General features: G+C 41.0%; 11 protein-coding genes and 2 long non-coding RNA genes across 22 annotated transcripts; 9 read left to right on the forward strand and 4 right to left on the reverse strand.

Annotated features, from left to right (window-relative positions):
• Positions 1-5,869: 5,869 nt before the first annotated feature.
• On the reverse strand, positions 5,870-23,014 carry khnyn (KH and NYN domain containing). Of its 2 annotated transcripts, XR_014275892.1 has the most exons (10): positions 22,712-23,014; positions 20,485-20,743; positions 17,232-17,366; positions 13,467-15,283; positions 11,764-11,894; positions 9,723-9,819; positions 9,477-9,584; positions 9,149-9,250; positions 6,894-9,062; positions 5,870-6,686 (listed from the first exon to the last, which is right to left on the reverse strand). XR_014275892.1 is itself a non-coding variant. In XM_082528201.1 (9 exons), exons 2-9 carry the CDS (start codon positions 20,704-20,706, stop codon positions 8,669-8,671), a joined length of 3,006 nt encoding a protein of 1,001 aa, XP_082384327.1. In that variant the 5' UTR covers positions 20,707-20,743; positions 22,712-23,014; the 3' UTR covers positions 5,870-8,668. The 2 variants fall into 2 exon arrangements, 1 of the variants encoding a protein (XP_082384327.1); XM_082528201.1 differs by having other exon boundaries at positions 5,870-9,062.
• A 4,892-nt stretch (positions 23,015-27,906) lies between these two features.
• Positions 27,907-45,321, forward strand: ripk3 (receptor-interacting serine-threonine kinase 3). The gene is made up of 14 exons (XM_082527696.1): positions 27,907-27,981; positions 28,821-28,984; positions 29,061-29,226; positions 30,206-30,361; positions 31,831-31,982; positions 32,386-32,435; positions 33,892-34,053; positions 34,739-34,821; positions 35,264-35,327; positions 36,566-36,630; positions 38,803-38,854; positions 38,978-39,168; positions 40,946-43,425; positions 44,726-45,321. Exons 2-13 carry the CDS (start codon positions 28,827-28,829, stop codon positions 41,165-41,167), a joined length of 1,521 nt encoding a protein of 506 aa, XP_082383822.1. The 5' UTR covers positions 27,907-27,981; positions 28,821-28,826; the 3' UTR covers positions 41,168-43,425; positions 44,726-45,321.
• Positions 45,322-46,543: 1,222 nt separating this feature from the next.
• Positions 46,544-52,026, reverse strand: LOC309703761 (cerebellin-1). 2 transcript variants are annotated; one of them, XM_082528653.1, is made up of 4 exons: positions 51,665-52,026; positions 50,134-50,747; positions 47,895-48,014; positions 46,544-46,827 (listed from the first exon to the last, which is right to left on the reverse strand). In XM_082528653.1, exons 2-4 carry the CDS (start codon positions 50,437-50,439, stop codon positions 46,630-46,632), a joined length of 624 nt encoding a protein of 207 aa, XP_082384779.1. In that variant the 5' UTR covers positions 50,440-50,747; positions 51,665-52,026; the 3' UTR covers positions 46,544-46,629. The 2 variants fall into 2 exon arrangements, with proteins under 2 accessions (XP_082384779.1, XP_082384780.1); XM_082528654.1 differs by lacking the exon at positions 51,665-52,026 and having other exon boundaries at positions 50,134-50,837.
• Positions 52,027-52,321: 295 nt separating this feature from the next.
• On the reverse strand, positions 52,322-74,524 carry LOC309703091 (uncharacterized protein). Its single transcript, XM_082527794.1, has 20 exons — positions 74,465-74,524; positions 73,192-73,422; positions 73,007-73,100; positions 72,805-72,909; positions 71,791-72,024; positions 71,489-71,636; positions 71,169-71,195; positions 70,783-70,847; positions 70,247-70,369; positions 67,814-68,195; positions 59,094-59,207; positions 57,751-57,985; positions 56,785-57,151; positions 56,564-56,659; positions 56,236-56,469; positions 56,000-56,147; positions 55,889-55,915; positions 55,730-55,794; positions 55,454-55,576; positions 52,322-54,726 (listed from the first exon to the last, which is right to left on the reverse strand). The coding sequence occupies exons 2-20, from the start codon at positions 73,416-73,418 to the stop codon at positions 54,325-54,327; spliced, it is 3,216 nt and encodes a 1,071-aa protein (XP_082383920.1). The 5' UTR covers positions 73,419-73,422; positions 74,465-74,524; the 3' UTR covers positions 52,322-54,324.
• On the reverse strand, positions 66,902-91,053 carry LOC309697731 (erythroid membrane-associated protein-like). Of its 4 annotated transcripts, XR_014273892.1 has the most exons (11): positions 90,994-91,053; positions 89,721-89,951; positions 89,536-89,629; positions 89,334-89,438; positions 88,334-88,567; positions 88,032-88,179; positions 87,712-87,738; positions 87,325-87,389; positions 86,789-86,911; positions 85,312-86,426; positions 66,902-67,155 (listed from the first exon to the last, which is right to left on the reverse strand). XR_014273892.1 is itself a non-coding variant. In XM_082519844.1 (10 exons), the coding sequence occupies exons 2-10, from the start codon at positions 89,945-89,947 to the stop codon at positions 86,040-86,042; spliced, it is 1,410 nt and encodes a 469-aa protein (XP_082375970.1). In that variant the 5' UTR covers positions 89,948-89,951; positions 90,994-91,053; the 3' UTR covers positions 85,216-86,039. The 4 variants fall into 4 exon arrangements, 3 of the variants coding, with proteins under 3 accessions (XP_082375970.1, XP_082375971.1, XP_082375972.1); XM_082519844.1 differs by lacking the exon at positions 66,902-67,155 and having other exon boundaries at positions 85,216-86,426; XM_082519845.1 differs by lacking the exons at positions 66,902-67,155; positions 90,994-91,053 and adding an exon at positions 90,627-90,696 and having other exon boundaries at positions 85,216-86,426.
• On the forward strand, positions 81,748-84,871 carry LOC309703092 (uncharacterized protein; the record flags this gene model as incomplete). Its single annotated transcript, XM_082527795.1, has 3 exons — positions 81,748-81,873; positions 82,626-82,807; positions 84,095-84,871. Exon 3 carries the CDS (start codon positions 84,188-84,190, stop codon positions 84,869-84,871), a length of 684 nt encoding a protein of 227 aa, XP_082383921.1. The 5' UTR covers positions 81,748-81,873; positions 82,626-82,807; positions 84,095-84,187.
• Positions 91,054-111,573: 20,520 nt separating the features above from the next.
• LOC309693107 (polymeric immunoglobulin receptor-like) lies at positions 111,574-124,924 on the forward strand. The gene is made up of 8 exons (XM_082512079.1): positions 111,574-111,701; positions 112,148-112,486; positions 112,573-112,654; positions 112,838-113,064; positions 124,058-124,106; positions 124,192-124,274; positions 124,455-124,498; positions 124,612-124,924. The coding sequence occupies exons 1-8, from the start codon at positions 111,653-111,655 to the stop codon at positions 124,651-124,653; spliced, it is 915 nt and encodes a 304-aa protein (XP_082368205.1). The 5' UTR covers positions 111,574-111,652; the 3' UTR covers positions 124,654-124,924.
• Positions 114,080-118,723, forward strand: LOC309693081 (zinc finger CCHC domain-containing protein 12-like). Of its 3 annotated transcripts, XM_082512057.1 has the most exons (3): positions 114,080-114,283; positions 114,360-114,421; positions 115,049-118,723. In XM_082512057.1, the coding sequence occupies exon 3, from the start codon at positions 115,783-115,785 to the stop codon at positions 117,478-117,480; it is 1,698 nt and encodes a 565-aa protein (XP_082368183.1). In that variant the 5' UTR covers positions 114,080-114,283; positions 114,360-114,421; positions 115,049-115,782; the 3' UTR covers positions 117,481-118,723. The 3 variants fall into 3 exon arrangements, with proteins under 3 accessions (XP_082368183.1, XP_082368182.1, XP_082368184.1); XM_082512056.1 differs by having other exon boundaries at positions 114,080-114,421; XM_082512058.1 differs by lacking the exon at positions 114,360-114,421.
• LOC309693111 lies at positions 121,556-123,664 on the forward strand. The gene is made up of 2 exons (XR_014272573.1): positions 121,556-122,544; positions 123,172-123,664. It is a non-coding gene; the product is annotated as an uncharacterized lncRNA (long non-coding RNA).
• Positions 124,925-130,625: 5,701 nt separating the features above from the next.
• LOC309703895 (E3 ubiquitin-protein ligase TRIM39-like) lies at positions 130,626-140,195 on the forward strand. 3 transcript variants are annotated; one of them, XM_082528804.1, is made up of 9 exons: positions 130,626-130,665; positions 130,918-130,989; positions 134,138-134,730; positions 134,900-134,995; positions 137,178-137,411; positions 137,635-137,782; positions 137,879-137,905; positions 138,237-138,412; positions 138,503-140,195. In XM_082528804.1, exons 3-9 carry the CDS (start codon positions 134,149-134,151, stop codon positions 138,872-138,874), a joined length of 1,635 nt encoding a protein of 544 aa, XP_082384930.1. In that variant the 5' UTR covers positions 130,626-130,665; positions 130,918-130,989; positions 134,138-134,148; the 3' UTR covers positions 138,875-140,195. The 3 variants fall into 3 exon arrangements, with proteins under 3 accessions (XP_082384930.1, XP_082384932.1, XP_082384931.1); XM_082528806.1 differs by having other exon boundaries at positions 130,646-130,665; positions 130,921-130,989; XM_082528805.1 differs by lacking the exon at positions 130,626-130,665 and having other exon boundaries at positions 130,851-130,989.
• Positions 140,196-140,928: 733 nt separating this feature from the next.
• Positions 140,929-144,108, forward strand: LOC309703447 (C-type mannose receptor 2-like; the record flags this gene model as incomplete). The annotated part of the gene is made up of 5 exons (XM_082528255.1): positions 140,929-141,024; positions 141,156-141,521; positions 141,877-142,224; positions 142,818-142,906; positions 144,007-144,108. Exons 1-5 carry the CDS (start codon positions 140,988-140,990, stop codon positions 144,106-144,108), a joined length of 942 nt encoding a protein of 313 aa, XP_082384381.1. The 5' UTR covers positions 140,929-140,987.
• A 23,086-nt stretch (positions 144,109-167,194) lies between these two features.
• On the forward strand, positions 167,195-169,191 carry LOC309697833. The gene is made up of 3 exons (XR_014273933.1): positions 167,195-167,246; positions 168,659-168,679; positions 169,079-169,191. It is a non-coding gene; the product is annotated as an uncharacterized lncRNA (long non-coding RNA).
• Positions 169,192-169,393: 202 nt separating this feature from the next.
• LOC309703093 (scavenger receptor cysteine-rich domain-containing protein DMBT1-like) lies at positions 169,394-211,697 on the forward strand (the record flags this gene model as incomplete). Its single annotated transcript, XM_082527796.1, has 16 exons — positions 169,394-169,414; positions 169,486-169,825; positions 169,919-170,230; positions 170,347-170,658; positions 175,425-175,736; positions 180,425-180,739; positions 180,930-181,241; positions 186,599-186,913; positions 187,051-187,362; positions 187,446-187,757; positions 187,948-188,259; positions 199,690-200,004; positions 200,372-200,686; positions 210,200-210,514; positions 210,737-210,834; positions 211,064-211,697. 16 exons carry the CDS (start codon positions 169,394-169,396, stop codon positions 211,166-211,168), a joined length of 4,323 nt encoding a protein of 1,440 aa, XP_082383922.1. The 3' UTR covers positions 211,169-211,697.
• Positions 211,698-264,109: the final 52,412 nt, after the last annotated feature.

Below are 264,109 nucleotides of genomic sequence, written 5' to 3' on the forward strand. Positions count from 1 at the left end.
CACACAGACAGAAAGGGAAACAAACACGGAGACAAGACTGACTGCATACGGGGGACGCAAGGGAGGACACACGGAGACGAGACTAAGACAGACTGGACATGAAAGGGAACAAAATTAAACATCTAGAAACACGAATAACTAAACTAGGAGAATACAGACGAGACAATAACCACAGTAACTCCAAACTGGATGAAGAACACTGGAAAAAAACCTGAGAACCATGACATGCATCACATGTGATACACATGGAGTTACAGGGTTAACTAATGTCACTGATCTTAGTGAATATTAATGATAAATAGCTATATGTAGTAATTCATGGAGCCACTCTACTTTAAACCCCACTTACTATTGTCCACAAGGACGTCATTACTTTATTGTCTTACTTAGATATGATTTCAAACCATCTGCGTGTCCACCATCATGTGACAGGTGTCCAAAAAGGCAGCGAGTGCTGAAAAGTTCCCCCATAGAGGCTAATTCCCCCCTAACCAATGCCTGTCTTTTGTGCCTGGATACAGCCCAACATACAACACAATGGCAGCCGGTCATGGAGAGAGAGCAGGATTTCAGAACAGGCCAACAGGAAACAAGCTGCTTTCAGGAGACCTTTGCGACGTGTGATTCACTAACCAGCGTCACTCCATCAGTGCTGCTGATTCAAGCAAATGAAAGTTCACACTTATTTTAGTGGAACTGACACAATCTGATGAAATGAAACTGCGCAAGTTAAATCAGGAAACACAGAGGTGGAAAGTTACAGCCGATGATGCTGCTGTATCTCTTTTTTGGGTACCAGGCCTTAGAACAGCAGTGAACCGCTTGACTTTTTATGCATTATGAGTAAAGTTTATCGCAATATTGACAGTTTTTTCTCACGCTGTCTGTACCTGTCAGTCACTGGGATGCAGGGAGATGGGTTAAACTGGTTTTGCAAAGGCTGAGCAGACCTACAGTCTCCACCTTAAGCTCCTGCAGGGGTGACTAAGACGCTGCTGAATAATTTATGACAGGCAAGTTAATTAAGTGACCTTTAGTTTCTCTCTTTATGCCCGAGGGCCTGTGTGAGAACGCTCCCCACGTTGCTCAGTATGATCCTAAAATAGATGTGAGTGTATTTTCTCTATTGTTCCAAACTCAACCAACCAGTTTAAAAAGCATCTATTCTCAGCAACAGGTGGATGACACGTCCAAAAAAAGTAGCAAGTCATAATCTCTACCTCTTGTTGTATACAAACAAAGAGAGCATATGCATTGTTGAGTCTTTTAGTTTTCTTATCTGCAAGAGAGCAACTAAACAAACTAACAATAGCAGAAAAGGAAGCAACAGAAGGGAAAGAAACCAAAAAAGCAATACAATAAACAGGCCAGGATTCTTTGGAAAAACAAAACAAAACAAAAACCAAGATCTTTATCCTTTTGAACTATCCCGGAGAAAACATGTCTGAACTTCATCCCAAAATCGAGCTGCTTCGGGGTAGAAAGTTTGTGAAACCTCGTCCTGTAACTCTGCAGCTCCACGTAGAGCAGAGCAGGTTCTAATGTAGGCTAATTACACTGATAAAAACACAACATCTGTTTAAAGTCACTGCAGAGAGGTATGAACCTGAAACTGTAGCAAGGATCAAAGCCTGGTGTGCACAGACATGATAGCGGCTGAATCAGGTCTCAAAACGTGACAGAGAGCGACCTCTGGTGGAAACTCTTGCAAACTGCTAGTTTATTTCAAATGGAGATTAATGAAGTGATTCACCAGCTTAAAGTAAACCTGAATCTTATGTTTTATGTTTTTAACAGGCGACTGTTGTTGTGATTTGGTGCTATATAAATAAAATTGAATTGAATTTTTATTTTTATCGAAAGGCATGAAAGTTTTTACGTTTAAAGAAGCCCTGACGAGGTGGATGATAACAGAATCAAGTTGGAGTAAACTGAAAGCGACGTGCAGTACTGTGCGAAAATCCCATCACCTCAATATTTCTTTATATTTTGCTGTAAAAATAGCAAAATAAAAATAAATAGGTTTATTGAAAAATGTGCAAACATACTTGGGAATACCGTATATAATAGGGCAAACACAGAGTTTGTACAGTTCTATCAAGTTTGAAAGTCTTCTTCATTCGTCAGTTAAAGAACAAATGATCTGTTTTGTGACAGGCTGCTAGTAACAAAGTAAAGACACAATTTAAACTATTATGTGTAGATTTAGGTAAGCAGTAGGTGTGGACTTGTGTAGCTGCCGTGAAGCAGAGACGCAGGGCTTTTAAGTTTGTTTCCCCACTGCATTTCCTGTATACAGCCCCATGTTCTTCTCATGTCCAAACTGATGCTGACTGAAAAGACACCACATATGCAAATGAGTTATAATGCCCCTTTAAATTTACTCTCACATGCCTTTTAATGTTTCTCTGTCTGGTGCCAAGGCTCCAAAATGATGATTAGGGGAAAATATAATGCAAATCTAAACCTTAATGAATGGTTGGTTTGTTCAAACAGGACTGGAACTAATATTATCCATGGCTGTGTTCCTCTCATTTCTGAAACAGAGCCGTCGTTATCAAAATTAATAATTCCCCTCTGGGTTATTCCTGTTGTTTATGGCTGCTGATATAAAAGTCTATAAATCTGATTCATTTGGGAAAGATAAAAAAATACAGCTTTTCCTTATTTGGGTTTTACAACATGTGTTTGTGTACTCAAAAAATATGAACAAATCCAACATGAGACCTATCTTTTACTCTAGATTACAAAAAATACGAAGCATAATGCTTTATTAAAAACAAACTACATTTTGAACTGCTTTAATTCTTCATGGCATAGATTCAACGAGGTGCTGGAAACATTCGTCAGAGACTTTGTTCGACACTGACATGACAGCATCACACAGTTGGACTGAGATCTGGTGACTGTGGAGGTCTTTTGAGGACAGTGAAGCAATTTTCATGCTCAAAAATAAGTTTGAGATTATCTAAACTTTGTGACACGGTGCGTTATTTTACAGGAAGCAGTCATCAGAGGAGAGTACACTGTGGTCATACAGGGATGGACGTGATCAGCAATAACACTCAATTAGGTTGTGTTTTTAAAAAATGATTCCCATACAATTTATTCCTGGGCCTTGGTATGGATATGCTCTCTGTTCCTTTAAGACAGCCTTCTTCTCATTGGCTGGTCCTCACAAATAGGAGGTGTCAGTAGCACATCATGATAGTTATGTGCATATACCTACAAGTTCAATAGCCTTCGGAAGCCTGAGCTCCTTGTTTACAGAGATTACATCCACACTACATGTTCCCTGTTTCACTTAAACTTTTAGCCATGTTCCAAAATTGTAAGTGTAAAAATGATAGAAGGTAAGAAAAAGAAGAGAGTGCTTGTTTTAGGATTTTTTATTACAATATGATGACATCAGCTTTTATGGCACCAATGGGACATTATAGGGCAAGATATTGAAAAAATAAATCTTCTCTTTCATATGATATATTACTCAATATGGTTTCTTCATATTGGCTTTTTCTACTGGTCGATCTACAGTGGCTTGCAAAAGTATTCGGCCCCCTTGAACTTTCCCACATTTTGTCACATTACAGCCACAAACATGAATCAATTTCATTGGAATTCCACGTGAAAGACAAATACAAAGTAGTGTACACGTGAGAAGTGGAACGAAAATCATACATGATTCCAAACAGTTTTTACAAATAAATAACTGCAAAGTGGGGTGTGCGTAATTATTCAGCCCCCTTTGGTCTGAGTGCAGTCAGTTGCCCATAGATATTGCCTGATGAGTGCTAATGACTAAATAGAGTGCACCTGTGTGTAATCTAATATCAGTACAAATACAGCTGCTCTGTGACGGCCTCAGAGGTTGTCTAGGAGAATATTTGGAGCAACAACACCATGAAGTCCAAAGAAAACACCAGACAGGTCAGGGATAAAGTTATTGACAAATTTAAAGCAGGCTTAGGCTACAAAAAGAAACAACGTCCCACGGAGCACTGTTCAAGCGATCATTCAGAAATGGAAGGAGTATGGCACAACTGTAAACCTACCAAGACAAGGCCGTCCACCTAAACTCACAGGCCGAACAAGGAGAGCGCTGATCAGAAATGCAGCCAAGAGGCTCATGGTGACTCTGGACGAGCTGCAGAGATCTACAGCTCAGGTGGGGGAATCTGTCCATAGGACAACTACTAGTCGTGCACTGCATAAAGTTGGCCTTTATGGAAGAGTGGCGAGAAGAAAGCCATTGTTAACAGAAAACCATGAGAAGTCCCGTTTGCAGTTTGCCACAGGCCATGTGGGGGACACAGCAAACATGTGGAAGAAGGGGCTCTGGTCAGATGAGACCAAAATGGAACTTTTTGGCCAAAATGCAAAACGCTATGTGTGGCGGAAAACTAACACTGCACATCACTCTGAACACACCATCCCCTCTGTCAAATATGGTGGTGGCAGCATCATGCTCTGGGGGTGCTTCTCTTCAGCAGGGACAGGGAAGCTGGTGAGTTGATGGGAAGATGGATGGAGCCAAATACAGGGCAATCCTGGAAGAAAACCTCTTGGAGTCTGCAAAAGACTTGAGACTGGGGCGGAGGTTCACCTTCCAGCAGGACAACGACCCCAAACATAAAGCCAGGGCAACAATGGAATGGTTTAAAACAAAACATATCCATGTGTTAGAACGGCCCAGTCAAAGTCCAGATCTAAATCCAATCGAGAACCTGTGGCAAGATCTAAAACTGCAGTTCACAAACGCTGTCCATCTAATCTGACTGAGCTGGAGCTGTTTTGCAAAGAAGAATGGGCAAGGATTTCAGTCTCTAGATGTGCAAAGCTGGTAGAGACATACCCTAAAAGACTTGCAGCAAAAGGTGGTTCTACAAAGTATTGACTCAGGGGGTTGAATAATTACGCACACCCCACTTTTCAGTTATTTATTTGTAAAAAATGTTTGGAATCATGTATGATTTTCGTTCCACTTCTCACGTGTACACCACTTTGTATTGGTCTTTAACGAGGAATTCCAATAAAATTGATTCATGTTTGTGGCTGTAATGTGACAAAATGTGGAAAAGTTCAAGGGGGCCGAATACTTTTGCAAGCCACGTCCCTACCCTCACCTATGGTCACGAGCTGTGGGTAGTGACGGTGGAAATGAGCTTCCTCCGAAGGGTGGCTGGCCTCTCCCTTAGAGATAGGGTGAGAAGCTTGTCCATCCGAAAGGGGCTCAGAGTAGAGCTGCTGTTCTTCGCATTGGAAGGAGCCAGCTGAGGTGGTTCGGGCAACTGACAAATATACCCCCTGGGCGCCTCCTGGGTGAGGTGTTCCGGGCAAGTCCCACCAGGAGGAAGCCCCTGGTCAGACCCAGGAAATGCTGGAGAAATTATATCTCTTGGCTTGCCTACGAATGCCTGGGTGTTCCCCGGACAAGCTGGAGGAGGTGGCTGGGGAGAGGGAGGTCTGGGCCTCTCTGTTTAGGCCACTGCCCCCGCGACCCGGCCCTGGATAAAGAGCACGAAGATGGATGGACGGTTTCTTCATATATTTCTTGAAGGTGAGCTTTGATCTTGGGGACGAACAATGAAGGTTAAGATCAAATGCTTAGCCCTCCTAGGCCTTACATCTCCCAAGGCCTGGATTATTGTTGTGAGGCTTGAAGATGATCGAGTAAGCTGTGGGTAATATACAGCTGTTTTTAGCAATCTACCGTCACACAAAATTTCAAAAATGATATCTCAAAAACCAGACTGCTAAGAAACAGACGGACAGACAAACAAACGCAATTGATTACATACTCCCTCGCTTTAGCTGGAGAACAATACATCCTGATGGACACAGGACAGAAATTGACAGAGGACAATAGAAACACCATTTAAAAAATATTTTAATTAAGAACAAGAATAAAATATATAAATATTAACAATACAAATAAGATTACGGCTATTTACTCACACGGAAGTAGCCCACATTAACAATGACATTTGGATGAAGAATGAATTTTCCATGTTTTGGTTTGCTCTTAATTTCTTCATCCAGACATACCTTAAAGATATAATTATAGACTCATAACCAAAGTTATGCGAAACAAAAGACCTAATTAAAATAAGTTAAAATATATAATTGTGCAGATTTTTGCAAAGTTGGGTTTTTACTTTCTCAGCATGACACACTCTTACACCAGTTACTGTATATCCAAAAATCTATTCTCAGTGCCAACTATGTACCTCTGAGAAATCTTTCAGCCTATTTTCTAAGTAAACTGGTGGCTGTAAAATTAAAGGAAAAACAACAGAAAAATACACAAAATATGTAATTTTATATTACCCAAAGCAGACTAACTGTTTATAAAATGGCTCTGTTATGATACCATATGGGATTCACAATCGTTTTCCCAGAGTTAAAACTACCCGGAGAAAGATAGTTAATAGGTGTCATTACGCAATGACTATATTAGTCTTATAAAAATACCAAAAAATAAAAATAAGACTCTGTTGCTGAGCTAGTGTCTCTAAGGCTGGTTTTATGGTCACAAATGTGTCCATCTGCGTACAGCTTTTGGTCAAACAGGGGGGTTTTCCCCCACCCAAGACGCTCTCCCATGCAGTCCTTTGAGATCTAGGCTGCAGGTTGCTGTAAGTGGATGATATTTGCAACTGCAGAATGCTGACTGGTTGACAAGTGGGCTGGAATAGAGAAGGGAGCAATAGAAGAGTTCACCAGGAATCGGAGAACCTCGAAAAATGACTAAAAAAATAAAGCACGAATAGCACAGACAGTGGCTGCAGTAATATTTTCATAGTTTTTAACACTCGGTTTCACTTCAGCTCTCTGTATGTAAAAAATTCGCTCACAGACAAACAAAAGTAGCCTGCACAATGGCGGTAACATACCTTGTACACTGCCTCCATCTGACAACAGCGCTCACTGCAGGTGGACGGGCAGTCCCTGCTACTTCTGCTCAACCATAAAACCAACTTAAACCTAGGAAGCTGTACTAAAGCTAAATGTCAATATTAGCATGCTAACCAATATGTTTATATATATTTACATTAATTTGGTGTGTCAGAACCAAAATGTTAATTTGGTGTTTTTGCATGCTAAAACGCTAACTATGTATGTTAACATTCTAGCTAATATATTCATGCTAATGTGTTAGTTTGGTAATTAGCAAGCTAACTAAGGCGTTAACCATATGTTTGTGTGTCAATTAGGTGATTTAGCATCCTAACTTATGTCTTGACCAAATTTTTGGATGTCAATTTAATGCGTCAGAATGCTAACTAATGTATTAACCATATATTCACATTAGTTTGGTGTGTTAGCATGCCAGTATTTGGCATTAAAGCTACACTGGAATGTCTTCAGTTTTACTGGTGCTTTGACAGAAATCAGACTAACATAAAATACACAATAAACACTGACAGCAATGCATAAATGTAGAAGAATAATACATCTGTATAGTTCTGAAAGAAAAATCAAAACAACAAACACAAATAATGAACTGACAATCACTGAGGGATTTTTCTGGTTCAGTTGACAGAGCAGGTCTAGTTTTAGCTTTAATTATCTATCTATCTATCTATCTATCTATCTATCTATCTATCTATCTATCTATCTATCTATCTATCTATCTATCTATCTATCTATCTATCTATCTATCTTTGTAGTTGCTGTTGTGCTATATCCATACAGACTGTATATGGGAGATGGATGTAACCTCCGAATTTGAAATGTGAAGCCAAAACCAGTGTTGCCAACTCCTCAGTAAGGAAAATCGCTGTCCTAAAAGTTGCTAAATAATGTCATTACCTAATTTGCACAATTGGTCATGCTTATGTAATTGTAACCTATGTTGTAGGAGAGAGAAATATCGTGGAAGAGACATAAAGTGAGTAAAAAACACAATAAATTAATTTAGAATATATTTAGAACTACAAATTAAATTTCTTTTAGCAATTATTGTTTTTTTATGTCACAATTCTAACCCACCTCCTGTGTCTGGGCTGGGTACTGGCAAAAGTGACCTGAAATAGGCACTCTGGCAGAATTACTTTGTGTGTGTGTAGCTTTAAACTTTGTGATTTGCAAAAAGTTGGAGTAAAAGAAGAACTGACTGTGTTACAGTCAGTCACTCATGCGCCATTCATTTGCAGTTTTGGAGGCGTAGGGGGTCAACATCTCCTGCTCTGACAGCAGCTGGGTTGCGACTGCTGCGTGACAACAATCCGTCACCTGTGAGCGCTTTGGCACAGGCGAGGTGCCCATGGCGACATCCGCTGCTTGTTGAGAGAAAGAGTGATACGTGCTTTCACGTCAAAAAGTGGTTCTAAGTCTTCCTAATAACACCACCAAAAGTCGCCAGATTTGTCGCTAGTCGCTTTTTAGAAAGAAAGATGCTGAGGAGGCCTGAAAACTCACTATATATAGTGACAAAGTCGCTAAGTTGGCAACACTGGCCAAAACTGAGTGTACAATATTCTAATTTTCTCAGCTAAATCCACTTCACCTTCATTGGTTCTGATTAAAAAACAAACAAACCACAAACCAATGGATGATGTCACAGTTGCTAAAATCCATCTTTTACATAGAGTCTATAGTCACACGAGAAAATGAATAACAACTCTGTGAGAAAACTCTATGGTGAAACACTAAAACTGAGAGATTTCTAGTTTGTTGATTGCTGCTCCAAAATCAGATCAGACAGCACGTTGATGTCCGTCTCTGCCGAGTGGCACTGCAGCACCAGCGTCACCATGTTGTCCTGATTAGGGAAAACCTGACAGAGCTGCTCTCTCAGGCTGGCTGTTTCTTCAGGACTCCTCTCGGTCCGGACCCCCTGGCCATGACCTGTAGCACCATACTGCTTCTGCTTCTGTCCCATGTCCCATCCCTTTCCTTGTCCCCTTCCTCTACCCCTGCCGGCTGCTCCCAAAGCGTCCAGTGCGCCCCCTAGTGTTCGGTCACGGAAGTTGATGACCTCTGTTTGGGAGCGTGGCTGTTTGGAGGAACTGAAAGATGAGGCCGAGCCAGCAAAAGAGTGATTTCCTGGATTTGGACTCCTGAAAGATGTTGAGAAGGAAAATGAAGCATCATGTGAAATTATTCTCAAAGGATTGGATAAGATCGGATATCTTGGGTCTGTTACCTATGCTCTGAACGCAGGAAGTCATCCAGGTGAGGCCCTCCTCTTCCAAGAGGGTCATCAGGGACCATGAAGTGATCCCCGACAAAAGTGTACTGAAGAAGACTGGACGAGCAGCAACAGATCACAGAGGAAAAATGTATTTAGTGAAAAACATTGTGTAGGGTTGTGTTGACAGTATTTTCTGTCAACCCAACTTTTTGGATCTTTTAGATAAAAATGGACAAAAACGTCCGGAGACTGATTTTTTATTACATTTGGTAAATGTGAGTGAAACCATTTCAGTGCAAATCAAAATTTCAGTCCCCCTGACTGCGCAGCACTGCCCTACCTCTTTTTAATGATGTCCCTCCATACGGGGGACTCGTCCAAGAGGTCCCTCAGGTTGTCGTTGGTCACGATCACTCCGCCTGTCTTCTGTGCGTGCTGCAGTATCATTCTGCATAAACACAAAGACATGGGTATCAATTTTTGGCTTATCTGAACTGTATCCAGATAGACTGGAGTGTGTACAGCAACAAAACCACATGAAATGTGATGGGTTGTGTAAACAAAACAATATCTCAGTGTCTTGTACCTGTCATCATACGAGCTGATCCTCTTGCCTTGGACCTCTCTGGATGGTGTGTAGGAGAGCAGGCCCAGCTGCTGCAGCTCTGTCAGATAGTGCTTCTCTGAGAGACAGACACAAACAACTCTTTGTTTACGAAGCAGTCTGCTATGAGGGGAAACACCCACACGCATGCTGAAAGCTCACATGAAGTCTGCATTCACCAAGCATGACTTGTTTTCTCGTTTGAAGTCTTTTGCAGAATCCAGAGTTAGCAGGAGCAAGGAGCAAACACGCACAACAATGGGGTCACAGCCTGACCCCAATGAGATGCTAGCTACACACTCATAGAGCGGAAGTTATAGCCATGAAGTAGAATTTTTGGAATTAAACCTTTTAGTGAAATATTTTCTAAAGCTGCAGTTTCAATCACTCATTTAAATTGAGCTTCATCAACAGTAAAGCTTTGTTTTTATTAACTGAGTTTAACACATTTGCTTAGCAAGCAAAAGTTGCTGGTTCGATTGTGATCGGAGACACGGTGTCTTATGCAACACATTTGTTACCTCTGACAGACTAAACTAAGTTTCTTACTTCAACAAAAAAATTATCAAGAAATGAATCATAAATCAAGATTTTTCTTAGCTGGGGCCCTAAAGTCTACACACGTCACTCTTCCAGTGCTTTATATTTATCTGACTTTAACCTGTCAGCTCCTTTGTGGCAACTATGTGAGAACAGAAGGAAGTATTGGCCAGTAAACTCTGGCAGTAAAAGCAGGAAGGTGTCATGTAAGCTGAGAGCTGCATGCTCTCGGCTTACACAGCTCTCCTACCTACACCAGTGCTCTGAAAAATTAAATACACCCTTCATGCTTCCATAGTCTAGCAGGTTTTTCCCAGCACACAAACACTTGGACACAGTGCTTGGCTTTGCCTGTGTTCTTTATTTTCTTGTTGACTTCCACTTTTCAAAATTGTCTTCTCAAATAATGCCCAGTTTTCGCTCAGTTCTTCTGGCTTCTCCAGCTGCCACCCGTGAGGTTCTCTCCCAGCCCGAGGATGCTACTGTGTTAAATGGGACACCGAAAACGCATACTAGTCTCTCCTGGCACTGCCCCCTGAAACCTCTGCTCTACAGCTGAGCCAGATTAGCCAGGCATTCACTTATGATGACAAAAATGTAATGACTTGAATAATAATAATTTATCCACAGAAACTGTAAAAAAAAAAAACCACACAAAAAAAAACAACAACCAATGGCTACATCTCAGACTCTACAGGGCTCAGTTAGCAAGTTCGTGACAGCACAGTTAGAAAAAGACTAAATAAGTATGGTTTGTTTTCTAAGGGCGGCCAGAAGAAAGACTCATCTCTCTAAAAAGAACATGACAGCACAGCTTAGATTTAAAAGGCTACATCTGAAAAAACAACAAGATTTCTGGTGTAGATGCTAATATAATACCATAATGCACAGCATGGGGTTGGCTGTAGCCCAGGAGGTAGAGCAGCTCATCTGCTAATATCCTTGGGCATGTTGCCCAAGCTTCTATCTATGGATGCTAACATCCATAGATAGATGCATCCATCAGGGAATGAATGCATGTGAATGTTAGATAGAAAGCACTTGCAGCAAATCTACAACAAAATAGCTGAAAAAGAAAAAAATCAAGGTGCTGTGAAAAAACTCCAGACTTTAACCCGACTGAAATGTTGTGAATAGACCTTAACAGAGCTGCGCACCAACTCATGCCTGAAAACCTCAACGAACTGAAGCAATTTTGTAACGTGGGCCAAAATTCCTCCACAATGATATGAGAGACTGATAAAGTCAACAATTCATTGGGTGTACCTAATTATTCACACAGTCATGTGAAAGACTTTCTTTTTCACATGTCTGTAAGTCAAAACTTAAACCAAGTATATTCCAGTAATAAAAAAACTGCTCACATTTCCTGCTGTGTGCTACGTGTGAGAGAAGAGAACATCATTATGTGATAACGTTATGACACTCTCCTGACACTGACAAGAGTTCAATTTCAGCAATACATTAAGTTTTAAAGCGTTACCTTTGACCCTGGGGTCGCTCTTTTGCCTCCACTGTGGAATTAGGGCGCTGATTTGACGATGGCCTCGGTCCCAGAAGTGCTGTACAGCCAGAGCGATTCCCCGACAGGAGAAGAAATGACCCAGTCCGTGACTGTGGAAAAATGAAGATTGCCATTAAAGTGTTACAAATAATGCTTCATATGATCACAGTTCACTGGACTTTCTTTCTCTTTTATCACTATGTGCGTCTCCAACAAACATTAACATTGAAGTTGAAGTGCAGTGAAGAATAATATGCTGACTTCCAGTTCTTGGAACCTCTGACTTTTGACGATTGTGCTGTCCAATCAAAAGCAACAGATAAAAATACATCTAAGAGGAACTAGGCTACATGTCACTATGCTAATCATGAAACAGTTCCTAATCCCCTGCAGTATCGGACCATGTGACCTTATCACCCCTTTGTTTGACATCTGTATCTCTGATGATATGTTGCACTTATATTTTCCACCAGAATAACCCTTCAAGTTGGAATTTCCACTCGAAAAGTCAGAGAAGGCCCACCAAACCAGACTTCCCAATCCAGGATAGCAAAACAGTAGTGAAACTGCAAAACTAGCACTCGCTATTACCACTATTGTGTATTTGTGGTTCACCAAATAAGCCATACGAAGAGCATCAGGCTTTACCCATGCAGTTCGAAGAAACCAAAATGTGTTGCTACGTCCCTCTGCAGCCCTAATCTCTTCAGTGTGTTCAGCTGATGGTAATTGGCCACACCTAGTCAGGTGTTGATAAAAGCATATCTGAGGCAGGCTTTCAAAAAGCCTCACCAGCCGTGCCTTGGTGGTACCAGCCATGTTAGCCAACCTGCTATGCATTTTAGGATTAAAACCTCTTCTCACCTACAATCTGGTATTCGTCTCCTCTCTTTTTTGTTGCGGCTTTTGAGCCGGGTCGTAACTGTGTAACACGGTCAAATCGGGACCAATGCAACTCCCAGCTCTGAGGTAAAAATGACTGCAGCATATGCATTTGTTGATGGTGCCTACTCTTACCCATCAAACCCTTTAAAAAACTGTTTAGCACCTACATGCATAGATCTCTGTTCCTTCCCTTCGCTTTGTGTTTCTGTGTAAACGTCATGCTTCGCCAATAGTTCTGGGTCAGTTTATCTTCCTGCTCCCACTCGCTGGGTAGGTAAGCCCATCGCAGACTAGAATTATTAATGAACACACTGCCATCACAACTTTATAAATCTTTAAACAGAGTCTACACATCAGCCACAGGTGTTCCTTTACCATCTATTACATGAGAAAATACAATCACCATTCCTGGAAAGTTTACAGAGGCCCACTGCAGCATGGGTATCTTATTAATGCACAATTCCATTGTTATAACATGTTTAAATGTGTAAACATGCACTCAACTAATCATGCACATTCATAAACTGTGGCATAATGTACTACTAAGATGGAATAATAACTATATCTTTCATTTTAAGCTTTTACTTTTAGAGCAAAAGGACACAAAGAGTAGATCCTCATTTCTAAATATGTTTTCAAATTCTCAAGAAGTCCTTCACATTTGGCCTAACAGGACTATCTATATTTCCTGTTCTCATATTCCCTTCTCATAAACACCCCACCAAAATAAATCTTCTACTCTATTGTATACCTTACCGCATTTTCCCAGTACGACCTTTATTTGCTGTAATTCTTACCTCATAGCCACGTTACTCCCATCAATTATGATCGTCCTCAGTGTTGGGTCTCCGGGCTGGTCTGTCAGCTTGAGTTCAAAGGGGATCTGCAGGCTCTCCAAGAATCGCTGCTCTCCTGTCACCACCACTGAAGGAGTAGACACGAAACCCCGTTTGTCCATCGCTCTGGTGGGAGACGAGTCCTTCGTGCCAGGGAATAAAGGCTGAGGAGCTTGAAGGGCTTGCTTAAAGGAGTGCTTTGAGCCATTGTTCTGAGCATGATGATTCTGTTTTGTGGGAGATGGATTAGGCAAGTAGTTGGTGTTGCCTTGTTGCTTATGAGATTGGAAATTGGTGAGCTGAGGATCCATGGATGAGGCATAAGTAGGCATTGGTGGCCCTTTGACCCCAGGTAGGATGATGTGGTGAGGAGTTTGTGACTTTGAAGGCTGGTGTTGCTTTTGCTGTGAGGTGTACAAGGTCACCGGTGACTGCTGGGGTTTATTATTCCAAATATCTCGTCCCTCAATAGGGACACTACTATCAATCCTTGACACCCTTATCTTTTCTCGACCATCGAATTCTCTCTCTTCTGGAGGTGTATAAGGCTGAAGTTCTGGTATTATTTGAAGTTTTGACCCGCCAGTGTCCAAGACCACATCATCCATCTCTCTCGGTCCTTCTCTGAAGGCTCCTGCCTCTTTGACTCCCTCTTTCTGCAGCTGCAGGAGCAGCTGGTGAGTCGATCCATCAGGCAACAAGTTGTACAGTTTGGTTACGTTCTGTTCGGGGTACCCACAGCTGGCTGCCGCTTTCTTCAACACCCCCAGCACAAAGTCTTCCTCTTGCTCTTTATTCATTACGTCTGCACTGACTTTTCCCTGATTGTGTCTTGCATCCCCTGTTGCGTCTTCCCCCTCTCGTCCTTCTTCTGTTTCTCCATCGCTACGTATGGCTCCACCGCCTCCTGCTATTTCTCCCCCATCTTCTCTGTGTTCTGTCTCACAGGGTCGGTTTTTCTCTGTCTGATTCAGGTCGACAGCGTCTTCCCTCTTTGGGTTTGGGAGAACCCGATTCCTCTGCTCTTGGTCACTGCGGTCCTGCTCCTGTTGAACTAAGTCCAGAATCTGCGATGCCTCTTTAGGTCCTGTTCTGGCAAGCACTCGTTTCACAACCTCCTCTGTGTATCCCATGGCGGTAAAGAATTTCAAAAGAAGCCAAAACTCCTTGTTTCCCATCGACAGCTGCAACTCCTGCTCTTTTTCCTTCCCGGATGCTGTTGCTTGGCCCAAGTGCTCTTCTCCTACCTCCTGTGGTGAATGCGCGGGTCTTTCTTCAGCACCCTCTGCCCTCCCTCGGGTGCCTGCAGACATGTAAAAACCCTGGAAGGAGTCTTTATTTGCAAAGTCATTTCCTGTGCCTGCAGCCATCCCTTCAGCCCATCGCTCAGTAGTGGTAGAAGGATCAGGGACTGTTTGCTTTAGGGCACTGGGTATTTTAGACCTATCCTCTGAATCCCCATGTGGCCTTGCCTCTGTATTTACATCAGTCAGTGATGAACTAGGGCTTGATCCAAGTCCCGTTTCTTTCACCAAGTCCAACAGGATTTCCTTTACTGATCCTGGCAGCACAAGAAGATCCAGGATGTGCCTGTCTTCCCACTTCTCCACCAGAGTTTTAAAGGCCCGTCGTGAATCCAGGGACTCACCTGAGCCTCCGTCCCCCATGCGCTTGGACTGTGTGCCCTCATACCTCTCTACCAGGTCTGTAATAAGAGAGTAGGCTCGCACCACCGGCTCCACCAGGCCAGATATGAGCAGGAATCCTGGAGAGACGACCTGATTTGGTAGGAGAAAGACAGAAAGGCATTAATCTGAGTTCTACCAATGACTGAAAAATAATAATATAACAGATCATTTAAACCAAAAAAGACCAAAACAAAAGAATAAAAGAATTCTACTTAAACAGATCAATGTTTAATTTATTTATTTTGCCTTTGCTGTTTCCTTTAATGGATTGTGGACCAACTGTTAATTTTCAGGTCTTGTATCCACTGACCATTATATCATACAATGAATGAAAATTCAATAAAAACTTAATAGAAAGACAAATCATTGTCTGACAGTATCCAATGAGTATTTCAGTATTTGCATTTCAACATAAACCATCACTACTTGAAAGACTGGATGATTCACCTGCGTGCAACCAAAACTATAAGCAGACTCCAAACAGAGTAAATACCATTCTCGCCTACAAATTCTTCATATTCAAATACAGAATCTATTTAAGAAAGACTGAGAAAATAAAAAAAGGAAGCAGGATGGTGACGGCTGTAATGGTAAAGTTAAGTCATGGAATTATGAACCCATGGGAGAGGCCAATGGTAGGTGTCAGGGTGGCAATGTTTTCATTACAGTCTATGGCTTCTCCAGGTGTGGAAATCTGCCAGTACAGTTACATACACTTACAGGGCACTTTGTTAGGTACACTTGTTCAACTGTTCATTAAAGCAGATGTCTAATCAGCCAGTCACATGGCAACAACCCGTTCAAGTTCAAACCAAGCATCAACCAAGCAAGTGATTTTGAATGTGCATGGTGCCAGTGGTTTGAAAAGCCAGATGTCAGAGGAGAATGGCCAGACGACCTCAAGCTCATAGTAAAGCAAAAGTGCACCATATGGACAAAACTACTGGGCCACATCTCCTCCGGTCCTGCATGGACATGGACTTAGCTCAGGTAGTCACCCATAAAACTCACTCCTTAAGCCTTAATTTAAACATTTACACACATTAAAATGGGGACCTCAAAATATTCTTACTGGAGTTTCCTCTTCCTCTTAAGTAAGATTATTAAAATACGTTCCAAGAAATTTACGGGCAACAAATCATACTGAAAAAGAAAGTTGTCAGAATGCAGAGTTGCATTTTTACGTTCTATAAGTCGTCTTAAGAATAGACCAGAAGTTCCCAAAAACTGTTTCACGGTCTTGGTTTTGAAGGCAGTTTTTAACTTGTGGAAGGCGTGTGACACATTTCCATCTGATGGCGTAAAACTGATATTGACTAATAATGTGATTTCTTATTGGAATAACAGGACTGTAATCTCTTGATATCACACTATTAGTCACTTTGTTGCATCATCAGTGAATAATGGCACACTAAGCTTGTTAATGTATTACACCCTCTAAACCTTTTTACTTTCATTTAACGTGTTTTTTTCATTTTAAGTCTCTGAGACCCAGAAATGAACTTCTGTACACTCCCAATGGGTTCTAGATATCATGACTAGAGAAAATCCATAACAAATTGAAACTGGTGAACACAATTCTTGTTTTTAAGTTATTAAAGATTATATATGCTGTGCTTATCCCACCCTGGGAAAAGAACACTTCAAAGAAATCATTAAATGCCCCAAATGACCATGACATTAATACCCATAATTATATGCACATCAGTTGTGTCACATTGGTTGCTATCCGTTAAAAATTGGGCAATGACAAACTGAAAGGCTTTAAAACAGATCAGGTATTGTTTATAAGGAGGATTTCTTTGCTTATTTGGGGCAAAAGTGGAAATAAATACAAAAAAAGAAAAAAAACTGTTGTTATTCTAATATCAATATCAGCTCAGATTTCTACAATTTGTGCATCTTTAATAAAAATCTATTCAGTAATAATGAAGTTATTAAAAGGTTAGAGAACCAATGTAGTAGACAAACAAAGGTGTAACAAATGCCTCTCTATAGTAACTATTACTGTGAAACCGGCCTGTTGTTGAGCTCTTACCACTATATGTGCTGAGGTGCTTTTGATCAGGCTGTCCATGAACAGGCCTTTGGCGCCGCAGAAGACACAGTGAAGCACCCCAGGATACTTAATCTCCTTCTGTTCCTCCTGGTTCACAACTCCTTTCACAAATAACTGAAAAAAATAAACAAAAAAACAAAATAGTGTTGTTAAACTTTAGTAATTATGAAAAAGAAGCTCCATGGGAAGAGCCAGAGTTGAATGCTCTGTCCATGCATCGTGCTGGGAATATTTAAGGTTTTGATTATTTTCTACACTTAGAGAGAAAGGTGGAAGTTCAGAGACACCAAAGGACTGACTGCACGAGAACGGTCAGTCCACTTACTAGCCGGATGTGTCTAGGTATTGTGTACTACCTAGTGGATAACGTGGATAAATTTGTGTTTATCTGGGAAACACTTTACATTTCGTAAAGCATATCTAGCTACGCGAAGGCGTTTAGCTCAAACATGCAGTCAGATTGAGGTCAGATGACGTTCTCACCATAAACACGCTTCGTAGTCTGTTTGGGACCGAGCCAAGACCACCTCCTCTAAATGGTCTCGGTGCAGTTGTTTTGCTGTGATCACCGTGTTCACATCTGCACAAACGAATCGCACCGAGGGGGAAAACAAACCAGAGTTCGATTTAATCGTCTCACAACAAAACCACAAGCAGCGCTCCAGTGTCGTTTTGGCTGATGATGAACCTCTAGATTTTTGTAACCTCGTACCATTTGCTGTTGCTGCAAAAGCTGTGGCGAGCATAAATGGCTCTGGCTGTGTGATGATGTCACCGTTGGCGCACAAAGAGACCGATGCGGTGGGTACGAATGACTGAACCCTGACCCCACTGAAGTCCATCCACAGGAGATCCACCTTCCCCTATTTGTGCTAAAGTTTCAAAGTCTGCAACGTCCACGCTCTAATCTAGCTGCGGACGTTAAAGAAAGCAGGAAAGGTAATAAGCAGTTTATTATAGTTTATGTTTATAAAATCATCTCGCTGACAGCAGCTGCAGCAGATCCACTGACTGACTCTATCTCCACCTCCGTTGGTCATTTTTACACCTACTATTCTCGTTTGAACCTCCACAGCTGCGGTCTGCACATGAAGGAGAATGTTTTTAGACACAGCTAACACAGGACAGTAAAACAATATAAAAATAAATAAAACACAATACACTGACATATCACTCAGTCAAGCTGATATTTGCGTCTCCCAAAATGGCCTTTAGCAAAGAGGAAGTCCACCTACGTATGGTTTGCATGTCTTCTCAAACTGCCTATATGCCCGACAATGGTGTGATTACAGCTACTACTGTAACACTACAGCGACTGACTTTGCAGTGCATCAGTCTGCTAGTCTTTGTATGAGTGAACGAATCTTTCTGACTGCATGTGTCAACAGGCGCTTGCATATGTGGACTGAAACCTAACGGGTGAAACAACACTTAAAAAACTTTGGTGAGTCATTACCTGGGAATGGTCCCTTAACACTCAGTAGACTGTAGACACAAAAAACCCAAATAAATTTACAGCTGGATTAATGACAAAAGTGGGTTAGCCCTGCACGAGGATGCAGAGATATGGTGCACAATGGAGAAAGCGGGGCGGTCGACGATACTGAAAAAATAGTAAAATCTGAATGATTGCACAGGAAACTTGTTTACTTGAGTGTTAAGGAAAATATTCTAAAACACTTCTTCAGTAAAGACTCAGAGAAGAGAAACACACAGAGTTCTTGCTAGCAAGGGCAGCTCCCTACTGAGAGACTCCGGTGAGGAACTGCCCTGGTCTTTATTTTATACTCCATTGAATGTATGTGTGTGTGTGTGTGTGTGTTACTGCTGATCAAAGGGTCAAACATCCTTGGTCAGGAAGAGGGTAGCCTCCCCCTCACCCTAGATGGTTCACCCTAGATAACACAGTGAGGAAGTCCTGCAGTTCATCTAAACAAAAGAGCACTTAACTAAAACAAACGTAGCTACGTTAATCCTACCATAAAACAATAAGAGAAAGTACGATCTTTCTCGTGCTCCCAGGATGTGGGTGTGCATCCTAGTGTGGAATACACACCAAGCCTTTGCAGCCTGTTAAAGATCACACACAATTAATTATATGCCTCTAAGTATACATGGTTGAATATTTCCTAATACAAATAACTACATGCAGTATTCTACCATATGCAAACTTATATCACTAAAAGATTATACTGACTACTAAATACAATTTTCCATTAACATTGAGTGATTAGGTTAAAAAAAGCCAAAAACTGGCTTAGGCAGCCCCGGAGATAAAGGCTGTGATTCGGATAAAGAAGAAAAGATTTCCTGTGAAAGTTGATGCAAGAAAGATTAAATACTAAAAGAGAAAGAAAAGGCCTCCTGATCTGACAGATCGTGATGAGAAGCTCAAAGTAACGAACGGGCAAATAATCCTTAAAAGGGATATTGCCGAGAAATGAGAGTAGGGGTGATGAAAGCGCTTCAGTTTCACAGCTCTTAAGTAATTTCCAGCTACCGAACGCAAATATTTGACTACTCAGACGCACACTTTATCTCGTACCTCCCTCCTGCTTGATTAGCAGCAGCGAGGTGTGCTTTTTGAACATTTTGATGTCTCTCTGGCTCTCTTTGCAGTACTTCTAAGTAAGTCACAGCACATACATTAATTCAGTTCAGTTTTATTAATATGGAGCCAAATCACAACAACAGTGGCCTCAAGACTTTATATTGTAATGTAAAGATGATACAATAATAGAAAGAAACACGTAACTAAGGTCACCTGATCCAGCTCTAAATAGAAGGTGTATAATTCATCACAGTGAGTTTGTTGTGGTTATAAAGCAAATATGGGTCATTGTCTCGCCCCTCCCACCGTCACGCCCCTCCCACTCTGGTAACAGAGTGGCCCTTGAGCTATCAGCTGATGATTACTACTTAACTGCTAAAGCTCCCCATAAATGGTATTCTGGCTTGTTTTCTTTCACTGCTGTGGCAACTTTTTAAACTAAAGCGTAAAATCAATGCAGTGACACTGGATAAGGAAAAATTAGCACCACTAATGTGAACTCGAGTCCAGTTTCAGTTACCAGTTAGAATTACTGATAAGTGAAACTGGACTTGGCCAGAGGTTACTGCAGAGAGCAACCTCTGGCAAAGTCAACTTCCATCGTGTTTATGAGCCACACTGCCTAATAACTTATCTCTGTTCTGGACTGATAGGGCATTATAAACAAGAGCAGGGCCTCACCTTGGCGGCTTTCACACTGGCGCTCGGCCCTCGCAGTTTCAGCCATATTTGGCCGTTGCTGCCGTGAGGCAAATCGTCCGCCCCGATGCTGAACGCCACACTGAATATCCGCTCCACCGTGCTGTGCAGGGAGGTCAGAGACCCCCGCAGCATCCCGGCGCACGCAAACTCATCCTCCAACTCCGCCTCTCCTCCGCCTGCGTCGCTTCTCTCGTCATCCATCCTTTCTTCTTAAATTGGTGACAGACGGTCGAACATACTGCGAAAAACACATTTCAGTATCCGTCGGGTTAAAAAAGGTTAAAGGAAGAAAACATATAAACTAAGACTGCTGCCAGTCAATATCTTAGTTATTAGAGTGTCTGGTGTTTTGGATAACTACAGCTGGCTTTTTTCTAACATGGGTAAAAAGATGTTTACAGTTTTAGAAAGGTGAACTCACATAGTCCAAAAAAAGCATGAGAGATAACCAGGTCTCACAGTAGATTTTAACTATCTTTAAGCAGCTCCTGCTGAAAACCAGTTACGAATTTTCCCGTCTGAGGGAAGCTTGTCATTTCCTCTATTTCATTCTGCTGGGAATCTTTCCTGACATCAGCGAAAGACAGGAGTTTCAAGTCAGTGCAGCTTTTGGACACCTCAGTCACATGCTGACCTTTTCTCTCTTCCGACCGTAAATGATGTAAAGAAATATCTAAAAATAGTTCAATAGTCCAAAATCTAAACATAATCAGTTTACCATCAAAATAGTTACTGGTTAGTAAATGTTGTCAGCCTATTCCAAGCCTGAAACTGCACATGGAACCTGAGGGTCTTGGCTCACCCAGTTCAGAGTATAGCTTGTGGTTTCAACTGTTAGGCTTCTGAGGTCTAGATCAGCTGGATAACTCTTCTTCTTCCTACTTCAGATGCTCTCTTTAGAGGTTGCCTCCCTCTTTCTGCCTGTTCTCCATCACTATTATCCAAAACGTCCTCTGCGGTCTTCCTCTTTTCCTCCTCTGCTCGTGTCCAAACCATCTCAGCCTTGCCTCCAAACCTGTCAAGCTGAGCTGCCCATGTTTATACTCATTCCTCATTTATCCATAAAAAGAGGACCTATGAAAACCTAACCCTACCTCAACCTGATGCAGGTCACTAGCAACCCGGTCTATCTTCAACCTAAACATAGAGCCCTGCGTCGGGCCTGCATAGAACCTACAAAATAACTGACACAAGCAGGTACCAGCATGTATACCTGTGCGGTTGCAATCACTTAATTTCTACGGTTTGCCGTTATGACTTGCTTATTGGGTGTAGATTTCAAGCAGACTCAAAAACACAATTCATAAACATGATGCAATAATTCTGAATAAAATGCAAGTGAAATATATAAAATCAACAGTTCATTTATTTTACATGATAAGAAATCAAGGAAAATATCCTCACTATTCAAGTACATGTCATTTGGCCAGATTACAATAAATGTAACAACTACAGTGTACTCAAAATGACATTTACGTGTATATTTTCTGCTCAAGCCTTCTGTTTGCCAGATGTAGCCAATGAGAAGAAAGCTATCCTAAACTGAGGGAAGCTCCAATGGCCTGTTATCAATAAACACGGGTATAACTGATGCAAACACGCTCTAGAAGAGTCTAACAACTAAAATATGAAGCTGGAAATAATGGGAGCCCTGTGATACCGAGGCAGTGTTTGAATGCAGCAGGTCTTGGCTGGAGGGGAACCGTTTCCCCTTTTTTTGTGGAAATACTCATATAGTAACTCACAGTCATCTGCAACAAGTCAAACGGCTAGGGGAACACCCGCTGTAATGCAGGCTTACCCACATTTCAAAGCAGGGGGCACAGAATGACAGCATTACAAATACGTCTCCGCCACCTTTGTACCTGAAATCATCGGAGTTCATGTAAACAAGACTCATATAGTATTACCAGCTCCATACAAAACATCCGCTTTAACGGCCCATCCGCCACTCCAGCTCCCACCCAGCCAAAGATCTAATTTATAGAAATAAACTGTAATCTAGCAGCAGCAGCCTGTAAACAATGGCCCGATGATTCGGCTCTATTAGGACCTGCCTGAGTGTTTGGGAAACGCTTTTCTATTAGATCTGAATTCCAGGAAACGATCTCGCTTCTCTTAGCGGAACACACAAAAAATGTTTTCTAAACATATAAAAGCATCAAATAATAACGATAACAGTAACGCGTCGGTGTCGTTTTCTTACGTGAGCTCGATCCGCGCCGTTAAAGTTTCGTTTCCAGGAGAAACAGCGGCGGCAGCTCCCCTTCAGTCTTCCGCAACCGTAAAACAAAAACAACTACGCAAGCGGTCCAAAGTTTACCACATGCTCCTCGACGCTCACTGCTCGGAAGCACAGCTCACAGTCACGTCCCTGCAGCGGCGGCGGCAGCAGGGGACGGGCGGATGAGGAAGCCAGTGAGCGCCGGGCAGGGACATCATACATCATACATCATACCAACCGGTGAAAACCCCCGAGCACAAAACCGAAACTAAACCAGCGAGCGAGGCCCGGGTGGTTACCTCTTACTGGGTCACCTGTAGTAATACCCTGATGATAATAACCCTGCCGAGGCCGTGCGCGGCTGCAAGGGAGAATTACCGGACACAGAAAGAATTGACGGTATGCTCCTTTATTGATTCAAATAAAGGAGGGCTCATAGGTTTTGTCTTTTGTTTACGTGAAGCTGGACAAAAATATACGACTGTGTGATTAAACCACGCATCGGAACATGTGTTTTAAAATACATTTAGGTGTTGACTTTTGTCAGAGTCACAATGGAGATAGAGGGGATTTCCACTGACGTCAGAACGGGTTTTTCTGTCGCTCCTTTTCTAGTTTTTCTAAAAAATTTTCACTTTGCTCACTGACAGGCTTTGTAAAGTGGAAAGCTGGGCTGTTTGGTGACGCATTTCTCTTTCAGTAGCTCAAATTTAAAAAAAGATATTTGTTTTTAAATTTGCAGGTTTTTAATAAAAGTCTCCGTCCACGGTTCGAGGTGGAAAAAAGGGGGGTAGTTTGTCTGTCTCGAAGACAGGAAGAGAGCTGCTACCTCCTACACTACATCCGGTGTCAACAAATCCAAAATGAATGACAATGAGCTCATCCCCTTTAAAGCTTTTCTGTGTGGGTAAGGTCTGATTTAGGTCATATCCCTGAGCTGAGGAGCTTCCCTAAAACCAAAGTATACATTTATTATCCTAAAGTCTGGGAAAACTGTGTTTATAAAGGAAGTAAGATCTGCTGAATAGCAGAAAATATGATGAGGTGACAGCTTTACTCATTTTTCTACCATGACATTTATTTAAAAACAAAAACAAGCAAAGAACTTCAACAGCTGTTGTTCATAGACCCTTTTTAATCACTCACATGCCATGTCATTAGGTACGCTTGTTCAACCGCTTGTTACCACAGATGTCTGATCGGCCAATCACTCAGCAGCAGCTAGGTGCAGATAATATTGAGACAAATGGCTGAAGTTCAAACTGAGCATCAGAATGAGGAATGAGGAAGAAAGGGGATTTAGGGTGACAGTGAACATGGCATGGTTGTTGGTGCCAGGCTTGTCTGAGTATTTCACACACCGCTGATCTACTGTATATTTGCACACAACCATCTCTAGTGTTTACAGAGAACCGCCTAAAAAGGGAAAAGATCCAGCGAGTGGCAGTTCTGTGTGCAAAAATGCCTTGTTGATGCCGACAGTAACCCAAATAACATCTCGTTACAACCAAGTTTGCAGAAAAGCATCTTTGGATGCACAGCAGTCTGGTAGCAGACTACAGCAGCAGAAGACCGCAGCGGGTGTCGTTCTTGTCAGCTAAAAGCAGGAAACTGAGGCTACAGTTCAAAACTGGAGGAGAGAAGATTGAAAAACATTACCTGCACTGATTAGTCTCAAATTCTCATAGGTTTATGTTTTGCCTTTATTCTGTCACCCCTCTGTTATTTGCTGAGCGACAGCTAACAGCTTACTGTACAGCCTCATACATTTCTCTTGCTCTCATGATTTACCTCACAGAATCACTGTTTCACACGTCTTTGAGTTACCACCAACCATAACCTCCATTGTGTGACATAATGAGCTCTGTATACACTAGAACCCCCATATGATGTGTGTTAAGCAGTTTCTGTGGAAGATACTTGTGCATCAACAATCAACTGCCCTTCCAAGTCATTTTTTCTTCTTTACATCTTGATAAAGAATCAGAAACAACTGAGCATGCTCACTAGATGCTTCCACCCCACAGATGCAACTACATGACTGTATGAAAATCAATGCCTTCCTGCAACACGAAGTGCATGTACACGTGTTGCGTTTATCTCTAGTTTATCTCCTGCATGACACGTCACTGAGGAAGACAAACACTTGTTATCAGTGGTTATATCGTGTCTGTTCAGAGAATAGTGGTTTATGTTGGTAAGCATCATTTTTGTTTTAGACGTGCTGCAACATTTACCACGTGTTGTGTCATTCTTATGTAGGTTTGATAGCCAGCCAAACACAGCACAGCAGTGCAAATCCTCCTTGTCAGGCCTGCAGACCTGATTAAAATGTTTCCAAAATCTTGAGTTGTAATCTGAAAATTCTGACTCACGAACTTAAACGTCTGAGAAAAAGCTCAATATTAAGAAAATAACTTGAAGTTTAAAGATTATAACCCATTGGTTTTGCAGAAAATTCTAGATTTTTATTTCTGTCCACCTATGACACCTCATGTTGCCCTCCTCAGGTGAGACATCCCCCTTCATGTCCCCAATAAATCAAATCAAATCAAAATCAAATCACTTTTATTGTCACATCACATGTGCAGGTACATTGGTACAGCACATGTGAGTGAAATTCTTGTGTGCGAGCTTCACAAGCAACAGAGTTGTGCAAAATACAATAATGTAAACAAGCAAAATACAAGAATGGCTACATCTGAAACTAATAAATATATGTACAATATATAATAGTATATGCATTTCTGGATGTGTATACTAAATATTTTTCTACGTGTGTGTGTGTGTGTGTATACACATATTTTACAAATTAAATAGAGTAAACAATAAATAAAATATATAAAAATATACAGAGTTGAGACATGTGCAAAACAGTGGCGTTACTGTACAGTATGGAGTGCATAATGTTGAAGTTCCAGTAGTGAAGCTGAGGTGTCTATGACGTGTTCAGCAGTCTGATGGCCTGATGGAAAAAGCTGTCTCTCAGTCTGCTGGTACGGGACCGGATGCTGCAGATCCTCCTTCCTGATGGAAGTAGTCTGAACAGTTTATGGCTGGGGTGACTGGAGTCCTTGATGATCCTCCCCGCTTTCCTCAGGCAGCGCTTCCTGTAGATGTCTTGGAGGGAGGGAAGCTCACCTCCAATTATCCGTTCAGAGCACCGCACTACTCGCTGGAGAGCTTTGCAGTTGTAGGCGGTGCTGTTGCCATACCAGGTGGTGATGCATCCAGTGAGGATGCTCTCAATGACACAGTGATAGAAGGTCCTGAGGATGCGGGGGCTCATGCCGAATCTTTTCAGTCTCCTGAGAAAGAAGAGGCGCTGCTGCGCCTTCTTCACTGTTTTGTTTGTGTGTACTGACCACGTAAGATCCTCAGCCAGATGTACGCCAAGGAACCGGAAGCTGCTCACTCTCTCCACAGCAGCGCCGCTGATGGTGATGGGGGTGTGTACTTCTCTGCACCTCCGGAAGTCCACTATCAACTCCTTTGTCTTTGCGACGTTGAGGGTGAGATGGTTGTCTTGACACCAGTGGGTCAGGGTGCTGACCTCCTCCCTGTAAGCCGTCTCATCACCGTTGGTGATAAGACCCAATAAACATTTGCAGCTGTGCAAACAGAGAGGTGCTCTTTCTGCACACCTGCATGCTCAGTACCTGGCTAACACAAAAAGCCTTGAAAAAATGAAAGGTGACAAACAAGGTGATGGTTTTTGATAGTGAGGAACATTCAGTGGATTCTTTTTCACTGAGGCAGTCTTTGTTTTTCAAGAGCAAAGCCTGTTTGAACACTTTTATGTGCAGCTAGTTTCTTGAAGGGCTGGCTGTACCCAGCGTGATCGTACACTTTATGAAGGTCAGTTTGAAAAAGCAACCCAAAGATGATCACAGTAGCTGAACTAACAGTTAGAACTTTAACCTGAATAGTCTGCTTGTTTTTTTCTGCTAGATCAGGTTTGTCAGACATAACCCCCGTGGGCCAGAACTGGCTGGACGAAGACTCCAATCCTCCAATCCAGTCATGCTACACCAAAGCAATTAGCTAATAGATAAACAATTAAAGGACAGAAAAAGGCACTGTTTTTTTTTTTTTTTACAATCTGCTATAGAAATTTCAGTCTTTTTTGGCAATGGGTCTAAACATAAATCATGTCACTATAGATTAATTTTGCTTTATGTCCCTGTATGTCATTGTGATTCAGCATGGCCTTCATTCAACCTGAGTTTGACGTTCCTGCTCTACAGGACAAGAATGCTCAGCACACACGCCCTGATTCTTTAGCATGTGATTGCAGAGCAAATTATCAGTCTTGCTTTCAGGCTTGCATCGAATGACAACATGTCAGGTGTGTGTTCAGACACACCTGTAATAAAAAAGCAAGACACAGGAATGTCTGAACTGGGGCGGTGTTGTCATTATTTTAATCATCTGGAAACAAAGCCTGTTGATGCGAACCTATAAACTGTTGTCATTACATAATGACGTGTTTGGCTTTTAATGCCAGTGTTTTTAATTGATCATGTTACAAAGTTAGGGCTAGTTAACCTGCATCTATAATGTTTAACCAACCTTTAATGAAATTACCCTAAGAAAAAAAAAAGATCAACACAGGACGCTATCTTTTCTTACCTGTTTTATTTTTAAATGTATTTTATCTGTATTTATTGGTGGGTATTTATTCATTTTAATTTCAGGATTATCTTTACTTCCTGGTCTTTATTTGTCTCATTTGTGTTTTAGCCCTGATTCATCCACATAAAGAAGCTCAGGCCAAGACAAAAGCGTGTGATGCCTGTTTTGTCAGTCCTCCATACTTGCGGTGTTGTGATTTTGTAAAACCCTCCCATTTACTATAACTCAGCTGACATTACTGACACACTGAGTTGAGCACCATCTGCTGGCCAAATTAAAAAAAAAATCTTACAGAATGATTATTACTCTCACAGCAACAAAAAAGTCTTTTGTAACTTTTCACCTGATTATTTCTCCTCTTCCCTTTTTTTGGTGATAAATAACACTTAAAGATTTAAATCTGTGAAATAAAACTAGGGTTAAAAAAAAATAAAAAAGGAGCAGGACAGAAGCAGAAGTTAAAAAAAAAGACATTTATTGGTCGGAGCTGAACTTTCGCTTCTGCTTCCACCAGGTCCAGCCTCTAGTAGCGAGTAGAAAGTCACTGAATAAGCACAAGGGTTTTCACACTTACTCGGTATGATTGAATGATGACAGAGAGGAGCGAATAACTAAGGGTGAGTAATTCCCCATGTTTTGAAAAATCCACTAGATTCTCTTACTAGTGTTTATGTGAGTGTCTTGCAATGAGTTCGTAATGGTTTCAAACTTTAATGTAGTGTCAGTCTGGTTCAAAGAAGACACAACATTAGGCATCCTTTAAATTAGTATAAATCGCAGTTTAGGGGAACAACCGAAGCTACTAAAGTCTCTAATACTTCACAGTGTTCACTAAAACAAAGTCTACAGAGGTAGCTTTCACAGCAGGGCTGTTGTGTTTCTGCATTGTTGACACGTTTCTTTTATTTTGCCGACTTTCTGGAATTTTTGTAGCGTGTCAAGGCCCCTGAAAAACAAAGAGTGTGGTTTCCTGTGTATATGTTGAGGTGTGTGTTGAAAAGCTAGTTCTCTGAATTTTACCTTTTAAAATGGACATTACCAGAGGCACTTTAGTTCCTCCTAACATACGGTTCAACTTCCTCAATGACTGAAGCAATAAAGAAAATCAGTATTTATGACGCTGCTGGCAGCAAATTGAACAGATGACCACATAACAAGGTAACACCTGACAGAAGTAAACATTTTTCAAAGGGGAACACATTCAAACTCCATGACGTGAAAGTCTTTAGCTAACACTTCTGCTCTTTGGGTACCAATTTTGGCATTTCAAGCCAAATAAACCCAGAAAAGTATTTATTTTACCTACTTCTTATTTGTATATGGGTAGGCATGTTGAATGAAGCAGTGCCACACTGAATGCCATTCACACACACGTTCACACACTGGTGGAGGCAAGCTACAGTTGTATAATAACAAAATAAATTTCCCTGCTGTCTTCATTTATATAATATTCTAGTGAAATATGGCACTGCACAGCTCTCCCACTCACGCGGAGATTGGAGACTCTGATCTGGATGACTGGGAAGTAAAAGGCTCTGGAGGTTTCGGACAAGTCTACAAGGCCAGACATCAAATGTGGTGCTGCGATGTGGCCGTTAAACTGCTCCACGATGACGATGGGTAAGTGGTTACCCAAACTGTTTTTAGATAATAACAAGAGTTGGATTTTACTGACGGGGGAATCCGACACACACAGGACCAGTTCATCCTTGCTGCGTGAAGTCAGAATGATGTGTAAAGGAAGCAGCCCATACGTCATTCCAGTCCTTGGGGTCTTTAAAGGTCATAGTCCCTCTTTTGGACCAGTAAAGCTTGGGCTGGTCATGGAGTTCATGGAGAGAGGATCACTTGCCAACCTGCAGGTAAACAACATACCTGATCCACTTAGATGAAGGCCAAAAGGCTTGACGAGTTATAGTGTCTCAAAATTTATTGGATAGATTGGCCTAAAATTTCCTAAACGAGCCCTTCTAAAATGCTGTACTGTTTTTTTCAACATGTAAACTACCTCTCCTTGGGTCAGGGAAATGTCATGTTTTAAGTTAAGGGCTTGTTTGGTTGAGCTTAGATATAAATTGTTTTTTTCAGTGTACAAGAATCATTGCCATCATGGTAACAAGTCATGTGCTTAAAGCTAGGAACCACTCATAAGAAGAAATCAATGTTAGTTAATAGTAAATAAATCTTGGTTTGATATTGTTTAGGTTCAGCTGAACAATACAACTCCCAATAATGATTATGGCAGTGTGGGTTATTTCATTACAAAAAGTCCATTACTGTCTTTTATCCATATGGACAGGAGAGTAGACAAGGGGACTTTGTAGCTAACCCTAGCACTCGCTAATTATGCATACTGTAACTTCAAGTCTTAAAAGTAGAGCATTATAACATGGAAGTCTATTGGGATTCACCTTTAGGGAAATCCACACATATTTGTGACTCAGTTTACGGTCAGTAGTTCAGACTTTATCAGTATGTCTGGTTACAAAATAATTAGCTTTACCTTAGCTGATGCTAACATGCTAAATTATCATGTCAGTTGCAATCATATAGACATTGTGTCTTTAAGCTCAACCTCAAAGAGCCTTTAGGGTGGCTCTAGACTAATATTGATTGTTCTCTTTCTTGAAATTGTTATAAGGATTAAAGGTTAGGCCGGTTTTCATTTGTAACATCTTTAAACAACAAAGCAGCTGAACTGGAAGAGTCCAGTTACAAATACCTGGGTTTAAATTGAGAAATTATGTATGAGTAGGAGATTATACTGAGCTAGATGAGAAAAATGTAAGACAAGAGATTGTCAAAGTGTAAAGCCAAAATGATCTGCCCTTACTCTAACAGAGAACTTTACAAGGACCCCCGCCCTGGCCACTGGCCTTCAGACTGACCCACCAGGTGGCCCTAGGTATAAACTTCCTCCACAATCTCTCTCCTGCTCTGCTGCACCTGGACCTAAAGCCGAGCAACGTGCTGCTGGACTCCTTTCTGAATGCCAAGGTGATTGTTTAGACTTTAAAATGGTGCTCTGCTGATTTAGAAGTAATTATTTTCTATAAATTTTGGAAGGAAAAATACAAACAGCTGCGTTTTCTTCTTCACATTGAAAACTCAAACCTTTGAATCACCAGCAGAGGTCTTATATTAGGGTGACCATATTTTGATTTCCAAAAAAGGGGACACTTGGCCCAGTCATAAAGAAATTTAATAATACTATTTGCTTAAAGAAAATTGTATTTTCTCTAATGCTTTCCATCTGACTTTGAGCCCCACTCTTTAGCCTAACCACAATGACATCATGGTGTTTACCACAAAAGGCTTTGCACAACTGTAAACAGACTTTAATGCGTAAAACTGGTGGAGTTTCCTCTTGGAAGAGTCCCAAACCTCATCCAACTGTATTTACTGTGACTGAATCAGAGACGTTATGAGAAACAGGACTTCCAAAGTATCTTGAGTAAAGATGTTGGCAGGATTGTTCGCGATGGAGAGCATCCACCCAGACAACTGAATACTTGTCAATCACAAGCCGTTAGCCAACAATTCTTTATTTGATAAATCTCCTTTGGTACCAACCAAGTTGACCTTGTGTTCATCTGTTGATGATTAAATTTAGGTCCTTTTCAAGCTTTGAAGAGACAAAGCATGAAATGGACACGTTTATTACATGTTTGAGTGTTTTATTGGTGACTCTACAAATACAATAATGATAGCCAGAGTCTAGACTACCTCTTACCCTGTGACAGCGGCAATAGGTCCAACTTTCTCAACGAAGCTAAATTTTGATGATTTTGGTGAATAGATGGGTTTATTTTTTAATATGTTAGCAGATATTAGATTGATTTGAATAAAGGGTTTTAAATCCATTTCTTACTATTGTTAGCTTAATATTGAGACCACTTGACTACTTTATTATGAAGCACACCTGTAATAATTGGGTTATTAAAAGGTTTTTGGTGAATAAAAATGGTTTAAAATTAGCTTACATATGATTTTATTACTACTATTATTTTTTCTAATTAATAATATCCTCTAACACTCTTAATACATCTAAAGACATTTAAAAACATTTGTTCTGTGATGTGTTTATAAAATTAAAATGTAAGATTTTCAGAAAGTTGGCCAATATAATTAATTTTGGGGGGTTTTTACAAAGTAGTTTTACTTCAGCATTTCACATGGATTTTTTGCTTTGTCATTTCAGGGGTTACTCAAGTGCAACTTACATACTCCACAAGTCATGAATGTAATTTTAAATAATTATCCATGACTGTTTTCATGGATAACATCAAAGACCGGAAAGATTGCAGTAAAATGAGATAGATAACAGTTTGAGCAGTTTCTTTTAAGGTGTCTTTAATAAAGCAGTAATATTTTTAATACAATGCACTGTAGGTTTGTGTAAAATACAGTATTTTTGTCCAAACAAACTGCCTGATTGTCTTCTCCTTCCCTCTGTTTCCGTCTAGCTTACAGATTTCGGCCTTGCCAAGTTTTCCCAAAGTGTCACACGGAAATCTAAGAAGTACAGCGATGAAGAAGAAGGGGGAACTATCAGCTACATGCCCCCAGAGGCATTTAGCATCTCATACAACCCAACTCGGGCATCTGATATCTACAGGTAAAAGAGTCAATTTTTCCTTTGATATTTAGGAATTAGTACCAATGCCAAATTTCACCTTCACACTCATCTTAAAACATTAGATGGTGAACTTTGCATTCTAATCCACAGCCATTAACCACAGGCTCATTGCTGGTGGGTAAATAAAAATACGAGTGGTAACACACGAGGTTAACAGGTTCCAGGGAACTTGGCTGAGGAATAATGTATTGTAATTGTAATCATGTGACTTCCTCATTTGACGAACTGCAGCCAGTTGCTTAACTCCTCCCTCTGTAATCTGGTCGTGTTGTTGTTACTGATGTCATGGAGCAGACTGACAAACTGATAGCCAAACTCGACAATGACTGCAGATATACATTATTATAATTGCTGTGTTTGATTTTCTCCATCTCTCTTTCAGCTATGGTATACTGTTGTGGTCCATTGTCACAGGAAAAGAACCATATCCACGTAGGTAGCTTCCATAATCTTCCCCCTCCTTGGCTCAAAAACAGTTTCTATCCTTATTTGACTCTGAGCTTCACATGATTGAATGCATATTGACAGAGCCCCCTTTATAGCCAGTGTTTTTGATTCTAACTGGCAGCAAACTGAAGCCACATAGTGGAAATTCACCATGTGTAACCAGAAGATAGAATAACTAAACTAAAGACTCCACTGACTGTTTTTAGACAATGAACCAACAGTCAAACAGAAAGTTTGACGGTCTGTGATCAGCATAGAGTCTTAGGCTACGTTCACAATGCAGGCGAAAGCGCATCAAATCGACTTTTTTGACCCTATGCGACACATATCCGATCATGGTATGACAGTTTGAACAGAACAAATCTGATATTTTCAAATCCGACCTGGGTCACTTTCGTATGTGGTACTGAATCCGATACATATCTGATGTTTTAGAAAGCGACTGCTGTTTGAATGGTCATCATCATCAAACAGACAAAAAAAATCGGATTTGATCAAAAAATAGGAATTGAGCATTAAGACTTGCAGTGTGAACGTAGCATAACAGATGGCAGTTACTCCCAGTCTAAAAAGTGAAGCCCAGTTGGCCATCATAGAACCACTGGTTGCTAGGGAAAAATGTGTATTTCGCAAAATTGGTGGATCCTGAATGTTTCTGTTAGTGAGTGAAATCAGTTGCAAAGAAAGTTCAGCTGTGATTGCCTTGATTGCTGGCAGATTGCAATAATTTCCTTTAGTTTTTCATGTTAAATTTTTTGTTCAGGAATTTTTAGTAAAACTTGTGTCTCAGCTCTGTATCACAACATCATAACAAGTATGTCTGTGCAGGTTCTCAGTCATCCAGATCATCATAGTCTAAAACATGCAGCTTTTACTTTGTAAGCAAACCTTCTCCAATCTCGCTTTGTGTCGCACTTCAGTTACAGCTCTGAGAGCAGCGGGACAGTGTTTGTAGATAAATCTGTCGCTTCCATTCAAACTATGCAGCAATATTCTTCTTCTTAAGTGATTTGTAGGATGGCATTGGCAGTCGTGGTCCTCCAAGATACCCTCTCTCACATAGAGTGCAGCATCTCATTTGGTGTTTTCGTCACCAAATGTCACCTTAATCTCACACCTCTAAGTGGCTCACTGTTAACAGTACATGGTTAGCAATCACATGTCTGCAAAACTGAAGTGAAGTCATGCTTTTTGCCACTCAATAAGCTTAAGTGCTAACACTTATGTTATAGCATAAGTGTTATGCTACCCTGGAAGAGGGCAGAGAGTGTCCCATAATAGTAAGGTAAATTTAGCAAACCAAAAAACACTTTACTTTTAGTCCTTTGTTCATATGAAGCTATTTGTTAGAGAAAATTTAAACACATCACTTCAAAATAATCATCAGTGCAGAAACGTAAAATGTTGATGCTCTCCTGACGCACACATCCCTCTGATGCAGATGCATTGTCCAGCATAGTTCGTCTCCGCATCCCGCAGGGAGACCGTCCATCGCTGGACGAGATCCGTTGTTTGGCTGCAGGGCGTGCCGGGTTAGCAAGACTAATGGAGCTCATGCAGAAATGCTGGGAGGCTAAACCTGCTCAAAGACCCACTTCTCATGGTAAGAAAACTGGGTGGGATGGTTGTCTTAGAGCCTGAGGTGGGTCTCTACTGACTCTGCAAAGGCTTAAATCTGAAGGTCCTTTTGTCATCAGGGTCCCTCAGATTTTTAATGATGTGCCTGAGGAGATGAGGCTTGCAGAATCAGTGAAACAGTTTTATAAACTTCCTTTTATGTCATGCGGTCTTTCTGTTCACCCTTTTTATTGCTTTTTAAATTTCTTATGTGTATTATCTGTTTTTATGCTATTTTATACTTAATGCAGTAAAGTAGTTTTTGAACCACAGAGGTTGAACATTAGCATTATTCTTAAAGCATCTAGCATAGCTGGAGACTCTTGTTATTGATTAGAACAGGACTAAGCAAAGAAATGGAGATTTTATTTCTATAACACATTTTAAACCAAAGTGCTTTACATGCACACAAACCCCAGCTTCCTTAAGAAGCTCAAATTTGGGTAAATTTGATTATAAATTTGTGAATTCAGTTCATTATTTGGCTAATAAATAACAGCATAACTTTTAGTTTTAAACGGGTGGACTAATAAATTTGTTAAGGACAGTATTTACTTTATATTTCACATTTTTAATTGCTGAAGAAATCTTTCAAACCAGGTTATCTAAACTCTAAAGAAAACCAGAGCAGCTTGGCTGGCCCTAATGTTTTGTCTTCACACCCTCTGCAGTGTGCACAATTGTGACAGAAGAGCTGTATAAGATGCACAAACGTGCAATTATTGACGCCGTTCATGGAGTGCTGAAGAAACTGGTGAGGGACAAACCTCTTGTTTTCATAGACATAAGTAATTTTGTTACTATGTGAAACTTTGACATGACGCAGCATATTTTTTTGTTTTTTCTTAACCTCCTAGGACCTGGCGTCCACATATGTGGACATCACATTTTGGGTTATTTAGACCAAAATACTCAATTTTGCTCTAGAAGGGCCTGATATCCACTGACGAGGACGTTATACTGCTACTGTTCTATCAACATTTTAAACAAATATCCTCATATGTGGCTCTGATTTTTCATAAAAACAAAAATAAGGTTAAAAAAAAAATCTGGTAATTCTTTGTTTTTACATTCATTGGGCCCCAATATGCCCAAATATCAAAGAGAAATTAAAAATGCATGCAGTGGAAGAGTTCGGGTCTTAGGAGGTTAATTTACGTCACGGACTGATTTTTTGTTTCTTTTCCTCTTTCCAGGACCAAACGGAAACAGAGGAAATGACTGAGCAGTTTGAGAGGTTTTCTATTGCTCAGTCTGCAGGTCTGTTTTACCATAATCAGCGTATATTAGATTCTGTGATATTGTTTTGTATGTTTCGCACCATGTTTAACACCACACATTTAAAGCGTACTTGTGAATACATTACAACTTGGTTATTTAATAGGTGTCACAGCAAGAAGAGCAATACGCCCTGGTTCAGATATTTATACCAATATCTGAAGCCAATAAGCATATTTTTGATTGAGTGCATTAAAGAAAAAGTCTACAATATTTGAAAATGCACTCATTACATTTTTTCTTGTCTGTTGCTATGTCAGATTAGAGACTCAAGTCAATGCAAAGATAAGCTAATTTCTCACTTAGTGTCTAAAACATGATTTTTTCTAAAGCTTCCACTTAAAGTTTCTACGGAGCCCCACAGGGGACATGGGAGAAAAAAAATTAAGACGGACTTTTGCGAGATCTTGCAAAACTAACTCGGGATCTCGCAAAAGTTTTGCGAGATCTTGCAAAACAAACTCGGGATCTCGCAAAACCTTTGCGAGATCTCGCAAAAGTTGAATTCCAACAATGGCGGCAGCTACTTAGTTGTAATATTATTCTTTCTGGGTCACAAAATAAACTTTTAAGATCTTTTGAGGCGTGAATGTAGTTGTGTAAACGTCAGATATCTGCTTGGTTTACAAGACATCACATATTTGCAAAAGTGCTCCGACGTTTTCGGAGATCTGACACCCACCATCTCGAAGCTAACGGGAGGTCGAGACGTACTACAGCTGGGAGGAACACCGCTTTCCCGGCACATCGTGCCTCGACCTCCCGGTCGGCTTCGAGCTGGCGGCTAAAACTTTTGCGAGAGCTCGCAAATTTTGCGAGATCCCGAGTTTATTTTGCGAGATCTTGCAAAACATTTGCGAGATCCCGACTTAGTTTTGCGAGATCTCGCAAAACTTTTGCGTGATCTCGCAAAACTTTTGCGAGATCTTGCAAAAGTCCGTCTTAATTTTTTTTCTTCCATGTCCCCTGCGGGGCTCCGTAAGTTTCTGTGTGAAACAGAGCAAAAAAACAAAACAAAAAACCAACAGATTTGTCAAAACCAAACTTCGCTACAGCTTTCATGTTCTTCTAATTGTCATCAACATGTAGCAGTGTGAACTCTATTTGTCTTTCCGGCTAGAAAATGAACTGATGCTACAGAACTACAAAAGAAAACTACAATAAAAGCTTGTTTTATCTATATAATAACAATAATAACAATAGCAGTATATTTTTTGCAGTGAGCACCATAGTGAAACCTGCAAACATTTGTGAAGATGTCCCTACAGGGCGCCCGCCCATTCAGGTGAGCAGAGAGAGCCACGTTTGCTTCAGTTCAACGCTGACAAATTATATATAGTTGTCAGAAAGGATTAGCTCCAAACACCATGTAGGTTTGAAATTATAAACCAACCATCAGTGTTGTAGTCAGAATGAGCTGAGTGGCAAAAAACAACATTCAAATACTCAAAATGTGCTCTATGCCATTTCTTTCCCTTTTGTCATGAATTGGCCAATACAGTATTGTTTCAACACTGCGCTTCTTCAGTCACGGGGAAATACTGTGTGCATCACTTCCTACTGCACTAGGGGAATTTTCAAAGAGGAATCCTGAACACAGCAAATGTAAAATAAGCACGACAACCTAAGCATTACATGTACAAGTCATGGAAACCCATGCATGGGGCTCCTTGTGCACAGGTTTTGTGCTGACGGTAATGCCAGAGGAGGTTTGCAACTTTTAGACTCAGTGACCCCGCTCTGTAACGCTACGTGGTCTGAGGTACTCTGGTTCTTAAACACAGGGGATTGTTGACTAACTGGGAGGCAAGAAACTTCATAACCTGACTTGTTGCAACGATGGCGTCCTGTTAACAGCACCACACTGTAATTCAGTGAGGTCTTCAGAATGATCCACTCTTTCACATATGTTTGTAAAGGCAGACTTTATGGCCAGAGGCAGGACTTTATATACCTGCGCACATGAGACTGAAAGCACCTGAATTCAAAGATTAAGAGGTGAAGACCGATACTGTTGTCCACTATATTTAATTTTAAAATTAAGGACATGTGTGTTCTGTCCTGTCTTCCTCCCTTCACCCACAACCGGTCGCAGCAGATGGCCGCATGGTCCATGCACCTGGTTCTGCCCGAGGTTTCTTCCTGTTAAAAGGGAGTTTTTCCTTTCCACTGTCACCATGTGCTTGGTTGTAAGGAGTTGTCTGATGGCTGGGTTTTTCTTTGGATTATTTTAGGGTTTTTTCCTTACAACAGGGGTGTCGAACTCCAGGCCTTGAGGGCCGGTGTCCTGCAGGTTTTAGATCTCACCCAGGGTCAACACACCTGAATCAAATTATTAGTTCATTACCAGGCCTCTGGAGAACTTCAAGACATGTCGAGGAGGTAATTTAGCCATTTAAATCAGCTGTGATGGATCAAGGACACATCTAAAACCTGCCGGACAGCGGCCCTTGAGGCCTGGAGTTCCCACACCCCCTGGTTTAAGAAGCCATCAACCTGGAAAAATCCCTTAGTGACTATGGTTGCTCCCCTCCCCATAACAGACTGATAGACTTTCACTTCAGGTTACATTTTTATTAGAATCATAAAGCATACTTTTCTTGAAGGACTAACTAATGATTAATATCTAGAACTGCTGGTCTAGTGGTTTTTTACATTAAGGTTCACATTGGGCCATCACTGAACAAAAAAAAAAATCAAAAATACCCCTTCAACATATTGTAATTCAAGTGGTCTGAATGGTAACTAGACTTCTGCAATACATTGTGGTTTAAATTTCATAATAGAAAATAGTCCATATAGGAAGTAAGACCAAGTGGTGCAATCATCTAAGTAGAGGACTTTCATATGGGGGGGATGGAAATGGACTCTTACGTTAAGCCAAAATGTAACGCTGACTATGAATCACATACATGTAATCATAGTTGTGTAATGAGAGGGGCGTAGATGTAGATCTGTCTACCACACATTTAATTATATTGTTTCACTTAAAAAAAACAAGAAAAAACTAAAGTTTAAAACATTACAGTAAGTGTAGATGCTTTCCAAGATGTGGATTTTATAGATTTACTCATAAAAGAAAAACGTTAATCTTGTTTGTACATTTTTAGCATATCTTGTGAAAGAACGACAATCGTGAGAGACTTTTAGTGGAAAGCATGTGTGTTTTTAGTACCATTATTAGTATCAGTGTTACTTATCTTGAGCCCTAATCCAAGGGAAGTTACACTGCGGTAAAGCTCATCAGCCACTGTCGTCACAGTTTTACACACTGTCACTACACCAAAGCCACAGGAAGCATCTAAATAATTTTCACTACACTCGGATCCCATTGAGACCCTGTAAGAACTGTGAGAAAATGAGGCCGGTAAAGATTGTTTATCCTCACTTTATTCCACATTCTTCATCTTTGCTGTAACTTGCAACAGAGCAATTCTTTTATTTCCTTTTCTTACAGGAAGTGGCTGGCAGTTGGCCTGCAAATCAAAGAGACAACACTAGAGTCAAAGGTAAGAAGGAAGTTGTTGCTGAAGCAGAACAGAAACGGTTGACTGAAGGGGGAACCGTTTGTTGTAGTCAAATAAAGTGCCTGTTGTGGCTTCATGTCTGAAGATAAATGTGTTGCCTTCCAGAATCACCTTCACATCGAACTGCCAATGTGTCTCAGGTGGACCAACCCCACTCAGCAGGCTATAAAATGAAACCATCCTCTGTTCAGCCCATTCAGTCGCAGCCCCCGTCAGCTCCATCGAGGAAGCCGCAAAATAGATCATCGAAAAACATTTGCCCACCTTTTAAGCAAAACCATTTCTCTCAGTACCAGGTGTGTGTGTTCGTTGTTTTTCACCGACTTAAAGACTTTTTCCACAATGAGCAGGTCTAATGTTTTTCAATTAAAAGAGCTTGAATATACTAATTAACTTCATAAGTTAACCTAATTCAAAATTTACCAGTTCACCAGCAGAGACGGGCAGTAACATGTTAAAAGAAGTATGTTACTGTAATCCAATTACTTTTTTCAAGTAACAAGTAAAGGGATTATTATTGCAAAAAAAGTAATTGAGTTACTGTTACTTTCCCATAAGCACGCTGTGTTAGTGCGTTACTAAAAATTCAATTGTATATGATGGATTATGCAGAAAAAAAGAATTGGACTGAAAGGACCATTGCTTTGTTACATATTCAAGTTTTGTATCATGTTTTTAAAAAGTAATGAAGTTACTAATTACTTGCAGAAACTAAGTAATTTGTAAAGTAACTGGATGACTTTCTTGGAGAATTAATCTGTAATTAGTAACTAATTACTATTTTCAAGTAACTTGACCAGCACTGGTCACCAGTGACCTGGCAAGGGTTATGTTCATGTCTACCCTTTTTTCCTATATGGTACACCCAGTCTGGAATCTCAGATGGCCAAATGCATGTATAATATGTGATTTAATGAATGTGTGTGAATGTTAGATAGTAAGGAAAAAAGCGGTTGTATGGATGGCTGTGAATGAGGCATGTTGTATAAAGCGCTTTGGGTCCTTCAGTACAGTAGAAAAACAATATATGAGAACTGGTCCACTTTCCATAACTATTTTATGAAGATCTGCTTGTTTAGCATGCAGCTACATAACCCAAATGTTTCTTGCATGTTGTGCCTCATAAATGTTAAAATGTGTCAAAATAAAAGCAATTCTAGTAAAAATATATGTAGGCAGTAGTTAAAAACCCGAAAAGAGCAAACTTCTCCAAAGCTCTGCTGACTCAGTAACTACAGAGCTCCAAACATCATCTGGCACTAATATCAGCACGAACATATACAACAGGAGCTTCATAGCATGTGTTTCCATGTCTGAGCAGGTCCTGTAGGTGGTATGTGAAGGTGTCCCATTACTTTTGTCCACAGAGGGCCAAAATCTTCAGTTAGATTTGAGCTTCAGTCATCAATTCTTGTGCTAAGAAATGTTTTGATAAAAAAAAAAGATTAAAAGGTTTACTGCATGATACACAATTTTTAGCCACGAGATGAAACATGGTACGCTCCATTCCAGCTTCATGTTCAAATTTTTACTTTAACTTTGTATCATTTACAGTTCACAGCGGTGTCTGTGGCTCAGGAGGTAGAGCAGGTCGTCTACCAATCGGACAGTTGGTGTTTTGATCTCAGGCTTCTGTTGGTTGCATGTAGAAGTATGTTTGAGCAAAATACTGACCCCCGATGTATCCACTGAACAATGAATGTATGAATATTAGGTTAAAAACACTTAGAACGTAGGAAAAAAGTGCGTGTGTGTAAATGACTGAATCAGGTTTGTAGTAAGAAAGTGCTTTGAGGGTTCAGTGGGGTTACTGTATTAGGGACATCGGCTCTCAGTGACATCATAGAGGTCCAAAAGTAGAAAAACTGAAAAACAAAAAGAGCTGTCTGAAGCTAAGAAAACCAAATGAAATGTTTCCAAAATAGTTCTTAGCAAAGACAAAAAAAGACTGAATTTTAAGTGCTGGAAAATGAATGTAAACATTTTTGTTCAATCTTACAGCGGCTCAAACTAACATGATTTTCTTTTATTCTGAACCGCTTTAAACAAATATTCTTCTTCTTTTCTCTGCAGCGTCAGTCCTCCAGCCCTGGTAATTTCTGCTATCCTGCCACACCTAGAATCAACATGCACTTCTGCAACGTAGTTGGATTACAACTTGGTGACAACAACACCATGCACATCTGCGCCACAGATCCTTTAGAGCGGAAGAGGCACCCAACAGCACCATCTGCCGTTAACGTCCCTCTGCCACACTTGAGAGGCTGGGGGAACAAGGCTGGAGGAGTTGGCTGAGTGTGTTGTCTAATCTTCCCTCTTTCTTTTTAACTTCTCAAATTTGAGATCATATTTAAGGGGTTTTTTTTGCATGTTTTTTTTTTTAATCTGTTGTAGTGGATTTTTATATCTGGACAGGTTTCTGAAAAAGCTTTTTGTTTTCTATTATTTTCTGTATTTATTCTGTTTATTTTGTTTGAAATGCTGAAACCAGTGAAAAAAACATCACACCTTTCTTTTGCACTGTCAGCAGTAGAATTATGGGCCAAGTCTGGTCATATGGTTGATGCTTTTTCACCTACTGTGGTCAACAAATATCCAAAGACACAGTGCCAGGAAATCATCTTAAGCCAGAAATTGCCTTAACGGCAGACTGACTGTTAATCACAACAAGTCAATATGTGTTATAAAACCAAACGTAGGATTTGCATTAATGCACAGGTCTTCGACTCCAGGCCTCAAGGGCCGGTGTCCTGCAGGTTTTAGATGTGTCCTTGATCCAACACAGCTGATTTAATTGGCTAAATTACCTCCTCATCATGTCTTGAAGTTCTCCAGAGGCCTGGTAATAAACTAATCATTTGATTCAGGTGTGTTGACCCAGGGTGAGATCTGAAACCTGCAGGACACCAGCCCTTGAGGCCTGGAGTTTGACACCCCTGCAATAATCCATGGATACGGGTGGGACTTCTTTGGCTTGTCAAGGAGGTTAAAATTAAACACATGCCTTTCAGCATATACTGTTTGTATTACTGTATTTTTCGGACCATAAGGTGCACCGGATTACAAGGCACACTGTTGATGAATGGGTCTGTTTTCATACTAAGGTGCACCGGAATATAAGGCGCATTAGGCAAAACAAAATCAGATCAAACTTTACTCAACTCATTCTTCTTGTTTCCCCCACTTCCGTACCATTGATTCATTAATGTTGAATTCTGTTGCAGCTGCTCTATTCCCGTGTTTTTGCAGCATAATAATGACTAACTTCGTGTTGTGGATGTATTATGTCAGCTGTTCTCGTGACTGAAATTTGGTCCATTGACAGCATCAGGAACCCTCACATTAACTTTTATCGAGTGGAAAAAAGTTAGCGTTCACCCTCCAGCTTCATTGTGTTTATGCTATGCTAACATAGCTGCGTCGCTCGTAGCGCATCATTATATAGCTAGCCAAACTTCAGCAACCCTACAAACATCACTGCTGTTTAGTATACGGTATGTGCAAAAACCTGGTTTGTACTGTATTTGTATGTTTGCTTACACATGCTGTTTTGTTGGCGCATTAAGTGCAGCCGAGATGTTAAAAAATAAAGGAGCTGCATTAAAATTGGCCCATTATGGACTGTCCAACCTCCATATTTTAAGAGGGCAGCTTTGCAGCGTTCACAGTTGAAAATAATCTTTATTTATCTTAAACTGTGCCTTGGTGGAGACCGCCCATTTTAGCAAATCTCCCCTTAGCAAGGTTTGAATAGCAGGTGGGTCACATTGGGGATATCCACTCTCTTGTTAAATCAAAGAGTGATTTTTAAGTTGAAACTTTTCTCTCACAGTGATAAACTGCATGTACAGTGTCCTCATTATTTAATTTTTTCTATACACATGCTTTTCCTTCATTACATGATAATCAGTTAGATTAAAGTGTCACCTTAACTTAAATTTCAATCAAGAATTTGTTTTTGTTTCTTGCCCAAGAAACACATTTTTCATTGCGCAGAAGCATGATGTAGCTTCAATGAAGTGCTGGAACAATGCTGTGTGAAATATTTATTTGGTACGGTTGTGTTGTATGTGTACAATGTTCTCATATTAGGATGGTTTTTATCTGAACTTTACCACTTTTTGAAATCATCCTAATGTGTATCTGATTTATTTTAAATGATGGGTAGGTGATGTCCAGAAACTGGACTTTTTAAGAAACAGGACGCAAAAAACATTTCTTTTTTGCCTTCTATATGTTGTAATTTCAGATTTTTATCTCAAAACTTACAGTTAAATGTCTCAAATTTTCTACGTATTCAAAAGTTTGAATTTTGAGATAATAACTTGAAATGTTAAACCTTATGTTCAGCCTTAATTTTTTTTCCTGTGAATTTTGTGAAAGAAAAAGGAAAAAATCTGATGTTGCTTTAAAGAAAAATCTGACAATTTAATAAAAAGTTCATTTATACTAAGAAGTTATTGGTGTTGTATTTCCTTTACATTTTTTATGTTTTGTTATCTGCTCTTTTCTTATTTCAGACACCAACATAAGCAAGTTCTTGAATGATGCAGGTAAGGTAATTTTTAAGCTATCAGTCAGAAAGTTGTATAAGTATTTCATTTTTATATTGCTTTGAGTAATGTCTCTGCAGAGGATTTTTAGGTCCACCTTGAGAAAAATGAAAGTATTCCTCCAAAAGTTGATTCTGTTAAACCTGAGATGTTGAACATACTGAACAGAGACCAGAACTGCTACAGGGTCCAGTACAGTCATGTGGATGGCTTTGCAAAATGTGAAAGTTACAAAAGAAGGCACAGATTCGGGAGTTTTCACTATATTTTCATCTGAACTGCTAACTTAATCTTATCTATAAAAAAACATCTCCAACACCTTGTGTTAACTTTAACATTTATTATAGAATAAAATCAAGGCAATAAGCAGCTGGTTCTTTCTATGTGATTTTATATAAGCTGCACTGATAACAGTAGCTTTTCTTTACAATGTGGAAAACAGAAGCCCCAAAATTGCATTTATTTTTCTTAAGACACATCAGGTATGTCATTAGAATAATTTATTAAGCATTTTAAACAGTTAAAGAATCCACTAAGACTTTAATATGTGTTTATTTTAGGTTATTATTTATTTTGTTTTACCATGCTTAACAAATTCATTAGACCACTTGTCATAAAACAAGAACAGTGAAAACCTGTTTAAAACACATATTATTTTGTTATTTATCCAGCAAGGGAAAAAAAAATTATGTTTATACCCAAATTTGAGCGAACACAGCGGGCTTACATATGAGAGGAGTCAGAAATGAATCAACCACTAAAACTAACGTTTCTCTTAATAAACATGAGTAAATAACTATAATTCTAATCAAAAAAATAAGAATCTGCTTCACTATTTTTTTACAGCTTTTATTTGGTTGGTAAAATAGTGCATTGGAAAATTTATAGATGACAACAATAATTGTATGTCATGGTCCTGGTCTGTGACTTTTGATTCTTGTATATTTTATATTCTGAGGTTAAGATTCTGTCCCTATATTTTGGTTATTATAGTTGTAATCCCTCCGTTTATACTGGTATCTTAAGTCTTAGTTTTGTATTTCTGTTATCATTTCTGTTACCATGTTACCATGCCTCCCCTGTCTGTAGGGGGCACTGCTGTTTTTTTTGTTCAGTGATTCAGCCCAATCACTGATGTATAGCCATGTCTTTTGTAATCTACATCAGTAATTGTACTTTAGCTGTGGTGGTGTTTTTATGAATGTTCCCTGTCACATTTTCTGTGTTTGTCTTTAACTTTGAAGAGTTTATCTCCCTTTTGGAACCAAAGTCTTCACTTCATGTTGTTTTTGTACTCCAGACACGACTCTCTAAAGTGCTAACACAGGCCTCTGCTGTGCACCGGGACGTTGACACTAATAGGTTGTGAAGGTCCAGTGTGAACTCAGCAGGCTCCTGGCAATGGTTTCATTTTCTACTGCCAGCCCTCCATCTGTCACCGAATCCACCGCTGAGAGGTGCACTGTCGCTGTGCGCACTGTGCGTCAGAGGGAACGACGAATACAGACAGAAATTCATGTATAATTTATGACTTTTACAAAAAAAGCTGCAGTTTTCATGACTGAACACCTTTTCTATGTGAGAAAAGTACCTGCATTTTTTATGGGCATAGTAAAACTCTCAATAGTACAATATCTCTTACCTTCAGGACAGCTCTTGGGACAAACAGCAGGGAGGCCTGCTATTTTCAGAACAACCTTCTGTTTGTACAGAGCGATTTATAGAGCATATGTAAAGTGTGATAGAGGGTGTTTGGGGGCCACAATTGTGTCAGCATTTAACTAAGGACATATGTGGTAAGCAAAATGCAGCCTTTGTGAAGAAAAGGGAAACAGTATGTTCATTAAATAAACGGAAGAACGGTTAACAAGCTTGTATGGGCCTCTGTTTATTTGAATAATAATTATGGATAATTATGGATATTATAACTGGAAAGCTAAACGAGTTGATGTAGTCTACCTGTAACTTCTAAATAAAAAAGTAAGCTTATCAGTTTCACAGCTTCCTTTGAGTCACATCAGTATTTTTTTTCTGTAACTCAAGCTAGCTGTAGCTAGCTGCTCTAAGGCCTCACCTGTGCTAATTCGAGTCACTGAGCTGGACATCTCAATGTCTACTTTTGGAGTATTTTTTTATGGAAATATCTGACTCATAGCTTGGTATGCATCACTTTCACTTCTGGTATTATATAGAATACATATTATTATATGGCTATATAGCACTAATTAGCATATGCCTGAGTGAAAGCTACAATCTCTATGGTCCTTGATTCAAAAACTTGTTTTAGCAGTAAGAACTTAAAGATCTGTACAATTGGCCATTATATTTTTCATCCATTCTGTTGCAGATTTGTGCTTTCAATTGTTTTTAGATGAGCCAGTTTGAGGCTAGCTTTAGCTGTCAGACAGATAGCCTCACATTTGACTTGAGGGTAATTTGGTATACAGAGGAGTTCATGGCCGTGTGAGTGACTGCACGGTGCCCTGGTTGAATAAAAGAATGAAGTCAGTGTTAGCCAATGAGTGTGCTGTTTCTCAGTCAAATATGCGTATTGCTCACATCCCATTTCAAAACACAAAGAACATTGAAAAGCTTCAGACTGGATTTTCACAAAACATCTAATCTTTGTATGTCTGCTAGCTAGCAAGCTTGCATACTGCTAACTTTGCCCAAATTTGTCAATCCTCTTTATTATAGCAGTCTGTATACTTAAGACAACAATGAAGTGCTACACTGAACATTTTAATGAAAGTGAAGTATCTTGGATCATATTCTCCTTCGTACCTTTCTGAGATAAAGCATTTTAACTGGCAAGCTAGCACTGAAAATATTAATTTGTTAGTGCTAATAGATTGATGCAGTCAGTAGACACAATTATTTTCTTTATTGGCCATTTCTTATTTCATGCATTAAAAGGAAAACTGCAAGCAACCACAGACTAATGACAGAAAAACACACAATAAGCCATAAAAATGCAATGGAAATGGAAAATACATCCAAGATTATTTGGTGCAAGGTGAATTCACCAATTCATCGATACACATCAAGATGCGTCAGTGCAGTTCAATGTATCAGTTAATTCCTCTTCCTTCATGTTGATGGCTGTGAAAGTAACAAAGAACTCTTTATGTAACACCCGCCCTCCCCTCCACACCTGTGACTATGGTCAGAACACCAGCTCTCATAATCCTACCTCAGTCAACCCTACAACGGGAACACCAGAAACCCAGAGAAGGTGGAGTACTTCCACCCTCCCATTAGGTTCCCCCGCTCCAGTTTGAGGTAAGCCTTGTCCCCCCTCTCCATAATCACCAGACCCGCATTGGTGGCAGCTTCCCTGGTCACATCCTGGTCGCCTGCGAAGGCTGAGATCACAGGCCAGCCATTGAGAACCAAACTCACCTGGGAAAGCAGGATGTAAGATTTGTACGGAAAGTTTGGTTAGAAGACAGTGTTTGGTTACAGTACATACAGTATCCTGTATGTACTGTATCCTAAAACCTCCACATCAGTGCTGGTACAGGAGTAGAAGAAGTAAAAACTGAATGAAATCACATTCAGAAACTCTTCCTCTGTATAATCTGTGAATTATTCTCTCTGCACTGATATCATTAAAATAGCAGTAAGAAGTAAAACTGCACTCATGTTCTCAACTCTGGAGGCAGAGGCACAAAGTTCAATGTGATGTGTACAACTGCAACTTCATTTTTGTCGTACAGCGCAATCGCGAAAGTGAGGATAGCGTCCATAAATGGACGATTAGAAGTAAAGCTACACAGGGAAACAACCAGCTCCACTGAAATAACACTGAGATGACTGTAAATTCATTCACAGATATTAAGTCAGGGGACTGAGGCTGTTTGTGGTGAAAGATATTATTTTTAGTTATAGTTGTATTTTAACCTCCTAGGACCTGGCATCCAGATATGTGGACATCACATTTTGGGTTATTTAGATCAAAATACTCAATTTTGCTCTACAAGGGCCTGATATCCACTTAAGAGGACATTATACTGCTACTGTTCTATCAAAATTTTAAACGAATATCCTCATATGTGGCTCTCATTTTTCTTAGAAACAAAAATCAGGTAAAAAGAAAAATCTGGTAATTCTTTGTTTTTCCATTCATCGGGTCCCAATCAGCCCAAATATCAAAGAGAAATTAAAAATGCATGCAGTGGAAGAGTTCAGGTCTTAGGAGGTTAAAGGAACACAACCTTTAGTGGCCTTGTGAATGAGTGCATGTAAAACAGAATCAGGTATGTTTGGACGCTGATGCAGTTTTGATGATTGTGTCTATACATCAGTAGAATCTGGTACTGTGTGGACATCACAGAAGAACCAGACTTTAGCACCTCTCTGTCTGTTGTTAATTCACAAACCTTAGAACAGCAATAAGTCTAACTTTTCTTTGAGAAACAAACAGATCCGTTCAGTGTTACGTGACGCTTTTACATTTTTGTTCTTACTTGTATCGTCTGCCGGTTGTAAACTTTGACAACATGAAAGCTGAAACTGTAGACTCCTTTTCTGGGTGCCACAAAGATGCTTGTTGCTGGATCGAAATGGCTGCCAACGTTCACTATGATCTAAGAAGGAAAAGAGAGAAGCAAAGAGTTTCACAAATTCAACCAACCAACTAGCCACAAATGTGTAATCCATAATCTTTCACTGAGCCTCCACTGTGGTTTATTATTCTTATTTTTCTGACCTAAATTTTTCTAATGTTTCTCTTTTACAAGAAAGTTGGTCTGCTCGTCCTCGCAGGAGAACAAGAAAAGGAGGGAGAGAACTGGCAGTGAGTCACTCCGTCGTAATAATGCTTTTCTGTGAAGGCCTTTTTTCTGTTTGTACAGTGTGATCAGTAACTGGGGACTTTGATGGCAATAAATCAAGTTTAGTAACAGCAGAAGAGGCTGTATCTATAAATGGCGATGGCAGTCTGTTCTGGTTATTATAAAACTGGCTGGTTGGTCAGTTCACCACATTGGTTTCTCAGTAAACTGTCTATGCATGAGATTTTCTCACAGACATCAATGCTCCTCTTTTATCGACTGTTTCTTGTAGTCTTATTTGAGAGTCCTGAAAGTCATGCAAACTGTAACTTGCAAAATTTGCCTGCTGACCTGCTATTTCTATGTATATGGATAGAGGTCTTTAGTGTAGTGGTTTACCTAACAAGCTGGAGACAAAATTAAAACGACAAGGTTGAGATGGTTTGGACTTGTGCAGAGGAGGGATAGGGGACAAAGGGAATGAATATGGGGAAAGGGAAGCCCACAGAGGAGGTTCGTGGGTGTAGTGAAGGAGGACACGCAGAGGGTTGGTGTGACAGAGGAGGATGGTAAGGATGGAGTGAGATGGAGACAGAGGAGGAGACAGATGATCCACTGTAGTGATCCCTAAATGGAGCAGCCAAAAGAAGAATGGCCTGCATTTGTATAGCGCCTTTCTAGTCCCTAAGGACCCCAAAGCACTTCACGCTACATTCAGTCATTCACCCATTCACACACAGATGGCAAGCCACACTGTAGCCACAGCTGCCCTGGGGCGCACTGACAGAGGCGAGGCTGCCGGACACTGGCTCCACCGGGCCCTCTGACCACCACCAGTAGGCAAACGTGGGGTTAGTATCTTGCCCAAGGATATTTGGCATGCAGTCAGGAGGGAGCCTGGGATCAAACCACCAACCTTCTGATTAGTGGCTGACTTGCTCTGCCACCTGAGCTACAGCCACCCCAGAAGGAGGTTTACATCTAACAAGCCAGAAATCTCAGTTTGATCCTGGGTGGAGACACAAATCTCTTTGTGGTTACATCAGGAAGTGCATCTGGTGTAAAAATCTGCCAAATCAAACATGCAGAGCTATCTGCTGTGGTGGCTCCTTGCAAATAATGGAGCTGACGTAGATTCTACACAGAGGTTTTTAGTTTTTAGTTGGGACCTATTGTCCCAGGTTTGCAGTTTATTTATATTTTTACTTTTTTATTCCACTATGAAAATTCACCTGTGCACAAAGGGACATAAGCTCAGAGGCTGAATGACCTACACATACATTTATTTATTTATTTATTTAAATTGATTAATTTAGGGGGTTTAGAAATACACTTTATCTTTTACTTATTTAAAAGCTTCCTCAGTTTTAAGTTGGAAATTTTGAAACAAAGATAATCTGGTCTGGTATACAAATGTGTCGTCAGTGGTTTCCATCTTTCTGTGTCCAAACAAATGCATGTTTCCTTTGCGCTGTTTCCTTGTGTGATGCTTATTTAATATTTGCATTAATTTCTGTATCATTCCTTTTTGGTTGTTTCCTGTCTTACTTTGAAAGTTTGTTTTCTTTCCTCTCCTGTGTTAGTTTTGTTTACTGTCCTTCCTTGTCCTGTTGGCCATTCCCTAATCAGCTCTCAGTCTTTGTCACAGTGTCTATGCTTCCCCGCATGTTTCTCTGTGTTGACTGGACTTCTGTTTGACATTTTGGATATTTTTTTTAAAATAAAATACTAGCTTTCTGCCTGCAGTGTCCAGGATTTGGATCCTCTCCAGATTCAATACAAAATGAGGTCTATGTCCTTTGAAACATAAGTTTCTGTTGACCGTTTTTAGAGTGCAGCAGAAGGTGAAGCGTCATTTTTGGTTGAACTCGTGAAATTCAACCAAAACCTTAACTTGCACCACACCTTTCCAAAAACAAGCCTTAAAACCCACCTGGTCAAAGTAGATGGTCATGGTTCGGTTGCTCATCTCTGAGGGTTCGTGGTTGGTGTTACGAATGGCCGAAAATGCCACCCGCCCAGTTCCTGACCTCACTGACATGCCCAGGGCATTACCTGACGGCTCCGCCGACGGGGTGGAGTCGCACACCACCAGACACTTTCCCTCCAACACGATCGGCTCCGTGTCATTCTGGCAGCTGACCTCGGAGGGCCCCCGGTGGACGAGCAGCAGCAGTCCAACGACAAAGACGGAGTGGGCATCAAGGTAGAGTGCAGGGGTAAATGACAGACAAGACATCTTTTTTTTCTTCGCGTTTCTACTGCAGAATGGTCACCACAGCTCTTTAGCGAGACTCTTCTTGGCGCGCACCTCACTTTACCAGCAGGGTCATAATTTCACCTGGAAAGAAAACATCAGCCAGGGCTTTGTCTCATCTCTTTGGAGATTAAACGATTCAGGGACTCCTCAGCTGGCTTACTACAACTGACAGGAAGTCCATAAATGCGCGGAATAAGTGGTGGCGTCCGGTCCCTCACACCAGGGCAGGAGTGGCCATCAGCCAAGTGTGCTGAGTCAGAAGTCCAGACTGGATTGAAGCTTCAGGCCTGCGAGTCAGTGACACAGTTATTCACATGAAAACATTGCACGAATCTCAATATGACTGGACGACCTGATCATCTTTAGTTTGCAAATAAACTTACTGGTGAACAATGGCAACAGCTGTTAAAAAACCTGAACCTTGGTGACTCCTGCCCCTAGTTTGCTTCAACAACCCATACTGTTGGAGAATCCACCATTTTTACATATGTTTAGCCCTTTAAAACAAGTTCATGCATCAAAATATTAAGTATACAAAACCACTATGCTTGTTCTTGTTCTGCGTTTTAATAACAGAACATGACGACTGAAAACAGGCTGAAAACACAGCACGGTGCTGCTGGAGAAAAGTTGTGTGCCTCAGCACAGTTAAAGTCTATCAAACCCGCACTGCTGTAAATGTAATAAAAAACCCATCCCGGTGCTCTGCCACATCACTGCTTAATTAAACGGTGAGAATATTAATAGAAAACCGCTTTATATTGAAGCAGAAAATAAATAGAAGTGATGAGGTAATGCTTTGGCCAGGAAGAGGCCCGCGTGAGCGACGCCAGCTGGACTCAGGAGGGGGTACAGCGGACTATCACAATCCCACCGCCGAGAGGCCATCTGTGGGTAAACACTCCCACTCATTCACCTCGTGCACCTTTCCAATTTAATCCCTGTCTCTCTCTTTGCACTTGCATTCCTTTACACAAACACGCTTACTATTAAAAAAGCCACTGTTTTAAGAAGCAAACACAAGAATTCTGACAGTACTTTGATAAATTATAAAAGAACCTTTTAGCATTTCCTTGTGTGACATTAGAGATGTTGCTCCGAAAAATCCTCAAAAGCATGGACAATAAGTGCAATGATAAAAAGTACAATCGCTCTAACGAGAGTGACCCTCAAAGAAAGAATCTGCAGATGCTCCATCACCCACCTTTCACGTCGTCAGCGTTGCTCCTGCAGCAACATACAGAAGCCAGCTTGGCTCAGTAAAGTTAGAGCTTCGTTTCACACTCACCTTCAGCTTTATCTCTCCTCCTCTCCCCCTCTCTCTCTCTCATTCTCTCTCTCTCACTACATCTCTGTTCCAGGGGACCCCTGCGTTCGAGCAGACGTTTAATCACATCACGAGCGTTGCCATCCTTCTGTTTTCACTGTTCCTCGAACCCACCCCCACTCTACCTTTTTCTCCCTCCTTCTCATCTAACCTCAGATATTACAGAAAATGCGCTGGGACTTAAAGGATTCATCACGAACTCACGCGTATCCCTGCTATAATTAAAAAATTTTTTTTTTTAATTAGTAAATGACTATTAATGGGTGATAGCGGGTACAAATAGCTTTTTCCCCCTTTTAAACATTCATCAATTTAGACAGGTATATCGCCATGGTAACTTATGCTGTGAACAGGGTATGTTTCGGATTAGAGATCAAGAGGTATGAAATCACCGCCTACTGATGGACCAGTGCTCCAGAAAATCACCATCCCTGAAGATTCCTCAGACTTCTGAGTGGGTGTAAATTTTTAACAGCATCTAAAGTGTTGATGTCTTCCCGATGAGCATCAGTAATAAACATTCATAGACACATCTTTATTCCCAACTTTACTGGTTTTATTTCCTTTATTGTTCCATAAATATCCTAAAACAGAGCAGGTACTTGCAGTATTTTTATGTAGTTGTGGATCTAATTCACTCAGAGAGTTACATTTATTCTTTACTCTCAGATCATTAAAGACACTCAAGCCTGCAGCTGAGAATAAAAAGTAAAACTTGCTCGACATTAATTTAATTACATACTTTACTGTAATCCATCAGACTGTGCTTTGTCCAAATGAGAGAGCTCTGTTAGAGAGATACGTTAATTTACACAGTTTGTATTTTTCCCTTTTTTTCCTGCCTTTCAAAAAGCTAAAATGTGTTAGCATAGTGGCGCTCTTCCAGTCTTTCTCACCAAAGTGTTTAAAGCGCTCACACATTCATTCTGTTTTTAATACTAAACTACTGCGCAGAGCTTTTCCTCGCACACACACCCACGCTGCAGCTTTGTCTTTCAGTCCGCATTGTGTGTTTAACCTCTACACCACCATTTGTGATTGGTCACATACTGACACCTGCTCAGTGGAAACACTGAGTTAACTTATCATGTTGATAACCAGCTTTGTGTGTCCGCTTATCCTGATTGTCAATGTTAGGTTCAGCACACTCGGGGTATTTTCCATTATCTGGATCTGCTCACTGTGATTCAGAACAGGGCCCAGGCCTAGTAAAATGAGCAGAGCAACAATTATAGGAGGGAGGAACAAAACCATAAAGATGCCGAGTACTTACGTCTGCTCACATCCAGCAGAACTGTGCTCTGATGTCAGACTCAGAATCGCTTAAATATTTATAATACTCTGTTACTGTTTGATGTAATTTTTTTTACTGAACACACACCACATCTGTTTAATCCTTTTTCTGTTAACAGGGTCTAAATAAACTTTTAACTAACTGTTATATGACCTGTGCACATTTTTTTGTTTGCATGATGGGTCTGATGGTGGATGATCTCTATCATATGGTTCAGTGTTTCTAAGGAGGTAATAAAGGAAGCACTAAAGCATGTTTTTAAGTAGTTACAGGAGCTCTTATGAGGCCTTCTGGATCATGCACTCATAGGGCCCTCTGTTGATGTGATCTGTGTGTGTACTGAGGTGCCGGGATTTATGTTTTACTGTGTGCAAGTGCAGGAAAATAAGTTGTTCAGTTTGTTGTCTGGGCACTGATATAGGATATGTTTCAGGGTGAGCTTTAGGTACTTTCAGCACAAATGTGATGAAATGCAAGAGTTTTTAAAGTCAGAACGTCTCAGTATGCCTTAGAAGAAACCAAAAATTAAAATGTATATTCTGACAAACCTGTCTGATGACAGAACATCTGAACAACAACGTCTGAAAAATACAAAAAACAAATACTAATTCAAGGCCTTAATGTTCAAACATTAAAGCTGGATTTCTCCTCTATGTGAAGCCTGATGTGTGTGTCATAATACATAATGAATATAATGGTGAGGTGCAGCTTATTTAGACCTCACATTAAAATATACAACAAATCAGCTTCCTTCAAAATAACAGGACCCAAAAACGCATATTTGAGTTTTGTTTGTTTTTCTTTTTTTTTCCCAAAAAAACTAGAATTTATTTTCAGTTTCAACTTTTGCATCTCAAGTACAGTAAATACTAGTCTAGTAGTATTTTGTGAAGATTTGAATAATAAAAGTTAAAAACCCACTTTGCACACACTTCATGACAGAGAGAGCAAAACTTACTCCCATCTTACAGGCTGTACAGGTTATGCTAGGGTTTGCACACTCAAACAGAAGTAACTTGCTATGTTAGCCAGTGGCAGGGTTGCTTAATAACATTGTGCACACTGTTCACATCACCTGTGGAACAAAGACGCATGCGTGAGACTCAAACTACAGTGTTAGTGCCTCTTCCAGCTGGACTGCCTGCTAACTCAGACATGTGACATGTGGTTTCTGTAGGAACAACCATTTTAATCATCTAGGGGAAGCACAGGAATGAGATCTAAAACATTAGTTAGCGTCACATCATACGGTTAAATCGATGGCTGTGTCCTGTTCTTCCCTGACACCTCCCTCGAGAGGACAGATAACCAGCGGGGCCATGTTTCTCCCGTTGTTTTGAACACAGGGGTTGAAATACGGGTAGAGAGGCTCACTGAAGCTGCAACCGCCGTAAGTATAAATGTGAGTCTTTGCCTCTGCGTCATAGAAGGACACCGACCTTTCCTCATAGTCCAGGAATATGCTGACTTTCTTGGGGATTTCGTGAAGGTTGAGGGTGACTGAGGGTCCGGCGCAAGCGCTCAGACTGCCACCTTTTCGCCGGCAGATGGCCCAGTAACCGTTTTCAGGACGAACTGTGATGGCACCTTTTCTGTTGATGGACTCCTGGGCCACACCGAGATCCCAGTCTGTTTTATCCCCAACCTGAAACACGGTGTACAAAGAATTAGATGGAAAAAGCAAGAGGAAGAGAAAATAATAACCACTATGAGTAAACAATTCATAGCTTTTTTTCTCTGTTGTAGGTAAAACGTACATTACTTTCTTTATATTTTGCTAAGAAAATGAGACATTGGTGAAGGGATTTATTAAATTGTGCAATCATACATGTAAATACAGTATTTAATGCAAAAACAGAGTTTGTATGTTGGCTGCCTTCAGGTAATCCCACAAAGTAGAGGTCTGGGCTCTAGGGAGGCCAATCCATGACTCACTGTTTCACTGTGTGTTTTTCTATCCATGTAAGCTTTTACTGCACTGGCAGTGTATCCAAGGTTTATTCTCATGATAAGAAATGAAGCTATTGGCAGTCTTACACCTCCAAGATGGCATTGCAAATCTGAGGGTTCAATTTTGACAAGATTTGAAACACCGCTGGCTGAAATGCAGCCCCAGCCATGACAGTAATGACCAATAATTTGAAATCTGGATTTGTCACTCCATCAGACCTGTTTGTACTGGTTTTCAGTCCAGTTCTTCTCTAATCTGGCATACCTTAGCCTTTCCTTGACAGCCACCCTTCAACTGACACCATCTCCGATGAGTCTTCAGTGAACTGTTGATGGATCAACTGAAGGGCTAGAAGCATCTCTGGTATTATTTGGATTTTTTTCTATTTCTTAAGGACATGACTTCCAGATCCTGATCCCACCTGAACTACCCAGTAGCGTCTTCCAGATGTGAAGCTTTGTTTCCCCAAAATGCAGACGCAGGAGTCAAACCGCTGGGGACTGTCTGGGAGCAGAGTTTTCTTCTTCTGGCTGGCGAGGCTCACCTGAGGATCAACAATGGGCTCATCATCGCTGCCAAAGAAACTTTCATTCTGAATCTCCTTCTCCACTTGAGCATAAAAAGCTGACAAAATCAGCATGTCCATCTAAGTGTGTTTACTGTTATCGTGATAAAGTCAGTGATTATAGGGTGATACCTTCTTTTTATCTGGGGACAGAACCAGCCAGCCTGAAGCTGTCTCGGGATCCAGGGTCACATTGACTGCAGATACAAGAAGAAAACAGCAGGTCAGGTACTGATGAAGCTCAAAAAAATTTATAGGAAAAAATGTCTAACTATATATTTGTGATCATACCTGCACATGCACTCATCTTGTCCACTTCTGCATGACAAAGAAGTTAAAGAATTAGATAATATATTTATTTTTACAATGATTTGTTGTCCATGTTGCTGTAGGGTTACTCACCCTCTGCTGAGAGTTTGTTTGCAACTTCCTGGCACATGTCCCCCAGCATAGAAACGGCTCTCCTGACCATCCCCAGGGAGTTATCAGAGTGCACTGCCACCTCTGACCAATCTCTGGTGGCCGGGAGCCTGCTCAGAGACGGGAAACTCTAAAAGCAGAAGGGAGCTTTTTGTGAGCACCAGCTTTAAGATGCGGATGCAGCAGAGAGACGGTAAAATGCAGCAGATAAATCTGACCTGTAGGAGGTGGAGCGAGCTCCGCGTGAGCTCCAGGTGCTGCAGCTCGCTGCTCCTCGTCTGCAGTTCGTGGATTTCCTTCTCCAGCTCTTCGAGCAGCTCCTCAGCTTTCCTCTCGGCTTCCAGCTGCCTCTCCTCGAGATCCTTGGCGAGCTCGGCCTGCTGCCTCTCGATGGCGGTTATCAGCATGCTGCAGATCTGAGAACTGCTCTGGATCTCTCTCTCTGTGGCCCTCTATTGATTAAAATGATCAACTAGATAAATAAATAAACTGATAAATGAACTGTTTGGTTGCAAGCCTGACTTTTTGAACCAATCAACGACCTACTTTGCTTAGATCCACTGGACTTTTGATGTCTTCCATTTTTTTCAGCCTGTCCTGGATCATCTGTTGGATGTCGGACTTTGTCTCCCTCAGATTCATCTGGAGAAGATCAAACAATGTAAAAATGACACAGTGAGAAGAAGAACGCACAAAAATCTGTGAACTCAGGAAACCCCCCCTCCCTCCCAAAAAACGCAGGGCAAAGGAAGAAGCTTTTCCCTCACCTTCACCCTCCTGCTCTCCTTCTCCATGGGGACAATCTTGTGGTGCTTGTGGTCGCCCTCTGTGCATTTCGAGCACACAGGTGTGTGATCCTGCTTGCAGAACATCGTCAGGGGCTTGTTGTGCTTTCTGCACAGGTGGCTGGTGTTGAAGATTGCTGGATCTGTGAGGCGGTGTCTCTGCAGCGCTGGATCTCTCTGGTGAGGCACGAGGTGAATCTCACAGTAAGACGCCTGACACACCAGGCACGACTTCACCGACGGCGCCTTGTTCCCGTGGCAGACGTCACAGGGCACGTCTTCACGGTCTGATAGCTGGTGTGCCGGGGGCTTGACGTCCTCCCCATGCATCAGCGTGGGTGACAAAGACCTTTTGAAGATAATGTTAAATATCATTGAATATATTCAAATATATCTGCCATCTGGAAGAGAACACAAAACGGAACAAGACAATAAATTCAAATTAAGGGACTCTGGTGTGCCAGAAACACAATGCATAGCCAGCTGGACATGGTGTAAACATGCACTGTATGTGACATTGCACTTCATGGTCAATATATGTGGCATTTAAGGTAGAGTAAGGCTCTATAATCAAGTTAGGTTGGATATTAGCCAAATTAAGATATGTCGGTTTCCTTGTGAAAGTTTTTAATAGAGCTAACTTCTTGGCTAATGCTAACTAAATGGGCAGACAACGTGATTGGTCAGTTGAGCCTGGATCTGCTTCCTACTCCACAGCCATGAAACCACACACAATTAAAGCAGTTTTAAGAAATTAATTCTAATTCAGCATCGTGAATGCAGGGACTGGTGTACACACATTTACTGTATGTCTCTCATTTTGTATATTATTATCGCTATTTATTTATTTTTAACACCGTACATTACCGCCCTCACTTTTGTTGCACTTGTACATTGGCAATAAAGATACTGGGATTGGGACACAAAGAGTATGGAAGTAAAACAGACCTTTTAAAGAATTCAATCATGTCGGAAAAAGCTCGGTTGATCCTCAGCTCCGGTCGCTCTTTGAACGTCTCTTTGCACAGCGGACACTCCGACTTGTCCTTCGTGTCCCAGTAGCCTTCGATGCAATCCAGGCAGAAGTTGTGTCCACACGGGATTGAGACGGGATCCGTGTAGGTGTCCAGGCAGATGCAGCACCGGAACTGATTCTCCAATGGTACCGAGGCCATGTTTGTCACTGGAAAATACCACAAAAAGAGTCAGTCCTGTCTGTCCTGTTTGCAGATGGTAGCTGGAGGCATAGTTCAAAAGTATATTTAACATCTTGACAGATCCTGGCAGCCTTTTTCTTTTTTTGTGTTGTGGTTGATTTGTTTTGAATCACATGTCAAATATGTGAGATCACATGTCTGCTCAAGATAATAGACTCTGGATTGTTTTTGTCTGCTTTAAATAGAAAACTTGAAGTCTGAAACTGCTGCTTTATCCATCCTTTCATTAAATTTAAAACATCCATTTTTGTTTTTGAGTCAAAAAGCAATGAAAGCTCGCAGTAACAGAGCAATAAAAAGTCCCAACACAGACTGCAAACTACAGATGAACCTCATTTAATGGTGTTAACTGAGCTGTGATCATGTAACGTCTGGTTCTGCTTCTACCAGCCAAAAAAGCTGCAGAATGGATTTTAAGATCATCATTGAAGACGTCTAGAGGGGACCTAAATCTGACTATTTGTTTCCAACAAATATTCCAACATGTTGCACCAGCAAAAAATCAAGACAAAGTGCACTTTTACAAATACTCAGTGTGAATACTGCAATAAAAGTGTGTCATGTTACAGAGGCTGACACCACTTACACTTAACAGACTAGTTTGTTTCCACTTTTAGCGCAATATGTCGCTTTGAATCATACTTTGCAAATCGGCTCTTTTTCAGGACAGGTTCAGTTGTTTTAAGCTCCCTGTGCTGATTGTTCGACTTCTTACTGCTCATTATTCCAACACACCACAGAGGGATCACCCACCCAGCACAAGTATTTTCTATATTTACCAATGCGTATAAAATACTGAAACTCAGACAGATTGTTGTAGATTCCTGTTTCCCACACCAGAAAACTGACCTTAAAAACCTAAATGCGACTGATTAAGTAGCTCATTTTTGTTGTGTTGTTTTAAAACATGTTTCTAACCATTCATGCCATTTACTATAACTCAGTAACTACATTTTTGAGTAAAAGTAATCTGATACATTTAAAGAAAAGCCTCAACTTGGTATACATTGTTTCCTCTCACAGTTTACAGTTTCATCTTCCAGTTTCTGCAGTGTAATAATAATAACATTGTACCTGTTTGGGTGGACATGCTGGCAGCCCCGATCCTCACAGATGCAGCTCGTACTGTGTAGTTCACATTCAGCCTACAGACACTTAAATACTCCTCACAGGTGCTCTTTGTTTGTGCTGAGATTATTTACACGAGCTCCTCCCTGAGTTCATTCTCGCAGGTTTTGCAGTCAGTCTGGTGTTTCTGGTTCTTCAGCTTCAGCTGCTGACTCCACTGTAGGTAATCCATAGCAAGAAATAAGGCGCAGTGATTGAGCAAACAGAGGTTAAAGCAGGGACTATCACATGTTTATATTGATTAAACATAATGATATAGAATAAAACAAAAAGTACTGTCACAGTAACTACTTACAGTAAAATCTCAGTAAATACAATTTAATAATATTGTTCAGAATAGTTTTCTCTTCTTTTCTGTGTAATTCATAGAAGGTTAACAAACTTAAATGCTTTTTAGTTTTAACTAACTTGCATTTTTGTCACATGACACAAGTTCGCCTTTGCACCCGCAGCTCGTTTAACCTCGGATCTTGAAAATCGATGCAGAGGAGGAGCCGTCTATGAGCATGCACATCACAGATTTGTTGCTTTGTCAGGTCGCAAGTGGCAACTTCAGCTTATCAGCTCCGAGTTGCAGAAAGATTTTCAGAGAGCCAAACCGGTTTTGTAGAGCTCCATCTTATCTTTGAGAGAAGAATAAACAGAACACCCCGGCTCAGTCACACATTGGAGGGAACGTTGGTCCTTCTCTGTGTGCCATCATACAATGCGTCTGTCAGTTCCAGCAGACTCAGTTGCAGATTAATGATGCGTATTGTGCATTAATCTGAAGTTAATCATTAATATTAGTAATTATTATTTAGTGTGCACACTAACTTCATGATGTTGCAAGTGCCATTTATCAAGTGTCCTGCACAAAGTTTTATCAGCGCTTAGGGAAAAAAAAGGAAATATTTCCCAATATTGGCTTTTTCAGAGGTGTGTTCTCTCTGTTCTTAGTTTAGTTTCAATTCACATGAAATTGAAACTTCTAGCTACTCTGGTACACACCAAAGCTATCTGTGCAACATGATGAGATTTCTTACACTGAATAACATCGAATTCGAATTAATATCAAAATCTTGTAGAACTCTCTGTGTCCTTTTGTCACTTTAGCACTAAATCTTTTCTCTTGTTCTGGTTAACACTCGCTCCATCGTCAGCTCAGAGGACAAAATCTAAGATCAACCAGAAAAACAAAATCCTTCAAAATCAAAACCTAAAACTCAGGCCAGCCGTAGGAAAGACACAGTACGTGTTCATTTGCATTCATTTATCAATCATTCAAGTCACTTATGCACATGTACACAGCTGTGCTCAAATAAATGAGTCACGTCCACACAATGAGTCCAGCTGAACGTCTTGTGTGTAAAGCGGAGTGTTTAAAGGTATGTTATGAATAAACGGTCAGATTAATTATTAATGTGTCTTTGTTGTATTATTACATAAGCAACGTTTCACTGTTTGCATCTTGATGAAGTACACAGAGCTCAGTATTACACATAATAATGTTCTTATATAATATAATCTTATATAAGTGATGCCACTGTTACCCCTGTTCACATATCTTATTTAGGAACAGCAAAACCAGTGTGTTTGGATCCTTAAACATCTTAGTAACAGGAAGGAAGTGGGACAAGGAGCATTTTTTGAATGACTAAATTGCCACTGAACAGAACAGGAAGCTCATTTGTTAAAATGTGATGCTAAGGTGCTCTGACCAAGCTCTGCACGTTACTACGTTTTGGAAGTGATGTATGACCACAGCAGGCTGCACAGTGTCCGGAGAGGAACGGCTGCTCCCAATTTTCAGGAGTCCATTCAATACTTGTTGACACAAATCACCGGTGCAGCCTCATGTTGGTTCAGTGTGAAGTAGCAGTAGTTCAGCTGATGAAGAAAACTCTGAACACAAGTAAGCGCAAAGTGAAGTACTTCAACATTGCTCTACACGTACTTTTTCCTTGTTACTGTTTCAGTCAACAAACCACAAGATCTCATCAAAAGGCACGAACATAAAACAGCCCACAGCGTTGTGCTAACCTGACTCACATCTGAAGAATGTTTAATGTTCCCGGCGCTGCCAAAACCTCCACATACCAGCTGGATCAGGTGATACCTGGTCGTGGTTACAGATCAGGAAACATCCCTACCTCACAACATGAAGCAGACATTATCACCAGGTTGAAATGGGGGCCTTTTCTTAATTTAGATCCAGCTTTTATATTGTTTAGATCAGGTGTGTCATTTGTTGTTAGCTCACCTGAATAAGAGAAACAAACTTGTAAAGAGAGAGCAGGTTTTGCCTCTCAGACCTCTTATACTTACACACCTGCTCTACTGCTAACACAAGGATCTAATTGGCCAATCAGATGGAAGTAACTGAGGGCATTTAGGCATGTAGGCATATAGACATGGTCAAGGTGACCTGAGAGAACTCCTGATTGAGGGCCTTCGGTGTGAGCCTTGAGTCTTAATACAGATTTATTATCTGAAACAAACACAAGACCTTAGCTAAATGTTCTCAGCATGTAACATGTGGTTAATGTTGTGAACAAGATTATATTTAATCCAAGCAACAATCTTTATCTTGTCTTAACTAAGAAAAAAATATCAATATTTTGCATTTTTACACAGGATACAGACTCTGGCCTTCAGTCTGAAAGTCTGGTAGTTTAACCATTAACACACATCATGTTTCGTTAACCAATAATAAGCTTTGTACACTTACAGACCACTTTATTAGAAACACATGTGCACCTGCTCACTGATGCAGTCATGTGGCAGCACCGAGAGTCCTAAACTCCTGCCGACAGACGTGAAGAGCTGCAGTTAATGTTCACATCCAAGATCAGAAAGGTGAAAACACAAGATCGCCGACTGAAACTTCATCATTAGTGACAGAACTGGCTCAACATTTAACATCAGCAGTACAAATCCATAACCCAGACATTTTGATCAGCTTAATGTCAGTGAACGAGGGGTTGAATATCAGTCAGTTTGTTATCAGTCAATTTGAAGTGGCTTTTATCAGTTTTCTCTCCCCTAGATATTGGTAATATTGGTCGACTCCTTCACCTATTAGCAGACTCGGGAGACTGCTGTCACCTCCTTTGATTATGCAAACAAGACGACTGAAACTCCTCCTCTCTAAAAACAGCAACTAAATGTAGTATGAGGGGGTCAGAGGGGCGGCGTAAGTTTTGGGTTTACACACAGGCTGATTCAGTTGGTTTAAACAACAAACTGAGGTTTGTAAATTACACAGGTATGAGTTAGAACACAGTTGCTCACAACCAAATGTAAAAAGTCCAGATTTTATTAGGTTGTCAAGCATCAACTAGGCATAACAGCCGTGTGGTGGCCTGACATTAACTTTTAGTGTACAAACTGGAGATGCCACAAAGTCTAAAACTGGTTCCATGATCAGGACAATGAGTTCACTGTGAGAGTGTCTGTGTTCACCTGAGAAGTGGGATGTGGTAGTACGGGTCATTGACAGGATGGATGAATGTGAATGCTCTAAATGTTTTTGCTTCTTTCCTGTTGAAAGAAGGAGCTGAAAGCCAAGATTGCAGAGGGTAAAGAGTCCTACAGACGGAGGCTGGAAAACAAACTGCAGGAAAACAACACTAGGGAGGTGTGGAATGGAATGCGGGCTATCACTGGCCTGAGACAAAAGAGAGGTGTTGGGATGGATGGGGACGTGGAAAGTGCTAACAACCTTAATCTGCACTTCAATAGGTTTGACTGCCCTGCGTCTCCTGTTTCCACACCCAGCTCTTCTCCCCTCTCCTGCCCCCTCAGACTGTCTCACCCTGTCCCTCTCAGCAGATGACATCAAAAAAAAATTGGGCAGACTCCACTCTAGCAAAGCTGCTGGCCCTGATGGTGTCAGTCCCAGGGCCCTCAGGTGCTGTGCTTCCCAGCTGTCTGGAGTTCTACAACGGATCTTCAACATGAGCCTGGAAATGCGGAGAGTCCCATCACTCTGGAAGACATCCTGCGTGGTTCCTGTCCCTAAAAAGATCAACCCGCCGACCCTCAGTGACTACAGGCCAGTGGCTCTGACCTCACATGTCATGAAGACGCTGGAGAGACTCATCCTGAAACATCTGCGTCTGCTGGTGGAGCCTTGGCTGGACCCCCTGCAGTTTGCTTATCAACCTCGTATCGGTGTGGAGGAGGCCATCATCTACCTGCTGGACCAGGCTTATTCTCATCTGGACATTGTTGGGAGCGCTGTGAGGGTCATGCTCTTTGACTTCTCCAGTGCTTTTAACACAATCAGACCATCACTGCTGGGGAATAAGCTCATGGAAATGCAGGTGGACGCCCCACTGGTTGGTTGGATTACGGACTATTTAACAAGTCGACCACAGCATGTCTGACTAAAGAACTGCCGCTCAGATAACATCCTGAGCAGCACGGGAGCGCCGCAGGGGACGGTCCTATCACCCTTCCTCTTCACTCTCTACACATCTGACTTCAGGTACAAGTCTCAGTCATGTCATCTGCAGAAATTCTCAGATGACTCTACCATTGTGGGCTTTATCAGGGGTGGACAAGAGGAGGAGTACAGGAGTGTGGTAGACAGCTTTGTCGAGTGGTGTGAGCTAAACCACCTACAACTTAACATCACAAAGACAAAGGAACTGATTATGGACTTTAGGAAGCAGGCTCCTCCTCCTACCCCTGTCACCATCAGAGGGGCTGATGTGGAAAAAAATCATCTTTTTTAAGCTTACTTCCTGCTGTTTATTTGGGAAGATAGAGAGCTTTCGATTAAGTGTTTTTTTTTATCATTTTTTTTTTTTTACTTGTCAACAAGGATAAATCTATGTGTACCTCTTCTATAGATAAATATGTCTGCTAGTGTAAGACTACTGTGCTGGGATGTAAGCGATTTAATAGACCTGGGAAATATTTATATAAGTGGTGTATATGCCGCTGCATTAAATATCACTGTAAACTGTAAATTTAGTGTAAAGTGTTGTTATGGAGATCTGAGTGGCACTGGTGGGGAGTAGATTTCTGTCCCAGGCAGGGCTGGAGAGGCCACAGGGAGCACTAGTTTATTTCTTGGTGACCTGAGGTTTGTTTCGATCTGCCGAGAAAATTCAGTCAGCAAATAGTTTACAGATCGCCCAGAATCCATCCAGTCCAACACATGAGCTGAAACACAAAATAAGGAGTAATCATCTGCACAAACAGAGCAGCCTGGGATGATGTCCTGGCCTGTGTCAATCAGGCGCCTGGAAAAAAAGGAGGACATGACGATTCTCACTCTCGCAGTGGAAAAATCAGAAATTTATGAACATATTTGAGCCGTAGCCAAAATCTTGGAAAAAAACCTGTGACTGGTTCTTGTGATACAACCTGATAAAAGATGAGGAAATCAGCAAAACCGGCATCATTGTTCCTCTGGGAAAGATTTGAATGTCTGTAACAAGTCTTGTGCTGAAGCATCACAGAGACGGTGGCATTCAAATCAAAGCATGGCTAAAAAGGGAGAGCTGTCTATATACTGCATATTTGTGCTTTGTCCCTCCACAGCATTATTATACAACAGTTTTCTTTTCACAGATGCCAGTCTGGACTTTTATGCCAGACAGTCAGGATGCGATCTGTGCATCCCAGTTCAGGGTCTCATGAGGATACTGCCTTGTCTACGTCAAAAGCCCCTTCAGTGCTTTTGTCCACATTTATCACAGCTGCTGCTTAATTGTGCACTCCTCAGTGTCTGTTATACTGGAGACTGTTATTAGTGTGGCAGTCAGGTGATGGTCAGCTGTAACCGAAACCAAAACACATATCAGGTTTAGTCAAAGCTGCAATAAATTAAAAAAAAATAAAAATAAAAATCTTTAACCCTTTGCTGTCACAGATGTGCAACATCCTGTTTGGGATCGGTGAGCAATATTTTTTATTTTGACAGGAGCTCGATTGTCTCCAAATGCTTTCCGCCTTGAAGCAGTGACAGCAAAGTGGACAGTGTTCATGCCTCAGTCTGTTCCCCACCCACACACTCAGAGATGTACAGGCAGAGCAGAGCCAGTGTTTCCGGGACTTTTATCCTTCACGTGGGTTTATCTGTTAAATCACGCCACCTGCCGAATGTTTCAGTCATCAGCCGCTTTTAGTGGAGACAACAGAAAGCTACAATCACTGCTTCATTCTGCGCTTACGGTCAATAAGTTCTATGTGAATTTTAGGGCTACAGCGACACCTAGTGGTCAATAAAAATGTTACTGTGGTTCAGTGTCTGCTCCTATGTGTGCTCCACTCAACGACAAACTGCTGCTCATTTCATTCAGTCACAGTTCAGACTACAGATGTTTTTTAGGTCCACACTTAAAGAAAATATAAACTGGCAGAAAAACGATCCACATTTGAACTGACAGAATGTCACCGTACCTAACTGTGCTGTTCAGAAACTATTAGTGTACAGAAAATGAGAAAAGGAGTATTTTTTGGTACCAAAACCCTATCTTATCTGCATATTTTCTCATTCTAAGTAAGCTGCATTGTAAATAAACTCTTTAACTTTTGTTCAGGACTCCTGCATTTGAGCCCCTTTTCATTCATCTGACTACAAATTCAGATATGCTTAGTATAATGCCCAACGGCAGAAGGTTGTGACTTTCTGTACAACATGTTTAAGCACAAGACAAAGAAGTGCAATTGTCACTTAATACAACACACAGGGTATAGCACAACATTTGTGAAAAAGCAAAGAGCAAAATGCAAGTGTAACCTATAATGCAAGTGTTACTGTAAAATGTAAATATAAGTTATATTTTACACTTCGCTTACATTTACACTGTAAAATGTTAGTGTAACTGTACAATTTAACTGTAACTTGCATTTTACATTTTGTTTACTTTTACACTGTAAAATGTGTAAATGTAAGTGAAGTGTAAAATATAAGTGTAATGTAAAAGCACCTGTGCACAAATGTAAGTTGCACTAAGTGTAAGAAATATTAAGCAGTGTGAGATTCTGTGAAAAGGAAATGATATATTTTTTTCTCCCACTGCAGTTGCTGTTGCTACAAGTCAGTTATGAATTTTGAATGTATGACCTTTGAGCCGTGCTACTCAAGCAGGATAAAGCACACTTTTTTATTGTAGTTATTGGGATACAAATACACAAATATAATAAGGTAGCAGAAGTAGGATTTAAGAAAGTATTTCTATTGGTAAATAACAGGAAAGAAACCCTTGTTCAAATAAACTCATTAAAGTGCTGCTTTTTTAATGATAAACCTACAAGCAAACACTGTACATCATCTATAAACATAATACATGAAGACATTTTAAAAAGATCTTCCAGCACCTCCAGCACTGAAACTGCAGTTTCAGTGCTCTGCCCCACATAAGATACTCTAAAGTTCAATACAGTGTTGACACAGAATGAGTCTGACTCACCATCCATGATGCAAAGAAACGCAGCGTGCAGACAACGTGGTTTGATGTCAGCTTTTGTGTCGGTCTTTGATGATTTGTTGCTTATGGAGGTATGTTCCTGTGCTCTGTCTGTCACCAGTGGTTTGACTACCCAACGAGAGGTTGTTGAGTCATTTTTCTTTTTGTTTTAATTGTATTTTTTCTTAGTTTGATCCTGCTTACATTCTAGTATCTGAAACATTTATTGTTGCTAATGCTGTAGTTAGGATTTAGTTTGTGGAGTTACTTGTTTTTTGTTTCCAGAGTATTACTTTTGTACCATGAACAGTGTGTCATGACTTTCTGCTTGTTATCTTTTGTTTTCTGTGCTCCATTTTCTAATTCTAACTTTAGAATTTGTCTAAACTCTGTGTTGGGATAAAAAGTTAAAAGAACACAGCAGACTCTCAGGGATTCAGTTCACATTTATTTCAGCTTAAATACATCACAATAATCCAAATTTTTACAATAATGACAAGAAATTATATATACTCAATGTCTTACATGCACATGATATACTGATGTTAATATACTATTGTGGTACTATGATCTACGTGCTACCAACTAAAACAGACATGCACCTCTGAACTCATAAGACCATGTGACGTGTCCCTGATCTTAAACCAAAGATCCAAACAAAGTTGGATTCATAAAGTTCTTTTAAATCAGGCCTTGAGCTATAATATAAGTTATACCATATTAATAAATTACCAAAGAATGAGTAGTGTAAAAATGTAGGCAGGATTCATGCAGTGCTATCCACCGTAGTGATCGTGTATAGGTGCATCTTATAGTTCCTAAACCATCACTAATGTGTCGTTGTCAGATAACTGTGGACTTATCAGTGGAAGTTTTATCCTCATTTACATACACTTGTCCTCCCTTAGCAGACATAAGTGGATGGTTCAGATGAACCCTCGCTGGGGTCTTTAGCTCTTTTTAAAAACCTCTTTATAGATATCATCAGGAAGATTAAGAGACATTAGCAAACCTCGTGGTTAACTTATAGCTTTTGACTGGAATAAATAAATAAATATATCCAAACACCTTGCAGGAGCTAAGCTTGGGCTTGCAGTCTGTACCAGGACAATATTCAGGGTGTTCGCTTTACACTTGGGAGAAGAATATTTTCTCCTGTTCTTGGTCTTTCGTTTGCATTTACAGATTACAACTTATCCAGACAATGAATGTGGATGCTCTCGAGGTTTTAAAAAGGATCCTCCGAGTCTCTCGCTCAACGTGCTGAAGGGTCTACAGTGATCCCAGCCTCGATCGGGCAGATGACCAGCTGGGCCGTGTTCTTCCCGTTGTCATGTATGCAGGGGTTAAAGTACGGATACAGCGGCTCAGTGAAAGTGAGCCCGCTGTAAGTATAAATGTGAGTCTTTGCCTCTGTGTTGTAGAAGGACACCGAGCCTTCTTCATAGTCCAGGAATATACCGACTTTCTGAGGAATTTCTTTAAGGTGAAGAGTGACGGCGGGCCCAGCGCAGGCATACAGGCTTCCACCGTTACGTCGGCATATCGCCCAGTAACCGTTATCAGGGCGAACTGTGATGGTGCCCTTCCTGTTGATGGACTCCCGGGCCACCCCAAGATCCCAGTCTGTTTTATCCCCAACCTGAAACACAAAGAAGGACAAAATGATGCTAAACTGCAGAGCAGAGCTTCATTTCTTTAGGTTGCTTTTTAAATGATAATAAATTTTTACTGAGCATAAACACAGCAGATATAAAATCATAAATGAACATCATGTAGCCACCAGGGGGCGTGAAGAGTTTTATTTTCCTGCTTGTTTAGATCATATACATTATACAGTCCTAGTCACAGGTTGTGTCGTTGTGTTCATGTGTAATTTTCTTTGGTGTATTTTAATCCAAATCTTACTCTAAATAAAGCTGTTGTGTTCCACTTTGGATAATATTCACACTGATCACGACTATAAGCTGTTTAGCAGCAGGCACGTGCAGAGGGGGGGGGCTAGAGGGGCTTGAGCACCCGCCCCTTTCCTGATGGGTGCCAAAAGTGTCCTTTTGTTGAGGCAACTTTAAAAAAAAAAATATATATATATATATATATATATATTTTATGTGTGTGTGCGTGCGGAGTCCTGTCTGTGCCCCTCAACAATAATATTTAACTATTAATCACAGTTTTGCTAAATAAAAGGATCTGGCTTGCATCAGTCACATGATCCATTTAACCAATGATCGCCCTTGACGGCAGAACACGCTGGTTACGAGCCGGGAACGAGCTCACAAAGAGCACGCGCATTTTTAGCGGTCCGGAGCTGTAGGAGAAACACAAGTTAACTCAGAGACACAGACTGATGCGACAAACCCAGTAAGTAGGTGTACAGCGTACACTGTAGTGTGTAGCACCCAGGAGTGTTAGCTTATTATGTACACGTTGGTAAGATGTCTTGTTGCAACTGACGAACTGAAACAAACGAGCGTGCTGTGTGTGCAACAGCGCGACAAACATTACCTGTCCTTTTATTAACTGCACAGGTAGTGCTGGTCATAGCTGCTGGCTACCTGTGTAAGGCTGTCATGGGTCTGTAGCTCTGTCACCGTTTTAGGGAACATATTTAGTTTTAAAGTATTTAGAAACATATTTAGTTTTAAAGTAAGTTACAGGGCTTTTCCTGCCTTTCTGGAGGGATTATATTTCACTAAAAAACGATCTAATATGCATGTCCACATAATAATTATTATAATTATAATATATTAAAAAACACACGCTGTATTTTAAAGAACATACATTCAGAAGCAGATTATATTAGATTTATATTTTAAATAAGACAAAAGTTGGATTTTACAGCAGTAAAATGATTGTATCTCTACAGTTTAAACATGTAATAAGCTTTGCCCTGCACAGAGTGGATAGTGAAACAAATGGAATCATCATAATGACATTATTTCATATTTATTACTTCCCCCTCCTCATTGCTTTATTATTGTAGCTCTAGTAATAAATAATAATGTAAGGATTCTGGATCAGCACTGTGATGCCCATAGTATATACAGTATTCTGAAGAAGGACTAAAATGTCACTGTGTGTGCATGTGTGTGTTTTATTTAGATGGATTTAAAAAAAAAATATTACTCATGATATAACATTGTCCAGACATGGCTGGTAAGGACATGAGGAGGAAACAGCAGGAGCTGTGTGAGGCTACTAAAGGCAGGGCTATAACATTTTTCTCTCATCATTTAGATTAAGTGCTGGAGTTGTTAGGTGTGGATAATTAGATTATAGTTTATTGCAATAGCAAGTTGTGCCTTGTTCTCACATAGACAGCAAGTGGAGAGTGATATATGAAATGATGGGATGGAAGGAAGAAGAGAAGCAAAGAGTGATTCACAGGCAGAGCCTAAATTATTTCTCACAGTTTTTGTTGCCTTATGGTTCCAAGCGCTGTCACCAATCTTTGCATTTTGTTATTATCTCATGACATTTAATCAGCTACCATCTCTCCTATGGACTTTTTAATGTCTACAGTCTCAGATCAACACAGCCCTGCCCTTCCCATATTAGATTCTTGATGAATGTGTGTTGTTGTTATTCAGCCTGGTTCAATGTGCCCCTTTTTAACTTTGAGCACCCGCCCCTTTAAACCTCTCTGCACGGCCCTGTTTAGCAGTTATTTATTTTATCCTTTTATCCTACCTGAACCACCCAGTAACGTTTCCCAGATGTGAAGCTTTGTTTTCCCAGCACGGCGACGCAGGAGTCGAACCTGCGGGGGTCGTCAGGTAGCGGGGTCCTCCCCTGCTGGTAGCTCATGCTCACCTGTGGATTGCCACGATCACATTCATACAACAACTACTGATGCCGTACTTGTCATTATTTTGCATCTGCCTGACTTCTGATCCACTAGTTTCCATCATTTTAGTTCCTGCATAATATTTGTCGTCCATTAGCTGTTGTCTGTAATTCACAGACTCTAATTTCACAGACAAGAAATGCAATTTCTCAATAATAGCTGTTTTAATAAGTGTTTTCCCAATAATATTACAGGGCTAAACTGAACTGGTGTGTATAACTAACTAAGCAAATGACTTTACACTTAATTATACAAACAGCTGCACATGTATCAACACTTTGTTGGATCATTTTTTACAGCAGGACAAGACTTTGTTTAACTCCGAGCTCTTGTTAAGGTGTTACAGTCAGGAATCATGCAGCTGATAATTACAGCTCACCTTTTTATTATCCGGGGACAGGACCACCCAGCCAGCAGCAGTAGCAGGATCCAGAGTTACATCCACTGGAGACAGAAACAGAAAAAAACACATAAAAAGATTTGCTATTTCAGATTTATTCAAATTTTCAGGATTAAAGAAATAATATGAAAAAATAACCCTGTTGTTTTGAAGCATATTATTACTGAAGTCACCTTTTTTGGCAACAGAGTATCTGTATTCTGAGTCATGTACATGTATAAAGATTATTTGAATCAGTGTGGAGAGCCACTTTCTTTCTACTGACATCAGTAACAGTCTTTATTAGATATGGTGGTGACAAATTTTCAGTCTTGTGTAATCCATATAACGTAATCACAATATAAATATCATATCCATACACATACCTGCATATTTATTCATCTTGTTTACCTCTGCAAAAGATCAGAAAAGAAACTGTGTCATTTTAGTGTCATTAAACATTAACGTAGAACAATTAAAATATTCACTAATATTTTAGCGAATGTTACGAGATTTATTTTTGCACCCTAAGTGTATCACTAAAGTTAGTTATGTGCAGACTTATAGTGTAAAATATGATATAAATATATATGCAATGCAAAAAGTGGCAGGATTATAATAAAACCAAAGGAACCGGTGATGCAAAGAAAGTCTTGTGTTCTAAAATCAGAGACTATAATGTCATGTCATCATAAGGATTACAGACCTTCTGCACACAGCTTCCTCTCCAGTTCTTGGCAGATGTCGACCAGTTTGGAGAAATTTCTCCTCACAGTCCATGCGTAGCTCTCCGATTGGACTCTGACGTCAGCCCAGTGCTTGACGGACATCGGAGCGTCCAGATGTAAAAAGTTCTAAAACAGCATCAGTGACAGAAATGAGCACCATCAAATGATTTCACTAACAAGCAGACAGGCCGGTTTGTATTCATATCATATTACAATCGCTTTAGATGCTTTAAACTTGCTTGGCCGAGCAGAAATATTAAACACAAGTACTGATTCTGACCTGCTGGAGCTGAACTGGGTTCTCAGTGTGCTCCAGGAGGTGCAGCTCACTGCGTCTCTTCTGCAGCTCATTGATCTCCTGGCTGATCTCCTTGAGAAGCTCCTCTGCTCTCTTCTCAGCCACCTCCTGCTTCCGTTCGATCTCCTCGATGAGCAAAGCCTGGTTTCTCTCAATGGCACTTACCATCATTGTGGCAGCCTGAACGCTGGCCTGTATCTCTCTTTCTTTATTTCTCTGCAGAGATGAAAAGAGTTTAATTAATATGTGAAATATGTTAAAATGCACCACCTTTGTACTTTGCTACCCCTTCTTCAATGAAATTCAAAACAAATTAAACTTAGGGTAAAGCTGCTTATATACGATGATTCTTATTAATATGCCCATAATTTAACACATTTCCCCCAAAAAGAAGACATAACTTCACAAAGAAGATGACCTCAGTGAGACCAGCCTGCAGTCCTCTGATAACAGTTGATCTATTGTCCCAACCCACCTCCAGCCCTGCTTTTCCATGTCTCTTTATGTCCACATAATGAAGGTTTATTATATCAATAAAAACAACTAATAAAAGATCACAAGAGCTCTTAAAACAGAGCCACGCTGCCATATATGAATTACTAAAGATGGAAAAATACTTTGACTGAAGTAATCCTGACTTTAGAAGATATGCAAGGATTTTAGCTTTTGAGTTTCTATAGTTACTCTGCCCTGTAATCAGAGTCTTTTGTGCACAAGGTTACTTACACTCTGCATGGATATTATAGCAGGATAAACTCCAAATAAAAGCCAAAAGTGGATTCCAGGCTTGAAAAGTGAGGCTAATGCATTTTTTAAAATGACCAGCAGGGGGAGTCTCCTCTGTCTTTTAAATACAGTCTACATGAAGCAGAACAACACTGCTGTTTTTCTTCTGGTGTGAGCTTCTACAAACAAATTGGTTGAAGTTTTGTTTCTTAGAGAGCAAACAGGCCGAGAAATGTTCATGTCTGTAAATGATTAAAAAGCAATGCTCACTTTGCTCAGCTCCATTGACTGTTTGATCTCCTCGGTCTTTCTGATTCGGGTCTGGATCATGTGTTGATACTGTTCTTGGGTCTTCTTTATCCGAGTCTGCAGAGGCTGAAGTTGAAAACATGTATTTTACATCTTGGATTATCTGGAGTTCCTTACAAGATAATCCATGAGCGTCGTTACATTTAACCACTTTTTCTCCCACCTTGATCTTGAACTTCATCTCTCCTCCAGACCTAATTGGCAGTAGTGGAATGATGGGTCTCTTTGCTTTGAATCCTGGCATTTCCTTTAACAAGCTTTAAGATGATGATGTACATCTGATTAGTTTCAATCAAATGTGCTAAAACGTTGAAATAAAGCACTATAGTATAGTTACAGTCAACCAACCTTTGAAATCTTTCAGTGATTTCTTTTAAGGTCCTATTCACCCTTAGTTCGGGGCGACTTCCGAAGGATTCTTTGCACAGCGGACAATCCGACTTTTGTGCCACATCCCAATAACGTTTGATGCACTCCAGGCAGAAATTGTGCCCACACGGGATAGAGACAGGATTTTTGAAGCTGTACAAACAGATGCTGCACTGAAATTGCTCTTCAGACAATGTTGAGGCCATGTTTCTGACAGAGAAATAACATTTTGTTACCCACACATGTTGAAATTCTTCTGTACACTATGGGATTTAAACTCTTTAGGTCAGATTGTAAAGATGCAGGTTTATAAATCTAAGTTTAAAAAGATCTAAATGGCAAACCAAGAAGACTAAAGGATATTTTTAAACATAAGATCAAAGTAAAGCGTCCAGTGTGCGCTTTTCACTTATATTTCACAGAAAAGGGTATAACACATGAAAGCTCATCATGCTGTAGCGCAGAGAAAAGTGGACAGATTTATTTCAGATGCTTCGAAGACAACAACTACGTTTAAGTTCAATCTGCAGACTGCAAATATACAAGGGTTCACAAACAGAGTCTGAAGGTCCTAGTGGCAACATATTGTTACATTTTTATGAATCTAATGGATTTACCAGTAAAGAGATCAAAAAATGGGCTGTGAAAGAGGCAATAGAAGGAGAAAATCTCAGACTTTTCATTGACTGAATTATTGACTACAATAATTTTCTTTGTAGTCAAATTTAAAATCAAAGAAATGCTCATTATTATTAGATTTACTAAATTAAAAGAAAGAAATTTTGAGACAATGGGTAAAATTCAAATGAAAGCAATATAAAGAGAAATTGTTTCTGAACCTTTTCTTACAATTTCATCACTATATTAACTATTTTACTTACTTACTTTAATTTTTTCCCAATAAATCAGCCCTCAGCTCTTTATTAATGCATTTTATTTAGCCACTGCTCTCCCCTTACTGAGTTCTCTCTAACACTCAAACTCCAGTCAACGTGTTAAAAATGTAAAAGTAGTCGTAGTTGTTGCTCTAATTTAAAGATTGAAACCTGAGATTACATCCACAATACACACACCTACATTTTACACATCATCTCTGAGATATCCACTTTTACTATTTCTGTGCCTCTAATTAAAAATATTGCCGTCAATATTTGGATCAAAAGTCAGTCTATCTTGAAGAAAAGGCAGCTGATGTCTTGTTTCATGTATTTTTATTCTCTATGCTATCTGCTTGGTATAAATAATCACTTACTTGTTTAGGTCATGCAGGCAGACGGTCCTTGAAAGATGTGAAGAATGAATATCCACAAAAACACGCTTGTCTTTCTATAAAATAAAACATGGTACAAAGTTCCTCCCACAGTGGAGTTTCCCAACGAGTTATACCGGTTATTCTTGTTCTGCCTGTTAGCTTTTCCTGGTATTTACTCTACATTTTAATTGCTGTTCACTGTTGCAAATGTTTTTGTATGCAGTTATCAATTTAACTACAGATTTAATCCAAGCAATTAATAAATACAGGCTGGGAATGACAACAACGTGCACTTTGGTGCAGAAATAATCTACCTTCCTACACAGATGCCGGTTAAAATGTACAAATAGAACTAGAACAATGGAAATACAAATAGAATAAATAAATAAATGGAGACAAAAATTGAAGTGTTAAATAGATTTATGTGCAAAAGAGCTATGAGCTTAATATGCTGGTTTAATATGTAAGATGACCTTATGTGCAAAAATTATTATGTTATCTTATATTATCTTGGGAAGAGGGATGATTGTTGTGGTCTTGAAGCATGTGGGGACGGTACTCTGGCTGAGGGAGAGGTTGAAGACGGGAGTGAGAACATCAGCCAACAACTAGCACATGCTTTAAGGACCCGTCCTGTCTGGTCCTGCTGCCTCAATACATTGAGGTCATCTAGCAGACTGCCTGCAGAGCTGATGGTGCTGATGTACCCGGTCACATATTCAGCATAGTCCTGTATATTGACAGAGCAGATCTCCTTGGTGGCTGCAGTTTGAAACACATCCCAGTCTGTTTGGGCAAAACAGTCCTGTAGGATGCTGTCAGACTCTGGGGTCCACAGTTTAACAGGTGTGATGATGACAGGGTTCGATTGTTTCAGTTTCTGTCTGTAAGCCGGGTACATGAACAGAGAGATGTAGTCAGACTGTCCAAAGTGGGGCTGTGGTGCAGCCCTGTATGCACCGTGTATGTTGCTGTAGACGTGATCCAGGGTGTTAAGTAATGTTGCTGCGAGATGCCACAAATCGTAAAATCTTTCATTGTTAAGTTTGTAGTCATTTTAAATCTGTAAACAGAGTAATTCATTCGAGGAAGCTCTGTGTCACAGAGGCCTTGATGAACACACCCATGGTTGTTGGGATGAATCATTCCCAGGTCAGAGCTGGATTTTTCTAATCCATCCTATGTGACACAAAGCCAGCTAAAAATATGCAGCAATGCTTTTCAGGTCATTTACAGTAATTGCATTAGGTAGTGGCATATCGGTATAAACACACCCAAATAAAGACAATAAACACCATCAGCAGCCAGCACACAGACTGGCTCCCTGATACCAGCACCTGTTAAAGCTTCAATTATTCCTAGTTTATGTAGAAGAAGAAATGAGGTGCTACCCGCTCCTGCTTCTGTTAGAAATATCACTGTTCCTACTCTGCTCTGTTTTGTTTCAATGGGTCACACTCATACTGTGTCATGACTCATTCAGGTTCCCGCTGGACGCGTCCTGTTTAACCTTTCAGCTGAATGCCACACCAAACTCACGTGTTTCACACTTCCAGTACAATAAGTATTAATTCTATTGTTCTTGCTTGTTCTCTGCACGAGCGTTGCCAATATGCACGTGTGTAAACCTGGCACGCTGTCACAGCATTGCACTTTGAACTAGGAAGTCATTTTTACAATGACAATTTTGGTTTCCAGTAATTTTCTAAAACAGTTACCCCAAAAGAGATGACAGGTGAAACTGCTAGTGTAAAACTTCCTGGTATTTTTTGTTATTCAGCTCTTCACGTGCTATCTATAAATATACTGAACAGTGCTGTGGGTATAAAGACTGGTAAAGAGGGCCAGCTCTGTCTTGGCCAGTCCCCTAGACTCCAAAGAGGAAGATGTTAGCCAAGCAAAGGTTTATTATGGACAACACTGCAAACCCCCTGCATGATACTGCAGAGGCCCTGAGCAGCTCCTTCAGCAACAGACTCTTCCTGGCACTGTGTAGGAGACAGGTTCTTTATTCCTGCCTGTCTGGTTAGGCTCCTCCTACGCTCACCAGACAAAACATGACAGACATGCTTACCAAATCCTTGATGAGAAGGAAGAATGAGGCTTTGGGAATTTAGGCCACGTAGTGAAAAGATTGACAAACTAGCTCATGTGGACGTCAAAGTTCACTTCCAGTTGGATGACACAGTTTTATTTGTTTGAGCTATTAGCATTAATTTTTCAGTTTTTAGTGAAGTTTTATTTGGCTTAGTTGACTTACTTCCCTTACAACTACCAGAAAAAAATCACAGTTTGGTGTTAAAGTACTTCCTGGTACTCTGAAAGGCCTAAAGTGAAACTCCACACGTGTTCCCCTGATCCCCAACACAGCTGTCAGGAACAATGACAGAATGATAAATCATCTTGTAAACGTTTTCTTACGTGGCTGTTACGCCCATGTTTTTAGCCTGGCTAACTGTTCCTGTTGTGCTGCTCACAAATATGCAAGCCTTATTTACGTGTAACACACTTAAATATAAAGTCTGGAATTCTCGGGATTCAACACACTAACAAACTATTTCTTTGTTGATTTTCAAAGCAGACTAACCTGACATAACAAACAATATACTATCTCCATTCTGGAAGTAAGGAGCACAACCTGCCTGTTTTGTTAAGAAAGCTATTATGATAACTTCAAATATCCCAGTCTCAACTAGTTTGGGTCAAGTTAATGGTTGATATGACTTCAAACACTGAGGCGTCCTCCCTAACTGATGTGAAAAGCACCTGATAAAATACAGAACAGATTTTTGAGTTAAATTAAAAAAGTCTTTGTAAAAGTGATGCCTGTGAAACCAATTCAAACCTGCTTCCTGTCAACATTATGCCAGTGTGATTGCGTAAAAGGAAGCAACGATTCAATATTAATAACTATAAATGATTAAAAAAGGAAACCCAGAATGGACAAAAAATGCAAGTAGTAAAAAGGGATTTTACATGATTAAAGCAGCTGACATGGAAAAAGAGACAGAACAAAGTACTTTCATTATTATTATACACATTGGTTACGCTCATCAAAGAAAAAACACAAGAACAACAAAAGCAAACACTCTTCCATCACTTTGGACGCCAGTATTTGTCCCAAAATGACCAATGTTGGACTCTGTGGATAAAAGGCAGTAGACAGAATTTAGAAAACAAGAAAGAGCTAAAACATTGTATTTACTTCTTTCTAATCAAAACCATAAATTAGATCAGCGGACTCAAATGTTACTGAACCTCTTCTGAAAGTTCACAACTGTATTTAAAAAAAAAAAAGATAGCATATAGTCAAAGTCAAAGTCAAATTTCTTTATATAGCACATTTACAACAACAACCGTTGACCAAGGTGCTGTACAATTAAGACAATTAAAAGAAATAAAAACATATGACAAGAGTTAAGAAAAAGAATCATAAAATTAGAAGATTTGAGTGAGAAATAAGATAAATAAAAGTAATACAAACTCATTCTGATTTAAAAGCCAAGGAATAAAAGATACAGCAAATGAACAACAATCAACTACGTATTCTTACTAGGTGACGTCAACATTTTTTAATGAGTGAATGATTCATTAAAAAATGAGTGAATGAGTCACAGCTCATTGTTTGGTGACTTAACAAAAATAAAAACACATTCCTCTGAAGATGGTCAGGTACAAGTACTGAAAGTGAACAATCGATGGTGATTTTCCGTTGTTATGGGTAATGAGTTATTTTTTTCTTTTAGTAACGATATAAACAACACTGTAAACCCGAATAAGTTACCAGAACTCAAAAAAATTGAGGCAATCGATTGCCTCAATTTTTTTGAGTTGATCAACTCAAAAGTCAAATTTTTCCAGAACATAAAAGTTTGGATTACATGGTACTTGTATCTTTTGAGAACGGTCAACTCAAATATTTGCAGTTAATGACTTAAAGTTTCAAGTTTACAAATTCAAAGGAATAAGTTCACAGAACTTATAAAAAATAAGTACACAACCACAACATTTTTATGTTAACAAAACTCAAATGTTTATTAGTTTGTGTTGTCATTATTTTAAGTACACGTTAGTCAAATATGTTGACTACTTGATACTTAAAAACATGTGACCCAAAACTTAAAATTTTTGAGGCAATTGATTGCCTCAATTACACTGAGTATAGGTAACTTAATATGCAAAAGTCATAAACATCTGCCATTGAACAGTATCTTCCCTGCTCCCTTTTAGCACTATGTTGAAATTAAATACATTAAAAAAAAATTAAATTAATTAAAAATAATTAACAAAAACATTTATAAATTAAAATAAGTAGACCAAAAATTGTTTAGTCGGGAAAACTGTCAGAGTAATGAAAAATAATGCCAAATAATAATAAATAATATCAAAATGTGCTTTTGGCTCTCTGGCTAATATCTGAATAAGGCAACAGGGCAGCAACTTGAGTGAATTACAATGCTATTTGTTTTACATTAACCAGTATCAAACAGTGAAATTTAGGTCATCTTGCGCAGCCCACAATGTTTTAGAAATAGTATTACGAAAAACATTAAAACATACAAAACATTAGTGTTGCTTTGCATTATGTTAATGAGAACAAAGGCACGTTGTATAGTTTGGACCTATTGGCTGAACACCTGTAGAGTAATGCAATAACGTTTTGAGGCATTATTTAGATAAAAGGAGAGAACTTTGAACTAGCCTTTTATAATGCTTCACCCTGCATCCTTCTTTCAGATGAGTTCCTACATAACCAAGTCATTCTTGAGGGTCTGTAACCTGGGTGACAGTTTACCACTTTCTAGACCAAGTAAAATCTTTTGAGTAAATTCTAAAGTGTTGGTCAGGGCTTTGGGGTAGCTGAGGTGCATAGATCAGTGCAAACATTACCAGGAAGGCTTCACCAAATCTGGGGAGACTGAACACGGCATCACTTTCAATGACGACAGAGATTTTCACAGGTTGGTAGTGAACTGGACTTGTCGTGTCATGGTCACTGATGACAGTGAAGAGGGCCACTTCAACACCATCAAGCTCCAACTCATCAGATTCATCCTAAATTAATGAAAAAGAGATACTAATCACAATCTAACCCAAGAAATACAACAGACGACATATAATTTCTCATTTTACCAACTCCCATTGAGATACAATACCTCTTTTACAAGGGAGACCTAAGTCTCACTGTAAGAGGTGAAAAACAGAAGATCCATGTTCTGCACACATAAATCAGCTAATTCACCAGAGAATCAAGTGGTGTGAGATAGACTGAAACTAAGCTAAAGGAAATACACAGGAAAATGTTTTACTAAACATCTTATCACTTTCAACAAAACACCAATTCAGTTCATTCATAGTGAGGAGACAGAAAAGACCATACATGGAAACCGTATGGGTAGACTAAACAAAGGTAAGTCCAAACAGTGCATCAAAATACATGTTTGTGCTTTGGTGCACTGTTTATTTACACAGTAGTATCTGTTAGATACTTAAGGATACTCACAGTGCAGGTTCTGAAAAATCCAGAGACATCCTCACGCAGATAGACAGGAAGGGCGTGGAGAACGGTAGTGCGCTTGGTGTGGATATCATGGATTTCCTATTTCCAGATTAAAAACAGAATTGTATATACTGGTGAGTTTACTGAACAACAACAACAGTCAAATCAGAACATATGTCCACAAATAACCTGTTCACATACAGTCAGACAAATAGCAAACACAAAGTGGAGTAATAGCAAAATTCAAAAAGCTCATTTAAATCATTGAACCTGTCCAATGTTCCACTGGTTCAACCTATGAAATGTGTAACAATCTATTATTACCTGTTCATTGTGAATTCTTAGACTTTCAGCCAGGGCATCTGCTGTCTTCCCAGTTTTTGATGCCTTCTGTCTGAATAAGGTCATCAGTCGAGGAAGATGGCGGTCAAGTTCAGCGTAGAATGTATTGGGCAGTTTCTGATTTGTAATCCGCTGAAACTCTGCATACAACTACAGCAGAAGGACAATAAAGTTCAATTTGAAGAATCTCGCACACCTTTATAAAGCAGCAAAAAGCTGCCACATGAGTAAGAATTACAATTTTCATTTTAAAGAGAGCTGATCCATATTACCTCAGACTCCATTTTTAGAGCAGGCCAGAGGTCCAAGAGCTCCTTCACAACCCTAACCCTGCACATATAGTTTAAAATATAGCGTTTCTAACAAGCAAACGGCTTGAAAGCACTCTCACTGCAGACAGGTATCTCCGCTGTGTAACTGCAGGGACAACGGGCTTGTTTGGACCCAACTATTCTGAGTCATGAGAGGGGGTTTAAAAATTTAGAGAGATTAAAACACTTTGTTTCATACTAGGCGACCCGGCGCCACCTCTAGAACAAGTAGTATCTAACTATTTAAACAGCCTCCGACCCTCATTACAACAACTTAATGCTAGCTCTGCAAGTGCAAAGTTTCCTTCGGGGAGAGCAGCAAAGCACATAAAAAACCCGACATTTCTGCTATTCTTTTTGACACGCACCCAAAATACAACTAAATATTCGTATTTTAACAATAAACTAATATCAACATTGAAAACTTACTGTAAGTCCAGTGATGCTAGTTGCTGCCGTTAGGTCCAACTTTCTCCAGTCGTCTGTGTTGCCTCTTTGGTGCTGTTCCCGCCCATATACCTTTACTTCTTCTGTGTTTCGTATTAATGCTCATTAGCGCCGCCTTCCGCTTCGGAGGGTGAATCAGAGATTAACTCGGAATAAAAATTGATTCCTGCAGCTCCTCAACACTTACGGAAAAAATTGAAAATATATATGTAGGATACATTGATAAAACAATGAATATTAAAATAAATACATTTTGTCTTCCACTAATGCATTTAAGACAATTTGATTTTACCTATTTGGTGAAACACTTTGAGATTTTATTGTATTTTAGCATGTGCTACATAAATTAAGTTTATTATTAAATCCTACCTACTTGAAACAACAAAAATAACAGGACTTTACCATTCTTATATGTCCTAACTTAACTGTGTTACGTTGTGCTTAAGTTATGATTTTAAGTGATGCTTACTTAATATAGAAATAGTTCAATTCATTCAAATATTATTAGTTTCATTTACTCAAAAAGAAGAACATGTTACACGAACTTGACATATTTAAGTTAACAGAACTTTTTAAAGACTTTGAGTATACACTATTTAATCTATTTAATTACTTTGAACATTCGGGTTTACAGTGAATGAAAGCTGGTGGATTGGCCAGATGCTGGCAGATGTGTAAAAATAAGTCAGTTGTTTGGTGGTGGCTATGGTGGAGCTCCCACAGAGGCCAGCAGGTGGATGAAGGAAAGAGAAGCAGGAGGAGGAGAGACCCGAGGCAGGTTGTTTGTGGGTGGATTCGAATGCACCAGGGTAAGTGCAGCCACTCAGACTCTACTCAATGTGGTCATAGAAACAGGTGCAGATGTGTCACAAGTTAATCTAGTAGTAGGCAGGCTTTGGCACTTGGCCACAGGTGGCAGTAGTGGACTGACCTCCATTTGAGACTGCTCCAGCTGCTATGTGATAGTCAGTAGATCTGCTACAAATTGCAGATTATGTGCAAATTTTGGAAATTACATTATGAATATTCCTAACATAGCTTTAAAACCAAGAAATTCTAACTCTCCCCCGCACTCAAAAACAGATGACACACCAACTGACACACCTGAGTCACTCACTTTCTTAAATCCACTCACTCTCACTGGCTGTTTATTACTAATCACTGTGTAACTGCTGTAAATTCATAGTAACTGCAATGTTGTTCAACAGCAACAGGACTGAAGGACTGTGTTTGAGGTATTCTCACAAGTGTCACAGATGACACATTTGGCGTTTTTTTTGCTGGTTTGTCGGTAGCAGCTCCTGAAAGGCAAGTCTGCCACACATCTGTTGGACCAAAGCCAGTTAATCTGGAACACCGGTCCGAGTGTCAGGTGAACTGAACTTCTATGGGATCAGAACGATGCCACCTTGAAATGAAACCTAAAGAATTATTGAAACGGAAAAAAAAAATTGTAACTGAAATAAATGTACTGAAAAATCTTGTATTGAAACCGGAAAAAAAATGTATTGTAAAAAACAATTAATTAAGCTGTAAATGTTTTGTTTCGCTTTTTTTTCAGTTTCAATCCACTTTTTTCAGTTTCAATCTGCTGGCACTGTTTTGGCATCTGGGGGCGGGGCTTCCAACCCGCATGTATTTGCATACATTATAGAGGCCACTAGTGCTGACCAAGCTGCCATCTTTCTCTCTTCCCGTCTTTCAATGGCTGCTTCAATTTCAGCTTGACCCTCTAAACCGCAGGTAAGTAATCATTTTTTGTCATCTTTCCTTGCTGTCCCGCTGGACTGGACATTAGTTTAGTTTTTTTAGCTACATCTGGTGAAGTTGTGGTAAAATGCTGGTATTAGCCTATCCGTCGCAGCAAGCTAGCCTGAAGCTAATATTTGCTAAATTTAGGGACACCCGTGTCTCTTTAGGAGTTGGAGGCCGGTGTTCTAGGAGCGGCACAAGATCTCATCAACAGGCAGTGTTGGGGAGTAACGTAATACATGTACCGGCGTTACGTATTTAAAATACAAAATATGAGTAAATGTATCCGTTACAGTTACCGTTTAATAGGTGATATTCAGAATACAGTTACTTTGTTGAAATAAATGGATTACATGGCGGTATTTTCCTGTTTCATATGTTAGGCTATGGTCTCTCTATTTTTGGTAATTCCACGCCGGTGGGAACCCAAACAAAACACACAATAAGAGGCTCTAATGCCTGTCTCTCTATCTCGCGGCCCATGTCACCCCTACTTACGGCCCGTGAGTGAAGAAATATTTTTAAAAATTATTAGGCTCTTATACTCAAACAGATATATGTGTGTTTGCTATACCATATATCAATGAGAGAAGATACGACCTCTCTCATGACCCTAGGAGGTGTGTGATCTATGCCAGAACACTCTGTAGAGGAGTGAACACACTCCCCTCTTCACGCTACTCAGAGTTGTTACAGACCCCCTAGGATGAGACATTCTTTCAATATGCAATCAACTATATATTTCTAAATGATTATTAATTTCTAAGAATATATGAATATGTATTTCTAAGCATAAATGACAACCCAACAATGTAAACCTTACAGTCACTGTTTTTCTTTTTGTTTTAATTGTATTTTTTCTTAGTTTGATCCTGCTTACATTCTAGTATCTGAAACATTTATTGTTGCTAATGCTGTAGTTAGGATTTTGTTTGTGGAGTTACTTGTTTTTTGTTTCCAGAGTATTACTTTTGTACTATGAACAGTGTGTCATGACTTTGTGCTTATTGTCTTTTGGGCCATTTCCTGTTTTCCTTTTGTAGTTGGTCATCTGTCTTGCTTTGAGTTCTCCTTCACTAATGTGGTTATCTTGATTTTCTACATTTGGATGGCGTTTTTCCGACTCTAACTGCTTCCATAATGCAGCCATCTATCTGTTGAATTACTCTGTGCCTTTGAGTTTGTCTTTTCTTTTTCTCTTGATTTTGGCTTTTGCCATTCAAGATTTTAGGTTCTTTATTGTCACTGTAAAAAAAATAAAAATACAATGAAATGCAGTTGCAGTCAAGAATTGGAGTCAAGAAGGCAGCGGGTCCAGATGGCATCAGCTCAAGGGTCGTTAGGTCCTGCGCAGACCAACTGTGTGGGGTGATGGAGCCCATCTTCAACCTGAGCCTGAGGCTGGGGAGAGTCCCACAGACTTCCACAGGCAAATATCCTCCACTACAACCATTGAACATCCAAGGTATGGACATTGAGGCTGTGGACAGCTACAGGTACCTTGGTGTTCATCTGAACAATAAACTGGACTGGACTCATAATTCAGACGCCCTCTACAGGAAAGGGCAGAGCAGGCTGTACCTGCTGCAGAGACTCAGGTCTTTTGGAGTGAAGGACCCGCTGCTGAAGACCTTCTATGACTCTGTGGTGGCCTCAGCCATGTTTTACGGTGTGGTCTGCTGGGACGGCAGCATCTCTGCCGGGGACAGGAAGAGACTGAACAGGCTGATCCGCAGGGCCAGCTCTGTTCTAGGATGCCCTCTGGACCCAGTGGAGGTGGTGAGTGAGAGGAGAATGGTGGCTAAGCTGTCATCCCTGTTGGACAACATCTTCCACCCCATGCAGGAGACTCTGACAGCACTGAGCAGCTCCTTCAGTGGCAGGCTGCGGCACCCACGGTGTGGGACGGAGAGACTCCGCAGGTCTTTCCTTCCATGTGCTGTCAGACTCCACAACAAAGACTTCAACCGATCAAACACACATCTACACATGTGCAATAACACTAAGTGCAATATTCTTTTCTGGCATTGTTGTATTATACTCAGTTGTATATAGCATTTGTATTCTATTTTATTCTATTGTATAAAGTATTTTATTGTATTCTATTGTGTACAGTTGTGTACAGTATCTTATTCTTATTCTATTCCAGTGTTTTTCTAATTTTTGCTATGTAACTTTGCACTGTCCACTTTCTGCTGTAACAAAACAAATTTCCCACGTGTGGGACTAATAAAGGTTGTCTAATCTTAAAAAAAAGTGGGGGAATATTTTGATAGTGTTTTTTGCACTCCGCACAATAGATAAGTTTTCTGTGCTCCATTTTCTAATTCTAACTTTAGAATTTGTCTAAACTCTGCGTTGGGATAAAAAGTTAAAAGAACACAGCAGACTCTCAGGGATTCAGTTCACATTTATTTCAGCTTAAATACATCACAATAATCCAAATTTTTACAATAATGACAAGAAATTATATATACTCAATGTCTTACATGCACATGATATACTGATGTTAATATACTATTGTGGTACTATGATCTACGTGCTACCAACTAAAACAGACATGCACCTCTGAACTCATAAGACCATGTGACGTGTCCCTGATCTTAAACCAAAGATCCAAACAAAGTTGGATTCATAAAGTTCTTTTAAATCAGGCCTTGAGCTATAATATAAGTTATACCATATTAATAAATTACCAAAGAATGAGTAGTGTAAAAACGTAGGCAGGATTCATGCAGTGCTATCCACCGTAGTGATCGTGTATAGGTGCATCTTATAGTTCCTAAACCATCACTAATGTGTCGTTGTCAGATAACTGTGGACTTATCAGTGGAAGTTTTATCCTCATTTACATACATTTGTCCTCCCTTAGCAGACATAAGTGGATGGTTCAGATGAACCCTCGCTTGGATCTTTAGCTCTTTTTAAAAACCTCTTTATAGATATCATCAGGAAGATTAAGAGACATTAGCAAACCTTGTGGTTAACTTATAGCTTTTGACTGGAATAAATAAATAAATAAATATATCCAAACACTTTGCAGGAGCTAAGCTTGGGCTTGCAGTCTGTACCAGGACAATATTCAGGGTGTTCGCTTTACACTTGGGAGAAGAATATTTTCTCCTGTTCTTGGTCTTTTGTTTGCATTTACAGATTACAACTTATCCAGACAATGAATGTGGATGCTCTCAAGGTTTTAAAAAGGATCCTCCGAGTCTCTCGCTCAACGTGCTGAAGTGTCTACAGTGATCCCAGCCTCGATTGGGCAGATGACCAGCTGGGCCGTGTTCTTCCCGTTGTCATGTATGCAGGGGTTAAAGTACGGATACAGCGGCTCAGTGAAAGTGAGCCCGCTGTAAGTATAAATGTGAGTCTTTGCCTCTGTGTTGTAGAAGGACACCGAGCTTTCTTCATAGTCCAGGAATATACCGACTTTCTGAGGAATTTCTTTAAGGTGAAGAGTGACGGCGGGCCCAGCGCAGGCATACAGGCTTCCACCGTTACGTCGGCATATCGCCCAGTAACCGTTATCAGGGCGAACTGTGATGGCGCCCTTCCTGTTGATGGACTCCCGGGCCACCCCAAGATCCCAGTCTGTTTTATCCCCAACCTGAAACACAAAGAAGGACAAAATGATGCTAAACTGCAGAGCAGAGCTTCATTTCTTTAGGTTGCTTTTTAAATGATAATAAATTTTTACTGAGAGTAAACACAGCAGATATAAAATCAGAAGTGAACATCTTGTAGCCACCAGGGGGCGTAAAGAGTTTTATTTTCCTGCTTGTTTAGATCATATACATTATACAGTCCTAGTCACAGGTTGTGTCGTTGTGTTCATGTGTAATTTTCTTTGGTGTATTTCAATCCAAATCTTACTCTAAATAAAGCTGTTGTGTTCCACTTTGGATAATATTCACACTGATCACGACTATAAGCTGTTTAGCAGTTATTTATTTTATCCTTTTATCCTACCTGAACCACCCAGTAACGTTTCCCAGATGTGAAGCTTTGTTTTCCCAGCACGGCGACGCAGGAGTCGAACCTGCGGGGGTCGTCAGGTAGCGGGGTCCTCCACTGCTGGTAGCTCATGCTCACCTGTGGATTGCCACGATCACATTCATACAACAACTACTGATGCCGTACTTGTCATTATTTTGCATCTGCCTGACTTCTGATCCACTAGTTTCCGTCATTTTAGTTCCTGCATAATATTTGTCGTCCATTAGCTGTTGTCTGTAATTCACAGACTCTAATTTCACAGACAAGAAATGCAATTTCTCAATAATAGGTGTTTTAATAAGTGTTTTCCCAATAATATTACAGGGCTAAACTGAACTGGTGTGTATAACTAACTAAGCAAATGACTTTACACTTAATTATACAAACAGCTGCACATGTATCAACACTTTGTTGGATCATTTTTTACAACAGGACAAGACTTTGTTTAACTCTGAGCTCTTGTTAAGGTGTTACAGTCAGGAATCATGCAGCTGATAATTACAGCTCACCTTTTTATTATCCGGGGACAGGACCACCCAGCCAGCAGCAGTAGCAGGATCCAGAGTTACATCCACTGGAGACAGAAACAGAAAAAAACACATAAAAAGATTTGCTATTTCAGATTTATTCAAATTTTTCAGGATTAAAGAAATAATATGAAAAAATAACCCTGTTGTTTTGAAGCATATTGTTACTGAAGTCACCTTTTTTGGCAACAGAGTATCTGTATTCTGAGTCATGTACATGTATAAAGATTATTTGAATCAGTGTGGAGAGCCACTTTCTTTCTACTGACATCAGTAACAGTCTTTATTAGATATGGTGGTGACAAATTTTCAGTCTTGTGTAATCCATATAACGTAATCACAATATAAATATCATATCCATACACATACCTGCATATTTATTCATCTTGTTTACCTCTGCAAAAGATCAGAAAAGAAACTGTGTCATTTTAGTGTCATTAAACATTAACGTAGAACAATTAAAATATTCACTAATATTTTAGCGAATGTTACAAGATTTATTTTTGGACCCTAAGTGTATCACTAAAGTTAGTTATGTGCAGACTTATAGTGTAAAATATGATATAAATATATATGCAATGCAAAAAGTGGCAGGATTATAATAAAACCAAAGGAACCGGTGATGCAAAGAAAGTCTTGTGTTCTAAAATCAGAGACTATAATGTCATGTCATCATAAGGATTACAGACCCTCTGCACACAGCTTCCTCTCCAGTTCTTGGCAGATGTCGACCAGTTTGGAGAAATTTCTCCTCACAGTCCATGCGTAGCTCTCCGATTGGACTCTGACGTCAGCCCAGTGCTTGACGGACATCGGAGCGTCCAGATGTAAAAAGTTCTAAAACAGCATTAGTGACAGAAATGAGCACAAATAAATGATTTCACTAACAAGCAGACAGGCCGGTTTGTATTCATATCATATTACAATCGCTTTAGATGCTTTAAACTTGCTTGGCTGTGCAGAAATATTAAACATAAATACTGATTCTGACCTGCTGGAGCTGAACTGGGTTCTCAGTGTGCTCCAGGAGGTGCAGCTCACTGCATCTCTTCTGCAGCTCATTGATCTCCTGGCTGATCTCCTTGAGAAGCTCCTCTGCTCTCTTCTCAGCCACCTCCTGCTTCCGTTCGATCTCCTCGATGAGCAAAGCCTGGTTTCTCTCAATGGCAATTACCATCATTGTGGCAGCCTGAACGCTGGCCTGTATCTCTCTTTCTTTATTTCTCTGCAGAGATGAAAAGAGTTGAATTAATATGTGAAATATGTTAAAATGCACCACCTTTGTACTTTGCTACCCCTTCTTCAATGAAATGCAAAACAAATTAAACTTAGGCAAAAACTGCTTATATACGATGATTCTTATTAATATGCCCATAATTTAACACATTTCCCCCAAAAAGAAGACAAAGAAGATGACCTCAGTGAGACCAGCCTGCAGTCCTCTGATAACAGTTGATCTATTGTCCCAACCCACCTCCAGCCCTGCTTTTCCATGTCTCTTTATGTATAATGAAGGTTTATTATATCAATAAAAACAACTAATAAAAGATCACAAGAGCTCTTAAAACAGAGCCACGCTGCCATATATGAATTACTAAAGATGGAAAAATACTTTGACTGAAGTAATCCTGACTTTAGAAGATATGCAAGGATTTTAGCTTTTGAGTTTCTATAGTTACTCTGCCCTGTAATCAGAGTCTTTTGTGCACAAGGTTACTTACACTCTACATGGATATTATAGCAGGATAAACTGCAAATAAAAGCCAAAAGTGGATTCCAGGCTTGAAAAGTGAGGCTAATGCATTTTTTAAAATGACCAGCAGGGGGAGTCTCCTCTGTCTTTTAAATACAGTCTACATGAAGCAGAACAACACTGCTGTTTTTCTTCTGGTGTGAGCTTCTACAAACAAATTGGTTGAAGTTTTGTTTCTTAGAGAGCAAACAGGCCGAGAAATGTTCATGTCTGTAAATGATCAAAAAGCAATGCTCACTTTGCTCAGCTCCATTGACTGTTTGATCTCCTCGGTCTTTCTGATTCGGGTCTGGATCATCTGTTGATACTGCTCTTGGGTCTTCTTTATCCGAGTCTGCAGAGGCTGAAGTTGAAAACATGTATTTTACATCTTGGATTATCTGGAGTTCCTTACAAGATAATCCATGAGCGTCGTTACATTTAACCACTTTTTCTCCCACCTTGATCTTGATCTCCTTCTCTCCTCCAGACCTATTTGGCGGTAGTGAAATGATGGGTCTCTTTGCTTTGAATCCTGGCATTTCCTTTAACAAGCTTTAAGATGATGATATACATCTGATTAGTTTCAATCAAATGTGCTAAAACGTTGAAATAAAGCACTATAGTATAGTTACAGTCAACCAACCTTTGAAATCTTTCAGTGATTTCTTTTAAGGTCCTATTCACCCTTAGTTCGGGGCGACTTCCGAAGGATTCTTTGCACAGCGGACAATCCGACTTTTGTGCCACATCCCAATAACGTTTGATGCACTCCAGGCAGAAATTGTGCCCACACGGGATAGAGACAGGATTTTTGAAGCTGTACAAACAGATGCTGCACTGAAATTGCTCTTCAGACAATGTTGAGGCCATGTTTCTGACAGAGAAATAACATTTTGTTACCCACACATGTTGAAATTCTTCTGTACACTATGGGATTTAAACTCTTTAGGTCAGATTGTAAAGATGCAGGTTTATAAATCTAAGTTTAAAAAGATCTAAATGGCAAACCAAGAAGACTAAAGGATATTTTTAAACATAAGATCAAAGTAAAGCGTCCAGTGTGCCCTTTTCACTTATATTTCACAGAACAGGGCAAAACACATGAAAGCTCATCATGCTGTAGCGCAGAGAAAAGTGGACAGATTTATTTCAGATGCTTCGAAGACAACAACTATGTTTAAGTTCAATCTGCAGACTGCAAATATACAAGGGTTCACAAACAGAGTCTGAAGGTCCTAGTGGCAACATATTGTTACATTTTTATGAATCTAATGGATTTACCAGTAAAGAGATCAAAAAATGGGCTGTGAAAGAGGCAATAGAAGGAGAAAATCTCAGACTTTTCATTGACTGAATTCTTGACTACAATAATTTTCTTTGTAGTCAAATTTAAAATCAAAGAAATGCTCATTATTATTAGATTAACTAAATTAAAAGAAAGAAATTTTTAGACAATGGGTAAAATTCAAATGAAAGCAATATAAAGAGAAATTGTTTCTGAACCTTTTCTTACAATTTCATCACTATATTAACTATTTTACTTACTTACTTTAATTTTTCCCCAATAAATCAGCCCTCAGCTCTTTATTAATGCATTTTATTTAGCCACTGCTCTCCCCTTACTGAGTTCTCTCTGACACTCAAACTCCAGTCAACGTGTTAAAAATGTAAAAGTAGTAGTAGTTGTTGCTCTAATTTAAAGATTGAAACCTGAGATTACATCCAGAATACACACACCTACATTTTACACATCATCTCTGAGATATCCACTTTTACTATTTCTGTGCCTCTAATTAAAAATATTGCCGTCAATATTTGGATCAAAAGTCAGTCTATCTTGAAGAAAAGGCAGCTGATGTCTTGTTTCATGTATTTTTATTCTCTATGCTATCTGCTTGGTATAAATAATCACTTACTTGTTTAGGTCATGCAGGCAGACGGTCCTTGAAAGATGTGAAGAATGAATATCCACAAAAACACGCTTGTCTTTCTATAAAATAAAACATGGTACAAAGTTCCTCCCACAGTGGAGTTTCCCAACGAGTTATACCGGTTATTCTTGTTCTGCCTGTTAGCTTTTCCTGGTATTTACTCTACATTTTAATTGCTGTTCACTGTTGCAAATGTTTTTGTATGCAGTTATCAATTTAACTACAGATTTAATCCAAGCAATTAATAAATACAGGCTGGGAATGACAACAACGTGCACTTTGGTGCAGAAATAATCTACCTTCCTACACAGATGCCGGTTAAAATGTACAAATAGAACTAGAACAATGGAAATACAAATAGAATAAATAAATAAATGGAGACAAAAATTGAAGTGTTAAATAGATTTATGTGCAAAAGAGCTATGAGCTTAATATGCTGGTTTAATATGTAAGATGACCTTATGTGCAAAAATTATTATGTTATCTTATATTATCTTGGGAAGAGGGATGATTGTTGTGGTCTTGAAGCATGTGGGGACGGTACTCTGGCTGAGGGAGAGGTTGAAGACGGGAGTGAGAACATCAGCCAACAACTAGCACATGCTTTAAGGACCCGTCCTGTCTGGTCCTGCTGCCTCAATACATTGAGGTCATCTAGCAGACTGCCTGCAGAGCTGATGGTGCTGATGTACCCGGTCACATATTCAGCATAGTCCTGTATATTGACAGAGCAGATCTCCTTGGTGGCTGCAGTTTGAAACACATCCCAGTCTGTTTGGGCAAAACAGTCCTGTAGGATGCTGTCAGACTCTGGGGTCCACAGTTTAACAGGTGTGATGACAGGGTTCGATTGTTTCAGTTTCTGTCTGTAAGCCGGGTACATGAACAGAGAGATGTAGTCAGACTGTCTAAAGTGGGGCTGTGGTGCAGCCCTGTATGCACCGTGTATGTTGCTGTAGACGTGATCCAGGGTGTTAAGTAATGTTGCTGCGAGATGCCACAAATCGTAAAATCTTTCATTGTTAAGTTTGTAGTCATTTTAAATCTGTAAACAGAGTAATTCATTCGAGGAAGCTCTGTGTCACAGAGGCCTTGATGAACACACCCATGGTTGTTGGGATGAATCATTCCCAGGTCAGAGCTGGATTTTCTAATCCATCCTATGTGACACAAAGCCAGCTAAAAATATGCAGCAATGCTTTTCAGGTCATTTACAGTAATTGCATTAGGTAGTGGCATATCGGTATAAACACACCCAAATAAAGACAATAAACACCATCAGCAGCCAGCACACAGACTGGCTCCCTGATACCAGCACCTGTTAAAGCTTCAATTATTCCTAGCTTATGTAGAAGAAGAAATGAGGTGCTACCCGCTCCTGCTTCTGTTAGAAATATCACTGTTCCTACTCTGCTCTGTTTTGTTTCAATGGGTCACACTCATACTGTGTCATGACTCATTCAGGTTCCCGCTGGACGCGTCCTGTTTAACCTTTCAGCTGAATGCCACACCAAACTCACGTGTTTCACACTTCCAGTACAATAAGTATTAATTCTATTGTTCTTGCTTGTTCTCTGCACGAGCGTTGCCAATATGCACGTGTGTAAACCTGGCACGCTGTCACAGCATTGCACTTTGAACTAGGAAGTCATTTTTACAATGACAATTTTGGTTTCCAGTAATTTTCTAAAACAGTTACCCCAAAAGAGATGACAGGTGAAACTGCTAGTGTAAAACTTCCTGGTATTTTTTGTTATTCAGCTCTTCACGTGCTATCTATAAATATACTGAACAGTGCTGTGGGTATAAAGACTGGTAAAGAGGGCCAGCTCTGTCTTGGCCAGTCCCCTAGACTCCAAAGAGGAGGATGTTAGCCAAGCAAAGGTTTATTATGGACAACACTGCAAACCCCCTGCATGATACTGCAGAGGCCCTGAGCAGCTCCTTCAGCAACAGACTCTTCCTGGCACTGTGTAGGAGACAGGTTCTTTATTCCTGCCTGTCTGGTTAGGCTCCTCCTACGCTCACCAGACAAAACATGACAGACATGCTTACCAAATCCTTGATGAGAAGGAAGAATGAGGCTTTGGGAATTTAGGCCACGTAGTGAAAAGATTGACAAACACAAGGATTAGCTCATGTGGACGTCAAAGTTCATTTCCAGTTGGATGACACAGTTTTATTTGTTTGAGCTATTAGCATTAATTTTTCAGTTTTTAGTGAAGTTTTATTTGGCTTAGTTGACTTACTTCCCTTACAACTACCAGAAAAAAATCACAGTTTGGTGTTAAAGTACTTCCTGGTACTCTGAAAGGCCTAAAGTGAAACTCCACACGTGTTCCCCTGATCCCCAACACAGCTGTCAGGAACAATGACAGAATGATAAATCATCTTGTAAACGTTTTCTTACGTGGCTGTTACGCCCATGTTTTTAGCCTGGCTAACTGTTCCTGTTGTGCTGCTCACAAATATGCAAGCCTTATTTACGTGTAACACACTTAAATATAAAGTCTGGAATTCTCGGGATTCAACACACTAACAAACTATTTCTTTGTTGATTTTCAAAGCAGACTAACCTGACATAACAAACAATATACTATCTCCATTCTGGAAGTAAGGAGCAGAACCTGCCTGTTTTGTTAAGAAAGCTATTATGATAACTCCAAATATTCCAGTCTCAACTAGTTTGGGTCAAGTTAATGGTTGATATGACTTCAAACACTGAGGCGTCCTCCCTAACTGATGTGAAAAGCACCTGATAAAATACAGAACAGATTTTTGAGTTAAATTAAAAAAGTGATGCCTGTGAAACCAGTTCAAACCTGCTTCCTGTCAACATTATGCCAGTGTGATTGCGTAAAAGGAAGCAACGATTCAATATTAATAACTATAAATGATTAAAAAAGGAAACCCAGAATGGACAAAAAATGCAAGTAGATAAAAGGGATTTTAAATGATTAAAGCAGCTGACATGGAAAAAGAGACAGAACAAAGTACTTTCATTATTATTATACATATTGGTTACGCTCATCAAAGAAAAAACACAAGAACAACAAAAGCAAACACTCTTCCATCACTTTGGACGCCAGTATTTGTCCCAAAATGAACAATGTTGGACTCTGTGGATAAAAGGCAGTAGACAGAATTTAGAAAACAAGAAAGAGCTAAAACATTGTATTTACTTCTTTCTAATCAAAACCATAAATTAGATCAGCGGACTCAAATGTTACTGAACCTCTTCTGAAAGTTCACAACTGTATTTAAAAAAAAAAGATAGCATATAGTCAAAGTCAAAGTCAAATTTCTTTATATAGCACATTTACGACAACAACCGTTGACCAAGGTGCTGTACAATTAAGACAATTAAAAGAAATAAAAACATGACAAGAGTTAAGAAAAAGAATCATAAAATTAGAAGATTTGAGTGAGAAATAAGATAAATAAAAGTAATACAAACTCATTCTGATTTAAAAGCCAAGGAATAAAAGATACAGCAAATGAACAACAATCAAATACGTATTCTTACTAGGTGACGTCAACATTTTTTAATGAGTGAATGAGTCACAGCTCATTGTTTGGTGACTTAACAAAAATAAAAACACATTCCTCTGAAGATGGTCAGGTACAAGTACTGAAAGTGAACAAGCATGAATGAAGAAACAGCCAAGAAACAAACAAACAACAACAACAACATTTATTTTTCACTTCCCGTTTTACACTTTCAAGTAAAAGATCCACGCAGGATCAGTCCCCTTCCTCCTGACATGTAAGAACTGAAGTCTCTCTCACAGGTTGAGACAGTGGTTCCCAAACTTTTTTTGCTAACCCCCCTTTGTTGTAAAAGAAAAATGTTGCCCCCCCCCCACCTAAACACCCCCGCACAAACACATCCTCCAACCACACACACCCATATTTTGTTTTCAAACTCCATTGCAGTTTATTTCACACCTCAAACATTTAGTAAACAATTAAGCAAATAGACGTAAACAGCAATAAATTACAGGTAGTAATAAAATAAATTACTAACTCTTTTACGATACGTCAGGGGTCGGCAACCCTGGGCACGCGTGCCACAGCTGGCACGCAAAGGGTTAACTGATGGCACGTCCATAGCTGGAGAAGTTCAGTAACATTTGAGTCCGGCCCACCATCGATGGTGATTTTCCGTTGTTATGGGTAATGAGTTTTTTTTTCTTTTAGTAACGGTATAAACAATGAAAGCTGGTGGATTGGCCAGATGCTGGCAGATGTGTAAAAATAAGTCAGTTGTTTGGTGGTGGCTATGGTGGAGCTCCCACAGAGGCCAGCAGGTGGATGAAGGAAAGAGAAGGGAAGGAGGAGGAGAGACCCGAGGCGGCCTTCAGTCCGAGTGTCAACTGAACTTCAGGTAAGAAGTTATGACCTGCAGTCTATCTGGGTCAGATGATATAAACCAAGTTTAGGTGGAGTTTATTTTCGTTGTGCTGACTTTTTACAGTCAGTTACAATGACTCGCACTGCGTACTAGCTAGCAATTAGGTGGGTGCTATGATGTTACTGATAGTGAACTTTATTTTATTCATAAGGTTAGTTAGTAGAGTTGCCAACCGTCAGGTAAAAAACGTAATCGTCCTGTATTCAGAGAAAATATTACGCGTTTTGTATTGAGCTGAAAAGTAACACAGTTTGTCCTGCACGTCAGATAGGATAAAAAAGACACAAAGCTGGATTTATTCTGTCTTTGCTGCATAGCTGCCTCTTCTTCTCTCATTCTCTCCCCCTCTCTCTCCTATTTCTACTTCAATCATGAAATGATTTCGCGTTAAACAACAGCAGCACGTTTAAGCTTGATCAGCTGCTGTTAGAATTTATTTCATATTAATTTCCAGTATCAGCTGATGTTTGCTGGAGCCACAGCTGTAAAAGCTGCTGGTCATGATATCTGTTTGGTTATCTGGTGAGAGGTAAACATGAAGATAAAACCAGGAGATGTCCTTACTGAATCATCAGAGCTGAACAGGTGATGGAGAAACAGGTTTACCTTTTAGGTGACATGAATGAGTTGAAGGGAAGTTATGAACTGTTTCTGAGAGACAAATAACACCAGGATCCTTTTTTATGTAGCTGACAGCTGGTAACTGTGCAGGGGCGGGTCTAGCAAAGTTTTGCCAGGGGCAGGTAGGGCATTAACAGGGAAAGGGGGGCACAAAGAAATACTTTTCTTTCTTATTCTCATTTAAAATATCTAGCTTTTAAAAAATAATTATCTGAATCTTACAACCAAAGTTTTTATCTGACGTAAAATGTATAGAAATCATACATATACCAACAAGACTGTACATCACTGTCACAACAGCGTTTGTTTTCATTCAAAGGCTTTATGAAACTGATGTTATTGTACTCGGCCCTGAAAATCTTAGAAATATGGTATCTATTCTGCCCCTCGGTTGTTACTTTGTTGGGTTTCTTTGGCTGGCGCATTTCTCAGGTTTCCCAATAGTGGGCAGTATTACCCCTTCAGTTTGTGGCTTCTTCTTTGGTTGTTTGGTGTGCGCTACACTGCCCCCTTTGGTGATGTGTTGTAAGCAGCAGGCAAAGTTCACGCGGGCAGTGTGAGAAAATGCATGGAGCAGAAAACAAGCTGCACAACTTTAAGCCCAGTTTACATCGTTGGGGAGTTTGTTGAGCCATAATCTGTAAGTAAGCAATGTCTAACTTCATTTTCTGTAAGATTGTTACTTTCATGTTACTTAAAAGGTTATTTGAACGTATAAGGAAAGATGTTAATGGTGAATGTAAAGCATAAGGAAAGCTATGTTGCTAACTTCTGTTTTGTTTACAAAATATGTTGATACTGATGCTACGTATTATTTTACTGTATGTTCACAGTCTTACAAATTAAAAGAGGAAAAAACGGTCTTCAGTTAAAGACACAAAGACAAAGCGATGTGTCCTGTCGTTCCTGGAACCATCTCCTCTTATGTTAAGCTCGCTGCATAGGGTGAATAGCCATACATTCACCTGAGGGCAGCAGAGTAAGAAGATTATCTACCTATCAAGCACCCAAGATGTCTCAGCCTGAGGCGTCACCGCCTCTCTCCCAGATGGTGGTCCGGTCAGAGTGCCACTCACGCTCTTCACGCTCTTCACGTCGTTCATCCACCAGTCAAGCTGCAGCCCGAGCCAGAGCAGAAGCAGAAGCCGCCCGCACTAGAGCACAGTACGCCAAACGCCAGATCGACATGGAGGTTGAGAAGGCACGCATCGAGGCAACACTAAACGCTCTAAAGAAGGAGGGTGAGGCTGAAGCAGCGCTCGCCGCAGCTCATGTCCTGGAAGCGGCAGCCGATGAGGAGCATGACGCCGTTGACCTCACAGAACAAGGAGTCTCCTCTAAAACACCTCCTTCCATCAGACGCGCTCAAGATTATGTGAACGCTCACTTCGCTAACCGCAGCTTGGTAGTTAATGAAGACGGAAAGCCTGATACAGGACAACTGGTTGGTAATAACGACGCTCAGCATCTACGACAGAGTCAACCACCAGTTGCCTCCTCTCCAGGTGAACATCTCACTGACTTTGTAAATCAGAAGCAACCAAAGTCCCCTCCTATAAACAGAAAAACTGACATTTCAACCGAGCCTAAATCTTCATTGCCTCCAAAGACTGAACTCTCAGATCTCACAGCCTATCTAGCACGCCGTGATCTGCTGACAGCGGGATTCAAGGTTTTTGACAACCGTCCTGAGTCTTACTTGTCCTGGAAGTCCATTTTCTGCAACGCCATAGAAGGCCTCAACCTCAAGTTCAGCGAAGAGCTTGACCTTCTCACGAAGTGGCTCAGCGGGGAGTCACTACAACATGCGCTGAGGATCAGGGCGGTCCATGTGAACAACCCACACGCAGGTCTTCAACGTTTGTGGCAACGCCTGGACAAAAGTTTTGGTTCTCCAGAGGTAGTCGAAGCGTCACTTTTCCAACGCTTACAGTCTTTTCCAAAAATATCTAATAAGGACACTCACTTATTGCAGGAGCTTGCAGATCTCCTGTTGGAGTTAGAGTATGCACAAAGTGAAAATTATCTACCCGGCCTTAGCTTTCTGGACACCCCAAGGGGGATAAACCCGATAGTGGAAAAGCTCCCCTACGGACTCCAGGAGTCCTGGGTGAAACAGGGGACAAAATACAAAAGGGACAACGGTGCAGTTTACCCACCTTTCTCATATTTTGTTCAGTTTATAAATGATTATGCAGAAATGAAAACAGATCCTAGCTTTATGTTACAAAGTCCAAACATAGTAGCTCCAAAACCTGATAAGCCATTGTTGAAACCAACTAAATACAGAGGTGCGGTTGCAGTGAACAGAACAGATATTAGTCAAACAAATGTCACAACTCGAACGTCAGTTCTCAACCCAGACAGACAATGTCCTATTCACCACAAGCCCCATTCACTTGCCAAATGCAGGGGTTTTAGGTCAAAAACACTAGATGAAAAGAAAAGCATCCTCAAAGAACATGCTATTTGTTATAAGTGTTGTTCTTCCACAGGTCACCGAGCTAACGATTGCAAAGCCATTATCCAATGCTCGGAATGTAATAGTGACGCTCATGTGTCTGCCATGCATGCTGGTCCACCTCTGTGGGCAACCAAGGACTCTAACCTCCTGCCTCAAATCCACGGCGGGGAGTCTGATCCTTCAAGCCCTGTAACCACAACTGCTTGCACAGAGGTGTGTGGCCCAGGTCTAAAAGGTAAATCCTGCTCTAAGATTTGTTTAGTCGACGTGTATCCCCGCACAAATCCTGAAGAGAAAAAGAGGATGTACGCCATGTTGGATGATCAAAGCAACTCATCCTTAGCCAGGTCTGCTTTCTTCGACATGTTTAATGTAAAAGGCACTATGCTCCCATACACCATGAAAACATGTGCAGGTTTGTCAGAGGCTGGAGGACGCAGAGCAACTAATTTCATTATTCAGGATATAAATGGGGAAGTGTCCATGGTGCTGCCCACACTAACAGAATGTGATCACATTCCAGATAATAGAGATGAGATACCCACCAAGGAGGCTGTGTCAGCTCACCCTCATCTACACGCACTCGTTTCACAGATCCCTCCTCTGGACCCAGCCGCGGACATTCTCCTCCTCTTGGGCCGGGACATCATCCAAGCTCACAAGGTTCGCAGTCAGGTAAATGGTCCAAACAGTGCACCTTATGCCCAACGCCTCGATCTGGGATGGGTGGTTGTAGGCGATGTCTGCCTCTCAGGTGCCCACAAACCCACAGTAAACTCTTTCAAGACAGACATTCTGAATAACGGGCGCCCTACCTTCCTTAGCCCCTGTGCAAGCAAAATCTATATAAAAGACAAATACACAGAAAGCTGTCCTAAATTCGAGAAGACACAAGCAGAAGTAGGCAGACACATTTTCCAGCAAACAGCAGATGATGACAAAACGGCTCTGTCAGTAGAAGATGCATTATTCCTGGAAATTATGCACAGAGACTTTACTAAAGATGAGGCGAACAATTGGGTAGCTCCACTCCCATTCCGCTCCCCCAGACAGCGTTTACCCAACAATAGGGACCAAGCCCTCAGTCGCTTAATGACGCTCCGCAAAACACTGAAAAAGAAACCTGAAATGAAAGAACATTACATTGAGTTTTTAGACAAAACTTTCAGTAAGGGCCATGCTGAACCAGCTCCAGCTTTAGCTCCAGAACAAGAATGCTGGTATCTCCCTAGTTTTGGCATTTATCACCCTCAGAAGCCAGGAAAAATTAGGGTGGTTTTTGATTCAAGTGCGCAATACAACAATGTTTCTCTCAATGATGTGCTACTAAAAGGGCCAGATCTCAATAATACTCTTGTGGGAGTTCTGATGCGTTTCAGGTCCGACCCATATGCAGTCATGGCCGACGTGGAGCAAATGTTTTACAATTTTGTTGTCAGAGAAGACCACCGCAACTACCTTCGCTTCTTGTGGTTCAAAAACCATGATCTGGATGGAGAAGTACAGGAATTCAGGATGAGAGTCCACGTGTTTGGGAACTGCCCCTCCCCATCAGTGGCCATTTACGGACTGAAACGAACAGCGATGGAGGGAGAAAAAGAACACGGCAATGATGTAAGAGAGTTCATTGAACGCCACTTTTATGTGGATGATGGACTAAAATCATTTCCTTCCACTGATGAGGCCATCAACATTCTCTGTGGGGCTCAGAAGATGCTGGCTCAGTGTAACATACGCCTGCATAAAATCTCATCCAACTGTCCTACCATCACAAACGCTTTTCCAAGTGAGGACCTTGCAGCTGACATGCAGGGCCTTGACCTTGGGCAGACACCCATGCAGCGAAGCTTGGGCTTGGGCTGGGACCTGTCTACAGACTTGTTCAGGTTCCAGATAACCGTCAATGAGAAGCCCTTTACCAAGCGTGGAGTATTGTCAGTCGTTAATAGTGTGTACGACCCACTCGGCTTTGCTGTCCCTGTCATTGTAGAGGGCAGGGTCATACTCAGAGACATTTCCACTGACATTCGTGAATGGGACACTGAACTCCCTAAAGACAAATTACAACAGTGGCAACAGTGGAAACACTCTCTCAAACATCTACAACAACTTGAGATTCCCAGAATGTTCACCTCAATACCACTCTCTGCAGCAGTAACTAAGGAAATCCATGTTTTCTGCGATGCCTCTACCAAGGCAGTGGCCGCTGTTGCCTACCTTAAACTCACAGACAGAGATGGTCATAATGAAGTGGGCTTCCTTCTCGGCAAGGCACGGCTTGCCCCAAGACCAGACATCACCATACCCAGACTTGAGCTCTGTGCAGCGGTCCTGGCTGTCGAGGTGGCAGAGTTGGTCGTGGACGAGCTGGACGTCGCAGTTGATCAGGTGAGCTTCTATTCAGACTCCAAAGTAGTCCTTGGTTACATCTTCAACACAAAGAGGCGTTTTTACATCTACGTGCACAACAGAGTGGAACGCATCAGGCGATCCACACAAGCTCACCAGTGGCATTATGTGCCCACTCACTTAAATCCGGCTGATCATGCCACGCGCGCATTACCTGCTGAGCAGCTTTCTACCTCCACATGGCTCAGTGGACCTGCTTTTCTTACCAAGTCAGAAATAGGTCAATCTCAGGCAGAGTCGTTTGATCTTGTAGACCCAGAGACTGACAACGAACTGCGTCATGAGGTAACTACTTGTGTTACCACTCTTGCAAAGGATGTTCTCAGTAGTGCCAGATTCGAAAGGTTTTCTAGTTGGAATGTACTACTGAAGGCTATATCTAGACTCCGACACATTGTTCAGTCCTTTAAGCAGAACATAGAAGGCACCTGTCAGGGCTGGCACAGCTGTGGTGAGCATTTAACTGAAAAGCAGCTCGATCAAGCTAAGATCATTATCATTCGCACTGTCCAAAGAGAAGTCTATGCAGAAGACATAAGACAGCTTGAAAAGAGTATGCCCCTCAAAAGTTCAAGCCCACTTAGCAAACTGAACCCATTTCTTGACACAAATGGAATCCTCAGAGTGGGTGGGAGACTAAGACGAGCACAGTTGACTTCAGATGAAACAAATCCGATCCTCATGCCTGCCAAACACCACCTTGCCCAGCTCATTATAAGACACTTCCATGTGAAAGTATGCCATCAGGGCAGACATTTTACTGAAGGAGCAGTCAGAGCTGCAGGCTTTTGGATTGTGGGAGGAAAAAGAGCAATAAGCAAAATGATATTCAGCTGCGTGACATGTCGAAAACTAAGAGGCAGACAGCAGGAACAGATTATGGCTGAGCTACCAGAGGATAGGCTGTCCACTGACCCTCCGTTCACACATGTAGGGCTTGATGTATTCGGTCCCTGGTCTGTCACTGTCAGAAAAACGCGTGGTGGGCAAGCGGATGCAAAGCGATGGGCAGTCATATTTACATGTATGAGTACACGGGCCATTCACATTGAAGTTATAGAATCAATGGACACGTCATCATTCATCAATGCCCTGCGTCGTTTTTTTGCCATCAGAGGTGCAGTCAAACTTCTTAGGTCCGATTGTGGGACAAATTTTGTGGGTGCCTGCAAAGAGCTGCAAATAGACAAACAGGGCTGCTACAACAGCAAACTAAACAGCTTTCTTGAAGACTCTGGCTGCAAATGGCTATTCAACCCCCCACATGCGTCGCATATGGCTGGCTCCTGGGAGCGAATGATTGGGGTCACACGCAAAATCCTTGATGCAATGCTCCTAGAACACAGGAATGCAAAGCTTACCCATGAAATACTAGTGACCTTAATGGCTGAAGTCACTGCAATAGTGAATGCTCGTCCGTTAACGGCAGTTTCTGCAGATCCAGATAACCCAGTCATCCTTACCCCAGCCATGCTGCTCACGCAAAAGTTTACGACCCCACCAATCCCACCAGGTCAGTTTGGAAACAGTGATCTGTTCAAAGCTCAATGGAGGCGCGTACAATATCTCGCTGATGTCTTCTGGAGACGATGGAAAAAAGAATACATCTCAGGACTTCAGGACCGCCGCAAATGGAAAACAGTAAAGCCTAACCTACAAACAGGAGATGTTGTTCTTTTAAGAGAGACACTCGAACATAGGAACAACTGGCCACTTGGACTTATCACCAAAACCTTTCCCAGTGAGGATGGGCTTGTAAGGAAGATAGAAGTGAGGATTTTCCGCAAGGGTGAAAACAAGTGCTACATAAGGCCTATAAGTGAGGTTGTGCTATTGGTGTCTAAGGATTGTACTTAGAAGCAGAAACTTTGTTTCATTGTATGTCACTTGCCTTTTACATGTTAGTTGAGGGTGACATTCCATGGATGTCAGGCGGGGAGTATTCTGCCCCTCGGTTGTTACTTTGTTGGGTTTCTTTGGCTGGCGCATTTCTCAGGTTTCCCAATAGTGGGCAGTATTACCCCTTCAGTTTGTGGCTTCTTCTTTGGTTGTTTGGTGTGCGCTACACTGCCCCCTTTGGTGATGTGTTGTAAGCAGCAGGCAAAGTTCACGCGGGCAGTGTGAGAAAATGCATGGAGCAGAAAACAAGCTGCACAACTTTAAGCCCAGTTTACATCGTTGGGGAGTTTGTTGAGCCATAATCTGTAAGTAAGCAATGTCTAACTTCATTTTCTGTAAGATTGTTACTTTCATGTTACTTAAAAGGTTATTTGAACGTATAAGGAAAGATGTTAATGGTGAATGTAAAGCATAAGGAAAGCTATGTTGCTAACTTCTGTTTTGTTTACAAAATATGTTGATACTGATGCTACGTATTATTTTACTGTATGTTCACAGTCTTACAAATTAAAAGAGGAAAAAACGGTCTTCAGTTAAAGACACAAAGACAAAGCGATGTGTCCTGTCGTTCCTGGAACCATCTCCTCTTATGTTAAGCTCGCTGCATAGGGTGAATAGCCATACATTCACCTGAGGGCAGCAGAGTATCTAACCAGATTCTTACCCTGGATGGCATTACCTTGGCCTCCAGTAACGCTGTGAGGAACCTTGGAGTCATTTTTGACCAGGACATGTCCTTCAACGCACATATTAAACAAATATGTAAGACTGCTTTCTTCCATTTGTGCAACATCTCTAAAATTAGAAATATCCTGTCTCAGAGTGACGCTGAAAAACTAGTTCATGCATTTATTACTTCCAGCCTGGACTACTGTAATTCATTATTATCAGGATGTCCAAAAAACTCACTGAAAAGCCTTCAGCTAATCCAAAATGCTGCAGCAAGAGTCCTGACAGGGACTAGAAAGAGAGAGCATATTTCTCCTGTTTTGGCTTCCCTTCATTGGCTTCCTGTTAAATCCAGAATTGAATTCAAAATCCTGCTCCTCACATACAAGGTCTTAAATAATCAGGCCCCATCTTATCTTAATGACCTTGTAGTACCATATCACCCTATTAGAGCACTTTGCTCTCGCTCTGCAGGCCTACTTGTTGTTTCTAGAGTATTTAAAAGTAGAATGGGAGGGAGAGCCTTCAGTTTTCAGGCCCCTCTTCTGTGGAACCAGCTTCCAGTTTGGATTCGGGAGACAGACACTATCTCTACTTTTAAGATTAGGCTTAAAACTTTCCTTTTTGCTAAAGCATATAGTTAGGGCTGGACCAGGTGACCCTGGATCCTCCCTTAGTTATGCTGCAATAGATGTAGGCTGCCGGGGGATTCCCATGATGCCTTGAGTTTTTCCTTTCCAGTCACCTTTCTCACTCACTATGTATTAATAGACCTCTCTGCATTGAATCATATCTGTTATTAACCTCTGTCTCTCTTCCACAGCATGTCTTTATCCTGTCTTCCTTCTCTCACCCCAACCGGTCGCAGCAGATGGCCCCGCCCCTCCCTGAGCCTGGTTCTGCCGGAGGTTTCTTCCTGTTAAAAGGGAGTTTTTCCTTCCCACTGTCGCCAAAGTGCTTGCTCATAGGGGGTCATATGATTGTTGGGTTTTTCTCTGTATCTATGAAGCGCCTTGAGGCGACTTTTGTTGTGATTTGGCGCTATATAAATAAAATTGAATTGAATTGAATGGCTTTAATACCTGGTGGGCCGGTCTTTAGTCAAAATGCCAGAGGCTGATTTTTTGACCCAGTCCAGCCCTGTGCACGACACACAGTGAACTAATCTGAGAGGGTGCATCAAAAAATAAATGGCCTGGCCAGCGGTGCACATCGCAAATTAGCTCGCATAGACCTCTTAAAATTAGGGGTTTTAAGATGGGCATTGACTTGCTTTTGGAGCCAGCCTTAAGTGGCCGCTAGTATCGATTTATCAATTTATTTATAAAGGTGTTGTTATTGCCGTTTGTAATGGACAATAAATAAAAAATTTAAAAATATGGATGTTAGAGTTGATGCTTTCGAGATTGTGCTAAGATATATATATATAACCACTGCTTTTATGTGTCCTAATATGGTTGTGATTGTGCAGAAAGAGCGTGACGATTAGCAGCTTTATTTTCGGGTTTAGAAGTGCTAACATAAGATGTAGGAAACAGTCTCATCGCTATAATATTTCATTGCACACAAGAAACCACGAGTTCTTGTTTTTCTAAGTTTAGCAGGATTGCTTACTTCTGCTTTTGTGTTTAAAGGTCATGCCTAAATGGTGTGACTTGAGATGTCACGCCATATATGATGTCAGGAAGTGTCTAACAAACACACCCACACACATGCATATGCGGGTCGTGTCCAAATTCATGGGCTGCATCCTCCCGAGGACGCATTTGTAGGCCGATTATGTCACAGCGATGTGCCGAAGGCTGTCCTCCTTTTCCCTGAATTTGAAGGATGGGTCGGGTGTGTCCTTCGTGGCCTACCATATCCCAGAATTCATAGCGCGGCCCAGCCAAACTCCAGTTTTCAACAATGGCGGTCGCTACTAAGTTTTTAATATTACTCTTATCAATCTTTCTGGGTCACAAAATAAACTTTTAACATATTTTCAGGTGAGAAAGTAGTTGTGTAAACTTCAAATATCTGCTCGGTTTATCAAGATATCGCATATTTGCAAAAGCGCTCCAACATTTTCAGAGACGTCTGTTACCCACCAGCTCGATAGCTAGCTGAGAGCTTGAGGGTCACTAGAGCCGCAGAGAACGGTACAACTCCCGGCACATAAATCTCAGATCACCGCGGAGTTTCGCTACTCAGGTTAAACGTAATATGTAAGTTAGTTAACTTAGACAACCTAAATGTTATTGTTTGGCTTTTTCAGCATTTTATTTGTTTGTGAGTAAATCGGTTTGGCTCAGATAAAAGTTATTACTAGAGTAGATAAAATAAAACTTTATTGGTGGTTTTCACACAGCTGAATAAATGGCAAACAGAAAATTGATTAAACAGAAGTGTGAGATGGTCGAGAATTTACGCCAGTGTCCTGTTATATTTTACATAGCAAGGAGCAGACAGCCGAGTTGATTAAACTCCACCGAGACGGCGGTGACGCAAATCTGAAGGCTAGACCGTCCAATTCCACAGCTGTTTACTTCCGGCCTACCCGACCTTCTGAGGACCCGGCCCACGTAGACCGCGAAGGCCGGGTCCTCAGGAGGATGCAGCCCATGAATTTGGACACAACTATACACACAGACAACCTCACGCATGCACGCTTCAGACTGCCACGTGATTTGTTGAACTGTGTATAGCTGCTGTGGCACTTTTACCACCAGAAGATGCTGTTAGTGAACTCTAATTTCTTTTTCTGTCAGCTTGTTGTTGTTTGTGGCATTACAAACAAGCGATGCCAACAGGAAGTTGCAGAGTGCCCTCTGGTGTACACACTATGTAACATCAGCAATCATAATATGGTCAAAGGGTGTTTCTCCTATCAGTACTTCTTATCAGATTTTTATATCTCGTCAGTTATAAATTCCAATACCAGTGGCTCTTCAAATAGCTACTAGAAGTCAGTAATTTAAGCCCATTGGTAAATTGGTGGGCTTTACAACTCATCATGTTGGACATTAACAAGTATGATAATTTATTTGGTTTATAAATGTGTTGGAGGTGTGGTGTTTTGAGGATGACAAAAAATGGAAATTATCTGTCTGCATTGACCAATCAGCTAATCAGTTAATTATTTCAGCTATACTGCATAGTATCTGTGCTTCCTATTTCCTCCTAAATGCAAAAACAGGTAACGACCTTGTTACATGCCAAGAGGTGTGGCTTTGCTTTTGTGTTCTATTTATCTTTCAGGTGTCAAGCCTCCACCTATTGGCCAGTTCGAAGTTGATTGGCATGTGTCTGTTGGCTGGTCTGGGCCCAGGTGGCCAATCACACGCTGAGGATCACTACAAATGAGCAGCTCCTTAGCCAGCTGGTGGCTGCTGGCGTCTGCTTTGACAAACATTTGCGAACAGGCTTCTTTGTATTGTGCGTGGTGGGAGGCTGGACAGGTAAGCTGGGGTACCCTATACACTGGTTGTAGGTTTTACTCTGTTAGTCACACTAGGTTATGCGGTTGATGCCACTCTTGTATGTTTTCACTGACCTTTTGTCGAGTAGCTAGGTAGGCCTTTTGTTTTGCATTTTTTCTTTCAGTTAGGCCCTGGAAGCTATCGACCTCTTTTTGTTTTATTAATTTCTTTGATTTGGATCAACCGCCCAGTCCTCCTCCCCCACCTCTTTTCTGTTGTTAAGTTTTACTATCCAGGCAAGCAACCAATAAATCCTGCCTGATACTTAACTGTTCTGCTGTCTCCTTCCTACCTTTGCCTCCACCATGGTGGGGGGGACGTAACAACCTGAAAATTGTGAAAAAATTAGGCTGTCTGACTTTTGGTGTTTAACTTCTAAACCACTAACCCTAATATTTAAAACTATTTAAGTTATCATGGAAAAAAACAAAACAAAACTCTGCTGTAGCCCCACTGCAGTTGTTGCAGTAGTTGGCAAGTGAAAGAGGTACTGATACTTAATCCCTTGTTTGTTTTTCATCCAGATAAACCCACAGAACAAATGAGATTTTCTGTCCATCTCCCCAGAGAGAGCCTTCGCCGACTTCCTGTTCGCTCACACCGTCCTTCATCTCGTTGTGATGAATTTCATTGGCTGAGGCAAACATGTAAGTGCGTCTAAGTGTTCCACGACACAATGGAGGCTATGCCATGGTTTGATGGTGGAATTTCAGCCAGCGGTGTTGGGGATCTTGTCAGATTTGACGGTATTGTGAATGCTGAAAAGTACCATTAGATTTTGATTCACCATCTGACCTAAATGTTATTGAAGCGGTGTCAGAGCATTTTGACAGACAACAGAACAAAGCTTTGAATGGCCTTCAAGAAGCCCGGAGAACTGCTAGATGAAAGCTTGCCCGAAAGAGTTCAGGCTGTGTTGCAGAATAAAGATGGTCATACTAAATATTGACTTTGAAGCTTGGTAGGATTATACAAGGCCCTTATTTGCATTATATGCAGTATTTCTGTATGTATTTAAACATGCTTACTATTTCTCATTTCCCTGGCAAAATATAAAGAAAATAGTGGTGACTCCACACTTTTGCACAGCACTGTATTTCTGTGCATCCCCCCACCCCCCAACTTCTGCAGCTTCTTATACACAGTAGGATTGTTCAAATCTGGCTTTTCAAATGACCATTTAGTGCTGGTTATTGCAAAGAGACATCCTTTCTTCTTTTCAAGGGTAGCAGGGAAGAAACTTCTAACATCCAAATGGTTGTGGTAAAGGACTCCAGGCTCAGTGGTGGAACACACATCTTTAGAAGTTGTGCATTTCCATTTTATGCCACAGTCCAAAATGTCCCCCCCCCCCCCCCCCTTTTTTTTTCTTTCTTTCTAACTTCGGGGTCTAAGCTTAAGCATATTCAGTTCTACATAAAGAAATGAATAATGTATTAATGTGCCAAGACTCAGTTTTAATTGGAGTGGATTTACGGCAGTATTGAAAAGTGTTCCATCAAAATGCAGCAATTTTTACTGCAGAATTTAGGGGTGTGAGAATAATTGCACAGATCCACATCCAGTCATATTTAATCATTCTAATTGAAAACCATGTGGTGAATGACTGCTTTAAGTCTTAGACATCAGCAGACACTTTGTGTTTTCCCTGGAGATGCTCCCACAGACTTTTACTGCAGACACCTGGGGTTCTCTCCACCTTTTCTCTGCCTTCACCTTTCAAGGTACAATGCATCCAAGTGTCCAATTAACTTTAAACAGCGACACTAGAAGGACCCTAACTCCCACACATTTCTTTCAAGGTTGAAGTGAATCTATTAGGATTAAAGCCTAGACTTCTCTTATTTTTAAAATGAATACTTAGAGTCAGAGTCTGGATAATGAAATGTGTAACTGTTAAACAGAACAACGGAACAGAACAAAACAAGACCCCCCCCCCCCCCCCCCCAGGAATCCAAACAGCGAAAACAGTCACAGAACCATCAGGCACAGGGGCCCCTGGCACACACAGGGCTGAACCGGCAGGCACGTGGGCCTCTGGAAAACACAGAGCAGACTGCAGCTGCGCAGAGCACTGACCCTGCTCAGGCAGCGACAGCCAGGTGCAGTCCTCAGCTGGGTTCTTAGCTCCCAGGGGTCGAGAGTGGGCTGAGGGCTGAAACTCAGCCTCTGGGGAGGCCCTGGAGTGAGTCACAGCCAGCTTTTGAGGAACCTTTCCATTGTTAACAGGTTTGTCTCTCTGCTTAGAAACAGTGGTTGAAAAACAGTCGTTTCAGGGTTGTGCTGACCTAGCCCTAATAACAGGAGGGGGTAAAGGCAGGATAGATGGTAAGTGGCCTGTATTTGTATAGCGCTTTACTAGTCCCTAAGGACCCCAAAGAGCTTTACACATCCAGTCATCCACACATTCACACACAGGTGACAGTAAGCTACATTGTAGCCACAGCCACCCTGGGGCGCACTGACAGAGGCGAGGCTGCCGGACACTGGTGCCACCAGGCCCTCTGACCACCACCAGTAGGCAACGGGTGAAGGACACAACGACCGAGACTGTTGGAGCCGGGGCTCGAACTGGCAACCTTCCGATTATAAGGCGAACTCCCAACTCTTGAGCCACGATCGATAGGTGGTGCAGCTAATGACTGAACTGAGGAGTGAACTAATGGGTGGACAGTAGACTGTGCAGGAGAGAGAACTACAGTCTGGGAAGTAACTGACACAAAGTTACCAGGGTAAACGGAGTCACTAGAAATTAATTTGGGCTTAGAAGGGGCAAAACAAATAGTCCTTAATAGTGCGTGCATTAGAATGCAAAGCAGTCTCAGAAGAAACAGTCTTTACACCACTTGGCTCTGGAGCGACAAAAGTTGCACAGTCTTTAGAGCCCAGAGAGGTGTAATTATTCTCAAAATGAACACTCATTTTATTATCATGAACCAGAGGAACACAATTTCTGGGGTTCATAAAGCTGGCGTTAGCAGCCTTGGGGAAAACAGTCTGTTTATCCCTTGACACAAAAGGCGGCAGAATGGAGTCTTTGTCACTCACCCCCGCTGGACATTCCTGAGGGAAGTTAGACAAACCAGTTATCACAAAAATTGCATTGCAGGAGTAGATGCACGGTTGCATTATCTTAGAGGGTGCAGAGAGCAACCTTTAACAAGTGTCTGACATTGTCATAAATATAGACAGAGAAGCAGAACTAGGTAGAAAGCTTGCTGTGTTTTAAAATAGTTAATTTGTAGATTGCCCACACACATAGGAAATGAAGGCTTAAATTAAGGAAGAGACAGAGTTAGGGTGCATGATCATAAAAGGAGCTGTTTTGATCAAAACTGTGCATGAGGGGCGCAGGGGACACAGAGGGCTGAAGAACAGGAAAGTCAGATGCTGAAAACAAAAGTTATAAATGTAACAGACTGAGGGAGCGCCCCTCAGATCTGCAGGAGGCTGTACATATCTCCCTTCTGGAAGGTTTTGTTGAATAAAGCATACATTTTGAATACACTGAGTTTGCGTCTTCTTTATCCAGCCTGAGAGCAAAAGAATTGGGTCTCAGCATCCGCTGACCCCGTAAGAGTCTAGTACAATTCAGAATCAGAATGTCTTTATTGTCATTGTCACAGGTACAGTGAAATTAAAAATGGTCCCCGATCAGTGCATCATCCCTAACAATATCAAAATATAAATAAAACAGTAACATTCAATAAAATTGATAAATAAAAGTGATAATAGGAATAGTATTAGCAAACATTCACATACATTCCCACAAGAGTGGCGTAATGGACATCTTTTTTTGCAGTATTCAGACGTGTTATTGCAGTTGGATAAAACTGTGTTTGAGTCTATTAGTCCTTACACCGATTGCTCTGTGTAAGGGGATCTGAAAAGAGCGGGGAATTTTAGGGGTTATTTTGCTGGCAAGGTCAAACTGGCTAAAAATGTCCCTTCTGAGATCATCACAAATGTTTCCAGGAAATAGATGACCATAAAAGGTCTTGTAGCAGAAGCAACAACTGTCAAGCAACAACTGCAGAAGTAACAACGGCACAGTTCAAACAGGGAGTCCCCAGGATGTGAGGTATCTTTTATAATGGTTTGAGCTTTTTTAAGACAGCGGGTATTGTTTAGATCTTCCAGTGTGGGGAGAGGGCAGCCAGTGTTAATGACCCCTTGGAGTGCTTTCCTCTGAGCCACTGTGCAGCTAGTGTACCAGATGCATATTGCAAATGTAGTGTTTATAAGATTGAGGAAACCTGCAGTCAGCTGAGACTGAAGAAGTCACTTGGAGGAGTGACGAAACGTTTCTCCCACAAAACGCTACGTCCAGATGAACAGAATCAACTTTTGGAGACGCCAGAGTTACATCTTTATAAAAGCATTGCTGCTTATCATTAGACATATCATAAAGAGACATTATAAACATTATAAACAAACAAAGTCAAAGATTTCATAAAAATCAGAGAAAAGCTGTTAAAATAATCAGCAGAACATCAACACAACATTCATCAAATTCTAATTCAAATCTAAAGAAGTGTTTATTACAGTGTCATTACAATCTGGCATTTATGTAGTTAACGTCTGAAGCATCTGTATCTGCCCAGTGGTCACATGACAAAGGGAAATTTTATATATGGTGGAATCTGGAGTCTGTGTTTGCACAACACAGAACACTTTCTTGTTAAGCGTCAAACTTGAAGAGGAAACATGCAGCGACTCTTTATACTCACGCTCAGCCTGATACCATGGATCCCAGGTATTCAATGTGACTGTGTGCATTTGATTAGAGAAGTCAGACAAAAAAGATTTTCAAGCTGTTTTCAGATTAGGTAGAGGATCATCAGGGGGTCCTTTGTCCCTCTTTGGGGGGTTACTCCCACTGGGTTTAAATCTGGGACTCTCCACTATTTGACCCTTAGAACTGAAAAAGCTTCTCGGATGAGAGGTGAAACATCTTCAGGCAACTTAAATAAGTCCAGACGCTTTTCTTTCCAAGCTCCTTAGACTAAAGCAGGAAACTGTGCTTTGTAACAAAGGAAACTGAAGCGGATTAATATGGTGCAAGTGTTGCCAAAGGCCACACCTTTTATTTATAGATAACAGGTGTCCGATGTGAGCAACTGCTCTGTTAAAGTTGTGTCATGACTAAAAGTTTCATTTCAAATTGGTGTTTAACATTTAATGATTTCCACTTCATGTCAGCTGTTCTCTGCTGGGTGACCACTCAAAAGGAGTTTATTGGCCCGGAGGGTGGATCCCTCACTGTCCAATGTCAATATGGTTCTCACTATGCTGACCATGTCAAATACTGGTGTCATGGGGGGACGAGAATTTCCTGCGAGATCTTGGCCCGAACTGACGAGACCTCCTCGGCCAATCCAAGTAAAGACAAAGTGAGCATTTTTGACGACCCGGCCCGGTTGATGTTCACAGTGACCATGAACGACCTGAAAGAGACGGACTCTGGGTGGTACTCGTGTGGTGTGGAATTAGCATCAAGCGCTGATGACGTGGCTTACACTAAAGTGAAAGTGTTTCATGGTGAGTAATGGAGAAATTTTGAGATGATAAACATTTATTAGCCCACAGTTTTAAAGAAGTTTGTTGCATTTTCATGATCTCTGCAGGTGTGTCAGTTGTGAACAGCATGGTGAGTGGGGAAGAAGGAAGTAGTCTCACGGTTCAATGCCTTTACACTCAGAGATTCAGGTATTTGGTTTTCCTTTGGAGGATTTTATCCACATTTTATCCTTTAAAACCCTTAGAACTGTCCTTAAAGAAGCACTGATCACACTTCAGTAAATGTGGGAATTTGTCCATAAAATTTCATTGGTATCAAACGCTGGTGGACAGTGAGCATTCACTGACTCTCCTGTGACTGCCTGTCAACAGACTAAGTGAGAAGAAGTGGTGTCGGAGCGGAGACCGGAGCTCCTGTCTGTCGACAGGTTCTGAAAGGAGTTACGAAGATACTTCAGTGACCATCAGCGATGACAGAACTGAGGCTTTCACTGTAACCTTAAAGAAGCTGCAGATGAGAGATGCTGACTGGTATTTATGTTCTGCAGGGCAGCAGCAAGTAGCCGTACAGGTTCAGGTCAGACCACACGGCTCTACTAGTAAGTTGATAAAGAGCCTTTTATATTTTAGACATAAAAAACATAACAAATTATACGTTTGAGCTTTGCTGTCTAACTGACTCGAAACTGTGATAATTAAACTTCATTATGGATTTTCTGTGTGCTGATATCATCAAGGATGCTTTTTTTTTCATCACAGGGAGTCTAGAGTTAGTCAACATCCTTATGTTGAATAACTCTAGACTTCCCTCTCTAGAAATGCACCCCGTATATTTTTATTGCTATTCAGCCAACATTTAAAAGATTTATGATGCAAAAATCACATGTAACGCAGTTGGCTGTAAAAGAAATAAAAAGAGCAACACAGCTGATGGCATGCACTAAGAGGAAAAGAGAAACCTGTATTCAGATAAAAACATTGCTATTTTCTCTCTCTGTTTCTATAAATATTAAGTGCTTCTCTCAAAATCAGCATGTGGTGCATTAATTAGACTAAGTCTAAATCATGATAGAATGTGTTATCAAGGAAAACTGGGTGACAGGTAACACAATTGACAATTCTTTAGTTTTAGGCCTCGCTAACATGTCACCTCTAAATGCAGCCTAGTGTTAATTTGAATAGCAAAACTCGACATTTAGCTAAATGGCCAGGAAAAAATAAATGATGGAAACTGTTGATTTTTAAAAAATTAATTAAAAACAACTATGATATTTATCATTGCCTGAAATGAATGTTTGGCTGATAAAGCTCGTTGACATGAAATTGACCTGTAACTGTAGAACGAACCAAAAATTGCTAAAATGCTAAACAGACATAGTCTGAGATTGTGTCATTATTGTGTATCATCGGTTGCAAATGATTTTAACAAACATAATGCCATTTTGTGTTATAGACAACATTATTTTAAGTGAAAGAAAACAAACTAAGACCCTTCCCATGTTTCACAGTCCTTACATGCTAATACAGGCATATTTACCATCTCTGTGTTCTTAGGTTAGAGTAATAGCAACATTTCCAAGACAAATAAATGATTGCAGCTTATCATTTGTGTAACCCATGTGAAATACAGGGCTGCAAAATCCCTTTTTGTAATCTAAGGCTATAGCCTGTTATTGTCACAAGGGGGCGCTGTGATGCAGTCTTGTGTTCTGACGACCTTGCGTCTAGTGCGCAGGAAGTATTACCTCTCTCTTCCTGTGAGATCTTCCCTCTGATGGCGGTCAAGTACGTGTCGGAGCGCATGGAAAAAGTATCTTGGTATGCAATACTGCAACCCGGTTAATGAGACCAGATTGTTTTACGTATAAATGCTAATAAGGTACTCTTTTATTAGGCCCCGAACTCTGACCACAAAGGGAATAACGTCTGTCAAGTTATTTGTGTCTGAAAATCCCGGTGAGTCACGTGCTTTCGTTAGCTACCTGTTAAGTTAGATAATGTATTTCACTAGCCGATTCAGCTCAGAAACCTTTGAACAAAAACCAATCGGGAGCTATGAGAATCTGGCGTGTTGTTTCACTTCTCCTGTTGTTCTTTACAGTGTGTTATAAGTGTTGAATGCTTTGAGCTAAACGATGCCGATGCTAGATGCGATGCTAGCTGCTAATAGCTGTTAGCCACCCCACCCCGCTGAAGCCATATTCCGATCGGGGAGGTATTCAAGTAGAAGCAATAGCTCTGTTTATATTAGAATGGTTATGTCTTAATAGATATGAGCATATTTCAAGTTTAATAGTATTTGCACTGAATTAAGTTACATTTGCTTGTAAGCCTTAAGGATGAATGTCACTTTCATTGCTATGACTGTTTACATTACAGTTTAAGCTGCTGATGTTCTTTGTTGTGATGTAATTTTGATAAAATTGTTGATACTGGTACAAACAAGTTACTGTAACTCTTGTAACTTGGTAAAGCTAAAGGGAATGCCATTTGTGATTAATACATTTGGAAAAGAAGTTAATGAGCTCATGTTAAGAACACAAAGTGGGAAAAGAAATTGATTGTTCTGCACTGTTTGTGTAGATTGGTTTTTTTTGAACTACTAGAAGAATTCTGGAGAACCACTGACGGCGAGAACAGCCCAAATGAGATCCTGGATGATCGTGAAATGGTGTGGCCAGCCATGCGATCGGATTGTGGGATTTGCCTGAGAAACTGATTCAAGCAACCCTGGATTACAGATAAGCCCTATGCACTACTTTTCCTACCCGGATAATAGGGTTTGCACACTGACAATTCCCCTACAGTACACCTGTTTGGGTTTTCAACGACTTTAAAGGACAATTCAGACTGGACAATTCAAACTTCACAACAGGAACACTTTAATCTGTTTCATTCATTCCAAAGAGCTCTGATACTGTTCAGCATAAATCTTCCATTTAAATGTCTTTATTTTGTTTTGTTTTACATGTATTCACCTTTAAAAATGCACTATTAGTGTGCAATTTGGGTTATTGTGTTGTATATGTGTATAAATGGTACTGAGGCAATAAAGGTCCCAGTTATTCACTTCCAAGCCAACTCCTTTTGTGAGTCTCCAAAACAAAACCTCCTCCTGAACCTAGAAAGATGTCTAGGGTCTCTATTTGAAGTGAGAGTGTACTGGTCCTGAGTAGAGGCGCTACACAAAACGTGGCGAGCCAGCCAGGAGGTTTAATTCCTTTTATTTTGGAAGTTGAGCAACTGGTGCTTTCATGCCTTTTGGGTCAAATCATTACAATTGTCCATGACATTCTGGGTTGGAGCAATAAGACAACATGGATGTAATCCAAAGTGAAGGTGTCAAAGTACCTAACTCTGTCCTAGTAGGAGGGTTAACAGGCGATGAGGTTGACAATGAGGTTATTGATTACTTAGGGCAGTTTGGTTCTATTGGAAGAGTAATCAAAGTAACTAGCACAGAGGCACAGTTTAAAAACACAGCCATTGTGGAGTTCCAATCAGGTGAACCAGTCCAGTTCCTTAAGGATAGCTTGCCTTGCAAAAGACAAAGCCGTAACCCAAGTGTTGTCCATCATATCCAGCTTCTGTCTGCGCTGTATGCTGCAGACAGGGGTTCATGTTTAACCCATTCTTACCTAACTGAACTGAAAGGGCTTGCTAAACTGAGTGGTGCAGATTTTGAGAAGGTTTTACTAGATGAGCTGGCCAGAATGAAGAAGTCCACTGAGAGTGATCCCGCAGTTGGGCCAAATGTAACAGTGCCTAATCAGAATCTGCAGCTCACTAGTGACACAGACCAAGATGAACCAGCCATCATAGAGCATCAAAGTCCTCTTAAACTGGGCAGTGATTTAACCCACTTGCCTGAGCATGACTCTCACTCATCCTCTCCAAGTGTAGAAGTGACTCCCTCGCACAGAAAAACTACTATCTACTTACCACCTGAACAGCTCACTACACCTGAAGTACAGAGAGTAGTAGTTGAGCATGTCATTAAGAACAATGAAATGCCTTCTCAAGGTCATGCAAAGCTCAGGCCCTTCTCGGGGAAAACCCCTTGCTCTACTTTCGAAGCTGATTATGATACGTGGCGCAACAATGTTGAATTCCACCTCATAGATTGTACCATATCTGACAAACATATGGTAAGGAAAATAGTTGAGAGCCTTCTTCCACCAGCTGCTAACATTGTAAAGCACCTTGGTCCTAACGCTTCTCCCCATGACTATCTCAGCCTTCTTGACTCAGCGTATGGTACTGTTGATGATGGGGATGAGCTTTTTGCCAAATTCCTGAGCACAAACCAGAACTCAGGTGAAAAGCCTTCTGCCTATTTACAGCGGTTGCAGATAACCCTGAGTAAAGTCATTAAAAGAGGTGGCATCACTACAAATGATTCAGATCGCCAACTGCTTAAACAGTTTTGTAGAGGTTGCTGGAACAACAGCTTGATCACAACCTTGCAGCTTGAGCAGAAGAAGGACAAGCCACCTTCATTTCCAGAGTTGCTCCTCATGCTACGTACTGAGGAGGACCGGCAAGCAGCAAAGTCCAGCCGAATGAAACAGCACTTAGGCATTTCTAAACCTAAGGCACATTTGAACTCCCTTGAAGTAGGAGAGTATGTCACTGATGATACAGACGTATCAGCTGTTAATGATAGGCTAGTGCCTTTTGATGCACATAAGTTAGAAAGGAAACTTGCAAAGCTACAAGCCCAAGTGGCTTCACTGAAAGCATCAGCTATTGACAGTTCAAGCCAGAACTCTGACAAGCCAAATAAGAAAACCAAACCTAAGTTCAAGATTCTTCCTAAAGAGAAATCTGACCCAAGTGAGACTAAGCCCACTAAGAAGCCACGCCCATGGTACTGCTTCAGGTGCGGCGAGGATGGTCATATTGCTCCCTCTTGCAGCAATGAACCAAACCCTGAACTAGTTGAAATGAAACGTAAGGAGTTCAACCAAAAACTACAAGTCTGGGAGGAACAGAATATGTCAGCTTTAAACTAAAATCAGTTTCTGGGGAGGGACTACCAGGAACTGAAAGTAATCATGAACGTCCCAAACCGGAACCTCAGAGCAAAGTATCTTCTCTCTCTCGTGCAGCACGACCCCAGATTAGGTTACCCAAGGGACTTGTAGGACAGAAATGTACAGCAAATGTTACCGTGTCGGGAGTCAATTGCAGTTGTCTCCTTGACACTGGGTCTCAAGTGACCACAGTGTCCGCTTCATTTTACAACACCAATCTTTCAGAACATCCCATTCAGCCTATCAGTGGCCTGGATGTTGAGGCTGCTAGTGGCCAAAATGTTCCTTACTTGGGATACATACCCATCAGCCTTAAGTTTCCAAAAAGCTTTATTGAAACTGAGCCTGAGGTTTCTAGCCTTGCTTTAGTAGTACCTGACTTACGCTCTAACTGTGACTTGCCTGTGCTGATTGGGACAAATGCACTTGATGTTCTGTACGACGAATATTGTCAAGGTAAAGATCCCAATGATTTGTCGTCGGTCTATGGCTACAGGCAGATCCTCCGTACACTCAAGGTCAGGAGAGAGATAAACCTAGCCGGAAACGATGGCTTTGTAACTCTTAAGGGCAAGGTGCAACACGTAGTACCAGCTCAAGGGAGGGTCCTCCTTGAAGGCTGTGTCAGATCCAGCAGTGCTGGTGAATGTGCCATTGTTGAACAGCCAACGACATCCACCTTACCAGGGGGAATTTTTGTGGAGTGCTGTCTTGTCACTTTGCCCAAGAAGCATCCTCATAGGTTACCTATATGGGTGAGAAATGAAACTGAGCATGACGTAACACTGCCTTCTAGATGTATCATTGCAGAGCTCCATAGTCCTGCAAAGATATATGACGAATCACCCATTTCAACCAAAAATGATGACACTGTGAAATGTTGTAATGTTACTGCACAGCCAGTTGATGAACCTGCTCACCCAGATTTGACATTTGACTTTGGCAATTCTCCCCTCCCGCAGGAGTGGAAAGAGAGGGTTACCCAGCGTCTAAGTGCCTATGCTGATGTTTTTGCCCAGCATGATTTGGATCTTGGACATGTATCTAAAGTCAAACATCACATAAACTTAAAGGACGAAGCACCCTTTAAGCAAAAGTCCAGGCCAATCCACCCAAATGATTATGAAGCTGTGAGGAAGCACTTGCAAGCACTCCTTGATGCAGGAGTAATCCGTGAATCAGAGTCCCCTTATGCTTCACCGATTGTGGTGGTTAAAAAGAAGAATGGGGAGGTCCGTCTTTGTATTGATTATCGTAAGCTCAATGCGTTAACAATACGAGATGCGTACGCACTTCCAAACCTTGAAGAGGCTTTCTCAGCCCTTGCTGGATCCAAATGGTTTTCAGTAATGGATCTCAAGTCTGGTTATTACCAGATTGAGATGGAGGAATGTGATAAGCCCAAGACAGCTTTTGTGTGCCCCTTGGGATTTTACGAGTTTAACCGTATGCCCCAGGGGATCACCAACGCTCCCAGCACCTTCCAGCGCTTAATGGAACGGTGTATGGGCAGCCTCAATCTGAAAGAAGTTCTGGTGTTCATAGATGACATCATCGTGTTCTCCAGCACTTTGGAGGAACATGAAACCAGGCTTCTACGTGTCCTTCAGCAACTGAGAGAATATGGGTTGAAACTTTCTCCCAAAAAGTGCTCCTTCTTCCAAAGTTCTGTGCGATACCTAGGACACATCGTGTCTACCAAAGGTGTAGAGACCGATCCTGAGAAGGTCAGAGCTCTCAAAACCTGGCCAAGACCCCAGACGCTCAGTGACCTCAAGTCTTTCCTAGGCTTTGCAGGGTACTATCGACGGTTTGTGAAGGACTATTCAAAAATTGTCAAACCCCTGAATGATCTTACCAAAGGCTACCCACCATACAGGAAGGGCAGAAAGGTGACACCCGGTCCTAGCGGATACTTGAACCCTAAAGAGCCTCTTTCCAGCCGTTGGACACCTGCTTGTCAGGAAGCTTTTGAGGTAATCATAGAGAAACTGACATCAGCTCCAGTGCTTGGATATGCTAACCCAAAATTACCATACGTCCTCCATACTGATGCGAGCACCTCTGGGTTAGGGGCAGCCTTGTATCAAGAACAGGATGGTGAAGTGAGGGTTATTGCCTACGCAAGTAGAGGACTTTCACCCAGTGAAAAGCGGTATCCAGCTCATAAACTGGAATTTCTTGCATTAAAGTGGTCCATTGTAGAGAAGTTCCAAGATTATCTCTACGGGAACACATTCACGGTTTTAACGGACAACAACCCATTGACCTATGTTTTGAAGTCAGCCAAGCTCGATGCTGCCAGCTACCGCTGGTTGGCCGCTCTCTCCACCTTCGACTTTAATATTAAGTATCGTGCTGGTAAGAGCAATCAAGATGCAGATGGCCTCTCTAGGCGGCCACATGATACTGTGGATGATGACTATGCTTCTCTTGAAGAAAAAGAGCGAATGAAACAATTCGCTTCCCATCATCTCTCTTCATCTCCCAACAGACAAGATGTGACAGCTGACACATTCAGTGTCTTGTGCCACCGTCATCTCTTAGGTGAATCTGACAATAGCCTACCTTCTATCACTTTGGTAGAGTCCCTTGCTCTACATACCGATGCGGTGCCAGACGTCTACGCAGATGATGGAACATTAGGTTGTTCTGTCATACCTACCTATAGTGAGGTAGAACTCCAACAGCATCAGAGGTCTGACCCAATTATTGGGTATGTGGTCAACATGTTAGAAAATGGAGGTGAAGCAAATTCCAATCCGAACTCTGCATCCTTAGAGCTTAAACTAATGCTCAAAGAGTGGAAACGTTTGGAACTGAAAAATGGTCTCCTCTACAGAACCCGCAAATCAGGTGAAAATGTCACCTTTCAGCTTGTCGTCCCTGAGTCTTTAAGGTCCACCATTCTCACTTGCCTTCATGACGACATGGGGCATATGGGTTTGGAAAGAACCCTCGACTTGGTTAGGTCAAGATTTTATTGGCCTAAAATGGCAACTGATGTAGAGAGAAAGATTAAGTCTTGCGGACGTTGTGTTAGAAGAAAGACCCTTCCTGAAAGAGCAGCACCTCTTGTGAGTATCCAAACAACCCGTCCCATGGAACTCGTATGCATGGACTATTTATCCTTGGAGCCTGACAGTCACAACACCAAAGACATTCTGGTCATAACTGATCATTTCACCAAATACGCTGTTGCTATGCCAACAAAAGACCAAAAGGCTACAACAGTTGCGAAGTGTCTTTGGGAGCAGTTTCTGGTGCATTATGGTTTTCCTGAGCGCCTGCTTAGTGATCAGGGCAGGGATTTTGAGTCACAACTCATTAAAGAGCTCTGTGCCCTAGCTGGTATCACGAAGGTGCGCACCAGTCCTTATCATCCACGGGGAAACCCAGTTGAACGGTTCAACCGAACTCTTCTTGGCATGTTAGGAACTCTACGAGACAAAGAGAAAACTCATTGGCGCGATTATGTGAAACCACTAACTCATGCCTATAATTGCACCAAGAACGAGACCACTGGGTTTAGCCCATACGAGTTAATGTTTGGTCGCCAGCCGAGGCTTCCCGTGGATATTGCATTCTGCCTGCCAGTTAAAGATGGCTCTCCTACATCTCACTCTCAGTATGTGAGAGCTCTGAAGGCTCGCCTTCAAGAGAGCTATCAGATCGCTGCCAAAAACTCTCAGAAGGTTGCTGAACGGAATAAACGCCGTTTTGACAAAACTGTCAGGGAGTCAACTTTGGAGAAAGGTGATCAAGTGCTAGTGCGGAACCTGCGACTTCGGAATAAACACAAACTTGCAGATAAGTGGGAGTCAACCATGTACAGAGTGGTGGAAAAGATGGTAGACCTACCTGTGTATGTTGTACAGCCTATGAATGGAGATGGTCCTATTCGAACTCTTCACAGGGATCTCTTACTCCCTTGTGGTGACTTATCTGAAGCTGAGGAAGTTGACCAGGTCGAGCCAAAGAGTTGCAGGCCAAGAACGAGGCGCAGTCAGCCTCTGTTACTGGAGGAGCAATCAGAATCTGAAGATGACTCACCTGTCTATCCTAGGCAGTCTTCTGTCATTCCTGGAAAGTTGGTTCAGGTGTTTGAAATCCCGAAGAGACGACAGCAAACCGGAAAAACAGTACCGGAGGGTAGTTGTATACCAGCTACGCCAGCAGACTGTGTAAACCCTCAGCCTCAGAATGAGCCTTGCAGAGGCAGCTCCCCTTTGCTGCCTGCAGAGCCTGTAGGGGTACCTCCTGAAGTAGCTGAAGGAGAGGAGCCAGATGTTGTGGCTGAGCAACACCCTACTGAAGACGATGTAACTTTACCAACTATGACTAATCAAAAATCAGCTGTGGCCGAAGACAGCATTGATGTACCGTCCATTGATGTAGAGGCTCCTATAGCTACGGAAACCATTGATCTGAACCCACAAACCCCTGAGGTAGCTCTGGAGCATAAGGAAACTGTTGACAGTGGAGAAAAAAATGACCATGTTCGTAAGTCAGAAAGGACACGTCGACCACCAAGGCGCTTCCATTATCCTGAGTTGGGAAATCCCTTAATTTCCTTTGCGCAGAGCCTCATAGAGAGCTTTAACCAAGCACTTTATACAATAGGTGACTATGAGAGTTCATCTGTAGACCACAGCGTGACGCATGAAGGGGCTCATGCTGGGTCAAAGGGGGAGGGTGTAACCCATGTGAAATACAGGGCTGCAAAATCCCTTTTTGTAATCTAAGGCTATAGCCTGTTATTGTCACAAGGGGGCGCTGTGATGCAGTCTTGTGTTCTGACGACCTTGCGTCTAGTGCGCAGGAAGTATTACCTCTCTCTTCCTGTGAGATCTTCCCTCTGATGGCGGTCAAGTACGTGTCGGAGCGCATGGAAAAAGTATCTTGGTATGCAATACTGCAACCCGGTTAATGAGACCAGATTGTTTTACGTATAAATGCTAATAAGGTACTCTTTTATTAGGCCCCGAACTCTGACCACAAAGGGAATAACGTCTGTCAAGTTATTTGTGTCTGAAAATCCCGGTGAGTCACGTGCTTTCGTTAGCTACCTGTTAAGTTAGATAATGTATTTCACTAGCCGATTCAGCTCAGAAACCTTTGAACAAAAACCAATCGGGAGCTATGAGAATCTGGCGTGTTGTTTCACTTCTCCTGTTGTTCTTTACAGTGTGTTATAAGTGTTGAATGCTTTGAGCTAAACGATGCCGATGCTAGATGCGATGCTAGCTGCTAATAGCTGTTAGCCACCCCACCCCGCTGAAGCCATATTCCGATCGGGGAGGTATTCAAGTAGAAGCAATAGCTCTGTTTATATTAGAATGGTTATGTCTTAATAGATATGAGCATATTTCAAGTTTAATAGTATTTGCACTGAATTAAGTTACATTTGCTTGTAAGCCTTAAGGATGAATGTCACTTTCATTGCTATGACTGTTTACATTACAGTTTAAGCTGCTGATGTTCTTTGTTGTGATGTAATTTTGATAAAATTGTTGATACTGGTACAAACAAGTTACTGTAACTCTTGTAACTTGGTAAAGCTAAAGGGAATGCCATTTGTGATTAATACATTTGGAAAAGAAGTTAATGAGCTCATGTTAAGAACACAAAGTGGGAAAAGAAATTGATTGTTCTGCACTGTTTGTGTAGATTGGTTTTTTTTGAACTACTAGAAGAATTCTGGAGAACCACTGACGGCGAGAACAGCCCAAATGAGATCCTGGATGATCGTGAAATGGTGTGGCCAGCCATGCGATCGGATTGTGGGATTTGCCTGAGAAACTGATTCAAGCAACCCTGGATTACAGATAAGCCCTATGCACTACTTTTCCTACCCGGATAATAGGGTTTGCACACTGACAATTCCCCTACAGTACACCTGTTTGGGTTTTCAACGACTTTAAAGGACAATTCAGACTGGACAATTCAAACTTCACAACAGGAACACTTTAATCTGTTTCATTCATTCCAAAGAGCTCTGATACTGTTCAGCATAAATCTTCCATTTAAATGTCTTTATTTTGTTTTGTTTTACATGTATTCACCTTTAAAAATGCACTATTAGTGTGCAATTTGGGTTATTGTGTTGTATATGTGTATAAATGGTACTGAGGCAATAAAGGTCCCAGTTATTCACTTCCAAGCCAACTCCTTTTGTGAGTCTCCAAAACAAAACCTCCTCCTGAACCTAGAAAGATGTCTAGGGTCTCTATTTGAAGTGAGAGTGTACTGGTCCTGAGTAGAGGCGCTACATTTGCATAACCTATTAGCATTTTAAATCATGCATTGTAGTTTTTTTGTGATTGCTTGGCATTTTCTCCATGTTACCTTGTAGCTGCTGAAATGGGAAGAAGCAGCTTTAAAGATCAATATGTGTTTGTGACAGATGGCAGAGGCTCTCCAGTCTCTACTTGTTCAGGGTATCGATTATTAAAAGTCACCTATGAATAATATTGATGTTAGGATGCTGGAAACTCTCTTTACCTATCACAGCATATTTACAGAGTTGTTACAATATCTTTACCTTCAAAAACAGAGCCCGTGACATCCCCACCTACTCCGAGTCAGCCCTGGAACCGTTACCGGTAAAAGTCAGCACTTCTTTATTTTCACTTTAATGGATGTCGAAGGTGGATTGTCTGCTCAGTCTGCTTTGTGCCTGCTTCCTAGTTACATGTTGGAGTCTATAGTGGGGTGTTCGTCTCTCCTGCTTCTAGTGGGCTTGGCTGTATTGGCAAGAAAGATACTGCGCAGTAAGGCAACTAATATTCCTTTGAATTTTAAATTGTTATTAAGTGTGTGTGTGTGTGTGTGTGTGTGTGCATGCATCAGCCACAAATTCTATATATAAATAAAGATTTATACGATATAACAAAATGCATTAAATATATCTGACTACTAATTCGCATTTATATTTTGGGCATTCTTTCTAGAGAAGGCTTCTTCACGCTTTAAGCAGACGGAAGAGATATTCCCTGTAAGCCCCCATTATCATGGTCATCTCTGATCTATTACACTCCTTAAGAAACACAATTATCAGGGATATTTTTTAATGATTAGATCACTCATTCTCCTTTCTGTCAATTACAGGATAATCCAAAGGGCATGAGAGACCTGCAACGAAGCAAGTAACACATTAAGTGTTTGACAACAAGGGTACAATGAACCTACTTGCTTACTAAGATCATTTTGTGAATTGTTAATTGTTACTCTTTGTAACTGAATGTAATTTTTCTATTAATTTGCCACATAGAACATATGGTCTTTGGTCCAGTTTTTTTACCAAACCAAACCACGTCTGAACAAAGCTATATGTTCTGCTTCCTGCAATATAAATTTGGCACATTATAGACTTGGCTTATATAGACTCAGTATTTTAGACTCAATAAAATAAATCAAAATACACGTGTATAATTATATGGGACTTTTTATTTATGTACCAGACTCTATATATTTTTGCAACCTGTGACCTTTTTGCTCATTATAGGGGTCTTATGACAAAGTAGCATTTAGGTGGAAATCTATGCGTAAAACTTTCCTTTTTAGTTACACTTCAATAGACCTAGAGTGTTTGGGGCTTCCCATGATGTACTGATGGTTTCTTCTTCACTACACTTTTTTCACTCTCTCTGTGCTTACATGCCACTTTGCATTTAATCATCATTATTAATCTCTGGCCCTCCTTCACTGTGTATTTAATTTGTCCTGTCTTGCTCAACAAAGCGGTCAGTGCAGATGTCTTCCCCTCCCTGAGCCTGATTCTGACAGGTTTCTACCTGTTAAAAGGAAAAGGGAGTTTTTCCTTCCCACTGTTGCAAAGTTCTTGTTCAGGGTTAGCTCATTGTAGTTATATATAACACCTCGAGGCGAGTGTTGTGATTTGGAGCTAGATAACTAAAATTAAACTGAATTGAATCTGCCAACCAAAGTTGCAGCTGAAGAGAAGGAACACTCACTTGGGGTTTAAGTGTTTGTGTTTCACAGATGGTGTATATGGACACTATAGTTTAAGTTGGGCTCTGCTTTAGTTTCTACTACTGCTGAGAGACATAATGCAACTGAGTAGGGAGTTTTGGTACTGTATTTGCTCAAAAGGGCCAAAAGTGCAAAAATGATGTCAAGTACTGTCAAGAGCATGACAGCGCTGCAGGTGGTGATATAATCTTGTCTGTATTAAAAGGCGGGCCAATCAGAAGCCTAGGAGGAACTATCACCAACACTGTGCACATTCTGACATCGAAGAAGGAAATAGAGACCCACGCCTTTGATGTCTGGAAGCCGTTTTCCTTGTCCACATGTGAACACATGAAGTAACTTTCTAAAACCTTCACCCTGTAAGCAGTTTTCCAAAGTGCTGTTTTCAGTTATCTAAAAAGCTGTTTACATGTGGATGAAACACACAAAAAAGCTACATTTTCTTATGTAAGTGTAGACAGACCCACACAGAGCTCTCTTTAATTGTCTTTAATGCATCCACGAGTGCAGCAGTTCCAAGAGGAAGCAACTGTTACATGTCAATGAAACTACTACCAATTAAGAACAAAACTGACTAGTTCAACATTGTAAGACTTTTTTTTTGTTATCATAAGGCAACATAATTATTGCAGTTCCCAAGAAATCATAAAGCCTGCATATATAATGTACATATGAAGTGGTAATGTTTTCAGCTCCAAACTGCTGCTTGTTGCTACAAAGACCAAACAGAAAGAATATCCAATGTAAACAGTAAATCTTGTCTGCCCAAAAAGCTCATGAGACCCAGAGGGGGAAAATGATTTCAGTTTTTGCTACTATTAGTGGAACCAGACTGCACTGTTTCATATGTAATATCGTCATAATAATATGGCTAATTAACACATTTAGACATGGATATAGTCTGACTGAAAATTTGTGAAGGAAAATGTACATGACGTTAGCGTAGTTGTGAAAATAGGATGTCGGCGAATTAACTCTGAAAGGAACAGCTCTGCATTTTATGCTTGAAGTGTCTGTTCTCATACTGAACCACAAACCGGGCTTTAGAATTGTAAATTGAACAAGCTAATGAGCCCATGATTCAACTAGACCTTGAAAATATTATATTAATATTTAGCTCACCTTCATTTGAGGGGTAAAAAATATCAAAATTCAAAGAGTCAAGATTCATTCACTGTGCCATACCAGCACCTATGTTCAGGCATGGCAGGTGATACTTTTGTTTATGAACTGCAGCCTTTTAACAGGAAGAAACATGCTGTGGAAGATAGTCAGAGATTAATAACAAGTATGATTCAATGCAGAGATGTCTATAGTAAGTGACCGATGGTGATGTGTCCTGTGTGTCGAAGCTTTGAAGCGTGAGTCGAGTAATCTCGGGGGAGTTTTTGTGAGGCTTGCTTTGATTACATATACAGTGATGTTCGAGGCCTCGTGGGCAGTCCGTACCATGTGACTGATTTAGGAACTGGCTCGCTGGTTTGCGCCAGATTAGACATAAAATGGGCAGCAAAACACAGCTGATTCCCCATCACTTTGTGTTGTGGAATTGGATTACGTACGTGCTACATAGATACTTGAGCAATTCTACTTGATGGAACGAGCAAGGAAGAGAAGATTTTCTCCTGTCTGGCAACATTTTCATCTCATCTCTCCTAATAAAGTATGCGCACAGTAATAAATATCACGAATGATAAGTACCATAATATAAATGAACAACACCACAGATTCCTATAATCTGATTTCTGTCTTTTAGTTTATTAAAGAGTGAAGCGTCACACACTAGTTTGTGTCATGATTACACAGTTACACAATCATACCAAAACTCTGTCCTGATAGTTTCCACTTTCTCTTTCGTATCAGACATACTGAGACAATATTCATGATAAATAACCATGAAAACAATTTATTTGTTCAGTTTAGAGGTTTACACATCACATCATTATAATCACAGAGCCTGTTTCACTTGAATCGTCCACTTGATGGCGCAGTAGAGCAAATGAATCATCACAGTGCTTCAAACCATGAGTCGACCAGTTGGATGGAAAGCTTCAGTTCACCACAAGGCTTCATCTCACCATCACTAGGTACAGCCTATGCTCAGTGATGTATGCAGCGCTTTAAAGGGCAGCGATGCCAAGCTTTTAAATCACCTTGTGTTGAACTCGGAGCTGAAGCTGGAGTGATAGCGTGTTCATTTGTTTATTTTCTTTCTTCAAACTGCAGATCTGACTGAGTCATTTGAACCATTTATGAAGAATCTTGATAGGCAAAAAGCGATCAAAGCAGAGGTATGAGGTCATAGATTGTGGTGCAGAGCTGCGTTCAGCCATGCAAACACATGCAAAGTTTTATGCCTGATGCAAACAGTTTGCTGACATCTGGGTACTCTTTCCTTTTGTATAAATGCATATTAAAATAAATAAATAAATTAGACAATATTCAAAAAACTTGATGGAGAACAGGCACAGTATTTCACTCCCTGCATGGACGCTTTGCTAAACCTTTAAAAAGCTATAATTGAGCAATGTTTTCATAGCTATGGTTTTGCTTAAAATGTTCGTATTGAAATGGACTCATTAGTTGTTGTTCAGCAATAATGAGCAATGGATTTGTTTTGTGTACCAAAGCAGTTTTGCTATTGTAACTGCAAACTGGACTGCTGAGCCAGTAGATTAAAAATTTGTCAGTTTCGGATTTGAATCCCAAATTTGAAGCCAACACCTGAAAAAAGTCTTCCACACATTTATTATCGCAGCAAGCTGACACTGTGTGTGTTTAAAGCTACAAAGCAGAGATGTCGACCCCACAAGATGCAGTCAGCAGCCTTAGCTCTGTTAGACCAGTAGGTGTGCAGGAGCCCTGTTTTATATGATAGCATTACATGTGTTGTGTTTGAACCTCTGGTTATTTACTTGTTTTGTTTGTTGTTGCATTCTCAATCATAATAATTCTCTGTAATAATAAATATTTTCTGTGACCTTTTGAATGAAAGGAGGAAAGCACAATAAATGTGACCTTTGAGAGGAAATCTATCTGTATTTGACATTTATAAGTGTGCTTTCTTACTTAAAGTGTAACGAGCTTTATATTCAATATTTTATTCTTATTTTTGTATCTTTAAGGTCTTGAGCATCAAGTGGTGTTACTTCTCTCCCACTTAATTTTCACATGTCATATGAAGTGATAAACCTTCCACTGAAATGCTTTGCCTAACAAAAGAGAGAGCGAGATAAAAAGGAGCCGTGACTCCCTCAAGGCTTTGCAAATTATGATATTAAATTTTTTTTATCAACTTCAAACATATTCCATAACAGGACAGACACCAGGAGGACCAAACATCTAGTCCAACTCTTATACATTTATGGTAATGCGGATGACATCTGGAAAAAGAGCATTTTTAATGGTTTTAATATGGGTGTGGTATGACTGCTGTAGGCTACACAACTCATGATATGTAGTCAGGAAATGTTTTCTGTCAGCAGTTGTTGATGTGAGCACGCCTGCAGGCACGTAAATGACAGCAGCACAAGGTTCTGCGTGTGCTTTGCATGCAGGTAAATAGTCACATTGAGACAGAAGGCATCAATTATGTCTTTTTTCTTATTGAATGTGAAACCGTATATACATGGGTGTAATTTGAGTCTAGTGTGGACACAACTTTTTTCTGATTTCGGATGCACAGTTAATGCTGATCCCCACCAAACTTTTCAAATCTACTCAGTTCAATTGCATTAAGTTTTGTTTATATCGCTCCAAATCACAACAACAGTCACCTCAAGGTGCTTATTATTATATTGTACATTGTACTGTAAGGTAAAGGCCCTACAATAGTACAGAGAAAAACCAGACAATCAGACAACCCCGCCTTTGAGCACTTGGCAGCAGTGGGAAGAAAAAACTTGTAACAGGAAGAAACTTCCTGCAGAACCAGACTGCATTCCATGTTTCTCTCAAATGTGCTGCAATCTCAGCCTAGATTTATTTATAATTAGCGATTATAAACCTATCCCTGTGTGGAAACTCTCATTAAATACGGTGGAATATTTGACAAATGTTTACAAACAACTAAATAAGCAATTTTCAACTTATTGACTTTATAAGTGCCAGTTAGGGTTCAGATTGAATCATAGCGCAGAAACAGGTCAGTGACCTAAAGATCAACGGTGACAGAAAGTCTCATTCTTAGGTGATCTCATTGCTGCTTTTGACACCGTGCATCGTGACATTTTAATTCAAAAGCTTCATGACTCAGTTGGTTTAACAGGTCAGGTTCTTGACTAGCTCTCATCGTATCTAAAGAGCAAAGGTTTTTATGTTGCAATTAGCAGTTTTAGATCTGCAAAAATAAAAAATCAATCAGGAGTTCCTCAAGGGTCAGTCCTTGGTCCATTACTCTTTAACTTTTACATGGTCCCACTTGGGACTGTCATAACGAATCAAAACATATCGTAGCGTTCTAATGCAGATGACACACAGCTGTACTTATCACTTTTCCTTCAGCTTATTGGAAATTCAGCAGCCAGACACCTTAGAGTTATGCAGAAATTTGACCGTATTAGCCAAGGATTAAAATCACTTCACAGTACATTATACCTTTAAAATCCTTCTACTAGTTAACAATGCTGTCAATACTTTGCAGCTGTACCCTGTACTTTTAAAATATTTCATATGGGATATGTACTCATCACTTCTTATCATCTGCATGAAACAATTTAAAATAGTAAAGCGCAATATGTAGGATACATATAGAGTTAAAATTGAAATGGAGAAGAAGAAGAAACTTTATGAAACTGTACCACTCAGTAAATTTGTTCTAAAGTCGGAGCTCAACACCTCCATTGTTTTGAAAAGACTCCATCACACGCCAGTCACATGATCACTAATCTGAAAATGAGCTCAAACCAACCAGTTTGGCTCCAGTTTTTATCTAAGAGCCCCAGTGGGTGTGAAACAGCTACTGTAACTCCATTCAGAGATGATATCAGCCAGCCTTGCCTGTACCCATCTGTTCTTCCTCGTGGCTTTTATTCAAGTTTGATTATGAAAGCTGAACATGTCCTTTTAACCAGTGCAAAGCTCTGAAGCATTCCTCAGAGTATTCTGCTGTCTAAGGCCTTCGTGAGGAGAAAACATTGAACCATTGGACTTAAACACCACACCCATGAGGTAAACACACTCCTTGCTAGTATGAAACCTATTATTACACACTCCTGTGCACACAAAGTATGTGCTAAACGTGCACATTCATGTGGTATGTAACTAATGCTGGGCTGTGCTGAGAATGCTGCCGTTTTAAGATTAGGAAGTAAAGAGAAACCGGAGCAGGGCTCAGGAGTGGGAGGGATGAATAACAGTTGTGACGTTACATTTTCCTGTTTAACAGCTAGTCCTGTTATCTATTCATGCCAATTTATGCAGCAGGAGTCACCTGATCTGCTGTCAGTAAGAACACAGGAGTGGTTGGATAACTTCCATTACAGAAGAAAAGCTGTAAGTATGAGCAGAAAGTTTTTTATTTAATTCTTAAACTGTGAAACAGATCAGGTCAAGCAGCATCATTAATTCAAAAGAGGAACAGCATGTGCACCCCTTATTGGACAGTTGTTTAGATAGCCGGCCTGCTGCACAAAGCTAAATCCTGAGTATTCAAAGAGTACAGTCATAACACATGTAAAATGTTGCTAGTTGTTTGCATTTGAAATGTAACAAGCTTCACTTGTGTGCTTAAGACTATCCTCTAAAAAAGAAACAGCCACCTGTTTGTGCACTTGTTAACTGAATGCATTTAATTGGTGCCTTTACATGAGCTGCTTCCTCTTTAGTTTTGTAGCTTTCAGCGTAGTTAAAATCCACTCACTGCCCGATCAGCTTGTTCCAAGTATGGAATAAATCTTTATGATGACTGAAGTTTGTAATGATTGACTCAGTTAGAGCTGTATATGGCCTAAAAGCCTTCACTGTGTGTGCGCTGCAATGTGTTCTTGAGGGAGTTTGGAGTAAAATGCCTGTTCTTGGCTGGGGAGATTCATATAAATCCCTTTGTGTAGTGACTGCGTAGCAGTTGTCAAACTTAGCTCACTATAAAGATTTTAAAAAGGTGTAAAAAGTTGGCTGTGTCTCGCTGTGGCTTCACGTTACTTGGATAAGAAACCACCACTACTGTTTTTACACCTTGGTTTATGGAGTAGATTAAACAAATAATATGAAAAGTTTACATTAGTGAGCTGGCTGGCTGATTCTGGTACTTCTGGAGAGAAGCAGTAATTATGCAAAGCTAAGGGCAATAAACTTTCATTTGTTAACCACAAATTTGGCTAAACTGATTCTGTAACAAAGGGCGTAAAGTTCAGTTTTTACTAATCGTAGTTATTTGGTAATAACTGCCGGGTTGGGTTTTCTTCAGGAGCTGCTTTCCTCATATTCTTCTGTGGTAGGAGTTCTTCCAACACCACTATGTTTGTGAGCATTTAACCCTTTAACATCTAAGTCAGCGGTCCCCAACCCCCGGGCCTCGGACTGGTACCGGTCCGTGAGTCGTTTGGTACCGGCCCCGAGAGATTTGAGGCTCAGGTGTGAAATGTATGGTTTTCAGGGTTTTTATCGGTTTTCAGCGTTATTTTGTTATCATTTTTATCATTAACTCGGTTTTCCTGGGTCTTTTCACGTGTGTTACGAATAAATCTTCTTTTTTTCAGTACCAGTACTAGTTTTATATTGTTGTATTTATCCGCGACACCTTAAAGGCCGGTCCGTGAAAATATTGTCGGGCATAAACCGGTCCGTGGCGCAAAAAAGGTTGGGGACCGCTGATCTAAGTCATTATGATACTCCCAACCCTTAAACCCGTCTACTAGCCTACGTCAGGACCCCAACCCTAATTGTTTAACACACTAGAAGAACTTGAGTGCAACAATACCTATAACTCAAGGCCCAGTAGTGACATATGATGGCCTGGGCATTGCTTTTATTCCCCTCTTTGCCAAATCAATATCAGATCAGATTGGGGAAGCCCAAAAAAACACACAGCCCTTGCCCCTCACCACCTGCTATTAACGTCTAACCCCAACTCTGAACTGGGACAATCAGAAAATGGACTTTTTATTAAATTGTTCTCTTCAGTTTTGTCCATTAGGCAACAAATGTGAACCAAGAGAGGGAACAAAGGGTGAAATTAGGGTCAACAAGGGTTAGAAATAATTCAATTCCATTTTATTTATATAGCACCAAATCACAACAAAAGTCGCCTCAAATAGGGACTCACACCTCAGAAGGTTAAGACAGAAACATAAACTGTATATAAATGATGGACATGATCTTTCTGATCTAAAAATCAAAGCCAATTTCTACTAGAAAAGTCACCCTTGGTTTCTCAGACTGTCATCACACTTCTCACATTCACTATGGAAACACCAAGATGATGATAGAGGCAAAAAAGCACTAAGAGTAAAGCTTCAAGGCGGGACCAACCAATGAGATGGTGACAAGTTGGCAACGTTCATGAAGAAACTGAAACAACGTGGACTAAAAACCCAAAACAAACAAACCAAAAAAAACCCTGAACACTTGTCAGAGCTGACTTGTCGGAGTTACTGCTCATAAATGACAGCAGTTAACTTGTGTAACTTAATACCATATTTCAGTTGATACATTTTATCTTAAATAAATAATTAATTAAAAACGTATTAATTTTAACCATTAATATCAAATGTACCTATTTCATTGCAGAATTTCCAAATATCTGGATTCACCTTAAATGACTTTGCATAATATTTTTACAGTCTTGCCTTTAAAATAAATGGTAAATGGCCTGTATTTGTATAGCGCTTTACTAGTCCCTAAGGACCCCAAAGTGCACACATTCACACACTGATGATGGCAAGCTACATTGTAGCCACAGCCACCCAGGGGCGCACTGACAGAGGTGAGGCTGCCGGACACTGGCGCCACCGGGCCCTCTGACCACCACCAGTAGGCAACGGGTGAAGTGTCTTGCCCAAGGACACAACGACCGAGACTGTCCAAGCCAGGGCTTGAACCAGCAACCTTCCGATTACAAGACGAACTCCCAACTCTTGAGCCACAATTGCCCCAAATAAAATCAAAACAAATTGCAAAAGTCTTTAATATTTCTTGGGTTAAATTGCTGCTTTCATGCTTTGTGAAACTAGTCTCACACTTATGAGTTCAGAAGTGCTTTTTGTAGCAAGTCACTATAATTATACCTCTGGTCTCTAAGTAAGATATTTTGATTGGTGGAAGAGTAGACTATTATTATATCACAGTAATAACATGTGGAAAGAATGGGTGTGTTAGTTTGGGAAACAATGACTCATTCATTAAGCACACTGAAGAGTGCAGGGTGTATGCAGCCTGAATTTCAAGAAGTGCATGCTTGAACATATTTACACAATTACACAATTACACACGCACACACGCACACAAGCAGAAGTCACAAGAGTGCTAAACGTTTGTTAATAAAGTCCTTTTGTTGCCTCAAGGTTGCTAAAATAATTTTTTTCTGGTAGTGTTTTCGGATATGAACAATACGTTTTATCGAGCTCTCCTCTCATCACGACATTCAGACATTTGCATTTACTCCCTCTGCCTGCAGCTTATCATTTGACTTCCTCATTTACAGTTCTGCAGGTCATGGCCTCCAACATGCTACCAGAAAAACAGTTCTACTGTCCCGTCTGTGAGCAGGTGTTCACAGACCCGGTGACGACTCCCTGCGGACACAACTTCTGCCAAGCCTGCATTCAGAGCAAGTGGGAAGGCACTGACGTCTGCCAGTGCCCCGCGTGTGACAGGTCGTTCCCTTCAAGGCCTGAAATAAGCATAAATATAGCTTTCAAAGAGCTCGCAGACACATTCAAACAGATGATAGTCTGCTCATCGGCCGCGCCGCTGTCTTCAGCCCAGCCTGGTGAGGTGGTGTGTGATGTCTGTGCCGCCACGTCCCTGCAGGTGAAAGCACTGAAATCCTGCCTGGTGTGCCTGACATCGTACTGTGAATCCCACCTGGAGCCTCACAAGAGGGTGGTCACCCTGAAGCTGCACAAGCTCATGGAGCCGGTGAAGAACCTGCAGGACAGGATGTGTAAGAAGCACGAGCGGCTGCTGGAGATGTTCTGCAGGGATGAGCAGAAGTGTGTGTGCCAGTTCTGCACTGAGACTGAGCACAGAGATCATAAGGTTGTTTCTGTAGAGGACGAGAGCACGGAGAGGAAGGTGTGTGGTGAACTTTCTAAACTGTCAGAACAATTTTTTTATGTATACTTATAAATCTATGGTTCCTCTTACACACACTTAAACACGAATCGAGGAAAAGAATAATGATTCAACTTCCTGTAGTCATGCCAATCAGCAATGCCTTTTCATTTATTTTGTGCCTGATTAGGTCCTTATTAAGAAGAGTGAGGCTGACTTTCAGGAGATGATCCAGGAGCGACTGAAGAAAGGGGAGGAGATCAAAAACTGTTTGAAGCTCAGCACGGTGAGCCACGACGCAAATATTTCTGTCATGTGGTTTGTTGGATTCTCTCTTACTGATTTCTTGTTTTGGTTAAAGTCAAAAAATGTGTTTAGAAAGTCTGACATGAGTTTGGTAAAAGCTTAGAGAGACTTTTACACAAACACCAGTTCTTTAGGAGGCTAGGCGTATAAATAGTTCAGTTAGTTTCATGAAATTAGACCAAGAAGATGTATAATCCATAGACCGTATATAGGACAGATTCACATTCTTAAATGTGGAGCGAGTGAGGAACCTGCTTCATTTTGAACAGCCACCAGGGGCAGCCCTTGCCGTTGCAAGGTGGTGGATTTAAAGTGTGCAAAAATGAAGATGCAAAACCACAGAGAACAACACGGAGAAGAACACAGACAAGCAAATGCATCATGTTGCACAAATGCAAAACTCAAATGAGAGAATAACATATATAGAGGAAACGGGGCACGTGGGAGAAGGGAGAGAGGACAAAAGGCACTCTGTGGAAGAAAACCAGAGAATAATTACACATGACTAAATGCAGAGTGGCGTATAAACACATAGGGAGTGAAAACGGTGAGTGAAGAAGAAACACTTCTTGCATCATGGAAAGTGTGCAGCAGCCTGCACATATTGCAGCATAACTAAGAGAGGATTTAGGTCAGCGGTTTCCAAATCCAAGCCTCAAGGGCCAGTGTCCTGCAGGTTTTAGATGTGTCCTTTATCCAACACAGCTGATTTAAATGGCTAAATTCCTCCTAAACATGTCTTGAAGTTCTCCAGAGGCCTGGTAATGAACTAGTCATTTGATTCAGGTGTGTTGACCCAGGGTGAGATCTAAAACCTGCAGGACACCGGCCCTCGAGGCCTGGAGTTCAGCACCCCTGGTTTAGGGTATGATTTAAGAAAAGCATGAACTAGTTTTTCAGCATCGCTCTGAGACAAGATGTTTGTCATTTTAGAGATATTGTGGAAATGCTACAAAGCAGTCTTACATATGTGTTTAATATGTGCATTGAAGGACATATGCTCAAAAACAACTCCAAGGTTGTGCCATCCAGATTAAGAATCTGGTTAGACAACATGAAAACACAAGATTTTTAGGTCCGAGTTCAATAACCTCAGTTTTATCTCAATTTGGAAGCAACAAATTGGAGGTCAGCCAGGTCTTAATGTCCGTAAAATATTCCTTCAGCTTAACTAATTGTTGGATAGATAAAGCTCAGTAACATCTACACATCTATAGCAGTGAAAATGTATGCAATGCCTTGGAATGATACTGCTTAATCAGAATCAGAACAATTTATTGATCCCCAGGGGAAATTGTTGATTAAATACAGAGTGGTGTATAAACACTTAGGGAGTGAAAAAGGTGAGTGAAGTAGAAACACTCAGTGCATCATGGAAAGTCTGCAGCAGCCTACACATATTGCAGCGTAACTAAGCGTTAGGGTTTAGAGAAGCATGTATAATGTAGACAATAGTCACAGTATGAAACCCTCTGGAACTGTTCTGCCCGTTTCTGTGTTGGTCCTTTATTTGAAGACGTAACGCCAGGATACATAATTAATCATAATAGAGACAACCTTGGCTAAATGGCCCATGACATCAGATTGCATTTAGGTCTATGCAAATATAGCCTTCAGCTTACCCCCCTTTCTCTGTGACCTCAGTAGGCACGTTCTGGATGAGACTATGGGCTTAGTCTCTAGGTTCAGGTCCTATTGAAGAACACATGAACAAAATTATGGTTATTCAGAAGGGTAAGGACAACAAATTATCTAGGATATCTGAAGACTTATGATTGACTAGTTTTTTCCCCACATCTTTTATACTATCTATGGCACAGACACGTAATGGGATTGATTTACTGACTTAAGTCCATGTGGTTTCTTGAGACATTCCTGTGTAGTCTTTGGAGTGTGATGGGCTACATAGTGCAGCAGGACAGACCAGAGCTGTCCCAGAGAGCAGTTTTTAGAGGGGCTGCTTGTATTAAAGGAACATGCATATGAAAATTCAAGGACCCAAAGGTCGTTGTAATACAACAAGACAGTCAGTGGTTTCAATGTCATGGTGGAGCTGTCCAGGAAAAGCAGGGAAGGATTTCAGAAACAGACCATCGAAAAGACCAAGATGATCACACAGCAGCAAACGTAACACATAACTTAATCTTTTCTTTTTCATTCAGGTAAGTGGAGAGATGGAGGTGAAGGAGAGCGATCGTCTCTTTACGTCTCTGATTCATACCATCAAGGAGAGACAGACCGAAGTGAATGCAGAGATAAAGGAGAAGCAGAAGGCAGTGGAGAGGAGGGCGGAGGAGCTCATCAGTGAGCTGCAGCAGGAAATCACTGAGCTGCAGAGGAGAAACACGGAGATGGAGGAGCTGAAGAACACTGAGGATCACCTGCACCTCCTGCAGGTTAACATTAAACTAGGACTTTGAGTTAGACTGATGACGGTTGAAACTTTTTTGGCTTTGGCATCACTTAATTACATTAAAAAAAAAATCTCATCTTTATATGTAGGAAATATTGAATGTGTGTTAAGGGCATTCATTTAGTTTTTGTCATTTTGTTATCTAAAAATACTAAATTTTAAATGCCAGCATTAAACTTTCTATGCTCTATTTCTCTCTTATAAAGCATTTGCCCTCTATTACATCACCTCCACCCACAAAAGAGTGGATGGAGATCAACATACCACCTGAGCTCTGTGTGGGGACTGTGCGGAGAGCGTTGTCTAAAGTTGAACGGACCCTCATGAATGAAATGGAAAACTTGAAGAAAGAAGGTGACACAAGCTTAGCAGGAAAAACAGCCTTTTATTTTTGAGATGGAGCTCTTCTTAAAAATGTCAGAACTCATCATCTTACTTTTCTTATGACAGAGATGAAGAGGATGCAGAAATATGCAGGTATGCACACATTTAAATGCATAAATAAATAGCACTGCATTGCTTTCTGTCTTATTCTGTCATATTTACGCAAATGCATGTTTTGCGTGCTTATGTATAGGAATGCTTGTAAAGATACTTTTAGTCATATGCTTAGAGACGCTTTCTTAACTTTCTTAACTTTTGTATCTATTCTTCTATTCTATTCAAATTATGGGTGCAGGATGACTGGTGCATTTCTCAGATGATTTTGGTGAACAAACCTTAATTATATGCAAGCCAATCATGTCTGATTTGCATACCAACCATTAGAAGTTGTATAAGCTAAAGTTATTTTCATTTTACCTTGTAGTTGACGTGGTTTTAGATCCGGACACTGCCCATCCAAACATCGTCTTAACAGCTGACGGGAAGCAAGCGGGTCGTGGTGAGCTTCTTCACGTTGTTCCAGACAACCCCCAACGCTTCGACCCTGTCATCTGTGTTTTGGCCAAGCAAGGCTACATCTCGGGGAGGTTCTACTTCCAGGTGAACTACTTAATTATAAAATCCTAGTAATCCTAAAAATGCAAAACACGTTTTTGATCTCTCTCATTCTCATATTTGGTTTTTAATCAGGTTTCAGTCGGTCAAAAGACCTTCTGGGATCTGGGCGTGGTCAAAGGGTCTGTCAACAGGAAGGGCATGATCACCTCCAAGCCAGAGAACGGCTACTGGACAGTGCGCTTGAGGAACGGCGATGAGTATCGAGCTTTAGACTCTCCTTCGGTCCGTCTTCCTCTCAAGGAGAAACCGGAGATTGTGGGGGTCTTTACGGATTACGACGAGGGAACCGTGTCGTTCTTCGACGTGGAGGCCAGATCTCACATCTACACCTTTACTGGGTGCCTTTTCTCTGAGAAAGTTTACCCCTTCTTCAGCCCGGGCGTTTGCGACGAAGGAAAAAACAAAGGGCCATTGATTATCACAGCTGTCAATCATGAGTCATAGACTGGAAGAGCCTATACCTGCTTTTTAAAGATGCAGGGGATGTTTTATCTTTACTAAACTCGAATATTAATATTAAAGCTTTTTTGGTATTTGGGTTCTATGTAACATGTTTCATGGCTTGAAGTATTGATGTGAATGGTGACAGTGGCGCTTAAATGAAGAGCCTTTCTCTAATATATTTGCTGTTGTTCAAAAAGGTTGTTTTTTTGGACAAAAAAGTTGCACTACCAGCAAGAAATGCTTCTTTTTTGTATATATTGTCTTTTTAACCAATCATCGTCCATGACGTGAAAGAAGCCACAATAAAACACAATCTCCTGTTTCAGATGCAATTTTTAATTTCTTCTAGCTATTTGGGATTAATTGGCCTCGACTAAGCTTCATCTTTGCATCTTTGAACAGAAAGTGTTTGGGTTCTTTTTAGTTTGATGAGTGTAGTTTAGAACACAATGTTTTAAGAAACATACAACATTTTAATGCGCAGATTGGAGTATAAGGTGCAGGAATGCCAGATGAGATGACGATGCAGGGACTCGGGAGGTTAAGTAAGAACTATAAGTCATCCTAAATATAAAATGAATGACTATAGAAATCAATTTAAACTTCATCTGACTTACACTCAGAAACATGCAACACTAACCCTGTAAAGTCAAATGTATTAGATTTGGCCCATTTTAAGACATCAGTAAGATTTTTGAACCCTAACCCTCTTTATTTAAGTTTTCAAGATAAACAAACTGTAGACAAAAATGCTAAATGTAGTACAAATCAAAACTCCTATATATAATTTGATATTTAATTTATTCATTTTTAAATTTGATGAACACTTCAGCTGCAAAACATTAGAATTTGCTGGCAATTATTTCATGTTTCAGGCTTTACAGGGTTAAAATAAAATAAAGAATTGAGGCAAAAAATTTGAAAAAGCACAAAAACATCTTTAATGTTAAATGAGCGACAAACTTAATGCACTTAAATGCTTGACAAAAATGTCTTATTGTATATCCTGCCCTTTTCATAATGCAGCAGAGATCCAGAGCACTGCTGCCACACCTGAATTTGTATACAAATTGTATTTTAGTTACACAATGTACTTAACGTTATAATGTTTAATGGTGCTCACTAATTCAGTACAGTGATGGAGAGACATACGCCTTTGAGTCTGACCCTACTTCACTTGTTTACTGGTGCTTATTTATTATGGTTGTTGTTAGTTAATTTAAAAAAAAGAGAGAGAAATTGCCAGAATAAGGCTGTGACTATGTTTTGATCAGTTTTTTGTGGTGATTTGTTTTTTAAATAAATATTTGAATCAGTCCCAGCAGGACTACGTGTGTTTCCATGTGCTTTGCATTCACAGAGGCCTTCTGACTAAGGATAAATGCTGCAGGAGGGATTATTCGTCCTCTATGAGAGAGCGAGGACTTCTGAGTTATGTCCTCCTGCTTCTGATATGAAAAAATGCTTATAGGAAAATCTATGATAAGTTATTGTCTCCGCAGCTTAATCAGCTTTTATGCTTGGCACATGTTGAACAAATGCAAAGCACAATATTCAAACTTTCTTATCTTGTACAGGTGTTACGGCAAAGTTACTGCTTACGAAAGCATTCAGTATTTCGAGTCATCTTTCTTCCTCGACATGATGGATGTAATCCAGTCTTAAGGAAAATATAAAAGATTATCAAGAACACTTAATGAGATAGAGTCTTGTCAGTTTAAGCAGCAAATCTCTCAGTGGAGATGATGAAAACTGTGGAATTAGTTCGTTTATGAATTCTTACTGTTAAATATAATCCTCAGTTGAGTTTATGTTTGAGACGTGTCCGAGTTTGCTGGAGGTCACAGACATGCAAAACTCTTTTTCTTGAACATAAGTAGATTTTTGCATCCACCTGCAAGGACACAAGATCCGGAAATCCAGGCAGACACCTGCTTTGAATTTGCAGATTCAAGAGAAGGCTGCATCCAGCTTTTCTCATCAGAGCTGTCTCCTTCACAGGTAGGAGTTATTGGGGGCTTAGATTATTGTGTATCCTTGGCCTGACATTTGAATGTAATCCATCTTTTTGTGTTTTTATGAGTATACATTAATCTCTCTGAAAGCAGAGACCATGGAGAAGAAGATGTTTTGCATCTTTCTATTCTCTGGTGAGTACATATTCTCTCTTGCCTTTAAAGTTAATTGATCTACATCAATACTGAAGTGTTGAAGGACGGATGTAGAAGGCATAAAAGCTGTGATACAAATGTTTTTTTTAAATCTTTGGCATTACACACAGGTCTGTGCCATTTCACCTTCTCTTACCAACGTCCTCTGTACCACTTTATCAACAACCCTAAAGACTGGCTCACTGCCCAGCAGTACTGTAGAGACATGTACACTGATTTGGCAACCATAACTGATGAGCAGGACTTGGAGGATTTAGCAGGTCTGGTGGGGTCTGGTGGTCCCTTTGTGTACTTAGGTTTGTACAGAGATTGGGGCTGGTCAGTGTCTGAAAATGATGACTACAAAGAAGGAGAACCTGCATACTGGAACTGGGCAAGTGGTGAGCCCAGTGTTCAGTCCTGTGCAAGCATGTCAGCAACAGGGGGATGGTATGCTACACCGTGCAACTCCACTTTAAGCTTCTTCTGCTACACTGGTAAGATTTTTTAACACTTTTCTTTGCTGTTTACCTTTTGTGTGAGCCACAGTCCATACCACAGTTCCCCCCCTGCTTTGAAACTAGAGTCACTCTTTTAAAACTTAAAGTGAGAAAATTATAAAGAACCAAATCAGAAATGATGACACCAAACAAGCACATTAGAAGCAATTACAAGAAAAATGCTTATGAATTATGGGACAGCAACTTTTTGCACTTTGTTTTATAATATTCTGGAAACCTTTGATCTAACATTGTGCACCCCGGGATCATAATCATTATGTAATTCGAGATATTAAAATTATTCTGCTGACTAACTGAGCATTTTTCCCCAAACATCTGTTTTTTTCTGTAGCACTTGCCACTGCCGTTTCTGAAAGGTTTGTCCTGATCACCAACACCATGGACTGGCTCTCTGCTCAGAGCTACTGCAGGGCTACGTACACAGATCTGGCCCGAGTGCAGAACCAGCAGGAAAATGACCTGCTGCAAGCCTTGGTGACAAACCAGCAGGTGTGGATCGGCTTGACGAGGATGTCCTGGAGGTGGTCTGATGGAAGCGAACCCTCGTTCATACCCTGGGGACTCTCTGTGATAACGTCAGCTCAACTCAGCGATTGTGGTGTGCTTGAGGTCAGCAGCAATCCTCTTGGGATGGTCCAAAGGCGCTATGCTGAAAAACAGCCCTTTATTTGCTACACCGGTAATCATTTCTTTCTTCTGTCATAAACCACAAACCGTGATTTGTATGATAGCCTTTTAAAAATTCCCTGAGGTCAAAATCATTATCAGTGATGACTAACCCTGTACTATCAAAATAAGTAATTTTGATCACTTTTTAAATTTGTTTTCCTAAATCGAAGAAAATGTTATCCATTAACGTATATATTGGGTTTATTTATAATCATTATTTATAATCATTTTCAAAGAGTGTGTGTAAACATTGTGGGATCAGCAGTGCAATGTAGTGGCAGAAATTTGGAAGGACCAGTTCCTGTTATTAAAAAATAAAAGGTGTTTGGGAGCTTAATTTTAAATTGACCCCCCAAAAAATTCACTGTTATTGTACACGTAAAAAGATTTCTGGTGATTAGAGCAAGAAAACTAAAGGCAGATATAACTGGAAAGCACTTCTGAGGTTTTACACTTATATTACAGTGTAGTTTATCAAAATGTAGAGAACAAGAAATTACAAAAAGTTTCATTTAAAAATTACTGCATAATTGTATAATTACAACTTTTAGCATTTGAAATGATGATGAACTAAAATTAAAGAGGAATTTATAATCTTACCAGCTCCGCGGAAAAAGACATTGGTGCAAATGGAGCTCAGTGCTGATGTGGACATGACAGACCCGGGTGTGAGGGAGTCTGTCTTGAAATGGGTAAGTTGTGTAGAGTCATAAAATGCCAAGTAAAGTTTTTAGTAATGAGAACAATTGCCAGATGTTTTTGAGGTGGACTGAATATCAACTCTGTAGGTCACTGTAACATCAACATACATTTTAAATGGACACAACTTTATTAGACTCTTTTGTACAAAATTTAAAGGCGACCATCTATTCTCACTGGACAGTTTATCACATACAGTGTAGTAGTACTCAGTTGGACTCATTTTTGCCTTCAAGGAGTTTTTATTTTTCATGGCTTCAATTCAACAAGTTGCTGTAAACATTCCTCAGACATTTGACTCCATATTGTCGTAACAGCATCACACAGTTGCTTCAAATTTGTTGCACATCCATAATGTAAATCTCCTGTTCCACCACATCCAAAAGGTGCCCTAATACATTGAGATCTCGTCACTATAGAGGCCATACAGTGAACTGTGGATACAGTAGATAGGCATGGTCAGGAACAACATTTAGGGATGATGTGGTATTTAAATGATGCTTCCTAGTACTAAGATGCCCAGGGTGTTCCCAGAAAGTGTCAGATTCTGACTTTCTGAATGTCGCATCAGAATCTGAGAAATATCAAACACTTTTCTAATCTTCTTTTGGCCTAATTTGGTGAGCCTGCGTGAACTGTAGCCTCGGATTCTTGTTCTTAGCTAACAGATGGGGCACCCAGTGTTGTCTTCTGCTGCTTTAATCTATTAGAGATGCTCTTCTGCATAACTTGATGTAACAAGGCAGTCTTTTCATTCTTCTCTGACCCCTGACATCAAGGTATTTTCAACCAGAGAACTTCAGCTCACTGGATATTTTCTCGTTTTCAGAGCATTCCCTGTAAAGCTTAGCTATGGATTGTTGGAAAATCCCAGCAGATCAGCAGCCCCTGAAATACTAAGACCAGACTGTCTGTCACCACCAACAATGCCATGCTCAGTGTCACTTAAACCCCCTTTCTTCCTCATTCTCATACTCGGTTTGAACTACATGCCTGAATGCGCTGAGTTCCAGCCATGTAACTGGATTATTAGATTTGCTAATGAGTGTTTAAATTCCGATATAACCATTACATTTTTGTTTCTCTTACACAGGTTAAAAATAACCTGGGCGGTACATCTGATGACCTAAACGTGAGCTGGTGGAAACCTCCAGAAAAGAAATACCTCTTAAAGCATCAGAAATGTCCCCCATAGTTACCACTGTTTGTTTCTGCAAAAAAGAGGCTCAATATCATATATTACTTTTATCATTTGCAAAAGTGAAACCAAACATGATTGATTTGTTCTTTATTTCTTAGGTTATATTTGTATATTTCCTTTTTCTGTTGGAGAGCATAAATAAACACGAAGGAATGCAAACTTTCAGGGTTATTTAAGGTGATGAACGACTAAAGAAGACGAGTTGTGTTTGTCTCATCAGAGAGAAATATCAGATCTGAAAATTAGCATCTACTTTGAATCGAGCTCAAGTAAACTGGATTTCCATGTAGTTTGCATACATCGAAGCAGGCCTTAGAGGACTTTTTCTAAATTGGTCATGAGGTGAAGTTAGAATAAAGTACAAGCCATTCTATAGGGAATATTTAGAACTGACTTCTGGGCTAATGCCATGCTTAAGCTAACTACGAGATTATGCTACTCAGGCCCATTTTGGTGTAAATCTGCATGTTAATTGGGGATCTTTCAAATGATCTTTATTAATAAAAAGAACACATCTGTGTAACAGTAGTTGAGGACTAGCTTTCCAGTTTTAATATTTTGTTAATTCATTATTGTATTTAAATTATATGAAGATCGTTCTCTTGTGTTAAGACTGTGGTACATACAATAATTCTTTGGTGTGATTCGACTTTAGCTTGGACAGATTTCCATTTATTTATTTATTACTGATCCTGCTGTGTGTGCAGGTTGAGTGGCTGCTCGCTTCCACTACGCTTCTTCCTCTCAGCGACATCAGTTTCCAGTAATTTGAGGAAAAGTACAAAAATTCCCAGATTTCTGTGGAAATGTTCTTTCTTTAATGAAACAATAATAATAAAGAGTGAATTCTGTTGGAGATATTTAATGATTTGATTTTACCAAGCATTTAAGTGATCTTTCATCACAACAATTCAAGGACTTTTTAAATCAAATTTCTTAATTGATGATTTCTCCAGGCTATTCTTACAGGTTTTAATGATGCACGGGAGTATTTTTAATCCAGTTTTAGTAGTTTCAACAATCTCCTTGGTTGTTTTCATTGCTTCTTGTAGGCCCTGCTGCAGAGTTACATGCAATTACAATTATTTTCTACTGACAAACACTGAAAGGATTGCTTTTATAGCGTCATTTTGGCACCACCTGGTGGTACAATAACATATAATTGAGACTATTCCTTCTTTTTTTAACTGTTTTATTGAAGCATTGAAACATAATCTGAAAACATAATCTGAAATTTAAAACAAAAACAAAAAACCCTGAGTGAAATATTTATCATGAAGTTCATTTCATGATGACAGTGAAGCTCTGAAATCTGTTGTTTCTTTGGGATGCTTTTAATTTGAAATGTCTGATAAATAATTGATTCTCTCTGTGTGTACGGCTGAAATGTGAACCCAAGTATAATAAAATTAATTGCTTTCAACTGAGCTGTGATCCTATAATTTTATAACTAAATCAATGCCAATAAAAAGTCAGAGAGAGGTAGCCATTGTAGGAATATGGAGTTGCTCCTTGCCGGTTCCCAGGTCTACTCTGGCCTGATGCTGTAGCACGTGCCAGAACCCCATCATTAAATAGTCGGCCTGGCAGCGTGTTCTTCAGTGGCAACCCCAGGTGACTATTCATTGCATAGACAAAACTCATTAGCCTTATTTGGTAGCTTATCTATTATAAACTTTTTAGAGTTCTTAGTATGTTTGCAAACTCAATATTCTGTCGAACTACATCAGGGGTCGGCAACCTTTCTGATGAGTGCCATCTAAAATTTCCTCAGAAGTCAATGTGCCATATGATTGCATTAGCAATAAATTTAATAACACTCTATATTAACAGTTACACACTATATAGAACAACTATATAGAATTTGTCAGGGTCCTGGGTTGGTGACCCAGTGTTTTTGGTTTTTGTACTTTTACTTTTGACATTGTTATGTATTATGACTGTTGTGTTTTGGTTTCCCAGGGTTTACTTTATGCTCTCTCTGTTTGGTGTCACCCCTGCCTGTGTATCCCCTCTTGTGTAGTCAGGTCTCTGTGTTTAATCTAAGTCTCTGAGTCGGTGTATTTGCGTGTCTGTGTGTTTCCTGTTTTACTTTGAAGGTCCCTATTTGATGTCAGTGTGTTCTCTTTACGTTTTCCCTGCCTCGTCAGCTTTGATGTCTCCCAGGTGTGTTCCCCTCCTGTTTCCCATCCCCTGATTCTTGGTGTGTGTATTTATAGTGTGTGTTACCTCGTCCTCGTTGCTGGTTTATCTGTGTATCTTCCTCCGTCTTCCTGTGCATTCTCCCCGCGTTGGTCTCCCTGCAAGGTACCCTCACTCATGTGCAGGTTTTGTTGTTTAAGTTTTAGTTTTCCCAGTTTAGAGTGTTTTCAATTCTGTTTCTCGCCGCCCTTTTCGTTGTTTATTACCTCACCGTCAATAAAGCTTCCTCACCTCAGTGGTGCCGCGTCTTGGGTCCTTTAACAACATCACACGGTTTGCCTCGCGAACCGTGACAGAATTATATTTGTTTGCAGATGTTGGCAGCTATCAGCGAATAGTTATCAGCTATTTTGAAACAAAAAAAGAAACTTTTATCCATAAAACTAACTCCATAACAGCAAATGAACTGTACAACAGAAAATGCAAATGCTATTTATGGTCTCATCACAACAATAATAAGAAAAATAAACTGGGCCAATATTGCATGTTTGTTAATACAGAGATACACATCTTAATGTGTACGTAAAAAAGGATCCTGGTGTTATTTGTCTCTCAGAAACAGTTCATAACTTCAACCCATTCATGTTAACTAAAAGGTAAACCTGTTTCTCCATCACCTGTTCAGCTCTGATGATCCAGTAAGGACATCTCCTGGTTTCATCTTCATGTTTCCCTCTCACCACATATCCAAACCGATATCATGACCAGCAGCTTAACAGCTGTGGCTCCAGCAAACATCAGCTGATACTAGAAATTAATATTAAATAAATTCTAACAACAGCTGATCAAGCTTAAACGTGCTGCTGTTGTTTACCGCGACATCCGCTGGTTTCTTCTTTCTGGCACAAAGTGGGCGATAAATAAACAAGAGAGAAAAGCCGATCAGCTGATCATTGATCAGTTTCATGGTTGAAGTAGCAACAGGAGAAGGAGGGGGAGAGAATGAGAGAAGAAGAGGCAGCTGTGCAGCGTAAAGACGCAGAATAACTCCAGCTGTGTGTCTTTTTCATTGTAGCTGAAGTCCGGGACAAACTGTGTTCCTTTTCAGCTCAATATGAAATGCGTAATATTTTCTCTGAATGCAGGACGATTCTGTTTTTTACGGGACGGTTGGCAACTCTACTAACTAAAGTTCACTATCAGTAACATCATAGCACCCACCCAGCTGTATAGAAAATCCGTCATGCTAGCTAGCACGCAGTACGAGTTATTGTAACTGATGGTAAAAAGTTAGCACAAAATAAACTCCACCTAAACTTGGTTTATATCTGACCCAGATAGACTGCAGGTCATAACTTCTTACCTGAAGTTCAGTTCACCTGACACTCGGACTGGCGGCCACTTCGGGTCTCTCCTCGTCCTGCCTCCGATTTCCCTCATCCACCTGCTGGCCTCTGTGGCAGCTCTGCCATAACCACCACCAAACAACTGAGTTATCTTTACACATTGGCCAGCATCTGGCCAATCCACCACCTTTCATTGTTTACACCGTCACAAAAAAACAACAACAACAGCAACAAAAACAACAAGGAAACAACAAAACATCGGCCCATAAAAATGAAAAATCACCATCGGGCCACCGGGCAAATGGCCCGTACGCCCGATGGCCAGTCCAGTTATGGTCGTGCCATCAGTTAACCCTTCGCCTGCCAGCTGTGGCACGCGTGCCCAGGGTTGCCGACCCCTCAACTATGATACCCTGGAGTAACAGACTACGTCAGGACTCCGGTAGGAGCAGGGGGGGAGGGCTCTGTATTTACATGCATGAAAGCTGGTGCAACAACGGGACAATTATAAACAGTCACTGCTCCCCGAACCTCGAGTACATGTCAGTAAGATGCCGGCCTTTTTTTCTACCGAGAGAGCTAGCAGTAGTGATCATCACGGCTGTGTACATTCCACCCAATGCCAACGTAAACACGGCGCTCTCTATCCTGCTGAACACCATTAACGAACAGCAGCGGGCCCACCCGGACGGTGTTCACATAATTGCAGGTGACTTTAATAAGGCCAACATAAAGACTGTGCTCCCAAAGTTCTATCAGCATGTCAAATGTCCCACCAGAGGAGAAAACACTCTAGATCATGTTTACTCCAACATCAAGCATGCATATAGAGCCATACCCCTCCCCCACCTCGGTCAGTCCGACCATCTCTCCCTCCTGCTCTCCCCAGCCTACACCCCCCTCAGGTGCAGTGCCAGGCCCACCACAAAGACTGTTACAACCTGGCCGGAAAATGCTCTCTCCAAACTACAGGACTGCTTCACAGAGACCGACTGGGACATATTTGAACACCAGGACCTAGAAACTTTCACAGGATCAGTACTGGACTACATGAAGTTCTGTACTGCAAATGTGACTGTGGACAAAAGCATTCGGGTTTTCCCAAACCAAAAACCCTGGATGACCAGCGAGGTCCACTCACTCCTCAAAGCCTGCGATGCCGCCTTCAGGTCAGGTGACAGAGCTCTGTACAGGGCTGCTCGAGCTGACCTGAAAAGGGGGATTAAAAAAGCCAAGTCAGACCACAAAAGAAACATCGAGTCCCACCTGTCCAGCAACAACACACAGGAGGTGTGGCAGGGAATACAAGACATCATCAACCACAGAGGCAGCACTGCGAAAACAGAAAACCCGAGTGGGCAGCTGGCAGAGGAAATAAACAGCTTCTTCGCCCGCTTTGAAACACCACAACAGCAGCACTCATCTGCCTCAGCCCTGCTCCCATCCTCATCCTCACCCTCACCTGGTTCCTGCACCGCTCCACTCACTGTAACGGAGCACGATGTCAGACGTGTGCTCCTAGCAGTGAACCACATGAAGGCGGCCGGTCCAGAGTGTACCTGGCAAGGTACTAAGAGCATGCGCACACCACCTCACCCTCATCTTCACCAGACTCTTCAACCTCTCACTGGATCAGGCAGCCATCCCTTCCTGTCTAAAATCAGCCACAATCATCCCAGTGCTGAAGAAGTCTCCCATCTCCAGCCTGAATGATTACCGCCCTGTGGCCCTCACACCGGTAATCATGAAATGCTTTGAGAGACTAGTCCTTCAACACATCAAGGATTACCTCCCCCCAGAATTCGACCCCCACCAGTTTGCATACCGTGCAAACAGATCCTCAGAAGACGCCATCGCCACAGCCCTCCACGCTGTGCTGAGTCACCTAGAGCAGCAGCAAAGCTACGTCCAAATGCTCTTCGCGGACTACAGCTCAGCCTTTAATACAATCATCCTGGACATCCTCATCACCAAACTGGTCACTCTTGGCCTCCCTCCTCTCACATGTGCCTGGATAAAGGACTTCCTCACAAACTGGCCCCAGACTGTAAGACTTGGCCCTCATCTCTCCTCCACTCGCACACTGAGCACCGGCTCCCCACAGGGCTGTGTGCTGAGCCCCCTCCTGTATTCTCTCTGCACCCACGACTGCAGTTCGACCCACAACAACACTCTCATCATCAAGTTTGCTGATGACACCACGGTAGACGGACTCATCTCAAAGGGAGACGAGGCAGAGTACAGAGAGGAAGTCCTGAAGCTGGCAGCATGGTGTTCAGAAAACAACCTGGCACTGAACACTAAGAAAACCAAAGAGCTCATTGTTGACTTCAGGAGACACAGCACTGACTTGGCCCCCCTCTACATCAACGGGGAGTGTGTGGAGAGGGTCCACACCTTCCGGTTCCTTGGTGTCCTCATCTCTGCTGACATCTCCTGGACAGACAATATCTCAGCGGTCGTCAAGAAGGCCCAACAGCGGCTGCACTTCCTGAGAGTCCTCAGGAAGTACAAGCTGAACTCCAACCTGCTGCTGACCTTCTACCGCTCGTCCATTGAGAGCCTGCTAACCTACTGCATCACGGTATGGTACGGCAGCTGCACCAAAGCAGATAGAGTGAGGCTTCAGAGTGTGGTCAAGACACCACAAAAGATCATCGGCTGCCCTCTCCCCTCCCTGATGGACATTTATTCCTCCCGCTGCCTCAGCAGAGCAGCAAACATTATCAAGGACAGCTCCCACCCTGGCTTCAACATGTTCAGCCTGCTTCAGAAGCGCTACAGGTGCATCAGCACAAAAACCCACAGACTCAAAAACAGTTTCTTACCCAAAGCAATAACCACCCTGAACTCACACATGCACCGATAACACAGCCCCCCCCCCCCCCCCAATTTTTTTCTTCCCACTTCCTCTATGTGCAATAACTCAACTGTTATATACACAACACTAGTTATTACATATTACTTTTTTTTTCAAAAAACGGCTTGCATATTTGTACATTTTATATACATATATATGTATATATCCTTTTCCCTATGTTAATACTGTCCATATGTATATAGCGCTGCAGAACTGTACCCCCCCAGCATGTTTACACTGAGTAGGAGATGCTCTCTATCTCATTGTACAACTGTATAGTGACAATAAAGGTATTCTATTCTATTCTATTCTATTCTATTCTAGTTAATGAGTCTGACATAAGGCTGGAAGAGTCAGCTCACTGCAGTTCAATTCAGTTGGATTTAGTTTTATTTATTTTGCACTGAGCACTTGGCAACTCCAAGCACTTGGAACACTATGCAACAAAAAAATGTACACTAAAATGTACCATGACAGACAGAGGCCAGGGCAAAAACTTCCATACTCATTCTACTGGTGAGAATAATGTAAAGACTGTATTTTTACCGATATATTATAAAACCTCCAGAAGATTTTTTTGTTATTTTTTTCATGTCCCACAACCCTCAGTCAACCTTGTTATAGTGGGGGCTCTGATTGAGGAAACATTAACACGCTCAGATTGTAGGGTCAGAATTTGGAGTAAACAACATGAAACCATGGATCCATGGTATGCATATTAAACTGGGTGATGGGTATACCAGTCAAACCACTCAAATAAGACAGAAGTTTTACAAAACAAGGCATCAAGAAATATAAGCTATAACCTAGGGAGCTGATTTACCACCATAATTAATAGGGGAGTCTGGAAGAGAAACACAACACTGCTAATCCTTAAATACACAGTCTTGATAATAGAGTCCAGGTGTGCATAGTAAGCCTGAGAAAATGCCACATTACTAATGGGCAGTTCCACAGGATTCATCCACATATCCATCTGAAAGCTAAAAGTGAAACACACCAGCATGCCCCAGTCCTAACAGGGTCTTTATGGTTTGATTTAAGGTGAGCCCAACATCCGATAAGCTGGGTCTGGATTGACGTGATGCTCATGCACAGCTGAAATTTATCACGATAACATCTGGGGAACAATCTGTGATGATGGCTGGGACATAAATGATGCTGAGGTGGTTTGCAAACAGTTAAACTGTGGGTCGGCACTGGAAGTTCCTCAATCAGCTCACTTTGGTCCAGGAACTGGACAGATCTGGCTTGATAATGTGACCTGTTCAGGAAATGAAAGTTCTCTAACTGAGTGTCAGCACAGGGGATTTGGATCACACAGCTGTGGACATGGTCAGGATGCTGGTGTCATCCAGAGAAAACGTAAAATGAGCATTTCAGTAATGCCGGAGACTGCAAAGCTGAGTGCAGGATTTATAAAATTAAGATTTGGATAAAGTGATACCCATTTTAATTTTTAGTCATTTTGCCATGGTGGAGGGCAAAAGGTTTCAAACTTGTCCAAGCTTTAAAGCTCATGTGTTCTCCTTATTAGTAGTAAATGCATAAAATAAGACTTTTTTTTAAATGAAAACACTGAATAAAAACCTCTTCTTTGAAAAAGACTAAATTTGAAATGCAAATTTGATTGAATATTACATAATATACAAACTATATACAAAGTGTCTTTGAATGGCAGAGTTGCATGTAGCACAAAGACATGGGTTAGTTACTGAATCAGTCTCACAGGCCCTTAATGTGCGCTTAAAGTTTAAGCTTCAAGCTGTGGCAACAGAAAAATCCCATCTGAGAATTTGCTACCATATTAGGAATGGCAAAATCGTCGTAGGCACCGATTGGTTTTCTATCGCCCATTTGCTGGGAGTAAGGGCGCCCTCCGTTTGCGAGGTGCGCCTGCTGTTTGCGACACAGGGAGGAGAGGACGGGGCAGCGGGGGATTCTCTGGCTGGCTGGAGCAGCATCTAATAACCAGCTCGCAAAATAAAACAAAATTAAAACAAACCAACAAACATGAAAACACCAGACATTATAATACAGACGTATTTGCACCAATGTTTTTTCAAAAAGTGAGTGCGAGAACCCTCGGTGCGCCTGCTTGCTGCTGAAGTCAAAGTAAACTTTATTGTCATCTCCGCTACATACAGTCCAGTATAGAGAGAGACGAGACGACGTGGCTCCAGTTACAGCAGTGCAAGTAAACAAACAATAAATATAAGAAGAGTAAGAAAATAAATATACACTTTAGGACTAGTAAATTTATAATTTACAGTTTGATGATTTAAAGTCTCACACACAACCCGTCGAAAGGGGAGGGGGGCTTGCTTCTTCCAAGTAGAGCACATTTCATTCATAATGTTGTAAATCCAAGCCCATTATGTATTCATGATTTGAATCCTGGGTTGTGCGAAATCCCTGAAATAAACCCTAGACAAAGCGAATCTGTGAACTAAGGTGTAGGTCTATTAGGTTATGTTGTGGTAATCCTCGGGTTGGGGGATGGGTGTTCATACTGGAGTGCAAAATTAAAACCAATGGAAGATGAACAAAAAAAGTTCAAAGCCATAAGGTGCTCAGTTTAGAAAAAAGATAAAAGAAGAGGAGGAGAAGTGAGCAAAAGATGCAGGTAAGATGTGTCATTGGGTAATAGCAGGTCATCCTGAAACAATCAGAATCAAAATACTTTATTAATCCCTAAGGAAATAATGTGGGTTACAGTTGCTCCAAGAAGAAATGGTAAAAATAGTAACAGTAACAGACTAAACTCCAAACAATACATTATGTTACAGATTTTACACATTTAAGAAATAGCACTAATTTATATAGATCACTCAATTATAAATATCAAGGATTAACAGAGGTGATTATAAATAAATATCAAGAAAATTAGTGAGAATATTCCAGAGTAGAAAAGAGCGTGTGTTCAGCACAATATTAATTAGTCATTGTCAATTCTTTATTTGTCCTGTTCTCATTGTATGCCGAATTATGATGGCTGTTTGGTAGCCGTTTGCATACTATGCATACTCTCTCTCTCTCTCTTCACGTATGTGTGTTTCTCTGGTGAAATTAAGTATGGTTCCAACAAGTTTTATGTTAATGTACAATCCATAATATGTTTTATGTGTGTGTGGGTGGGTGGGTTGGGGGTTGGGTGGCGGGGGGGCGCCAGAGGGAGTGTTCGCCCAGGGTGCCAAACAGGCTAGGACCGCCACTGTCTACAACAGACCTCTGGTAGACAGGCAATCAGTCAAAAACACAATCCCCTCTTTTTAAACCCTTTCCATGCGTAGTATTAGTTCACTTGGCTACACATAGTTCTTTTATGCACCTGCACTGAATCTTGTTCATAGTGCTCATAGCCATACTCTCCCTAGTTTCCATAGTTAAGTCATACTGTTCTCCAGTTTAGGTTCTGGTTAAGTTTAGCCTCCGTCCCAGCTATTTTTGTCATGTCATTATATCTGCCATAATAAAGCCTCGTGTTTCGTTTGAGATTCTGTTCCGTCTCCTCATCTGTGTCTGCACCTGGGTCCACCTCACTCTCTCACACAAGGTCTGCCCTGCGGACCATGACACATAGATGATATAAGATCAGATCCAAACTATAAAAGTCACACATTGGCAACATCCACAGCTTATCAAAAAAAGAGGGAAAACTTTAAAAGCAAATAAAAAAAATAAATTAATGATGCATGAAGATTTATTTTATGTTAAAATGAGGAGCTTGGAGCTGCTACTGTGAATTTTTCTTTTTAAATTGCAAACTAAATGTTTAGATTCAGATTTGAAGTCACAGTTTTATTTTTCTTTCTCTCAAAGATATATTTTTAATGAAATCATAAAGACACAGAAGTAACTGACAACACATGGGTCAAGCACATCATCCAAGGGAGATTACTAGAAATATTTTGCTTTTTTAAAATTTAACCTTAATTTATAAGTAAGTAATCCCACAGTGACCTGTTTGATGCTATCCGGTCTTTAAGTCTGACGGCACTAGCCGTGTCTGGCCCTAAACTCTGCTGCAGGTCCATATATCAAATGATCACTATGGCATTACTGAGAATTGAAAAACTGTCTAAAGTCTTTCATCTTTAATAAAATGATCAGCGTTCTGCTCTATCAGGTGTAACAATTGAGTTTAACATCCAGGCATTGATGAAAACGGAATTTATGACATTTAACGGAGTTAGAAGTTAGCAGGGAGTTAGCTCGCTAGCTTCTATCTAAATACAATATAGCATGTCCTGACTGCGGGGTTTTGGAAACAAATTAAAACGTACAGCTCTGTTATCACTTCCAACATAAATGAAGACAGAAAACTAAACAGCAGTGACTGAAGTTACTGAAGTTTGGCTAGCTGGTATATAATGATGTGCTACTTGACCGCTAGCGACACAGCTATGTTAGCATAATATAAACAAGCTAACTTTTTTCCCACTCGATAAAAGTTAACGTGAGTGTTCTCGGTGGTCAGGAACAAATGTAATCGCATGGCAAGATGCTGTAAAAGGACCAAACTTCAGCCAGGAGAACAACTGAGATAATCCATCCACAATACGAGGCTAGTCATTCATATACTGCTGCATGGGCTGGGCTGTAGCTACATCCTAAGGTTTTAAAAACTGAGCTTAAATGTTGTTGTTGTTTTCTCTTTCAAGTGTAAGGCCACTCTTAGATTTAATAAAAGAAAGTCAAATAACTATGGTAGCATAGTGGTTAGCACAGTTTTGTTCTGCTTTGTTTTATTATGTTTTGGTGTTTTTACTGTCCTAAGGCATTCTATACCTACGCGGCTTCTCATGTTTTTACATTATGTGTTAAACCTATAATATAATGACATATAGGTCTCCTCTCTCCAGGAACTCACTCTGCAGGTGGGGGAGATATAGCAGAGGTGGAGGAAGATTGTCTATTGTCTTGTGTAGTCTGGAAGATGAGTGGATGGTGGGGTGGGTGCAGTTTTCTCTGTGGTGGGGTCGGGTGGGCTGTCCCGGGCTCTGTGGGGCCAGGTGGCACTGCTGAACTGGGCCCTGGTCCGGATGGGTATGGGGGTGCCTACTGGGGTCAGCGGGGGAGCTTGCCCCTCCCTTCCTTCCCTCCCCATCTCCAGCTGCCTCCCTCTTCCTGCTCCACCACAATCACCCACACACGCAGGGCCTTGGGGTAAAGGTGTGTCACCAGGGTGAAGGGGAGGCATCCCCCCCTCTGTCCCCTTCTGACTGCCTGCGCCTCAATTTTATCTCACAACTTAGACATTCACATTACTCACACTCTCATTACACATACATATAGGACGTTGGGGGTGGGCACGCTACACGGCATCCAGAACACCATCACCCCTGTACAACCTCACCCCTTGCGTCGTTGCCCACCTCTCAATTTTAAATACACGTATACATTCATAAGACCCTTATGAAAAGGACACCGAGGGAACAGTTTACCCTGCCCGGGATAGGGTTACCGGGGCCCCGCCCTGGAGCCAGGCCCGGGGAGGGTGCCCGAGGGCGAGCGTCTGGTGGCCGGGCCTTAGTCCGGCCACAGCCCGAAGAGGAGACATGGGCCCATCCTCCCGCAGGCCCACCACCCGCAGGAGGCACCATAGGGGTCGGGTGCATTGTGTGCCGGGTGGCGGCCAGGAGCGGAGGCCCTGGCGGACTGACCCCCGGCTGCCAAGACTGGCAATAGGGACATGGAATGTCACCTCTCTGGTGGGGAAGGAGCCTGAGTTAGTGCGGGAGGTTGAGAGGTACCGGCTAGATATAGTCGGGCTCACCTCTACACATGGCTTGGGCTCTGGAACCAGTCTCCTGGAGAGGGGCTGGACTCTGTCTCAGTCTGGAGTTGCCCCTGATGAGAGGCGGCGGGCTGGGGTGGGTATCCTAATATCCCCTCGGCTTGCTGCCGGTACGTTGGGGTTTTTCCCGGTGGACGAGAGGGTTTGTTCCCTGCGCCTTAGGGTCGGGGAACGGGTCCTGACTGTCATCTGCGCTTATGCGCCGAGTGGCAGTTCAGAGTACCCAGCCTTCTTAGAGTCCCTGGGGGGGGGGGGGGGGGGGGGTGCTGGAGGGTGCTCCACCTGGAGACTCTGTTGTCCTGCTGGGAGACTTCAATGCTCACGTGGGTAACGACAGCGAGACCTGGAGGGGCGTGATTGGGAGGAACGGCCTCCCTGATCTGAACCCGAGCGGTGCTCTGTTATTGGACTTCTGTGCTAACCACAGTTTGGCCATAACGAACACCCTGTTCGAACATAAGAGTGTCCATAAGTGCACGTGGCACCAGGACGCTCTAGGCCGTAGGTCGATGATCGATTTTCTAATCGTATCAGCAGACCTGCGACCATATGTTCTGGACACTCAGGTAAAGAGAGGGGCTGAGCTGTCAACTGATCACCACCTGGTGGTGAGTTGGATCAGGTGGCGGGGGAGGACGCTGGACAGACCTGGTGCACCTAAACGCGTAGTGAGGGTGTGCTGGGAACGTCTAGCAGAGGCCCCAGTCCGCGAGATCTTCAACGCACACCTCCGGCAGAGCTTCGACAGCATTCCGAGGGAGACTGGGGACATTGAGTCCGAATGGACCATGTTCAGAGTCTCCATTGCCGAAGCTGCTGCATTGAGCTGCGGCCGCAAGGTGGTGGGTGCCTGCCGTGGTGGTAATCCCCGAACCAAATGGTGGACACCAGAGGTGAAGGGAGCCACCAGGCTGAAGAAGGAGTCCTATCGGGCTTGGTTAGCCTGTGGGACTCCGGAGGCAGCCGACAGGTATCAACAGGCCAAGCGGAATGCGGCTCGGGCAGTGGCTGAAGCAAAAACTCGGGTGTGGGAGGAGTTCGGAGAGGCCATGGAAAAAGACTTTCGGGCTGCCTCGAAGAGATTCTGGCAAACCGTCAGACGTCTCAGGAGGGGAAAGCGGTGCTCTACCTGCACTGTGTATAGTGCTGGCGGAGCGCTGCTGACGTCGACTGAGAAAATTGTCAGGCGGTGGAAGGAATACTTCGAGGACCTCCTTAATCCCACTGACACGTCTTCCGAGGAGGAAGCAGAGTCTGGGGATGAGGGGAATGACCCGCCAATTTCCGGGGGCGAGGTCACTGAGGCAGTTAAACAACTCCTTGGTGGCAGAGCCCCTGGTGTTGATGAGGTCCGCCCCGAGTTCCTGAAGGCTCTGTACGTTGTAGGGCTGTCCTGGTTGACACGCCTCTGCAATGTTGCGTGGAGATCAGGGGCAGTACCTGTGGACTGGCAGACCGGGGTGGTGGTCCCCATCTTTAAGAAAGGGGACCGGAGGGTGTGTTCCAACTACAGGGGGATCACACTCCTCAGCCTCCCTGGGAAAGTCTATGCCAGGGTGCTGGAAAGGAGAGTTCGTCCGTTAGTCGAACCTCGGATACAGGAGGAACAATGCGGTTTTCGTCCTGGTCGCGGAACACTGGACCGGCTCTTTATGCTCTCCAGGATACTTGAGGGTGCATGGGAGTTTGCCCAACCAGTCTACATGTGTTTTGTGGACTTGGAGAAGGCATTCGACCGTGTCCCTCGGGGTGTCCTGTGGGAGGTGTTGCGGGAATATGGGGTGTCTGGCCCATTGCTACGGGCCATTCGATCCCTATACAACCGTTGCAAGAGCTTGGTTCGCATTGCCGGCAATAAGTCGGACTCGTTCCCGGTGGGTGATGGGCTTCGCCAGGGCTGCCCTTTGTCTCCGGTTCTGTTCATAATTTTTATGGACAGGATTTCTAGGCGCAGCCAAGTGGCGGAGGGCTTTCGCTTTGGTGGCCTCAGAATCTCATCTCTGATTTTTGCAGATGATGTGGTTCTGTTGGCTTCATCGGGTGAAGGCCTCCAGCTCGCACTGGAACAGTTCGCAGCCGAGTGTGAAGCAGCGGGAATGAGGATCAGCACCTCCAAATCTGAGGCCATGGTTCTCAGCCGGAAAAGGGTGGAGTGCCCACTCCAGGTCGGGGATGAGTTCCTGCCACAAGTGGAGGAGTTCAAGTATCTCGGGGTCTTGTTCGCGAGTGATGGGAGAAGGGAGCCGGAGATCGACAGACGGATTGGGGCTGCAGCTGCAGTAATGCGGACGCTGCACCGGTCCGTCGTGGTGAAGAGGGAGCTGAGTATAAAAGCGAAGCTCTCAATTTACCGGTCGATCTACGTCCCTACCCTCACCTATGGCCACGAGCTGTGGGTAGTGACCGAAAGAACGAGATCGCGGATACAAGCGGCAGAAATGAGCTTCCTCCGAAGGGTGGCTGGCCTCTCCCTTAGAGATAGGGTGAGAAGTTCGGCCATCCGGGAGGGGCTCAGAGTAGAGCAGCTGCTGCTCCACATCGAAAGGAGCCAGCTGAGGTGGTTCGGGCATCTGACAAGGATGCCCCCTGGGCGCCTCCTGGGTGAGGTGTTCCAGGCATGTCCCACCGGGAGGAGGCCCCGGGGCAGACCCAGGACACGCTGGAGAGATTATATCTCTCGGCTGGCCTGGGAACGCCTTGGTATTCCCCCGGACAAGCTGGAGGAGGTGGCTGGGGAGAGGGAGGTCTGGGCCTCTTTGCTTAGGCTGCTGCCCCCGCGACCCGGCCCCGGACAAAGCGGATGAAGATGGATGGATGGATGGATGGTATACATTGAGGGCTATCAGGAGGAGCTATGCACTGACCTGCTGCTCTCTGGCAGGTGGCTCCATGCCCTCCTGGGTTTTAAATGCACCTTAGAACACACATGCATCAACACTACATATGACCGGGCAGAGGGAGGTTTGGAGTCTTCACACACCCCCATTCTCTGTTGCCTGTTGGGGCGGGGGGCCGGGAGGAGGAGTTGGCCGTCCGACTGGGGTCTTAAATGTGGGGCCTCCCTGCTGCTGCGGAGTCAGGGCGGTCTGCTTCTCTCCACCGCAGGGAAAAGGGTAACACCACCTGGGTCTGGGTGAAGTTCCCCCCTCCAGGGGCAAGGGTACCTAGACCCGGTTCGTAGAGTACGCTTGGGGAGTGTGATCATGTGTACAGCGTCTCTTTATGTCTGTCTCCACGTTGGTTGAGTGTGGAGTAAGTGCATATGAGAGCATGAGGGTGTGAATGGATGTTTGTATATGTGTGTGCCTGTATGTCTGTGTCTATATGTCAGGTTGGGTATCAGACGCCACCTCTCTGGGGACATCTCAGGCCCTCCAAGGTTTGGAGGCCTATCTCCCCCCACCACTCCTCCTGCCAGTGGCAGACACCCTCAGACATCGGTGCGTTGGTGGTTCTTTGTGTCTGGGGATGGGCGTCCAGGTACACACCGGCTCACTCCTGGTGGCTGCTTGTCTGGGCCTGGAGCCTGGGGCTCACTCGGGCCCCTTTGGGGGTGGGGTGCCCCCGGCCTCTCGGCCTGGGGCTCGGTCGCTCTGGCACAGCTGGCTGCCGGCGGAGCTCACAGGCGCGTCACTGCAACTCCCCCTGGCTTCTGCTCTGTGGCTGCTGAGTGACCCCTCATCTGGGACTCTCCTCAGCTCTTACTGGGACAGTGGCGCGGCTGCCCCTCTGTTGGTCTTCCTTGGTCTCTTGTGCCCTGGGGGCCTCTGGATGCCTGGAGCCTGAATCTCCTCCATACCTGCTTCATGCCCAGGAGGACGGGGCTGTGGCCCCCCCCACACCCTCTAGCAGATCATTACATGAAGGAACCTTTTAAGTACAAGCGCGCTCATGCTCACAGGTGTACACACGGGTGCTCACCAGAGGTGGGTTGAGTATCCAAAAATTGTACTCAAGTAAGCGTAGCATTACTTTAAAATATTATTACTCAAGTAAAAGTGAAAAGTAGTCGTCAAAAAAGTTACTCGAGTAAGAGTAAAAAAGTACTTGGTGAAAAGACTACTCAAGTAGCGAGTAACTGTTTGAAATGTCCGATTTATTCTATAAATAAATGTTATCAGACAAACAAAAATAAATAAATATACAAATTTTACCATTTTCAAAAGGAATATATGTAAAAACATCAACAAAATAAGTCACAATTCTGATTTCCAGATTTCAGTTTTCACAACATAAAGCTTTTTTCACCAATACCTACGGTAAATAATATAAACATATAAACAGTGCAAACAATTTCCAGTGACAAGATATGCTGTAAACTTTATATTCATTTTTGCTCCAAATGGCACAGCAGCCTCAGAGAAAACAGAACGAGGCAGCTTCAACATATGTTCATACAAGGCAGCTCAGTTTACCATAAGTTGTATGGGTGTGCATCTATTTCTGCATATTTAGCAAAAATGTGCCATTTCTTCACTCAGTGAGGTGATGGTTAAGCTTCAGCAGCAGTTTGCTCTCAAGGTTCTTGCTGTGAAGCTCTAACTGTTTAGCAGTGAACAGGAGTCCTGCATGACTGAGAAGTCCTTCACAAGCTCCAGATGCAGGAAGAGCTGTATTGACTTTGATCGACAGCTTCTTGATGTGAGGAACGCCATGCAATAGATCATGCAATAGTTAGGCTGCTGTTTGCACTGGCATCATCCAGCTCTGAGTCCAGGTGATGTCTGATGAAGTTGAGACCTGTGGAAAGATGCATGGTTTCCAAAAGAATTAGGTCTGGTCATTATAGTGCTGTATACACTGCTAAGCTGCGGATGTTTGGCAAGAAGATTTGATCACACTGGAGAGGTTTTGAACTCTTGTTGAAAAACAAAATCTTGTCATTCATATTCCGCACAAACAGTTTGCAATAAATTCCATATTAAGTTTAAAACAAGAATGCGTGCAAGGCTAAGCAGTGCTAGCCAATAGATCCTCCTGTTTGGCTGTTACTCTGGGAAAAGACGAGAAAGACGGTGATTGTAGCCGTGACTGGAGCTGCGATGTAGCCTATATAATATTTATATTGTACGAAAGTGATAATTCTGTATATTGTAATAACGTGATATTATATTGTTCAAACGTGAAAGGTACATTGTGGCGGAGGCGTGGCCCCGGGCGCAGCTGCAGGGGAGGAGTGGAGCAGAAGGCTCAACAGGGCGGCGCTGCGAGGCCGTAAGAACAGCTGATGGTGTTTATGTACTGATGATGGTCTCCCTCCGCTGTGTTTATAGTGAGACGGGGAGGAGCGGCGGAAAGAAGATCAGCTGGGCTCGTGAGCTGTCAGGCTGTGCGACCGATTCAGCTGTCAAAACAAAAACACGTCAATAAATGTGGAAATTGGCAGTACATACTTGTGCGTGCGTGTATTTGTGCCTGGTGTATTCCACATACATGATAGTATATTGTTAGAACAATAAACTTTTCACTTTTCTATTTTTCTTTTGCCTGGGTGGCAGCTCTGCGCTTTCGTATCCGAGGCTTTTCAATGTGGCCTCACAAAATTATCACGACTACAACAACCATGAAAAGAGTTGGATGGACATTGCTGCTCAATCACAGCTGCCTGGTCAATGTTTTTCATTGGTAATTTAGCAGAGTTGACGGTGGTGGTGTGTGTGCCTGTGTGAGTGAGTGAGGGACAGATTTTGTATGATAAGCTTCATGTTATGGACGCACAGTTTGAGCACTCAGGTCGCATCAGAGCATCAGGCCATATAGTGTGAGACCCTGCATCGTGACCTATGAACTTCTAACCCCTGAGATTCAATTGTGCAGTTTGAGCAGGAGCTGAATAACGTGACTGAAAAAAATCACTGTTCTTCTGTACTGCTTTTAAGCGAAACATTCTTTGTATGTGAGGAAAATGCTGTTCATCCTCTTCAGCTCTAGCGTAGACTCTGCCATGTTTTTAATATTTCTTCTTTCCGTGTGTCCGCTACTTTGAAACGCTTGGGCCGCTCTGCCCGCCACAGTTTCAAACTGGTCATGTGACTGCATGGCCACATCTGATTGGTAAAAAAGTTACCGGAAACTCCACTGGCGGCATGTTATCTAATGTGTTAAACTAATTTTTTTTTTAAAAAAAGTAACGAGTCGAATTTTGGAAATGTAGCGGAGTAAAAGTACCGTTTCTTCTTCATAAATGTAAATGTCAAGTAAAAGTAAAAAGTATCGTGCAAAAAAGGTACTTTAAAAGTACATTTATTTCAAAAACTTACTCAAGTAAATGTAACGGAGTAAATGTAACTCGTTACTACCCACCTCTGGTGCTCACACACACAAACTACACCCTTTTTGGCTGCTACCTCAAAGCACACTGTGCGCTGTCGATCTTACGTGCTGCACAATAATGTTTAATATTTAATACTTACTGTTATATTCACATATATGATCGTGATGTTGTTTATTCTATTGCTCTCTTTTTCTTCTGCTTGTTTTCTTTTTTCTTTCTCAACAGGTGATCCAGGTGATTGATGTATGTATTTTTTGTCTGTTTGTTTTGTTGGTTTTGGGGTTTTTTGCCCTTTATCACTGTTCCTCTTCCCCACTGTTTTTCTTTCCCTCTTTCTTTCTCTCTTTTCTTTTCCCCAGTCAGGTCTGTCCCGTGTTTAGCAAGTGAAAATAAAATAAAATAAACAATAAAAGCAAAGGTAAATCAAATATACCAATACGGCAAGGCTGCGATGGTCCATTTGGTAAAGTAAATCCGTTGGGCATCTTTCTTTGCCTTTAGACAATAATTCTGATGGCAAAAGAACCAAACGGGACAGGAGAAAAAAAAATGACATATAGCATATCAATAATTTTTCCATTGCCATTCTGTGACCCCCGAGGAAACTTTTGTAGAATGGTGAGTGATCATTTCGCTTTATTTTTTACTGTCTGTTTAAGTTTGTGGTCATAGTGTCCCAGACCTCTTAAAGATACAAATTTGCAATAGGTTCATTTGAGTTTTCAGTGGAAAATCACACATGATTTCTTGTTCAACAGTACAACACTGAGTAATTTGCATTTGACAGGTCAATCGGGATGTTGATGTTGTAAACATATGAAGAGGAAGGAAAATATGCAAACTGGCAGCAGATGTAGTCCAGGAGGACAGAGTTAAAGGACGCAGCACCTCGACATTTTATGACTCTCAGGACTGCTGAGACTGCTGTCTGTCTGAATGCTATTACTGGGACTTTCATAGTGTCATGGTCCCGGGTTTGTGACCCAGCATTTTGTTGTGGTTTCTTTACTTTGCATTTTTGTTTTTTAGCCATGAGTTTAGTTTTTTCAGGTTTATCAGTATTTCTAGTTTGTTTCGTGTCTGCATCTTGTCCTCAGCGCCTCCAGTGGAAGTCAGTATTGTCTCCTCCTTCACCACAACGGCATTGAGTGACAAGGCTCTGGTTTGGGAACTTTAAAGATCTAGGGCAGGGGTGCCCAATCCCGGTCCTCGAGAGCTACCGTCCTGCAGCTTTTAGATGCATCCTTGTTCCCACACACCTGAATCAAATGAATGGCTTGTTATCAGGCCTTTGCCAAACATGATGGCATGCTGAAGAGATCAAACCATTTGATTCAGCTGTGTTGGAGCAGGGATGCATCTAAAAGCTGCAGGATAGTAGCTCCCGAGGATCGGGATTGGGCAGCCCTGATCTAGGGACTACAAGAGGTCTGTCCAAAATAGGTCTCCAACCTGGCTGACTGTGATCTACTAATTGTGATCACCAAAGCATGACAAGGAGAAAAGAAAAGAGATGAAAACATTGATTGTTTAACTGAGAAATGTTTGAATGTTTGAGGATTTGATGCCCAGTCTGAATTTTGTCCAGCAGTTTACATTTAAAATGTTTGTAGAAATAAAAATTAAATAAGAATCATCCTTGGGCAGGATACTGAACTTTAAATTGTGAATATTTGCAAACACATTAATGTATAGACAAAAGTGTAACATGAATGTGTGTGATTTGATGAATGAGACTGGAGGAGGGAGCACTTTGTGTCAGTCGATGTAAGAAAAAAGGTGTTAAGTAAGTACCAGTCAGTTTACTTTTTGTTGGACTTCTGTAGTTTTGAATTTCTTCTAGGATACATCCATCCATCCATCCATTCGCATCCGCTTATCCTTTACAGGGTCACGGGGGGCGCTGGCGCCTATCCCAGCTGTCATAGGGCGAGAGGCGGGGTACACCCTGGACAGGTCGCCAGTCTGTCGCAGGGCTAACACACAGAGACACCATTTGCACTCACATTCATTCGCACATTCACACCTAGAGGCAATTTGGATTAACCAATTAACCTATCCCCACTAAGATACTGATACCTCTAGCATTTATTTTCAAACTGTAGTTTTTTTCCTCTCTTTTTATGTTTACATAGATTTTAAAAAGAGGTGATAGTGTTTCATTTGTTTTGTTTTCCTGCCAGGAAAAAACATGCAAATTCATCTACGCCTCTGAAAGTGTACAAATGGTCTGGTATGCCCTTGCTGCCTCCACATTATTGTTATGGTGCTAGTGCTGGATAAAAATCAACAAACTTTCCACACTCATATGTGACTTCATGACATGAAGTGCTAACAGAGGTTTTTTGTTTGTCTCGTGAATGAGAGTTTGAATGATTTAAATTCAGGGCCACACAGGTTTTAGCTGTACACAGGATGCAAGTCTTCAAAGAAAGAAGGGGGATTTCCCCTTTTTCTGATTTTATGTGACTCCTGAAAAATTATTTTTATTCTCCCTGTTAGCAATGAAAAGAAAAAAAATCTTCCCCAATTCTGCACTGAAAACCCCCCCCACCATGTTGGATTTACTTAATTCAGCTATGATGCACACACGCTTTGCTTTGGCAGCAGCTTAAACATTTGAGTTAAATTAACACTTTGTCAGGGGCTGGGTCTGAGACCCACTGTTGTGTTTTTTGTGATTTCATTTTGGTTTATCACTGCTAGTGTTCTGGTTTCTGTTTTGTATTTCTAGCTTTCTCAGTTCTCTAGTATTACTCTTTTATTTTGGATTTACATGACTGAATTTATTTTGGATTGGCTCTAACACACACAGGGTCAAAAGTATGTATGCAGCCTCAGATATATACATGCAAATACTGTATACGCATACACCCCAAGAAATATTTTGCTGGCTGCACCTCAACCAGAGTTTTTTTCTATCCATCAACGAGGTTTTGCCATAATTCTGGCTGAATATTTTACTACTCTTCTTGGCAGAAATTCTGCTTCCTTTAAAAGTTCATTTAAATTGCGCAGTCCATAAATTTTCAACAAGGTTAATCTTGAGACGTTGGCAAGGTCATTCCAGAAACCTAATGTTTCTGATTCAGATGATTGTCCTGCTGGAACAACCAATTGCGTACAGTTTTCTACCGTCTAGCTATTGGTTTGAAGTTGAAGAATTGGAGGTAGTCCTCCTTCATTACATCAACATTGTGCAATCTACCCATACTACTTGTTTGAACTGATGGTCTTGGAATTGTCAGTAGGTTAGAATTGGCTACAACAGACATTTCGCTGAGTTCCACTGTTCAGAGTATCATACCGAGCGTGTCATGGTCCTGGGTCGTTGACCCAGCGTTTTGTGATTATTTTCCTCTGTTCTAGTTATTCTGTGTCCTCCCCCTTTGTGTCCGGTTCGGGTTCTAGTTTTCCTGTTTTGTTCTGAAGGTCTCTGTCTGTCTGTCATTGTGTTCAGCTTGTCTCCTCCACTCATCATGTATTGGGTTCAGCTGTTCTTCCCTCCTGTGTGTGATTACCCGATTACCTTGTGTGTGTGTGTGTGTGTGTGTGTGTGTGTGTGTGTGTGTGTGTGTGTGTGTGTGTGTGTGTGTGTGTGTGTGTGTGTGTGTGTATATTTAGTGGGTGTTGGTCTGTGTTCGTTGTTGGCTCGTCTGCGTTCATCTGTGTTTCTTGGTATCCTGTTCCTTAGTCTGCGTCTCTCTGCTCCGTTATGATTTCAGGTTTGCTCTTTAGTTTTTCCCAGTTTAGGTTTCCATTAGTAATTTCTCATGCTTCGTTGCCTGTTTCTGCCACTGCCACTTTGTAAATAAACGGCACTCTCATCACCAGTCGCTTGCCTGCATTTTGGGTCCTTTTCCTCCTACACCACACGGCTCACCCCGCCCAGCCGTGACAGAGCGACTGCTGTCAAACAATCTTTTTTATGCTGCGAAGAGAAACTACTAGATATCATGACCTCTAACAAGAAATTAAAAGGCTTTGTCATCTTCTAAACATTGTATAGAACCTTGCTCTTGCTACACTACGTAGGTTAGTGTATGTATATATTTGAGTCTGTAGGGATACTTTAGACCAGGGATGTTAAATTTATTTTACAATGAGGCCCACATACAGCCCACTTTAAACTTAAGTGGCCACACGAATGAAACTCCCTTTCTGTCAGTGTAAAAAACATTTAACTACACATCAATCCCTGAAATATCTTATATCTAAAATGCGGTTTCAACAACATATCACAGCATTCCTACATGATAAATACACAAAAATGCAGATGTGTTCTGGCAGCTCACTGTGCAGACTGTCCCAGATTTATAAAACAAAGTTTTTCTTTTTTTTTTTTCTGCTTATTTTTATTAAATTCACACATCTGATTACTGGCTAAAGAAAGTGTTTGTGGAAAATTCAGTCTCAGGAATTTGGTCATGTATATGCTGTTCTGTTATTTTGTATTTGTGTGTATATGCTATATATTTTATATTACACTGTATATTTATACAGGAAAACTTTGCTGTCTTGTTTTTGTTGCTCATGTTAGTTCTGTAGTCAGTGAGAGGAAAGCTGAGTTAGGACACATGAGCCTGTGGGTGGGGTGGAGCAAATTTCAGTATTTAATAGCTGAAGTCAAATTAAAACAGGTATACTTAACTATGGCTCTCCAACAGTTTGTCTACTGTGTCTCTGTGATGACAATTCTCTTATGTAAAGGTGAGAAAGTCTGATTTTTATTTGGAGTACACATTTTCTTGTTACCAAGCTCTTACAAACTACTGTAAATTATTTTTAAAACTCTATCTGGAAACTGTGAAATGACTGGAGGTCAAGTAGAAGTACAGATACTTGTGTTAAAAATGTACTTAGAGTAGAAAGTAGAAAGTAGCTCATTGGAAGACAATTCTACTCATTGTTTGAGGCACAGGTAACTGAACCTTCTGCTATATTAATATAATAGAAAAAATATGAGTACATTAGAACATACATGTTATTCAAATCTAAATTAAAATTCTAATGAATGCACTCAGCTTGAATCGGACACAAGCAGTCAAAGAGGATAAAATAAATAAATAACTATTTTCTGTTGCATACATGTTAGAGAGTCACTTTGCCTCCACACCTGGACAACGTGTAAAACAGGGGTTAAAGTGAGATTCAGCAAGCAGGGAACACTAAGATCTGTTAGGAAAAATACTAACAACTCCCTTTTTAGAGCTCAACTAGGCTTTCTTAGCACGCAAGCTGTGATCAGCTCACCTGCTGCTCTTTGTTGATTTATAGAACTGAATTTAAAAAATGTGGCATTTTCACAGTGATTGTGGCTGGTTTCCATTTCCTACGCTAGCAGTATGTTGTCTTTAAACTAGACTGTATAAAGTTATTATAATGATTGAATTCACTGAATGACTATAAGGGTCTTCAAATTTAAAGTAATCTCTGCTTCACTTGATGTGATCCAACACTGACCACTAAAGCCACAGTTCAACACAGAGTTGGGAATTCCCCATATTAATGCAAACTAACCTGTTTATCCTGGAAAGAAGTACCCAGAATTTTCATACAACATTTGAAAAGCACAAAATTTGTATATTTAGTTTGTTGTATGTTTCATAAAATTAAAATATGTAATTCATCAAACACATCATATACAGATCCAATACTTGATTAAAACTTATGACTTTATATACGATCTTTAAATAGTTCTTTACTAACTGTCACTGTAACTGAGCTACATGCTAGGTGAAGATAGAGTTACATTTGATTTCTTAATGTGATCAAAAGGAAATCAGTGAGTAGACTGTTGTGACCCACACTGCATTACTTGAAACTGATTAGTATACGGTTATTTGCTAATGTTCAGGGTTTTTTACTTGCTATTTAATTAGCAAGCCAGTAAAAATGATTTGTAATTCTTTACATTCAGATTTTTGACATAGTCAGCATCACTACAACCTGGACTGAATTTGTCCATTTTGTTTAGCCATTTTGTAAGTTTGAAGAAAAAATCTTATACATGGGACTAGGCCCTGATTGAATTTCCTTTCTCTAACACACATGTTGAGAAATGTGAATCATAATGTGCAATAAACTCATTTGACCTGTTTATCTCTATGATCCACTTTCAGGTGGTCATTCACAGACACCCGGTAAGCATCCAAGAACAACTTTGCAAATGCTTCAAGTTCAAACAATTGACACGTGTATGTTACTTAACAAGCTAGCAAAAGAAGTACCATGGACCATTTTCTACTCTATTGCTAACAACATCAACAACAAAACTGTATATTACAACAATATCCAACTATAGAGCACCAAAGAGGAAGATCAAGCAACAGTCTGAGGACATTTGAAAACCTACAAAGCAGCCAAAGTAGCTACTATGTTGTAGGAACTTATAGGATTACACATTAACATGTTAAGCATTTTGTAAGACGTTTTGACCTCTAAGATTATTTTTACTACATGATTTCACAGCAAAATTAAGAAAACATTAAACATACTGTATGTTTTATTCACAATGTGTGTTCTCTGTATTTTGTTTTTAGGTGTGTCCATCAGGTTAGCTGGGTCTGGAGCAACACAGTGTTCTGGCAGAGTTGAAATTTATTACAATAACATCTGGGGAACAGTCTACGGTAATGGCTGGGACTTAAACGAGGCTGAGGTTGTTTGCAGACAGTTAAACTGTGGAACAGCAATACAGGCTCCTCTATCATCTTACTATAGTCCAGAAGCTAAACAAATTTGGCTTTATAATGTGGCCTGTTCGGGAAGTGAAAATTCTTTAACTCAGTGTCATTACTCTGGATGGGGAATGCGCAATAATTATCATTATTATTATTATAATTATTATTATTATGATGCTGGTGTCATCTGTTCAGGTAAGAAAATATTTTAAATACTGAACACAGCATATTTCGCTCTATGTCATAAATGATTTATATTTTGTCAGGAAAGTATTAAAATATTTTTCATTTCAGATCTGATCAGATTAACTGGATCTGGATCGACTCGATGTTCTGGTAGAGTTGAAGTTTACCACAATAACAGCTGGGGAACAGTCTGTGATAATGGCTGGGACTTAAATGATGCTGCAGTGGTTTGCAGACAGATAAACTGTGGGTCGGCACTAGAGGCTCCTCAATCAGCTCACTTTGGTGAAGGAACTGGACAGATTTGGCTTGATGATGTGGGCTGTTCAGGAAATGAAAGTTCTCTAATTGAATGTAACGGCAGTGGATTTGGGACATACAGTTGTGGAAATCACCATGATGCTGATGTCATCTGTTCAGGTAAGAAAGCTTTTAAGTACCAATGACATTTCAGGTCAGTCTGCTATTGTGTGTCATACATGAAATATTTTGTTTATGTCTTTTGCATCATAGATCGGATCAGATTAGCCGGGTCTGGATCGACTCGATGCTCTGGAAGAGTTGAAATTTATTACAATAACATCTGGGGAACAGTCTGTGATGATTACTGGGACTTAAAAGACGCTCAGGTTGTTTGCAGACAGATAAACTGTGGGACGGCACTAGAGGCTCCTCGATCAGCTCTCTTTGGTGCAGGAACTGGACAGATTTGGCTTGATAATGTGGGCTGTTCAGGAAATGAAAATTCTCTAATTGAATGTAAATACAACCAATTTGGAACAAATAACTGTGGGCATCAACAAGACGCTGGTGTCATCTGTTCAGGTGAGGCACATTTTGAATACTGAACACATTGCACGTCAGTCTGTTCTTATTTGTTATACTTTGTTGTTTTTATTGCAAATAACATTAAAATATTGTCCATATCTTTTGTCTCATAGGTCCAATCAGATTAGTTGGATCTGGATCGACTCGATGCTCTGGAAGAGTTGAAGTTTATCACAATAACAGCTGGGGAACAGTCTGTGATGATGGCTGGGACTTAAATGATGCTGAGGTGGTTTGCAGACAGTTAAACTGTGGGTCGGCACTAGAAGCTCCTCATTCAGCTTACTATGGTGCAGGAACTGGACAGATTTGGCTTGATCATGTGACCTGTTCAGGAGGTGAAAGTTCTCTTACTGAGTGTCAACACAGTGGATTTGGAACAAACAACTGTGGACATGGTCAGGATGCTGGTGTCATCTGTTCAGGTGAGAAAATGTTTAGGTACCAAAGACACATGAATCATTCAGAAATTGTCTGTCATCAGTGAAACCATTTTCTTTCAAGGTCAAGAACATATTATCAAGTTCTTCACATCTTTTAACTAATAGATCTGATCAGATTAGCTGGCTCTGGATCGACTCGATGTTCTGGCAGAGTTGAAGTTTATCACAATAACAGCTTTGGAACAGTCTGTGATGATGGCTGGGACTTAAATGATGCTGAGATCGTTTGTAGACAGTTAAACTGTGGGACCGCAAGGGGGGCTCCTCGATCAGCTCACTTTGGTGCAGGAACTGGACAGATTTGGCTTGATCGTGTGACCTGCTCAGGAAGTGAAGGCTCATTAACTCAGTGTCAACATGGTGGTTTTGGAACAAACAACTGTGTACATAATCAAGATGCTGGTGTCGTCTGTTCTGGTGAGAAAGATTTTTGATTCTGAAAGCATTTCAACCAAATCTTTTCTTGGGTGCAATATACTATCGGTCAAAGTTTTAGAACACCCCAATTTCTCCAGTTCTTTTTAATAATGATTTTATTTATGCAGTGTAATGTGTCATTGAACTCTGAAATTAAAGCATAGTAAAAATAAGTAATTAAAATTAAAATTAAACCATGGACTAAATTTACAGACCAAAATGTATTCTAACCCTCTACTGCATAGCGTTGCCCTGAGGCAACAAACCACATTTTCATGCCTTATGGTGGCCCTTCAAAAAAAAAAAAAAACTTTTTTTTTTCAAACAATGCTACCAGGCACATCTCTTTCAAATAAAATGATGAGTTGAAGGTGGTGTGACTTTGATTTGGGGGGGGGGCAGGGCCCCTTTCTGCAAGCTGCACTACATCAGAGACATCTCCATCAGGAGGCAAGATAAAGATCACTATTTTACATGTTTATAGTGAAGTAAATGTATATTAAAAAATACTTGTATGTGCATGAATATACACTCAACAAAAATATAAACGCAACACCTTTGTTACTGCTCCCATTCCCCATGGGATGGACGTAGAGACCTAAAATTCATTCCTAAAATTCATTCCAGATACACAATATGGGAGCAGTAACAAAGGTGTTGCGTTTATATTTTTGTTGAGTGTATATAGTGTAAAACTGTTCATTTTCATTCGTTGCCTCAAGGCAACACTGCGCAGTTAGCCCAATTTTTTTCAGGCAATATAATGCATTTGGATATGTGTGTAGAGATGTGTTTGTGTGCTTTTATATGATCATAGTCAATGTTTTTTACTTTACAATCTACTCATAATTACAGGACATGGATGTAAAAACTTTTTATGCAAGGAAACCAAGGGAATGTGCACTTTCTGTCCTCAGAAAGTGAGGACAGTGAGCTTTCAGGGAGTGACAGTGAAGTTGACGAGTGGATCCCTGAATGAGGTTTGAGGGACACTTAGGAGCTCAGGGGTCCGGGGTCAGTTGGTAAAGTAACTGTGTCTGTGTGTGTGTTAGTGCCCACATAGCAAGCAGGTCTGGCCAGGATCTGGTATCAAGCCGGCACTCTGAGTAATCTGGGAGAGTAGAAAAGCGCTACATAAAAATCAGTCCATTCACTGTCTGAACAGAGTTTCGGCATGTTACTTTTGCACTGTTTTGCATGTTCTGGCACATGTTGTTATTGCATGGCTTGATTAAGGTACACATTATGCTGACATCTGGGGCTAGAGCTGGAACCGTTCTGGGCCAGCACAGGGCCAGCAGTGTGTCTACAACTCGCCCGTGGCTGCACACCACCTACAGATGGCCCACATACCACAATGAATAACGGCCCTTTGGTGGCCCAGATCAGGTTTGCCAAAGGTAATCCACACATGGGCCAGCACAGGACGACCAGGGTGTCTGAAACTGGCCTTGTGCTGGCCCATGTGTGGGCCACCTCTGGCAAACCAGGTCTGGGCCACCAAAGGGCCATCATTCTTTGCGGTATGTGGGCCATGTGTAAGCACATTGTGTGGGCAAGGTAAATCATTCAATTTTAGGGTGAAGGCTAGAGTCAGGGTTAGGGTAAGGTTCAGGCAGGGACTTGTGATGGGTAGAGTCAGGATAAGTCGCCAGGAAATTAATGTAAGTTAATGTAATGTCCCCAAAAGTGATGGAAACACAACGTGTCTGTGTGTGTGCGTGCGCGCGCACGTGCATGGGGTTAGGGTCAAATGTTGGATGTATTTTGGTGTTTTATTGTTTTGTGAAATGTTTACATTGTTTGTTTGTTGTTTATTTATTTGTTCATCCTTGTTGTACTAATACAGCTTATTATAGAATTACTTGGCATTTTACTACCCTTGTTGCACAGTGTTGCCTTGAAGCAACAAGCCAATATCTGTTTGGGGGGGGGGCAGGGTGTCAAATTTTATGATTGATATATTATTAGGGACCCTAAAGCTCCCCCAAAAAAGGGAGAAATATATTTTTCCCCCAAAATTAAAAAGTCATGCAGTAGAGGGCTAATCTTTTGACACATCGAAGTAAGCACCTTTGGTACATATAACAGCTAAACACACCATTCTATCTGCAATAGAAATAAAATATTCTTCAGAAAATTCTTCCCATATTTGTTGCAGAAGTTCCCATAAATGCATGATTGCTTTGCTTTCACTCTTTTATCCAGTTCATCCTAAACCACCGTGATGGGGCTAATTAAGACTGGAGACTGTGCTGTCCGTTCCATGTTTTCAAGCTTACGGTTTTGTTCTCTTTTTCCTGAGGTAGTTCTGGCATAGCTTGGACTTAGTTTTGGGTCATTATATTGCCGTAGGATGAACCTCTTACCAATTAGACACATACCAGAGGGAACTGCATGGTGCTGCAGAATGCTGCAGTTGTAAAGGTTCTGGGTCCTTTTGAGCCAGCATTTTTTATTTTGTTGTATTCTAATAATATTTTGTATTATGGTTTATGTTAAGGTTCATTTATAGTCTTAGTTATTGTATTGTGAGTTTCTTTTATTCCCTGTTTATATTCTTAATTATTAGTTGCCCTCTATGTCTCTATCCGTCTGTTTTTATATATGTTATATGAGCCCCTTGTCAGGGCTCTGCGTGCGGGCAGGTGGAAATGTGGATCCAAATGCAGGACTCCGAGACGAAATGTAACTAAAACCACAGCTTTTATTGCTGGCATGAAACAAAAACCCAAACCAAACCATGAAACCAAGCAGGAACACACAGGCAGGGTCTGAGGGTACGACGCGACACTGAGCACAGGAAAACACAGGGCTAATATACACAGGGTGGTAATCAGCGAATGGGCAACAGGAGGGAGACACAGCTGGGAGAGATCAGGGTTAACGAGACGGGGGGAACCAAGCTGCCCACACTAACATAAGATGCAGACCTTCACAATAAAACAGGAACAAGAAACCATCACACTAAGACACAGACTTGACATTTGAGAGACAGACAGAAAATGACACATGGAACTAGACATATACTAAGCAGACCCAACCGAAGAACAAATCCTAAACACAAACATGAAACTCTAATAATAAACATCATAATCATCATCATCATTAACACAACAAGAGAACAAGAAAACAATCCCTGATGCAAAATTACACCAAAACATAATAAACTCAAAATACTGGGTCCAACGGACCCAGAACCGTGACACCCCTTGCGTCTTGTTTCCCTTCCTGTGTTCCATTCTGTTTCCAGGGGTCGTCATCTCTCCTCTCTCTCCCTCATGTTCCCTTGCTCTTCTCGTCTGCCTCTCCTCCACTCCTGCATCATGTTCCTGCGTTTCCTGTTTTATTGTGAAGCTCTTGTGTTTCCATGTTCGGTGTTTCTAGTTGTGCTTCCTCTGTGACGTCATGTTGTGTCAGCTGTGTTCCCTGTGTGTTCTCACTGCACTCGTTATCCTCCTGTGTATTTATGTCAGCATCTCCCTCATAGCTGTGTGCCTCCCTGTGTGTTTAGGTCTTCTAATTTCCCAGTTTGGGTTGTATTATTTTCCATTCAGCAACTAAAGCTGTGTTTTGAGTCCATATCCCGCTTACGAGTCTGCATTTGGGTCCCTTCCTGCCTGCTCCGCACAGTCAAATTGTGACAGAGGAAGCCATTTTGGTTCAGAGTGCATCTCACTTTTCTTTACAAGTCACTGACACTGGATCCAGCTAAACAGCCCCAGACCATCACACTTCCTCGTCAATGTTTGACAGTTGTTACCACACAGCGTGGAACCATCCTTTCACCTACTTACAACATACAAAGATCCTGTGTGATGAAGTGAAAATTTCAAATTTTTATTCTGTCAATAATACCTTCTTCCACTCTTCAGTAGTCCATTGGTGGCGTTTCATGACCTAGGCAAACCTCTTTGAGTTGCAGGTTTGACAAGATGAGTTAAAGCAAGAAAACAATTGCCAAGATATCAGAACAAGGCAAAGTCTTCTTTTCACAGTTGAAACTAAGACTTGCTTACTATGACCACTAATAATAATAATAATAATAATAATAATAATAATAGTAATAATAATAATAATACATTTTATTTATAGGCCCCTTTAAGACTCTCAAGGTCACCTTACCAAAGTACAGAAATATAGCAACAATACAATATAAGAAAACATGGCAAAATACAAATTTAGGCATAGGGTAAATAAGAAATAAAAGCATGAAATTCAAGTGGAAAAATTGGGGTGTTTTAAAACGTTCAACTGGTATATACTACCATAATTTTTCTTTGTTAATTTAAGACACATTAAAAATTTGCTTCACATCCTTTGCCTGATAGATCTGATCAGATTAGTTGGATCTGGATCGACTCGATGTTCTGGAAGAGTTGAAATATTTCACAATAACAGCTGGGGAACAGTCTGTGATGATAGCTGGGACTTGAACGATGCTCAGGTGGTTTGCAGAGAGTTAAACTGTGGGACGGCACTAGGAGCTCCTCCATTCGCTCAGTTTGGTGCAGGAACTGGACAGATTTGGCTTGATAATGTGACCTGTTCAGGAAATGAAGAATCTTTAGCTCAGTGTCAACACAATGGATTTGGATCAAACAAATGTGGACATGATCACGATGCTGGTGCCATCTGTTCAGGTGAGAATTTTTTTTTTCCGATCATCTATACCATGTCAGACACTGTAAATACAACAGTTTCCCTTTACAGATTTTTTGTCCATTCGTTGATGTGTTTCATACTGAAATTAAGCGTTAGCCATCAAATTAAGCTGCACAGTAACCATTCAATGCAGGATTTCAATGGTAAAATCTTTATCTGCAAACGGGGAAACTTTATTTCATGATTAATTTTTTGTATTTTGGGTGTTATATAGTTGTCATAAACTCAGATTTGGAAGTCTTATACCTTTCTGAGTCAGGATGAAATTCTATTTTTGGTTGGTTGATGTTTATTAAGTTATTTTTGTAGTTAACACAATTCTTGTGTCAAGAGTGTTGGTTTGCTTCAAAATTCCTAAATATATGGCTCAATGGATTCTAATATATAAGACGCCTCAACACAGTTGCAGTTGAAGAGACCAAAGAGGAAGATGAACAGGAACCAACCATACAATGGGGAAGCAGATTCAGGCTTAGTCACTCAACATTAACAAAACTGAACTAACAGAAATCAATCAGAAAATGAGACTGACAGTAACTTCCAACTTGACTAATTGTCACCTCTGGCGATGATGATATCAAAAGGCTCGCCTTTTGTTAGGGCTATACAAATCTTAGAAAACACAAATAAACAAAGATACACACACACAAAGGCAATGACAACTAGAAAACTAACTAACAAAACCTATACTGGGAAAGCTAAACAGGAAACATAACTGGAAAACCTGAGACCTGGAAACACAGGGGAAAGACCAGCAAAGGCGCAGACGATCCGACATGAAACCAAAAGGGAAGCACAGACTATAATTAAAATTATTTATATATAGATATATCTCTATACACACTACACTACACCACACACATAAAGCAGAAAAGAATACACTGATGCAGGGCAGGGGACTGTCAAAGTAAAACATGAAATAACACAAATATTGAACCGGGGACACTAGACACAACACCAGGAACACAAGGCAGGCACAGAAAACACTTAAACGCTGGAAATAATTAACAAACAACAAGGATAGCTAACTAAAATCACTGTATATTAATAAACAAACTATGACCCTAAAAGTTAATATGTAAGGGAGAAAGACAGAAATCTGACCCCCAGAAATCTTCTCCAACTTTAAATGCCTGCCTGTGAGCTTTCTTGTCCTCTATTGGCACTATTGGCATGCTGTATCTCACTTTGACAGATTTGTGGTCTAGTTTATATTAGAGATGGCACGATACCACTTTTTTATGGTCGATACCGATATCATAAATTTGGATATCTGCCGATACCGATATGAATCCGATATAGTGTTTTTTAATCAATAAAACTGTTTGTTTTTTTTTAAATATCTTGCTACATTTTGAATAGGTTCATACTCAATTAAAAAAAAAAAAAACAATACTAAAGCTATTCTGTTATACCTGTATGCAAAAAAATATTTCATAGTTCAGAAATACTGATCAATCTAATAAACTTAAACCTACACCATCCTCCCTATTCTGGTATTTTATAGAGTACTTAGCGTAAATATTAAGCAGCCTAACTAATAGGGTTCCAACTCCTAGCAACAAAAAATAAATAAAAAATAGGGAACCACCCCTCACCCTCCACCTCATGATGCTTAATCAACGTAATCAACCTTAATTTGATCCAGTGTGAAAGAAAATGCACAGAAATCAATTATTTTTCAAGAAATATTAAATAGATTCAACATCTTTCTTTAACAGAACTGCAGACTCCACAGATGGTATCTTCCCAAAGGAAAAAGTACTATAGCTTACTAGGGTATATTAGACTTAATAGTTACTATATACAGTAATGGACTTCTATTCATTTTACGTGAAATTAAAACTTTGGGTGTCAGATAGTTATTTAATAAAAGCTAGACATTTTAAATGAGAATAAGAAAGTATTTCTTTGTGCCCCCTTTTCCCTGTTAATGCCCTATCGGCCCCCCTGGCTAAACTTTGCTAGATCCGCCCCTGCACAGTTACCAGCCATCAGCTACGTAGAAAAAGATCCTGGTGTAGAAAGTAATATTAAATAAATTCTAACAACAGCTTATTAAGCTCAAACGTGCTGCTGTTGTTTATCCGCTGGTTTCCTCTTTCTGGTGCGAAGTGGGCCAAAAACAAAGAAGAGAGACGGACTTGCAACAGAAAAGCCGATCAGCTGATCATTGATCAGTTTCACGATTGAAGTAGCAGCAAGAAGAGGCAGTCGCTCCATATATCGTTTGTTAAGCTTAACGTGGGAATGCTTTACAAACATTCAGAGATGGACTTACACACTTGCTTTACTTCTCTCGGGGATAACTTTGTCGGAGATGAAATGCCGGGTTGGTAGCGAAGCTCCAAATGCTCAACCAGACCACCGACAGGTCTCGCACCCCACAGCCGTTCTATCACGTGATGCATACCGCTCCAACATCCTACGGTTATGAGGCGAGTTATGGCGTGTCGCAAGTTTTGTGAGGTGCTTTCGTGATATTTAATGGATCGGATTACACTTTTATTTCTCTCCGATAGCCGATCCAGTAATTTAGGTCAGTATACATAATATCGGATCGGCCCATCTCTACTTTATATTAGAGATGGTATTGTGGTGGACCATTAAAGGGCTCTACTCACACCCAATGTGGAGGTAAGCATCAACGACACGGGTGTGGACAAATCGGACGGTCGGTGGTGGCCATGCGGAGATTTCCGCCGTTTAAATAATGCCACGGAGAATGACCGTTACCCCATCCCCCACATTCAGGATTTTTCTGCCAATCTCGCCGGAACGTTGATTTTTTCTAAAATTGACTTGGTGCGGGGGTATCACCAAGTTCCTGTGCGTTCCTAAAACCGCTGTCATTACCCCCTGAAGGTGTGGTTCCGTTGCCCGACAGAGTCCAGGCCGTTTCGGCTTTTCCACGTCCTACGTCGGTTAAAGCGTTGCAGGAGTTCTTGGGGATGATAAATTTTTGCAACCGCTTTCTCCCCAGAGCTGCCCACCTGCTACAGCCACTCTATGCTGCCTTAAAAGGTAAAACATCCAAAGATCCGGTTGACTGGCTGCCGGAACGCGTCCATGCGTTTTCCGCAGCCATGTCTGCGCTGGCTGACACCGTCCTGCTGGCACACCCGCTTCCGTCGGCGGAGATTGCGTTGACCACCGACGCGTCCGACGTGGCAGTGGGTGGGGTGTTGGAACAGCGGGTTCCAGGTCTCTGGCAACCACTTGCCTTTTTCAGTCGTACGCTCCGGGATGCTGAACGCAAGTACAGTGTTTTTTACAGGGAGTTGCTGGCCCTGCACCTCGCGACACGACATTTTCGTTTTTTCCTCGAGGGTCGCAACTTTACTGCGTACGTTGACCACAAACCTTTGACGTTTGCGATGTCCAATGTCTCTGACCCATGGAGCCCATGCCAGCAGCGCCAGTTGGCGGCCATTTCAGAGTCAGCATTTTTGTCAACGTGGGTTTCACGTTTCGGCCCCCCTGCTGACATTACTTCAGACAGGGGCCCCCAGTTTGTTTCTGAGCTTTGGTCTGCTATGGCTGACGGCCTGGGGGTCAAGGTCCACCGCACCACAGCATACCACCCGCAAGCGAACGGTTTCACCGGTCACTTAAGGCCGCGCTCCGGGCTTCCTTAACAGGTGGCGACTGGGTCGATCGTCTTCCGTGGGTTTTGCTGGGATTGCGTAGCACGGTTAAAGAAGACCTCTGGGTTTCCCCGGCTGAACTGGTCCTCGGCCAGCCCCTCCGGGTCCCCGGGGAATTCTTACCTGAGAGCCCTACCCCATGTTTCGATACCTCTTTGTTGCCTTTTCGCCCCCCAAGAGACTCATTTCCTGTTCCTGGTCCTGTGCACCACTGCCTGCCTGACACTTTTGTTCCGGGGTGGGTGTCCCTGGTGGAATAGGACTGTAACTCTCCTTCATGATGTTTTCGTGTGTTTAATAAATTCCTACATCTAAAGTGGGATGGATGCCAGTTTTTTTAACAGGACCAGGATTTCCCCAGAATTTTTAAATTACCTAAGAATCCCACATCATTCTGTGGACAACCCTGAGTCAGTCAGCAGTTTAAGAAGAACATATGGCTTACATGTCACATCTGGCTGATAGGGCAAAGGACGAGAGAAAACTATAGAGTCCATCATTGCTTTAGTAAAACTGCACACTGATTCAATATCAGTTTGATGCAACCGAGTGTCATCACAGCAACATGACTCTTACCAAATATACCTTCATCCTTAGTCAGCAATTTCAAATTTCCTTCAATTTTACCTGCTCTTTTCCTTCAACAATGGAAAAAGAGCAGGAAAGATTCTTGTTTATAAGAATGATTATTTGATTAGTAATAATTAAACATATCTGCTAGAAGCAACTAAAAACTAGTAGCAAAGTTTATGGTGGTGAGGGAGAAAGCAAGAAGGAGAGACCCACATGCTCCTTGTGCTCAGTTTACATGCATGTAGGAGAGCCATTTGCATCCAAACAGCATTAGGAATTACTACGAGAAGAAAACAGGGTTAATAATGATGATAGATGGGCAATAGAAAAATGGGATGTGTGATGGCACGCTAAGACTTTTTAGAATATATGTTGAACATAGTTAACTAGTCGTGAAAATTAAACATAATACCATTTACAATGAATGTTCCCTGTTTTGTTTTCAGGTGTTCCCATCAGATTAACTGGATCTGGATCGACTCGATGTTCTGGCAGAGTTGAAGTTTATTACAATAACATCTGGGGAACAGTCTGTGATAATGGCTGGGATGTAAATGATGCTCAGGTGGTTTGCAGACAGTTAAACTGTGGGACAGCACTACAGGCTCCTCGATCAGCTTACTTTGGTGCAGGAACTGGACAGGTTTGGTTTTCGTATATGGCCTGTTCAGGAAATGAAAATTCTTTAACAGAGTGTCAACACAGTGGATTTGGAACAAACTACTGTGGACATCAACAAGATGCTGGTGTCATCTGTTCAGGTGAGAAACATTTTAGATACTCATGTCATTGTTGGTCAGCCTGGTCTAGTCTGTCATACATTAAATGTTTTCACAGCATCTGTTCAGCCCTGCTGTTGTTTTTAAAAGTGCTTTATAAATTTATAAAAGTGTTGGGGTTTTTCTAGTGCAAAGAGGAATTGAAATATAAATAACTTCTATTGCCTGGCAGGTCCAGTCCGGTTAGTTGGGTCTGGATCGACTCGATGCTCTGGAAGAGTTGAATTCTATTATGGCAACACCTGGGGAACAGTCTGTGACAACGGCTGGGACTTAAATGATGCAGAGGTGGTGTGCAGAGAGTTAAACTGTGGGACGGCACTGCAGGCTCCTCGATCAGCTTACTTTGGGGCAGTAGGTGGACAGATTTGGCTTGATAATGTGACCTGTTCAGGAAATGAAAGTTCTCTAACTCAGTGTCAACATCTTGGATTTGGAACATACACCTGTGGATATTATCAGACTGCTGGTGTCATTTGTTCAGGTGAGATAACTTCCAGATACTCAAGAGACTGAAGATCACTTTGTTCTTGGATGTTGTGTCTGAAATACTTTTGTTAATGTGAGGAAGAATAATATTAACAATCTCAGAATATTCTTCATTATTTCTCCTGACAGGCCTGATCAGATTAGTTGGATCTGGATCGACTCCATGCTCTGAATTTTGTGTAATTTCTATACAAAACTTAAAAAAAAAAAGTATTTTTCATATCTGCCGCTTGTATCCGCGATCTCGTTCTTTTGGTCACTACCCACAGCTCGTGACCATAGGTGAGGGTAGGGACGTAGATCGACTAGTAAATTGAGAGCTTCGCTTTTACAATCAGCTCTTTCAAGATGCAGTAAATAATAATCCAAAAACAAATCCTCAGTGCATTCCAGACTCCTGCTCTGTGTATTCTCTCCATCCCAGTGCTCCATGTCTCCACTCCTTGAGCTGACTGTCCTCTAGTTCCTGCAATCCTCCTGGGAAAAACACAGGCAGCCATTAGTAAATTCCACAATCATGGCAGACTAAGGCTGTATCCCAATTCAGGGTCTGCATGCTTGAAGTACGCACACTACGCGTACTACGTACGGTGCGTACTATAAGTACGAGAAGTGCGGAAGTGAGAGGCCTGTGAAATAGACGGTCTAGGCTTTGTTGCGCTGCAGGTTGCCTAGCAACCATGATACTAACCGTGAGAAACGTTACATACAGCATTGTGTGACAGAAATGAAGGAGAAAAATGTTTTGTTAGTCATTCATTTTTGTGATGACATCACTTTGATTAGTTGAGTATCTGAGGCTGAGACCACAGGACTGTAAAACATGATTGTTGGGCTTCATTTCTGTGCTGAAAAGTCATTTTCAGCACTTGGTTGGCTTTACAACCAAGTTAACGCTGAAAGTACAGACATCACTAATGTCACACAACTTTGCCGACATGTGGCCAACAGTTTTAATGTTCTTCATTATTAAACATTCGCACATAAATAAGTGACATCATATTCAGTACTTACTTTTGACAGTTCACTCTTCGGCTGCTCCCTTCTGCCGTATTTTGCGGCAAAATTATCCACACCCACCGCTGTGCTATGAATTTTGGGGTAAATGGGACCACGAAGCGTGCACTGGACCACGCTTGATATTTGGGGAAATCGATGGCGCATTTGGAGTATAAATTTGAAGTACATTTCGAATTGGGACAGCCTTCGTCGCGTGGTGGTGACGTAATTACACTTAAAATGCGTACTTCAAGCGTGCAGACCCTGAATTGGGACACAGACTAACACTTACTGGCTTGCTGGGGAACTAACAGGAAGTCACACAACAATCCCACTTCGATGGGTATGGTGTTATTTTTGTGCCACTATTCTGAGCACACGTAAAAAAAAAAACCAATTGAGCACACGTAAAAAAAATTTGCAGGTGCAAGTGTTGCATTTTGACGAGAAATTTATTTTGAGTGAAGAAAACCTAAATTTGTGCAAACAAAATTCATTGCTGCGTGCAAAAAATGTATTTCAGTGTTTGCATCCATATAAACACACAATAACAGGCCCTCTCGCTCAGTTTTTGCATTTGCTCTTGCTAAGATCTCTGTGGACCCGCTGGCAATGTGTTGCTTGCGCTCTCAACGTCTCTGCCCCTGCGCGTTCAACTCTTTCTGTACACCGTTATATTTGTGCCACAAAACCAACCAGTGACAGACTTGGATGCAAAAATTCTGATTGGTTTTTTTGGTCTTCAATCAGCTTGCTAGCTACTATAGCCAAACCCAGGCAAATATCCCAGAATGCATTTCATCCGAAACTCAAACGAGGCAGTTGCAGAGGAACGCAGAGTGGCGGAGTTTGAAATATTACTCTTTCTAGATCACAAAATAAACTTTTAAGATGTTTTGAGGTGAGAATGTTGCTGTGTAAACTTCAAGATATCCTTGCTTTTTTATAGCACAAAAAATAGCACTATTAATGGAATAACTGACCTCTGAAGGAGAAAGGTTTAGGTAACCGGCAGGTAGCATTTAAGAAGATAAAAGTGGATGAATCACTGCCTTAAACTTACAGGACTTTCAGCATTACACCTACGATAACAAAAATTTAACCACCACTGCTGTGTACTTCATTGTAAATTTAAATGTTGGTAAATGATCAGACAAAAGAGGGTTTTCAGGGAATATTGTTAAATGCTTGGTTTCTGACCAATATTTCGGGACAAGATCCAAAGTGAGAGAAGCCAACTGAGTCTAATAATAAATTAATTATTGGGGCCGTTGTTTTCACCAAGTACATGAATGTTAAAATCACCTGCCATAATTATTTAATCAGTACTGAGCAACAAATACAAAAGTCAGCTAGATAATTCAGATAGAAACTATAATGGTCTGGTAGATGATGGATTAAAACAAATAAAGCTGTTTTTTTTAGTTTTCCAATTAAGTGGACAAGGCCAAGAGTCATATTGAAACTCTGTCTGGGTCTATGGTTGAATAATATGTGGAAGTGAAAGACTGCTGCCACTCGACCTCCTCGGCCTGTGCTTTGAGTTTTCTGGCAGTATGGCTCATATAAACTAACATATTCATCTAGCTCCAACCAGGTGTCTGTCAGGCCGAATAAATCACTATCTTGATCAACAATTAATTTATTTACTAACAAGGAAGAAAAGCCAACTCCAGACATCGAGGGCCGGTGTCCTGCAGGTTTTAGAGCTCACCCTGAGTCAAAACACCTGAATCAAATGATTAGTTCATTACCAGCCTCTGGAGAACTTCAAGACAAATTGAGGAAGTAATCTACCTATTTTAATCAGCTGTGTTGGATCAAGGACATCTAAAACCTGCAGGACACTGCCTCTCAAGGCCTGGAGATGGCCACCCCTGATCAATGAGAATAAGGTCTTTGGTGGATGGAAGATGCAAGGAGGCAAATAGGACTGTAACTCTCCTTCATGATGTTTTCGGGTGTTTAATAAATTCCTACATCTAAAGTGGGATGGATGCCAGTTTTTTTAACAGGACCAGGATTTCCCCAGAATTGTTTATATTACCTAAGAATCCCACATCATTCTGTGGACAACCCTGAGTCAGTCAGCAGTTTAAGAAGAACATATGGCCAGTGTTGGGAAGGTTACTTTTAAAATGTATTCCATTACAGAATACAGAATACATGCCCCAAAATGTATTCTGTAACGTATTCCATTACGTTACTCAATGACAGTAACGTATTCTGAATACTTTGGATTACTTAATATATTATCGTGCTTTTTACAACAACGTGAATGTACTATTGCCGTGTGATTTATTACTATTACTGAAGGTCCGCGACTCCGAACTGTAGTAAAGGGACCTCTGACTAATACGGCGGGGTCCCTGTCGGCTCGTAGCCGAAAAATAGCTTTACTTTGTTGTCTGGGTCAACTTTTCTTGCGAGAGACAGAGACCCGCGACTATATGAAACAGGAAAGTACCGCAGTGTAATCCATTTATTTCAACAAAGTAACTGTATTCTGAATACCACCCTTTTAAACGGTAACTGTAACGGAATACAGTTACTCATATTTTGTATTTTAAATACGTAGCGGCGGTACATGTATTCCGTTACTCCCCAACACTGCATATGGCTTACATGTCACATCTGGCTGATAGGGCAAAGGACGAGAGAAAACTATAGAGTCCATCATTGTTTTAGTAAAACTGCACACTGATTCAATATCAGTTTGATGCAACCGAGTGTCATCACAGCAACATGACTCTTACCAAATATACCTTCATCCTTAGTCAGCAATTTCAAATTTCAAATTTCCTTCAATTTTACCTGCTCTTTTCCTTCAACAATGGAAAAAGAGCAGGAAAGATTCTTGTTTATAAGAATGATTATTTGATTAGTAATAATTAAACATATCTGCTAGAAGCAACTAAAAACTAGTAGCAAAGTTTATGGTGGTGAGGGAGAAAGCAAGAAGGAGAGACCCACATGCTCCTCGTGCTCAGTTTACATGCATGTAGGAGAGCCATTTGCATCCAAACAGCATTAGGAATTACTACGAGAAGAAAACAGGGTTAATAATGATGATAGATGGGCAATAGAAAAATGGGATGTGTGATGGCACGCTAAGACTTTTTAGAATATATGTTGAACATAGTTAACTAGTCGTGAAAATTAAACATAATACCATTTACAATGAATCAAATCAAATCAAATCAAATCACTTTTATTGTCACATCACATGTGCAGGCACACTGGCACAGCACATGCGAGTGAAATTCTTGTGTGCGAGCCCCACAAGCAACAGAGATGTGCAAAACACAACAACACAAACGAGCAAAATACAAGAATGGCCAACCTGAAACTAATAAATATATGTACAATATATAATAGTGTATGCATTTCTAGATGTGTATACTAAATGTTTTTCTACGTGTGTGTGTGTGTGTGTGTGTGTGTGTGTGTGTGTGGGTGTGTGTGTGTATACACATTTTTACAAATTAAATAGTAAAGAATAATAAAATAAAATATATAAAAATATAAAAATATACAGAGTTGAATATGTGCAAAACAGTGGCGTTACTGTACAGTATGGAGTGCATAATGTTGAAGTTCCAGTAGTGAAGCTGAGGTGTCTATGAAGTGTTCAGCAGTCTGATGGCCTGGTGGAAGAAGCTGTCTCTCAGTCTGCTGGTACGGGACCGGATGCTGCAGAACCTCCTTCCTGATGGAAGCAGTCTGAACAGTTTATGGCTGGGGTGACTGGAGTCCTTGATGATCCTCCCCGCTTTCCTCAGGCAGCGCTTCCTGTAGATGTCTTGGAGGGAGGGAAGCTCACCTCCAATTATCCGTTCAGAGCACCGCACTACTCGCTGGAGAGCTTTGCAGTTGTAGGCGGTGCTGTTGCCATACCAGGTGGTGATGCATCCAGTGAGGATGCTCTCAATGGCACAGTGATAGAAGGTCCTGAGGATGCGGGGGCTCATGCCGAATCTTTTCAGTCTCCTGAGAAAGAAGAGGCGCTGCTGCGCCTTCTTCACTGTTTTGTTTGTGTGTACTGACCACGTAAGATCCTCAGCCAGATGTACGCCAAGGAACCGGAAGCTGCTCACTCTCTCCACAGCAGCGCCGTTGATGGTGATGGGGGTGTGTACTTCTCTGCACCTCCGGAAGTCCACTATCAACTCCTTTGTCTTTGCGACGTTGAGGGTGAGATGGTTGTCTTGACACCAGTGGGTCAGGGCGCTGACCTCCTCCCTGTAAGCCGTCTCATCACTGTTGGTGATAAGACCCACCACTGTAGTGTCGTCCGCAAACTTCACAATGATGTTGGAGTTGTTAGATGAATGTTCCCTGTTTTGTTTTCAGGTGTTCCCATCAGATTAATTGGATCTGGATTGACTCGATGTTCTGGCAGAGTTGAAGTTTATTACAATAACATCTGGGGAACAGTCTGTGATAATGGCTGGGATGTAAATGATGCTCAGGTGGTTTGCAGACAGTTAAACTGTGGGACAGCACTACAGGCTCTTCCATCAGCTTACTTTGGTGCAGGAACTGGACAGATTTGGTTTTCGTATATGGCCTGTTCAGGAAATGAAAATTCTTTAACAGAGTGTCAACACAGTGGATTTGGAACAAACTACTGTGGACATCAACAAGATGCTGGTGTCTTCTGTTCAGGTGCAAAAAATTTATAAACTAAAGAAAATGAAAGTCTGTCTGTTCCTTTGTATCATCTACAAAATCTTTATTTTTATGTAATTTAACCAACATTTTAAAGATTTATTTATTTATTTATTTATTTATTTGCCAAATAGGTCTGGTCAGATTAGCCGGGTCTGGATCGACTCGATGCTCTGGCAGAGTTGAAATTTATCACAGTAACACCTGGGGAACAGTCTGTGATGATAACTGGGACTTAAATGATTCTCAGGTTGTTTGCAGACAGTTAAACTGTGGGACAGCACTGCAGGCTCCTCGATCAGCTCGCTTTGGTGCAGGAACTGGACAGATTTGGCTTGATAATGTGACCTGTTCAGGAAATGAAAGTTCTCTGACTGAGTGCCAACACAGTGGATTTGGATCAAACAGCTGTGGACATGGTCAGGATGCGGGTGTGATCTGTTCAGGTGAGAAAAATTGTAGCCATTGCAGATTAGTCTGGTATTGTGTGTCATATATGAAATACTTTTTCAACTTCTTTGCCTGATAGGTACAGTTAGAGTAGTTGGATCTGGATCAACTCGATGTTCTGGTAGAGTTGAAGTTTATCACAATAACAGCTGGGGAACAGTCTGTGATAATGGCTGGGATGTAAATGATGCTCACGTGGTTTGCAGACAGTTAAACTGTGGGACAGCACTACAGGCTCCTCGATCAGCTTACTTTGGTGCAGGAACTGGACAAATTTGGCTTGATAACATGGGCTGTTCATGGTATGAAAGTTCTTTAATTGAGTGTCAACACAGTGGATTTGGAACAAACTACTGTGGACATCAACAAGATGCTGGTGTCATCTGTTCAGGTGAGAAACATTTTAGATACTCATGTCATTGTTGGTCAGCCTGGTCTAGTCTGTCATACATTAAATGTTTTCACAGCATCTGTTCAGCCCTGCTGTTGTTTTTAAAAGTGCTTTATAAATTTATAAAAGTGTTGGGGTTTTTCTAGTGCAAAGAGGAATTGAAATATAAATAACTTCTATTGCCTGGCAGGTCCAGTCCGGTTAGTTGGGTCTGGATCGACTCGATGCTCTGGAAGAGTTGAATTCTATTATGGCAACACCTGGGGAACAGTCTGTGACAACGGCTGGGACTTAAATGATGCAGAGGTGGTGTGCAGAGAGTTAAACTGTGGGACGGCACTGCAGGCTCCTCGATCAGCTTACTTTGGGGCAGTAGGTGGACAGATTTGGCTTGATAATGTGAGCTGTTCAGGAAATGAAAGTTCTCTAACTCAGTGTCAACATCTTGGATTTGGAACATACACCTGTGGATATTATCAGACTGCTGGTGTCATTTGTTCAGGTGAGATAACTTTCAGATACTCAAGAGAATGAAGATCACTTTGTTCTTGGATGTTGTGTCTGAAATACTTTTGTTAATGTGAGGAAGAATAATATTAACAATCTCAGAATATTCTTCATTATTTTTCCTGACAGGTCCAATCAGATTAGTTGGATCTGGATCGACTCCATGCTCCGGAAGAGTTGAAATCTATCACAATAACAGCTGGGGAACAGTCTGTGACAACGGCTGGGACTTAAACGATGCTGCGGTGCTTTGCAGGCAGTTAAACTGTGGACCGGCACTTCAGGCTCCTCGATCAGCTCACTTTGGTGCAGGAACTGGACAGATTTGGTTTGACAATGTGACCTGTTCAGGAAATGAAAATTCTCTAACTGAGTGTCAGCACAGTGCATTTCTATCAAAAAAGTGTGGACATGATAAAGATGCTGGTGTGATCTGTTCAGGTGAGATAACATTTAGATAATAAACACATTGAAATGTAATCTGTCCTTGTGTCTCATACAATAAAAAAAATCAATATTTATTTATCAGGAACAAATTCCAATATTGATCAAATCTTATGTCTCATAGGTCCGATCAGATTAGTTGGATCTGGATCAACTCGATGCTCTGGCAGAGTTGAAATCTATCACAATAACATCTGGGGAACAGTCTCTGATTTTAACTGGGACTTAAATGATGCTGAGGTGGTTTGTAGACAGTTAAACTGTGGACCGGCACTACAGGCTCCTCGGTTTTCTTACTTTGGTGCAGGAACTGGACAGATTTGGCTTTATAATGTTGCCTGTTCAGGAAGTGAAAGCTCTCTGACTGAGTGTCAAAACAGTGGATGGGGAACATACATCTATGGACATGGCAATGACGCAGGTGTTATCTGTTCAGGTGAGAAATTTTAGATATTCAATACAGGGCAAGCCAGTCTGTTCTTGTGCATCATACATGAAATTTTTCTCTTTTTTACTTTAAGGAATATTTCAAAATACTCTTCATATCTTTTTGCCTCACAGGTCCAGTCAGATTAACTGGGTCTGGATCGACTCGATGTTCTGGCAGAGTTGAAGTTTACTACAATAACATCTGGGGAACAGTCTGTGTTGACGGCTGGGACTTAAATGATGCCGCGGTGGTTTGCAGAGAGCTGAACTGTGGGACGGCAGTAAAGACTCCTCAATCGGCTCAGTTTGGTCCAGGAACTGGACAGATTTGGCTTGATAATGTGACCTGTTCAGGAAATGAAAGTTCTCTAACTGAGTGTAAACACAGTGGATTTGGAATAAAAAAATGTGAACGTGGTCAGAGCGCTACTGTCATCTGTTCAGGTGAGAAAAATTTTGGATCATCCACAGAATGTTAAAAATGGTAATTATAACTATTTCATTGCTTCATCATATATCTCATTGGGAAAATCATTTTGTCTATAATGCACCTCTATCCACAGAGAAAGAGAAATAATACAATCAGCTTTGACACAGACTTTACTACAGTTATGTTCAGTCACCTCTCAGCTCATTCCTTTCACATCCCATCGGGTCATCATTACAATCAATTACACTGTAATGTAGTTGTTCAGTAACTTGTATAGAACAAGAACATGCTGCCAGTTTGACATAAAAATGAGTGCAAACCAGTTTTGAACCTGAGACACCCACATAAACACCACTGTTAGAAATATTGACAATGTTGGTGGTGACTGTAATTATATAAACTGTATAGATATGAACTAAAATTAAAGAGAATTTTATGATCCCACCAGCTTCACGGAAAAAGTTCTCGGTGAAACTGAATCTGGCTGATGTCAACTCCCAAGTGGACATGACAGACCCCGTTGTGAGGGAGAACATCTTGAAATGGGTAACGTGTATAGAATACTTAAATGCAGAGTAAAGTTTCATCTTCAAGATGTTCGTATTTGTTGATGGAGATTTCTCTGTACTGTTCAAGTAAGGTAATTTACTTGCCTAATTCCCAGACAGACATGCTTTCTCTAAACAGTCAAATTTTTAAACACACAGCTTACTTTTACACTGAGACAACTTTCTAATCTTTACCCAGAGAATCTGTAAAATACAGGCAACAATTAAATCCTCGTTTCTGTTACACAGGTTGAAAAGAAGTTGGGAGGTTCATCTGATGACGTAAAAGTGAGCTGGCAGAAACTTCCAGAAAAGAAAAGGCTCAAAAAGCAAGAGACGTGTCCTCCATAGTTCAGTCTGTTTGTTTCCAAAACTGTATAAAAAAAGACCTAATGTTATATAAAACCTTTAAAAAGCACCTTATTGATTCATTCCATATTTTTATAAAGTATATCTGCTTTTTGTGCTTGTTTACTGTTGTGCTGCATTTAGTTGTAAGCCAAACGTAACCTGTTAAAGAGTGCTAACTTCAATGGATTTAGCAAATATTTTCTGTGATGAATTTTCAACAGTGATGAGTTTGGTTTGTCTCAGCAAAGAGACTATCAAATTTAGATTTTACTTGACTTTACTTTATAATTGAAGTCTATATATTAGACACAACAGGAAGATCATTCTGTTAGGATCCATTTCAATATAAACCTGCATATAAATTCAAGAAGCCTTAAATTATTTTGTCTTTACTAATGAAAAACGCTTCTTTTTATGAGACCAATACTTAAATAGGACACACATAGCAGGAGACCTTTGGCTTCTTCAATAATGTGTTTAAGTTAGATAATGATTTCTCTTCCCTTTGTGTTTGTTTTTCATGAGAGTGTGTAGTTCTGCTTTGTTTTTTGCTCTTATTTTACTTACTTGGATTCAGTAATGATCAATTAATAATTATTATGAATTCATATAAATTATGTATTGTACTGCATTTTATGAATTATTAAAGATGAATTAATTGATAGATTGACTATTTTATTTTGAACTTGAAATAAAAAATATAACAAAATACACTGTAAACAGTTTAGGAAAAAAAAAGTTAAAAAATAATACAGTTGCAACAAATATCTTTAAATATTCTCAAAAAGCAGAAGGATGAAGTTTACAGTTGTTTAGTTTTACCCATTTTAACAGTAATAATTTACAAATCATGGTTTTCGTGTAACACCGAATCAGATAATTTATTTATATAACTAGTTGTGTCGACACACACAACCAGTACTGCAAGAATAAGTGCATTACTGCTTAAAATCTTATAGTCCTATTTTGCAATAAATACAGAGCCTGTAATGAGCTACAGCATTTACTAAGACCTTCGCATAGGAACTTGGATACAGTAACGCCAAAGAACAGTAAAGACTGAAAAAAGATTTTTAATTTATCTTGTGCTTTGCTTGAGCAAAACTGAAATGCTGCAGGGTGCCATGAATATGACTAAAGTGCTACCAGCAAATTTTGGTATCTATGGAGATTGACAGACCACGTGACTTTCGCGCATTGCATTGTGGGTACGAGTGGCAACAAAATCAAAACACTGCAAGCGCTAGAATTTCCAGCACTGGTAATAATCAATTCTGCTGTTTTAATCACTACCTGCATTTTATTTGCCCCAAAAACAATTATGTACAAAATGACGGAAAACACGGCAGCATTTCTATGAACAAAGACAGACTTGACGAAAAGGCAAAAAACCCCCAAAAAAACAAATACGAGGAAAAAAATCAAAGGAGTGTGGGTGAGACCCATACGAGCATACAGAGTGGAGTAAGGATGTTAGCGTGCTGCCCAACTTTCATCACGCACATATTTATTATTATATGGTTCTAAGTTTTAGTGCATACACTCACAAAATGTTAATTAACTTCAGATCCCTGCAACAAGCCCAGGTCCAGTTTACTTTGGTGATTTGGACTATTCCATTTCACAGCTGTTGTTGATTTTTTTCCCTTTATCTCCTGTACAGGCCAATGCAATCCATTTGTCGTTTCAGGTTGTAGTATTACACAACATTTTCAGATCTAATAGAAAAAAAAAATTGTGTTTCGTAATTCATTCAATTTTTTGTATTTATCTATAACTGGCATTATTGTTTCATTCTCATATAGAATCTTACAAGAAAGAGGCAAAATTGGATTCCATTATGCTTTATTAGCTGCTTCAGTGAAAAACAAATCAATAATGCAACAAAAAAAAAAAACATATCAAAACAACATACTGGAAAACATTTATTCATCACTTCATTGCTTCAATACAACCCTTCGGCACATATTGTAACCTACATCAACAATTATGTTATGATAACTACAACGGAAGACGTACCTTTGTGGGAATGCTTGGAGCAGACTAACCTGTGAGCTGGAGTGTTCTGGGACGTTATATTTGGTCTTCGAATGGCTGCAATCCAGACCATCCGTCGGCTCTTTGTTACTTCGGAAAAATGGCTTAGAGTCTAAGCCATTCTCTTCCACATTTTTACATTGTGGAAGAGAAATTGTCTAAGCCTTAGACAATTTCTCTTCCACAATGTAATCCAATAACAACCGATCTCTTTACCCGATCTCTTTAATACTGCCTGTTTGAGGGCTATGGGGTGAAACAAAATGTGCTACATGCTCCTCATTCATACATATGAATAAAAATAGAAGATTTTTTACAATTTTACAGAGAAGCTGGAGACTTCAAAAAACAAATCCATAACCTTGAATGATTGTTGCAAAGAAGAGTGGGGGTCCTGAAGCAGCAATAACACATCATCTTTATAAAGAAGAATTTTGTGTTCTGTATTAGACCTTTAATATTGCTGTTTTGTCTTATAGCTGCAGCTATTGGTTCTATGAGTAATGGAAATAGCGATGGAGAGAGCGAACATCCTTGCCCGGTACCATTATGAAGAGTAAAGTTTTGTGTAACTGATCCATTGGTGGTGACTGTGGCGATTGACAATGTGTAAAATGCTCTTATCCAGTTGAAAAACGATTCTCCAAATCCAAATTTCTTAAAATATTACAAACAGGAAGTTCCAGCTTATTTTGTCAAATGCTTTTTCTGCATCAATTAGACTGTTACTTTTTTTGGTAGTGTGAAAGCTGCATTAAGCTAATTAGTTTAGGAGTATTGATAGCTGAATGTCTGCCTATAATAAAACCCATCTAGTCAGCATGAAAAAGTGCTGGAATTACTTTTGGGATGCAAGGACTCTCTGTATTTACCAGAGACAGTGGGCAATCACTGCAGTATTCGTGGTAGGAGAAATTCTAGAGGTAATCATAAATTCTTCAATCATTCTTACAAATGGTGTGGACAGAGTTCACCAGAAATGTTTGTATAACTCAGCAGGGAAGCCATCTGGAGCAGGTGTCTTATTATTGAGAGTGCAGAATAATTCTTCTAGAGCTGTAGGCTTATCCAACACCCTAACTTGAGCTTGTGTTAAATGAGGTTGATCTAAAGCACTAGGAAATTTGTGAATATCGTCCATATTTGAGTCATGGTCAGAGGTGTATAGATTCATGTAAAACTTCCTAAAAACCTTATTTATATCTGTAAAATTATGAAATGTTTTCCCTGCTGAGTCCTTGATAACTGTAAATGTTGTTTTATCTTTATTTTACTTACGTAAATGTGCCTGATATTTACCTGATTTATTATTGTATTCGATTTTGTCATGTCTCCACCGCTGTATAAGAAACTACGTCTTTGTATTTATTAAATCATATGACTCAAGTCTGAGTTTGCCCCAGACCAATGGGCAAGCTCAGGAAGACAACAAGAAGCAAGAGGTCACTTTTTGGTGTTTTGCCTCTTCCAACCAGCCAACCTGGAGTTCTCAACAGTGATTGAATCCAAACCGAGTCGTTTTATTTTTATCTAGTAAAAGGTTTTACTTTAGAGAGCTGCCTCAGCTGAAAAAAAGCTTTTTCTCACCGCTGTATTTACCTGTTTGTCCATTTTAAGAGCTGTGTCAATTTTTACTCCAAGATTGGTGACAATGAGTGTGACACAGGATGTAAGAGGACCCAAGTCAGATGGTGGGACACCAGGTCCACTCGGCCCAAATATAATAACCTTTAACATAAAATAAAGTTTTAAACGTAAAGTCCAAAGAGGAACACACAGAAAGGTGAACAGGATACTAGGACCAGGAGTAAGGTAAAGGCAGTGTTATTTATACAAAAAAAGGGTAATCAGGGAGTTGGACACAGGAGGGCAGCAAGATGTAGCTCAAGACAGTCACAAATGACTACCAATGTAAAACAGCAAATTAATAGCAACCACACTGACAGGCAGAACCTAACTGAACATAGGGGAGGAATGATGAATACCAGCTGTGTCAGCCATCCTCCACTGGCACTCACCCCCTGAACTCATTGCACCACCCTTCCCCCGCAGCCAAGCTGCAGACCACACCCTGACACAAACTTTAGCAGGAAAAGTTTGGTCAACTGAAGTGTGTAATAATACCCTCCACCCAATTTATGTCCAATGTAGCACTTTTCCTCAATACTGAAGTGCTTTGAATCTTACTAAATCCAACTACACTGACTTTAAAAAAAAATTTTGTTGAGCATTTTGTAAACTTCCAAACCAGCAGCATTTTGTCTCATCCATTACAGTGATATAATTTTCTACCAATGGACTTTTTACCTGATGGATATTTAGCTAAAAAAAAACCAAAACATTCAAGAATTGACAGAAAATGTCAAAATTATATTGTAACACTCAGGGTTACAAAGTGTGGGGATCAGGGAAATTATTTTACTGCTACTATTCATAACTATCATCATTACCATTGCATTAATAAGATATTCTACAGCATTGATATTGCATTCAGATGTTTAAACATATTGGCACCCAATTAGCCTTTATTACGGGTGCAGTTATAACCACTTTAAACTGTTGAGTTAAATCTATAATCTTAAATGCTTATATGCTGATTATATTGGGTTATAAAAGGAAGGCTCAACTCTGAGTACACTCTGTGCCAAAGTAGACAGGAAACTGCATGCTTTTGCAGAGCGTGCTTGCAAAAGTGAAACTAAGAAGAGTATGAGTGACGTGGAGCTTAGAAGGTTAATCTTACAGTAAAATAGTAGCTGAGCAGAGGCCTGAGTGTATTCGGCAACATGCTGCGTTTGAGTTTGCTTGGTAACAGATGACTCAGAATAAGTCAGGAAGTGTACTTCTAAAATGTCTTTGTTTCCTCTGTAAAGTGTGCATTTTTTGGTGGTTATTTTGAGGAGCTGTCTGGACGAGGCTATTTAAATAACCAGGATATTCATTATTGTCCGTTATTCGTTTATATTCTTTTTATTATTTTATATTATTAACTTTGTTTGCCTACTGGTGGTGGTCAGAGGGCCCGGTGGCGCCAGTGTCCGGCAGCCTCGCCTCTGTCAGTGCGCCCCAGGGCAACTGTGGCTACAATGTAGCTTGCCATTGCCAGTGTGTGAATGTGTGTGTGAATGGGTGGATGACTGAATGTAGTGTAAAGCACTTTGAGGTCCTTAGAGACTAAGTAAAGCACTATACAAATGCAGGCCATTTACCATTTTTTACCATTTATTAAGCTTTGAGTAGTGGCATTTAATTAAAGCATTTATTCAACATATACATATATAGTTTTAGTCAGATTGTTACACATATGAGAGTGGCCTCTGTCTGGTTGTGAGTTTTAGTAGGCGAGGTGAGAGGTGAAACAGTGCAATTGAGGTCGGGAGACACATACACACACATCTTAGGTAGATTCATTTCTAGGTAAGAGTTCAGACATATTTTGCAAGCTTGCAACTGCATTTTGGGCCTGCAGAATTGACAGTTTTGTTGCAGAGCATGCATCTGAGGTTTTGGAGAAGCAAGAGCGAGACGAGCTACAGGAAGCACCTGGCTTGGAGGCGAAGAAAATGTTCTTTTCAAACTGTGTCAAAAGTCGTTACCAGAAAGTTATGCATGTATTGTATCTGCTTTGACACATGAGGGGGCGTCATAAATAATACCCTGATGCTATAAAAACAACTGCTTGTGTATTATTGGGCGGAGATCTACAGCTGATATTTTGCAGTGTTCATCTCCCCACACGTGTGTTCATTAAAATCATCGTTTGACCTAACTCTTCTGGACCTTCGTTGTTTTGTTCTCATCCTCAATATTCCGAACACGCGACAAAAGACATCCAGCACAACCCACATACACAGGACTCAGACTGCAATTCAGTACTCTTTGTTTTCATTGCTTTTCTTTTTTTGCCTCCTCTGCCAGACACCGGGACTCAATCAGCCACCCAACCAGCCTCCTCTGACACTGCCCTGCAAAGCCACTGCAATACCCTCTCCCTGCAGCTGAGCCATGGGCCCCACCCACCACAGAAACCATGTTAATGTGTCACAGCAATAAGCCATGCATATTGTTAAGTAAATAGTTTGTTTTTTTATTCAGACCAACAGCAAACTGTTAGATGAAGAAAGCAACCCTGGAAGATTTTGTTTCAGAATTGTGGTCTGTATCTGTGTTTAATTTTCTTTCATCTTTAACAGGTTTTTAAATGCATTCTTTGCATGCAAACTGTATGCAATTTTTGTATAAATATGCAATGTCCTCAAATTCAAGTATCAAGTCCTTTGATTTGTTACCTTGTTTTATATGTATGTTCATTCATTGCTTAGTGATGGGAAGGCCATTTGGGACAGCCTGTGTCCAACAGTAAATGGTCTGTGGGAGGGGCTCAGCATACTCAGCATACATATTTAAAAGTCAAAAAGTCAAATTCAGACTGGTGTGGCTAACAATGGCTCTCCAACAGTTTGTCTGCTGTTTCTTTGTGACGATCATTCTCTCATGCAAAGGTGAGAAAGAAATTCGATTTTGTTTCTCATGACCTATTTTATATGAAGACTGGACAGAGTACAATGTTAATTTAAGGTTCAGCTGTACAGATTTTAAGAACTGTTGTAATTAAAAGTACTCTACTATACTTCAAAGCAGCCCACTTGGTAGCCTGCTTGTAGATGGATCCAAGATAAGAAAGAGAGTCAAAAAATCCACCTGGTAAAAAAGCAAATACCTAGAGGTGAAAGCAGGACTATGTTTCACTTTATAATGTAGATCAGATCAGTAAAGTCCCTGTATCTGATGTGATCCACAGCACTTTATTTATCATTTTGTCAATTTTCTGCTAATGCATTTTCTGTCCAGCCAGCAGTTCGTGTCCCCTTTTCTTTCCAAAACTTTTTCTGTTTGAAATATTTAAGCAATAGTAATGTAAACATTTCAAGTTAATTCGGTTATTTATTATATTTTTTGTACTGACAAATAGAAATGTAGTAGAGAGTAACTATGTGCTCACTGAGAGGGCCGGGTTCAGTGACATGATGTTAACTACTACTGATAAAGTACAACTTGATCATTAAACATCAAACAGGTTTTAGCTTAGTGTTAACAATGTTTACTAACTGGTTAATTACATGGTTTGTTAACTCTCAAGTTGCTGTTGGTCTTTATAAATGGGTATTGTTCCCAAATGGTTAACAATGTGCTGTACAGCTGTAACATTATTATAATACCCGTTATGATGTTGAAACTGATCATTGTAACCCTGCATATTCATACAGAGAACGCACAGGGAAAAGTGTGCAAAACAAAAGTCTTCACTAAATGTTTGTTTTCACTTGATGTTTGGGTAGTGAGCAAGCAAAGTTCATATATACTTTATATATAGCACTTATGACAGTGCATTTTTGACCAATTCAACATCATTATAATTTGGACTGCCCCTTTTCCCAAAATGTTCAGGTAAACAATTCTGAAAGTTTGAGGAAATAAGCAAAGGCAGTGTAGATCCAAGTTGACTTTTCAGGTATTTACTTTCTGTCTGACTAATGCTTCAAAATGTAAATCATGATGTGCAGTACACTGGTTTAACTTTTTTTTTAATAATCATTTTCTCCTTTATTTTTCAGATGGCCATGCACAGATGTCTGGTAAGGATATTTGTATTTATAATATCTAAGAGCAAGTTTCAAGTTTAGTTTCAACCTTAGCTGTTTTCTCTGCTGAGCTAAAAAAAAAAAAAGAAAAAGAAAATAAAAAGGGAGGCAGTACTAATCTCATTGGTTTGAGCAAAAGAAAACTGGGGATTAAATGTCTTTATTCCTTCATTTGCTATCTTTAACACCTATACTACTACTTAAGGACACTTTGGAGATTGTGTCCCCCTTTTCTAAGAAGCAGGGGATCACTGTTTATCACTGTCAGTAACAATCTAAAGTTAACTAATTGGAGCAATTAACCATAACAAGTGAAGAGCACCAGCACAGTCTAAAGATTTTTGAAAGCTACAGTGTAGCCATAGAGCTTGTCATATAGAGAATAGGAACTTTTAATATAAGAGATACATGTTGTGTGTATGTCTGTGTTTGCATGTAAAGATGAAAATGATTTTCTTTTAGTTCTTTTCAGGTCTTGTAGTTAAATCATGGGTCATTTGTCTCATAGTGGATGTTCTGCAGTCCTCACAAACTCTGTTATAATTCAGATGAGGGAGTTGGATAGCCTAGACTAGATGAAAATTGTCTTTTGGCTCTAGCTCTACAGCTGATTATGTAGATTATGGGATTATTTATATGGTTTAGTAGTAGTAGTTAACATGGAACAGAGTGCTGCAAAAAATAGAAATCTTGTAAAATATAAAATTTTTTAAAAACAACTAAATTTGGCAAAAAGCTATCATCTCTGATAATATTTATATTCATAAACTTATCCATTTACACTGAAATAACATAAAGAATCAAACAACAAAATACCAATGAAAATATGTAAAACAATTTAAAACGAATAACAAGAAAAAAGCAGGATCCAGTTTGAGTTAGTTATTGTGTTGTAACATATTTGACAGGTACCTTTTTCAGAATATGTCTATGAAGGTTTTCAGTCATCCAGGTCATCTTTGTGTCCAGACGCTTTTCTTTCCAAGCCCCTTATACTTTTTCAAGATACCTTTTTCTGTTGTTTCATTTCATACGCTGAAATGAAAGAATAGACTTAATAAACCACTGAAGTTTTTTTTTTAAATGTATTCTATTGACTCATCAAAGTACCTACCTTTGTGTGTGAATGTGTGTGAATGTGTGGATGACTGGATATGTAAAGCGCTTTGGGATCCTTAGGGACTAGTAAAGCGCTATATAAATACAGGCCATTTACCATTTGGCAGATATAACAGCTGAACACACCCATGGCATTCTTTCTACAATGTAAACCAAATGTATGCCTGCACCAATTATATGTTGGCTAAAATAACACAAACACATTATTTTCTTTTAGAATTAGTGAAAGCTAACTAATACTGGGAAATTTAAGCAGCTTCTATTGACTTTGGAATTAGTTTAATTTCCATCTGTTAACTTTTCTTTTTTAAACTTCACTGTTAACGGAGCCATCCTACCACTTTAAAATTTACAGTTACAATTTACAATATTACAACTTCTGAATCTTATATTCACAACATATCTTTTCTGTGTTTTGTTTGCAGGTGTGCCCATTTTATTGGCTGGGTCTGGATCGACTCGATGCTCTGGCAGAGTTGAAGTTTATCACAATAACATCTGGGGAACAGTCTGTGATGATGGCTGGGACTTAAATGATGCTGAGGTGGTTTGCAGACAGTTAAACTGTGGGTCTGCACTACAAGCTCCTCAATTAGCTTACTTTGGTCAAGGAACTGGACAAATTTGGCTTGATGACGTGGTCTGTTCAGGAAGTGAAAGTTCTTTAACTGAGTGTCAACACCGTGGATTTGGATCACACAACTGTGTACATGGTGAGGATGCTGGTGTCATTTGTTCAGGTGAGAAAACGTTTTTAGGTCATTATCCTCTTGTGTGACATACATGAGTTGTGTCACACATAACTGTGGGCACAATAATAATGCTGGCGTCATCTGTTCTGTTAAGATATATTTTTCTCATCCAAGGCATGCCAAATACTAGAAATATATAAAAGGCAATTGAATTAAAACAGATAAGGTAACCTGAGACCAGGAGGACACACAATATGTGTAAAATTTTCAAGGTTTATATCTCGTAAATACACATGATTTTATGCAAAATCACATCTGATCAGTCAGTTTGTACTTTATATTTACATACAACTATAGATGAACATTACAAGTCCTTTATGTTCCTATCTTTTCTGTTTTTGGTTTTTTTTTTCAGGTGTGCCCATCCGATTAGGTGGGTCTGGATCGACTCGGTGCTCTGGAAGAGTTGAAGTTTATCACAATAACATCTGGGGAACAGTCTGTGATGATGGCTGGGACTTAAATGATGCTGAGGTGGTTTGCAGACAGTTAAACTGTGGGTCTGCACTACAAGCTCCTCATTTAGCTTACTTTGGTCAAGGAACTGGACAGATTTGGCTTGATGACGTGGTCTGTTCAGGAAGTGAAAGTTCTCTAACTCAGTGTCAGCACAGTGGATTTGGATCACACAACTGTGGACATGGTGAGGATGCTGGTGTCATTTGTTCAGGTGAGAAAACGTTTAGATACTAACCCTAATCCTATTTTAAGTAATACTGTTCAAACAACTATGGGCACTATCACAACACTGGTGGCATCTGTTTAGGTGAGATATATCCACAGAATGCCAAATATTGTAAAAAATAATTTCTTGTTTTCACAATTATTTGTATAGTCATAGTCAGTGCTTTAAGTGGGCCGGTACGCGCCGGTACTCAGTACCGCCACTTCTAAATATAGCTCTTGAGAGTACCGCCACCTCTCCATGCGCCCAGAACGTGCTTTTAGCGTACCGGTACTCTCATTTGCACATCTGTTATAATCGTTTGGCTGCGCTGCCGCTTTTCAGAGCGCCCTTCACAAGCACGCTTCCTAATTCGTCCCACCGAGAGCAGAGACTACATTACCCATACACCAATGTGTTTTACAAGTGAAAAGCGCATGCGTCGCTTTTGCCGTTGTCATGTCAACAACTCAACGTGGTCCGGAGAGGGTGTGTAAAACGCGCAAACAGCTGCTCGGTTAAAATACAAAAACAATGAACACTTAATATGCTCTCCTGGCTTCAGACTCTGAGTAGTAAAAGAACAAGGTCAGAATCAGAGGACTCGCTGGCTGACACCCCACCGAGCCAGAATGATATCGCTGCAGGTCAGACGCAAGCTAATGAAAGCTGCACTAGTGCCGCAGCCGCGGACGACGGCACTTTTGGCGACGACGAGGACGAGAATGACACCATTTCTACCGATGACAACAGCCGCGTTAGCGAGCATGAGTGGCCAGAATGTTGGTCCCAAGCACAAGTCCGGTATTTCTCCACAAATTACAAGTGGCTGATCAGCAGAAATCAAAAGTTGGGTTGTAGTGTGTGTAGTCAAGTTTGTGCTCGCGTGGACATGCAGCAAGGGCAGAGAGTGTCGCAGGAGTGGAGTGGGTGCTTAATCTCGTCCTTTGGAAGGGACAAGGCTGCACAACAAAACTCACTACGAAAGAAAATAAAAGAGCACAGAGACTCAATTTATCACAAGAAAGCAGTTGAAATAAAAGAGAAGGCAACACAAAATACAATGCAAAAACACATTGAAGATATGAGAAAGGCTGACTACGCTTCAACTTCAATGTGTTTAGAGCAGCTTATAAGATTGGCAAGCATGGGCGTCCCTTTACAGACATGCCAATAGATGTCCAGTTGCAAGTCTTAAATGGTGTCAAGATGGGCAGAGTTTTGTACTCTAATAACTCATGTGCAAATATACTGGATCACATTGCAGCTGAAATGAAAAAGAAGGTAGTCAATGACATAGTGATGAATGAAAGAAAATTGCGTGTGCTCATTGATGAATCCACTACAATAAGTGGAAAGTCTGTGCTTGTCGTGTGCCTGCGGTCAGCTATTTCCACTGAAAATCCAGACACAATATTTTTTGAACTGATTGAGCTGCAGGGGACCACAGCAAAGGACATCACTGAAGCACTGTTAGGATGTCTTCATAATAATGGCTTTGACCCTCACTACCTACAGGAACATTTGTTGGCATTTGCTTGTGATGGAGCCTCAGTGATGCTTGGGAGGAAAGCAGGAGTTGCTGCGCAGCTTTGTTCCAAATTCCCTTACCTGTTTGTCTGGCATTGTTCCAATCACAGACTGGAACTGGCAGTTTGTGATGTTTTGAAGGAGGTAGGAGGAATCAACCACTTTAAAATATTCTTAGATCAGCTTTACTCCCTCTACCATGCATCACCAAAAAACCAAAGGGAGTTAACCGAGAGTGCTCACAATGTTGGACAACGTCTCCTTGTGATAGGCCGTGTTTTATCAGTGCGTTGGGTTGCTTCAAGTGAGAGAACAGTGAAAGCAGTATGGGAGAACTACCAAGCTCTGCAGGTACACTTTACAAGTGCTGCTGCTGATACCAGCAGGGACTCAAGAGAGAGAGCAAAATACAAATTAGTTTATAATTTATTTTATGTACATTTTGTTAAAAAAAAACTTTACAATTGCTGCTGCTGATAGCAGCAGTGACTCAAGAGAGAGCAAAATACAAATTAGTTTATAATTTATTTTATGTACATTTTGTTAAAAAAAAATTTCAATACCTTTTTGCACATTTTATTTATGTTCAGTAGCTCTTTCTAGCTCAAGCAAATCCACAAACTAATAAAATGATTTATTATTTTGTATAAGGTTGTCTGTTGACTGTTGTATATAAAACCCATTCAATATAGTTGTTGTTACCTCAGGGGAGGCGGAAAAAGAATAGAGTACCGGCACCTCTTTTGGGCCACTTAAAGCACTGGTCATAGTCTTCAAAGGCAAATGAGTTAAAACACTGGCAGGGCATGCAAATCCAGCTTCAGGTTGTGTGGAGGAGATCAGGATGGAGGGACCTCCCAAATGAAAAACATGGAGGTGAAAAGGCACCACAAGAGCTTTGACCAGAGGCTAACTGTCACGGTCCTGTGTTTTTGGTTTTTGTACTTTTACTTTGGATTTTATTATGAATTATGACTATTTGTGTCTTGGTTTCCCAGTGTTTATTCAGTGCTCCCTCTGTTTTGTGTCATCCCTGCCTGTATATCGCTTCTAGTGTCGTCAGGTCTCTGTGTTAAGCCCACGTCTCTGAGTCTGTGTCTTTGCGTGTGTGTGTTTTGTGTTTTACTTTGAAGGTCAGTGTGTTCAGTGTTTTTTCGTTTCGCTTCCCCTGTCCCGTCCTGTCTAATTACTGTCTAATTACTCCCAGCTGTGCCCTCCTTCTGTGTCTCATTCCCTCGTTATCCTTCTGTGTATTTAAGCCTTGTGTCTGCCTCTGATTGCAGTTGCTGGTTCGTCTGCGTTATATGGTGTTTTGTTTTCTAGTCTGCGTTATCTCCCTGCATCTCTATTCTGGTTTCAGGTTAGTTTTGCCAGTTTAGGTTTGTCAGTTCTGTTCTCGCCAGCCTCACCCTTTTGTCGTTGTTTGCCATCCACTTCAATAAAGCTCACTCTCATCAGAAGCAGTGCTTGCATTTTGGGTCCTTTAATAATTTTCAAACGGCTTGCCCGCTGGCCGTGACAGTACAAACCAGCCATCCATGGACCCAGCAGCATTTGAATCGCCCAAGGAGCTCCGTGAGGATATTGTGTACTCTGTGGACAAATTGATTAATTTGTGGCTGGAGCATGAGGGGAAAGAACTTCGGCAAGCTGTGGCTAACCGGCTACAGCGATTGGTTTCCGGTCTCCCCAGGCTGTTCAGCTCACTTCACCTGCTCGCACAGAATTTCATTCTGAACGAGCTTCGCTTTCAACCCGCGGCTGCTACCACCAGTGTTGGGAAGGTTACTTTTAAAATGTATTCCATTACAGATTACAGAATACATGCCCCAAAATGTATTCTGTAACGTATTCCGTTACGTTACTCAATGACAGTAACGTATTCTGAATACTTTGGATTACTTAATATATTATCATGCTGTTTACAACTACGTGAATGTACTATTGCTGTGTGATTTATTACTGTTACTGAAGGTCCGCGGCTCCGAACTGTAGTAAAGGGACCTCTGACTAATACGGTGGGGTCCCTGTCGGCTCGTAGCCGAAAAATAGCTTTACTTTGTTGTGTGGGTCAACTTTTCTTGTGAGAGACAGAGAGAGGCGTTGAAAGGCTGCTCCAACGGAACTTATTGTTTTCGGAGGAAAACACGAACACAGTGTACAGTCGAGTCTTAATAGCTTACTTACAACTGGACTCGTCAGGCACTCCTCTTGGCTGCAGTCGTTATTATTATATTTACATGCTTCCAGCTCCCGTTTTTGCTTGATGACTGCTAGTACTTTTCCACTATCCTTTTTCTCCCTCCTCGCGCTCACAGACCCATAACGTGTATGGCAGTCCATTCTCCCTGCAACACGGACTACACTGCCCATGATGCTACATTCTTTAGAGCTATGCTTGTAGCATTCTGCCTGTTAGCTTAGCACAACAACAACAACAAAAAGGCGTTCACTCACCCAGGAAACACACAGTCGCAGAGAGAGAGAGAGTGTCGCCCTGTAACCATGGCAACCGTAACGCTGCCGCCTGGAACAAAAGAACGTAGCTGTCAAACAAAACCCAAACAGTCCTGACCCGCGACAAAATGAAACAGGAAAGTACCGCAGTGTAATCCATTTATTTCAACAAATAACTGTATTCTAAATGGTAACTGTAACGGAATACAGTTAGTCATATTTTGTATTTTAAATACGTAACGGCGGTACATGTATTCCATTACTCCCCAACACTGGCTACCACCCACCCAGCAACTAATGCTTCGCTGCCTGGCCCGATGGAGGTTGTTCGGCCCGGCCCGTCGGCCGAGCCTTCGAAAGGGAAACGACACTCACGCCGTCAACACCCCTCACCACAGTCGGACCTCGGGATATCAGAGCAGCCGACTGTGGTGAGTAAAAAGGACAATATTACTGGTTTGAACTTCAGGACTTTTTCTTCTGGAGTTGTTCGGGGTGTGTTGATGAGACCTAATACACGTAGCTTACCTGCCTTCGTAGTAACTGACCTCTCCCAGGTTGGTATTTTTAAGACTTCTGAGGAAACAAAGGGCTGTGTTTCTTTTGCTTCTTCTGAGCCTGGATTAACTCTCTCTGAGCCTGTTAACGCCGTATCAGCTATCCCAGAGTCTGCTAAAGCTGTGGCTTTCACCCCAGAAACAACCCCAGCTCTGATGATACTAAGCCATTGTCCATTGTCCCCTGCTCTGCTACCTGAAGCTCAGTCTCCAGTTTCCCCGCTACCTGTAGCTCAGACTCCAGTGTCCCCGCTAAGGGGCCCGTTCAGCAGTCTGTCTCCGCTGGAGGGTCCGAGGGGCCCGTTCAACAGTCTGTCTCCGCTGGAGGGTCCGAGGGGCCCGTTCAGCAGTCTGTCTCCGCTGGAGGGTCCGAGGGGCCCGTTCAGCAGTCTGTCTCCGCTGGAGGGTCCGAGAGGCCCGTTCAGCAGCCTGCTTCTGTTGGAAGGTCCGAGGGACCCGTCCAGCCATCACCGCCGCCTGCAGCTCCATCATCTATGGCTTCCATGCCATCGCCTGCAGCTCCATCACCTATTGCTTCCACATCCTCACCTGGTCCAGCACCATCCCCGCCTGGTCCAGCCTCTGTCTCGCCATCAAATCCGGCTTGGCCTGGACGACCTCGCCTTTGCCGGCCACTTTCCAGGCCTCTAGCTGCACATTATCGCTGTCGAGGGCAGCCCCCTGAACGAGGTCACCTCTGTCACCACTGCCTGCCGCGTGGCCGGCCTCCGGACTGCTCTGTCACTGCCACTGCCTTCCGCATGGTCGGCCTCCGGATTTCCTATAATGGTGTCACCATCGCTGCTTTTCACACAGTCGGCCTCCTGAACTGAACTGTTTTGAACTCTTGTGCTGTTGGCCTCTGGGCCGGCCCCCTGAACTGGTTTTGGGACTCTGTTTTCTTGGGCTCAAGTATTTTTTATTTTTTTTAGTTTTGGACCCATGTTTTGTTTTGGGACCTTCTGGTGCTCCTGTTCTGTTTCCCTGACCATGTGACACTAACGGCAACAACGATAGAGTTATAGATACCTTCAGGCAGCTCAGGACCCGCGGGGTCAGGGAGTGTAGGACTTCAGCACAGGGCATGCAGTCCCATCTGACTGGGAGTGCTCAACAGGACAAGCAAAGTCTACTGGCGCTAGAACTAAGGCAGCTGGTCAAAGATGATTGCAACTCCTGGCTTGCAGTTGTGAGTCCATCAGAGGAGCCTTGCTTCATCTTTCAGAGGGCTGTCCAGGTGCTCACTGCTCCAGTGACTGGGTTGCTGCAGCAATAATAAAGTGAGGAATAGAATAGGAATGGAGGAGTGTATGGGGCCAAAAAAAAAAAGGATGCTCACCACATAGTGGTGGTAGACAAACAGAAGACGGGCATAGTAATCGATGTAGCGGTTCCCAATGACAACAACATCAGAAAGAAGGAACACGAGCAGCTCGAGAAATACCAATGGCTCAGAGAAGAGCTCGAGAAAATTTTGAGGGTGAAGGTAACAGTGGTGCAATGACTCCCAAACTAGGCAAGTGTCTCCAGCAGATCCCAGGAACAACATCTGAGATCTCTGTCCAGAAGATCGCAGTCCTAGGAACAACTAAGATACTGCGCCAGACCCTCAAGCTCCCAGGCCTTTGGTAGAGGACCCGAGCTTGAAGGATTGACCGCCAGCAGGGGCGAGCGGGGAATTTATAAACACACACACACACACACACACACACACACACACACACACACACATATAAGTGTATATATATATATATATATATATATATATATATATATATAGCCCCAACTGACCGAGTGCTCAGTGAATACCTCAGGCAGCAGAAACCCAAGAAAGAGGAGGGAGACGAGGAACCATAATGGAAGGACAGGCCCCTGCACGGTATGTACCACCGGCAGATAGAGGAGGTGTCTGATATCCAGAAATCCTACCAGTGGCTGGACAAAGCTGGACTGAAAGACAGCACAGAAGCACTAATCATGGCAGCACAAGAACAAGCTCTGAGTACAAGATCCATAGAGGCTGGGGTCTATCACACCAGGCAAGACCCCAGGTGCAGGCTGTGTAAAGATGCCCCAGAGACAATCCAGCACATAACAGCAGGGTGCAAGATGCTAGCAGGCAAGGCATACATGGAACGCCATAACCAAGTGGCCGGCATAGTGTACAGGAACATCTGTGCCGAGTATAACCTGGAAGTCCCGAGGTCAAAATGGGAGATGCCCCCAAGGGTGGTGGAGAATGACCGAGCTAAGATCCTGTGGGACTTCCAGATACAGACGGACAAAATGGTGGTGGCTAACCAACCGGACATAGTGGTGGTAGACAAACAGAAGAAGACGGCCGTAGTGATCGATGTAGCGGTTCCGAATGACAGCAATATCAGGAAGAAGGAACACGAGAAGCTGGAGAAATACCAAGGGCTCAGAGAAGAGCTCGAGAGGATGTGGAGGGTGAAGGTAATGGTGGTCCCCGTGGTAATCGGAGCACTAGGTGCGGTGACTCCCAAGCTAGGCGAGTGGCTCCAGCAGATCCCGGGAATAACATCGGAGATCTCTGTCCAGAAGAGCGCAGTCCTGGGAACAGCTAAGATACTGCGCAGGACCCTCAAGCTCCCAGGCCTCTGGTAGAGGACCCGAGCTTGAAGGATAAACCGCCCGTAGGGGCGTGCTGGGTGTTTTTATATATATATATATATATATATATATATATATATATATATATATATTAGGGGTGCAACGATATTCGTATCGATATTGAACCGTTCGATACAGTGCTTTCGGTTCGGTACGCATATGTATCGAACAATACAACATTTGTAATTTATTTTATCAATTTTCCTTCTGACGATGCTGTCTGTGTTGAGCGCTCAGTGAATCTGTGTTCGACTACTCCGCCTAGGCTGCACTGTCGAGCGCAGATCCACTGAGCGCTCAACACAGACAGCATAGTCAGAAGGAAGAGAGCAGGGCAAGCTAGCGAGACAGAAGTTAAGCTCTACTTGCAACAGGCAAATTGAACCTCATTCAGATCTGGCGTTTGGAATTATTTTGGTTTTCATGTGACGTATGACCCTGAAGGTAAGCGAGTCATGGACTAAAGTAAAACAGTATGTTGGATGTGCCATGCAATGCTCAATTACATTGGTGTGAACTAGTGTGTTAGCGCAGTTAGCTCGTTAACGTGTTTGCTGTCTAGCCCCATGCACGGAGCGATCGGCGGTAGCTCGTTAACGGAGATTTGCCGTGTTGTGGCGTTAAGGTCATTTCAACGAGATTAACCTGAAAGCACTAGTGGGAACACAACGAATATGACTGCACATTTACGCCGACATCATCCTAGTGCAAAGACAAAAACAACAAGCATGCTACTAACTTTAGCCGAGTCATTTAGACAGCTGTTAGCACATGATTCTCCTTATGCTGCTGAGAATATAGCCCAGAAGAAGCGGATAGTATAGCTTTTATTTTGGAAAGAGCCATTTCTCTGTAATAAACTCTCTTTTCCAAAGATGAGTGATTCCTCAATCAGATACAGGGCTTGCAATATCGCTAGCCCGACGTCCCGGAGCTAGCGATTTTTTCAGTCGGGCTACCAAAATCTATCTCTGCCCTGCCCGTCGGGCTATTGTAGGAAAAATATATGTCAATGCTTTTGCATTCTTTCAGAAATGTAGCTGGGTAATTATGTCATTGGCATCGGTGAGCCACTGTCAATATGTGACATATTGAAGTTGCGTTTGAATTTGCGCTTGTTTTTTTGCTTTCACTTTGCAATCGTGCGAACTGTGTATAGAGAGCGACAGCACTGATCTGTGAGTGATGATAATTTGTGCACCAATTCCTCTGACATCGTCTTATTAATCGTTAGCTTACTATGCAAACATGACAAGTGAAATCTCCCGCAGCTTAAACATGTGAGAGGTTGATCGCGCAGAGAATCGCTGAGCTTATGTGAGTGAGCGTGTAAAAGCATTTCAGTTCTGCTGAGCCAAATAAGACAGGTCAGGGTGAAGAAGTGACAGCCAAAGAAAAGCTTACCACAAAATGGAGAAGTTATGACAAATCAGACTATAAGGCAAAAAGAAAGTGCAGCTTTATGGTTTCATGGACAAAAGAATTTCTGTGGCTGCAATATGATGAGCTAAATAACCAGGGCTGCACATAAGTGGTCCGCAGGTGCGCATTCGCTGTCAAAATAAAAAACACGCACAAGGGTTAGGGTTAAATTTAAAAACTGTACTTTTGAGTTAAAATATATATTTATAATTTTAATAAATGACAAATTAAAAATGCATGAACATTTTTTGTATCGAAAAAATATCGAACCGTGACACCAAAGTATCGAACCGAACCGTGAATTTTGTGTATCGTTGCACCCCTAATATATATATATATATATATATATATATATATATATATATATATATATATATATACCTAGAACTAAGAAAACTCAAGAATAGAATGATATAAGACAAAATGAGACAAACTATAATACAAACAAACATAAAACCCAGGACTAGTACACAAATTTCAAGTTTTGTTATCAAGAGTATTTACATTGCTTTCTGTTAACAGAATTAAATGTTGACGACAGGAATTAAGTGTGTTATAATTTGTTATTCAACCACAGTGTAAAATAACAAATATTTCTCTGTAGTTTAGTGACAATTTATATGAAGCCTCATATGTATACAAAGTGAAATGTCTTATAGTGGCAGTACAGTGATGCTTACAGCAATATCATGCAAATAAAGAGATCAAAGATTAACAGTGTTTGAGCATCTTAACGTTAAATTTAATAGGCTTTCTTAAAATATTTTATTTAATATGAAATACAATAACTTTAAACAAAAAGATTTAATGTAAATATAGAACTACAAACTGTATTTTAATTATGGAAAACTTCTCCATTTTAACTATTGATTGCCATTACAATATTTTTTTGTCCTTAAGTCCTTTTCTGCATTTTCAGGTTCACCCATCAGATTAGCTGGGCCTGAATCAACTCAATGCTCTGGCAGAGTTGAAGTTTATCACAATAACATCTGGGGAACAGTCTGTGATGATGGCTGGGACTTAAATGATGCTGAGGTGGTTTGCAGAGAGTTAAAATGTGGACCGGCACTACAGGCTCCCCAGTTTGCTTATTTTGGTCAAGGAATCGGACAGATTTGGCTTGATGAAGTGACCTGTTCAGGAAATGAAAACTTTCTAACTGGGTGTCAGTTCAGTGGATTTGGAGCACACAACTGTACACATTCTGAGGACGCTGGTGTCATCTGTTTAGGTAAGATATATTTTTTTGGTCATTCACAAGATGTCAAATACAGCAAATAAAACTTATTTTTACAACTACTGAAAACAGTGTTCAAATGTAAAGCGCAAATGAGTTAAAACAAATATAAACAGAAGGTGAATGCTTTGCGTTTGAGCTTATCAAAAGCTAGTATACTCCTATGGCAGTCCAGAGAAATGAAAGGGTTGCATTAATAATTAATAATCTTACCAGCTCCATGGAGGAAGTTCTTGGTGAATGTGAATCTGGCTGCTGTCAACTCTTCTGTGGACATGAAAGACCCGGCTGTGATGGAGTCCATCATGAATCTGGTAATTTGTGCGATCCCAAAATCTTAGTGAAACAACTATACTTTTATTTTAATAACAAAACCTCCGAGGTGTTTTAAAAAAAAGTCTTGGATAATGAGCAATCCCAAAAAATTGCTTTATTAGCATTAGTGTCTTGAGTCTCTTTCATGTCAAATTTCATTTAAAATGTAACAATAACAGTCTATAATTTGTGGTGTAATCATTAAATTTTCTTTTTTCTGTTGTGCAGGTCAAAAATGAGCTGGGAGTACCGAATGGTGACCTAAAAGTGAGCTGGTGGAAACTTCCAGAAAAGAAAGATATCAAAAACGTGACAGAGACGTGTACTCCATAGTTCACACTGTTTGTTTCAATAGCTGGATGAAGGCAGCTTACAGCCTGTAAAAGTGATGTGATTGATTTAATCTTTACTTTTCACATGATATCTGTGTTTGCTTGCTTTCTGTTGTGTTACATTTAGTTGTAAAACAAACATAATGCCATGGTCCTGAGTCTGATCATTCACTGTTTTGTGTTTATTAATATTGACTTATGTTCTTGTTTATTTTGGTTATGTATTCTGTTAAGATTTGCTAATTGTTAGGGTTTGGTTCTGTACTCCCCCTGTTCCAGTTCCATCAGGTCTCAGTGTAAAGCCTGTGTCTCTGCATTTGTGTTGAGTTTCCTGTTTTACTTTGAAAGTCTGTGTCTTATGTCAGTGCCTTCAGTTTTGAAGGCTCCCCATCTCGTTTGTGTAATCAGTGTCAGGCATATCTCCCAGCTTTTTCCTCTTGGTCCTGTTCACCTTTTGTATCTAGTGTCTGCGTCTTCCCCTGCTCGTTGTTGCTCCATCCCTCATTCTACACTGTGTGTTCTGTCTGTCAGCCTGCCTGCATAGTTTATTTATATTTTCAATTTAATTATTTTGGTATCCATCAATAAAGCTGTTTGAGTGCACTTTTTCGTCTCCTGGAGTCTGCACTTTGGGTCCACTATTTCTGCCTCCCGCACACAGTACATGACACATAATCTCTTTGACTCCAAACTTTACTTTAATGCGTTTGATGACTTATTTCTGTGATGCATTTCCAAAGAAGACGAGTTCTGTTGGTGCCAGCAGAAAAATATTACTTTCAAATCTGAAACTTAGCATCTGCTTTGAATTGAGATAAAGGAAAGTGACCTTAAAGGAAGGAAATTATATTTCCATGTGGTTTGCATAATGGAACACAAACCATATGGAAATATACAATACCCAACCTTTCTTGTCCTCAGAGATTTTTTCTTTATCTCTCCCAAAGTTAGAAATTAAGTTTAAACTACAGGGTGGGCCATTTATATGGATACACGGTAATAACATGGGAATGGTTGGTGATATTAAAGTCCTGTTTGTGGCACATTAGTATATGTGAGGGGGCAAACTCCTCAAGATGGGTGGTGACCATGGTGGCCATTTAGAAGTCGGCCATCTTGGATACAACTTTTGTTTTTCCAATAGGAAGAGGGCCATGTGACACATCAAACTTATTGGTAATGTCACAAGAAAAGCAATGGTGTGCTTGGTTTCAACGTAACTTTATTCTTTCATGAGTTATTTACAAGTTTCTAACCACTTATAACATGTGTTCAATGTACTTGTTGGACACATGTTGGATTGTCAATGCAACCCTCTTCTCCCACTCTTCGCACACTGATAGCAACACCGCAGGAGAAATGCCAGCACAGGCATCCAGTATCCGTAGTTTCAGGTGCTGCACATCTCGTATCTTCAAACCATAGACAATTGCCTTCAGATGACCCCAAAGATAAAAGTCTAAGGGGGTCAGATCGGGAGACCTTGGGGGCCATTCAACTGGGCCACGACGACCAATCCACTTTCCAGGAAACTTTTCATCTAGGAATGCTCGGACCTGGCACCCATAATGTGGTGGTGCACCATCTTGCTGGAAAAGCTCAGGGAATGTGCCAGCTTCAGTGCATAAATCAGCAACGCACAGCAATTCTGGATGACTAATCCGGTTAAAAGTAGATAAAAAAAACCACTAAATAGCAGATTCTGGAGAGACACTGAGCCTCGCGTTGTTCACGCGCCGCCATCTTGGTCAATATATAGGAAGAACATAATAATCCCTCACTAAGTAAAAAATTAGAGATCAAAGTAGAAGTTTAACAAGGGCTGGAAACAGACCTGACTGAATACATATAAATACAAGAGGAATAAAGTAAAATAAACAAACGGCTAAATTGAATTAGAACTTAACTGTAATGTATTCAAGCTGATAATAGCAAGGATAACAACCTGTAAACTGGTATTAACAATGACACATAGTTGGGATGAAGACCATGCCCAGAATGCATAGAATGAAAGAAAATACATGATTCACACAAACACATATTAAATGAAATAGAGAGATGCATAAGGTATATTAAGGTTGTGTCATTGTTCAGCCAAGGAAAGTGTGTGAAAAGGAAAATGTCTCCACCTTGGAAGGGGGTGAAACTGCAGATCACCCGCAGCCCTTGGTGGATACAAAATAAAATATAAATAAAATATTGTAATATACTATATGTAACATTAATGATGACATAATATTAATATGAAGAGGCACCTTAGTCAGTTATGATGTGAGGTGGATAATTGTTAGAAGTAGTCTGCATCAAGCTCAAGGTTTGCTCAAATTCAGTACAATGATATATGAGATGAAGAAAATAAAGAAAATATCTAAACTAATTAAGTGCATAAGAGGCACTTGACCTGCTTGAAAACCTGTCATCCTAGATGAGACATTGCTGAAATATAGAGCACACCTATACTAACAACTAATAAGCTATACCCTGTATACAACAGCTAAAGCTACAAAATTGAGAAGCTGAATTAAATATGTGGTCACTGTAAGCTGATGAGCAAGTACTATGGGTTTTTTTTTTACAGCAGGAGCTGCATGAGGGTTCAAACATGCAGCTGTCTGTGAGCTCAGTTTTTTCCCCTCACACTTCTGATTTGCCTTTGGCAGCATCCTGACACATGTGTGTAAAGCATTCATGCTATCAGCGACTTGTTTTGTTTTGTTGTTTTGAAAAATAAATAAATTTGTGACCATACTTGTAGATCACAGTGACACATAATGATTAGGCATATGATTTACTAATGCAGATGAAGTTTATTCTAAAATTTAAGGAGAACAAAGAAGAACAGCATCTTCAGTTGTGTCTTGGCTGTTGTTCTCTGTGTAGTGTGCTGAGTTTTGTTTTTTGTTTTTTGACGTGTTGCTTGAGTGAGGAGTACTGTGACTTCTGAAGTAGCTCTCACCATGCGACCTTGATGATGATAAGTTCAGAGACAGCTGAGAGCTGGGTTGTCTGCTTTGCTTTAGGTGATAAGGCAGAAAAGTTAAAACTTAGTTTCTTGTCTTGAAGGGAAAAAAAGAAAGAGCGAGGTTTTGTGTTTCTCAGCCAAGAACAACTACGATTTCATTTTCTGTTTTTGAGAAAGGAGAATTTAAAATAATAATAATAATAATAATAATAATAATAATAAAACAAAGAGTGATGTTTTGTTTAAGTGGTGAAGAAAGCTAATACTGCAAAATACCGACTAGTGCATGATCTGCGAGCAATAAATGAAATCACTGAAATGATACTACCAGTAGTAGCAAATCCCCGCTCTCTATGCTGAAGCTTTAAAGAAATCAATGATGTCCTGCCTCTTGCCAGCAGCAGAGACAGTTTTCTACTCTACGTAGATGACATTTTAGTGACTGGCCACACAGAGGAAGGGTGTAAGCAAAATACTATGGCTGTGTTACGTCACTTGGCTGAGTTAAGGCCACAAGGTATCTTTAAATAAACTCTAATTATGAAGTCACATACTTAGGGCACACCCTCTCAGGTGAAGGCAAAAAGCTACTAAACAAAGGAACAGAAGCTATACAAAATGCGCCACAGCCACAAAACTAAGCATTCACATTCTTTCTGTCAGTGAGCCTGAGTTAAGACCTTGGCTCCCCGTTTTTCTGCTCCCGTGCAATGTGCTCTGTTGTCTCTACAATGAAAAAAAAAGAGAGAGAGGCCCTGACTCTCTGAACATAATATTCTCTTCATAACTCAGCAGTATGAAATGTCATGAAACAGTGGAACTCACTCACAGTAAATCAGCATTATAGGATAATACAAACCTATCTAATAAATCTAATGATTTTCACATTCTTTTAACTCAGAAGTATGATGCAAACTAAAACTACATACTGATTACACAAGAAGTATGATGTGGCCTACAGCAGTATCATGATTCACTCCTTTTGATTACAGGTATAATGTAATATATAACAGCATAATATTCTCAAGCACATTTACCTTTCTTAACACAAGTGAGAGAAAGGCAGCTGTTAAGAAAATGCCCTTTTGGGTGAGAGAGGCCCAGAGGCCCTGCATGCACACGTACTAACTCACATACATGCAATGAAGAACAGCTTACACTATAGCACACACTATACATGCGCCTGTATCTCTCATTGGAGTTTGGTTATCAAATGCTGAATTTATCCACTGCTGACATTTAACTCTCCAGCTTGCAGGACAATAGGTGAAATGTTTGTGAAAACAGAGAAGAAAAAATAAAGACACAGAGAGAGTCTGGTATGACCAAGCAATAATCAGACAATACATTTAGTTGGTAACAATAAATTGTGAGATGCTTTCTGTTTGACTGATGCAACACAAGTAATTTACTGTATGGAGGAAATTCTCTTTTGTGATAATATTTTGAGCGTGCATTTCTGTTGACCTGTCAACTCAGCGCATTATAAACTGATATGCAAATTCGTTGATTGATACTAGATTTGAAAAATGACTGGATTATAAAATAAGTGAATAAGATGTAACAGAGGGTTGAAATCAGTTTCTTATTTCTAGTGTGTGGAGGAAGGTTTTATCATGGCACACATCTGTTTACATGGGAGGAAACTCCTTATGTGATGCGACATTTAGAAATTTGCAAATGTTCAGCACACCAGAAGGATGACTCTGAAATTACAAAGGGAAACAATTTTGCTGACAAAGCTGCAAAAACAGCAGCTATCGCAACCACAGTCTTGTTAACAACTCATGAAAATCACACCATTCCACTATCTGTACTGCAGGACGAACAAAAAGCAGCACCACCCAAAGAAAAAAACAATGGCTAAAACACGGAGTAGCACTAGACGCTGATGACATAATGAAAGTAGCAGGAAAACCCATTCTTCCCAAATCATTGCACAAAACAGCCGCTCTAGTGAGCCATGGCTTAGCCCATGTTTCAACAGGAGGAATGATCTTTATAATAAACCGACAATTTTACACTATTAATTTTGAAACTTCAGCAAAAGAATATGTGAGAACATGTATGACCTGCCAAAAACACAATACCCAAGGTAACTTAAGGCCAAAAAGAGGACATTTTCCTACACCACCTCACCGATTTCATACAATTCACATGGACTTCATTGAATTGAATGAGTGTCAGGGCTCAAAAATACGCTCTAGTAATTATAGATGTTTTCTCAAAATGGCCAGAAATCTATCCAGTGAAAAAAGCAGACGCAGTCTCAATTGCAAAGCGTCTATACAACCATTTCATTCCAACATATGGAATTCCTACTCTGATGAGATCAGATATTGGAACCCATTTTGTAAATGATGTGATCAGCAAAGTATCTGAAGCACTAGGTTTCAGTTTAAAACACTGTTGTGCCTACCATCCACAGAGTGCAGGATTAGTGGAGAGAACAAATGGCACTATAAAACAAAGGCTCAGGAAAACAATGGAAGAAACTGGCAGACCTTGGCCAGAATGTGGATGAGAACAACACAAGGAAATAACAAACTGTCCCCATTTGAAATTATACATGGGCGACCTTTTCCATTGCCAGTTATTAGCGAGCCACTAGATAAATCAATCCGTGAAACCACCCTGGCAGATTGGATGAGTCAATTGTTGACAAAGAGAGAAGTCGTTTTGAACAATAAACTGCCGCAAGACTCTTTTTCACCTATTTCTTGCAGATTGAAGCCAGGTGATTGGATCCTTGTCCGAGTACGCCAAAGGAAAATTGGAGCTCGCCATGGTGGGAGGGTCCATACCAAGTGCTTCTGACCACTCCAACTGCCTGCAAAATAGCGGAGAGACCCTCCTTGATACATCAGAGCCACTGCAAAAAAATTGAGGTCCCAGAGGATTCCACTTCCTTCACAGAAATCAACTAGTAAGGGAAAGTCTCACCCTCACTAGGTTGCTTCAGTGGTGACGGGGAAGTGCTGATTGGGCGCCCGTAGGGAATTGCTCGCACTTCAACCTCCAGCCGCTGATCAACTCTAGGGCGGCCAAGTGACACGGTGTGACGGACCTGTGTGCAACCATGGGAAGGTGGACCCTCTTGGTTACCTTGACTACGACGCTCACCCTTACAGGACCCCAGCTGATGTCAACAACAGCTGAACCACGAGGCAGACAGAAAAGATGGACGCACGACAACTCCCACCTAATAGACATGACGCAAGACCACATCCACCCTTGGGTGAACAATGCCTGGTACCGTTATATCCACGACAGGACCAAGGCAGAATTGGCAAATACAGACTGTTATGTCTGTTCTCATATGCCCAGCACATCGACACACCCCACACTATATGGTGAATATATGAACAACACTCAAGCAAAGTGTGCAGCCAGCTTCGCTGGCATTGGATTCCAACACAGCCGAATCATCCCCAACGACACAATCCCACATGCTGTTGGACTTAGTAATGGAACATGTGATCAACTCTTCTGGATCGATTTCAATGTGACAAACTGGAATACATCCATCCACTTCCCAGTATTTCTGGACCAACTCCCAGGGAAGAACCACTCCATGTGCTACAAACAAGAGAAAGGTAACAGACCCCTTGGAAACACCACAAACTGTGTCCAAACTGCAGGCCACAGAGAGGGCGCCCCTGTAAACATGAGTGGACCCTCTAACGGCAAGTACTGGTTGCAAGGAATGGCCTGGCTATGTGGACAACCGGCATATTTCATACTATTGTTCCCCTGGGTGGGAATCGGAAAAAAGATGCTGAGGATCAAAACTCTGGACTACCGCTTTGGACTCCTCTTGAACGCTTTGTGCAAGATCAATGAACAGCAGAATAAGGAAATCAATGCATTACGGATCGTGGTGATGCAAAATCGAGTAGCTTTGGACATGATACTACCAGAGAAAGGGAGACTTTGCGTCCTCTTCAACAACGCCTGCTGCACTTACATACCAGACAATGTACACTGATCAAACATGACTGGCGCCCTGAACGCCTTGAGACGGATCCAGCAGGCCCAAAATCAGGACTATGTAAGTGATACAAGTGACGGGTTTTCTTGGCTTTACACTGGCTCCTGGCTACAGGTGCTATAAAGACTACTACTGCCTTTTCACTGTGCAATACTTTTTGTTAATAACCAACCAATAGACTTCAATGCTTGAAATACTTGAAATACTTGCAATTCCCTTGTATTCTTATTTATTATATTTATCCCTTTTGTATACTCTTATTTATATATGTCTCTGTATTTATATAGTATTCTGCTCACATTCTGTAACTTCTGTCGGTGCTGTGCTATTTGGAAACCGAATTTTACAGTTAATAGGATTATTACAGTTCTATCTTATCTTATCTTACTCATCGGAGTTGGAGTATTCTTACTTTTATTTTGAGTTTTTGGAACATGTATCCTGCCATGTCTAAAACTCATGATTAACCGCATAATCGTTTCCACTGTAGCTGCATACGTAGCCGTGACAAATGATGATGATGATGACCCCAACCTTTTGGGATGTGAAGACTTTGTGTGATTAATGATGATGTGACATAAAATGTACAACAAGATGTTACATACTGATATCTCACTTAAAAGTTATACTGACAACAGGAGGGAATGTTAAGGGAAAATTGTACTTAGTAGTCAGTATAAGCTTTTAATGATATAAGTTTACATGTGATAGAATACTGCATGATGACCTTTTCCCTGCTTAGAACTGATTGTCCTTTTCATTGTTCAGAACTGATTGTTCTTTATAAAATGTGTTCTGATATTTCTATCTGAATCTTCCCACAGCGATAGTAAGAAGTTGAACAAGCAGTTCTGACCTCACACACACACACGCACAATCACATACGCACATGCTCACGTATCAACATTCCACTGAACAAATGTTTTCATTTTCCTTCTGTATAAATAAAGGACAAGTGCAAGAACAGGGCGCTGATCACAGGGCCCCACTCTCTGATGTGAGCGCTCTGTGAAACGCCCTTGCAAGTTAAAACTGCAGCATCTGTGTGTGTCTTCACTCTTAGACTCTAAGCTGAAGAAGTGTCATTTAGAATAAATCTCTTGACAATGACCAAAAGGGGTGTTAGTATTACTGTAATGTGAATTGGATAGACTTTCCATCGAGGAAAAAAAAAAGGTAAAATTATGTGTAAAATATATCTGTATCTCTATAAACAGAAATATCTGTTTGCTAAATGAAGCTAGCTAATTTAAATCATGTTTTTATTTTAACTCTGATAAAAGTACTAGAACTGTGACTTTTGTTTGTTACAGTGGCGGTAAGGAAGAGATTCCCCAATGTATCCAGAGGGGCTTTGGGGATTGCAGTCAGTTCATAGCTGGGGGAACTCAGACTGTTGGAGAAGGAAAAAAAGTTACATTTTAAGTATGTTTTATGTTCATACACACCCACATCTATATATATATATATATATATATATATATATATATATATATATATACATATATATATATATATGTATATGTGTGTGTGTATTCCTCTGCTTGTTATTGATCAGTAAACATCTTTGAGTGATCACATCTTTATTGTGTTAATAGCAGTTCACATCAAATTCACAGTATCGTTACTTATAAGTGTTTGTTGGAGTTGCATTTTGTATAGCAAAATGTATATGTACATATATATATGTGTGTGTGCATATATATATATATATATATTAGGGGTGCAACAATACACAAAATTCACGGTTCGGTTCGGTTCGATACTTTAGTGTCACGGTTCGATATTTTTTCGATACAAAAAAAAATGTTCATGCCTTTTTAATTTGTCATTTATTAAATTTTCACGGCACATTCTGCACCACATCTCTGTGCGTTCATCATTTGTTTGAAGCCAGCTCACCTCCTGCAACTACTTTTCCGAGAATACGCGCTTCTTTTGTGGTTCGGACTCCTGACAGTTCTTTGGAGGTGGAGGAACATCACAGTAATTGCTTAAAGGAGCTTCTTCGACATCTTTAAGAGTTCTAAACAAATGTCTGTCCTCCTCCTGAAAATCTTATGTACGCAAACACGTGTTGCAATTTCTTATCTTGTGCGCGTTTTTTATTTTGACAGCGAATGCGCACCTGCGGACCACTTATGTGCAGCCCTGGTTATTTAGCTCATCATATTGCAGCCACAGAAATTCTTTTGTCCATAAAACCATATAGCTGCACTTTCTTTTTGCCTTATAGTCTGATTTGTCATAACTTTTCCGTTTTGTGGTAAGCTTTTCTTTGGCTGTCACTTCTTCACCCTGACCTGTTTTATTTGGCTCAGCAGAACTGAAATATATATCCTGCTGCTTTTACACAGGCACTCACATAACGCTCAGCGATTCTCTGCGCGATCAACCTCTCACATGTTTAAGCTTGCTGCGGGAGATTTCACTTGTCATGTTTGCATAGTAAGCTAACGATTGATAAGACGATGTCAGAGGAATTGGTGCGCAACTTATCATCACTCACCAATCAGTGCTGTCGCTCTCTATACACAGTTCACGCGATTGCAAAGTGAAAGCAAAAAACAAGCGCAAATTCAAACGCGATTTCAATATGTCACATATTGACAGTGGCTCACCGATGCCAATGACATAATTACCCAGCTACATTTCCGAAAGAATGCAAAAGCATTGACATATATTTTTCCTTCCTACAATAGCCCGACGGGCAGGGCAGAGATAGATTTTGGTAGCCCAACTGGAAAAATCTGACCACGTCCCGGGGCTAGCGATTTTGCGAGCCCTGTATCTGATTGAGGAATCACTCATCTTTGGAAAAGACAGTTTATTACAGAGAAATGGCTCTTTCCAAAATAAAAGCTATACTATACGCTTCTTCTGGGCTATACTCTCAGCAGCATATTAAACATATCAGGTCCCCATAAGGAGAATCATGTGCTAACGGCTGTCTAAATGACTCGGGTAAAGTTTGTAGCATGCGTGCTTGTTGTTTTTGTCTGCTTCCACTTGTCTTTGCACTAGGATGATGTCGGCATAAATGTGCAGTCATATTCGTTGTGTTCCCACTAGTGCTGTCAGCGTAAATCTCGTTGAAATGACCTTAACGCCACAACACGGCAAATCTCCGTTAACGAGCTACCGCGGATCACCCCGTGCATGGGGCTGGACGGCCAACACGTTAATGAGCTAACTACGCTAACACACTAGTTCCCACCCATGTAATTGAGCATTGCGTGGCACATCCAACATACTGTTTTACTTTAGTCCATGACGCGCTTACCTTCAGGGTCATACGTCACATGAAAACCAAAATAGTTCCAAACGCCAGATCTGAATGAGGGTGGGGGAGGTTCAATTTGCCATGTTGCAAGGAGAGCTTAACTTCTGTCTCGCTAGCTTGCCCTGCGCTCAGTGAATCTGCGTTCGACTACTCCTCCTAGGCTGTACTGTCGAGCGCAGATCCACTGAGCACTCAACACAGACAGCATCGTCAGAAGGAAAGTTGATAAAATAAATTTAAATTTTGTATTGTTCGATACATATACCGAACCGAAAGCACTGTATCGAACGGTTCAATATCGATACGAGTATCGTTGCACCCCTAAAATATATATATATATATTTATTATTTTACAATTTTTTAAGAATGTTATGAGAATAAAGTTGTATGATGTATGTTCCTAGCTTGATTTATATGCTATGTTTGTTTTAGACAAACATAGCATAGTCATTTGTGAGTAGCTAATATCCGCCAAAGGAATGTTCGACTATGTTAGACAAACATAGCTAAAATACATTTCAAAATATATAAATATATTTTGAAATGTATTTTAGTGCATATGTTTTTTGGCCATTTTGTTTTATATTTTGTTTTATATTTTGAAATATATTTCAAAATATATTTTTTTACCGTATGGAGAAACACATCACCATGTAGCAATTTCAAATATCCAGTGGCCTTGAGGTTTCCATTGATGAAGAATGGACCCACTATCGTTGTACCCCATATACCACACCAAACCATCACTTTTGTTGTTCCAGCAGTCTTGGAGGGATCCATCCATTGTGGGTTAGTGTCAGACCAATAGCGGTGGTTTTGTTTGTTAACTTCACCATTCACATAAAAGTTTGCCTCATCACTGAACAAAACCTTCTGCGTGAACTGAGGGTCCTGTTCCAATTTTTGTTTTGCCCATTCTGCAAATTCTGTGCGCCGATCTGGGTCATCCTCGTTGAGAACTCGTTGAGTTTGTAAGGGTGCCATTTGTGAGTAGCTAATATCCGCCAAAGGAATGTTTGACTAATGCCACTCTCCAGTGACATGCGGCGAGTGCTACGCTGTGGGCTCTTGCTGAATGAAGCTAGGACAGCCACTGATGTTTCTTCATTAGTGACAGTTTTCTTGCGTCCACATTTTGGCAAATCCAACACTGAACCAGTTTCACAAAACTTAGCAAGCAGTTTGCTAACTGTAGCATGGGAGATGGGTGGTCTCGTATGGTGCCTTGCATTGAAATCTGCTGCAATGACCCGGTTACTGCGTTCACCAGATATCAACAAAATTTCGATCGGCTCCTCACGTGTTAACCTCTTCAACATGTCAATGGCTGTGAACAAAGAGAAACTTGTAAATAACTCATGAAAGAATAAAGTTACGTTGAAACCAAGCACACCATTGTTTTTCTTGTGACATTACCATTAAGTTTGATGTGTCACATGGCCCTCTTCCTATTGAAAAAACAAAAGTTGTATCCAAGATGGCCGACTTCTAAATGGCCACCATGGTCACCACCCATCTTGAGGAGTTTGCCTCCTCACATATACTATGTGCCACAAACAGGACTTTAATATAACCAACCACTCCCATGTTATTACGGTGTATCCATATAAATGGCCCACCCTGGGGCGGCAGCATCTCTGCTGGGGACAGGAAGAGACTGAACAGGGTGATCCGAAGGGCCAGCTCTGTTCTAGGATGCCCTCTGGACCCAGTGGAGGTGGTGAGTGACAGGAGAATGGCGGCTAAGCTGTCATCCCTGTTGGACAACGTCTCCCACCCCATGCAGCAGACTGTGACAGCACTGAGCAGCTCCTTCAGTGGGAGACTGCGGCACCCACGGTGTGGGACGGAGAGATTTCGCAGGTCTTTCCTCCCCACTGCTGTCAGACTCCATAATAAAGACTTTAACTGATCAAGCACACACATCCACACATATGCAATAACACTAAGTGCAATAATCTTTTCTGGCATCGTTGTATTTTTACTCAGTTGTATATAGCATTCGTATTCTATTTTTATCTTATTGTATATTTTTATTCTATTTTATTCTACTGTATATAGTATATTATTTTATTCTATTCTGTACAGTTGTGTACTGTATTTATTCTTATTGTATTCTAATTTTTGCGTCATAACTTTTGCACTGTCCACTTCCTGCTGTGACAAAACAAATTTCCCACATGTGGGACTAATAAAGGTTATCTTATCTTATCTTATCTTATATTACTTATGCCCATTTAGGTTCATACAAAACGCCACTATTGGACTTTCAGTCAGCATGCGATTCGAACATAAAGAAGGAAACTAGCTTAACACTGAAAGCTATCACCACGCTGTTCCAGCAGCACCGAGATGAGTTGGCGTCTGAATTTAAATCCTCATTTAACGACCTCGACTCAAAACTGGACCAAGTACGACAAGCCCTAGAGGAACAGGTCAAGAGAGTTTCGTCCTTGTAGCTTGCAACTGAAGACCTGAGCCAACTTTTCCTTTAATTCCATTTTTTATTTTTATTTTTTTGATGAATAAGGAGGTAACCTCATTAACCTGTTCGCTAATAACGTAATATCTGTTGCATGGAGACAGGGAGCTTTGTTATCTATCCGATGCCTTTACAGTGGAACCCCGACTTACAAAATTAATTCGTTCCAGAGGGTCTTTTGTAAGTCAAAATTTTCGTAAGTGGAAGCACCTTTTTCCATCGCCTTTTGAGTGAGGCGATGCTGGCTGAAGACGGTGTTCTTGGTGGAGGAGGAGGTGGCAGAGGTGGTGGAGGCTGAAGAAAGCATACGCATGCATACATACGTACGTGTACATGTAAATAACATTATGGAATTTAATTCTAAACATTAAAACTAAAACTTACATTTACATTAATTAATGTACGTACGTACACTGTGCAATGATATTTTTTTAAACTTCCATCCATCCATCCTTCTTCATCCGCTTTATCCGAGGCCGGGTCGCGGGGGCAGCAGCCTAAGCAAAGAGGCCCAGACCTCCCTCTCCCTAGCCACCTCCTCCAGCTTATCCGGGGGAACACCAAGGTGTTCCCAGGCCAGCCGAGAGATATAATCTCTCCAGCGTGACCTGGGTCTGCCCCGGGGCCTCCTCCCGGTGGGACATGCCTGGAACACCTCACCCAGGAGGCGCCCAGCGGGCATCCTTGTCAGATGCCCAAACCACCTCAACTGGCTCCTTTTGATGTGAAGCAGCAGCGGCTCTACTCTGAGCCCCTCCCGGATGGCCGAACTTCTCACCCTATCTCTAAGGGAGAGGCCAGCCACCCTTCGGAGGAACCTCATTTCTGCCGCTTGTATCCGTGATCTCGTTCTTTCGGTCACTACCCACAGCTTGTGGCCATAGGTGAGGGTAGGGACATAGATCGACCGGTAAATTGAGAGCTTCGCTTTTACACTAAGCTCCCTCTTCACCACGACGGACTGGTGCAGCATCGACATTACTGCAGCTGCAGCCCCAATCCGTCTGTCGATCTCCGGCTCCCTTCTCCCATCACTCGCGAACAAGACACCGAGATACTTGAACTCCTCCACTTGGGGCAGGAACTCATCCCCGACCCGGAGTGGGCACTCCACCCTTTTCCGGCTGAGAATCATGGCCTCAGATTTGGAGGTGCTGATCCTCATTCCCGCTGCTTCACACTCGGCTGCGAACCGCTCCAGTGCGAGCTGGAGGCCCCCACCCGATGAAGTCAACAGAACCACATCATCCGCAAAAAGCAGAGATGAGATTCTGAGGCCACCAAAGTGAAAGCCCTCCGTCACTTGGCTGCGCCTAGAAATCCTGTCCATAAAAATTATGAACAGAACCGGAGACAAAGGGCAGCCCTGGCGGAGCCCATCACCCACCGGGAACGAGTCCGACTTATTGCCGGCAATGCGAACTAAGCTCTTGCAATGGTTGTATAGGGATCGAATGGCCCGTAGCAATGGGCCAGACAGCCCATACTCCCGCAACACCTCCCACAGGACACCCCGAGGGACACGGTCGAATGCCTTCTCCAGGTCCACAAAACACATGTAGACTGGTTGGGCAAACTCCCATGCACCCTCAAGTATCCTCGAGAGGAAAAAAAGCTGGTCCAGTGTTCCACGACCAGGACGAAAACCACATTGTTCCTCCTGTATCCGAGGTTAGACTAGCGGACGAACTCTCCTTTCCAGCACCCTGGCATAGACTTTCCCAGGGAGGCTGAGGAGTGTGATCCCCCTGTAGTTGGAACACACCCTCCGGTCCCCCTTCTTAAAAATGGGGACCACCACCCCGGTCTGCCAGTCCACAGGTACTGCCCCTGATCTCCACGCAACATTGCAGAGGCGTGTCAACCAGGACAGCCCTACAACGTCCAGAGCCTTCAGGAACTCGGGGCGGACCTCATCAACACCAGGGGCTCTGCCACCAAGGAGTTGTTTAACTGCCTCAGTGACCTCGCCCCCGGAAATTGGCGGGTCATTCCCCTCATCCCCAGACTCTGCTTCCTCCTCGGAAGATGTGTCAGTGGGATTAAGGAGGTCCTCGAAGTATTCCTTCCACCGCCTGACAATTTTCTCAGTCGACGTCAGCAGTGCTCTGCCAGCACTATACACAGTGCAGGTAGAGCACCGCTTTCCCCTCCTGAGACGCCTGACGGTTTGCCAGAATCTCTTCGAGGCAGTCCGAAAGTCTTTTTCCATGGCCTCTCCGAACTCCTTCCACACCCGAGTTTTTGCTTCAGCCACTGCCCGAGCCGCATTCCGCTTGGCCTGTCGATACCTGTCGGCTGCCTCCGGAGTCCCACAAGCTAACCGAGCCCGATAGGACTCCTTCTTCAGCCTGGTGGCTCCCTTCACCTCTGGTGTCCACCATTTGGTTCGGGGATTACCACCACGGCAGGCACCAACCACCTTGCGGCCGCAGCTCAATGCAGCAGCTTCGGCAATGGAGACGCTGAACATGGTCCATTCGGACTCAATGTCCCCAGTCTCCCTCGGAATGCTGTTGAAGCTCTGCCGGAGGTGTGCGTTGAAGATCTCGCGGACTGGGGCCTCTGCTAGACGTTCCCAGCACACCCTCACTACGCTTTTAGGTGCACCGGGTCTGTTCAGCGTCCTCCCCTGCCACCTGATCCAACTCACCACCAGGTGGTGATCAGTTGACAGCTCAGCCCCTCTCTGTGGGTGGCTGTAGCTCAGGTGGTAGAGCAGGTCATCTACTGATCGGAAGGTTGGTGGTTCGATTCCCGGCTTCCCCTAGTCTGCATGCCAAATATCCTTGGGCAAGATACTAACCCGAAATTGCTCTCCGATGCATTCATCGGAGTATGGATGTGTGTGAATGTCAGTTGTGCTTGTGCAAATGGGTGTGAATGGGTGAATGCACAAGTTGTGTAAAGCGCTTTGAGTGCTCAGAAGAGTGGAAAAGCGCTATATAAGAACTAGTCCATTTACCATTTACCCGAGTGTCCAGAACATATGGTCGCAGGTCTGGTGATGCGATTACAAAATCGATCATCGACCTGCGGCCTAGAGCGTCCTGGTGCCACGTGCACTTATGGACACTCTTATGTTCAAACAAGGTGTTCGTTATGGCCAAACTGTGATTAGCACAGAAGTCCAATAACAAAGCACCGCTCGGGTTCAGATCAGGGAGGCCGTTCCTCCCAATCACGCACCTCCAGGTCTCGCTGTCGTTACCCACGTGAGCATTAAAGTCTCCCAGCAGGACAACAGAGTCTCCAGGTGGAGCACGTTCCAGCAACCCCCCCAGGGACTCTAAGAAGGCTGGGTACTCTGAACTGCCACTCGGCGCATAAGCGCAGATGACAGTCAGGACCCGTTCCCCGACCCCAAGGCGCAGGGACAAAACCCTCTCATCCACCGGGAAAAACCCCAACGTACCGGCAGCAAGCCGAGGGGATATTAGAATACCCACCCCAGCCCGCCGCCTCTCACCAGGGGCAACTCCAGACTGAGACAGAGTCCAGCCCCTCTCCAGGAGACTGGTTCCAGAGCCCAAGCCATGCGTAGAGGTGAGCCCGACTATATCTAGCCGGTACCTCTCAACCTCCCGCACTAACTCAGGCTCCTTCCCCACCAGAGAGGTGACATTCCATGTCCCTATAGGGCTTTGGAGCGTGATGTCACGGGGGTGGGCGTGGAAAGGATTTTGGCCCGATCCGCCATTTTGGGGGTCTAGCGCAAGTGAAAAGGGAGCGAAGGCACACACAACAGCCATGGTTCGTATTTGCTGTGTGGTCGGCTGCAATGTTCGATCACACGAACGGCAAGAGAATAAGGTTGAAAATGGTTTATCTTTTCATTCTTTCCCAACCTGGAAGCAACATGAGGCAGCTCGTGTATCGATGTTACCAAATGAAGGCGTCTAGCCTGGATAGCAGCTGTGAGATGAGCTGACGTGCAGTTCTCTTCCATCTCCAAATATCTGTTGGTGCTCCTGACATTTTCATTCCGGTAAGTTCTAAATATGTTCATATCACTCTTTATAGCCTATTAGTTTTATTTTCTATGCGCTCTGAGCTCATAGCAAATTAGAACAAACATCCTACTGAGTGATTTTGCAGAACTACCTTCTATTTATAGAGTTGCTAATTATTTGGCATTATTGCAGCAAACCAGCCAATGAAATGGATGAAACATCATGACTGGGTTCCAGCGCTACACAAGGGACCTGCTTCAAACATACCACCATGCTAATCAGATTACTTCTTCCATGTAAGGGTGAAGAGGTGACCCTCCTGGATAAGATGGTGAAGGTTTGCTGCGTTTTGGTGAACAGTGTGGTAATAAAACCAGGGAAAAATGAAACCTGCTCCTGTTAAATATTCTTAAGTATTGTGCTGTTAAAATTGCTGTATTTTTTCAAAAGATACAGTAAATAAAGTAATGTTAGTAGTGGGTGATGTCATGTAAACACTCATGATTTTATGTAAACATTTTGTCATTTGTAAACTATAAATGACATGGATTCTACACTGTAACTGATGTGATGTTCTATAAGGTGGTTTTAATAAAAAATGAGGCAAAAATTAGTTTGTTTCTTTATTCAACTTTTGAACAGTGGTACTCAGTCAGTATATATTCAGTAAATGCAAATTATTTACACGGCAGTGTACTACAGGCATAAATCTAGACCCCTAGATAAAACATTATGCGTCATTCCCACAACCCACAGCTTTACTGTGTTCCAGCAAAGTATCCAATAGCAGTGACAACTCCTCCACAGTAGCAGTTAATGAACGAGAACTCCTCCAGGATGTCATCCTCGAGGCCAGAGGGGTGGGCAGGGGGCCTTATCGATGATCAGCAGGCACTTCATGGGGAGATCGTTCTCCTCGAGGAACTTCTTGACAGCAGAGCCAAAGACCAAGTTGACCCATTTGACAAAGAACCGTTGGGTCACCCAGGCCGTGGGAATGGACCTCCACATAACCTCAAGCCTCTCCTTTAAAATTTTGTGTTGCTTAAAGGCACGCAGATTTTATGAGTGGTAGACTAGGAGTGGCTTAACCTTATAGTCCCCACTGGCATTAGCACACAGGGCAAGGGTTTGTGGCCTGGCATCTCTTTTTCCTCCGTGGTGATTTACGTACGCCGTGGCACTTTTTTCCAGAAGAAGCCGGTCTTGTCACAGTTAAATACCTGCTGGGGGATGTAGCCTTCTTGATTTATGAGTTCCTCGAATTTTTTAACAAATTCTTTGGCCACCTTTTGATCAGAACTCGCTGCCTCGCCGTGACGCACAATGGAGTAGAAGCCAGTCCTCTTCTTGAACCACCCATGCGATGCCTTGAACTCTGGGGGGGTTGGGGGTGCCTCCTGCGATGACGTCGATTCACCCCTGTGTGAAACACCCTGCTATCTTTCCTAAGGAAAGCAATTTGTCAGCACTGCTCATCAAGCATCATCATGAAAGGCTGCAGTACCAAGGACGGGCTATGAGCTGCGAGCCAACAGTGTTTGGCTTCTTGGAAGCAGTAAGGCAGTCTCTTCTCATGAAAGACAGAAGAACAAAGGATGACAAACCTCCCACAGTGACGCACAGAGTTTACTCCACCATTCAAATACTGTGGGATGGATTGTATGAGCTTATCTACGTCAAAGATGGAAGAAAGGAGCTTAAATGTTATGCACTTTTACTCACATGCACGTGCTCAAGAGCCATACATATTGATATGCTTGAAGAATTAACAACTGATGCATTCATCAATACTCTGAACTCATTTGTCATTTTGCGTTGAAGTGTCAAAAAAATTCAGTGTAGTCAAGGCAGCAACTTCATTGGTGCAAGGTGCAAGTTTGCTAAAGCCATGAACGAGATGGATGGAGGGAACCTCAAGAAATTTAGATATGAGTTTGTTATAAACACAACATCTGCAAGTTATCAAGGTGGCTTTTGGGAACGCCAAATATACACTGTGAGTAATGTTCTGGTATTTGTTCTCAACCGATCAGCTGAAAAGCTTGATAAAAGTACATTAATCTATGAGGTTATGGCAATTGTGAATAGCAGGCCATTAACAACAGAGCATTTGCACAGTTCACCTGTCCAGAACCCTTGACACCTAACCACAATGAAATCAAGCATCATTGCTCCACCTCCTGGAAAATTCATTAAAGAAGATCTGTACCTGCAAAAACGATGGTGCACACCCACACGCAGATACTTGACAAACTGACTAAATAAAAAGAGAGCTGCTTTATTACAACTTTTGCCAAGTTACAATAAAGCAAAATAACAAACTCTATGAACAAATGGGAATAACCCAAAAAAGCCAAGAGAACACAAAGACAAACAGGAAAATGAACAGGATGCTGAGACAAAGACTGAGGGAAAGATGGCACAAATTATATAAAAAACAGTAATCAGGAAGTTGGATAGAGGAGGGCAGGAAGATGCAGCTGAAGACAATGACAATGGGACACAAGAGAAAGGAAAATTAATTGCAAAAGACAGGAAAGAAATATGAATATGAATAACAACTATACTGAAAAGGAGACAAAGAGGACATAAGGGAACTTACTAGAGATGGAATAAACAGTGATACAAAATTACTTAAACCCTATGAAAACAACTTGTAACTAGTAACAAATTATAATAAGAATGGGGACAATACCACAGAATAAATGAAAATCAAGCATAAGTGATAAACAAAAAGAACACTTAATGATAAACATAAGGACCACCGTATAGGACCACCTAGGGGTCATGTTAGGATTGGCCAAATTTCATTTTTATTTACCATATTGTATGACTGTATGATTATTCATTCACCTTATTACATCCTAAGCCGTTCTTGTCTTATGAAATCTAAAACTAGCCATAAATTTAAACATACCAAAGTAAAGCAACCTGTCTCCTTTCAGCTCAGACAAAGCTGTGATACAGCTCCTCACCTGTCAATTACGATGTACATCCAGCCTTTAAATTATTGCCTTATTGTGGCAGTTGGCTATGGTCACAGAAAGCTGTACCTATTTCAATATCATTGGGAACTGTAGCACTCTAATACAGGAATGTTCATCTCCCATTAACAATGGTTGGAGCTAGGTAAACTGTGGGGACAGCAGCTTTTTTCTGATGGTTTGTACATTTACATTATGGATAATCCTCTGGTCCTGATAAACCTGATGGGAGAGCAGCGTAGGTTTCAGTGGTCTGAGATCAGTTGCGATCTGCACTTCATATGGCAGTACAGTTAGCTTTAGCACAGATGAATCTCCTCTTCCTAACCACCTTGGTCAACATGTGGGATCCAGAGAAGACAGAGAGGGTATATCAGCACTAACTATCTAATAACACAGGGAAGTTGACCATGTGCAAGTTCAGCAGCACTTTCACATTAGTCTCTATATGAATGTAATTAGTTAGCTTCTTAAATGTTTCATTACTTACATAACTATGTATAACTACTGACTATCTGTTAATTCCTGAGCAGTGAACTAATATTTTGCATAATTCTGAACCGTTTTGTGTCATCAATAATGGTAGTTTAATTTTCTACTGGTGGCACCAATTGACTTTATACCTAAAAATGTATTGACTGAAAATATCACAGTGTGGAGGTATGTAAAAACGACAGGAGAGGTCTCAGTGTCTCACTCCAACTTTATTACTGAGCCAGCACAACTTCACATACAGAAAAGCGCCAAAATCTCCACCCCAGCACTTCCCTGCAACTTGGGTGTGAGTGGAGCTCCCTGGTGGTCCGCCACACATGTTTATACTCACATGAACATCCAATTGTTGGCATGAGAAAGCAAAACTGAAAGATCATGTCTCAGAAATTTGGTCTGTTAAAAATTTGCATGCAATTTATTTCAGCTCTGGCATAATTTTCTATTGTTTGTGTGCAGCTTTTTTAAATAAGTATGCAATGTCTTCAAACACAGGCGCATTGTTATCTATGTTAATTCACTGTTTAGTGAATTGTGGGAAGGCCATTTAAGACACATCAGCCTGTGGGTGGAGCTCAGCATACGGCTATTTGTATTTATTAAGTCAAATTAAATCAGGTGTGGTTAGAAATGGCTCTCCAAATGTTTGTCTCCTGTTTCTCCGTGATAACTATTCTTTTATGCAAAGGTGAGAAAGAAGTTTGATTTGTATTCAAGTATTTATTTGTATTTGTATTTAATATTTTTCTCATTATTACAAGTTCAATCGCACCTCTTTAAAGACTATTGCAGATAAAAATGTGTTCTTTAGATACTCTAAAACAAACTTGTGAACCTGCTAATAGGTTGATGCAACATTGGAATATGAGTCAAAATGGATCAAAGAAGGAACTTTTTTTAAATCCACCTGAGTAGGTCAAAGAATTAAATACATACTAGATGAAGACAGAATTACTTTTGAATTTTAATGTAATAAAAAGCAAATCAGTTAAATAACTACCAGATTGCCTGTAATGATTCACATTGCTGTATTTGATATCAATTTTTAAATAGAAATAATAATAAAAACAAGCAATAGTGTTTTTATACTGACAAATAGAACGTCAATAGAAAGTAACTACCTGTTGACTGGCAGTGCTGAATTCAATAACACTATAGTCATCAAGAGTAACAATAAAGGGCAAATTTTGATTCAATGTTAACAATATCTACTAAACTGGTTAATAACAGGTTTGTTGACCAGTCACATTATCTGGATGATTATTGTAATGTTGTTTATAAAACTTTCTAAATGGTTGGTAATGCTCCAAGACATAATTGATGAGAGAATAGATCCAAGAAACATATTTCCATTGTCTTTGGAACACGCTTCCTAATGCAAACCTGGTTTAACATTTTTATTTTATGTTCCACTTTGCAGATAGTCATTCACAGCAGCCTGGTAAGTATCCAAGAACAATTTAACAACTTCAAGTTTCAAGTTTGATTTCAACCTTGTTTGTTTCCTCTGAGCTACGACATAAATAGAGGTAATAGACAGTATTAGTCTCATTTGTTTGTACAATAAACAAATGAGGATGCTACTTTGTTTCTTATTTTGCTTTTGTAATGTCTGTATTACTAAGGAGGAGACTTTTCTGTCCCCCTTTTGTGTCTCGTGCACAAACATATACACACAGCTTTCAGTTAAGTTCAATTAAATCATAAATATCAAATTTAATATGAGCTAATAATAATAATTATATACACACACGTATATATATATAGGGCAGCACGGTGGCACGGTGGTTAGCACTGTTGCCGCACAGCAAGAAGGTCCTGAGTTCAATTCCAACATCAGGCCGGGGTCTTTCTGTGTGGAGTTTGCACGTTCTCCCCATGTTTGCGTGGGTTCCCTCCAGGTACTCCGGCTTCCTCCCACCGTCCAAAGACATGCAGCTTGTGGGGATAGGTTAACTGGATAATCCAAATTGTCACTAGGTGTGAATGTGTGAATGAATGTGAGTGTGAATGGTTGTCTGTCCCTGTGTGTTGGCCCTGCGACAGACTGGCGACCTGTCCAGGGTGTGCCCTATGACAGCTGGGATAGGCTCCAGCACCCCCCGCGACCCTGAAAAGGATAAACGGAAGCGAATGGATGGATGGATGGATGGATGGATGGACATGCATATATATATATATATATATATATATATACACACACACATACAGCATACATATATAGTCACTAGAAGCTCCTCAGAACGCTCACTTTAAGCAGGAACTGGACAGATATGGCTTGGTGAAGTGACATGCTCAGGAAATGAAAGTTAGTTCCGTGTTCAAACAGTGGATTTGGAGTAAATGCATGTAACCATTCTGAGGACACTTGTGTCATCTGTTCAGGTGAGATGGAGAGCCAGTGACAGACCAGCTAGTTTTGCTGTTTTCGATCAATATCCTCCTGAGACCCAAGGGGAAAAAAGTATTTTGATTTTGATTTTTCTCAGATAAATCAAGTGTTGGGATGGTAAAAAACACATTACAAAAACAAAATTGTTTTTAACTAATTTTATTTAAATTTTACAACATGTGCACTTCAGTGCACAAGGGGAGTTCATTGATCACGAATGTGAAACTAACAAAATTCAGGAGCTATTTAAGAAAATTAAATGCTCCACTGAAATTTTTGTAAGCAGGATATTAAAACTTATTTATATAACAATATCATAAAAATCAACTTAGGTCAACTTAGAAGTCACTGACACTTCATTAGCTGTAAGCCATTGGTTCAGGAATAAGTGATTGCACTGGGCTTTCTATTTCACAAAAGTCAATTCATTTATGATATCTGAGGAAGTACTGTGATTTTTTTTATTTGGAGACACAAAGGAACATTTGGCCCTTCCCACATCTCACATATGTTTTACTGTGGCACCCAACTATTCTACAACTGAAATGCCTTGGACTGTTAACCATTTCAGGCAAGTGGAGTGAACCATATTTTGTTACACTCTCATCTGATTGGGGCTTCCTTTTCTTGATTTTTGGAGAGAACTCTTCATTACTGGTATTATTCAGGTCTTGTTCACGTTTGTCCCTGGTTTCTCAGCCAAGAGGAGCTTGAACTCCAGATACTGTGAGTTCTTTTGGCACATTGAGCTCATTGACAACTTTCAGCAAAGACGTGATCTTGTAGAAACAATCAGGTGTCATGGATTCAGCTATAATTGCGACTCTTGTTTTTTTTACTTTACTGGAAAACATTTCTGCATTTTACCCATATTTTATTTTTAACTCAAAATCAAAAATTTCAGATTCTCCTACATGTTGGTTTTGGACCAGATAGGATGACAGATTTCAGGTGGCCCTGTGTCTTTCTCTATTACATCCGCCACTGCATCTTGATAATCTTTGTGTGGCTCCTCCTGGGTTCTCACCCTCTCCTATCTGGCTCACATGACTCTCATCTTCTGAAAAATCTATGTTTGAATCTCCCTCAATGATTGTGTTAAGAATTCTCTCTGCCTTTGTCAAAGAGTTGTCTACTAGGAAAAAGTGAAATAAATATAAGTACAAAGTCCCGACGTGCACTAAAGTACACATTAATAAATTAGTCATTTCCTCTGTGAAACTAAATAAGCTTAATTCTTAAAAAACCCTCAAATTATTTACTAGATGTGTATTTTTGAAAATGAATCAAAATCTGATTTTAAAAAACATTTTAAATGTAAATATCATGCTTACCTTTCTTTCTTCCATAAAATGTGCTTGTGGGCATGACAGCCATTTTGAAAAGGTGGGAAAAAGACAATTGGCAAGGCCACACCCCCACACATGTGATATCATTTTAAAGGTACTGTTGTCCTCTCTAAGAAACATCAGGACTTAGAAGAGTGGCAAGTAGAGTATGAGAGGTACAAGCAAAAACTAAATGTGTACTATAGTGCACAAAAATGAATTACTGGGTCTCAGGAGGGGCAATCGATCTGCATGGTGTGGAGCTAAAAGCACAGCTCATACTACACCACTTTAGGCTCATATGCAACCGTCATTGAATCTGTTTCTGAGGTTATTATTAAAATGAGTAGCCCAATAGGGTTCATCTTGTAGGACTCAATGTTTCTCCTCTTCCCCCTCTTTATTTTCATTCTGTTTTGGTTCTGTGTTTCCTTAAAAACGTTTGACACAGAACACTTTCATTTCCATAACAAATAGTTAGAAACTGCATACAATTATAAAGTCATCAAAGATGCTTTAAAGAAAGGAATTTCTTTAAAAACTGCATTAAAATATTTTAAAGGAAAATTGTAAATATAATGTAGTAATTCTGCATAACAGCTGTTTGTGATGTTTTTTTAAAGCAAGTATCTCGATGAGTGTTGATATTTATAATATAAACATTACAATATAATATAAACACTCTTATAATATCATTATAATGTAGTTTATATTCATTCAATACACATGATTTAACATGAAATTGTTTGTGCAATAAGGATTTTCTGGAGAATTTTAAGTGTTGACATCAAAACAGCAGTCCCAAACCTTTTTTGCGCCACGGACCAGTTTATGTCAGACAATATTTTCATGGACCATCCTTTGAGATGTTGAGGATAAATACAACAAAATAAAACCTGGACCGGTACTAAAAAAAGAAGATTTTTTCATAACGCATGGGAAAAGACCCAGGGAAAGCAAGTTAACTAAAAAAAAAAAAACGGAAAAAAAATGACACTAAAAGCCAATAAAAACCCTGAAAATGATGAATTTCACACCCGAGCCTCAACTCTTGCGGCCCAGTACCAAACAACTCATGAACCGGTGCCAGTCCATGGCCCAGGGGTTGGGGACCGCTGATTTAAAATGTAAAGATCTATTAATATAAAAGACTTATGTAAATGTACACATAAAATGTGCACATAAAAAAAAATCTAAATTATCAGTAGGTTGTAGCAATTTAAAAACTCAGCTACAATTGTATTTTGACTTTTGTTTCTCTCATTTGTCTCAAATATTGATTAAATGTGCAAGGTTTTCAAATTTGTAAAACAGTAAAAATAGTACACATAGTAAACACATAGAGATACACAGAGATTTTACATGGGTAAAAATTAAAAGCTGCTAATGACATTTTAATACGCTATGGTATTTCTTTTATTTAACATGAAATATCCCCCAAATCCCCAAGATCTCATGCCAATTCAAGGCATCAAAAAATAATATTTTATTTTTAATTTCTATGATTTTTTTTTTACAAATTAGGTCACTTTTTCCAGCTAGTAGGATATTGCTAATGTTTCAAATTTGTTTTAGAAATATATTGTTTCCTTTTCCTTTCTATAATTCTGCTTCATGTGTTTAACTAGTGATCAATATTACAAGTCCTGTATGTTCTCTCAACAATCTGTGGTCTCTGTGTTTTGTTTTCAGACATCATACTGGCCGGATCTGGATCGACTCGATGCTCTGGCAGAGTTGAAGTTTATCACAATAATACCTGGGGAACAGTCTGTGATGATGGCTGGGACCTAAAAGATGCTCAGGTGGTTTGCAGACAGTTAAACTGTGGAGCGGCACTAGAAGCTCCTCGGATGGCTTACTTTGGTGCAGGAAGTGGACAGATATGGCTTGATAATGTGACCTGTTCAGGAAATGAAAGTTCTCTAGCTCAGTGTTCAAACAGTGGATTTGGAGTACATAGATGTAACCATTCTGAGGATGCTGGTGTCATCTGTTCAGGTGAGATATATTTTTAGTCATTGTAAAAACTACTCGTACAGTCTTCAAATGCGGAGGGTTAACTAGTTAAACAGGTACAAACAGAAGGTAAATAGTTTAATCTTAGTTTGAGTACCTGTCCAACCTGAACTGCCTGCTTGTACCGTCTCATCAGTAGAAAGGTCTTCTGCCACCTTTCCATGTGATGGGTAAGTGTTTCATTCTGCCTTGGGAAGACCGGTCTTCCCAAGGTGTTTCAAGCACCACGAGGACTTGCTGTGTTCACTGTAGTTCACATTTTTCTCTAAGCTTGGTTTAATTGTTGGATGTTAAAAAGTTTGTACTTTCTTTCTTTTGTGTGGCCTTAAATAATGTTTGGCTATGTTTTACATGAAAATACTGCACATTGTAATGTAGTTATGCTGTATTACAGCAGCATTAAGACATTTTAAAACACACCAACCTAATATCTTAATAAGTGCACATGTTTCACGGTTTATAGTAATCAAACATACAGGATTTCACCTGAAATGACATTTGATCAATCAGTTTTTACTTTGTATCATCTATCATTTACAGTATGATACATTCAATAAGACCTGTCTGGAGATTTTTGAAAAGGTAAATCAATTAGTTTCATATGTGAGAATGACATTTTAACAGCAATTAGTATGTAAATCTACACAAAAAATGTCTATTTACACTTTATGTGATCAAAAATCAACAGTAGACTGTTAAAATTATAAATCTAGTCACTAGTTTCACTTATGGTTGCTTTATTATTTGACATTAAATATTTATTAAACTTTCAAGGTTCTTCACATGCTATTACAAAATTAAGCCAAAGTGACAATACTCTGCAGTTCAAGCCTGATTAATTGTATTGCAGCACTAAATTGATGTCTTTGAGCTAAGTTCAGATTTTTTTTACATGTAAATTTCTTATATTTAATGTAAAACATGCCAAAGATGTCATGCAATTTAAAGCTGCACAAAGTATTTTAGTTTTTGAAAATTCTTTATTTTTTACCAATTGGCTTCCTCCCACCGTCCAAAGACATGCAGCTTGTGGGGATAGGTTGATTGGATAATCCAAAATTGTCACTAGGTGTGAATGAATGTGAGTGCGAATGGTTGTCTGTCCCTGTGTGTTGGCCCTGCGACAGACTGGCGACCTGTCCAGGGTGTACCCCGCCTCTCGCCCTATGACAGCTGGGATAGGCTCCAGCGCCCCCCGCGACCCTGAAAAGGATAAGTGGAAGCGAATGGATGGATTTTTTCCTGTTTTGTTGTTATTATTTTACCTTGAAATTTTCTGATTTCTTTTACATTGTAAGTTTTTAGAATTCTGCTATATGTGGGCAACTAGTGATGAAGATTACAAATCATGTATGTTGTATGCACAACGTAGCTTCTCTGTGTTTTGTTTTCAGCCACCAGATTAGCCGGGTCTGGATCGACTCGATGCTCTGGTAGAGTTGAAATCTATCACAATAACATCTGGGGAACAGTCTGTGGTGATGGCTGGGACTTAAATGATGCTGGGGTGGTTTGCAGAGAGTTAAACTGTGGACCGGCACTAGAAGCTCCTCGGATGGCTTACTTTGGTGCAGGAAGTGGACAGATATGGCTGGATAATGTGACCTGTTCAGGAAATGAAAGTTCACTAACTGAGTGTCAGCACAGTGGATGGGGAACAAACAACTGTGCACACGATCAGGATGCTGGTGTCATCTGTTCAGGTGAGAAATATTTTTGGTCATCAACAAGATGTCAGATACTGTAAACAAAACCTTTTTTTTCTTTTTCTTTTTGATGCAGTGTTTACAACAGGGCTGGACTGGAACAAAAAATTGGTCCTGGCATTTTTGGTCCAGGCAGCCCATTGTGATCACTCAAAAACAAATAAAACCACACGCACACTTTCTTCTGTCTCTTCTTTACTCTCTTGTTTGGGCTGCTGTCCCTCCTCCTGCACTACTCCACAGCTGGTGCTAACAGCAGCCTCCTGTGACTGTTTGCTGCTGTTGATGGTGCAGCAGCATCATTTCTGACAGCTAACATGTTGATTAATTTGTATCTATTTATGAGTTTCTTTTTTCTTTTCTCCGTTAGCTTTCTGTGCCACATTTTCGCCACTTCTTCTAAAATTTGTTCTATAAGGTGCATGAGTGCACAGCGAAGGTAGGAGAGGGCCTGGTTGTGTTAAGCACAGAGAAATGGCAGGTTGCCATCCTCCCACTTCACTTTCATTTGTATAACAAATTGTAGGAATCTTCACATAATTTTGAGTTTTCTCATCAAAAATGTTGATAAAGGGGCCGTTGTTTTCTGTTGTGATCTGTTCGTTAACAGAATTAAATGTTGACATCAAGAAGTAAGTGTGTCCTAATTATTTAAGAGCTGTCATTGAAAAACTCAATCTCATCATTGTATACCTTTGTTACTGAACCACAGTGTAAGAGGACTAACATTTCCCTGTAGTTTAAAATAAATAACAGTTTTCATGAAGTGATGAAATGGTCTCACGGTGCCAGTAGATCATTTACATTTTGAAATTTTGAAATGCTACTATTAAAAAAATTATTTTAAACTGAGATGTACAGCAGTATTATGACATTTAAAAAATATTAAACCTATTATCTTAATAAGGGCACCCTTTCAAGTTTTATGTGCATTAATTACTCCGGATTTCATGTAAAATCATATCTGATCAATCAGTTTGTATTTTAAACCATCTAACATTATCAGAATAGTACATTAGGATTTTTTGGAGGTTTTTGAAAAAGTAAATCCATTATTGTTATATAAAAATAACATTTTAGCTGCAAAGGTCTGCCTAATATACATGTTTGTTTTTTTTTATGTAAATTAATACATAAAAAAGCATGTGATCAAAAATCAACAGTAGTTGTAATTGTCTACCCAGGTACAAGTTCTACAATAGTATTTCAAATTCCTATCAAATATTGCCATTTGTGCACTGAACCTTTTACCTTCTCTATTTTGCTCTCAGGTTTACCCATCAGATTAGTTGGCTCTGGATTGACAACGTGCTCTGGCAGAGTAGAAATCTATCACAATAACATCTGGGGAACAGTCTGTGGTAATAGCTGGGACTTAAATGATGCTCAGGTGGTTTGCAGACAGGTTAACTGTTGGACAGCACTAGAAGCTCCTCAGAACGCTCACTTTGGTGCAGGAACTGGAGAAATATGGCTTGATGAAGTGGCCTGTTCAGGAAATGAAAGCTTTCTAACTGAGTGTCAACGCAGTGGATTTGGAGTACATGATTGTGACCATTCTAAAGACGCTAGTGTCATCTGTTCAGGTGAGATATATATATTTTTTGGTCATCCACAAGATGTCAAACACTGTAAATGAAGCATTTATTTACAACTACTCTTACAGTCTTCAAATGCAAAAGATGAATCAGTTAAACTGGTACAAAAAGAAGGTTAAGTGTTATCTGTCTGAGAATGAGAGAACTGACAACTGAAATTAAGAAGGAATTTATAATCTTACCAGCTCCGTGGGCAGATGTCATCTCAGAAGGTGTGACACCCAGTGAGAAAATAGCAAGTTCAAAGAAGTTCTTGGTGAAAGTGAATCTGGCTGCTGTCGACTCCTCCGTGGACATGAAAGACCCAGCTGTGATGGAGTCCATCATGAATTCGGTAACTTATGTTAAGAAATCTTAGTAAAGTGTCTATACTGTTTTTTAAGGAAAAAACCTTCCAGATGTTTTTAAGACAGTCTTGGGTAATGAACGATCCCAGAAAAACTGCTTTATTAGCAGTTTTTGTGTCTCTTTCATGTCAAATTTCATTTAAAATGTAACAATAACAGTCTATAATTTGTGGTGTAATAATTAAATTCTCTTTTCTGTTGTGCAGATCAAAAATGAGCTGGGAGGTACGACTGGTGACCTAAAAGTGAGCTGGTGGAAACTTCCAGAAAAGAAAGATATCAAAAAACAAGAGATGTGTACTCCATAGTTCACACTGTTTGTTTGAATAGATGGATGAAGGCAGCTTACAGCCTGTAATACTGATGTGATTCATTTAATCTTTACTTTTCACATGATATCTGCATGTTTACTTGTTTTTTGTTGTGGTACATTTAGTTGTTAAACAAACATAATCTCTCTCGTTTGATGACTTATTTCTGTGATGATTTTCCAAAGGACACAAGTTCAGTTGGTGTCTTCAGAGAAATATTACAGTCAAATATGAAATTTAACATCTGCTTTGAATTGAGGTAAAGGAAAGTGATTTTCAATGTAAGGAAGTTATATTTCCATTTGGTTTGCATCATGAAAAACAAAACATATGGAAATATATCTTCCTTGACCTTCCTTGTCCGTAAATAATTTTTCTCTGTCTGTCACAAAGTCAGAATTGAAAGTCAAACCACTTTATTTGAGAATTGACTGAAAAACTATCAAATAAAATGCATCTGTATGTTTTACTAGGACCCATTTCAGTTCAAACCTGTATATTAATTAAAGCTTTGAATATTTTTCTCTTTATTAGTGGAAAAAAAGCATGTTACATTTGTTACACCCCAGCCCAGGGGAAATCAGTGTGCGACACAAGGAAAATAAAAAAAAAAAAAAAAAAGGAAAATGCCCCCACACTCCCTGCTCTCAAGGAAGACGAACCAAAAACTGCCACAGATTTACAATATCCAGTCAGTTTATTAAGTCCCAAAAGGTAGCGGGCGTCAGGGTGAGCATGGCCAAAACAACAAACAAAACCCCCAAAAGAAAATACAGGTTTCTTACCTGCCTCCCTAACCAAAAGCAGGAGAAAAGGCTCCAAAAGAAAATGGCTTCTCACAACAAAACTATTTACAACACAGCAAAAGCTTCGCATTCCAGAATTCATACTCATACAGATTCATACGCAGCCACATGCACAGTTCGTTGGGAACAGGAAGTATGTTGGGAACAGGAAGTAGGCAGGGGGCGTGCCGGTTCAGAAGGGTCCTCATTTATAGCCGGCATCTCCCAGTCCTCCACCAATGGTCAGCCTCCACCAGGAACTCACATAACATCAATAACACAGGACACAAACTACGCCACCCTCTGGTGTGGCAGACAAAAACAGTGCAAAACATCCATAACCCTGAATCATAACACACTTTAGCTGGCCTTTCCTTTTTAATGTTTGGCTTTATTGTATATTGCATTTAAATTACATGATCATTACGCTCTTGTTACCCTACTCTTCCCTTTTCTGTGTGTATTTTGTTTTTCATATGAGTTCCTTTAGATGTCCAGTACTAACCAAAAATCTTGGAACACCTTTCCTTATGTTTTTCTTGCAAAATGGAAAATGGGTGCATTATATACGGCAAAAACAGAGTTTGTGAAATTCTAACAAAGACCCAAATGCCATGTTGCAGTACTATACTGCTATGGTAGCCAATGTTTCAAATGCAGGTTTGACAGGTTTGTGAATGTACACTTTATCCAAAACCTGGTGACGGTTTACTCATCTTTGCCAGTCGGTGGCTGTAGCTCAGGTGGTAGAGCAGGTCACCTACTTATCGGAAGGTTAGTGGTTTGATCCCTGGCTCATCCCTCATCCCCATCCCCACTCCTCGGGTGGGAGCGGCTTGTACCCGGCCGGGGCCTGTGTCCATTCCTGCGGCCCGGCGGAGGGCCATGGAGCAACCATTCATTCTACTTGGTCGCCCTTTGTCTGATACTCACTGTGTCTGTCTTAGCCTTTCTGTGTGTAATCTCAGAGCTTCAGTAGCTCTGTTCATAAAGAATAGCCTAACCAAAAAGTACAATCTCACTCATCACTGTTTTTCACATAGAAAATCCCGCCATGGCCACTGGCCACAAGGCAGAGAAGTTTTAAGAATAGCATTCACTGTAAAATCTTGGACAAATCAAATATGCGGATCATAATCACGGACACTTTTACACTGGATCAGTTAAGACCAGGGTTGACAGAGACCACCTCCAGTTAGCTACAAGGGTGCTGATGGAAACCCTCTACTGTTGGCCAAAGATAAAGAGAGTGAGGGAAGGTATGTTAAAAAGGAAAGATGGGAATGTGGAGGTGAGCGTAGGGACTTTAAATGTAGGAATTATGACTGCTATAGTGGTGGTCAGCAGGGCACTCTTACGGAGTGGCACAAATTTCCATGTCATGCCATTTTTTATGTTCATGGAATTTTGGCTGTGCTGAATGAATAGAGTTCATATTTACCAGATAATATATATATATATTTTTTAAATAGAATTTTTGTCTCAATTTCAGAAATTAGCTTCAAATGGCTAAGCTACAGAGAAGCCGCCACATTTTATCCTAAAATGACCAAAAGGCCAAAAAAGGCCCAAATAAAAAACCTTTAAAATGACATTTTTGATCCCACATTTAATAGCATTTAATTTTATTTAGGACTACTCACCTTAAAGTTTGAGTTTTTATATTTGGCCACCAGGTGGTGCTACCGTTCAGAGCATGAAGCAAAATGTAACACTTTTTTGCTACAAGAGTGCCATGCTACTAAACTAAGTGTGTTTTGCTATTGATGGGGGATAATGGTGTGAGAGAGAAGAAACAATGAAAATCAGCTTCAACAACTGCTGAAAACAACACAGCAGAGAAACCAAGGCAACAACCAAAATATGAATTAATAACAGTAAATAATAAATAATAAACATTACTGAATAGCACTAGGTACTAATAATACAAGATAGTGAGTGATAGTGATCGTGTTTGTGTGTACCTGTTTGTATACCTGTCCGTGTGAGCACGCTTTTATTCATAAGGTTTCTCCATGTATGCATCTAGTGTGGGAAGCCAAAGCCCTGCCCCCCAGGACATGAAGCCAACAGACCCAGGGGGCACAGTTCAGCAGACAGAACTGGACCCTGGGTCTGTTGGCAGACAGAAATGAATGCAGTAGACACACTGACACTCCCCCATACATACTTTATACTCCCAGGTGCCAACATGGTGCCAACAGCCCAGATAACAGCAGGTGTCAGCACGGCCCCTCCTGAAAACCCTCAGTGTCTATATGGATTTAAAATTAAGAGGTGGGCATCAGCACCAGAGGTGAGGCTGAATAAACATTTCGTCCCCTGGATGCCATTTAGTGTCCCCACCCCCAAGTCCCTATATGTATGTTTCATGAGAGTGTGAGTAATGTGAGTGTCTAAGTTGTGGAATAATACTGAGGCACAGGTGACCAGCAGAAATAAGAGATCACCGAGACACTGAGAATAAATACTTGATTCTTGGCAAAAAATAAATAAAAAGAAAATACTACTACATCGGGGGGGTTTTATAGCAGTTGCAGGGAAGGGGGCATTTTTTTGTCTTACAGGAAAAAAGAGAGACAGGATTTTAAATGGGTTATTTTTATATTTAATTTCACTGAGCTCTATGAAGTACACACTCCGTGGTCTTCCAAGTCATGTCGAAACTTGTATATGAATGCAGCTGCCTTCCCCCGGCTCCCCTCTGTCAAACATGATGGTGATTTCACATGGCCCAGTCTCATTGTGACACCGACTCGTCTTCACTGCATTATACAACTAAGTTCACACGTCTGCGGCATCTTCTTTCATCTCCTTTATTGTAATTTCCAGAGTAAAACATTCACCTTCACCATGAAACACAGCTCTGTATTTCTATGACAGCAGTCTGTATGTTTTTGTTAATGGTATTTATATAAACAAGTTATATATGTGAGAATATTGTGTCATAAAACAAAACTGGTACAGCAACAGGTTTTATATGTGAAGGATTATATGGAGACAGAGTAAGACAATATGAAGTCTTCCATTCAGTAGGGTCAGCTTGACACTGAGAAGTAGCAGAATCTTAAGAATTGCATTGCACAGAACAGCACAGAGATTTGCATTGGGAAATTAAATCAGGATGTTGCTGTTGAGAGTAAAAGACAAAGGAAAAAAATATGCAAACTGTTAGAGGACGTAACTCAGCACTGAAGGATGATGGTTGCTAAAGGTAAGGACTCTTTAAGAACAAGGAGATGTGTTTGTTTAACACAACTCGATGCTCAGTTATGATGAGTCCAGTGAGGTGTATACTTGCAAGACAGTTCAGGGGGAGAGTGAAATAAACTGGAATACAAAAGAATAAATTCTAAGCATTATTAGCTTAACTTAAGGGTTGTTGTTTGTTTTGTTTTTTACTAAAAAGCAGCTGTTAAAAACTTCCAGACAAGCATTCAGCAAAACTCATATTTGATATTTAGTTATACACACACATCAGCCACTTTATAAGGTACTTTATTGCTAGTAGGGGTGTAAAAATAATGAAGTACATGATATATGCTTACAAATACACCTCTGAGGAATATCTCGATTTAGGGCTGCTCGATTATGGCAAAAATGATAATCACGATTATTTTCACTGAAATTGAGATCACGATTATTTGACGATATTTATTTAACCCTTTAAGACCTACTATAGAACCAAGTCCACCAGAGCTTATATTATTTTTTTACATGTTGTAGTGCCATTTGTGGGAGCATTTCAAGTTGCTATGCAACTGTTATAGCCCATATTTTAATACTATGGACTTAATGCATACATAGTAACTACATTAATTGCAAAAAAGTGCAATAAACTACAAAAAAAAATTGAAAATCGTTTTTGTTTTTTTACATATATTTCTACTTGGAGAAATTTAAGAGGTTTATCCCTCAAAACTTTAAATACAAAAAAGTTGCAAAAAATAGTTTACAACAACAGGAAATTTATTTTGAGTGTCTTCATAGTTTTATTTTGGAGATACACCAATTTTTATATACTGCAGGAAAAACAAAAAACAATCCGATGATGCAAATTTGCAAAGAAAACAGCAGGTGCATCAAAATAAAATATTTCCAGCAGTGCAATTAGAGTTCTAAGCATCACAGAAACTATTCAGAAAAGTCAAACATGACCAGTAGAGGTTTTTAAGACCTACAAGTAAAAAACTAAATTTTCCGCGAAAATGACGTCACCTCCGGTTTCAGCCAGGAAATGGCGGACATGCGATAGTTCGCGCTGAGTCTGTTTCATTGTGGGAAGTGTTATGAACAGCTGATCGGATCGGCAAAGCATGTTTCTGGAATATTATGTTTTTGTTCCTGCAAGCGCTTTTTATGCAATTTTTGCAAAGCTATATGTGGAAGGAAACCGTGACTGAGGACAAGCTGATGGCATAAGATGTAAGTACAACTCCTCCGGTTTCATATGCAAAAAAAAAAAAAATATTGCGCTAGCTTACATGGTTCAGGTTCTACAGGGATTTAAAAATAGTTACACAAAACAGAGCGTGCTGCTCTGACCGGCTTTAAAGGGTTAACAATAACAATGTATTGAATAATGACTTTAAAAAATAATATAAAATAGTGTGCAACACCACTGAAGTTTTTTTAACCTCTCTTTTCAACCAATGGCAGTCACTCTCCTCTCCAAATAACTTCTGCTTAGCTTTCCGAGCTTCCCTCGGGTCCTCTTAATCAGCGGTCTCCAACCTTTTTTGCGCCACGGACCGGTTTATGCCCGACAATATTTTCACGGACCGGCCTTTAAGGTGTCGCGGATAAATGAGGGAGGGGCTAATAATCGGCTCAGTCATTTTTAATGATCGTTGAAAGCCCAGATCGTAATCGTGATTAAAATTCGATTAATTGAGCAGCCCTATCTCGATTTGTCACTATATGCAGGGATTAAAGACTGTGTGGAAAATGTAGAGGCTTTTGACTGTTGCCAAGTTACTAAAAGCAAAATAACAAAGTGTATGAACGGATGGAAATTACCCAAAAGAGCCTGAAGAACGCAAAGAGGACGAGACAGGAAAATAAACAGGATACTAAGGCAAGGACTGAGGGAAAGACGTCATTATTCATACAAAAAACAGTAATCATGGAGACAACAACAATGGGATAGAAGGAGAAGTAAAATTAAATGCAAAAGACAGGAAACAAATGTCTACCCATGTAAATCGGGGAATGAATAACAACGCACTGAAAAAGAGACAGACAGGACATAAGTGAACTTAGCAGAGGGGAAGACAGAAGGATGAGATGGGGGGAGCTCTGTTAATGCTAATTAAACTCTATAAACACAACTGGTAACTAGTAACAAAGTATAATAAGAACTGATACTACAGAATACATCACAATCAAATCTATATATTAAACAAAAGGAGAGGCTAATGATAAACAAGAATTCAAACTGAACAGCAACAAGCACATATGTAACCCGTTCATGTGTTACGCCCGTCAATGCGTTGTGTTCTGGCATGAAAGTAAGAGGCAGGAGACAGTAAGGCAAGGCAAGGCAAGGCAAGTTTATTTGTATAGTACAATTCAACAACAAGGTGATTCAAAGTGCTTTACAGAGACATTAGAAACAAGAACAAATAAAAAGCATGATTTAAAATTGATTAAAACAAGCAAATAAACTAACTAGCTAATTAACAAACAAACAAACAAAACAGTATATAAAATCAAAACAGATAAAATCAGAACAGTAGATAAAATCAGTAGTTAAATGTAAGTTTTGAAATTTAAGCTTAAAAGTGTGGATTTGGTGCTTTATTCAAATGCAGCTGAGAACAGGTGAGTCTTCAACCTGGATTTAAATAAACTGAGTGTTTCAGCTGATCTGAGGCTTTCTGGGAGTTTGTTCCAGATATAAGGAGCATAAAAGCTGAATGCAGCTTCTCCGTGTCTGGTTCTGACTCTGGGAACTGATAAAAGACCGGATCCAGATGACCTGAGGGATCTGGAAGGTTCATACTGGGTCAGGAGGTCATTGATGTATTTTGGTCCTAAACCATTCAGAGCTTTATAGACCAGCATCAGGACTTTAAAGTCTATCCTCTGACGGACAGGCAGCCAGTGTAAAGACCTCAGAGCTGGACTGATGTGGTCCACTTTTTTGGTCTTAGTGAGGACTCGAGCAGCAGAGTTCTGAATGAGCTGTAGTTGTCTGATTGATTTTTTAGGTAGACCTGTAAAGATGCTGTTACAGTAATCAAGCCTACTAAAGATGAATGCATGGACTAGTTTTTCCAGGTCCTGTTGAGACATCAGATCTTTTATCCTTGAAATATTCTTGAGGTGATAGTAAGCTGACTTTGTTATTGTCTTAATGTGTTTTTCTAAGTTTAGGTCTGCATCCATCACTACACCCAAATTTCTCGCCTGGTTTGTGGTTTTTAGATGTATAGATTGAAGTTCTCTGGTGACCTGTAATCGTTTTTCTTTGGCGCCAAAGACTATTACCTCAGTTTTGTTTTTGTTTAGCTGGAGAAAATTGTGGCACAACCAGTCATTGATTTCCTCAATGCATTTACCAAGAGCCTGTACAGGGCCTTGGTCTCCTGGTGACATTGTGATATATATTTGTGTGTCATCTGCATAGCTGTGATAGTTTATTTTGTTGTTGTTTATAATCTGTGCCAGTGGGAGCATGTAAATGTTAAACAGAAGGGGTCCCAAGATGGAACCTTGGGGAACTCCACATGTGATACTTGTCTGCTCAGATGTGAAGTTACCTATTGATACAAAGTATTTCCTGTTTACTACGTATGTTTTGAACCAGTTTAGTACAGTTCCTGAAAGACCTGTCCAGTTCTCTAGTCGTTTGAGTAATATGTTGTGGTCAACTGTATCAAATGCTGCACTGAGATCCAGTAAAACTAAGACTGACATTTTTCCACTGTCTGTATTCAGACATATGTCATTAAACACTTTGGTCAGAGCGGTTTCAGTGCTGTGGTTCTGTCTAAAACCTGACTGGAAGGCATCGTAGCAATTATTCTGTTTTAAGAAGTAATTGAGCTGTTGAGAAACTGCTTTTTCAATGATCTTACTTAAAAATGGGAGATTTGAGATCGGCCTGTAGTTGTTCATTTGTGTCTTGTCAAGATTGTCCTTTTTCAGTATAGGTTTGATTACAGCAGTTTTTAGTGATTCTGGAAACACACCTGATAATAAAGAAAAGTTGACGATCTGTAACAGGTCTGACTCTAAAGTCTTTGAGACCTTTTTGAAAAAACTTGTTGGCAGGACATCTAAACAGCAGGAGGAGGAGTTCAGTTGACCTAAGATGTCCTCCAGGTCTTTGCTGTTAATAGGGTGAAACTGTTTGATGGTGTTTAAACAGTTTTTTGGTGGACACAGTACATATCCTGGATCTGCTGTTGATGTACCAATTGCTTGTCTAATTTTTTGGATTTTTTCTGTGAAGAATTTGGCAAAGTCATTGCAGGCCATGGTCGAATGAAGTTCAGCTGCCACTGGCACAGGAGGGTTTGTTAGCCTGTCAACCGTAGAAAATAAGACCCGAGCATTATGGCTGTTTTTAGTGATGATGTCAGAGAAGTAGGACCTCCTTGCACTCCTCAGTTGTAAATTATAATTGTGAAGTTTCTCTTTATAAATGTCATAATGAACCTGGAGGTTTGTTTTTCTCCATCTGCGCTCAGCTTTCCTACACTCTCTTTTTTCATTTTTCACCAGTGTGGAGTTTCTCCATGGAGACTTTTTCCTTCCAGAGATAACCTTCACCTTAATGGGAGCAATAGTGTCCAATACATTTAACATGTTAGCATTGAAGCTATTGACGAGCTCATTGACTGACCCTCTGGACAGGTCAGGTGTTAATGGGAAGACCTGGTTAAAAATTGCACTACTGTGTTCAGTTATACACCGTTTTGTGATCACTGTTGTTGATATATTTGTGTGGGCTGAGATTTTACTTTCAAAGAAAACACAGTAATGATCAGACAGGCCCACATCAGACACAGTAACCTTTGAAATGCTCAGGCCTTTGGAGATCAGTAGGTCAAGAGTGTGTCCTCTATTATGTGTGGCCTCTGTTACATGCTGGGTCTTTGGCTCTTTACTGCACATCTGCAACACAGAAATACCGTATTTTCACGACCATAAGGCGCACTGTGCTAAAAGGCGCAGTCTCAGTTATGTGTGCCATTACTGTATTTAACACACACATAAGGCGCACTGGACCATAGGGCGCATACAAGTACCGTATGCGTATTTAAAAATAAAGCGGGAGCAAACCTGAGTTCGGTACCTTACTCACATTTTTATTACCAATAATCGTCATCATCAACAACACACAAGCATACAAGTGTGCGTATTTAAAAATAAAGCAGGAGCAAAACAAAGTTTGGTACTCACATTTTTATCATCAATCAAACCCATCGAAGTCCTCATCCTCTGTGTCTGAATTGAACAGCTGCGCTAAATCTCCATCAAACATGCCAGGTTCATTGTCTTCACCGTCAGAGTCGCTTTCCGTGCCGTGCGGCTCCTCGGAAACGATGCCGGCTTTTGCGAAAGCTCGAACAACAGTGCCAGCAGACATGTTAGCCCAAGCATCTACAATCCATTGGCAAATTGTGGCGTAACTCGCCCGGCGCTGCCTTCCACTCTTAGTGAAACTGTGGTCTCCACCGGTCATCCATCGCTCCCAGGCCGCTCGCAGCCTTACTTTGAACGGGCGGTTCACACCGATGTCCAGCGGTTGGAGTTCCTTTGTCAGGCCTCCCGGAATGACAGCAAGCTCACAGTTCATTTGCTTCACAAGTTTTTTCACATCGGCTGTGAGATGGGCACGCATAGAGTCACAGATCAACAGCGATGGTGATGCGTGGAAAAAACCACCTGGTCTCCTTACATACACCTCCCTCAGCCACTCTTTCATCATTTCCTCATCCATCCAGCCCTTTTCATTTGCCTTAATGATGATTTCTGCTGGAAACTTCTCTTTAGGCAAAGTCTTTTGCTTAAAAATCACCATAGGTTTCTGTCCATTAGCATGGCAGCCAAGCACAACAGTAAAAGAAGACTTTTCATACCCCGTTGTGCGTATCGCTACCGTGCTGGTCCCCTTCTTCTCCACAGTGTGACTCACCGGGATGTCAAAAGTGAGCGGGACCTCGTCCATGTTTGTGATGTGGCTGGGCTGGATGTTTTTGTCGCCGATGTGTTTGCTGCAGTAGGAGCGGAAGATGGCCAGCTTTTCGTAGTCCAGCTACCGTAGTCCTGGTCCTACCGTAGTCCTGGTCCGGATGGAAAAATGGCACCGTTTCATAAAACGAAAGCACCAAGACGGACCTCCTTGGAAATGTTCAATGTTCATCTCTTCAGCTAGTGAAACTGCTTTTAGCCGAATGGTGACCGTCGAAACGCTTCTCCCGCTCGCTCTTTGCTCGATGATCCACCGCTCGAGTCTTTCCTCCAACTCGGGCCACCTCGCCTTATGTCCGCGGAAACTCAGCTGCGTTTTCTTGACCTGCCGGAGCTTGTTTTCCAGCTTCCTCCATTTGCGAACCATCGATTCGTTAATCTTAAATTCTCTCGCCGCTGCTCGATTTCCATGTTCCTCCGCGTAGAATAGAATAGAATAGAATAGAATAGAATAGAATAGAATAGCCTTTATTGTCATTGTACAGAGTACAACGAAATTGGAGTGCCACTCCCTTGGTGCAAGTTTCAATAATAAATATAAATGTAAAATATAAAAAGTACAAAAAAAACAATCGTAAGTACTCAAACAATAGTATGTACAATATATACAGGATAGCAGCATTAATATAATGACAGTATGAATAGCAGCATAATATAATGACAGTGACGGTATGGAATAGGTTCAATTGTTTTTGTGCTTATTTACTACGGTGATAGCTCTGGGAAAGAAGCTATCCCTGAATCTGTTTGTCCTGGTTTTATGTGACCTGTACCGTCGGCCTGACGGTAATAGTTCAAACAGTTGGTTGCTGGGGTGAGAGTGGTCCTTGATGATATTGCCAGCTCTGCTGAGGTACCGAGAGTTTGCAGTGACCTCCAGGCTGGGCAGAGAGCAGCCAGTGATCTTCTGGGCTGTGTTGATGACCCTCTGCAGTACTTTCCTGTCTGCAGCTGAGCACCCTGCATACCATGTTGTTATGCCGTACGTTAGGATGCTCTCTATGGTGGCTCTGTAAAATGTCACCAGCAGCCTCTCCTCCAGGTTGTTCCTCCTGAGCACTCTCAGAAAGTGGAGACGCTGCTGGGCCTTTTTAACCACCGCTGTAGTATTTGCAGTCCAGGAGAGGTCATCAGATATCTGCACGCCCAGAAACCTCATGGAGTGTACCCTCTCCACACAGCTCCCGTGAATGTAAAGTGGGGCCGGGTCTGCTCTGCCCTTCCTGAAGTCCAAGATAAGTTCTTTAGTTTTCGTGGTGTTCAGTTGGAGGTTGTTAACTGAACACCACTCAGTCAGTCTGTTGACCTCATCTCTGTAGTCATCTCATAGCTGATGGCCTTCAGTTTAAACTGTGCTTCGTAAGCGTGTCTCTTTGCCATTTTCAGGGTTGTTAAAACAACGATGTCCTGCATAATGCACATACCTGTTCTTTTATACAGGTATGTGCGATTGTCCCGGTATATACGATCAACGCCCACACTTCACCCTTTAACGTTCTCATGGTGTTCTCTACTACGTCCTCCTTACAACACATAGGGCGCACCGCGCTATAGGGCGCGCCGCACTTTTTGAAGAAAATCTAAGACTTTTAAGTGCGCCTTATGGTCGTGAAAATACGGTATGTGTCTGTTCTGTGTGTCACGCGACTGCCAGTACACCTCTCCTGACGAAGGAAAAAAAGAGTGCCGCGAGTACACTCACAAGCCTCTAGCGATCAGGCTAACTTAGCATGCTAGCATTTCAGCTGCGTTCTCGGCTAAAACTCATTATAAGTGTATATTAGTGAACTCCGCCCTCCACAAAACTTATCCCGAATGAGTCTCTTAATGACAAACAAAAACGCGGCGGTTCGGCTGTATTCACATGGCAGCTTGGGATCTGAACAAACTTTAATTAGCTGAGAGCAACGTGGCAGTGACTTACCTCCGGCCATGCTGAAAGGAGCTGTGACCGGGGCACACATGCACGCGCCTACGTCACCACGCAGCGCACACACACACACGAACGCACACAGACTCAGATCACACAGGTAGGAGATTGAGATGCAAAATGACATATTTAATCCAAAAAAATGTGTTTTGGGTGAAATTCAAAAGTATTTAACACATATGTTACACATACACAGTCATACAGTGTACAACATGTAGTGAAATGCTTGTGTCCAAGCTGCACACGTAGACGCACCGCTCCAGAGTTCGGCTTTTAGCATGGGGGGGTCAAGCCAGGACCCTTATTGGATACCGGGCGGGAATCGAACTTTTCATTACACTATCCAGCTCGGACCACCCACCAGTCATGACAGGGTTGGCCTAATTTCCAAATGAGCAAGTAAATTTTAATTATTTTACTTACCACATGATATGACTGTGTGATTAACCATGAACCCTTATACATTAACCTTGTAATAGGTGGAAATTGAATGTGTTTAAAAATGTGATTTTGTCACGGTTCTGGGTCGGTTCGACCCAGTAGTTTGAGTTCTGATGTTTTGGTTTATTTTTGTATGATCGTTGTGTTTTCGGGTGCTATTATTATTATTGTTATTAGATTTCTTTGTGTCTGTTTGTTCTTGTTTAAGGATTTGTTCTTCGGTCGTGTCTGCTTAGTATAGGTCTAGTTCCATGTGTCATTTTTTTAAAGTCGTGTCTTCTGTCTTTGTAGTTGCTGGTCCGTCTGTGTATCTATCATGTTCCTTTCGTGTGTTCTCCCTGCTGTCGCCGTCATATACCATCTTCCGTCTTCCTTCATGTTCAGGTTCGTGTTCTTGTTCAGGTTCAGTAGTTTAGTTGTCCCAGTATAGTTTAGTTCTCCGTTTGCCGTTTGCCCATTCTTATTTTTGTGTTCACTATTTACATATTTACATAGCTGCGGGGAGACAAATTGCAAACAAGAAAAAAATATAAAGACGGTGTATGTTTTTGTGTTCTGCCAACACTTCCCCTACATTTTTCACTTATATTTGAATATCCTATAGATACTGACAGTTAACCATATTACACAATGTTCAACTTTTTTTTTTTTTTTTTTTTTTTTTGGCCAGTCCCGTTTGGCTCTTTTGCCCTCAGAATTGTTGTCTAAAGGCAAAGAAAGATGCCCAACGGATTTACTTTACCAAACTGACCATCCCAACCTTGCCGTAATGGTCCATTTGATTCACCTTTTATTGTTTATTTTATTTTCACTTACTGAATACGGGACAGACTTGACTGGGGGAAAGAAGGGGAGAAAGAAAGAGGGAAAGAGAAACAGCTGAGAAGAGGGACGGGGGAGAAGGGCAAAAGACAAAAACCAACAGAACGGGCAGAGAAAAAAAATGCATATATCAATCACCTGGATCACCTGCTGAGAAAGAAAAAAGAAAGCAAGCAGAAGAGAACAAGAGTAATAGAATAAACAACATCACAATGATATATGGGAATATGACAGTAAATACTAAATGTTAAACATTATTGTGCAGCACATAAGATCAACAGACCACAGTGTGCTTTGAGGTAGGAGCCAAAAAGGGTGTAGTTTGTGGGTGTGATCACCCGTGTGTACACCTGTGAGCATGGACGCGCTTGTTTTTTGTTTTTTTAAAAGGTTCCTTCATGTAATAATCTGCTAGAGGGTGTGGGGGGGCCACAGCCCCGTCCTCCAGGGCGTGAAGCAGGTGTGGAGGAGATCAAAACTCCAGACATCCAGAGGCCCCCAGAACACAAGAGACCAAGGAAGACCAACAGAGGGGCAGCTGCGCCACTGTCCCGGAAAGAGCTGAGGAGAGTCCCAGATGAGGGCTCACTCAGCAGCCGCGGAGCAGAAGCCAGGGGGAGTTGCAGTGACGCGCCCGTGAGCTCCGCCGGCAGCCAGCTGCGCCTGAGTGACCGAGCCCCAGGCTGAGAGGCCGGGGGCACCCCACCTCCGAAGTGGCCCGAGCGAGCCCCAGGCTCCAGGCCCCGATAAGCGGCCGCCAAGGAGTGAGCCGGTGTGTACCTGGACGCCCATCCCCGGACACAAAGAACCACCAACGCACCGATGTCTGAGGGGGTCCGCCACTGGCAGGGGAAGTGGTGGTAGGGGGAGATAGGCCTCCAAACCTTGGAGGGCCTGAGATGTCCCCAGAGAGGTGGCGCCTGACACCCAACCTGACATATAGACACAGACATACAGGCACACACAGATACAAACATCCATTCCCACCCTCATGCTCTCATATGCACTTACTCCACACTCAACCAACGTGGAGACAGACATAAAGAGACGCTGTACACACGATCACACTCCCCAAGCGTACTCTACAAACCGGGTCTAGGTGCCCCCGCCCCTGGAGAGGGGAACTGCACCCAGACCCAGGTGGTGTTTCCCTTTTCCCTGCGGTGGGGGGAGGCAGACCGCCCCAACTCCGCAGCAGCAGGAAGGCTCCACACTCCAGACCGCAGTCGGACGGCCAACTCCTCCTCCTAGTCCTAGCCCCCCTGCTCCAGCAGGTCGCAGAGAACGGGGGTGAGAGAAGACTCCGAACCTCCCTCCATCCGCTCATTGTAATGTTGATGCATGTGTGTTCTAAGGTGCATTTAAAACCCAGGAGGGCTTGGAGCTACCTGCCAAGGAGCAGCAGGTAAGCGCATGGTCCCTCCTGCTAGCCCTCAATGTCTACGTGTATTTAAAATTGAGAGGTGGGCAACGATGCCAGGGGTGGGGTGTACACCCTGATGGTACTTTGGACTCCGTGTATCGTGCCCACCCCCAAGATCCTATATGTATGTGTAATGAGAGTGTGAGTAATGTGAATGTCTAAGTTGTGGGATAAAATTGAGGCAGAGGCAGCCAGAAGGGGACAGGGGGGGGGGGGGGGGGTAGCCTCCTCTGCACCCTGGTGACATACCCCTACTCCAAGGCCCTGCATGTGTGGGTGGTTGTGGTGGAGCGGGAAGAGGGAGGCAGCTGGAGATGGGGAGGGAAGGAAGGGAGGGGCAAGTGACCCCTCCCTGGGGCCAGCTCCCCCGCTGACCCCAGTAGGCACCCCCATACTCCGCGACCCGCCAGGGAAAGGGGGCCCAGGCCCATCCAGACCGGGCCCAGTGCAGCAGCGCCGCCCGGCCCCACAGAGCCCGGGACAGTCCACCCAACCCCACCACAGAGAAAACTGCACCCACCCCACCATCCACTCATCTTCCAGACTACATAAGACAATAAACACCCAGGCTGAGATCTTCCTCCACCTCTCCTGTATCTCCCCCTCCTGCAGAGGCAGCTCCTGAGGAGAGGAAAGCTCCTGCAAGATGTGACAATCTCCCCCACCAGTTGAAGAGCCCCCCAGGTGGCTCGACGCACCGGCGGCACCCTGCTCCAGGGCTGGGCCCCCATGCACCCACCCGCCCACAACCCCGGCAACACACCAACCAGGACCCAAGCCCCCGAGGCCCGGTCCGGGTCCCAGCCCAGAGACGGAGCACCCCCAGAACCTCACGCCCATCCCGGACCCACCCAGGGGCAGCCAGGCTACCAGGTCAGTAACCCACGTCCGTCAGCACAGACCCTCCCCTAGCCCCGCTGCACGCAGCCGCGAGGAAACAGTCACCGGAGAGCCAACAGAGCCCCTAACCGGACATGACCGCTACCCCGGGTTGAGCCCCCCAAGGAAGATGCCTCCGGGGATGTTCAACTTTTTTAATTCAGCTGATGTTTGCTGTTAATATTTTATGCACATTAGTCCAATAATAGTTTTACGCGTGCTGAGGTGTTTTCGTAGTGTTTTATTGTTTCTTTTCTAAAGGGGATGGTTTGAAAATGCTTCCACCACTTGTTATTTTCAGCTCTGTGTTTGCGTGTGTACTGGGAAAATTCACCGCATGCCACTGTGTCAATTTCCAATATCCACTGTCAATGTCCACGCACAGCCAATCACATAGTTTTCCTTTTTGAGTCATTTAGTTCATCAGTAATCAATAACAGTAATTTAATTTTCTACTGATGCTTTTTACCTGATGGAGAGCTTTTATTTAAAAAGTCAGTGTCCTCAAAGACTGGTACGTTCTTTGATTTGGTATATTGTTTGTGATGGGAAGGCCACACATCAGCCTGTGGGTGTCACAAACAAGGATGCAGTGGACTCAAGAGCAGACTCAATTGCTCGTACTATGTACAATTTATTGAAAGGAAAAGGAACTTAAACAAGACTGGGTCTAACAGAAATCATTCGCAGGAACTGAGGGAGGCCCGAGGGCGGAGAAATGGACGTAGAACACAGGGAGAACACGGGCGGGAACTTCTGCAAACACAGGAGAAGGGTTTTACTGAATGGGAACCAATTAAAGGGCAGAGGTGAGTGGTACTAGAGGAGAGTCTTGTGCTTACTTGAAAACACCGGCTATTAGGCGGGGAAGGGGTTGCCGTGGGAGCGTTCCAGGGATGGTGGAGAGTGTGGGGAGGCTGGTCCAGGTTCCAAGGTGTCCAGGGAAGTTGAAGTATGGGCTGGAGGGCAGGCTGAGAAGAAGATGTGGTCCTAGGGTCCTGGGCAGACTGTAGAACGGGACTGAAACAGAACCAGCGCTGCTGGTGAGTACGATGGGTGATGAATCTGGAGAATACAGGAGACGGAGAACACATTAACCCACCATCCAGGCACACAGAGTCCGAGCACAGAGGAGGCCAAGTTTACCACGGGTGGTAGCAGGACAAACTGGCGAGGAGTGGCAGGCAGTGCTGGCTTAAAAACCCTCTAGATGGAGCCCCGGAAATTGGAAGCAGGTGATGAGCAGGCCAACTCCACCCCAGGGGACGGACAACAGGAACCTGGACCACACCCGACCCGACACTCCCACAGCATATGACAGTGGGTGGAGCTTGGCATGTGGTTATTTGAATTTAATAAGTCAAATTAAATCAGGTGTGGTTAGAAATGGCTCTCCAGCTGTTTGTCTCCTGTTTCTCTGTGGTAACTATTCTTTTATGCAAAGGTGAGAAAGAAGTTTTATTTTTATTTAATATTTTCTCATTGTGTAGTTTATTACAAGTTCAACTGCACCTCTTTAAAGACTATTGCAGATAAAAATGTGTTCTTTAGATACAAACAAACTTGTGAACCTGCTTGTAGGCTGACACAACATGGGAATGTGAGTCAAAATGGATCAAAGAAGGAACTCTCATTTAAATCCACCTGACCAGGTCAAAGAATTAAATACATTATTATTACAATGCATTAATTTTCTTTTACATAGTCTAAGTTAAAGTCAAATTTATTTATATAGCACATTTAAAACAACTATTGACCAAGGTGCAGTACATTTAAGATAACAAAAAGAGGAAGGAAGACATGATTTAAAAAAAAACATTGAAATTTGAAAAATTAAGAAAAATAAGCATTAAATGAGAAGATTTGAGTAGGAAATAAGACAAATAAAAGCGGTACAAGCTCATTGTGATTTAAAGGCCAAGGAAAAAAAGTAATACATATTACTTTAAAAAGACAAAATAAAACAAGTAATAGTGTTTTTATACTGACAAATAGAAAGTCAGTAGAAAGCAACTACCTTGTGACTGGCAGTGCTGAATTCAATAACACTTTATTAATCAATAGTAACAATAACGAGGACGTTTTAGTTTACCTTTAACAATATCTACTAAACTGGTTAATAACAGGTTTGTTGGCCAGTGAAATTATCTGGATCATAACTGTAAAGTTGTCCCTGGTGTTTATAAAACTTTCTCAATGGTTACTAATGTTCACTGCAGCTATAATATTGTTATAATGTTGAAACTGGTCATTATAGTACTACATGTTTTAAACTTAGTGTACACAGTCAGGTGGTGTAAATCATAAAACTCCTTTTTCACTAAATGTTTAGATTTGTTTCCTCTTGCTGTTTGGTCAGTAAGAAACCAAAGTGTGTTGACAAATTCCACATCACTATAATCTGAACCTTTCACCAAAATGTTCACATCAGCAATTCTGAAAGTGCCGAGACATAAATGATTAGAGAACAGATCCAAGTTGAACTTTCACATATTTCCGTTCTCTTTGAAACACGCTTCCTAATGCAAACCAGTCCCTGGTTTAACATATTTATTTTATGTTCCACTTTGCAGATGGTCATTCACAGCTGTTTGGTAAGTATCCAAGAAAAATTTAACAACTTCAAGTTTCAAGTTTGATTTCAACCCTGTTTGTTTCCTCTGAGCTACACAATAAGTAGATTCAGTTCGACTCAATTCTATTTTATTCATATAGTGCTAAATCCCAACAACAGTTGGCTCGAGACACTTTTATATATAAGCTATATATAAAAAAGCTATTATAAAGGTAATAGATAGCACTGTCCTCATTTGTGCCACGCATTGCTTATTTAAATTTCTGTACTACTTGGAAAAGAAGAAAACTTTTCTCTCCTCCTTTTGTGTTTCTCTCTCACACACACACACACGTTTTCTTAGTTCTCTCCAGGTTTGCATTTAAGCATGCGATTAAAGTACACATGAAAAACTTATAAGCTAATTTACATCATGGACCCTTGTAACACTGTCTGCATAAATGGATTTAAGAAATAAGTCCTTAAACTTGAAGTTTTTAGAACATGTTCGGCACCATCTTCTGTCAGTGCAGAATGTAACGTCACAATATTCGTTGGTCAGCTGTGGTCAATAGGTCTACATTTGTTTATGATAGCTAATAGCAGAACCAATAACTCCAAAATAAGAGAGTGAAAGTAGACACTACATCCTTGTTTTTTGACAGAAAAACTGTTATGTCTTAAATCCAGGTTCACAGACAGAATTGCATCCATGTCAGTTTTTGAGGGCAGGGCTCAATGGCGTGAATTAGCCTTTATACATGTAGTGTTTTAAGTCCACTTTGAATCATCTGTCATAATTCAGATTTAGAAGTTTTCGGTTTTGTGATTCAGAATTAAACTCTTTTTCTGTCTGACTTAGTTTTTAGGGCTATTTTTAAAATGTTGCTTTTAAATAAAAAATATCAATAAAATTACTTTTAATTTTATGATAAAACAAATAAATAATTTGTAAATCTAATACACCCAAATTGTATTTACAATAGAATGTAGAAAACGCATGAGTGGTGTGATTTGGCCCTAACATTGCATTAAATTGAATTGAAGTGTGGATTCGTCTCTGATTCATACAGCTTTAACTCGCATTTGTGGATGGAGAACTCTGTTCACAGAGAAAGATGTCAAAGTTCAAATATTTCTGAGCTCATGAAGTGTTTTCCATGATCCCTGCTTTTAATGAAGCGCTGCCTGAAGGACCTAAGATTACAGGCATTGTTAAATTGCATTTTCATTTACATTTTACACAGGATCTTTGCTGGAATTGGATTAGCAACAAGTATTAATAATCTGTCAGACTATAGTTTTTATCAGTCATCACCAGCCACAATTACTGTAAATCTTCTCCTTTTCATAGATGTTATAGTAGGGACATGTTTAAATTACCAAACATTACAGAAAAATCATGTAAAGTTACCTGATAGTGATGGGTGACGTTTGTAGCTAAACAGGTCCTGTAGCAGCACCGTTTCCAAAACACTAGTTTTGGGAGTGTCACCTGCAGAGATGGGCAGTAACGCGTTACTTGTAATGCATTACTGTAATCTGATTACTTTTTTCAAGTAACGAGTAAAGTAAGGGATTACTATTGCAAAATCGGTAATTAGATTACCGTTACTTTCCCGTAGGAACGCTGCGTTACTGCGTTACTAAAACTGTGATTTTTTGCGAGAATGTCTCATGACAGTGATGTAACCGAGTGCGCCGTTGGTGACAACAGCTGTGTGCAGATCAACAATGGATCATATATCGATTGTGGGAGAGAGTATGAGCATGCAACGTTTAAAGCGTGGAAGTACTGACCTTACTTTGAGTTTGATTCCATAAAAAGTGACAAAAACATTAGCGTCCGTTGTGCGTGGGAAGAAAACTTCTTTTTACAGCGAAAAAAACCCCTAAACATCCAAGCAAGCACCGAGTGCGCAACGACGTAATGGGAAATTCACAGAGAAACTCGCGGATTCTTCAACTGACCGCGGCACACCTGCACCAGGGTAAACCTCCGCCTACTCCAGTCCTGCTGTCCAGGTGAAAATAGAGCAACAGGACCGCTAGTCTGTGACTTTATTTATTTTCTGCTGTGTTTTACTTGCATCTATTTGAAAGAGTGAGTGTAAACACAAAAAATATTTTATTTTATGTGCTGGAATGTGCAGAAAATAAGTTTAAATGTTAAACTAATTTATTCAAGTCAGAGAATGTTGCATATAATTAAATTTTTGCTTGATGCATAAAGTTAAAAGATTAAAACTGATAAAACAAGTTAAAAAAAGAGACTTTTCCATTTGATTACATTTTGTATGATGGATTATGCAGAAAAAGTAGAATTGGGCTGAAAGATCTATCGCTTTATCACCTCTTCAGATTGTAAATCGTGTTTTTAAAAAGTAACTAAGTAATTAATTACTTTTGAAAATAAGTAATCAGTAAAGTAACAGGATTACTTTTTTGGGGAAGTAATCAGTAATTAGTTACTGATTACTTTTTTCAAGTAACTTGACCAACACTGGTCACCTGTACCGAAGTTTAGGTGTTGCATTATTATTTAGTTTTGCTTTGTGATCTATGGCTCCTTAAAAAAATCTTCAACACAGGACACTTTCATTTGTATAACAAATTGTTAGAAAATGCATACAAATTTAGTTTTGTCATCAAGGATGCTGAGAAGCAAATGTTTTCTTTCTTTTTTTTCTAATTGTGTGGTTGTGGTTTGTTAACAGAATTAAATGTTGACAACAGGAAATTAGGGTGTCCTGATTGTTTAAGAGTTGTCATTGTGAAATTTTAAGTCTTAACATTTTATCATTTGTATGATATAAACATAGTTACAGAGGACAAATAATTCCCAGTGTAATCCTGTGTTAAAGCTGTTTGTAACATGTTTTTTAAAGAAAAAGCTAATATCTCAATGAGTGTAAATGTTTCGATGTTTCTATTCATAAAAATGTGTGATTTAACATTAAATCACATCTGAATCCTCAGTTTGTACTTGACAGAATTTATGATACATGCAATAAGGATTGTCTGGAGATTGTTTTACCACTTTAACAATAAAGGCGTGTTAGCTATACAAAATATGCACATTAAACAAAATGCCATCAAAATTATGGGTAGACTGTTGTACTTTTAAAAACTTCATACTGTTAGAAACGTTCGCTTTTAGAGTGTGATTTTCCTTTTCTATAATTCAGTTATGTGTCCTGTATGTTCTCTCAACAATCTGTGGTCTCTGTGTTTTGTTTTCAGACATCAGATTAGCCGGGTCTGGATTGACTCAGTGCTCTGGCAGAGTAGAAATCTATCACAATAACAGCTGGGGAACAGTCTGTGATGATCGCTGGGACTTAAATGATACTGAGGTGGTTTGCAGACAGTTAAACTGTGGACCGGCACTAGAAGCTCCTCGGAAGGCTTACTTTGGTGCAGGAAGTGGACAGATTTGGCTTGATGACGTGACCTGTTCAGGCAGTGAAGACTTTCTGACTGACTGTCCCAACAGTGGATTTGGCAACCACGACTGTGACCATTCTGAGGACGCTAAACTTCACAAAACTTCACAAAACAATGAAATGTGGGGAGAAGAAAAAAAAACATCAAAGAATCAAAACACCATAGAAAATAAAATGTTGTTTTCTCCTCACAATTAAAACAGGCTGTAAAAGCCAATATCAATAGAGAAAAAAAAAATTACAATCCGTGCCTGTATAATTTGAGGCAACAATATGAAACAGTGACAGAAATGATCACCTACGTATTTGCCCTTTAAGTTCACACGTGACAGAGATGCCTGCAAGCCAAATTACGGGGCATCGATCACACACGCGATATAAAAACCTGTGAGTCAAAGCGCAGGGCACAGGATTCTGGCACACAGCTGCAGAGAGGAGGCGGGAAAACAGCGGCAGCAGAAGGAGGAGGGGTGGATCGCGGATTGGCGATGTGACGGGTCAGCGGCACCAAGTGTAACCGGTGTGATTCTGCGTTGTGTCTGATAAAAAAGGTAAAAGAAAGAAAGACCTCCAAGTAAATAATTTGCCCACTCCAGCTCCTCTCCCACAGGGGAATAGTAGAAAAAGGGGCTGGCATTTATTTTTACATTAAACATAAAATATGCATTTACACGTAACATATTTGACATAAGATAAAACAAAAACAACATGAAATCTGACATACCTGATAAAAAAGGTAAAAGAAAGAAAGACCTCCAAGTAAATAATTTGCCCACTCCAGCTCCTACGACCAAATACAGACAGTGGGGAAGAGGATTAGCTCAACCCACCACAGCTCCCAAGCTAGCAAGGAATACATATTCATGCTATCATTTATGGCGCCTAAAACACATTTATGACACACACATACTACACACTTATAACATCTTACAAAAACAGGCTCAATAATGACAATAACTGAATTAAAATCGCAATCATAAACATCAGGGTGGTTAAATATGAATTATGTGTGCTTTAAGGTGCTGGAAAGAAATGACACCCACCTCTCCCACAGGGGAATTGTAGAAAAAGGGGAGAGGCAAAAGGGGTACACTGTATTTATAGTATTGCACCAAAGAAGAAGAAAAGAATGAGGAGGGGCTCTAACTGATAATGAACACAACTACAGGCTTGGAGGTCCTAAAAGTCAGGTATAAAAGGAGAAGTTTGGGGGTTTAGAACACATTTTGTGTAATTATAACAATGTTATTTATGACTCTGTTACACAACCAAATATATAGAACAAGTGCAAAACAAAATGCACACACTTTATTGTTATTTTAAAATGACTGGTTGCTAGTTTTGAGTCTGAGGCATCCACATTTATGATCATCGCTGTTAGAACTCGAAGTGGCCATGTTTTGGTGTTCATGATGATGATGGGAATGTTTACTAAAATTAAAGAGGACTCCATAATATTACCAGCTCTGTCGGAAAGTAAAGTAAATTAAGGTTCGAATGTGATGGAATTTTCTACGTTAAGATTAACACAGAAAAGAAAATGTAACGAAGTGATTTTGAAGTTTAAAGTTTGTTTTAAATTATGGATGTGGAAAAGTCAGACAGCT

This window comes from Aulonocara stuartgranti (genome assembly GCF_965226115.1).
Source record: "Aulonocara stuartgranti genome assembly, chromosome: 3".
NCBI lineage: Eukaryota > Metazoa > Chordata > Actinopteri > Cichliformes > Cichlidae > Aulonocara > Aulonocara stuartgranti.

Bases quoted from the DNA above. Each gene is read 5' to 3' on its own strand.
- LOC309703091 (XM_082527794.1), bottom strand. From the start codon at position 73,418: ATGGCCTCAACATTGTCTGAAGAGCAATTTCAGTGCAGCATCTGTTTG. The intron at 71,196-71,488 runs GTCTGTAATCCT...GATCTTTTGCAG, and splicing joins GAGGAAGCTGTGTGCAGAAG to AGGTAAACAAGATGAATAAA. The intron at 70,370-70,782 runs GTGAGCTGTAAT...GGCAATCCACAG, and splicing joins TGTCCCCGGATAATAAAAAG to GTGAGCATGAGCTACCAGCA.
- khnyn (XM_082528201.1), bottom strand. From the start codon at position 20,706: ATGGATGACGAGAGAAGCGACGCAGGCGGAGGAGAGGCGGAGTTGGAG. The intron at 9,820-11,763 runs GTAACGCTTTAA...TCTGTCTCTCAG, and splicing joins GAGCGACCCCAGGGTCAAAG to AGAAGCACTATCTGACAGAG. The intron at 9,585-9,722 runs GTACAAGACACT...GTGTTTATGCAG, and splicing joins ATCAGCTCGTATGATGACAG to AATGATACTGCAGCACGCAC.
- LOC309703895 (XM_082528804.1), top strand. From the start codon at position 134,149: ATGGCCTCCAACATGCTACCAGAAAAACAGTTCTACTGTCCCGTCTGT. The intron at 137,783-137,878 runs GTGACACAAGCT...TTCTTATGACAG, and splicing joins GGAAAACTTGAAGAAAGAAG to AGATGAAGAGGATGCAGAAA. The intron at 138,413-138,502 runs GTGAACTACTTA...GTTTTTAATCAG, and splicing joins CGGGGAGGTTCTACTTCCAG to GTTTCAGTCGGTCAAAAGAC.
- LOC309697731 (XM_082519844.1), bottom strand. From the start codon at position 89,947: ATGGCCTCAACATTGTCTGAAGAGCAATTTCAGTGCAGCATCTGTTTG. The intron at 88,568-89,333 runs GTGAGCATTGCT...TCATCTCTGCAG, and splicing joins AGTCAATGGAGCTGAGCAAA to AGAAATAAAGAAAGAGAGAT. The intron at 86,427-86,788 runs GTAGGATAAAAG...TTTGTGTTTCAG, and splicing joins AACGTTACTGGGTGGTTCAG to GTTGGGGATAAAACAGACTG.
- LOC309693107 (XM_082512079.1), top strand. From the start codon at position 111,653: ATGCAGCGACTCTTTATACTCACGCTCAGCCTGATACCATGGATCCCA. The intron at 124,275-124,454 runs GTAAGGCAACTA...CATTCTTTCTAG, and splicing joins GGCAAGAAAGATACTGCGCA to AGAAGGCTTCTTCACGCTTT. The intron at 124,499-124,611 runs GTAAGCCCCCAT...TGTCAATTACAG, and splicing joins AGACGGAAGAGATATTCCCT to GATAATCCAAAGGGCATGAG.
- ripk3 (XM_082527696.1), top strand. From the start codon at position 28,827: ATGGCACTGCACAGCTCTCCCACTCACGCGGAGATTGGAGACTCTGAT. The intron at 32,436-33,891 runs GTAGGTAGCTTC...CCTCTGATGCAG, and splicing joins AGGAAAAGAACCATATCCAC to ATGCATTGTCCAGCATAGTT. The intron at 35,328-36,565 runs GTCTGTTTTACC...TATTTTTTGCAG, and splicing joins TTCTATTGCTCAGTCTGCAG to TGAGCACCATAGTGAAACCT.
- LOC309693081 (XM_082512056.1), top strand. From the start codon at position 115,783: ATGGATGTAATCCAAAGTGAAGGTGTCAAAGTACCTAACTCTGTCCTA.
- LOC309703761 (XM_082528653.1), bottom strand. From the start codon at position 50,439: ATGTCTTGTCTGTCATTTACCCCTGCACTCTACCTTGATGCCCACTCC. The intron at 48,015-50,133 runs GTGGGTTTTAAG...TTTCCTTCTTAG, and splicing joins TGACCATCTACTTTGACCAG to ATCATAGTGAACGTTGGCAG. The intron at 46,828-47,894 runs GTAAGAACAAAA...CTGCTTTCCCAG, and splicing joins ACAACCGGCAGACGATACAA to GTGAGTTTGGTTCTCAATGG.